This window comes from Nothobranchius furzeri, chromosome 8, assembly GCF_043380555.1.
Source record: "Nothobranchius furzeri strain GRZ-AD chromosome 8, NfurGRZ-RIMD1, whole genome shotgun sequence".
Lineage (NCBI taxonomy): Eukaryota > Metazoa > Chordata > Actinopteri > Cyprinodontiformes > Nothobranchiidae > Nothobranchius > Nothobranchius furzeri.
In genome coordinates, this window is record NC_091748.1 from 2938429 (window position 1) to 3226786 (window position 288358).

Here is a 288358-nt window from a genome sequence, read left to right on the forward strand (position 1 = left end):
AATGTCCTAGAGAGATCAGGTTTGTTTTAGTATACTCCAATCAACAGCCCCTACAACCACAAAAAGGAATGGAGTCATTAGCACTTATGGTTTTTAAATGGCACCTAGAATTATTTTGCACGAAGCACAATTTCACATCATTCTGGGTTCATTTGTGTGACAACAAGGTCCAATCAGGCTGAAACGTTACAGGAAGGTGGAATCTATTGAGTTGTAAGTGATCTGAACGTTTCAAGATGATCGCACATTCCTATAGGGGGTCAAACCATGTCCCAAATGTCACCGGATCTGGTGTCAATTTAAAGAAGTAGTCCAGTTACACATTTGTGGGCTTATAACTTGGCTTCTGAATGTCCTAGAGAGATCAGGTTTGTTTTAATGTACTCCAATCAACAGCCCCTACAACCACGAAAAGGAATGGAGTCATTAGCACTTATGGTTTTTAAATGGCACCCAGAATTATGGTGCACGAAGCACAATTTCACATCATTCTGGGTTCATTTGTGTGAAAACAAGGTCCAATCAGGCTGAAATGTTACAGGAAGGTAGAATCTATTGAATTGTAAGGATCTGAACGTTTCATGATGATAGCACTTTCCTATAGGGGGTCAAACCATGTCCCAAAGGTCACCGGGCCTGGTGTCACTTTAAAGAAGTAGTCCAGTTACACCTTTGTGGGCTTATAACTTGGCTTCTGAATGTCCTAGAGAGGTTAGGTTTGTTTTAGTGTTCTCCAATCAACAGCCCCTACAACCACAAAAAGGAATGGAGTCATTAGCACTTATGGTTTGTAAATGGCACCCAGAATTATGTTGCACGAAGCACAATTTCACATCAATCTGGGTTCATTTGTGTGAAAACAAGGTCCAATTAGGCTGAAACGTTACAGGAAGGTAGAATCTATTGAGTTGTAAGTGATCTGAATGTTTCATGATGATAGCACTTTCCTAAGGGGGTCAAACCATGTCCCAAAGGTCACCGGATCTGGTGTCAATTTAAAGAAGTAGTCCAGTTACACATTTGTGGGCTTATAACTTGGCTTCTGAATGTCCTAGAGAGGTTAGGTTTGTTTTAGTGTTCTCCAATCAACAGCCCCTACAACCACAAAAAGGAATGGAGTCATTAGCACTTATGATTTGTAAATGGCACCCAGAATTATGTTGCACGAAGCACAATTTCACATCAATCTGGGTTCATTTGTGTGAAAACAAGGTCCAATTAGGCTGAAACGTTACAGGAAGGTAGAATCTATTGAGTTGTAAGTGATCTGAACGTTTCATGATGATCGCACATTCCTATAGGGGGTCAAACCATGTCCCAAAGGTCACCGGGCCTGGTGTCAATTTAAAGAAGTAGTCCAGTGACACCTTTGAGGGCTTATAACTTGGCTTCTGAATGTCCTAGAGAGATCAGGTTTGTTTTAGTATACTCCAATCAACAGCCCCTACAACCACTAAAAGGAATGGAGTCATTAGCACTTATGGTTTTTAAATGGCACCCAGAATTATTTTGCACGAAGCACAATTTCACATCATTCTGGGTTCATTTGTGTGAAAACAAGGTCCAATCAGGCTGAAACGTTACAGGAAGGTGGAATCTATTGAGTTGTAAGTGATCTGAACGTTTCAAGATGATCGCACATTCCTATAGGGGTTCAAACCATGTCCCAAATGTCACCGGATCTGGTGTCAATTTAAAGAAGTAGTCCAGTTACACATTTGTGGGTTTATAACTTGGCTTCTGAATGTCCTAGAGAGATCAGGTTTGTTTTAATGTACTCCAATCAACAGCCCCTACAACCACAAAAAGGAATGGAGTCATTAGCACTTATGGTTTTTAAATGGCACCCAGAATTATGGTGCACGAAGCACAATTTCACATCATTCTGGGTTCATTTGTGTGAAAACAAGGTCCAATCAGGCTGAAATGTTACAGGAAGGTAGAATCTATTGAGTTGTAAGGATCTGAACGTTTCATGATGATAGCACTTTCCTATAGGGGGTCAAACCATGTCCCAAAGGTCACCGGGCCTGGTGTCACTTTAAAGAAGTAGTCCAGTTACACCTTTGTGGGCTTATAACTTGGCTTCTGAATGTCCTAGAGAGGTTAGGTTTGTTTTAGTGTTCTCCAATCAACAGCCCCTACAACCACAAAAAGGAATGGAGTCATTAGCACTTATGGTTTGTAAATGGCACCCAGAATTATGTTGCACGAAGCACAATTTCACATCAATCTGGGTTCATTTGTGTGAAAACAAGGTCCAATTAGGCTGAAACATTACAGGAAGGTAGAATCTATTGAGTTGTAAGTGATCTGAACGTTTCATGATGATAGCACTTTCCTAAGGGGGTCAAACCATGTCCCAAAGGTCACCGGATCTGGTGTCAATTTAAAGAAGTAGTCCAGCTACACATTTGTGGGCTTATAACTTGGCTTCTGAATGTCCTAGAGAGATCAGGTTTGTTTTAATGTACTCCAATCAACAGCCCCTACAACCACAAAAAGGAATGGAGTCATTAGCACTTATGGTTTGTAAATGGCACCCAGAATTATGTTGCACGAAGCACAATTTCACATCATTCTGGGTCCATTTGTGTGAAAACAAGGTCCAATCAGGCTGAAACGCTACAAGAAGGTAGAATCTATTGAGTTGTAAGTGATCTGAACGTTTCAAGTCGATCGCACATTCCTATAGGGGGTAAAACCATGTCCCAAAGGTCACCGGGCCTGGTGTCACTTTAAAGAAGTAGTCCAGTTACACCTTTGTGGGCTTATAACTTGGCTTCTGAATGTCCTAGAGAGGTTAGGTTTGTTTTAGTATACTCCAATCAACAGCCCCTACAACCACAAAAATGAATGGAGTCATTAGCACTTATGGTTTTTAAATGGCACCCAGAATTATGTTGCACGAAGCACAATTTCACATCATTCTGGGTTCATTTGTGTGAAAACAAGGTCCAATCAGGCTGAAACGTTACAGGAAGGTGGAATCTATTGAGTTGTAAGTGATCTAAACGTTTCAAGATGATCGCACATTCCTATAGGGGGTCAAATCATGTCCCAAATGTCACCGGATCTGGTGTCAATTTAAAGAAGTAGTCCAGTTACACATTTGTGGGCTTATAACTTGGCTTCTGAATGTCCTAGAGAGATCAGGTTTGTTTTAATGTACTCCAACCAACAGCCCCTACAACCACAAAAAGGAATGGAGTCATTAGCACTTATGGTTTGTAAATGGCACCCAGAATTATGGTGCACGAAGCACAATTTCACATCATTCTGGGTTCATTTGTGTGAAAACAAGGTCCAATCAGGCTGAAATGTCACAGGAAGGTAGAATCTATTGAGTTGTAAGTGATCTGAACGTTTCATGATGATAGCACGTTCCTAAGTTGGTCAAACCATGTCCCAAAGGTCACCGGATCTGGTGTCAATTTAAAGAAGTAGTCCAGTTACACCTTTGTGGGCATATAACTTGGCTTCTGAATGTCCTAGAGAGATCAGGTTTGTTTTAGTATACTCCAATCAACAGCCCCAAAAGGAATGGAGTCATTAGCACTTATGGTTTTTAAATGGCACCCAGAATTATGTTGCACGAAGCACAATTTCACATCATTCTGGGTTCATTTGTGTGAAAACAAGGTCCAATCAGGCTGAAACGTTACAGGACGGTAGAATCTATTGAGTTGTAATTGATCTGAACGTTTCAAGATGATCGCACATTCCTATAGGGGGTAAAACCATGTCCCAAAGGTCACCGGGCCTGGTGTCACTTTAAAGACGTAGTCCAGTTACACCTTTGTGGGCTTATAACTTGGCTTCTGAATGTCCTAGAGAGGTTAGGTTTGTTTTAGTATACTCCAATCAACCGCCCCTGCAACCACAAAAATGAATGGAGTCATTAGCACTTATGGTTTTTAAATGGCACCCAGAATTATGTTGCACGAAGCACAATTTCACATCATTCTGGGTTCATTTGTGTGAAAACAAGGTCCAATCAGGCTGAAACGTTACAGGAAGGTGGAATCTATTGAGTTGTAAGTGATCTGAACGTTTCAAGATGATCGCACATTCCTATAGGGGGTCAAACCATGTCCCAAATGTCACCGGATCTGGTGTCAATTTAAAGAAGTAGTCCAGTTACACATTTGTGGGCTTATAACTTGGCTTCTGAATGTCCTAGAGATATCAGGTTTGTTTTAATGTACTCCAACCAACAGCCCCTACAACCACAAAAAGGAATGGAGTCATTAGCACTTATGGTTTGTAAATGGCACCCAGAATTATGGTGCACGAAGCACAATTTCACATCATTCTGGGTTCATTTGTGTGAAAACAAGGTCCAATCAGGCTGAAATGTTACAGGAAGGTAGAATCTATTGAGTTGTAAGTGATCTGAACGTTTCATGATGATAGCACTTTCCTAAGGGGGTCAAACCATGTCCCAAAGGTCACCGGATCTGGTGTCAATTTAAAGAAGTAGTCCAGTTACACCTTTGTGGGCATATAACTTGGCTTCTGAATGTCCTAGAGAGATCAGGTTTGTTTTAGTATACTCCAATCAACAGCCCCAAAAGGAATGGAGTCATTAGCACTTATGGTTTTTAAATGGCACCCAGAATTATGTTGCACGAAGCACAATTTCACATCATTCTGGGTTCATTTGTGTGAAAACAAGGTCCAATCAGGCTGAAACGTTACAGGACGGTAGAATCTATTGAGTTGTAAGTGATCTGAACGTTTCAAGATGATCGCACATTCCTATAGGGGGTCAAACCATGTCCCAAAGGTCACCGGGCCTGGTGTCACTTTAAAGAAGTAGTCCAGTTACACCTTTGTGGGCTTATAACTTGGCCTCTGAATGTCCTAGAGAGGTTAGGTTTGTTTTAGTGTTCTCCAATCAACAGCCCCTACAACCACAAAAAGGAATGGAGTCATTAGCACTTATGGTTTGTAAATGGCACCCAGAATTATGTTGCACGAAGCACAATTTCACATCAATCTGGGTTCATTTGTGTGAAAACAAGGTCCAATTAGGCTGAAACGTTACAGGAAGGTAGAATCTATTGAGTTGTAAGTGATCTGAACGTTTCATGATGATCGCACATTCCTATAGGGGGTCAAACCATGTCCCAAAGGTCACCGGGCCTGGTGTCACTTTAAAGAAGTAGTCCAGTTACACCTTTCTGGGCTTAGAACTTGGCTTCTGAATACCCTAGAGAGGTCAGGTTTGTTTTAGAGTACTCCAATTAGTAGCCCCCATTACCACTAAAAGGAATGGAGTCATTAGAACTTATGGTTTTTAAATGGCACCCAGAATTATGTTGCACGAAGCACAATTTCACATCATTCTGGGTTCATTTGTGTGAAAACAAGGTCCAGTCAGGCTGAAACGTTACAGGAAGGTAGAATCTATTGAGTTGTAAGTGATCTGAACGTTTCATGATGATAGCACTTTCCTAAGGGGGTCAACCTATGTCCCAAAGGTCACCGGATCTGGTGTCATTTTAAAGAAGTAGTCCAGTTACACATTTGTGGGCTTATAACTTGGCTTCTGAATGTCCTAGAGAGATCAGGTTTTTTTAGTGTACTCCAATCAACAGCCCCTACAACCACAAAAAGGAATGGAGTCATTAGCACTTAAGGTTTGTAAATGGCACCCAGAATTATGTTGCACGAAGCACAATTTCACATCATTCTGGGTTCATCTGTGTGAAAACAAGGTCCAATCAGGCTGAAACGTTACAGGAAGGTAGAATCTATTGAGTTGTAAGTGATCTGAATGTTTCATGATGATAGCACTATCCTAAGGGGGTGAAACCATGTCCCAAAGGTCACCGGATCTGGTGTCAATTTAAAGAAGTAGTCCAGTTACACATTTGTGGGCTCATAAGTTGGCTTCTACATGTCCTAGAGAGATCAGGTTTGTTTTAGTGTACTCCAATCAACAGCCCCTACAACCATAAAAAGGAATGGAGTCATTAGCACTTATGGTTTGTAAATGGCACCCAGAATTATGTTGCACTAAGCACAATTTCACATCATTCTGGGACCATTTGTGTGAAAACAAGGTCCAATCAGGCTGAAACGTTACAAGAAGGTAGAATCTATTGAGTTTTAAGTGATCTGAACGTTTCAAGATGATCGCACTTTCCTAAGGGGGTCAAACAATGTCCCAAAGGTCACCGGATCTGGTGTCAATTTAAAGAAGTAGTCCAGTTACACCTTTGTGGGCTTATAACTTGGCTTCTGAATATCCTAGAGAGGTCAGGTTTGTTTTAGAGTACTCCAATTAGCAGCCCCCATTACCACTAAAAGGAATGGAGTCATTAGCACTTATGGTTTTTAAATGGCACCCAGAATTATTTTGCACGAAGCACAATTTCACATCATTCTGGGTTCATTTGTGTGAAAACAAGGTCCAATCAGGCTGAAACGTTACAGGAAGGTGGAATCTATTGAGTTGTAAGTGATCTGAACGTTTCAAGATGATCGCACATTCCTATAGGGGTTCAAACCATGTCCCAAATGTCACCGGATCTGGTGTCAATTTAAAGAAGTAGTCCAGTTACACATTTGTGGGTTTATAACTTGGCTTCTGAATGTCCTAGAGAGATCAGGTTTGTTTTAATGTACTCCAATCAACAGCCCCTACAACCACAAAAAGGAATGGAGTCATTAGCACTTATGGTTTTTAAATGGCACCCAGAATTATGGTGCACGAAGCACAATTTCACATCATTCTGGGTTCATTTGTGTGAAAACAAGGTCCAATCAGGCTGAAATGTTACAGGAAGGTAGAATCTATTGAGTTGTAAGGATCTGAACGTTTCATGATGATAGCACTTTCCTATAGGGGGTCAAACCATGTCCCAAAGGTCACCGGGCCTGGTGTCACTTTAAAGAAGTAGTCCAGTTACACCTTTGTGGGCTTATAACTTGGCTTCTGAATGTCCTAGAGAGGTTAGGTTTGTTTTAGTGTTCTCCAATCAACAGCCCCTACAACCACAAAAAGGAATGGAGTCATTAGCACTTATGGTTTGTAAATGGCACCCAGAATTATGTTGCACGAAGCACAATTTCACATCAATCTGGGTTCATTTGTGTGAAAACAAGGTCCAATTAGGCTGAAACATTACAGGAAGGTAGAATCTATTGAGTTGTAAGTGATCTGAACGTTTCATGATGATAGCACTTTCCTAAGGGGGTCAAACCATGTCCCAAAGGTCACCGGATCTGGTGTCAATTTAAAGAAGTAGTCCAGCTACACATTTGTGGGCTTATAACTTGGCTTCTGAATGTCCTAGAGAGATCAGGTTTGTTTTAATGTACTCCAATCAACAGCCCCTACAACCACAAAAAGGAATGGAGTCATTAGCACTTATGGTTTGTAAATGGCACCCAGAATTATGTTGCACGAAGCACAATTTCACATCATTCTGGGTCCATTTGTGTGAAAACAAGGTCCAATCAGGCTGAAACGCTACAAGAAGGTAGAATCTATTGAGTTGTAAGTGATCTGAACGTTTCAAGTCGATCGCACATTCCTATAGGGGGTAAAACCATGTCCCAAAGGTCACCGGGCCTGGTGTCACTTTAAAGAAGTAGTCCAGTTACACCTTTGTGGGCTTATAACTTGGCTTCTGAATGTCCTAGAGAGGTTAGGTTTGTTTTAGTATACTCCAATCAACAGCCCCTACAACCACAAAAATGAATGGAGTCATTAGCACTTATGGTTTTTAAATGGCACCCAGAATTATGTTGCACGAAGCACAATTTCACATCATTCTGGGTTCATTTGTGTGAAAACAAGGTCCAATCAGGCTGAAACGTTACAGGAAGGTGGAATCTATTGAGTTGTAAGTGATCTAAACGTTTCAAGATGATCGCACATTCCTATAGGGGGTCAAATCATGTCCCAAATGTCACCGGATCTGGTGTCAATTTAAAGAAGTAGTCCAGTTACACATTTGTGGGCTTATAACTTGGCTTCTGAATGTCCTAGAGAGATCAGGTTTGTTTTAATGTACTCCAACCAACAGCCCCTACAACCACAAAAAGGAATGGAGTCATTAGCACTTATGGTTTGTAAATGGCACCCAGAATTATGGTGCACGAAGCACAATTTCACATCATTCTGGGTTCATTTGTGTGAAAACAAGGTCCAATCAGGCTGAAATGTCACAGGAAGGTAGAATCTATTGAGTTGTAAGTGATCTGAACGTTTCATGATGATAGCACGTTCCTAAGTTGGTCAAACCATGTCCCAAAGGTCACCGGATCTGGTGTCAATTTAAAGAAGTAGTCCAGTTACACCTTTGTGGGCATATAACTTGGCTTCTGAATGTCCTAGAGAGATCAGGTTTGTTTTAGTATACTCCAATCAACAGCCCCAAAAGGAATGGAGTCATTAGCACTTATGGTTTTTAAATGGCACCCAGAATTATGTTGCACGAAGCACAATTTCACATCATTCTGGGTTCATTTGTGTGAAAACAAGGTCCAATCAGGCTGAAACGTTACAGGACGGTAGAATCTATTGAGTTGTAATTGATCTGAACGTTTCAAGATGATCGCACATTCCTATAGGGGGTAAAACCATGTCCCAAAGGTCACCGGGCCTGGTGTCACTTTAAAGACGTAGTCCAGTTACACCTTTGTGGGCTTATAACTTGGCTTCTGAATGTCCTAGAGAGGTTAGGTTTGTTTTAGTATACTCCAATCAACCGCCCCTGCAACCACAAAAATGAATGGAGTCATTAGCACTTATGGTTTTTAAATGGCACCCAGAATTATGTTGCACGAAGCACAATTTCACATCATTCTGGGTTCATTTGTGTGAAAACAAGGTCCAATCAGGCTGAAACGTTACAGGAAGGTGGAATCTATTGAGTTGTAAGTGATCTGAACGTTTCAAGATGATCGCACATTCCTATAGGGGGTCAAACCATGTCCCAAATGTCACCGGATCTGGTGTCAATTTAAAGAAGTAGTCCAGTTACACATTTGTGGGCTTATAACTTGGCTTCTGAATGTCCTAGAGATATCAGGTTTGTTTTAATGTACTCCAACCAACAGCCCCTACAACCACAAAAAGGAATGGAGTCATTAGCACTTATGGTTTGTAAATGGCACCCAGAATTATGGTGCACGAAGCACAATTTCACATCATTCTGGGTTCATTTGTGTGAAAACAAGGTCCAATCAGGCTGAAATGTTACAGGAAGGTAGAATCTATTGAGTTGTAAGTGATCTGAACGTTTCATGATGATAGCACTTTCCTAAGGGGGTCAAACCATGTCCCAAAGGTCACCGGATCTGGTGTCAATTTAAAGAAGTAGTCCAGTTACACCTTTGTGGGCATATAACTTGGCTTCTGAATGTCCTAGAGAGATCAGGTTTGTTTTAGTATACTCCAATCAACAGCCCCAAAAGGAATGGAGTCATTAGCACTTATGGTTTTTAAATGGCACCCAGAATTATGTTGCACGAAGCACAATTTCACATCATTCTGGGTTCATTTGTGTGAAAACAAGGTCCAATCAGGCTGAAACGTTACAGGACGGTAGAATCTATTGAGTTGTAAGTGATCTGAACGTTTCAAGATGATCGCACATTCCTATAGGGGGTCAAACCATGTCCCAAAGGTCACCGGGCCTGGTGTCACTTTAAAGAAGTAGTCCAGTTACACCTTTGTGGGCTTATAACTTGGCCTCTGAATGTCCTAGAGAGGTTAGGTTTGTTTTAGTGTTCTCCAATCAACAGCCCCTACAACCACAAAAAGGAATGGAGTCATTAGCACTTATGGTTTGTAAATGGCACCCAGAATTATGTTGCACGAAGCACAATTTCACATCAATCTGGGTTCATTTGTGTGAAAACAAGGTCCAATTAGGCTGAAACGTTACAGGAAGGTAGAATCTATTGAGTTGTAAGTGATCTGAACGTTTCATGATGATCGCACATTCCTATAGGGGGTCAAACCATGTCCCAAAGGTCACCGGGCCTGGTGTCACTTTAAAGAAGTAGTCCAGTTACACCTTTCTGGGCTTAGAACTTGGCTTCTGAATACCCTAGAGAGGTCAGGTTTGTTTTAGAGTACTCCAATTAGTAGCCCCCATTACCACTAAAAGGAATGGAGTCATTAGAACTTATGGTTTTTAAATGGCACCCAGAATTATGTTGCACGAAGCACAATTTCACATCATTCTGGGTTCATTTGTGTGAAAACAAGGTCCAGTCAGGCTGAAACGTTACAGGAAGGTAGAATCTATTGAGTTGTAAGTGATCTGAACGTTTCATGATGATAGCACTTTCCTAAGGGGGTCAACCTATGTCCCAAAGGTCACCGGATCTGGTGTCATTTTAAAGAAGTAGTCCAGTTACACATTTGTGGGCTTATAACTTGGCTTCTGAATGTCCTAGAGAGATCAGGTTTTTTTAGTGTACTCCAATCAACAGCCCCTACAACCACAAAAAGGAATGGAGTCATTAGCACTTAAGGTTTGTAAATGGCACCCAGAATTATGTTGCACGAAGCACAATTTCACATCATTCTGGGTTCATCTGTGTGAAAACAAGGTCCAATCAGGCTGAAACGTTACAGGAAGGTAGAATCTATTGAGTTGTAAGTGATCTGAATGTTTCATGATGATAGCACTATCCTAAGGGGGTGAAACCATGTCCCAAAGGTCACCGGATCTGGTGTCAATTTAAAGAAGTAGTCCAGTTACACATTTGTGGGCTCATAAGTTGGCTTCTACATGTCCTAGAGAGATCAGGTTTGTTTTAGTGTACTCCAATCAACAGCCCCTACAACCATAAAAAGGAATGGAGTCATTAGCACTTATGGTTTGTAAATGGCACCCAGAATTATGTTGCACTAAGCACAATTTCACATCATTCTGGGACCATTTGTGTGAAAACAAGGTCCAATCAGGCTGAAACGTTACAAGAAGGTAGAATCTATTGAGTTTTAAGTGATCTGAACGTTTCAAGATGATCGCACTTTCCTAAGGGGGTCAAACAATGTCCCAAAGGTCACCGGATCTGGTGTCAATTTAAAGAAGTAGTCCAGTTACACCTTTGTGGGCTTATAACTTGGCTTCTGAATATCCTAGAGAGGTCAGGTTTGTTTTAGAGTACTCCAATTAGCAGCCCCCATTACCACTAAAAGGAATGGAGTCATTAGCACTTATGGTTTTTAAATGGCACCCAGAATTATGTTGCACGAAGCACAATTTCACATCATTCTGGGTTCATTTGAGTGAAACGAGGTCCAATCAGGCTGAAACGTTACAAGAAGGTAGAATCTATTGAGTTGTAAGTTATCTGAACGTTTCAAGATGATCGCACATTCCAATAGGGGGTAAAACCATGTCCCAAAGGTCACCGGATCTGGTGTCACTTTAAAGAAGTAGTCCAGTTACACATTTGTGGGCTTATAACTTGGCTTCTGAATGTCCTAGAGAGATCAGGTTTGTTTTATTGTACTCCAATCAACAGGCCCTACAACCACAAAAAGGAATGGAGTCATTAGCACTTATGGTTTGTAAATGGCACCCAGAATTATGTTGCACGAAGCACAATTTCACATCATTCTGGGTCCATTTGTGTGAAAACATGGTCCAATCAGGCTGAAACGTTACAGGAAGGTAGAATCTATTGAGTTGTAAGTGATCTGAACGTTTCATGATGATAGCACTTTCCTAAGGGGGTCAAACCATGTCCCAAAGGTCACCGGATCTGGTGTCAATTTAAAGAAGTAGTCCAGTTACACATTTGTGGGCTTATAACTTGGCTTCTGAATGTCCTAGAGAGATCAGGTTTGTTTTATTATACTCCAATCAACAGCCCCTACAACCACAAAAAGGAATGGAGTCATTAGCACTTATGGTTTTAAATGGCACCCAGAATTATGTGGCACAAAGCACAATTTCACATCATTCTGGGTTCATTTGTGTGAAAACAAGGTCCAATCAGGCTGAAACGTTACAGGAAGGTAGAATCTATTGAGTTGTAAGTGATCTGAACGTTTCATGATGATAGTACTTTCCTAAGGGGATGAAACCATGTCCCAAAGGTCACCAGGCCTGGTGTCACTTTAAAGAAGTAGTCCAATTACACCTTTGAGGGCTTATAACTTGGTTTCTGAATGTCCAAGAGAGATCAGGTTTGTTTTAGTATACTCCAATCAACAGCCCCTACAACCACAAAAAGGAATGGAGTCATTAGAACTTATGGTTTTTAAATGGCACCCAGAATTATGTTGCACGAAGCACAATTTCACATCATTCTGGGTTCATTTGTGTGAAAACAAGGTACAATCAGGCTAAAACGTTACAGGAAGGTAGAATCTATTGAGTTGTAAGTGATCTGAATGTTTCATGATGATAGCACTTTCCTAAGGGGGTCAAACCACGTCCCAAAGGTCACTGGATCTGGGGTCAATTTAAAGAAGTAGTCCAGTTACACATTTGTGGGCTTATAACTTGGCTTCTGAATGTCCTAGAGAGATCAGGTTTGTTTTAATGTACTCCAACCAACAGCCCCTACAACCACAAAAAGGAATGGAGTCATTAGCACTTATGGTTTGTAAATGGCACCCAGAATTATGTTGCACGAAGCACAGTTTCACATCATTCTGGGTCCATTTGTGTGAAAACAAGGTCCAATCAGGCTGAAACGTTACAAGAAGGTAGAATCTATTGAGTTGTAAGTGATCTGAACGTTTCATGATGATTGCACATTCCTATAGGGGGTCAAACCATGTCCCAAAGGTCACCGGGCCTGGTGTCACTTTAAAGAAGTAGTCCAGTTACACCTTTGTGGGCTTGTAACTTGGCTTCTGAATGTCCTAGAGAGATCAGGTTTGTTTTAGTGTACTCCAATTAACCACCCCTACAACCTCAATAAGGAATGGAGTCAATAGCACTTATGGTTTGTAAATGGCACCCAGAATTATGTTGCACGAAGCACAATTTCACATCATTCTGGGTCCATTTGTGTGAAAACAAGGTCCAATCAGGCTGAAACGTTACAAGAAGTTAGAATCTATTGAGTTGTAAGTGATCTGAACGTTTCATGATGATCGCACATTCCTATAGGGGGTCAAACCATGTCCCAAAGGTCACCGGGCCTGGTGTCACTTTAAAGAAGTAGTCCAGTTACACCTTTGTGGGCTTAGAACTTGGCTTCTGATTATCCTAGAGAGGTCAGGTTTGTTTTAGAGTACTCCAATTAGCAGCCCCCATTACCACTAAAATGAATGGAGTCATTAGAACTTATGTTTTTTAAATGGCACCCAGAATTATGTTGCACGAAGCACAATTTCACATCATTCTGGGTTCATTTGTGTGAAAACAAGGTCCAATCAGGCTGAAACGTTACAGGAAGGTAGAATCTATTGAGTTGTAAGTGATCTGAATGTTTCATGATGATAGCACTTTCCTAAGGGGGTGAAACAATGTCCCAAAGGTCACCGGATCTGGTGTCAATTTAAAGAAGTAGTCCAGTTACACATTTGTGGGCTCATAACTTGGCTTCTGAATGTCCTAGAGAGATCAGGTTTGTTTTAGTATACTCCAATCAACAGCCCCTACAACCACTAAAAGGAATGGAGTCATTAGCACTTATGGTTTTTAAATGGCACCCAGAATTATTTTGCACGAAGCACAATTTCACATCATTCTGGGTTCATTTGTGTGAAAACAAGGTCCAATCAGGCTGAAACGTTACAGGAAGGTGGAATCTATTGAGTTGTAAGTGATCTGAACGTTTCAAGATGATCGCACATTCCTATAGGGGTTCAAACCATGTCCCAAATGTCACCGGATCTGGTGTCAATTTAAAGAAGTAGTCCAGTTACACATTTGTGGGTTTATAACTTGGCTTCTGAATGTCCTAGAGAGATCAGGTTTGTTTTAATGTACTCCAATCAACAGCCCCTACAACCACAAAAAGGAATGGAGTCATTAGCACTTATGGTTTTTAAATGGCACCCAGAATTATGGTGCACGAAGCACAATTTCACATCATTCTGGGTTCATTTGTGTGAAAACAAGGTCCAATCAGGCTGAAATGTTACAGGAAGGTAGAATCTATTGAGTTGTAAGGATCTGAACGTTTCATGATGATAGCACTTTCCTATAGGGGGTCAAACCATGTCCCAAAGGTCACCGGGCCTGGTGTCACTTTAAAGAAGTAGTCCAGTTACACCTTTGTGGGCTTATAACTTGGCTTCTGAATGTCCTAGAGAGGTTAGGTTTGTTTTAGTGTTCTCCAATCAACAGCCCCTACAACCACAAAAAGGAATGGAGTCATTAGCACTTATGGTTTGTAAATGGCACCCAGAATTATGTTGCACGAAGCACAATTTCACATCAATCTGGGTTCATTTGTGTGAAAACAAGGTCCAATTAGGCTGAAACATTACAGGAAGGTAGAATCTATTGAGTTGTAAGTGATCTGAACGTTTCATGATGATAGCACTTTCCTAAGGGGGTCAAACCATGTCCCAAAGGTCACCGGATCTGGTGTCAATTTAAAGAAGTAGTCCAGCTACACATTTGTGGGCTTATAACTTGGCTTCTGAATGTCCTAGAGAGATCAGGTTTGTTTTAATGTACTCCAATCAACAGCCCCTACAACCACAAAAAGGAATGGAGTCATTAGCACTTATGGTTTGTAAATGGCACCCAGAATTATGTTGCACGAAGCACAATTTCACATCATTCTGGGTCCATTTGTGTGAAAACAAGGTCCAATCAGGCTGAAACGCTACAAGAAGGTAGAATCTATTGAGTTGTAAGTGATCTGAACGTTTCAAGTCGATCGCACATTCCTATAGGGGGTAAAACCATGTCCCAAAGGTCACCGGGCCTGGTGTCACTTTAAAGAAGTAGTCCAGTTACACCTTTGTGGGCTTATAACTTGGCTTCTGAATGTCCTAGAGAGGTTAGGTTTGTTTTAGTATACTCCAATCAACAGCCCCTACAACCACAAAAATGAATGGAGTCATTAGCACTTATGGTTTTTAAATGGCACCCAGAATTATGTTGCACGAAGCACAATTTCACATCATTCTGGGTTCATTTGTGTGAAAACAAGGTCCAATCAGGCTGAAACGTTACAGGAAGGTGGAATCTATTGAGTTGTAAGTGATCTGAACGTTTCAAGATGATCGCACATTCCTATAGGGGGTCAAATCATGTCCCAAATGTCACCGGATCTGGTGTCAATTTAAAGAAGTAGTCCAGTTACACATTTGTGGGCTTATAACTTGGCTTCTGAATGTCCTAGAGAGATCAGGTTTGTTTTAATGTACTCCAACCAACAGCCCCTACAACCACAAAAAGGAATGGAGTCATTAGCACTTATGGTTTGTAAATGGCACCCAGAATTATGGTGCACGAAGCACAATTTCACATCATTCTGGGTTCATTTGTGTGAAAACAAGGTCCAATCAGGCTGAAATGTCACAGGAAGGTAGAATCTATTGAGTTGTAAGTGATCTGAACGTTTCATGATGATAGCACGTTCCTAAGTTGGTCAAACCATGTCCCAAAGGTCACCGGATCTGGTGTCAATTTAAAGAAGTAGTCCAGTTACACCTTTGTGGGCATATAACTTGGCTTCTGAATGTCCTAGAGAGATCAGGTTTGTTTTAGTATACTCCAATCAACAGCCCCAAAAGGAATGGAGTCATTAGCACTTATGGTTTTTAAATGGCACCCAGAATTATGTTGCACGAAGCACAATTTCACATCATTCTGGGTTCATTTGTGTGAAAACAAGGTCCAATCAGGCTGAAACGTTACAGGACGGTAGAATCTATTGAGTTGTAATTGATCTGAACGTTTCAAGATGATCGCACATTCCTATAGGGGGTAAAACCATGTCCCAAAGGTCACCGGGCCTGGTGTCACTTTAAAGACGTAGTCCAGTTACACCTTTGTGGGCTTATAACTTGGCTTCTGAATGTCCTAGAGAGGTTAGGTTTGTTTTAGTATACTCCAATCAACAGCCCCTGCAACCACAAAAATGAATGGAGTCATTAGCACTTATGGTTTTTAAATGGCACCCAGAATTATGTTGCACGAAGCACAATTTCACATCATTCTGGGTTCATTTGTGTGAAAACAAGGTCCAATCAGGCTGAAACGTTACAGGAAGGTGGAATCTATTGAGTTGTAAGTGATCTGAACGTTTCAAGATGATCGCACATTCCTATAGGGGGTCAAACCATGTCCCAAATGTCACCGGATCTGGTGTCAATTTAAAGAAGTAGTCCAGTTACACATTTGTGGGCTTATAACTTGGCTTCTGAATGTCCTAGAGATATCAGGTTTGTTTTAATGTACTCCAACCAACAGCCCCTACAACCACAAAAAGGAATGGAGTCATTAGCACTTATGGTTTGTAAATGGCACCCAGAATTATGGTGCACGAAGCACAATTTCACATCATTCTGGGTTCATTTGTGTGAAAACAAGGTCCAATCAGGCTGAAATGTTACAGGAAGGTAGAATCTATTGAGTTGTAAGTGATCTGAACGTTTCATGATGATAGCACTTTCCTAAGGGGGTCAAACCATGTCCCAAAGGTCACCGGATCTGGTGTCAATTTAAAGAAGTAGTCCAGTTACACCTTTGTGGGCATATAACTTGGCTTCTGAATGTCCTAGAGAGATCAGGTTTGTTTTAGTATACTCCAATCAACAGCCCCAAAAGGAATGGAGTCATTAGCACTTATGGTTTTTAAATGGCACCCAGAATTATGTTGCACGAAGCACAATTTCACATCATTCTGGGTTCATTTGTGTGAAAACAAGGTCCAATCAGGCTGAAACGTTACAGGACGGTAGAATCTATTGAGTTGTAAGTGATCTGAACGTTTCAAGATGATCGCACATTCCTATAGGGGGTCAAACCATGTCCCAAAGGTCACCGGGCCTGGTGTCACTTTAAAGAAGTAGTCCAGTTACACCTTTGTGGGCTTATAACTTGGCCTCTGAATGTCCTAGAGAGGTTAGGTTTGTTTTAGTGTTCTCCAATCAACAGCCCCTACAACCACAAAAAGGAATGGAGTCATTAGCACTTATGGTTTGTAAATGGCACCCAGAATTATGTTGCACGAAGCACAATTTCACATCAATCTGGGTTCATTTGTGTGAAAACAAGGTCCAATTAGGCTGAAACGTTACAGGAAGGTAGAATCTATTGAGTTGTAAGTGATCTGAACGTTTCATGATGATCGCACATTCCTATAGGGGGTCAAACCATGTCCCAAAGGTCACCGGGCCTGGTGTCACTTTAAAGAAGTAGTCCAGTTACACCTTTCTGGGCTTAGAACTTGGCTTCTGAATACCCTAGAGAGGTCAGGTTTGTTTTAGAGTACTCCAATTAGTAGCCCCCATTACCACTAAAAGGAATGGAGTCATTAGAACTTATGGTTTTTAAATGGCACCCAGAATTATGTTGCACGAAGCACAATTTCACATCATTCTGGGTTCATTTGTGTGAAAACAAGGTCCAGTCAGGCTGAAACGTTACAGGAAGGTAGAATCTATTGAGTTGTAAGTGATCTGAACGTTTCATGATGATAGCACTTTCCTAAGGGGGTCAAACTATGTCCCAAAGGTCACCGGATCTGGTGTCATTTTAAAGAAGTAGTCCAGTTACACATTTGTGGGCTTATAACTTGGCTTCTGAATGTCCTAGAGAGATCAGGTTTTTTTAGTGTACTCCAATCAACAGCCCCTACAACCACAAAAAGGAATGGAGTCATTAGCACTTAAGGTTTGTAAATGGCACCCAGAATTATGTTGCACGAAGCACAATTTCACATCATTCTGGGTTCATCTGTGTGAAAACAAGGTCCAATCAGGCTGAAACGTTACAGGAAGGTAGAATCTATTGAGTTGTAAGTGATCTGAATGTTTCATGATGATAGCACTATCCTAAGGGGGTGAAACCATGTCCCAAAGGTCACCGGATCTGGTGTCAATTTAAAGAAGTAGTCCAGTTACACATTTGTGGGCTCATAAGTTGGCTTCTACATGTCCTAGAGAGATCAGGTTTGTTTTAGTGTACTCCAATCAACAGCCCCTACAACCATAAAAAGGAATGGAGTCATTAGCACTTATGGTTTGTAAATGGCACCCAGAATTATGTTGCACTAAGCACAATTTCACATCATTCTGGGACCATTTGTGTGAAAACAAGGTCCAATCAGGCTGAAACGTTACAAGAAGGTAGAATCTATTGAGTTTTAAGTGATCTGAACGTTTCAAGATGATCGCACTTTCCTAAGGGGGTCAAACAATGTCCCAAAGGTCACCGGATCTTGTGTCAATTTAAAGAAGTAGTCCAGTTACACCTTTGTGGGCTTATAACTTGGCTTCTGAATATCCTAGAGAGGTCAGGTTTGTTTTAGAGTACTCCAATTAGCAGCCCCCATTACCACTAAAAGGAATGGAGTCATTAGCACTTATGGTTTTTAAATGGCACCCAGAATTATGTTGCACGAAGCACAATTTCACATCATTCTGGGTTCATTTGAGTGAAACGAGGTCCAATCAGGCTGAAACGTTACAAGAAGGTAGAATCTATTGAGTTGTAAGTTATCTGAACGTTTCAAGATGATCGCACATTCCAATAGGGGGTAAAACCATGTCCCAAAGGTCACCGGATCTGGTGTCACTTTAAAGAAGTAGTCCAGTTACACATTTGTGGGCTTATAACTTGGCTTCTGAATGTCCTAGAGAGATCAGGTTTGTTTTATTGTACTCCAATCAACAGGCCCTACAACCACAAAAAGGAATGGAGTCATTAGCACTTATGGTTTGTAAATGGCACCCAGAATTATGTTGCACGAAGCACAATTTCACATCATTCTGGGTCCATTTGTGTGAAAACATGGTCCAATCAGGCTGAAACGTTACAGGAAGGTAGAATCTATTGAGTTGTAAGTGATCTGAACGTTTCATGATGATAGCACTTTCCTAAGGGGGTCAAACCATGTCCCAAAGGTCACCGGATCTGGTGTCAATTTAAAGAAGTAGTCCAGTTACACATTTGTGGGCTTATAACTTGGCTTCTGAATGTCCTAGAGAGATCAGGTTTGTTTTATTATACTCCAATCAACAGCCCCTACAACCACAAAAAGGAATGGAGTCATTAGCACTTATGGTTTTAAATGGCACCCAGAATTATGTGGCACAAAGCACAATTTCACATCATTCTGGGTTCATTTGTGTGAAAACAAGGTCCAATCAGGCTGAAACGTTACAGGAAGGTAGAATCTATTGAGTTGTAAGTGATCTGAACGTTTCATGATGATAGTACTTTCCTAAGGGGATGAAACCATGTCCCAAAGGTCACCAGGCCTGGTGTCACTTTAAAGAAGTAGTCCAATTACACCTTTGAGGGCTTATAACTTGGTTTCTGAATGTCCAAGAGAGATCAGGTTTGTTTTAGTATACTCCAATCAACAGCCCCTACAACCACAAAAAGGAATGGAGTCATTAGAACTTATGGTTTTTAAATGGCACCCAGAATTATGTTGCACGAAGCACAATTTCACATCATTCTGGGTTCATTTGTGTGAAAACAAGGTACAATCAGGCTAAAACGTTACAGGAAGGTAGAATCTATTGAGTTGTAAGTGATCTGAATGTTTCATGATGATAGCACTTTCCTAAGGGGGTCAAACCACGTCCCAAAGGTCACTGGATCTGGGGTCAATTTAAAGAAGTAGTCCAGTTACACATTTGTGGGCTTATAACTTGGCTTCTGAATGTCCTAGAGAGATCAGGTTTGTTTTAATGTACTCCAACCAACAGCCCCTACAACCACAAAAAGGAATGGAGTCATTAGCACTTATGGTTTGTAAATGGCACCCAGAATTATGTTGCACGAAGCACAGTTTCACATCATTCTGGGTCCATTTGTGTGAAAACAAGGTCCAATCAGGCTGAAACGTTACAAGAAGGTAGAATCTATTGAGTTGTAAGTGATCTGAACGTTTCATGATGATTGCACATTCCTATAGGGGGTCAAACCATGTCCCAAAGGTCACCGGGCCTGGTGTCACTTTAAAGAAGTAGTCCAGTTACACCTTTGTGGGCTTGTAACTTGGCTTCTGAATGTCCTAGAGAGATCAGGTTTGTTTTAGTGTACTCCAATTAACCACCCCTACAACCTCAATAAGGAAAGGAGTCAATAGCACTTATGGTTTGTAAATGGCACCCAGAATTATGTTGCACGAAGCACAATTTCACATCATTCTGGGTCCATTTGTGTGAAAACAAGGTCCAATCAGGCTGAAACGTTACAAGAAGTTAGAATCTATTGAGTTGTAAGTGATCTGAACGTTTCATGATGATCGCACATTCCTATAGGGGGTCAAACCATGTCCCAAAGGTCACCGGGCCTGGTGTCACTTTAAAGAAGTAGTCCAGTTACACCTTTGTGGGCTTAGAACTTGGCTTCTGATTATCCTAGAGAGGTCAGGTTTGTTTTAGAGTACTCCAATTAGCAGCCCCCATTACCACTAAAATGAATGGAGTCATTAGAACTTATGTTTTTTAAATGGCACCCAGAATTATGTTGCACGAAGCACAATTTCACATCATTCTGGGTTCATTTGTGTGAAAACAAGGTCCAATCAGGCTGAAACGTTACAGGAAGGTAGAATCTATTGAGTTGTAAGTGATCTGAATGTTTCATGATGATAGCACTTTCCTAAGGGGGTGAAACAATGTCCCAAAGGTCACCGGATCTGGTGTCAATTTAAAGAAGTAGTCCAGTTACACATTTGTGGGCTCATAACTTGGCTTCTGAATGTCCTAGAGAGATCAGGTTTCTTTTAGTATACTCCAATCAACAGCCCCTACAATCACAAAAAGGAATGGAGTCATTAGCTCTTATGGTTTTTAAATGGCACCCAGAATTATGTTGCACGAAGCACAATTTCACATCATTCTGGGTCCATTTGTGTGAAAACAAGGTCCAATCAGGCTGAAACGTTACGAGAAGGTAGAATCTATTGAGTTGTAAGTGATCTGAACGTTTCATAATGATCGCACATTCCTATAGGGGGTCAAACCATGTCCCAAAGGTCACCGGGCGTGGTGTCACTTTAAAGAAGTAGTCCAGTTACACATTTGTGGGCTTATAACTTGGCTTCTGAATGTCCTAGAGAGATCAGGTTTGTTTTAGTATACTCCAATCAACAGCCCCTACAACCACAAAAAGGAATGGAGTCATTAGAACTTATGGTTTTTAAATGGCACCCAGAAATATGTTGCACGAAGCACAATTTCACATCATTCTGGGTCCATTTGTGTGAAAACAAGGTCCAATCAGGCTGAAACGCTACAAGAAGGTAGAATCTATTGAGTTGTAAGTGATCTGAACGTTTCAAGATGATCGCACATTCCTATAGGGGGTAAAACCATGTCCCAAAGGTCACCGGGCCTGGTGTCACTTTAAAGAAGTAGTCCAGTTACACCTTTGTGGGCTTATAACTTGGCTTCTGAATGTCCTAGAGAGGTTAAGTTTGTTTTAGTATACTCCAATCAACAGCCCCTACAACCACAAAAATGAATGGAGTCATTAGCACTTATGGTTTTTAAATGGCACCCAGAATTATGTTGCACGAAGCACAATTTCACATCATTCTGGGTTCATTTGTGTGAAAACAAGGTCCAATCAGGCTGAAACGTTACAGGAAGGTGGAATCTATTGAGTTGTAAGTGATCTGAACGTTTCAAGATGATCGCACATTCCTATAGGGGGTCAAACCATGTCCCAAATGTCACCGGATCTGGTGTCAATTTAAAGAAGTAGTCCAGTTACACATTTGTGGGCTTATAACTTGGCTTCTGAATGTCCTAGAGAGATCAGGTTTGTTTTAATGTACTCCAACCAACAGCCCCTACAACCACAAAAAGGAATGGAGTCATTAGCACTTATGGTTTGTAAATGGCACCCAGAATTATGGTGCACGAAGCACAATTTCACATCATTCTGGGTTCATTTGTGTGAAAACAAGGTCCAATCAGGCTGAAATGTCACAGGAAGGTAGAATCTATTGAGTTGTAAGTGATCTGAACGTTTCATGATGATAGCACTTTCCTAAGGGGGTCAAACCATGTCCCAAAGGTCACCGGATCTGGTGTCAATTTAAAGAAATAGTCCAGTTACACCTTTGTGGGCATATAACTTGGCTTCTGAATGTCCTAGAGAGATCAGGTTTGTTTTAGTATACTCCAATCAACAGCCCCAAAAGGAATGGAGTCATTAGCACTTATGGTTTTTAAATGGCACCCAGAATTATGTTGCACGAAGCACAATTTCACATCATTCTGGGTTCATTTGTGTGAAAACAAGGTCCAATCAGGCTGAAACGTTACAGGACGGTAGAATCTATTGAGTTGTAATTGATCTGAACGTTTCAAGATGATCGCACATTCCTATAGGGGGTAAAACCATGTCCCAAAGGTCACCGGGCCTGGTGTCACTTTAAAGACGTAGTCCAGTTACACCTTTGTGGGCTTATAACTTGGCTTCTGAATGTCCTAGAGAGGTTAGGTTTGTTTTAGTATACTCCAATCAACAGCCCCTACAACCACAAAAATGAATGGAGTCATTAGCACTTATGGTTTTTAAATGGCACCCAGAATTATGTTGCACGAAGCACAATTTCACATCATTCTGGGTTCATTTGTGTGAAAACAAGGTCCAATCAGGCTGAAACGTTACAGGAAGGTAGAATCTATTGAGTTGTAAGTGATCTGAACGTTTCAAGATGATCGCACATTCCTATAGGGGGTCAAACCATGTCCCAAATGTCACCGGATCTGGTGTCAATTTAAAGAAGTAGTCCAGTTACACATTTGTGGGCTTATAACTTGGCTTCTGAATGTCCTAGAGATATCAGGTTTGTTTTAATGTACTCCAACCAACAGCCCCTACAACCACAAAAAGGAATGGAGTCATTAGCACTTATGGTTTGTAAATGGCACCCAGAATTATGGTGCACGAAGCACAATTTCACATCATTCTGGGTTCATTTGTGTGAAAACAAGGTCCAATCAGGCTGAAATGTTACAGGAAGGTAGAATCTATTGAGTTGTAAGTGATCTGAACGTTTCATGACGATAGCACTTTCCTAAGGGGGTCAAACCATGTCCCAAAGGTCACCGGATCTGGTGTCAATTTAAAGAAGTAGTCCAGTTACACCTTTGTGGGCATATAACTTGGCTTCTGAATGTCCTAGAGAGATCAGGTTTGTTTTAGTATACTCCAATCAACAGCCCCAAAAGGAATGGAGTCATTAGCACTTATGGTTTTTAAATGGCACCCAGAATTATGTTGCACGAAGCACAATTTCACATCATTCTGGGTTCATTTGTGTGAAAACAAGGTCCAATCAGGCTGAAACGTTACAGGACGGTAGAATCTATTGAGTTGTAAGTGATCTGAACGTTTCAAGATGATCGCACATTCCTATAGGGGGTCAATCCATGTCCCAAAGGTCACCGGGCCTGGTGTCACTTTAAAGAAGTAGTCCAGTTACACCTTTGTGGGCTTATAACTTGGCTTCTGAATGTCCTAGAGAGGTTAGGTTTGTTTTAGTGTTCTCCAATCAACAGCCCCTACAACCACAAAAAGGAATGGAGTCATTAGCACTTATGGTTTGTAAATGGCACCCAGAATTATGTTGCACGAAGCACAATTTCACATCAATCTGGGTTCATTTGTGTGAAAACAAGGTCCAATTAGGCTGAAACGTTACAGGAAGGTAGAATCTATTGAGTTGTAAGTGATCTGAACGTTTCATGATGATCGCACATTCCTATAGGGGGTCAAACCATTTCCCAAAGGTCACCGGGCCTGGTGTCACTTTAAAGAAGTAGTCCAGTTACACCTTTGTGGGCTTAGAACTTGGCTTCTGAATATCCTAGAGAGGTCAGGTTTGTTTTAGAGTACTCCAATTAGCAGCCCCCATTACCACTAAAAGGAATGGAGTCATTAGAACTTATGGTTTTTAAATGGCACCCAGAATTATGTTGCACGAAGCACAATTTCACATCATTCTGGGTTCATTTGTGTGAAAACAAGGTCCAGTCAGGCTGAAACGTTACAGGAAGGTAGAATCCATTGAGTTGTAAGTGATCTAAACGTTTCAAGATGATCGCACATTCCTATAGGGGGTCAATCCATGTCCCAAAGGTCACCGGGCCTGGTGTCACTTTAAAGAAGTAGTCCAGTTACACCTTTGTGGGCTTATAACTTGGCTTCTGAATGTCCTAGAGAGGTTAGGTTTGTTTTAGTGTTCTCCAATCAACAGCCCCTACAACCACAAAAAGGAATGGAGTCATTAGCACTTATGGTTTGTAAATGGCACCCAGAATTATGTTGCACGAAGCACAATTTCACATCAATCTGGGTTCATTTGTGTGAAAACAAGGTCCAATTAGGCTGAAACGTTACAGGAAGGTAGAATCTATTGAGTTGTAAGTGATCTGAACGTTTCATGATGATCGCACATTCCTATAGGGGGTCAAACCATGTCCCAAAGGTCACCGGGCCTGGTGTCACTTTAAAGAAGTAGTCCAGTTACACCTTTGTGGGCTTAGAACTTGGCTTCTGAATATCCTAGAGAGGTCAGGTTTGTTTTAGAGTACTCCAATTAGCAGCCCCCATTACCACTAAAAGGAATGGAGTCATTAGAACTTATGGTTTTTAAATGGCACCCAGAATTATGTTGCACGAAGCACAATTTCACATCATTCTGGGTTCATTTGTGTGAAAACAAGGTCCAGTCAGGCTGAAACGTTACAGGAAGGTAGAATCTATTGAGTTGTAAGTGATCTGAACGTTTCATGATGATAGCACTTTCCTAAGGGGGTCAAACTATGTCCCAAAGGTCACCGGATCTGGTGTCATTTTAAAGAAGTAGTCCAGTTACACATTTGTGGGCTTATAACTTGGCTTCTGAATGTCCTAGAGAGATCAGATTTTTTTAGTGTACTCCAATCAACAGCCCCTACAACCACAAAAAGGAATGGAGTCATTAGCACTTAAGGTTTGTAAATGGCACCCAGAATTATGTTGCACGAAGCACAATTTCACATCATTCTGGGTTCATCTGTGTGAAAACAAGGTCCAATCAGGCTGAAACGTTACAGGAAGGTAGAATCTATTGAGTTGTAAGTGATCTGAATGTTTCATGATGATAGCACTATCCTAAGGGGGTGAAACCATGTCCCAAAGGTCACCGGATCTGGTGTCAATTTAAAGAAGTAGTCCAGTTACACATTTGTGGGCTCATAACTTGGCTTCTACATGTCCTAGAGCGATCAGGTTTGTTTTAGTGTACTCCAATCAACAGCCCCTACAACCATAAAAAGGAATGGAGTCATTAGCACTTATGGTTTGTAAATGGCACCCAGAATTATGTTGCACTAAGCACAATTTCACATCATTCTGGGACCATTTGTGTGAAAACAAGGTCCAATCAGGCTGAAACGTTACAAGAAGGTAGAATCTATTGAGTTTTAAGTGATCTGAACGTTTCAAGATGATCGCACTTTCCTAAGGGGGTCAAACAATGTCCCAAAGGTCACCGGATCTGGTGTCAATTTAAAGAAGTAGTCCAGTTACACCTTTGTGGGCTTATAACTTGGCTTCTGAATATCCTAGAGAGGTCAGGTTTGTTTTAGAGTACTCCAATTAGCAGCCCCCATTACCACTAAAAGGAATGGAGTCATTAGCACTTATGGTTTTTAAATGGCACCCAGAATTATGTTGCACGAAGCACAATTTCACATCATTCTGGGTTCATTTGAGTGAAACGAGGTCCAATCAGGCTGAAACGTTACAAGAAGGTAGAATCTATTGAGTTGTAAGTTATCTGAACGTTTCAAGATGATCGCACATTCCAATAGGGGGTAAAACCATGTCCCAAAGGTCACCGGATCTGGTGTCACTTTAAAGAAGTAGTCCAGTTACACATTTGTGGGCTTATAACTTGGCTTCTGAATGTCCTAGAGAGATCAGGTTTGTTTTATTGTACTCCAATCAACAGGCCCTACAACCACAAAAAGGAATGGAGTCATTAGCACTTATGGTTTGTAAATGGCACCCAGAATTATGTTGCACGAAGCACAATTTCACATCATTCTGGGTCCATTTGTGTGAAAACATGGTCCAATCAGGCTGAAACGTTACAGGAAGGTAGAATCTATTGAGTTGTAAGTGATCTGAACGTTTCATGATGATAGCACTTTCCTAAGGGGGTCAAACCATGTCCCAAAGGTCACCGGATCTGGTGTCAATTTAAAGAAGTAGTCCAGTTACACATTTGTGGGCTTATAACTTGGCTTCTGAATGTCCTAGAGAGATCAGGTTTGTTTTATTATACTCCAATCAACAGCCCCTACAACCACAAAAAGGAATGGAGTCATTAGCACTTATGGTTTTAAATGGCACCCAGAATTATGTGGCACAAAGCACAATTTCACATCATTCTGGGTTCATTTGTGTGAAAACAAGGTCCAATCAGGCTGAAACGTTACAGGAAGGTAGAATCTATTGAGTTGTAAGTGATCTGAACGTTTCATGATGATAGTACTTTCCTAAGGGGATGAAACCATGTCCCAAAGGTCACCAGGCCTGGTGTCACTTTAAAGAAGTAGTCCAATTACACCTTTGAGGGCTTATAACTTGGTTTCTGAATGTCCAAGAGAGATCAGGTTTGTTTTAGTATACTCCAATCAACAGCCCCTACAACCACAAAAAGGAATGGAGTCATTAGAACTTATGGTTTTTAAATGGCACCCAGAATTATGTTGCACGAAGCACAATTTCACATCATTCTGGGTTCATTTGTGTGAAAACAAGGTACAATCAGGCTAAAACGTTACAGGAAGGTAGAATCTATTGAGTTGTAAGTGATCTGAATGTTTCATGATGATAGCACTTTCCTAAGGGGGTCAAACCACGTCCCAAAGGTCACTGGATCTGGGGTCAATTTAAAGAAGTAGTCCAGTTACACATTTGTGGGCTTATAACTTGGCTTCTGAATGTCCTAGAGAGATCAGGTTTGTTTTAATGTACTCCAACCAACAGCCCCTACAACCACAAAAAGGAATGGAGTCATTAGCACTTATGGTTTGTAAATGGCACCCAGAATTATGTTGCACGAAGCACAGTTTCACATCATTCTGGGTCCATTTGTGTGAAAACAAGGTCCAATCAGGCTGAAACGTTACAAGAAGGTAGAATCTATTGAGTTGTAAGTGATCTGAACGTTTCATGATGATTGCACATTCCTATAGGGGGTCAAACCATGTCCCAAAGGTCACCGGGCCTGGTGTCACTTTAAAGAAGTAGTCCAGTTACACCTTTGTGGGCTTGTAACTTGGCTTCTGAATGTCCTAGAGAGATCAGGTTTGTTTTAGTGTACTCCAATTAACCACCCCTACAACCTCAATAAGGAATGGAGTCAATAGCACTTATGGTTTGTAAATGGCACCCAGAATTATGTTGCACGAAGCACAATTTCACATCATTCTGGGTCCATTTGTGTGAAAACAAGGTCCAATCAGGCTGAAACGTTACAAGAAGTTAGAATCTATTGAGTTGTAAGTGATCTGAACGTTTCATGATGATCGCACATTCCTATAGGGGGTCAAACCATGTCCCAGAGGTCACCGGGCCTGGTGTCACTTTAAAGAAGTAGTCCAGTTACACCTTTGTGGGCTTAGAACTTGGCTTCTGAATATCCTAGAGAGGTCAGGTTTGTTTTAGAGTACTCCAATTAGCAGCCCCCATTACCACTAAAATGAATGGAGTCATTAGAACTTATGTTTTTTAAATGGCACCCAGAATTATGTTGCACGAAGCACAATTTCACATCATTCTGGGTTCATTTGTGTGAAAACAAGGTCCAATCAGGCTGAAACGTTACAGGAAGGTAGAATCTATTGAGTTGTAAGTGATCTGAATGTTTCATGATGATAGCACTTTCCTAAGGGGGTGAAACAATGTCCCAAAGGTCACCGGATCTGGTGTCAATTTAAAGAAGTAGTCCAGTTACACATTTGTGGGCTCATAACTTGGCTTCTGAATGTCCTAGAGAGATCAGGTTTCTTTTAGTATACTCCAATCAACAGCCCCTACAATCACAAAAAGGAATGGAGTCATTAGCTCTTATGGTTTTTAAATGGCACCCAGAATTATGTTGCACGAAGCACAATTTCACATCATTCTGGGTCCATTTGTGTGAAAACAAGGTCCAATCAGGCTGAAACGTTACGAGAAGGTAGAATCTATTGAGTTGTAAGTGATCTGAACGTTTCATAATGATCGCACATTCCTATAGGGGGTCAAACCATGTCCCAAAGGTCACCGGGCGTGGTGTCACTTTAAAGAAGTAGTCCAGTTACACATTTGTGGGCTTATAACTTGGCTTCTGAATGTCCTAGAGAGATCAGGTTTGTTTTAGTATACTCCAATCAACAGCCCCTACAACCACAAAAAGGAATGGAGTCATTAGAACTTATGGTTTTTAAATGGCACCCAGAAATATGTTGCACGAAGCACAATTTCACATCATTCTGGGTCCATTTGTGTGAAAACAAGGTCCAATCAGGCTGAAACGCTACAAGAAGGTAGAATCTATTGAGTTGTAAGTGATCTGAACGTTTCAAGATGATCGCACATTCCTATAGGGGGTAAAACCATGTCCCAAAGGTCACCGGGCCTGGTGTCACTTTAAAGAAGTAGTCCAGTTACACCTTTGTGGGCTTATAACTTGGCTTCTGAATGTCCTAGAGAGGTTAAGTTTGTTTTAGTATACTCCAATCAACAGCCCCTACAACCACAAAAATGAATGGAGTCATTAGCACTTATGGTTTTTAAATGGCACCCAGAATTATGTTGCACGAAGCACAATTTCACATCATTCTGGGTTCATTTGTGTGAAAACAAGGTCCAATCAGGCTGAAACGTTACAGGAAGGTGGAATCTATTGAGTTGTAAGTGATCTGAACGTTTCAAGATGATCGCACATTCCTATAGGGGGTCAAACCATGTCCCAAATGTCACCGGATCTGGTGTCAATTTAAAGAAGTAGTCCAGTTACACATTTGTGGGCTTATAACTTGGCTTCTGAATGTCCTAGAGAGATCAGGTTTGTTTTAATGTACTCCAACCAACAGCCCCTACAACCACAAAAAGGAATGGAGTCATTAGCACTTATGGTTTGTAAATGGCACCCAGAATTATGGTGCACGAAGCACAATTTCACATCATTCTGGGTTCATTTGTGTGAAAACAAGGTCCAATCAGGCTGAAATGTCACAGGAAGGTAGAATCTATTGAGTTGTAAGTGATCTGAACGTTTCATGATGATAGCACTTTCCTAAGGGGGTCAAACCATGTCCCAAAGGTCACCGGATCTGGTGTCAATTTAAAGAAGTAGTCCAGTTACACCTTTGTGGGCATATAACTTGGCTTCTGAATGTCCTAGAGAGATCAGGTTTGTTTTAGTATACTCCAATCAACAGCCCCAAAAGGAATGGAGTCATTAGCACTTATGGTTTTTAAATGGCACCCAGAATTATGTTGCACGAAGCACAATTTCACATCATTCTGGGTTCATTTGTGTGAAAACAAGGTCCAATCAGGCTGAAACGTTACAGGACGGTAGAATCTATTGAGTTGTAATTGATCTGAACGTTTCAAGATGATCGCACATTCCTATAGGGGGTAAAACCATGTCCCAAAGGTCACCGGGCCTGGTGTCACTTTAAAGACGTAGTCCAGTTACACCTTTGTGGGCTTATAACTTGGCTTCTGAATGTCCTAGAGAGGTTAGGTTTGTTTTAGTATACTCCAATCAACAGCCCCTACAACCACAAAAATGAATGGAGTCATTAGCACTTATGGTTTTTAAATGGCACCCAGAATTATGTTGCACGAAGCACAATTTCACATCATTCTGGGTTCATTTGTGTGAAAACAAGGTCCAATCAGGCTGAAACGTTACAGGAAGGTAGAATCTATTGAGTTGTAAGTGATCTGAACGTTTCAAGATGATCGCACATTCCTATAGGGGGTCAAACCATGTCCCAAATGTCACCGGATCTGGTGTCAATTTAAAGAAGTAGTCCAGTTACACATTTGTGGGCTTATAACTTGGCTTCTGAATGTCCTAGAGATATCAGGTTTGTTTTAATGTACTCCAACCAACAGCCCCTACAACCACAAAAAGGAATGGAGTCATTAGCACTTATGGTTTGTAAATGGCACCCAGAATTATGGTGCACGAAGCACAATTTCACATCATTCTGGGTTCATTTGTGTGAAAACAAGGTCCAATCAGGCTGAAATGTTACAGGAAGGTAGAATCTATTGAGTTGTAAGTGATCTGAACGTTTCATGACGATAGCACTTTCCTAAGGGGGTCAAACCATGTCCCAAAGGTCACCGGATCTGGTGTCAATTTAAAGAAGTAGTCCAGTTACACCTTTGTGGGCATATAACTTGGCTTCTGAATGTCCTAGAGAGATCAGGTTTGTTTTAGTATACTCCAATCAACAGCCCCAAAAGGAATGGAGTCATTAGCACTTATGGTTTTTAAATGGCACCCAGAATTATGTTGCACGAAGCACAATTTCACATCATTCTGGGTTCATTTGTGTGAAAACAAGGTCCAATCAGGCTGAAACGTTACAGGACGGTAGAATCTATTGAGTTGTAAGTGATCTGAACGTTTCAAGATGATCGCACATTCCTATAGGGGGTCAATCCATGTCCCAAAGGTCACCGGGCCTGGTGTCACTTTAAAGAAGTAGTCCAGTTACACCTTTGTGGGCTTATAACTTGGCTTCTGAATGTCCTAGAGAGGTTAGGTTTGTTTTAGTGTTCTCCAATCAACAGCCCCTACAACCACAAAAAGGAATGGAGTCATTAGCACTTATGGTTTGTAAATGGCACCCAGAATTATGTTGCACGAAGCACAATTTCACATCAATCTGGGTTCATTTGTGTGAAAACAAGGTCCAATTAGGCTGAAACGTTACAGGAAGGTAGAATCTATTGAGTTGTAAGTGATCTGAACGTTTCATGATGATCGCACATTCCTATAGGGGGTCAAACCATTTCCCAAAGGTCACCGGGCCTGGTGTCACTTTAAAGAAGTAGTCCAGTTACACCTTTGTGGGCTTAGAACTTGGCTTCTGAATATCCTAGAGAGGTCAGGTTTGTTTTAGAGTACTCCAATTAGCAGCCCCCATTACCACTAAAAGGAATGGAGTCATTAGAACTTATGGTTTTTAAATGGCACCCAGAATTATGTTGCACGAAGCACAATTTCACATCATTCTGGGTTCATTTGTGTGAAAACAAGGTCCAGTCAGGCTGAAACGTTACAGGAAGGTAGAATCCATTGAGTTGTAAGTGATCTAAACGTTTCAAGATGATCGCACATTCCTATAGGGGGTCAATCCATGTCCCAAAGGTCACCGGGCCTGGTGTCACTTTAAAGAAGTAGTCCAGTTACACCTTTGTGGGCTTATAACTTGGCTTCTGAATGTCCTAGAGAGGTTAGGTTTGTTTTAGTGTTCTCCAATCAACAGCCCCTACAACCACAAAAAGGAATGGAGTCATTAGCACTTATGGTTTGTAAATGGCACCCAGAATTATGTTGCACGAAGCACAATTTCACATCAATCTGGGTTCATTTGTGTGAAAACAAGGTCCAATTAGGCTGAAACGTTACAGGAAGGTAGAATCTATTGAGTTGTAAGTGATCTGAACGTTTCATGATGATCGCACATTCCTATAGGGGGTCAAACCATGTCCCAAAGGTCACCGGGCCTGGTGTCACTTTAAAGAAGTAGTCCAGTTACACCTTTGTGGGCTTAGAACTTGGCTTCTGAATATCCTAGAGAGGTCAGGTTTGTTTTAGAGTACTCCAATTAGCAGCCCCCATTACCACTAAAAGGAATGGAGTCATTAGAACTTATGGTTTTTAAATGGCACCCAGAATTATGTTGCACGAAGCACAATTTCACATCATTCTGGGTTCATTTGTGTGAAAACAAGGTCCAGTCAGGCTGAAACGTTACAGGAAGGTAGAATCTATTGAGTTGTAAGTGATCTGAACGTTTCATGATGATAGCACTTTCCTAAGGGGGTCAAACTATGTCCCAAAGGTCACCGGATCTCGTGTCATTTTAAAGAAGTAGTCCAGTTACACATTTGTGGGCTTATAACTTGGCTTCTGAATGTCCTAGAGAGATCAGATTTTTTTAGTGTACTCCAATCAACAGCCCCTACAACCACAAAAAGGAATGGAGTCATTAGCACTTAAGGTTTGTAAATGGCACCCAGAATTATGTTGCACGAAGCACAATTTCACATCATTCTGGGTTCATCTGTGTGAAAACAAGGTCCAATCAGGCTGAAACGTTACAGGAAGGTAGAATCTATTGAGTTGTAAGTGATCTGAATGTTTCATGATGATAGCACTATCCTAAGGGGGTGAAACCATGTCCCAAAGGTCACCGGATCTGGTGTCAATTTAAAGAAGTAGTCCAGTTACACATTTGTGGGCTCATAACTTGGCTTCTACATGTCCTAGAGCGATCAGGTTTGTTTTAGTGTACTCAAATCAACAGCCCCTACAACCATAAAAAGGAATGGAGTCATTAGCACTTATGGTTTGTAAATGGCACCCAGAATTATGTTGCACTAAGCACAATTTCACATCATTCTGGGACCATTTGTGTGAAAACAAGGTCCAATCAGGCTGAAACGTTACAAGAAGGTAGAATCTATTGAGTTTTAAGTGATCTGAACGTTTCAAGATGATCGCACTTTCCTAAGGGGGTCAAACAATGTCCCAAAGGTCACCGGATCTGGTGTCAATTTAAAGAAGTAGTCCAGTTACACCTTTGTGGGCTTATAACTTGGCTTCTGAATATCCTAGAGAGGTCAGGTTTGTTTTAGAGTACTCCAATTAGCAGCCCCGATTACCACTAAAAGGAATGGAGTCATTAGCACTTATGGTTTTTAAATGGCACCCAGAATTATGTTGCACGAAGCACAATTTCACATCATTCTGGGTTCATTTGAGTGAAACGAGGTCCAATCAGGCTGAAACGTTACAAGAAGGTAGAATCTATTGAGTTGTAAGTTATCTGAACGTTTCAAGATGATCGCACATTCCTATAGGGGGTAAAACCATGTCCCAAAGGTCACCGGATCTGGTGTCACTTTAAAGAAGTAGTCCAGTTACACATTTGTGGGCTTATAACTTGGCTTCTGAATGTCCTAGAGAGATCAGGTTTGTTTTATTGTACTCCAATCAACAGGCCCTACAACCACAAAAAGGAATGGAGTCATTAGCACTTATGGTTTGTAAATGGCACCCAGAATTATGTTGCACGAAGCACAATTTCACATCATTCTGGGTCCATTTGTGTGAAAACATGGTCCAATCAGGCTGAAACGTTACAGGAAGGTAGAATCTATTGAGTTGTAAGTGATCTGAACGTTTCATGATGATAGCACTTTCCTAAGGGGGTCAAACCATGTCCCAAAGGTCACCGGATCTGGTGTCAATTTATAGAAGTAGTCCAGTTACACATTTGTGGGCTTATAACTTGGCTTCTGAATGTCCTAGAGAGATCAGGTTTGTTTTATTATACTCCAATCAACAGCCCCTACAACCACAAAAAGGAATGGAGTCATTAGCACTTATGGTTTTTAAATGGCACGCAGAATTATGTGGCACAAAGCACAATTTCACATCATTCTGGGTTCATTTGTGTGAAAACAAGGTCCAATCAGGCTGAAACGTTACAGGAAGGTAGAATCTATTGAGTTGTAAGTGATCTGAACGTTTCATGATGATAGTACTTTCCTAAGGGGATGAAACCATGTCCCAAAGGTCACCAGGCCTGGTGTCACTTTAAAGAAGTAGTCCAATTACACCTTTGAGGGCTTATAACTTGGTTTCTGAATGTCCTAAAGAGATCAGGTTTGTTTTAGTATACTCCAATCAACAGCCCCTACAACCACAAAAAGGAATGGAGTCATTAGAACTTATGGTTTTTAAATGGCACCCAGAATTATGTTGCACGAAGCACAATTTCACATCATTCTGGGTTCATTTGTGTGAAAACAAGGTACAATCAGGCTAAAACGTTACAGGAAGGTAGAATCTATTGAGTTGTAAGTGATCTGAATGTTTCATGATGATAGCACTTTCCTAAGGGGGTCAAACCACGTCCCAAAGGTCACTGGATCTGGGGTCAATTTAAAGAAGTAGTCCAGTTACACATTTGTGGGCTTATAACTTGGCTTCTGAATGTCCTAGAGAGATCAGGTTTGTTTTAGTGTACTCCAATCAACCACCCCTACAACCTCAATAAGGAATGGAGTCAATAGCACTTATGGTTTGTAAATGGCACCCAGAATTATGTTGCACGAAGCACAATTTCACATCATTCTGGGTCCATTTGTGTGAAAACAAGGTCCAATCAGGCTGAAACGTTACAAGAAGTTAGAATCTATTGAGTTGTAAGTGATCTGAACGTTTCATGATGATCGCACATTCCTATAGGGGGTCAAACCATGTCCCAAAGGTCACCGGGCCTGGTGTCACTTTAAAGAAGTAGTCCAGTTACACCTTTGTGGGCTTAGAACTTGGCTTCTGAATATCCTAGAGAGGTCAGGTTTGTTTTAGAGTACTCCAATTAGCAGCCCCCATTACCACTAAAATGAATGGAGTCATTAGAACTTATGGTTTTTAAATGGCACCCAGAATTATGTTGCACGAAGCACAATTTCACATCATTCTGGGTCCATTTGTGTGAAAACAAGGTCCAATCAGGCTGAAACGTTACGAGAAGGTAGAATCTATTGAGTTGTAAGTGATCTGAACGTTTCATAATGATCGCACATTCCTATAGGGGGTCAAACCATGTCCCAAAGGTCACCGGGCCTGGTGTCACTTTAAAGAAGTAGTCCAGTTACACATTTGTGGGCTTATAACTTGGCTTCTGAATGTCCTAGAGAGATCAGGTTTGTTTTAGTATACTCCAATCAACAGCCCCTACAACCACAAAAAGGAATGGAGTCATTAGAACTTATGGTTTTTAAATGGCACCCAGAATTATGTTGCACGGAGCACAATTTCACATCATTCTGGGTTCATTTGTGTGAAAACAAGGTACAATCAGGCTAAAACGTTACAGGAAGGTAGAATCTATTGAGTTGTAAGTGATATGAATGTTTCATGATGATAGCACTTTCCTAAGGGGGACAAACCACGTCCCAAAGGTCACTGGATCTGGTGTCAATTTAAAGAAGTAGTCCAGTTACCCATTTGTGGGCTTATAACTTGGCTTCTGAATTTCCTAGAGAGATCAGGTTTGTTTTAGTGTACTCCAATCAACAGCCCCTAAAACCTCAATAAGGAATGGAGTCAATAGCACTTATGGTTTGTAAATGGCACCCAGAATTATGTTGCACGAAGCACAATTTCACATCATTCTGGGTCCATTTGTGTGAAAACAAGGCCCAATCAGGCTGAAACGTTACAAGAAGTTAGAATCTATTGAGTTGTAAGTGATCTGAACGTTTCATGATGATCGCACATTCCTATAGGGGGTCAAACCATGTCCCAAAGGTCACCGGGCCTGGTGTCACTTTAAAGAAGTAGTCCAGTTACACCTTTGTGGGCTTAGAACTTGGCTTCTGAATATCCTAGAGAGGTCAGGTTTGTTTTAGAGTACTCCAATTAGCAGCCCCCATTACCACTAAAATGAATGGAGTCATTAGAACTTATGGTTTTTAAATGGCACCCAGAATTATGTTGCACGAAGCACAATTTCACATCATTCTGGGTTCATCTGTGTGAAAACAAGGTCCAATCAGGCTGAAACGTTACAGGAAGGTAGAATCTATTTAGTTGTAAGTGATCTGAACGTTTCATGATGATAGCACTTTCCTAAGGGGGTCAAACTATGTCCCAAAGGTCACCGGATCTGGTGTCAATTTAAAGAAGTAGTCCAGTTACACATTTGTGGGCTTATAACTTGGCTTCTGAATGTCCTAGAGAGATCAGTTTTTTTAAGTGTACTCCAATCAACAGCCCCTACAACCACAAAAAGGAATGGAGTCATTAGCACTTAAGGTTTGTAAATGGCACCCAGAATTATTTTGCACGAAGCACAATTTCACATCATTCTGGGTTCATTTGTGTGAAAACAAGGTCCAATCAGGCTGAAACGTTACAGGAAGGTAGAATCTATTGAGTTGTAAGTGATCTGAATGTTTCATGATGATAGCACTTTCCTAAGGGGGTGAAACAATGTCCCAAAGGTCACCGGATCTGGTGTCAATTTAAAGTAGTCCAGTTACACATTTGTGGGCTCATAACTTGGCTTCTGAATGTCCTAGAGAGATCAGGTTTCTTTTAGTATACTCCAATCAACAGCCCCTACAACCACAAAAAGGAATGGAGTCATTAGCTCTTATGGTTTTTAAATGGCACCCAGAATTATGTTGCACGAAGCACAATTTCACATCAATTTGGGTCCATTCGTGTGAAAACAAGGTCCAATCAGGCTGAAACGTTACGAGAAGGTAGAATCTATTGAGTTGTAAGTGATCTGAACGTTTCATAATGATCGCACATTCCTATAGGGGGTCATACCAGGTCCCAAAGGTCACCGGGCCTGGTATCACTTTAAAGAAGTAGTCCAGTTACACCTTTGTGGGCTTATAACTTGGCTTCTGAATATCCTAGAGAGGTCAGGTTTGTTTTAGTGTACTCCAATCAACAGCCCCTACAACCTCAATAAGGAATGGAGTCAATAGCACTTATGGTTTGTAAATGGCACCCAGAATTATTTTGCACGAAGCACAATTTCACATCATTCTGGGTCCATTTGTGTGAAAACAAGGTCCAATCAGGCTGAAACGTTACAAGAAGTTAGAATCTATTGAGTTGTAAGTGATCTGAACGTTTCATGATGATCGCACTTTCCTATAGGGGGTCATACCAGGTCCCAAAGGTCACCGGGCCTGGTGTCACTTTAAAGAAGTAGTCCAGTTACACCTTTGTGGGCTTATAACTTGGCTTCTGAATATCCTAGAGAGGTCAGGTTTGTTTTAGAGTACTCCAATTAGCAGCCCCCATTACCACTAAAAGGAATGGAGTCATTAGCACTTATGGTTTTTAAATGGCACCCAGAATTATGTTGCACGAAGCACAATTCCACATCATTCTGGGTTCATTTGTGTGAAAACAAGGTCCAATCAGGCTGAAACGTTACAGGAAGGTAGAATCTATTGAGTTGTAAGTGATCTGAACGTTTCATGATGATAGCACTTACCTAAGGGGGTCAAACCATGTCCCAAAGGTCACCGGGCCTGGTGTCACTTTAAAGAAGTAGTCCAGTTACACCTTTGTGGGCTTATAACTTGGCTTCTGAATATCCTAGAGAGGTCAGGTTTGTTTTAGTGTACTCCAATCAACAGCCCCTACAACCTCAATAAGGAATGGAGTCAATAGCTCTTATGGTTTGTAAATGGCACCCAGAATTATTTTGCACGAAGCACAATTTCACATCATTCTGGGTCCATTTGTGTGAAAACAAGGTCCAATCAGGCTGAAACGTTACAAGAAGTTAGAATCTATTTAGTTGTAAGTGATCTGAACGTTTCATGATGATCGCACTTTCCTATAGGGGGTCATACCAGGTCCCAAAGGTCACCGGGCCTGGTGTCACTTTAAAGAAGTAGTCCAGTTACACCTTTGTGGGCTTATAACTTGGCTTCTGAATATCCTAGAGAGGTCAGGTTTGTTTTAGAGTACTCCAATTAGCAGCCCCCATTACCACTAAAAGGAATGGAGTCATTAGCACTTATGGTTTTTAAATGGCACCCAGAATTATGTTGCACGAAGCACAATTTCACATCATTCTGGGTCCATTTGTGTGAAAACATGGTCCAATCAGGCTGAAACGTTACAGGAAGGTAGAATCTATTGAGTTGTAAGTGATCTGAACGTTTCATGATGATCGCACTTTCCTATAGGGGGTCATACCAGGTCCCAAAGGTCACCGGGCCTGGTGTCACTTTAAAGAAGTAGTCCAGTTACACCTTTGTGGGCTTATAACTTGGCTTCTGAATGTCCTAGAGAGATCAGGTTTGTTTTAGTATACTCCAATCAACAGCCCCTACAACCACAAAAAGGAATGGAGTCATTAGCACTTATGGTTTTTAAATGGCACCCAGAATTATGTGGCACAAAGCACAATTTCACATCATTCTGGGTTCATTTGTGTGAAAACAAGGTCCAATCAGGCTGAAACGTTACAGGAAGGTAGAATCTATTGAGTTGTAAGTGATCTGAACGTTTCATGATGATAGTACTTTCCTAAGGGGATGAAACCATGTCCCAAAGGTCACCGGGCCTGGTGTCACTTTAAAGAAGTAGTCCAATTACACCTTTGAGGGCTTATAACTTGGCTTCTGAATGTCCTAGAGAGATCAGGTTTGTTTTAATGTACTCCAACCATTAGCCCCTACAACCACAAAAAGGAATGGAGTCATTAGCACTTATGGTTTGTAAATGGCACCCAGAATCATGTTGCACGAAGCACAATTTCACATCATTCTGGGTCCATTTGTGTGAAAACAAGGTCCAATCAGGCTGAAACGTTACAAGAAGTTAGAATCTATTGAGTTGTAAGTGATCTGAACGTTTCATGATGATCGCACTTTCCTATAGGGGGTCATACCAGGTCCCAAAGGTCACCGGGCCTGGTGTCACTTTAAAGAAGTAGTCCAGTTACACCTTTGTGGGCTTATAACTTGGCTTCTGAATGTCCTAGAGAGATCAGGTTTGTTTTAGTATACTCCAATCAACAGCCCCTACAACCACAAAAAGGAATGGAGTCATTAGAACTTATGGTTTTTAAATGGCACCCAGAATTATGTTGCACGGAGCACAATTTCACATCATTCTTGGTTCATTTGTGTGAAAACAAGGTACAATCAGGCTAAAACGTTACAGGAAGGTAGAATCTATTGAGTTGTAAGTGATATGAATGTTTCATGATGATAGCACTTTCCTAATGGGGTCAAACCAAGTCCCAAAGGTCACTGGATCTGGTGTCAATTTAAAGAAGTAGTCCAGTTACCCATTTGTGGGCTTATAACTTGGCTTCTGAATGTCCTAGAGAGATCAGGTTTGTTTTAATGTACTCCAACCAACAGCCCCTACAACCACAAAAAGGAATGGAGTCATTAGCACTTATGGTTTGTAAATGGCACCCAGAATCATGTTGCACGAAGCACAATTTCACATCATTCTGGGTCCATTTGTGTGAAAACAAGGTCCAATCAGGCTGAAACGTTACAAGAAGTTAGAATCTATTGAGTTGTAAGTGATCTGAACGTTTCATGATGATCGCACTTTCCTATAGGGGGTCATACCAGGTCCCAAAGGTCACCGGGCCTGGTGTCACTTTAAAGAAGTAGTCCAGTTACACCTTTGTGGGCTTATAACTTGGCTTCTGAATATCTTAGAGAGGTCAGGTTTGTTTTAGTGTACTCCAATCAACAGCCCCTACAACCTCAATAAGGAATGGAGTCAATAGCACTTATGGTTTGTAAATGGCACCCAGAATTATTTTGCACGAAGCACAATTTCACATCATTCTGGGTCCATTTGTGTGAAAACAAGGTCCAATCAGGCTGAAACGTTACAAGAAGTTAGAATCTATTGAGTTGTAAGTGATCTGAACGTTTCATGATGATCGCACTTTCCTATAGGGGGTCATACCAGGTCCCAAAGGTCACCGGGCCTGGTGTCACTTTAAAGAAGTAGTCCAGTTACACCTTTGTGGGCTTATAACTTGGCTTCTGAATATCCTAGAGAGGTCAGGTTTGTTTTAGAGTACTCCAATTAGCAGCCCCATTACCACTAAAAGGAATGGAGTCATTAGCACTTATGGTTTTTAAATGGCACCCAGAATTATGTGGCACAAAGCACAATTTCACATCATTCTGGGTTCATTTGTGTGAAAACAAGGTACAATCAGGCTAAAACGTTACAGGAAGGTAGAATCTATTGAGTTGTAAGTGATCTGAATGTTTCATGATGATAGCACTTTCCTAAGGGGGTCAAACCACGTCCCAAAGGTCACTGGATCTGGGGTCAATTTAAAGAAGTAGTCCAGTTACACATTTGTGGGCTTATAACTTGGCTTCTGAATGTCCTAGAGAGATCAGGTTTGTTTTAATGTACTCCAACCAACAGCCCCTACAACCACAAAAAGGAATGGAGTCATTAGCACTTATGGTTTGTAAATGGCACCCAGAATTATGTTGCACGAAGCACAGTTTCACATCATTCTGGGTCCATTTGTGTGAAAACAAGGTCCAATCAGGCTGAAACGTTACAAGAAGGTAGAATCTATTGAGTTGTAAGTGATCTGAACGTTTCATGATGATTGCACATTCCTATAGGGGGTCAAACCATGTCCCAAAGGTCACCGGGCCTGGTGTCACTTTAAAGAAGTAGTCCAGTTACACCTTTGTGGGCTTGTAACTTGGCTTCTGAATGTCCTAGAGAGATCAGGTTTGTTTTAGTGTACTCCAATTAACCACCCCTACAACCTCAATAAGGAATGGAGTCAATAGCACTTATGGTTTGTAAATGGCACCCAGAATTATGTTGCACGAAGCACAATTTCACATCATTCTGGGTCCATTTGTGTGAAAACAAGGTCCAATCAGGCTGAAACGTTACAAGAAGTTAGAATCTATTGAGTTGTAAGTGATCTGAACGTTTCATGATGATCGCACATTCCTATAGGGGGTCAAACCATGTCCCAGAGGTCACCGGGCCTGGTGTCACTTTAAAGAAGTAGTCCAGTTACACCTTTGTGGGCTTAGAACTTGGCTTCTGAATATCCTAGAGAGGTCAGGTTTGTTTTAGAGTACTCCAATTAGCAGCCCCCATTACCACTAAAATGAATGGAGTCATTAGAACTTATGTTTTTTAAATGGCACCCAGAATTATGTTGCACGAAGCACAATTTCACATCATTCTGGGTTCATTTGTGTGAAAACAAGGTCCAATCAGGCTGAAACGTTACAGGAAGGTAGAATCTATTGAGTTGTAAGTGATCTGAATGTTTCATGATGATAGCACTTTCCTAAGGGGGTGAAACAATGTCCCAAAGGTCACCGGATCTGGTGTCAATTTAAAGAAGTAGTCCAGTTACACATTTGTGGGCTCATAACTTGGCTTCTGAATGTCCTAGAGAGATCAGGTTTCTTTTAGTATACTCCAATCAACAGCCCCTACAATCACAAAAAGGAATGGAGTCATTAGCTCTTATGGTTTTTAAATGGCACCCAGAATTATGTTGCACGAAGCACAATTTCACATCATTCTGGGTCCATTTGTGTGAAAACAAGGTCCAATCAGGCTGAAACGTTACGAGAAGGTAGAATCTATTGAGTTGTAAGTGATCTGAACGTTTCATAATGATCGCACATTCCTATAGGGGGTCAAACCATGTCCCAAAGGTCACCGGGCGTGGTGTCACTTTAAAGAAGTAGTCCAGTTACACATTTGTGGGCTTATAACTTGGCTTCTGAATGTCCTAGAGAGATCAGGTTTGTTTTAGTATACTCCAATCAACAGCCCCTACAACCACAAAAAGGAATGGAGTCATTAGAACTTATGGTTTTTAAATGGCACCCAGAAATATGTTGCACGAAGCACAATTTCACATCATTCTGGGTCCATTTGTGTGAAAACAAGGTCCAATCAGGCTGAAACGCTACAAGAAGGTAGAATCTATTGAGTTGTAAGTGATCTGAACGTTTCAAGATGATCGCACATTCCTATAGGGGGTAAAACCATGTCCCAAAGGTCACCGGGCCTGGTGTCACTTTAAAGAAGTAGTCCAGTTACACCTTTGTGGGCTTATAACTTGGCTTCTGAATGTCCTAGAGAGGTTAAGTTTGTTTTAGTATACTCCAATCAACAGCCCCTACAACCACAAAAATGAATGGAGTCATTAGCACTTATGGTTTTTAAATGGCACCCAGAATTATGTTGCACGAAGCACAATTTCACATCATTCTGGGTTCATTTGTGTGAAAACAAGGTCCAATCAGGCTGAAACGTTACAGGAAGGTGGAATCTATTGAGTTGTAAGTGATCTGAACGTTTCAAGATGATCGCACATTCCTATAGGGGGTCAAACCATGTCCCAAATGTCACCGGATCTGGTGTCAATTTAAAGAAGTAGTCCAGTTACACATTTGTGGGCTTATAACTTGGCTTCTGAATGTCCTAGAGAGATCAGGTTTGTTTTAATGTACTCCAACCAACAGCCCCTACAACCACAAAAAGGAATGGAGTCATTAGCACTTATGGTTTGTAAATGGCACCCAGAATTATGGTGCACGAAGCACAATTTCACATCATTCTGGGTTCATTTGTGTGAAAACAAGGTCCAATCAGGCTGAAATGTCACAGGAAGGTAGAATCTATTGAGTTGTAAGTGATCTGAACGTTTCATGATGATAGCACTTTCCTAAGGGGGTCAAACCATGTCCCAAAGGTCACCGGATCTGGTGTCAATTTAAAGAAGTAGTCCAGTTACACCTTTGTGGGCATATAACTTGGCTTCTGAATGTCCTAGAGAGATCAGGTTTGTTTTAGTATACTCCAATCAACAGCCCCAAAAGGAATGGAGTCATTAGCACTTATGGTTTTTAAATGGCACCCAGAATTATGTTGCACGAAGCACAATTTCACATCATTCTGGGTTCATTTGTGTGAAAACAAGGTCCAATCAGGCTGAAACGTTACAGGACGGTAGAATCTATTGAGTTGTAATTGATCTGAACGTTTCAAGATGATCGCACATTCCTATAGGGGGTAAAACCATGTCCCAAAGGTCACCGGGCCTGGTGTCACTTTAAAGACGTAGTCCAGTTACACTTTTGTGGGCTTATAACTTGGCTTCTGAATGTCCTAGAGAGGTTAGGTTTGTTTTAGTATACTCCAATCAACAGCCCCTACAACCACAAAAATGAATGGAGTCATTAGCACTTATGGTTTTTAAATGGCACCCAGAATTATGTTGCACGAAGCACAATTTCACATTATTCTGGGTTCATTTGTGTGAAAACAAGGTCCAATCAGGCTGAAACGTTACAGGAAGGTAGAATCTATTGAGTTGTAAGTGATCTGAACGTTTCAAGATGATCGCACATTCCTATAGGGGGTCAAACCATGTCCCAAATGTCACCGGATCTGGTGTCAATTTAAAGAAGTAGTCCAGTTACACATTTGTGGGCTTATAACTTGGCTTCTGAATGTCCTAGAGATATCAGGTTTGTTTTAATGTACTCCAACCAACAGCCCCTACAACCACAAAAAGGAATGGAGTCATTAGCACTTATGGTTTGTAAATGGCACCTAGAATTATGGTGCACGAAGCACAATTTCACATCATTCTGGGTTCATTTGTGTGAAAACAAGGTCCAATCAGGCTGAAATGTTACAGGAAGGTAGAATCTATTGAGTTGTAAGTGATCTGAACGTTTCATGACGATAGCACTTTCCTAAGGGGGTCAAACCATGTCCCAAAGGTCACCGGATCTGGTGTCAATTTAAAGAAGTAGTCCAGTTACACCTTTGTGGGCATATAACTTGGCTTCTGAATGTCCTAGAGAGATCAGGTTTGTTTTAGTATACTCCAATCAACAGCCCCAAAAGGAATGGAGTCATTAGCACTTATGGTTTTTAAATGGCACCCAGAATTATGTTGCACGAAGCACAATTTCACATCATTCTGGGTTCATTTGTGTGAAAACAAGGTCCAATCAGGCTGAAACGTTACAGGACGGTAGAATCTATTGAGTTGTAAGTGATCTGAACGTTTCAAGATGATCGCACATTCCTATAGGGGGTCAATCCATGTCCCAAAGGTCACCGGGCCTGGTGTCACTTTAAAGAAGTAGTCCAGTTACACCTTTGTGGGCTTATAACTTGGCTTCTGAATGTCCTAGAGAGGTTAGGTTTGTTTTAGTGTTCTCCAATCAACAGCCCCTACAACCACAAAAAGGAATGGAGTCATTAGCACTTATGGTTTGTAAATGGCACCCAGAATTATGTTGCACGAAGCACAATTTCACATCAATCTGGGTTCATTTGTGTGAAAACAAGGTCCAATTAGGCTGAAACGTTACAGGAAGGTAGAATCTATTGAGTTGTAAGTGATCTGAACGTTTCATGATGATCGCACATTCCTATAGGGGGTCAAACCATTTCCCAAAGGTCACCGGGCCTGGTGTCACTTTAAAGAAGTAGTCCAGTTACACCTTTGTGGGCTTAGAACTTGGCTTCTGAATATCCTAGAGAGGTCAGGTTTGTTTTAGAGTACTCCAATTAGCAGCCCCCATTACCACTAAAAGGAATGGAGTCATTAGAACTTATGGTTTTTAAATGGCACCCAGAATTATGTTGCACGAAGCACAATTTCACATCATTCTGGGTTCATTTGTGTGAAAACAAGGTCCAGTCAGGCTGAAACGTTACAGGAAGGTAGAATCCATTGAGTTGTAAGTGATCTAAACGTTTCAAGATGATCGCACATTCCTATAGGGGGTCAATCCATGTCCCAAAGGTCACCGGGCCTGGTGTCACTTTAAAGAAGTAGTCCAGTTACACCTTTGTGGGCTTATAACTTGGCTTCTGAATGTCCTAGAGAGGTTAGGTTTGTTTTAGTGTTCTCCAATCAACAGCCCCTACAACCACAAAAAGGAATGGAGTCATTAGCACTTATGGTTTGTAAATGGCACCCAGAATTATGTTGCACGAAGCACAATTTCACATCAATCTGGGTTCATTTGTGTGAAAACAAGGTCCAATTAGGCTGAAACGTTACAGGAAGGTAGAATCTATTGAGTTGTAAGTGATCTGAACGTTTCATGATGATCGCACATTCCTATAGGGGGTCAAACCATGTCCCAAAGGTCACCGGGCCTGGTGTCACTTTAAAGAAGTAGTCCAGTTACACCTTTGTGGGCTTAGAACTTGGCTTCTGAATATCCTAGAGAGGTCAGGTTTGTTTTAGAGTACTCCAATTAGCAGCCCCCATTACCACTAAAAGGAATGGAGTCATTAGAACTTATGGTTTTTAAATGGCACCCAGAATTATGTTGCACGAAGCACAATTTCACATCATTCTGGGTTCATTTGTGTGAAAACAAGGTCCAGTCAGGCTGAAACGTTACAGGAAGGTAGAATCTATTGAGTTGTAAGTGATCTGAACGTTTCATGATGATAGCACTTTCCTAAGGGGGTCAAACTATGTCCCAAAGGTCACCGGATCTCGTGTCATTTTAAAGAAGTAGTCCAGTTACACATTTGTGGGCTTATAACTTGGCTTCTGAATGTCCTAGAGAGATCAGATTTTTTTAGTGTACTCCAATCAACAGCCCCTACAACCACAAAAAGGAATGGAGTCATTAGCACTTAAGGTTTGTAAATGGCACCCAGAATTATGTTGCACGAAGCACAATTTCACATCATTCTGGGTTCATCTGTGTGAAAACAAGGTCCAATCAGGCTGAAACGTTACAGGAAGGTAGAATCTATTGAGTTGTAAGTGATCTGAATGTTTCATGATGATAGCACTATCCTAAGGGGGTGAAACCATGTCCCAAAGGTCACCGGATCTGGTGTCAATTTAAAGAAGTAGTCCAGTTACACATTTGTGGGCTCATAACTTGGCTTCTACATGTCCTAGAGCGATCAGGTTTGTTTTAGTGTACTCAAATCAACAGCCCCTACAACCATAAAAAGGAATGGAGTCATTAGCACTTATGGTTTGTAAATGGCACCCAGAATTATGTTGCACTAAGCACAATTTCACATCATTCTGGGACCATTTGTGTGAAAACAAGGTCCAATCAGGCTGAAACGTTACAAGAAGGTAGAATCTATTGAGTTTTAAGTGATCTGAACGTTTCAAGATGATCACACTTTCCTAAGGGGGTCAAACAATGTCCCAAAGGTCACCGGATCTGGTGTCAATTTAAAGAAGTAGTCCAGTTACACCTTTGTGGGCTTATAACTTGGCTTCTGAATATCCTAGAGAGGTCAGGTTTGTTTTAGAGTACTCCAATTAGCAGCCCCGATTACCACTAAAAGGAATGGAGTCATTAGCACTTATGGTTTTTAAATGGCACCCAGAATTATGTTGCACGAAGCACAATTTCACATCATTCTGGGTTCATTTGAGTGAAACGAGGTCCAATCAGGCTGAAACGTTACAAGAAGGTAGAATCTATTGAGTTGTAAGTTATCTGAACGTTTCAAGATGATCGCACATTCCTATAGGGGGTAAAACCATGTCCCAAAGGTCACCGGATCTGGTGTCACTTTAAAGAAGTAGTCCAGTTACACATTTGTGGGCTTATAACTTGGCTTCTGAATGTCCTAGAGAGATCAGGTTTGTTTTATTGTACTCCAATCAACAGGCCCTACAACCACAAAAAGGAATGGAGTCATTAGCACTTATGGTTTGTAAATGGCACCCAGAATTATGTTGCACGAAGCACAATTTCACATCATTCTGGGTCCATTTGTGTGAAAACATGGTCCAATCAGGCTGAAACGTTACAGGAAGGTAGAATCTATTGAGTTGTAAGTGATCTGAACGTTTCATGATGATAGCACTTTCCTAAGGGGGTCAAACCATGTCCCAAAGGTCACCGGATCTGGTGTCAATTTATAGAAGTAGTCCAGTTACACATTTGTGGGCTTATAACTTGGCTTCTGAATGTCCTAGAGAGATCAGGTTTGTTTTATTATACTCCAATCAACAGCCCCTACAACCACAAAAAGGAATGGAGTCATTAGCACTTATGGTTTTTAAATGGCACGCAGAATTATGTGGCACAAAGCACAATTTCACATCATTCTGGGTTCATTTGTGTGAAAACAAGGTCCAATCAGGCTGAAACGTTACAGGAAGGTAGAATCTATTGAGTTGTAAGTGATCTGAACGTTTCATGATGATAGTACTTTCCTAAGGGGATGAAACCATGTCCCAAAGGTCACCAGGCCTGGTGTCACTTTAAAGAAGTAGTCCAATTACACCTTTGAGGGCTTATAACTTGGTTTCTGAATGTCCTAAAGAGATCAGGTTTGTTTTAGTATACTCCAATCAACAGCCCCTACAACCACAAAAAGGAATGGAGTCATTAGAACTTATGGTTTTTAAATGGCACCCAGAATTATGTTGCACGAAGCACAATTTCACATCATTCTGGGTTCATTTGTGTGAAAACAAGGTACAATCAGGCTAAAACGTTACAGGAAGGTAGAATCTATTGAGTTGTAAGTGATCTGAATGTTTCATGATGATAGCACTTTCCTAAGGGGGTCAAACCACGTCCCAAAGGTCACTGGATCTGGGGTCAATTTAAAGAAGTAGTCCAGTTACACATTTGTGGGCTTATAACTTGGCTTCTGAATGTCCTAGAGAGATCAGGTTTGTTTTAGTGTACTCCAATCAACCACCCCTACAACCTCAATAAGGAATGGAGTCAATAGCACTTATGGTTTGTAAATGGCACCCAGAATTATGTTGCACGAAGCACAATTTCACATCATTCTGGGTCCATTTGTGTGAAAACAAGGTCCAATCAGGCTGAAACGTTACAAGAAGTTAGAATCTATTGAGTTGTAAGTGATCTGAACGTTTCATGATGATCGCACATTCCTATAGGGGGTCAAACCATGTCCCAAAGGTCACCGGGCCTGGTGTCACTTTAAAGAAGTAGTCCAGTTACACCTTTGTGGGCTTAGAACTTGGCTTCTGAATATCCTAGAGAGGTCAGGTTTGTTTTAGAGTACTCCAATTAGCAGCCCCCATTACCACTAAAATGAATGGAGTCATTAGAACTTATGGTTTTTAAATGGCACCCAGAATTATGTTGCACGAAGCACAATTTCACATCATTCTGGGTCCATTTGTGTGAAAACAAGGTCCAATCAGGCTGAAACGTTACGAGAAGGTAGAATCTATTGAGTTGTAAGTGATCTGAACGTTTCATAATGATCGCACATTCCTATAGGGGGTCAAACCATGTCCCAAAGGTCACCGGGCCTGGTGTCACTTTAAAGAAGTAGTCCAGTTACACATTTGTGGGCTTATAACTTGGCTTCTGAATGTCCTAGAGAGATCAGGTTTGTTTTAGTATACTCCAATCAACAGCCCCTACAACCACAAAAAGGAATGGAGTCATTAGAACTTATGGTTTTTAAATGGCACCCAGAATTATGTTGCACGGAGCACAATTTCACATCATTCTGGGTTCATTTGTGTGAAAACAAGGTACAATCAGGCTAAAACGTTACAGGAAGGTAGAATCTATTGAGTTGTAAGTGATATGAATGTTTCATGATGATAGCACTTTCCTAAGGGGGACAAACCACGTCCCAAAGGTCACTGGATCTGGTGTCAATTTAAAGAAGTAGTCCAGTTACCCATTTGTGGGCTTATAACTTGGCTTCTGAATTTCCTAGAGAGATCAGGTTTGTTTTAGTGTACTCCAATCAACAGCCCCTACAACCTCAATAAGGAATGGAGTCAATAGCACTTATGGTTTGTAAATGGCACCCAGAATTATGTTGCACGAAGCACAATTTCACATCATTCTGGGTCCATTTGTGTGAAAACAAGGCCCAATCAGGCTGAAACGTTACAAGAAGTTAGAATCTATTGAGTTGTAAGTGATCTGAACGTTTCATGATGATCGCACATTCCTATAGGGGGTCAAACCATGTCCCAAAGGTCACCGGGCCTGGTGTCACTTTAAAGAAGTAGTCCAGTTACACCTTTGTGGGCTTAGAACTTGGCTTCTGAATATCCTAGAGAGGTCAGGTTTGTTTTAGAGTACTCCAATTAGCAGCCCCCATTACCACTAAAATGAATGGAGTCATTAGAACTTATGGTTTTTAAATGGCACCCAGAATTATGTTGCACGAAGCACAATTTCACATCATTCTGGGTTCATCTGTGTGAAAACAAGGTCCAATCAGGCTGAAACGTTACAGGAAGGTAGAATCTATTTAGTTGTAAGTGATCTGAACGTTTCATGATGATAGCACTTTCCTAAGGGGGTCAAACTATGTCCCAAAGGTCACCGGATCTGGTGTCAATTTAAAGAAGTAGTCCAGTTACACATTTGTGGGCTTATAACTTGGCTTCTGAATGTCCTAGAGAGATCAGTTTTTTTAAGTGTACTCCAATCAACAGCCCCTACAACCACAAAAAGGAATGGAGTCATTAGCACTTAAGGTTTGTAAATGGCACCCAGAATTATTTTGCACGAAGCACAATTTCACATCATTCTGGGTTCATTTGTGTGAAAACAAGGTCCAATCAGGCTGAAACGTTACAGGAAGGTAGAATCTATTGAGTTGTAAGTGATCTGAATGTTTCATGATGATAGCACTTTCCTAAGGGGGTGAAACAATGTCCCAAAGGTCACCGGATCTGGTGTCAATTTAAAGTAGTCCAGTTACACATTTGTGGGCTCATAACTTGGCTTCTGAATGTCCTAGAGAGATCAGGTTTCTTTTAGTATACTCCAATCAACAGCCCCTACAACCACAAAAAGGAATGGAGTCATTAGCTCTTATGGTTTTTAAATGGCACCCAGAATTATGTTGCACGAAGCACAATTTCACATCAATTTGGGTCCATTCGTGTGAAAACAAGGTCCAATCAGGCTGAAACGTTACGAGAAGGTAGAATCTATTGAGTTGTAAGTGATCTGAACGTTTCATAATGATCGCACATTCCTATAGGGGGTCATACCAGGTCCCAAAGGTCACCGGGCCTGGTGTCACTTTAAAGAAGTAGTCCAGTTACACCTTTGTGGGCTTATAACTTGGCTTCTGAATATCCTAGAGAGGTCAGGTTTGTTTTAGTGTACTCCAATCAACAGCCCCTACAACCTCAATAAGGAATGGAGTCAATAGCACTTATGGTTTGTAAATGGCACCCAGAATTATTTTGCACGAAGCACAATTTCACATCATTCTGGGTCCATTTGTGTGAAAACAAGGTCCAATCAGGCTGAAACGTTACAAGAAGTTAGAATCTATTGAGTTGTAAGTGATCTGAACGTTTCATGATGATCGCACTTTCCTATAGGGGGTCATACCAGGTCCCAAAGGTCACCGGGCCTGGTGTCACTTTAAAGAAGTAGTCCAGTTACACCTTTGTGGGCTTATAACTTGGCTTCTGAATATCCTAGAGAGGTCAGGTTTGTTTTAGAGTACTCCAATTAGCAGCCCCCATTACCACTAAAAGGAATGGAGTCATTAGCACTTATGGTTTTTAAATGGCACCCAGAATTATGTTGCACGAAGCACAATTCCACATCATTCTGGGTTCATTTGTGTGAAAACAAGGTCCAATCAGGCTGAAACGTTACAGGAAGGTAGAATCTATTGAGTTGTAAGTGATCTGAACGTTTCATGATGATAGCACTTACCTAAGGGGGTCAAACCATGTCCCAAAGGTCACCGGGCCTGGTGTCACTTTAAAGAAGTAGTCCAGTTACACCTTTGTGGGCTTATAACTTGGCTTCTGAATATCCTAGAGAGGTCAGGTTTGTTTTAGTGTACTCCAATCAACAGCCCCTACAACCTCAATAAGGAATGGAGTCAATAGCTCTTATGGTTTGTAAATGGCACCCAGAATTATTTTGCACGAAGCACAATTTCACATCATTCTGGGTCCATTTGTGTGAAAACAAGGTCCAATCAGGCTGAAACGTTACAAGAAGTTAGAATCTATTTAGTTGTAAGTGATCTGAACGTTTCATGATGATCGCACTTTCCTATAGGGGGTCATACCAGGTCCCAAAGGTCACCGGGCCTGGTGTCACTTTAAAGAAGTAGTCCAGTTACACCTTTGTGGGCTTATAACTTGGCTTCTGAATATCCTAGAGAGGTCAGGTTTGTTTTAGAGTACTCCAATTAGCAGCCCCCATTACCACTAAAAGGAATGGAGTCATTAGCACTTATGGTTTTTAAATGGCACCCAGAATTATGTTGCACGAAGCACAATTTCACATCATTCTGGGTCCATTTGTGTGAAAACATGGTCCAATCAGGCTGAAACGTTACAGGAAGGTAGAATCTATTGAGTTGTAAGTGATCTGAACGTTTCATGATGATCGCACTTTCCTATAGGGGGTCATACCAGGTCCCAAAGGTCACCGGGCCTGGTGTCACTTTAAAGAAGTAGTCCAGTTACACCTTTGTGGGCTTATAACTTGGCTTCTGAATGTCCTAGAGAGATCAGGTTTGTTTTAGTATACTCCAATCAACAGCCCCTACAACCACAAAAAGGAATGGAGTCATTAGCACTTATGGTTTTTAAATGGCACCCAGAATTATGTGGCACAAAGCACAATTTCACATCATTCTGGGTTCATTTGTGTGAAAACAAGGTCCAATCAGGCTGAAACGTTACAGGAAGGTAGAATCTATTGAGTTGTAAGTGATCTGAACGTTTCATGATGATAGTACTTTCCTAAGGGGATGAAACCATGTCCCAAAGGTCACCGGGCCTGGTGTCACTTTAAAGAAGTAGTCCAATTACACCTTTGAGGGCTTATAACTTGGCTTCTGAATGTCCTAGAGAGATCAGGTTTGTTTTAATGTACTCCAACCATTAGCCCCTACAACCACAAAAAGGAATGGAGTCATTAGCACTTATGGTTTGTAAATGGCACCCAGAATCATGTTGCACGAAGCACAATTTCACATCATTCTGGGTCCATTTGTGTGAAAACAAGGTCCAATCAGGCTGAAACGTTACAAGAAGTTAGAATCTATTGAGTTGTAAGTGATCTGAACGTTTCATGATGATCGCACTTTCCTATAGGGGGTCATACCAGGTCCCAAAGGTCACCGGGCCTGGTGTCACTTTAAAGAAGTAGTCCAGTTACACCTTTGTGGGCTTATAACTTGGCTTCTGAATGTCCTAGAGAGATCAGGTTTGTTTTAGTATACTCCAATCAACAGCCCCTACAACCACAAAAAGGAATGGAGTCATTAGAACTTATGGTTTTTAAATGGCACCCAGAATTATGTTGCACGGAGCACAATTTCACATCATTCTTGGTTCATTTGTGTGAAAACAAGGTACAATCAGGCTAAAACGTTACAGGAAGGTAGAATCTATTGAGTTGTAAGTGATATGAATGTTTCATGATGATAGCACTTTCCTAATGGGGTCAAACCAAGTCCCAAAGGTCACTGGATCTGGTGTCAATTTAAAGAAGTAGTCCAGTTACCCATTTGTGGGCTTATAACTTGGCTTCTGAATGTCCTAGAGAGATCAGGTTTGTTTTAATGTACTCCAACCAACAGCCCCTACAACCACAAAAAGGAATGGAGTCATTAGCACTTATGGTTTGTAAATGGCACCCAGAATCATGTTGCACGAAGCACAATTTCACATCATTCTGGGTCCATTTGTGTGAAAACAAGGTCCAATCAGGCTGAAACGTTACAAGAAGTTAGAATCTATTGAGTTGTAAGTGATCTGAACGTTTCATGATGATCGCACTTTCCTATAGGGGGTCATACCAGGTCCCAAAGGTCACCGGGCCTGGTGTCACTTTAAAGAAGTAGTCCAGTTACACCTTTGTGGGCTTATAACTTGGCTTCTGAATATCCTAGAGAGGTCAGGTTTGTTTTAGTGTACTCCAATCAACAGCCCCTACAACCTCAATAAGGAATGGAGTCAATAGCACTTATGGTTTGTAAATGGCACCCAGAATTATTTTGCACGAAGCACAATTTCACATCATTCTGGGTCCATTTGTGTGAAAACAAGGTCCAATCAGGCTGAAACGTTACAAGAAGTTAGAATCTATTGAGTTGTAAGTGATCTGAACGTTTCATGATGATCGCACTTTCCTATAGGGGGTCATACCAGGTCCCAAAGGTCACCGGGCCTGGTGTCACTTTAAAGAAGTAGTCCAGTTACACCTTTGTGGGCTTATAACTTGGCTTCTGAATATCCTAGAGAGGTCAGGTTTGTTTTAGAGTACTCCAATTAGCAGCCCCCATTACCACTAAAAGGAATGGAGTCATTAGCACTTATGGTTTTTAAATGGCACCCAGAATTATGTGGCACAAAGCACAATTTCACATCATTCTGGGTTCATTTGTGTGAAAACAAGGTCCAATCAGGCTGAAACGTTACAGGAAGGTAGAATCTATTGAGTTGTAAGTGATCTGAACGTTTCATGATGATAGTACTTTCCTAAGGGGATGAAACCATGTCCCAAAGGTCACCGGGCCTGGTGTCACTTTAAAGAAGTAGTCCAATTACACCTTTGAGGGCTTATAACTTGGCTTCTGAATGTCCTAGAGAGATCAGGTTTGTTTTAATGTACTCCAACCATTAGCCCCTACAACCACAAAAAGGAATGGAGTCATTAGCACTTATGGTTTGTAAATGGCACCCAGAATCATGTTGCACGAAGCACAATTTCACATCATTCTGGGTCCATTTGTGTGAAAACAAGGTCCAATCAGGCTGAAACGTTACAAGAAGTTAGAATCTATTGAGTTGTAAGTGATCTGAACGTGTCATGATGATCGCACTTTCCTATAGGGGGTCATACCAGGTCCCAAAGGTCACCGGGCCTGGTGTCACTTTAAAGAAGTAGTCCAGTTACACCTTTGTGGGCTTATAACTTGGCTTCTGAATGTCCTAGAGAGATCAGGTTTGTTTTAGTATACTCCAATCAACAGCCCCTACAACCACAAAAAGGAATGGAGTCATTAGAACTTATGGTTTTTAAATGGCACCCAGAATTATGTTGCACGGAGCACAATTTCACATCATTCTTGGTTCATTTGTGTGAAAACAAGGTACAATCAGGCTAAAACGTTACAGGAAGGTAGAATCTATTGAGTTGTAAGTGATATGAATGTTTCATGATGATAGCACTTTCCTAATGGGGTCAAACCAAGTCCCAAAGGTCACTGGATCTGGTGTCAATTTAAAGAAGTAGTCCAGTTACCCATTTGTGGGCTTATAACTTGGCTTCTGAATGTCCTAGAGAGATCAGGTTTGTTTTAATGTACTCCAACCAACAGCCCCTACAACCACAAAAAGGAATGGAGTCATTAGCACTTATGGTTTGTAAATGGCACCCAGAATCATGTTGCACGAAGCACAATTTCACATCATTCTGGGTCCATTTGTGTGAAAACAAGGTCCAATCAGGCTGAAACGTTACAAGAAGTTAGAATCTATTGAGTTGTAACTGATCTGAACGTTTCATGATGATCGCACTTTCCTATAGGGGGTCATACCAGGTCCCAAAGGTCACCGGGCCTGGTGTCACTTTAAAGAAGTAGTCCAGTTACACCTTTGTGGGCTTATAACTTGGCTTCTGAATATCCTAGAGAGGTCAGGTTTGTTTTAGTGTACTCCAATCAACAGCCCCTACAACCTCAATAAGGAATGGAGTCAATAGCACTTATGGTTTGTAAATGGCACCCAGAATTATTTTGCACGAAGCACAATTTCACATCATTCTGGGTCCATTTGTGTGAAAACAAGGTCCAATCAGGCTGAAACGTTACAAGAAGTTAGAATCTATTGAGTTGTAAGTGATCTGAACGTTTCATGATGATCGCACTTTCCTATAGGGGGTCATACCAGGTCCCAAAGGTCACCGGGCCTGGTGTCACTTTAAAGAAGTAGTCCAGTTACACCTTTGTGGGCTTATAACTTGGCTTCTGAATATCCTAGAGAGGTCAGGTTTGTTTTAGAGTACTCCAATTAGCAGCCCCCATTACCACTAAAAGGAATGGAGTCATTAGCACTTATGGTTTTTAAATGGCACCCAGAATTATGTTGCACGAAGCACAATTCCACATCATTCTGGGTTCATTTGTGTGAAAACAAGGTCCAATCAGGCTGAAACGTTACAGGAAGGTAGAATTTATTGAGTTGTAAGTGATCTGAACGTTTCATGATGATAGCACTTACCTAAGGGGGTCAAACCATGTCCCAAAGGTCACCGGGCCTGGTGTCACTTTAAAGAAGTAGTCCAGTTACACCTTTGTGGGCTTATAACTTGGCTTCTGAATATCCTAGAGAGGTCAGGTTTGTTTTAGTGTACTCCAATCAACAGCCCCTACAACCTCAATAAGGAATGGAGTCAATAGCACTTATGGTTTGTAAATGGCACCCAGAATTATTTTGCACGAAGCACAATTTCACATCATTCTGGGTCCATTTGTGTGAAAACAGGGTCCAATCAGGCTAAAACGTTACAAGAAGTTAGAATCTATTCAGTTGTAAGTGATCTGAACGTTTCATGATGATCGCACTTTCCTATAGGGGGTCATACCAGGTCCCAAAGGTCACCGGGCCTGGTGTCACTTTAAAGAAGTAGTCCAGTTACACCTTTGTGGGCTTATAACTTGGCTTCTGAATATCCTAGAGAGGTCAGGTTTGTTTTAGAGTACTCCAATTAGCAGCCCCCATTACCACTAAAAGGAATGGAGTCATTAGCACTTATGGTTTTTAAATGGCACCCAGAATTATGTTGCACGAAGCACAATTTCACATCATTCTGGGTCCATTTGTGTGAAAACATGGTCCAATCAGGCTGAAACGTTACAGGAAGGTAGAATCTATTGAGTTGTAAGTGATCTGAACGTTTCATGATGATAGCACTTTCCTAAGGGGGTCAAACCATGTCCCAAAGGTCACCGGATCTGGTTTCAATTTAAAGAAGTAGTCCAGTTACACATTTGTGGGCTTATAACTTGGCTTCTGAATGTCCTAGAGAGATCAGGTTTGTTTTAGTATACTCCAATCAACAGCCCCTACAACCACAAAAAGGAATGGAGTCATTAGCACTTATGGTTTTTAAATGGCACCCAGAATTATGTGGCACAATACACAATTTCACATCATTCTGGGTTCATTTGTGTGAAAACAAGGTCCAATCAGGCTGAAACGTTACAGGAAGGTAGAATCTATTGAGTTGTAAGTGATCTGAACGTTTCATGATGATAGTACTTTCCTAAGGGGATGAAACCATGTCCCAAAGGTCACCGGGCCTGGTGTCACTTTGAAGAAGTAGTCCAATTACACCTTTGAGTGCTTATAACTTGGTTTCTGAATGTCCTAGAGAGATCAGGTTTGTTTTAGTATACTCCAATCAACAGCCCCTACAACCACAAAAAGGAATGGAGTCATTAGAACTTATGGTTTTTAAATGGCACCCAGAATTATGTTGCACGAAGCACAATTTCACATCATTCTGGGTTCATTTGTGTGAAAACAAGGTACAATCAGGCTAAAACGTTACAGGAAGGTAGAATCTATTGAGTTGTAAGTGATCTGAATGTTTCATGATGATAGCCCTTTCCTAAGGGGGTCAAACCACGTCCCAAAGGTCACTGGATCTGGGGTCAATTTAAAGAAGTAGTCCAGTTACACATTTGTGGGCTTATAACTTGGCTTCTGAATGTCCTAGAGAGATCAGGTTTGTTTTAATGTACTCCAACCAACAGCCCCTACAACCACAAAAAGGAATGGAGTCATTAGCACTTATGGTTTGTAAATGGCACCCAGAATTATGTTGCACGAAGCACAGTTTCACATCATTCTGGGTCCATTTGTGTGAAAACAAGGTCCAATCAGGCTGAAACGTTACAAGAAGGTAGAATCTATTGAGTTGTAAGTGATCTGAACGTTTCATGATGATTGCACATTCCTATAGGGGGTCAAACCATGTCCCAAAGGTCACCGGGCCTGGTGTCACTTTGAAGAAGTAGCCCAGTTACACGTTTGTGGGCTTATAACTTGGCTTCTGAATGTCCTAGAGAGATCAGGTTTGTTTTAGTGTACTCCAATCAACCACCCCTACAACCTCAATAAGGTATGGAGTCAATAGCACTTATGGTTTGTAAATGGCACCCAGAATTATGTTGCACGAAGCACAATTTCACATCATTCTGGGTCCATTTGTGTGAAAACAACGTCCAATCAGGCTGAAACGTTACAAGAAGTTAGAATCTATTGAGTTGTAAGTGATCTGAACGTTTCATGATGATCGCACATTCCTATTGGGGGTCAAACCATGTCCCAAAGGTCACCGGGCCTGGTGTCACTTTAAAGAAGTAGTCCAGTTACACCTTTGTGGGCTTAGAACTTGGCTTCTGAATATCCTAGAGAGGTCAGGTTTGTTTTAGAGTACTCCAATTAGCAGCCCCCATTACCACTAAAATGAATGGAGTCATTAGAACTTATGGTTTTTAAATGGCACCCAGAATTATGTTGCACAAAGCACAATTTCACATCATTCTGGGTTCATTTGTGTGAAAACAAGGTCCAATCAGGCTGAAACGTTACAGGAAGGTAGAATCTATTGAGTTGTAAGTGATCTGAATGTTTCATGATGATAGCACTTTCCTAAGGGGGTGAAACAATGTCCCAAAGGTCACCGGATCTGGTGTCAATTTAAAGAAGTAGTCCAGTTACACATTTGTGGGCTCATAACTTGGCTTCTGAATGTCCTAGAGAGATCAGGTTTCTTTTATTATACTCCAATCAACAGCCCCTACAACCACAAAAAGGAATGGAGTCATTAGCTCTTATGGTTTTTAAATGGCACCCAGAATTATGTTGCACGAAGCACAATTTCACATCATTCTGGGTCCATTTGTGTGAAAACAAGGTCCAATCAGGCTGAAACGTTACGAGAAGGTAGAATCTATTGAGTTGTAAGTGATCTGAACGTTTCATAATGATCGCACATTCCTATAGGGGGTCAAACCATGTCCCAAAGGTCACCGGGCCTGGTGTCACTTTAAAGAAGTAGTCCAGTTATACATTTGTGGGCTTATAACTTGGCTTCTGAATGTCCTAGAGAGATCAGGTTTGTTTTAGTATACTCCAATCAACAGCCCCTACAACCACAAAAAGGAATGGAGTCATTAGAACTTATGGTTTTTAAATGGCACCCAGAATTATGTTGCACGGAGCACAATTTCACATCATTCTGGGTTCATTTGTGTGAAAACAAGGTACAATCAGGCTGAAACGTTACAGGAAGGTAGAATCTATTGAGTTGTAAGTGATCTGAATGTTTCATGATGATAGCACTTTCCTAAGGGGGTCAAACCATGTCCCAAAGGTCACCGGATCTGGTGTCAATTTAAAGAAGTAGTCCAGTTACACCTTTGTGGGCTTATAACTTGGCTTCTGAATATCCTAGAGAGGTCAGGTTTGTTTTAGTGTACTCCAATCAACAGCCCCTACAACCTCAATAAGGAATGGAGTCAATAGCACTTATGGTTTGTAAATGGCACCCAGAATTATTTTGCACGAAGCACAATTTCACATCATTCTGGGTCCATTTGTGTGAAAACAAGGTCCAATCAGGCTGAAACGTTACAAGAAGTTAGAATCTATTGAGTTGTAAGTGATCTGAACGTTTCATGATGATCGCACTTTCCTATAGGGGGTCATACCAGGTCCCAAAGGTCACCGGGCCTGGTGTCACTTTAAAGAAGTAGTCCAGTTACACCTTTGTGGGCTTATAACTTGGCTTCTGAATATCCTAGAGAGGTCAGGTTTGTTTTAGAGTACTCCAATTAGCAGCCCCCATTACCACTAAAAGGAATGGAGTCATTAGCACTTATGGTTTTTAAATGGCACCCAGAATTATGTTGCACGAAGCACAATTCCACATCATTCTGGGTTCATTTGTGTGAAAACAAGGTCCAATCAGGCTGAAACGTTACAGGAAGGTAGAATTTATTGAGTTGTAAGTGATCTGAACGTTTCATGATGATAGCACTTACCTAAGGGGGTCAAACCATGTCCCAAAGGTCACCGGGCCTGGTGTCACTTTAAAGAAGTAGTCCAGTTACACCTTTGTGGGCTTATAACTTGGCTTCTGAATATCCTAGAGAGGTCAGGTTTGTTTTAGTGTACTCCAATCAACAGCCCCTACAACCTCAATAAGGAATGGAGTCAATAGCACTTATGGTTTGTAAATGGCACCCAGAATTATTTTGCACGAAGCACAATTTCACATCATTCTGGGTCCATTTGTGTGAAAACAGGGTCCAATCAGGCTAAAACGTTACAAGAAGTTAGAATCTATTCAGTTGTAAGTGATCTGAACGTTTCATGATGATCGCACTTTCCTATAGGGGGTCATACCAGGTCCCAAAGGTCACCGGGCCTGGTGTCACTTTAAAGAAGTAGTCCAGTTACACCTTTGTGGGCTTATAACTTGGCTTCTGAATATCCTAGAGAGGTCAGGTTTGTTTTAGAGTACTCCAATTAGCAGCCCCCATTACCACTAAAAGGAATGGAGTCATTAGCACTTATGGTTTTTAAATGGCACCCAGAATTATGTTGCACGAAGCACAATTTCACATCATTCTGGGTCCATTTGTGTGAAAACATGGTCCAATCAGGCTGAAACGTTACAGGAAGGTAGAATCTATTGAGTTGTAAGTGATCTGAACGTTTCATGATGATAGCACTTTCCTAAGGGGGTCAAACCATGTCCCAAAGGTCACCGGATCTGGTTTCAATTTAAAGAAGTAGTCCAGTTACACATTTGTGGGCTTATAACTTGGCTTCTGAATGTCCTAGAGAGATCAGGTTTGTTTTAGTATACTCCAATCAACAGCCCCTACAACCACAAAAAGGAATGGAGTCATTAGCACTTATGGTTTTTAAATGGCACCCAGAAATATGTGGCACAAAGCACAATTTCACATCATTCTGGGTTCATTTGTGTGAAAACAAGGTCCAATCAGGCTGAAACGTTACAGGAAGGTAGAATCTATTGAGTTGTAAGTGATCTGAACGTTTCATGATGATAGTACTTTCCTAAGGGGATGAAACCATGTCCCAAAGGTCACCGGGCCTGGTGTCACTTTGAAGAAGTAGTCCAATTACACCTTTGAGTGCTTATAACTTGGTTTCTGAATGTCCTAGAGAGATCAGGTTTGTTTTAATGTACTCCAACCAACAGCCCCTACAACCACAAAAAGGAATGGAGTCATTAGCACTTATGGTTTGTAAATGGCACCCAGAATTATGTTGCACGAAGCACAGTTTCACATCATTCTGGGTCCATTTGTGTGAAAACAAGGTCCAATCAGGCTGAAACGTTACAAGAAGGTAGAATCTATTGAGTTGTAAGTGATCTGAACGTTTCATGATGATTGCACATTCCTATAGGGGGTCAAACCATGTCCCAAAGGTCACCGGGCCTGGTGTCACTTTAAAGAAGTAGCCCAGTTACACGTTTGTGGGCTTATAACTTGGCTTCTGAATGTCCTAGAGAGATCAGGTTTGTTTTAGTGTACTCCAATCAACCACCCCTACAACCTCAATAAGGTATGGAGTCAATAGCACTTATGGTTTGTAAATGGCACCCAGAATTATGTTGCACGAAGCACAATTTCACATCATTCTGGGTCCATTTGTGTGAAAACAACGTCCAATCAGGCTGAAACGTTACAAGAAGTTAGAATCTATTGAGTTGTAAGTGATCTGAACGTTTCATGATGATCGCACATTCCTATTGGGGGTCAAACCATGTCCCAAAGGTCACCGGGCCTGGTGTCACTTTAAAGAAGTAGTCCAGTTACACCTTTGTGGGCTTAGAACTTGGCTTCTGAATATCCTAGAGAGGTCAGGTTTGTTTTAGAGTACTCCAATTAGCAGCCCCCATTACCACTAAAATGAATGGAGTCATTAGAACTTATGGTTTTTAAATGGCACCCAGAATTATGTTGCACAAAGCACAATTTCACATCATTCTGGGTTCATTTGTGTGAAAACAAGGTCCAATCAGGCTGAAACGTTACAGGAAGGTAGAATCTATTGAGTTGTAAGTGATCTGAATGTTTCATGATGATAGCACTTTCCTAAGGGGGTGAAACAATGTCCCAAAGGTCACCGGATCTGGTGTCAATTTAAAGAAGTAGTCCAGTTACACATTTGTGGGCTCATAACTTGGCTTCTGAATGTCCTAGAGAGATCAGGTTTCTTTTATTATACTCCAATCAACAGCCCCTACAACCACAAAAAGGAATGGAGTCATTAGCTCTTATGGTTTTTAAATGGCACCCAGAATTATGTTGCACGAAGCACAATTTCACATCATTCTGGGTCCATTTGTGTGAAAACAAGGTCCAATCAGGCTGAAACGTTACGAGAAGGTAGAATCTATTGAGTTGTAAGTGATCTGAACGTTTAATAATGATCGCACATTCCTATAGGGGGTCAAACCATGTCCCAAAGGTCACCGGGCCTGGTGTCACTTTAAAGAAGTAGTCCAGTTATACATTTGTGGGCTTATAACTTGGCTTCTGAATGTCCTAGAGAGATCAGGTTTGTTTTAGTATACTCCAATCAACAGCCCCTACAACCACAAAAAGGAATGGAGTCATTAGAACTTATGGTTTTTAAATGGCACCCAGAATTATGTTGCACGGAGCACAATTTCACATCATTCTGGGTTCATTTGTGTGAAAACAAGGTACAATCAGGCTAAAACGTTACAGGAAGGTAGAATCTATTGAGTTGTAAGTGATATGAATGTTTCATGATGATAGCACTTTCCTAAGGGGGTCAAACCACATCCCAAAGGTCACTGGATCTGGTGTCAATTTAAAGAAGTAGTCCAGTTACCCATTTGTGGGCTTATAACTTGGCTTCTGAATGTCCTAGAGAGATCAGGTTTGTTTTAGTGTACTCCAATCAACAGCCCCTACAACCACAAAAAGGAATGGAGTCATTAGCACTTATGGTTTGTAAATGGCACCCAGAATCATGTTGCACGAAGCACAATTTCACATCATTCTGGGTCCATTTGTGTGAAAACAAGGTCCAATCAGGCTGAAACGTTACAAGAAGTTAGAATCTATTGAGTTGTAAGTGATCTGAACGTTTCATGATGATCGCACTTTCCTATAGGGGGTCATACCAGGTCCCAAAGGTCACCGGGCCTGGTGTCACTTTAAAGAAGTAGTCCAGTTACACCTTTGTGGGCTTATAACTTGGCTTCTGAATATCCTAGAGAGGTCAGGTTTGTTTTAGTGTACTCCAATCAACAGCCCCTACAACCTCAATAAGGAATGGAGTCAATAGCACTTATGGTTTGTAAATGGCACCCAGAATTATTTTGCACGAAGCACAATTTCACATCATTCTGGGTCCATTTGTGTGAAAACAAGGTCCAATCAGGCTGAAACGTTACAAGAAGTTAGAATCTATTGAGTTGTAAGTGATCTGAACGTTTCATGATGATCGCACTTTCCTATAGGGGGTCATACCAGGTCCCAAAGGTCACCGGGCCTGGTGTCACTTTAAAGAAGTAGTCCAGTTACACCTTTGTGGGCTTATAACTTGGCTTCTGAATATCCTAGAGAGGTCAGGTTTGTTTTAGAGTACTCCAATTAGCAGCCCCCATTACCACTAAAAGGAATGGAGTCATTAGCACTTATGGTTTTTAAATGGCACCCAGAATTATGTTGCACGAAGCACAATTCCACATCATTCTGGGTTCATTTGTGTGAAAACAAGGTCCAATCAGGCTGAAACGTTACAGGAAGGTAGAATCTATTGAGTTGTAAGTGATCTGAACGTTTCATGATGATAGCACTTACCTAAGGGGGTCAAACCATGTCCCAAAGGTCACCGGGCCTGGTGTCACTTTAAAGAAGTAGTCCAGTTACACCTTTGTGGGCTTATAACTTGGCTTCTGAATATCCTAGAGAGGTCAGGTTTGTTTTAGTGTACTCCAATCAACAGCCCCTACAACCTCAATAAGGAATGGAGTCAAAAGCACTTATGGTTTGTAAATGGCACCCAGAATTATTTTGCACGAAGCACAATTTCACATCATTCTGGGTCCATTTGTGTGAAAACAAGGTCCAATCAGGCTGAAACGTTACAAGAAGTTAGAATCTATTTAGTTGTAAGTGATCTGAACGTTTCATGATGATCGCACTTTCCTATAGGGGGTCATACCAGGTCCCAAAGGTCACCGGGCCTGGTGTCACTTTAAAGAAGTAGTCCAGTTACACCTTTGTGGGCTTATAACTTGGCTTCTGAATATCCTAGAGAGGTCAGGTTTGTTTTAGAGTACTCCAATTAGCAGCCCCCATTACCACTAAAAGGAATGGAGTCATTAGCACTTATGGTTTTTAAATGGCACCCAGAATTATGTTGCACGAAGCACAATTTCACATCATTCTGGGTCCATTTGTGTGAAAACATGGTCCAATCAGGCTGAAACGTTACAGGAAGGTAGAATCTATTGAGTTGTAAGTGATCTGAACGTTTCATGATGATAGCACTTTCCTAAGGGGGTCAAACCATGTCCCAAAGGTCACCGGATCTGGTTTCAATTTAAAGAAGTAGTCCAGTTACACATTTGTGGGCTTATAACTTGGCTTCTGAATGTCCTAGAGAGATCAGGTTTGTTTTAGTATACTCCAATCAACAGCCCCTACAACCACAAAAAGGAATGGAGTCATTAGCACTTATGGTTTTTAAATGGCACCCAGAATTATGTGGCACAAAGCACAATTTCACATCATTCTGGGTTCATTTGTGTGAAAACAAGGTCCAATCAGGCTGAAACGTTACAGGAAGGTAGAATCTATTGAGTTGTAAGTGATCTGAACGTTTCATGATGATAGTACTTTCCTAAGGGGATGAAACCATGTCCCAAAGGTCACCGGGCCTGGTGTCACTTTAAAGAAGTAGTCCAATTACACCTTTGAGGGCTTATAACTTGGCTTCTGAATGTCCTAGAGAGATCAGGTTTGTTTTAATGTACTCCAACCATTAGCCCCTACAACCACAAAAAGGAATGGAGTCATTAGCACTTATGGTTTGTAAATGGCACCCAGAATCATGTTGCACGAAGCACAATTTCACATCATTCTGGGTCCATTTGTGTGAAAACAAGGTCCAATCAGGCTGAAACGTTACAAGAAGTTAGAATCTATTGAGTTGTAAGTGATCTGAACGTTTCATGATGATCGCACTTTCCTATAGGGGGTCATACCAGGTCCCAAAGGTCACCGGGCCTGGTGTCACTTTAAAGAAGTAGTCCAGTTACACCTTTGTGGGCTTATAACTTGGCTTCTGAATGTCCTAGAGAGATCAGGTTTGTTTTAGTATACTCCAATCAACAGCCCCTACAACCACAAAAAGGAATGGAGTCATTAGAACTTATGGTTTTTAAATGGCACCCAGAATTATGTTGCACGGAGCACAATTTCACATCATTCTTGGTTCATTTGTGTGAAAACAAGGTACAATCAGGCTAAAACGTTACAGGAAGGTAGAATCTATTGAGTTGTAAGTGATATGAATGTTTCATGATGATAGCACTTTCCTAAGGGGGTCAAACCACGTCCCAAAGGTCACTGGATCTGGTGTCAATTTAAAGAAGTAGTCCAGTTACCCATTTGTGGGCTTATAACTTGGCTTCTGAATGTCCTAGAGAGATCAGGTTTGTTTTAATGTACTCCAACCAACAGCCCCTACAACCACAAAAAGGAATGGAGTCATTAGCACTTATGGTTTGTAAATGGCACCCAGAATTATTTTGCACGAAGCACAATTTCACATCATTCTGGGTCCATTTGTGTGAAAACAAGGTCCAATCAGGCTGAAACGTTACAAGAAGTTAGAATCTATTGAGTTGTAAGTGATCTGAATGTTTCATGATGATCGCACTTTCCTATAGGGGGTCATACCAGGTCCCAAAGGTCACCGGGCCTGGTGTCACTTTAAAGAAGTAGTCCAGTTACACCTTTGTGGGCTTATAACTTGGCTTCTGAATATCCTAGAGAGGTCAGGTTTGTTTTAGTGTACTCCAATCAACAGCCCCTACAACCTCAATAAGGAATGGAGTCAATAGCACTTATGGTTTGTAAATGGCACCCAGAATCATGTTGCACGAAGCACAATTTCACATCATTCTGGGTCCATTTGTGTGAAAACAAGGTCCAATCAGGCTGAAACGTTACAAGAAGTTAGAATCTATTGAGTTGTAAGTGATCTGAACGTTTCATGATGATCGCACTTTCCTATAGGGGGTCATACCAGGTCCCAAAGGTCACCGGGCCTGGTGTCACTTTAAAGAAGTAGTCCAGTTACACCTTTGTGGGCTTATAACTTGGCTTCTGAATATCCTAGAGAGGTCAGGTTTGTTTTAGTGTACTCCAATCAACAGCCCCTACAACCTCAATAAGGAATGGAGTCAATAGCACTTATGGTTTGTAAATGGCACCCAGAATTATTTTGCACGAAGCACAATTTCACATCATTCTGGGTCCATTTGTGTGAAAACAAGGTCCAATCAGGCTGAAACGTTACAAGAAGTTAGAATCTATTGAGTTGTAAGTGATCTGAATGTTTCATGATGATCGCACTTTCCTATAGGGGGTCATACCAGGTCCCAAAGGTCACCGGGCCTGGTGTCACTTTAAAGAAGTAGTCCAGTTACACCTTTGTGGGCTTATAACTTGGCTTCTGAATATCCTAGAGAGGTCAGGTTTGTTTTAGAGTACTCCAATTAGCAGCCCCCATTACCACTAAAAGGAATGGAGTCATTAGCACTTATGGTTTTTAAATGGCACCCAGAATTATGTTGCACGAAGCACAATTCCACATCATTCTGGGTTCATTTGTGTGAAAACAAGGTCCAATCAGGCTGAAACGTTACAGGAAGGTAGAATTTATTGAGTTGTAAGTGATCTGAACATTTCATGATGATAGCACTTACCTAAGGGGGTCAAACCATGTCCCAAAGGTCACCGGGCCTGGTGTCACTTTAAAGAAGTAGTCCAGTTACACCTTTGTGGGCTTATAACTTGGCTTCTGAATATCCTAGAGAGGTCAGGTTTGTTTTAGTGTACTCCAATCAACGGCCCCTACAACCTCAATAAGGAATGGAGTCAATAGCACTTATGGTTTGAAAATGGCACCCAGAATTATTTTGCACGAAGCACAATTTCACATCATTCTGGGTCCATTTGTGTGAAAACAGGGTCCAATCAGGCTGAAACGTTACAAGAAGTTAGAATCTATTCAGTTGTAAGTGATCTGAACGTTTCATGATGATCACACTTTCCTATAGGGGGTCATACCAGGTCCCAAAGGTCACCGGGCCTGGTGTCACTTTAAAGAAGTAGTCCAGTTACACCTTTGTGGGCTTATAACTTGGCTTCTGAATATCCTAGAGAGGTCAGGTTTGTTTTAGAGTACTCCAATTAGCAGCCCCCATTACCACTAAAAGGAATGGAGTCATTAGCACTTATGGTTTTTAAATGGCACCCAGAATTATGTTGCACGAAGCACAATTTCACATCATTCTGGGTCCATTTGTGTGAAAACATGGTCCAATCAGGCTGAAACGTTACAGGAAGGTAGAATCTATTGAGTTGTAAGTGATCTGAACGTTTCATGATGATAGCACTTTCCTAAGGGGGTCAAACCATGTCCCAAAGGTCACCGGATCTGGTTTCAATTTAAAGAAGTAGTCCAGTTACACATTTGTGGGCTTATAACTTGGCTTCTGAATGTCCTAGAGAGATCAGGTTTGTTTTAGTATACTCCAATCAACAGCCCCTACAACCACAAAAAGGAATGGAGTCATTAGCACTTATGGTTTTTAAATGGCACCCAGAATTATGTGGCACAAAGCACAATTTCACATCATTCTGGGTTCATTTGTGTGAAAACAAGGTCCAATCAGGCTGAAACGTTACAGGAAGGTAGAATCTATTGAGTTGTAAGTGATCTGAACGTTTCATGATGATAGTACTTTCCTAAGGGGATGAAACCATGTCCCAAAGGTCACCGGGCCTGGTGTCACTTTAAAGAAGTAGTCCAATTACACCTTTGAGGGCTTATAACTTGGTTTCTGAATGTCCTAGAGAGATCAGGTTTGTTTTAGTATACTCCAATCAACAGCCCCTACAACCACAAAAAGGAATGGAGTCATTAGAACTTATGGTTTTTAAATGGCACCCAGAATTATGTTGCACGAAGCACAATTTCACATCATTCTGGGTTCATTTGTGTGAAAACAAGGTACAATCAGGCTAAAACGTTAGAGGAAGGTAGAATCTATTGAGTTGTAAGTGATCTGAATTTTTCATGATGATAGCCCTTTCCTAAGGGGGTCAAACCACGTCCCAAAGGTCACTGGATCTGGGGTCAATTTAAAGAAGTAGTCCAGTTACACATTTGTGGGCTTATAACTTGGCTTCTGAATGTCCTAGAGAGATCAGGTTTGTTTTAATGTACTCCAACCAACAGCCCCTACAACCACAAAAAGGAATGGAGTCATTAGCACTTATGGTTTGTAAATGGCACCCAGAATTATGTTGCACGAAGCACAGTTTCACATCATTCTGGGTCCATTTGTGTGAAAACAAGGTCCAATCAGGCTGAAACGTTACAAGAAGGTAGAATCTATTGAGTTGTAAGTGATCTGAACGTTTCATGATGATTGCACATTCCTATAGGGGGTCAAACCATGTCCCAAAGGTCACCGGGCCTGGTGTCACTTTAAAGAAGTAGCCCAGTTACACGTTTGTGGGCTTATAACTTGGCTTCTGAATGTCCTAGAGAGATCAGGTTTGTTTTAGTGTACTCCAATCAACCACCCCTACAACCTCAATAAGGAATGGAGTCAATAGCACTTATGGTTTGTAAATGGCACCCAGAATTATGTTGCACGAAGCACAATTTCACATCATTCTGGGTCCATTTGTGTGAAAACAAGGTCCAATCAGGCTGAAACGTTACAAGAAGTTAGAATCTATTGAGTTGTAAGTGATCTGAACGTTTCATGATGATCGCACATTCCTATTGGGGGTCAAACCATGTCCCAAAGGTCACCGGGCCTGGTGTCACTTTAAAGAAGTAGTCCAGTTACACCTTTGTGGGCTTAGAACTTGGCTTCTGAATATCCTAGAGAGGTCAGGTTTGTTTTAGAGTATTCCAATTAGCAGCCCCCATTACCACTAAAATGAATGGAGTCATTAGAACTTATGGTTTTTAAATGGCACCCAGAATTATGTTGCACGAAGCACAATTTCACATCATTCTGGGTTCATTTGTGTGAAAACAAGGTCCAATCAGGCTGAAACGTTACAGGAAGGTAGAATCTATTGAGTTGTAAGTGATCTGAATGTTTCATGATGATAGCACTTTCCTAAGGGGGTGAAACAATGTCCCAAAGGTCACCGGATCTGGTGTCAATTTAAAGAAGTAGTCCAGTTACACATTTGTGGGCTCATAACTTGGCTTCTGAATGTCCTAGAGAGATCAGGTTTCTTTTATTATACTCCAATCAACATCCCCTACAACCACAAAAAGGAATGGAGTCATTAGCTCTTATGGTTTTTAAATGGCACCCAGAATTATGTTGCACGAAGCACAATTTCACATCATTCTGGGTCCATTTGTGTGAAAACAAGGTCCAATCAGGCTGAAACGTTACGAGAAGGTAGAATCTATTGAGTTGTAAGTGATCTGAACGTTTCATAATGATCGCACATTCCTATAGGGGGTCAAACCATGTCCCAAAGGTCACCGGGCCTGGTGTCACTTTAAAGAAGTAGTCCAGTTACACATTTGTGGGCTTATAACTTGGCTTCTGAATGTCCTAGAGAGATCAGGTTTGTTTTAGTATACTCCAATCAACAGCCCCTACAACCACAAAAAGGAATGGAGTCATTAGAACTTATGGTTTTTAAATGGCACCCAGAATTATGTTGCACGGAGCACAATTTCACATCATTCTGGGTTCATTTGTGTGAAAACAAGGTACAATCAGGCTAAAACGTTACAGGAAGGTAGAATCTATTGAGTTGTAAGTGATATGAATGTTTCATGATGATAGCACTTTCCTAAGGGGGTCAAACCACGTCCCAAAGGTCACTGGATCTGGTGTCAATTTAAAGAAGTAGTCCAGTTACCCATTTGTGGGCTTATAACTTGGCTTCTGAATGTCCTAGAGAGATCAGGTTTGTTTTAGTGTACTCCAATCAACAGCCCCTACAACCACAAAAAGGAATGGAGTCATTAGCACTTATGGTTTTTAAATGGCACCCAGAATCATGTTGCACGAAGCACAATTTCACATCATTCTGGGTCCATTTGTGTGAAAACAAGGTCCAATCAGGCTGAAACGTTACAAGAAGTTAGAATCTATTGAGTTGTAAGTGATCTGAACGTTTCATGATGATCACACTTTCCTATAGGGGGTCATACCAGGTCCCAAAGGTCACCGGGCCTGGTGTCACTTTAAAGAAGTAGTCCAGTTACACCTTTGTGGGCTTATAACTTGGCTTCTGAATATCCTAGAGAGGTCAGGTTTGTTTTAGTGTACTCCAATCAACAGCCCCTACAACCTCAATAAGGAATGGAGTCAATAGCACTTATGGTTTGTAAATGGCACCCAGAATTATTTTGCACGAAGCACAATTTCACATCATTCTGGGTCCATTTGTGTGAAAACAAGGTCCAATCAGGCTGAAACGTTACAAGAAGTTAGAATCTATTGAGTTGTAAGTGATCTGAACGTTTCATGATGATCGCACTTTCCTATAGGGGGTCATACCAGGTCCCAAAGGTCACCGGGCCTGGTGTCACTTTAAAGAAGTAGTCCAGTTACACCTTTGTGGGCTTATAACTTGGCTTCTGAATATCCTAGAGAGGTCAGGTTTGTTTTAGAGTACTCCAATTAGCAGCCCCCATTACCACTAAAAGGAATGGAGTCATTAGCACTTATGGTTTTTAAATGGCACCCAGAATTATGTTGCACGAAGCACAATTCCACATCATTCTGGGTTCATTTGTGTGAAAACAAGGTCCAATCAGGCTGAAACGTTACAGGAAGGTAGAATCTATTGAGTTGTAAGTGATCTGAACGTTTCATGATGATAGCACTTACCTAAGGGGGTCAAACCATGTCCCAAAGGTCACCGGGCCTGGTGTCACTTTAAAGAAGTAGTCCAGTTACACCTTTGTGGGCTTATAACTTGGCTTCTGAATATCCTAGAGAGGTCAGGTTTGTTTTAGTGTACTCCAATCAACAGCCCCTACAACCTCAATAAGGAATGGAGTCAATAGCACTTATGGTTTGTAAATGGCACCCAGAATTATTTTGCACGAAGCACAATTTCACATCATTCTGGGTCAATTTGTGTGAAAACAAGGTCCAATCAGGCTGAAACGTTACAAGAAGTTAGAATCTATTGAGTTGTAAGTGATCTGAACGTTTCATGATGATCGCACTTTCCTATAGGGGGTCATACCAGGTCCCAAAGGTCACCGGGCCTGGTGTCACTTTAAAGAAGTAGTCCAGTTACACCTTTGTGGGCTTATAACTTGGCTTCTGAATATCCTAGAGAGGTCAGGTTTGTTTTAGAGTACTCCAATTAGCAGCCCCCATTACCACTAAAAGGAATGGAGTCATTAGCACTTATGGTTTTTAAATGGCACCCAGAATTATGTTGCACGAAGCACAATTCCACATCATTCTGGGTTCATTTGTGTGAAAACAAGGTCCAATCAGGCTGAAACGTTACAGGAAGGTATAATCTATTGAGTTGTAAGTGATCTGAACGTTTCATGATGATAGCACTTACCTAAGGGGGTCAAACCATGTCCCAAAGGTCACCGGGCCTGGTGTCACTTTAAAGAAGTAGTCCAGTTACACCTTTGTGGGCTTATAACTTGGCTTCTGAATATCCTAGAGAGGTCAGGTTTGTTTTAGTGTACTCCAATCAACAGCCCCTACAACCTCAATAAGGAATGGAGTCAATAGCACTTATGGTTTGTAAATGGCACCCAGAATTATTTTGCACGAAGCACAATTTCACATCATTCTGGGTCCATTTGTGTGAAAACAAGGTCCAATCAGGCTGAAACGTTACAAGAAGTTAGAATCTATTTAGTTGTAAGTGATCTGAACGTTTCATGATGATCACACTTTCCTATAGGGGGTCATACCAGGTCCCAAAGGTCACCGGGCCTGGTGTCACTTTAAAGAAGTAGTCCAGTTACACCTTTGTGGGCTTATAACTTGGCTTCTGAATATCCTAGAGATGTCAGGTTTGTTTTAGAGTACTCCAATTAGCAGCCCCCATTACCACTAAAAGGAATGGAGTCATTAGCACTTATGGTTTTTAAATGGCACCCAGAATTATGTTGCACGAAGCACAATTTCACATCATTCTGGGTCCATTTGTGTGAAAACATGGTCCAATCAGGCTGAAACGTTACAGGAAGGTAGAATCTATTGAGTTGTAAGTGATCTGAACGTTTCATGATGATAGCACTTTCCTAAGGGGGTCAAACCATGTCCCAAAGGTCACCGGATCTGGTTTCAATTTAAAGAAGTAGTCCAGTTACACATTTGTGGGCTTATAACTTGGCTTCTGAATGTCCTAGAGAGATCAGGTTTGTTTTAGTATACTCCAATCAACAGCCCCTACAACCACAAAAAGGAATGGAGTCATTAGCACTTATGGTTTTTAAATGGCACCCAGAATTATGTGGCACAAAGCACAATTTCACATCATTCTGGGTTCATTTGTGTGAAAACAAGGTCCAATCAGGCTGAAACGTTACAGGAAGGTAGAATCTATTGAGTTGTAAGTGATCTGAACGTTTCATGATGATAGTACTTTCCTAAGGGGATGAAACCATGTCCCAAAGGTCACCGGGCCTGGTGTCACTTTAAAGAAGTAGTCCAATTACACCTTTGAGGGCTTATAACTTGGCTTCTGAATGTCCTAGAGAGATCAGGTTTGTTTTAATGTACTCCAACCATTAGCCCCTACAACCACAAAAAGGAATGGAGTCATTAGCACTTATGGTTTGTAAATGGCACCCAGAATCATGTTGCACGAAGCACAATTTCACATCATTCTGGGTCCATTTGTGTGAAAACAAGGTCCAATCAGGCTGAAACGTTACAAGAAGTTAGAATCTATTGAGTTGTAAGTGATCTGAACGTTTCATGATGATCGCACTTTCCTATAGGGGGTCATACCAGGTCCCAAAGGTCACCGGGCCTGGTGTCACTTTAAAGAAGTAGTCCAGTTACACCTTTGTGGGCTTATAACTTGGCTTCTGAATGTCCTAGAGAGATCAGGTTTGTTTTAGTATACTCCAATAAACAGGCCCTACAACCACAAAAAGGAATGGATTCATTAGAACTTATGGTTTTTAAATGGCACCCAGAATTATGTTGCACGGAGAACAATTTCACATATTTCTTAGTTCATTTGTGTGAAAACAAGGTACAATCAGGCTAAAACGTTACAGGAAGGTAGAATCTATTGAGTTGTAAGTGATATGAATGTTTCATGATGATAGCACTTTCCTAAGGGGGTCAAACCACGTCCCAAAGGTCACTGGATCTGGTGTCAATTTAAAGAAGTAGTCCAGTTACCCATTTGTGGGCTTATAACTTGGCTTCTGAATGTCCTAGAGAGATCAGGTTTGTTTTAATGTACTCCAACCAACAGCCCCTACAACCACAAAAAGGAATGGAGTCATTAGCACTTATGGTTTGTAAATGGCACCCAGAATCATGTTGCACAAAGCACAATTTCACATCATTCTGGGTCCATTTGTGTGAAAACAAGGTCCAATCAGGCTGAAACGTTACAAGAAGTTAGAATCTATTGAGTTGTAAGTGATCTGAACGTTTCATGATGATCGCACTTTCCTATAGGGGGTCATACCAGGTCCCAAAGGTCACCGGGCCTGGTGTCACTTTAAAGAAGTAGTCCAGTTACACCTTTGTGGGCTTATAACTTGGCTTCTGAATATCCTAGAGAGGTCAGGTTTGTTTTAGTGTACTCCAATCAACAGCCCCTACAACCTCAATAAGGAATGGAGTCAATAGCACTTATGGTTTGTAAATGGCACCCAGAATTATTTTGCACGAAGCACAATTTCACATCATTCTGGGTCCATTTGTGTGAAAACAGGGTCCAATCAGGCTGAAACGTTACAAGAAGTTAGAATCTATTCAGTTGTAAGTGATCTGAACGTTTCATGATGATCACACTTTCCTATAGGGGGTCATACCAGGTCCCAAAGGTCACCGGGCCTGGTGTCACTTTAAAGAAGTAGTCCAGTTACACCTTTGTGGGCTTATAACTTGGCTTCTGAATATCCTAGAGAGTTCAGGTTTGTTTTAGAGTACTCCAATTAGCAGCCCCCATTACCACTAAAAGGAATGGAGTCATTAGCACTTATGGTTTTTAAATGGCACCCAGAATTATGTTGCACGAAGCACAATTTCACATCATTCTGGGTCCATTTGTGTGAAAACATGGTCCAATCAGGCTGAAACGTTACAGGAAGGTAGAATCTATTGAGTTGTAAGTGATCTGAACGTTTCATGATGATAGCACTTACCTAAGGGGGTCAAACCATGTCCCAAAGGTCACCGGGCCTGGTGTCACTTTAAAGAAGTAGTCCAGTTACACCTTTGTGGGCTTATAACTTGGCTTCTGAATATCCTAGAGAGGTCAGGTTTGTTTTAGTGTACTCCAATCAACAGCCCCTACAACCTCAATAAGGAATGGAGTCAATAGCACTTATGGTTTGTAAATGGCACCCAGAATTATTTTGCACGAAGCACAATTTCACATCATTCTGGGTCCATTTGTGTGAAAACAAGGTCCAATCAGGCTGAAACGTTACAAGAAGTTAGAATCTATTGAGTTGTAAGTGATCTGAACGTTTCATGATGATCGCACTTTCCTATAGGGGGTCATACCAGGTCCCAAAGGTCACCGGGCCTGGTGTCACTTTAAAGAAGTAGTCCAGTTACACCTTTGTGGGCTTATAACTTGGCTTCTGAATATCCTAGAGAGGTCAGGTTTGTTTTAGAGTACTCCAATTAGCAGCCCCCATTACCACTAAAAGGAATGGAGTCATTAGCACTTATGGTTTTTAAATGGCACCCAGAATTATGTTGCACGAAGCACAATTCCACATCATTCTGGGTTCATTTGTGTGAAAACAAGGTCCAATCAGGCTGAAACGTTACAGGAAGGTAGAATCTATTGAGTTGTAAGTGATCTGAACGTTTCATGATGATAGCACTTACCTAAGGGGGTCAAACCATGTCCCAAAGGTCACCGAGCCTGGTGTCACTTTAAAGAAGTAGTCCAGTTACACCTTTGTGGGCTTATAACTTGGCTTCTGAATATCCTAGAGAGGTCAGGTTTGCTTTAGTGTACTCCAATCAACAGCCCCTACAACCTCAATAAGGAATGGAGTCAATAGCACTTATGGTTTGTAAATGGCACCCAGAATTATTTTGCACGAAGCACAATTTCACATCATTCTGGGTCCATTTGTGTGAAAACAAGGTCCAATCAGGCTGAAACGTTACAAGAAGTTAGAATCTATTTAGTTGTAAGTGATCTGAACGTTTCATGATGATCACACTTTCCTATAGGGGGTCATACCAGGTCCCAAAGGTCACCGGGCCTGGTGTCACTTTAAAGAAGTAGTCCAGTTACACCTTTGTGGGCTTATAACTTGGCTTCTGAATATCCTAGAGATGTCAGGTTTGTTTTAGAGTACTCCAATTAGCAGCCCCCATTACCACTAAAAGGAATGGAGTCATTAGCACTTATGGTTTTTAAATGGCACCCAGAATTATGTTGCACGAAGCACAATTTCACATCATTCTGGGTCCATTTGTGTGAAAACAAGGTCCAATCAGGCTGAAACGTTACAGGAAGGTAGAATCTATTGAGTTGTAAGTGATCTGAACGTTTCATGATGATAGCACTTTCCTAAGGGGGTCAAACCATGTCCCAAAGGTCACCGGATCTGGTTTCAATTTAAAGAAGTAGTCCAGTTACACATTTGTGGGCTTATAACTTGGCTTCTGAATGTCCTAGAGAGATCAGGTTTGTTTTAGTATACTCCAATCAACAGCCCCTACAACCACAAAAAGGAATGGAGTCATTAGCACTTATGGTTTTTAAATGGCACCCAGAATTATGTGGCACAAAGCACAATTTCACATCATTCTGGGTTCATTTGTGTGAAAACAAGGTCCAATCAGGCTGAAACGTTACAGGAAGGTAGAATCTATTGAGTTGTAAGTGATCTGAACGTTTCATGATGATAGTACTTTCCTAAGGGGATGAAACCATGTCCCAAAGGTCACCGGGCCTGGTGTCACTTTAAAGAAGTAGTCCAATTACACCTTTGAGGGCTTATAACTTGGCTTCTGAATGTCCTAGAGAGATCAGGTTTGTTTTAATGTACTCCAACCATTAGCCCCTACAACCACAAAAAGGAATGGAGTCATTAGCACTTATGGTTTGTAAATGGCACCCAGAATCATGTTGCACGAAGCACAATTTCACATCATTCTGGGTCCATTTGTGTGAAAACAAGGTCCAATCAGGCTGAAACGTTACAAGAAGTTAGAATCTATTGAGTTGTAAGTGATCTGAACGTTTCATGATGATCGCACTTTCCTATAGGGGGTCATACCAGGTCCCAAAGGTCACCGGGCCTGGTGTCACTTTAAAGAAGTAGTCCAGTTACACCTTTGTGGGCTTATAACTTGGCTTCTGAATGTCCTAGAGAGATCAGGTTTGTTTTAGTATACTCCAATAAACAGGCCCTACAACCACAAAAAGGAATGGATTCATTAGAACTTATGGTTTTTAAATGGCACCCAGAATTATGTTGCACGGAGAACAATTTCACATATTTCTTAGTTCATTTGTGTGAAAACAAGGTACAATCAGGCTAAAACGTTACAGGAAGGTAGAATCTATTGAGTTGTAAGTGATATGAATGTTTCATGATGATAGCACTTTCCTAAGGGGGTCAAACCACGTCCCAAAGGTCACTGGATCTGGTGTCAATTTAAAGAAGTAGTCCAGTTACCCATTTGTGGGCTTATAACTTGGCTTCTGAATGTCCTAGAGAGATCAGGTTTGTTTTAATGTACTCCAACCAACAGCCCCTACAACCACAAAAAGGAATGGAGTCATTAGCACTTATGGTTTGTAAATGGCACCCAGAATCATGTTGCACAAAGCACAATTTCACATCATTCTGGGTCCATTTGTGTGAAAACAAGGTCCAATCAGGCTGAAACGTTACAAGAAGTTAGAATCTATTGAGTTGTAAGTGATCTGAACGTTTCATGATGATCGCACTTTCCTATAGGGGGTCATACCAGGTCCCAAAGGTCACCGGGCCTGGTGTCACTTTAAAGAAGTAGTCCAGTTACACCTTTGTGGGCTTATAACTTGGCTTCTGAATATCCTAGAGAGGTCAGGTTTGTTTTAGTGTACTCCAATCAACAGCCCCTACAACCTCAATAAGGAATGGAGTCAATAGCACTTATGGTTTGTAAATGGCACCCAGAATTATTTTGCACGAAGCACAATTTCACATCATTCTGGGTCCATTTGTGTGAAAACAGGGTCCAATCAGGCTGAAACGTTACAAGAAGTTAGAATCTATTCAGTTGTAAGTGATCTGAACGTTTCATGATGATCGCACTTTCCTATAGGGGGTCATACCAGGTCCCAAAGGTCACCGGGCCTGGTGTCACTTTAAAGAAGTAGTCCAGTTACACCTTTGTGGGCTTATAACTTGGCTTCTGAATATCCTAGAGAGTTCAGGTTTGTTTTAGAGTACTCCAATTAGCAGCCCCCATTACCACTAAAAGGAATGGAGTCATTAGCACTTATGGTTTTTAAATGGCACCCAGAATTATGTTGCACGAAGCACAATTTCACATCATTCTGGGTCCATTTGTGTGAAAACATGGTCCAATCAGGCTGAAACGTTACAGGAAGGTAGAATCTATTGAGTTGTAAGTGATCTGAACGTTTCATGATGATAGCACTTTCCTAAGGGGGTCAAACCATGTCCCAAAGGTCACCGGATCTGGTTTCAATTTAAAGAAGTAGTCCAGTTACACATTTGTGGGCTTATAACTTGGCTTCTGAATGTCCTAGAGCGATCAGGTTTGTTTTAGTATACTCCAATCAACAGCCCCTACAACCACAAAAAGGAATGGAGTCATTATCACTTATGGTTTTTAAATGGCACCCAGAATTATGTGGCACAAAGCACAATTTCACATCATTCTGGGTTCATTTGTGTGAAAACAAGGTCCAATCAGGCTGAAACGTTACAGGAAGGTAGAATCTATTGAGTTGTAAGTGATCTGAACGTTTCATGATGATAGTACTTTCCTAAGGGGATGAAACCATGTCCCAAAGGTCACCGGGCCTGGTGTCACTTTAAAGAAGTAGTCCAATTACACCTTTGAGGGCTTATAACTTGGTTTCTGAATGTCCTAGAGAGATCAGGTTTGTTTTAGTATACTCCAATCAACAGCCCCTACAACCACAAAAAGGAATGGAGTCATTAGAACTTATGGTTTTTAAATGGCACCCAGAATTATGTTGCACGAAGCACAATTTCACATCATTCTGGGTTCATTTGTGTGAAAACAAGGTACAATCAGGCTAAAACGTTACAGGAAGGTAGAATCTATTGAGTTGTAAGTGATCTGAATGTTTCATGATGATAGCCCTTTCCTAAGGGGGTCAAACCACGTCCCAAAGGTCACTGGATCTGGGGTCAATTTAAAGAAGTAGTCCAGTTACACATTTGTGGGCTTATAACTTGGCTTCTGAATGTCCTAGAGAGATCAGGTTTGTTTTAATGTACTCCAACCAACAGCCCCTACAACCACAAAAAGGAATGGAGTCATTAGCACTTATGGTTTGTAAATGGCACCCAGAATTATGTTGCACGAAGCACAGTTTCACATCATTCTGGGTCCATTTGTGTGAAAACAAGGTCCAATCAGGCTGAAACGTTACAAGAAGGTAGAATCTATTGAGTTGTAAGTGATCTGAACGTTTCATGATGATTGCACATTCCTATAGGGGGTCAAACCATGTCCCAAAGGTCACCGGGCCTGGTGTCACTTTAAAGAAGTAGCCCAGTTACACGTTTGTGGGCTTATAACTTGGCTTCTGAATGTCCTAGAGAGATCAGGTTTGTTTTAGTGTACGCCAATCAACCACCCCTACAACCTCAATAAGGAATGGAGTCAATAGCACTTATAGTTTGTAAATGGCACCCAGAATTATGTTGCACGAAGCACAATTTCACATCATTCTGGGTCCATTTGTGTGAAAACAAGGTCCAATCAGGCTGAAACGTTACAAGAAGTTAGAATCTATTGAGTTGTAAGTGATCTGAACGTTTCATGATGATCGCACATTCCTATTGGGGGTCAAACCATGTCCCAAAGGTCACCGGGCCTGGTGTCACTTTAAAGAAGTAGTCCAGTTACACCTTTGTGGGCTTAGAACTTGGCTTCTGAATATCCTAGAGAGGTCAGGTTTGTTTTAGAGTACTCCAATTAGCAGCCCCCATTACCACTAAAATGAATGGAGTCATTAGAACTTATGGTTTTTAAATGGCACCCAGAATCATGTTGCACGAAGCACAATTTCACATCATTCTGGGTTCATTTGTGTGAAAACAAGGTCCAATCAGGCTGAAACGTTACAGGAAGGTAGAATCTATTGAGTTGTAAGTGATCTGAATGTTTCATGATGATAGCACTTTCCTAAGGGGGTGAAACAAAGTCCCAAAGGTCACCGGATCTGGTGTCAATTTAAAGAAGTAGTCCAGTTACACATTTGTGGGCTCATAACTTGGCTTCTGAATGTCCTAGAGAGATCAGGTTTCTTTTAGTATACTCCAATCAACAGCCCCTACAACCACAAAAAGGAATGGAGTCATTAGCTCTTATGGTTTTTAAATGGCACCCAGAATTATGTTGCACGAAGCACAATTTCACATCATTCTGGGTCCATTTGTGTGAAAACAAGGTCCAATCAGGCTGAAACGTTACGAGAAGGTAGAATCTATTGAGTTGTAAGTGATCTGAACGTTTCATAATGATCGCACATTCCTATAGGGGGTCAAACCATGTCCCAAAGGTCACCGGGCCTGGTGTCACTTTAAAGAAGTAGTCCAGTTACACATTTGTGGGCTTATAACTTGGCTTCTGAATGTCCTAGAGAGATCAGGTTTGTTTTAGTATACTCCAATCAACAGCCCCTACAACCACAAAAAGGAATGGAGTCATTAGAACTTATGGTTTTTAAATGGCACCCAGAATTATGTTGCACGGAGCACAATTTCACATCATTCTGGGTTCATTTGTGTGAAAACAAGGTACAATCAGGCTAAAACGTTACAGGAAGGTAGAATCTATTGAGTTGTAAGTGATATGAATGTTTCATGATGATAGCACTTTCCTAAGGGGGTCAAACCACGTCCCAAAGGTCACTGGATCTGGTGTCAATTTAAAGAAGTAGTCCAGTTACCCATTTGTGGGCTCATAACTTGGCTTCTGAATGTCCTAGAGAGATCAGGTTTGTTTTAGTGTACTCCAATCAACAGCCCCTACAACCTCAATAAGGAATGGAGTCAATAGCACTTATGGTTTATAAATGGCACCCAGAATTATGTTGCACGAAGCACAATTTCACATCATTCTGGGTCCATTTGTGTGAAAACAAGGTCCAATCAGGCTGAAACGTTACAAGAAGTTAGAATCTATTGAGTGGTAAGTGATCTGAACGTTTCATGATGATCACACATTCCTATAGGGGGTCAAACCATGTCCCAAAGGTCACCGGGCCTGGTGTCACTTTAAAGAAGTAGTCCAGTTACACCTTTGTGGGCTTAGAACTTGGCTTCTGAATATCCTAGAGAGGTCAGGCTTGTTTTAAAGTACTCCAATTAGCAGCCCCCATTACCACTAAAATGAATGGAGTCATAAGAACTTATGGTTTTTAAATGGCACCCAGAATTATGTTGCACGAAGCACAATTTCACATCATTCTGGGTTCATCTGTGTGAAAACAAGGTCCAATCAGGCTGAAACGGTACAGGAAGGTAGAATCTATTGAGTTGTAAGTGATCTGAACGTTTCATGATGATAGCAATTTCCTAAGGGGGTCAAACTATGTCCCAAAGGTCACCGGATCTGGTGTTAATTTAAAGAAGTAGTCCAGTTACACATTTGTGGGCTTATAACTTGGCTTCTGAATGTCCTAGAGAGATCAGTTTTTTTTAGTGTACTCCAATCAACAGCCCCTACAACCACAAAAAGGAATGGAGTCATTAGCACTTAAGGTTTGTAAATGGCACCCAGAATTATGTTGCACGAAGTACAATTTCACATCATTCTGGGTTCATTTGTGTGAAAACAAGGTCCAATCAGGCTGAAACGTTACAGGAAGGTAGAATCTATTGAGTTGTAAGTGATCTGAATGTTTCATGATGATAGCACTTTCCTAAGGGGGTGAAACAATGTCCCAAAGGTCACCGGATCTGGTGTCAATTTAAAGTAGTCCAGTTACACATTTGTGGGCTCATAACTTGGCTTCTGAATGTCCTAGAGAGATCAGGTTTCTTTTAGTATACTCCAATCAACAGCCCCTACAACCACAAAAAGGAATGGAGTCATTAGCTCTTATGGTTTTTAAATGGCACCCAGAATTATGTTGCACGAAGCACAATTTCACATCATTCTGGGTCCATTTGTGTGAAAACAAGGTCCAATCAGGCTGAAACGTTACGAGAAGGTAGAATCTATTGAGTTGTAAGTGATCTGAACGTTTCATAATGATCGCACATTCCTATAGGGGGTCAAACCATGTCCCAAAGGTCACCGGGCCTGGTGTCACTTTAAAGAAGTAGTCCAGTTACACATTTGTGGGCTTATAACTTGGCTTCTGAATGTCCTAGAGAGATCAGGTTTGTTTTAGTATACTCCAATCAACAGCCCCTACAACCACAAAAAGGAATGGAGTCATTAGAACTTATGGTTTTTAAATGGCACCCAGAATTATGTTGCACGGAGCACAATTTCACATCATTCTGGGTTCATTTGTGTGAAATCAAGGTACAATCAGGCTAAAACGTTACAGGAAGGTAGAATCTACTGAGTTGTAAGTGATATGAATGTTTCATGATGATAGCACTTTCCTAAGGGGGTCAAACCACGTCCCAAAGGTCACTGGATCTGGTGTCAATTTAAAGAAGTAGTCCAGTTACCCATTTGTGGGCTTATAACTTGGCTTCTGAATGTCCTAGAGAGATCAGGTTTGTTTTAATGTACTCCAACCAACAGCCCCTACAACCACAAAAAGGAATGGAGTCATTAGCACTTATGGTTTGTAAATGGCACCCAGAATCATGTTGCATGAAGCACAATTTCACATCATTCTGGGTCCATTTGTGTGAAAACAAGGTCCAATCAGGCTGAAACGTTACAAGAAGTTAGAATCTATTGAGTTGTAAGTGATCTGAACGTTTCATGATGATCGGACTTTCCTATAGGGGGTCATACCAGGTCCCAAAGGTCACCGGGCCTGGTGTCACTTTAAAGAAGTAGTCCAGTTACACCTTTGTGGGCTTATAACTTGGCTTCTGAATATCCTAGAGAGGTCAGGTTTGTTTTAGTGTACACCAATCAACAGCCCCTACAACCTCAATAAGGAATGGAGTCAATAGCACTTATGGTTTGTAAATGGCACCCACAATTATTTTGCACGAAGCACAATTTCACATCATTCTGGGTCCATTTGTGTGAAAACAAGGTCCAATCAGGCTGAAACGTTACAAGAAGTTAGAATCTATTGAGTTGTAAGTGATCTGAACGTTTCATGATGATCACACTTTCCTATAGGGGGTCATACCAGGTCCCAAAGGTCACCGGGCCTGGTGTCACTTTAAAGAAGTAGTCCAGTTACACCTTTGTGGGCTTATAACTTGGCTTCTGAATATCCTAGAGAGGTCAGGTTTGTTTTAGAGTACTCCAATTAGCAGCCCCCATTACCACTAAAAGGAATGGAGTCATTAGCACTTATGGTTTTTAAATGGCACCCAGAATTATGTTGCACGAAGCACAATTCCACATCATTCTGGGTTCATTTGTGTGAAAACAAGGTCCAATCAGGCTGAAACGTTACAGGAAGGTAGAATCTATTGAGTTGTAAGTGATATGAATGTTTCATGATGATAACACTTTCCTAAGGGGGTCAAACCACGTCCCAAAGGTCACTGGATCTGGTGTCAATTTAAAGAAGTAGTCCAGTTACCCATTTGTGGGCTTATAACTTGGCTTCTGAATGTCCTAGAGAGATCAGGTTTGTTTTAATGTACTCCAACCAACAGCCCCTACAACCACAAAAAGGAATGGAGTCATTAGCACTTATGGTTTGTAAATGGCACCCAGAATCATGTTGCACGAAGCACAATTTCACATCATTCTGGGTCCATTTGTGTGAAAACAAGGTCCAATCAGGCTGAAACGTTACAAGAAGTTAGAATCTATTGAGTTGTAAGTGATCTGAACGTTTCATGATGATCGCACTTTCCTATAGGGGGTCATACCAGGTCCCAAAGGTCACCGGGCCTGGTGTCACTTTAAAGAAGTAGTCCAGTTACACCTTTGTGGGCTTATAACTTGGCTTCTGAATATCCTAGAGAGGTCAGGTTTGTTTTAGTGTACACCAATCAACAGCCCCTACAACCTCAATAAGGAATGGAGTCAATAGCACTTATGGTTTGTAAATGGCACCCACAATTATTTTGCACGAAGCACAATTTCACATCATTCTGGGTCCATTTGTGTGAAAACAAGGTCCAATCAGGCTGAAACGTTACAAGAAGTTAGAATCTATTGAGTTGTAAGTGATCTGAACGTTTCATGATGATCACACTTTCCTATAGGGGGTCATACCAGGTCCCAAAGGTCACCGGGCCTGGTGTCACTTTAAAGAAGTAGTCCAGTTACACCTTTGTGGGCTTATAACTTGGCTTCTGAATATCCTAGAGAGGTCAGGTTTGTTTTAGAGTACTCCAATTAGCAGCCCCCATTACCACTAAAAGGAATGGAGTCATTAGCACTTATGGTTTTTAAATGGCACCCAGAATTATGTTGCACGAAGCACAATTCCACATCATTCTGGGTTCATTTGTGTGAAAACAAGGTCCAATCAGGCTGAAACGTTACAGGAAGGTAGAATCTATTGAGTTGTAAGTGATATGAATGTTTCATGATGATAGCACTTTCCTAAGGGGGTCAAACCACGTCCCAAAGGTCACTGGATCTGGTGTCAATTTAAAGAAGTAGTCCAGTTACCCATTTGTGGGCTTATAACTTGGCTTCTGAATGTCCTAGAGAGATCAGGTTTGTTTTAATGTACTCCAACCAACAGCCCCTACAACCACAAAAAGGAATGGAGTCATTAGCACTTATGGTTTGTAAATGGCACCCAGAATCATGTTGCACGAAGCACAATTTCACATCATTCTGGGTCCATTTGTGTGAAAACAAGGTCCAATCAGGCTGAAACGTTACAAGAAGTTAGAATCTATTGAGTTGTAAGTGATCTGAACGTTTCATGATGATCGCACTTTCCTATAGGGGGTCATACCAGGTCCCAAAGGTCACCGGGCCTGGTGTCACTTTAAAGAAGTAGTCCAGTTACACCTTTGTGGGCTTATAACTTGGCTTCTGAATATCCTAGAGAGGTCAGGTTTGTTTTAGTGTACTCCAATCAACAGCCCCTACAACCTCAATAAGGAATGGAGTCAATAGCACTTATGGTTTGTAAATGGCACCCAGAATTATTTTGCACGAAGCACAATTTCACATCATTCTGGGTCCATTTGTGTGAAAACAAGGTCCAATCAGGCTGAAACGTTACAAGAAGTTAGAATCTATTGAGTTGTAAGTGATCTGAACGTTTCATGATGATCGCACTTTCCTATAGGGGGTCATACCAGGTCCCAAAGGTCACCGGGCCTGGTGTCACTTTAAAGAAGTAGTCCAGTTACACCTTTGTGGGCTTATAACTTGGCTTCTGAATATCCTAGAGAGGTCAGGTTTGTTTTAGAGTACTCCAATTAGCAGCCCCCATTACCACTAAAAGGAATGGAGTCATTAGCACTTATGGTTTTTAAATGGCACCCAGAATTATGTTGCACGAAGCACAATTCCACATCATTCTGGGTTCATTTGTGTGAAAACAAGGTCAATCCGGCTGAAACGTTACAGGAAGGTAGAATCTATTGAGTTGTAAGTGATCTGAACATTTCATGATGATAGCACTTACCTAAGGGGGTCAAACCATGTCCCAAAGGTCACCGGGCCTGGTGTCACTTTAAAGAAGTAGTCCAGTTACACTTTTGTGGGCTTATAACTTGGCTTCTGAATATCCTAGAGAGGTCAGGTTTGTTTTAGTGTACTCCAATCAACAGCTTCTACAACCTCAATAAGGAATGGAGTCAATAGCACTTATGGTTTGTAAATGGCACCCAGAATTATTTTGCACGAAGCACAATTTCACATCATTCTGGGTCCATTTGTGTGAAAACAAGGTCCAATCAGGCTGAAACGTTACAAGAAGTTAGAATCTATTGAGTTGTAAGTGATCTGAACGTTTCATGATGATCGCACTTTCCTATAGGGGGTCATACCAGGTCCCAAAGGTCACCGGGCCTGGTGTCACTTTAAAGAAGTAGTCCAGTTACACCTTTGTGGGCTTATAACTTGGCTTCTGAATATCCTAGAGAGGTCAGGTTTTTTTTAGAGTACTCCAATTAGCAGCCCCCATTACCACTAAAAGGAATGGAGTCATTAGCACTTATGGTTTTTAAATGGCACCCAGAATTATGTTGCACAAAGCACAATTTCACATCATTCTGGGTTCATTTGAGTGAAACAAGGTCCAATCAGGCTGAAACGTTACAAGAAGGTAGAATCTATTGAGTTGTAAGTTATCTGAACGTTTCAAGATGATCGCACATTTCTATGGGGGTAAAACCATGTCCCAAAGGTCACCGGATCTGGTTTCAATTTAAAGAAGTAGTCCAGTTACACATTTGTGGGCTTATAACTTGGCTTCTGAATGTCCTAGAGAGATCAGGTTTGTTTTAGTATACTCCAATCAACAGCCCCTACAACCACAAAAAGGAATGGAGTCATTAGCACTTATGGTTTTTAAATGGCACCCAGAATTATGTGGCACAAAGCACAATTTCACATCATTCTGGGTTCATTTGTGTGAAAACAAGGTCCAATCAGGCTGAAACGTTACAGGAAGGTAGAATCTATTGAGTTGTAAGTGATCTGAATGTTTCAAGATGATAGTACTTTCATAAGGGGATCAAACCATGTCCCAAAGGTCACCGGATCTGGTGTCAATTTAAAGAAGTAGTCCAGTTACACATTTGTGGGCTTATAACTTGGCTTCTGAATGTCCTAGAGAGATCAGGTTTGTTTTAGTGTTCTCCAATCAACATCCCCTACAACCTCAAAAAGGAATGGAGTCATTAGCACTTATGGTTTTTAAATGGCACCCAGAATTATGTTGCACGAAGCACAATTTCACATCATTCTGGGTTCATTTGTGTGAAAACAAGGTCCAATCAGGCTAAAATGTTACAGGAAGGTAGAATCTATTGATTTGTAAGTGATCTGAACGTTTCATGATGATAGCACTTTCCTAAGGGGGTCAAACCATGTCCCAAAGGTCACCGGATCTGGTGTCAATTTAAAGAAGTAGTCCAGTTACACATTTGTGGGCTTATAACTTGGCTTCTGAATGTCCCAGAGAGATCAGGTTTGTTTTAGTGTACTCCAATCAACAGCCCCTACAACCACAAAAAGGAATGGAGTCATTAGCAATTAAGGTTTGTAAATGGTACCCAGAATTATGCTGCACTAAGCACAATTTCGCATCATTCTGGGTTCATTTGTGTGGAAACAAGGTCCAATCAGGCTGAAACGTTACAGGAAGGTAGAATCTATTGAGTTGTAAGTGATCTGAACATTTCATGATGATAGCACTTTCCTAAGGGGGTCAAACCATGTCCCAAAGGTCACCGGATCTGGTGTCAATTTAAAGAAGTAGTCCAGTTACACATTTGTGGGCTTATAACTTGGCTTCTGAATGTCCTAGAGAGATCAGGTTTGTTTTAGTGTACTCCAATCAACAGCCCCTACAACCCTAAAAAGGAATGGAGTCATTAGCACTTATGGTTTTTAAATGGCACCCAGAATTATGTTGCACGAAGCACAATTTCACATCATTCTGGGTCCATTTGTGTGAAAACAAGGTCCAATCAGGCTGAAACGTTACAGGAAGGTAGAATCTATTGAGTTGTAAGTGATCTGAACGTTTCAAGATGATAGCACTTTCCTAAGGGGGTCAAACCATGTCCCAAAGGTCACCGGATCTGGTGTCAATTTAAAGAAGTAGTCCAGTTACACATTTGTGGGCTTATAAATTGGCTTCTGAATGTCCTAGAGAGATCAGGTTTGTTTTAATGTACTCCAACCAACAGCCCCTACAACCACAAAAAGGAATGGAGTCATTAGCACTTATGGTTTGTAAATGGCACCCAGAATTATGTTGCTCTAAGCACAATTTCACATCATTCTGGGTCCATTTGTGTGAAAACAAGGTCCAATCAGGCTGAAACGTTACAAGAAGGTAGAATCTATTGAGTTGTAAGTGATCTCAACATTTCAAGATGATCGCACTTTCTTAAGGGGGACAAACAATGTCCCAAAGGTCACCGGATCTGGTGTCAATTTAAAGAAGTAGTCCAGTTACACCTTTGTGGGCTTATAACTTGGCTTCTGAATGTCCTAGAGAGATCAGATTTGTTTTAGTGTACTCCAATCAACAGCCCCTACAACCCTAAAAAGGAATGGAGTCATTAGCACTTATGGTTTTTAAATGGCACCCAGAATTATGTTGCACGAAGCACAATTTCACATCATTCTGGGTCCATTTGTGTGAAAACAAGGTCCAATCAGGCTGAAACGTTACAGGAAGGTAGAATCTATTGAGTTGTAAGTGATCTGAACGTTTCAAGATGATAGCACTTTCCTAAGGGGGTCAAACCATGTCCCAAAGGTCACCGGATCTGGTGTCAATTTAAAGAAGTAGTCCAGTTACACATTTGTGGGCTTATAAATTGGCTTCTGAATGTCCTAGAGAGATCAGGTTTGTTTTAATGTACTCCAACCAACAGCCCCTACAACCACAAAAAGGAATGGAGTCATTAGCACTTATGGTTTGTAAATGGCACCCAGAATTATGTTGCACTAAGCACAATTTCACATCATTCTGGGTCCATTTGTGTGAAAACAAGGTCCAATCAGGCTGAAACGTTACAAGAAGGTAGAATCTATTGAGTTGTAAGTGATCTCAACGTTTCAAGATGATCGCACTTTCTTAAGGGGGACAAACAATGTCCCAAAGGTCACCGGATCTGGTGTCAATTTAAAGAAGTAGTCCAGTTACACCTTTGTGGGCTTATAACTTGGCTTCTGAATGTCCTAGAGAGATCAGATTTGTTTTAGTGTACTCCAATCAACAGCCCCTACAACCCTAAAAAGGAATGGAGTCATTAGCACTTATGGTTTTTAAATGGCACCCAGAATTATGTTGCACGAAGCACAATTTCACATCATTCTGGGTCCATTTGTGTGAAAACAAGGTCCAATCAGGCTGAAACGTTACAGGAAGGTAGAATCTATTGAGTTGTAAGTGATCTGAACGTTTCAAGATGATAGCACTTTCCTAAGGGGGTCAAACCATGTCCCAAAGGTCACCGGATCTGGTGTCAATTTAAAGAAGTAGTCCAGTTACACATTTGTGGGCTTATAAATTGGCTTCTGAATGTCCTAGAGAGATCAGGTTTGTTTTAATGTACTCCAACCAACAGCCCCTACAACCACAAAAAGGAATGGAGTCATTAGCACTTATGGTTTGTAAATGGCACCCAGAATTATGTTGCACTAAGCACAATTTCACATCATTCTGGGTCCATTTGTGTGAAAACAAGGTCCAATCAGGCTGAAACGTTACAAGAAGGTAGAATCTATTGAGTTGTAAGTGATCTCAACGTTTCAAGATGATCGCACTTTCTTAAGGGGGTCAAACAATGTCCCAAAGGTCACCGGATCTGGTGTCAATTTAAAGAAGTAGTCCAGTTACACCTTTGTGGGCTTATAACTTGGCTTCTGAATGTCCTAGAGAGATCAGGTTTGTTTTAGTGTACTCCAATCAACAGCCCCTACAACCACAAAAAGCAATGGAGTCATTAGCACTTATGTTTGTAAATGGCACCCAGAATTATGTTGCACGAAGCACAATTTCACATCATTCTGGGTCCATTTGTGTGAAAACAAGGTCCAATCAGGCTGAAACGTTACAAGAAGGTAGAATCTATTGAGTTGTAAGTGATCTGAACGTTTCATGATGATCGAACATTCCTATAGGGGGTCAAACCATGTCCCAAAGGTCACCGGGCCTGGCGTCACTTTAAAGAAGTAGTCCAGTTACACCTTTGTGGGCTTATAACTTGGCTTCTGAATATCCTAGAGAGGTCAGGTTTGTTTTAAAATACTCCAATTAACAGCCCCCGTTACCACTAAAAGGAATGGAGTCATTAGCACTTATGGTTTTTAAATGGCACCCAGAATTATGTTGCACTAAGCACAATTTCACATCATTCTGGGTCCATTTGTGTGAAAACAAGGTCCAATCAGGCTGAAACATTACAAGAAGGTAGAATCTATTGAGTTGTAAGTGATCTGAACGTTTCAAGATGATCGCACTTTCCTAAGGGGGTCAAACAATGTCCCAAAGGTCACCGGGCCTGGCGTCAATTTAAAGAAGTAGTCCAGTTACACCTTTGTGGGCTTATAACTTGGCTTCTGAATGTCCAAGAGAGATCAGGTTTGTTTTAGTGTACTCCAATCAACAGCCCCTACAACCACAAAAAGGAATTGAGTCATTAGCACTTATGGTTTGTAAATGGCACCCAGAATTATATTGCACGAAGCACAATTTCACATCATTCTGGGTCCATTTGTGTGAAAACAAGGTCCAATCAGGCTGAAACGTTACAAGAAGGTAGAATCTATTGAGTTGTAAGTGATCTGAACGTTTCATGATGATCGCACATTCCTATAGGGGGTCAAACCATGTCCCAAAGGTCACCGGGCCTGGTGTCACTTTAAAGAAGTAGTCCAGTTACACCTTTGTGGGCTTATAACTTGGCTTCTGAATGTCCTAGAGAGATCAGGGTTGTTTTAATGTACTCCAACCAACAGCCACTACAACCACAGAAAGGAATGGAGTCATTAGCACTTATGGTTTGTAAATGGCACCCAGAATTATGTTGCACGAAGCACAATTTCACATCATTCTGGGTCCATTTGTGTGAAAACAAGGTCCAATCAGGCTGAAACGTTACAAGAAGGTAGAATCTATTGAGTTGTAAGTGATCTGAACGTTTCAAGATGATCGCACTTTCCTAAGGGGGTCAAACAATGTCCCAAAGGTCACCGGGCCTGGCGTCAATTTAAAGAAGTAGTCCAGTTACACCTTTGTGGGCTTATAACTTGGCTTCTGAATGTCCAAGAGAGATCAGGTTTGTTTTAGTGTACTCCAATCAACAGCCCCTACAACCACAAAAAGGAATTGAGTCATTAGCACTTATGGTTTGTAAATGGCACCCAGAATTATATTGCACGAAGCACAATTTCACATCATTCTGGGTCCATTTGTGTGAAAACAAGGTCCACTCAGGCTGAAACGTTACAAGAAGGTAGAATCTATTGAGTTGTAAGTGATCTGAACGTTTCATGATGATCGCACATTCCTATAGGGGGTCAAACCATGTCCCAAAGGTCACCGGGCCTGGTGTCACTTTAAAGAAGTAGTCCAGTTACACCTTTGTGGGCTTATAACTTGGCTTCTGAATGTCCTAGAGAGATCAGGTTTGTTTTAATGTACTCCAACCAACAGCCACTACAACCACAGAAAGGAATGGAGTCATTAGCACTTATGGTTTGTAAATGGCACCCAGAATTATGTTGCACGAAGCACAATTTCACATCATTCTGGGTCCATTTGTGTGAAAACAAGGTGCAATCAGGCTGAAACGTTACAAGAAGGTAGAATCTATTGAGTTGTAAGTGATCTGAACGTTTCATGATGATCGCACATTCCTATAGGGGGTCAAACCATGTCCCAAAGGTCACCGGATCTGGTGTCAATTTAAAGAAGTAGTCCAGTTACACATTTGTGGGCTCATAACTTGGCTTCTGAATGTCCTAGAGAGATAAGGTTTGTTTTAGTATACTCCAATCAACAGCCCCTACAACCACAAAAAGGAATGGAGTCATTAGCACTTATGGTTTTTAAATGGCACCCAGAATTATGTTGCACGAAGCACAATTTCACATCATTCTGGGTTCATTTGTGTGAAAACATGGTCCAATCAGGCTGAAACGTTACAGGAAGGTAGAATCTATTGATTTGTAAGTGATCTGAACGTTTCATGATGATAGCACTTTCCTAAGGGGGTCAAACCATGTCCCAAAGGTCACCGGGCCTGGTGTCAATTTAAAGTAGTCCAGTTACACCTTTGTGGGCTTATAACTTGGCTTCTGAATATCCTAGAGAGGTCATGTTTGTTTTAGAGTACTCCAATTAACAGCCCCGATTACCACTAAAAGGAATGGAGTCATTAGCACTTATGGTTTTTAAATGGTACCCAGAATTATGTTGCACGAAGCACAATTTCACATCATTCTGGGTTCATTTGAGTGCAAACAAGGTCCAATCAGGCTGAAACATTACAAGAAGGTAGAATCTATTGAGTTGTAAGTGATCTGAACGTTTCATGATGATCGCACATTCCTATAGGGGGTCAAACCATGTCCCAAAGGTCACCGGGCCTGGTGTCACTTTAAAGAAGTAGTCCAGTTACACATTTGTGGGCTTATAACTTGGCTTCTGAATGTCCTAGAGAGATCAGGTTTGTTTTAGTGTACTCCAATCAACAGGACCAACAACCACAAAAAGGAATGGAGTCATTAGCACTTATGGTTTCTAAATGGCACCCAGACTTATGTTGCACGAAGCACAATTTCACATCATTCTGGGTCCATTTGTGTGAAAACAAGGTCCAATCAGGCTGAAACGTTACTGGAAGGTAGAATCTATTGAGTTGTAAGTGATCTGAACGTTTCATGATGATAAAACTTTCCTAAGGGGATCAAACCATGTCCCAAAGGTCACCGGATCTGGTGTCAATTAAAAAGAAGTAGTCCAGTTACACATTTGTGGGCTTATAACTTGGCTTCTGAATGTCCTAGAGAGATCAGGTTTGTTTTAGTATACTCCAGTCAAGAGCCCCTACAACCACAAAAAGGAATGGAGTCATTAGCACTTATGGTTTTTAAATGGCACCCAGAATTATGTTGCACGAAGCACAATTTCACATCATTCTGGGTTCATTTGTGTGAAAACAAGGTCCAATCAGGCTGAAACGTTACAGGAAGTTAGAATCTATTGAGTTGTAAGTGATCTGAAAGTTTCATGATGATAGCACTTTCCTAAGGGGGTCAAACCATGTCCCAAAGGTCACCGGATCTGGTGTCAATAAAAGAAGTAGTCCAGTTACACATTTGTGGGCTTATAACTTGGCTTCTGAATGTCCTAGAGAGGTCAGGTTTGTTTTAGTATACTCCAATCAACAGCCCCTACAACCACAAAAAGGAATGGAGTCATTAGCACTTATGGTTTTTAAATGGCACCCAGAATTATGTGGCACGAAGCACAATTTCACATCATTCTGGGTTCATTTGTGTGAAAACAAGGTCCAATCAGGCTGAAACGTTACAGGAAGGTAGAATCTATTGAGTTGTAAGTGATCTGAACGTTTCATGATGATAGAAATTTCCTAAGGGGATCAAACCATGTCCCAAAGGTCACCGGATCTGGTGTCAATTTAAAGGAGTAGTCCAGTTACACATTTGTGGGCTTATAACTTGGCTTCTGAATGTCCTAGAGAGATCAGGTTTGTTTTAGTGTACTCCAATCTACAGCCCCTACATCCTCAAAAAGGAATGGAGTCATTAGCACTTATGGTTTTTAAATGGCACCCAGAATAATGTTGCACGAAGCACAATTTCACATCATTCTGGGTTCATTTGTGTGAAAACAAGGTCCAATCAGGCTGAAACGTTACAGGAAGGTAGAATCTATTGAGTTGTAAGTGATCTGAACGTTTCATGATGATAGCCCTTTCCTAAGGGGGTCAAACCATGTCCCAAAGGTCACCGGATCTGGTGTCAATTTAAAGAAGTAGTCTAGTTACACATTTGTGGGCTTATAACTTGGCTTCTGAATGTCCTAGAGAGATCAGGTTTGTTTTAGTGTACTCCAATCAACAGCCCCTACAACCACAAAAAGGAATGGAGTCATTAGCACTTAAGGTTTGTAAATGGCACCCAGAAATATGCTGCACTAAGCACAATTTCACATCATTCCGGGTTCATTTGTGTGGAAACAAGGTCCAATCAGGCTGAAACGTTACAGGAAGGTAGAATCTATTGAGTTGTAAGTGATCTGAACATTTCATGATGATAGCACTTTCCTAAGGGGGTCAAACCATGTCCCAAAGGTCTTCGGATCTGGTGTCAATTTAAAGAAGTAGTCCAGTTACACATTTGTGGGCTTATAACTTGGCTTCTGAATGTCCTAGAGAGATCAGGTTTTTTTACTGTACTCCAATCAACAGCCCCTACAACCATAAAAAGGAATGGAGTCATCAGCACTTATGGTTTGTAAATGGCACACAGAATTATGTTGCACGAAGCACAATTTCACATCATTCTGGGTCCATTTGTGTGTAAACAAGGTCCAATCAGGCTGAAACGTTACAAGAAGGTAGAATCTATTGAGTTGTAAGTGATCTGAACGTTTCAAGATGATCGCACTTTCCTAAGGGGGTCAAACCATGTCCCAAAGGTCACCGGATCTGGTGTCAATTTAAAGAAGTAGTCCAGTTACACATTTGTGGGCTTATAACTTGGCTTCTGAATGTCCTAGAGAGATCAGGTTTGTTTTAATGTACTCCAACCAACAGCCCCTACAACCACAAAAAGGAATGGAGTCATTAGCACTTATGGTTTGTAAATGGCACCCAGAATTATGTTGCACTAAGCACAATTTCACATCATTCTGGGTCCATTTTTGTGAAAACAAGGTCCAATCAGGCTGAAACGTTACAAGAAGGTAAAATCTATTGAGTTGTAAGTGATCTGAACGTTTCAAGATGATCGCACTTTCCTAAGGGGGTCAAACAATGTCCCAAAGGTAACCGGATCTGGTGTCAATTTAAAGAAGTAGTCCAGTTACACATTTGTGGGCTTATAACTTGGCTTCTGAATGTCCTAGAGAGATCAGGTTTGTTTTAGTGTACTCCATTAAACAGCCCCTACAACCACAAAAAGTAATGGAGTCATTAGCATTTATGGTTTGTAAATGGCACGCAGAATTATGTTGCACGAAGCACAATTTCACATCATTCTGGGTTCATTTGTGTGAAAACAAGGTCCAATCAGGCTGAAACGTTACAGGAAGGTAGAATATATTGAGTTGTAAGTGATCTGAACATTTCATGATGATAGCACTTTCCTAAGGGGGTCAAACCATGTCCCAAAGGTCACCGGATCTGGTGTCAATTTAAAGAAGTAGACCAGTTACACATTTGTGGGCTTATAACTTGGCTTCTGAATGTCCTAGAGAGATCAGGTTTGTTTTAGTGTACTCCAATCAACATCCCCTACAACCTCAAAAAGGAATGGAGTCATTAGCACTTATGGTTTTTAAATGGCTCCCAGAATTATGTTGCACAAAGCACAATTTCACATCATTCTGTGTTCATTTGTGTGAAAACAAGGTCCAATCAGGCTAAAACGTTACAGGAAGGTAGAATCTATTGAGTTGTAAGTGATCTGAACGTTTCATGATGATAGCACTTTCCTAAGGGGGTCAAACCATGTCCCAAAGGTCACCGGATCTGGTGTCAATTTAAAGAAGTACTCCAGTTACACATTTGTGGGCTTATAAATTGGCTTCTGAATGTCCTAGAGAGATCAGGTTTGTTTTACTGTACTCCAATCAACAGCCCCTACAACCACAAAAAGGAATGGAGTCATTAGCAATTAAGGTTTGTAAATGGCACCCAGAATTATGCTGCACTAAGCACAATTTCACATCATTCTGGGTTCTTTTGTGTGGAAACAAGGACCAATAAGGCTGAAACGTTACAGGAAGGTAGAATCTATTGAGTTGTACGTGATCTGAACATTTCATGATGATAGCACTTTCCTAAGGGGGTCAAACCATGTCCCAAATGTCCCCAGATCTGGTGTCAATTTAAAGAAGTAGTCCAGTTACACATTTGTGGGCTTATAACTTGGCTTCTGAATGTCCTAGAGAGATCAGGTTTGTTTTAGTGTACTCCAATCAGCAGCCCCTACAACCATAAAAAGGAATGGAGTCATTAGCACTTATGGTTTGTAAATGGCACCCAGAATTATGTTGCACGAAGCGCAATTTCACATCATTCTGGGTCCATTTGTGTGAAAACAAGGTCCAATCAGGCTGAAACGTTACAGGAAGGTAGAATCTATTGAGTTGTAAGTGATCTGAACGTTTCAAGATGATAGCACTTTCCTAAGGGGGTCAAACCATGTCCCAAAGGTCACCGGATCTGGTGTCAATTTAAAGAAGTAGTCCAGTTACACATTTGTGGGCTTATAAATTGGCTTCTGAATGTCCTAGAGAGATCAGGTTTGTTTTAATGTACTCCAACCAACAGCCCCTACAACCACAAAAAGGAATGGAGTCATTAGCACTTATGGTTTGTAAATGGCACCCAGAATTATGTTGCACTAAGCACAATTTCACATCATTCTGGGTCCATTTGTGTGAAAACAAGGTCCAATCAGGCTGAAACATTACAAGAAGGTAGAATCTTTTGAGTTGTAAGTGATCTGAACGTTTCAAGATGATCGCACTTTCCTAAGGGGGTCAAACAATGTCCCAAAGGTCACCGGATCTGGTGTCAATTTAAAGAAGTAGTCCAGTTACACCTTTGTGGGCTTATAACTTGGTTTCTGAATGTCCTAGAGAGATCAGGTTTGTTTTAGTGTACTCCAATCAACAGCCCCTACAACCACAAAAAGCAATGGAGTCATTAACACTTATGGTTGTAAATGGCACCCAGAATTATGTTGCACGAAGCACAATTTCACATCATTCTGGGTCCATTTGTGTGAAAACAAGGTCCAATCAGGCTGAAACGTTACAAGAAGGTAGAATCTATTGAGTTGTAAGTGATCTGAACGTTTCATGATGATCGCACATTCCTATAGGGGGTCATACCATGTCCCAAAGGTCACCGGGCCTGGCGTCACTTTAAAGAAGTAGTCCAGTAACACCTTTGTGGGCTTATAACTTGGCTTCTGAATATCCTAGAGAGGTCAGGTTTGTTTTAGAGTACTCCAATTAACAGCCCCCATTACCACTAAAAGGAATGGAGTCATTAGCACTTATGGTTTTTAAATGGCACCCAGAATTATGTTGCACTAAGCACAATTTCACATCATTCTGGGTCCATTTGTGTGAAAACAAGGTCCAATCAGGCTGAAACGTTACAAGAAGGTAGAATCTATTGAGTTGTAAGTGATCTGAACGTTTCAAGATGATAGCACTTTCCTAAGGGGGTCAAACAATGTCCCAAATGTCACCAGATCTGGTGTCAATTTAAAGAAGTAGTCCAGTTACACCTTTGTGGGCTTATAACTTGGCTTCTGAATGTCCTAGAGAGATCAGGTTTGTTTTAGTGTACTCCAATCAACAGCCCCTACAACCACAAAAAGGAATTGAGTCATTAGCACTTATGGTTTGTAAATGGCACCCAGAATTATGTTGCACGAAGCACAATTTCACATGATTCTGGGTCCATTTGTGTGAAAACAAGGTCCAATCAGGCTGAAACGTTACAATAAGGTAGAATCTATTGAGTTGTAAGTGATCTGAACGTTTCATGATGATCGCACATTCCTATAGGGGGTCAAACCATGTCCCAAAGGTCACCGGGCCTGGTGTCACTTTAAAGAAGTAGTCCAGTTACACCTTTGTGGGCTTATAACTTGGCTTCTGAATGTCCTAGAGAGATCAGGTTTGTTTTAATGTACTCCAACCAACAGCCACTACAACCACAAAAAGGAATGGAGTCATTAGCACTTATGGTTTGTAAATGGCACCCAGAATTATGTTGCACGAAGCACAATTTCACATCATTCTGGGTCCATTTCTGTGAAAACAAGGTCCAATCAGGCTGAAACGTTACAAGAAGGTAGAATCTATTGAGTTGTAAGTGATCTGAACGTTTCATGATGATCGCACATTCCTATAGGGGGTCAAACCATGTCCCAAAGGTCACCGGGCCTGGTGTCACTTTAAAGAAGTAGTCCAGTTACACATTTGTGGGCTTATAACTTGGCTTCTGAATGTCCTGGAGAGATCAGGTTTGTTTTAGTATACTCCAATCAACAGCCCCTACAACCACAAAAAGGAATGGAGTCATTAGCACTTATGGTTTTTAAATGTCACCCAGAATTATGTTGCACGAAGCACAATTTCACATCATTCTGGGTTCATTTGTGTGAAAACAAGGTACAATCAGGCTGAAACGTTACAAGAAGGTAGATTCTATTGAGTTGTAAGTGATCTGAACGTTTCATGATGATCGCACATTCCTATAGGGGGTCAAACCATGTCCCAAAGGTCACCGGGCCTGGTGTCACTTTAAAGAAGTAGTCCAGTTATACCTTTGTGGGCTTATAACTTGGCTTCTGAATATCCTAGAGAGGTCAGGTTTGTTTTAGAGTACTCCAATTAGCAGCCCCCATTACCACTAAAAGGAATGGATTCATTAGAACTTATGGTTTTTAAATGGCACCCAGAATTATGTTGCACGAAGCACAATTTCACATCATTCTGGGGTCATTTGTGTGAAAAATAGGTCCAATCAGGCTGAAACGTTACAGGAAGGTAGAATCTATTGAGTTGTAAGTGATCTGAATGTTTCATGATGATAGCACTTTCCTAAAGGGGTCAAACCATGTCCCAAAGGTCACCGGATCTGGTGTCAATTTAAAGAAGTAGTCCAGTTACACATTTGTGGGCTCATAACTTGGCTTCTGAATGTCCTAGAGAGATCAGGTTTGTTTTAGTATACTCCAATCAACAGCTCCTACAACCACAGAAAGGAATGGAGTCATTAGCACTTATGGTTTTTAAATGGCACCCAGAATTATGTTGCACGAAGCACAATTTCACATAATTCTGGGTTCATTTGTGTGAAAACAAGGTCCAATCAGGCTGAAACGTTACAGGAAGGTAGAATCTATTGAGTTGTAAGTGATCTGAACGTTTCATGATGATAGCACTTTCCTAAGGGGGTCAAACCATGTCCCACAGGTCACCGGGCCTGGTGTCAATTTAAAGAAGTAGTCCAGTTACACCTTTGTGGGCTTATAACTTGGCTTCTGAATATCCTAGAGAGGTCAGGTTTGTTTTAGAGTACTCCAATTAACAGCCCCCATTACCACTAAAGGAATGGAGTCATTAGCACTTATGGTTTTTAAATGGTACCCAGAATTATGTTGCACGGAGCACAATTTCACATCATTCTGGGTTCATTTGTGTGAAAACAAGGTCCAATCAGGCTGAAACGTTACAGGAAGTTAGAATCTATTGAGTTGTAAGTGATCTGAACGTTTCATGATGATAGCACTTTCCTAAGGGGGTCAAACCATGTCCCAAAGGTCACCGGATCTGGTGTCAATTTAAAGAAGTAGTCCAGTTACACATTTGAGGACTTATAACTTGGCTTCTGAATGTCCTAGAGAGGTCAGGTTTGTTTTAGTATACTCCAATCAACAGCCCCTACAACCACAAAAAGGAATGGAGTCATTAGCACTTATGGTTTTTAAATGGCACCCAGAATTATGTGGCACAAAGCACAATTTCACATCATTCTGGGTTCATTTGTGTGAAAACAAGGTCCAATCAGGCTGAAACGTTACAGGAAGGTAGAATCTATTGAGTTGTAAGTGATCTGAACGTTTCATGATGATAGAACTTTCCTAAGGGGATCAAACCATGTCCCAAAGGTCACCGGATCTGGTGTCAATTTTAAAGAAGTAGTCCAGTTACACATTTGTGGGCTTATAACTTGGCTTCTGAATGTCCTAGAGAGGTCAGGTTTGTTTTAGTATACTCCAATAAACAGCCCCTACAACCACAAAAAGGAATGGAGTCATTAGCACTTATGGTTTTTAAATGGCACCCAGAATTATGTGGCACGAAGCACAATTTCACATCATTCTGGGTTCATTTGTGTGAAAACAAGGTCCAATCAGGCTGAAACGTTACAGGAAGGTAGAATCTATTGAGTTGTAAGTGATCTGAACGTTTCATGATGATAGAACTTTCCTAAGGGGATCAAACCATGTCCCAAAGGTCACCGGATCTGGTGTCAATTTAAAGGAGTAGTCCAGTTACACATTTGTGGGCTTATAACTTGGCTTCTGAATGTCCTAGAGAGATCAGGTTTGTTTTAGTGTACTCCAATCAACAGCCCCTACATCCTCAAAAAGGAATGGAGTCATTAGCACTTATGGTTTTTAAATGGCACCCAGAATAATGTTGCACGAAGCACAATTTCACATCATTCTGGGTTCATTTGTGTGAAAACAAGGTCCAATCAGGCTGAAACGTTACAGGAAGGTAGAATCTATTGAGTTGTAAGTGATCTGAACGTTTCATGATGATAGCCCTTTCCTAAGGGGGTCAAACCATGTCCCAAAGGTCACCGGGCCTGGCGTCACTTTAAAGAAGTAGTCCAGTAACACCTTTGTGGGCTTATAACTTGGCTTCTGAATATCCTAGAGAGGTCAGGTTTGTTTTAGAGTACTCCAATTAACAGCCCCCATTACCACTAAAAGGAATGGAGTCATTAGCACTTATGGTTTTTAAATGGCACCCAGAATTATGTTGCACTAAGCACAATTTCACATCATTCTGGGTCCATTTGTGTGAAAACAAGGTCCAATCAGGCTGAAACGTTACAAGAAGGTAGAATCTATTGAGTTGTAAGTGATCTGAACGTTTCAAGATGATAGCACTTTCCTAAGGGGGTCAAACAATGTCCCAAATGTCACCAGATCTGGTGTCAATTTAAAGAAGTAGTCCAGTTACACCTTTGTGGGCTTATAACTTGGCTTCTGAATGTCCTAGAGAGATCAGGTTTGTTTTAGTGTACTCCAATCAACAGCCCCTACAACCACAAAAAGGAATTGAGTCATTAGCACTTATGGTTTGTAAATGGCACCCAGAATTATGTTGCACGAAGCACAATTTCACATGATTCTGGGTCCATTTGTGTGAAAACAAGGTCCAATCAGGCTGAAACGTTACAATAAGGTAGAATCTATTGAGTTGTAAGTGATCTGAACGTTTCATGATGATCGCACATTCCTATAGGGGGTCAAACCATGTCCCAAAGGTCACCGGGCCTGGTGTCACTTTAAAGAAGTAGTCCAGTTACACCTTTGTGGGCTTATAACTTGGCTTCTGAATGTCCTAGAGAGATCAGGTTTGTTTTAATGTACTCCAACCAACAGCCACTACAACCACAAAAAGGAATGGAGTCATTAGCACTTATGGTTTGTAAATGGCACCCAGAATTATGTTGCACGAAGCACAATTTCACATCATTCTGGGTCCATTTCTGTGAAAACAAGGTCCAATCAGGCTGAAACGTTACAAGAAGGTAGAATCTATTGAGTTGTAAGTGATCTGAACGTTTCATGATGATCGCACATTCCTATAGGGGGTCAAACCATGTCCCAAAGGTCACCGGGCCTGGTGTCACTTTAAAGAAGTAGTCCAGTTACACATTTGTGGGCTTATAACTTGGCTTCTGAATGTCCTGGAGAGATCAGGTTTGTTTTAGTATACTCCAATCAACAGCCCCTACAACCACAAAAAGGAATGGAGTCATTAGCACTTATGGTTTTTAAATGTCACCCAGAATTATGTTGCACGAAGCACAATTTCACATCATTCTGGGTTCATTTGTGTGAAAACAAGGTACAATCAGGCTGAAACGTTACAAGAAGGTAGATTCTATTGAGTTGTAAGTGATCTGAACGTTTCATGATGATCGCACATTCCTATAGGGGGTCAAACCATGTCCCAAAGGTCACCGGGCCTGGTGTCACTTTAAAGAAGTAGTCCAGTTATACCTTTGTGGGCTTATAACTTGGCTTCTGAATATCCTAGAGAGGTCAGGTTTGTTTTAGAGTACTCCAATTAGCAGCCCCCATTACCACTAAAAGGAATGGATTCATTAGAACTTATGGTTTTTAAATGGCACCCAGAATTATGTTGCACGAAGCACAATTTCACATCATTCTGGGGTCATTTGTGTGAAAAATAGGTCCAATCAGGCTGAAACGTTACAGGAAGGTAGAATCTATTGAGTTGTAAGTGATCTGAATGTTTCATGATGATAGCACTTTCCTAAAGGGGTCAAACCATGTCCCAAAGGTCACCGGATCTGGTGTCAATTTAAAGAAGTAGTCCAGTTACACATTTGTGGGCTCATAACTTGGCTTCTGAATGTCCTAGAGAGATCAGGTTTGTTTTAGTATACTCCAATCAACAGCTCCTACAACCACAGAAAGGAATGGAGTCATTAGCACTTATGGTTTTTAAATGGCACCCAGAATTATGTTGCACGAAGCACAATTTCACATAATTCTGGGTTCATTTGTGTGAAAACAAGGTCCAATCAGGCTGAAACGTTACAGGAAGGTAGAATCTATTGAGTTGTAAGTGATCTGAACGTTTCATGATGATAGCACTTTCCTAAGGGGGTCAAACCATGTCCCACAGGTCACCGGGCCTGGTGTCAATTTAAAGAAGTAGTCCAGTTACACCTTTGTGGGCTTATAACTTGGCTTCTGAATATCCTAGAGAGGTCAGGTTTGTTTTAGAGTACTCCAATTAACAGCCCCCATTACCACTAAAGGAATGGAGTCATTAGCACTTATGGTTTTTAAATGGTACCCAGAATTATGTTGCACGGAGCACAATTTCACATCATTCTGGGTTCATTTGTGTGAAAACAAGGTCCAATCAGGCTGAAACGTTACAGGAAGTTAGAATCTATTGAGTTGTAAGTGATCTGAACGTTTCATGATGATAGCACTTTCCTAAGGGGGTCAAACCATGTCCCAAAGGTCACCGGATCTGGTGTCAATTTAAAGAAGTAGTCCAGTTACACATTTGAGGACTTATAACTTGGCTTCTGAATGTCCTAGAGAGGTCAGGTTTGTTTTAGTATACTCCAATCAACAGCCCCTACAACCACAAAAAGGAATGGAGTCATTAGCACTTATGGTTTTTAAATGGCACCCAGAATTATGTGGCACAAAGCACAATTTCACATCATTCTGGGTTCATTTGTGTGAAAACAAGGTCCAATCAGGCTGAAACGTTACAGGAAGGTAGAATCTATTGAGTTGTAAGTGATCTGAACGTTTCATGATGATAGAACTTTCCTAAGGGGATCAAACCATGTCCCAAAGGTCACCGGATCTGGTGTCAATTTTAAAGAAGTAGTCCAGTTACACATTTGTGGGCTTATAACTTGGCTTCTGAATGTCCTAGAGAGGTCAGGTTTGTTTTAGTATACTCCAATAAACAGCCCCTACAACCACAAAAAGGAATGGAGTCATTAGCACTTATGGTTTTTAAATGGCACCCAGAATTATGTGGCACGAAGCACAATTTCACATCATTCTGGGTTCATTTGTGTGAAAACAAGGTCCAATCAGGCTGAAACGTTACAGGAAGGTAGAATCTATTGAGTTGTAAGTGATCTGAACGTTTCATGATGATAGAACTTTCCTAAGGGGATCAAACCATGTCCCAAAGGTCACCGGATCTGGTGTCAATTTAAAGGAGTAGTCCAGTTACACATTTGTGGGCTTATAACTTGGCTTCTGAATGTCCTAGAGAGATCAGGTTTGTTTTAGTGTACTCCAATCAACAGCCCCTACATCCTCAAAAAGGAATGGAGTCATTAGCACTTATGGTTTTTAAATGGCACCCAGAATAATGTTGCACGAAGCACAATTTCACATCATTCTGGGTTCATTTGTGTGAAAACAAGGTCCAATCAGGCTGAAACGTTACAGGAAGGTAGAATCTATTGAGTTGTAAGTGATCTGAACGTTTCATGATGATAGCCCTTTCCTAAGGGGGTCAAACCATGTCCCAAAGGTCACCGGATCTGGTGTCAATTTAAAGAAGTAGTCTAGTTACACATTTGTGGGCTTATAACTTGGCTTCTGAATGTCCTAGAGAGATCAGGTTTGTTTTAGTGTACTCCAATCAACAGCCCCTACAACCACAAAAAGGAATGGAGTCATTAGCCCTTAAGGTTTGTAAATGGCACCCAGAAATATGCTGCACTAAGCACAATTTCACATCATTCCGGGTTCATTTGTGTGGAAACAAGGTCCAATCAGGCTGAAACGTTACAGGAAGGTAGAATCTATTGAGTTGTAAGTGATCTGAACATTTCATGATGATAGCACTTTCCTAAGGGGGTCAAACCATGTCCCAAAGGTCTTCGGATCTGGTGTCAATTTAAAGAAGTAGTCCAGTTACACATTTGTGGGCTTATAACTTGGCTTCTGAATGTCCTAGAGAGATCAGGTTTTTTTAGTGTACTCCAATCAACAGCCCCTACAACCATAAAAAGGAATGGAGTCATTAGCACTTATGGTTTGTAAATGGCACACAGAATTATGTTGCACGAAGCACAATTTCACATCATTCTGGGTCCATTTGTGTGTAAACAAGGTCCAATCAGGCTGAAACGTTACAAGAAGGTAGAATCTATTGAGTTGTAAGTGATCTGAACGTTTCAAGATGATCGCACTTTCCTAAGGGGGTCAAACCATGTCCCAAAGGTCACCGGATCTGGTGTCAATTTAAAGAAGTAGTCCAGTTACACATTTGTGGGCTTATAACTTGGCTTCTGAATGTCCTAGAGACATCAGGTTTGTTTTAGTGTACTCCATTAAACAGCCCCTACAACCACAAAAAGTAATAGAGTCATTAGCATTTATGGTTTGTAAATGGCACGCAGAATTATGTTGCACGAAGCACAATTTCACATCATTCTGGGTTCATTTGTGTGAAAACAAGGTCCAATCAGGCTGAAACGTTACAGGAAGGTAGAATATATTGAGTTGTAAGTGATCTGAACATTTCATGATGATAGCACTTTCCTAAGGGGGTCAAACCATGTCCCAAAGGTCACCGGATCTGGTGTCAATTTAAAGAAGTAGACCAGTTACACATTTGTGGGCTTATAACTTGGCTTCTGAATGTCCTAGAGAGATCAGGTTTGTTTTAGTGTACTCCAATCAACATCCCCTACAACCTCAAAAAGGAATGGAGTCATTAGCACTTATGGTTTTTAAATGGCTCCCAGAATTATGTTGCACGGAGCACAATTTCACATCATTCTGGGTTCATTTGTGTGAAAACAAGGTCCAATCAGGCTAAAACGTTACAGGAAGGTAGAATCTATTGAGTTGTAAGTGATCTGAACGTTTCATGATGATAGCACTTTCCTAAGGGGGTCAAACCATGTCCCAAAGGTCACCGGATCTGGTGTCAATTTAAAGAAGTAGTCCAGTTACACATTTGTGGGCTTATAACTTCTTTTCTGAATGTCCTAGAGAGATCAGGTTTGTTTTACTGTAATCCAATCAACAGCCCCTACAACCACAAAAAGGAATGGAGTCATTAGCAATTAAGGTTTGTAAATGGCACCCAGAATTATGCTGCACTAAGCACAATTTCACATCATTCTGGGTTCTTTTGTGTGGAAACAAGGTCCAATAAGGCTGAAACGTTACGAGAAGGTAGAATCTATTGAGTTGTAAGTGATCTGAACATTTCATGATGATAGCACTTTCCTAAGGGGGTCAAACCATGTCCCAAAGGTCACCGGATCTGGTGTCAATTTAAAGTAGTCCAGTTACACATTTGTGGGCTTATAAATTGGCTTCTGAATGTCCTAGAGGGATCAGTTTTGTTTTAATGTACTCCAACCAACAGCCCCTACAACCACAAAAAGGAATGGAGTCATTAGCACTTATGGTTTGTAAATGGCACCCAGAATTATGTTGCACTAAGCACAATTTCACATCATTCTGGGTCCATTTGTGTGAAAACAAGGTCCAATCAGGCTGAAACGTTACAAGAAGGTAGAATCTTTTGAGTTGTAAGTGATCTGAACGTTTCAAGATGATCACACTTTCCTAAGGGGGTCAAACAATGTCCCAAAGGTCACCGGATCTGGTGTCAATTTAAAGAAGTAGTCCAGTTACACCTTTGTGGGCTTATAACTTGGTTTCTGAATATCCTAGAGAGGTCAGGTTTGTTTTAGAGTACTCCAATTAGCAGCCCCCATTACCACTAAAAGGAATGGATTCATTAGAACTTATGGTTTTTAAATGGCACCCAGAATTATGTTGCACGAAGCACAATTTCACATCATTCTGGGTTCATTTGTGTGAAAACAAGGTCCAATCAGGCTGAAACGTTACAGGAAGGTAGAATCTATTGAGTTGTAAGTGATCTGAACGTTTCATGATGATAGCTCTTTCCTAAGGGGGTCAAACCATGTCCCACAGGTCACCGGGCCTGGTGTCAATTTAAAGAAGTAGTCCAGTTACACCTTTGTGGGCTTATAACTTGGCTTCTGAATATCCTAGAGAGGTCAGGTTTGTTTTAGAGTACTCCAATTAACAGCCCCCATTACCACTAAAAGGAATGGAGTCATTAGCACTTATGGTTTTTAAATGGTACCCAGAATTATGTTGCACGGAGCACAATTTCACATCATTCTGGGTTCATTTGTGTGAAAACAAGGTCCAATCAGGCTGAAACGTTACAGGAAGTTAGAATCTATTGAGTTATAAGTGATCTGAACGTTTCATGATGATAGCACTTTCCTAAGGGGGTCAAACCATGTCCCAAAGGTCACCGGATCTGGTGTCAATTTAAAGAAGTAGTCCAGTTACACATTTGAGGGCTTTTAACTTGGCTTCTGAATGTCCTAGAGAGGTCAGGTTTGTTTTAGTATACTCCAATCAACAGCCCCTACAACCACAAAAAGGAATGGAGTCATTAGCACTTATGGTTTTTAAATGGCACCCAGAATTATGTGGCACGAAGCACAATTTCACATCATTCTGGGTTCATTTGTGTGAAAACAAGGTCCAATCAGGCTGAAACGTTACAGGAAGGTAGAATCTATTGAGTTGTAAGTGATCTGAACGTTTCATGATGATAGAACTTTCCTAAGGGGATCAAACCATGTCCCAAAGGTCACCGGATCTGGTGTCAATTTTAAAGAAGTAGTCCAGATTACACATTTGTGGGCTTATAACTTGGCTTCTGAATGTCCTAGAGAGATCAGGTTTGTTTTAGTATACTCCAATCAACAGCCCCTACAACCACAAAAAGGAATGGAGTCATTAGCACTTATGGTTTTTAAATGGCACCCAGATTTATGTTGCTCGAAGCACAATTTCACATCATTCTGGGTTCATTTGTGTGAAAACAGGGTCGAATCAGGCTGAAACGTTACAAGAAGGTATAATATATTTAGTTGTAAGTGATCTGAACGTTTCATGATGATCGCACATTCCTATTGGGGGTCAAACCATGTCCCAAAGGTCACCGTGCCTGGTGTCAATTTAAAGAAGTAGTCCAGTTACACCTTTGTAGGCTTATAACTTGGCTTCTGAATATCCTAGAGAGGTCAGGTTTGTTTTAGAGTACTCAATTTAGCAGCCCCCATAACCACTAAAAGGAATGGAGTCATTAGCACTTATGGTTTTTAAATGGTACCCAGAATTATGTTGCACGGAGCACAATTTCACATCATTCTGGGTTCATTTGTGTGAAAACAAGGTCCAATCAGGCTGAAAAGTTACAGGAAGTTAGAATCTTTTGAGTTGTAAGTGATCTGAACGTTTCATGATGATAGCACTTTCCCAAGGGGGTCAAACCATGTCCCAAAGGTCACCGGATCTGGTGTCAATTTAAAGAAGTAGTCCAGTTACACATTTGTGGGCTTATAACTTGGCTTCTGAATGTCCTAGAGAGGTCAGGTTTGTTTTAGTATACTCCAATCAACAGCCCCTACAACCACAAAAAGGAATGGAGTCATTAGCACTTATGGTTTTTAAATGGCACCCAGAATTATGTGGCACGAAGCACAATTTCACATCATTCTGGGTTCATTTGTGTGAAAACAAGGTCCAATCAGGCTGAAACGTTACAGGAAGGTAGAATCTATTGAGTTGTAAGTGATCTGAACGTTTCATGATGATAGAACTTTCCTAAGGGGATCAAACCATGTCCCAAAGGTCACCGGATCTGGTGTCAATTTTAAAGAAGTAGTCCAGTTACACATTTGTGGGCTTATAACTTGGCTTCTGAATGTCCTAGAGAGATCAGGTTTGTTTTAGTATACTCCAATCAACAGTCCCTACAACCACAAAAAGGAATGGAGTCATTAGCACTTATGGTTTTTAAATGGCACCCAGATTTATGTTGCTCGAAGCACAATTTCACATCATTCTGGGTTCATTTGTGTGAAAACAGGAACCAATCAGGCTGAAACGTTACAAGAAGGTAGAATATATTGAGTTGTAAGTGATCTGAACGTTTCATGATGATCGCACATTCCTATTGGGGGTCAAACCATGTCCCAAAGGTCACCGTGCCTGGTGTCAATTTAAAGAAGTAGTCCAGTTACACCTTTGTGGGCTTATAACTTGGCTTCTGAATATCCTAGAGAGGTCAGGTTTGTTTTAGTGTACTCCAATCAACAGCCCCTACAACCACAAAAAGGAATGGAGTCATTAGCACTTATGGTTTTTAAATGGCACCCAGAATTATGTGGCACGAAGCACAATTTCACATCATTCTGGGTTCATTTGTGTGAAAACAAGGTCCAATCAGGCTGAAACGTTACAGGAAGGTAGAATCTATTGAGTTGTAAGTGATCTGAACGTTTCATGATGATAGAACTTTTCTAAGGGGATCAAACCATGTCCCAAAGGTCACCGGATCTGGTGTCAATTTTAAAGAAGTAGTCCAGTTACACATTTGTGGGCTTATAACTTGGCTTCTGAATATCCTAGAGAGGTCAGGTTTGTTTTAGAGTACTCCAATTAGCAGCCCCCATAACCACTAAAAGGAATGGAGTCATTAGCACTTATGGTTTTTAAATGGCACCCAGAATTATGTTGCACGAAGCACAATTTCACATCATTCTGGGTCCATACCTGTGAAAACAAGGTCCAATCAGGCTGAAACGTTACAAGAAGGTAGAATCTATTGAGTTGTAAGTTATCTTAACGTTTCAAGATGATCGCACTTTCCTAAGGGGGTCAAACCATGTCCCAAAGGTCACCAGATCTGGTGTCAATTTAAAGAAGTAGTCCAGTTACACATTTGTGGGCTTATAACTTGGCTTCTGAATGTCCTAGAGAGATCAGGTTTGTTTTAGTATACTCCAATCAACAGCCCCTACAACCAGAAAAAGGAAAGGAGTCATTAGCACTTATGGTTTTTAAATGGCACCCAGAATTATGTTGCACGAAGCACAATTTCACATCATTCTGGGTTCATTTGTGTGAAAACAAGGTCCAATCAGGCTGAAACGTTACAAGAAGGTAGAATCTATTGAGTTGTAAGTGATCTGAACGTTTCATGATGATCGCACATTCCTATTGGGGTCAAACCATGTTCCAAAGGTCACCGGGCCTGTTGTCACTTTAAAGAAAAAGTCCAGTTACACCTTTGTGGGCTTATAACTTGGCTTCTGAATAGCCTAGAGAGGTCAGGTTTGTTTTAGAGTACTCTAATTAACAGCCCCCATTACCACTAAAAGGAATGGAGTCATTAGCACATATGGTTTGTAAGTGGCACCCAGAATTATGTTGCACGAAGCACAATTTCACATCATTCTGGGTCCATTTGTGTGAAAACAAGGTCCAATCAGGCTGAAACGTTACAAGAAGGTAGAATCTATTGAGTTGTAAGTGAGCTGAACGTTTCATGATGATAGTACTTTCCTAAGGGGAACAAACCATGTCCCAAAGGTCACCGGATCTGGTGTCAATTTAAAGAAGTAGTCCAGTTACACATTTTTGGGCTTATAACTTGGCTTCTGAATGTCCTAGAGAGATCAGGTTTGTTTTAATGTACTCCAATCAACAGCCCCTACAACCACAAAAAGGAAAGGAGTCATTAGCACTTATGGTTTGTAAATGGCACCCAGAATTATGTTGCATGAAGCACAATTTCACATCATTCTGGGTCCATTTGTGTGAAAACAAGGTCCAATCAGGCTGAAACGTTACAGGAAGGTAGAATCTATTGAATTGTAAGTGATCTGAACGTTTCATGATGATAGCCCTTTCCTAAGGGGGTCAAACCATGTCCCAAAGGTCACCGGATCTGGTGTCAATTGAAAGAAGTAGTCCAGTTACACATTTGTGGGCTTATAACTTGGCTTCTGAATGTCCTAGAGAGATCAGGTTTTTTTTAATGTACTCCAATCAACAGCCCCTACAACCACAAAAGGGAATTGAGTCATTATCACTTATGGTTTGTAAATGGCACCCAGAATTATGTTGCATGAAGCACAATTTCACATCATTCTGGGTCCATTTGTGTGAAAACAAGGTCCAATCAGGCTGAAACGTTACAAGAAGGTAGAATCTATTGAGTTGTAAGTGATCTGAACGTTTCATGATGATCGCACATTCCTATAGGGGGTCAAACCATGTCCCAAAGGTCACCGGATCTGGTGTCAATTTAAAGAAAAAGTCCAGTTACATCTTTGTGGGCTTATAACTTGGCTTCTGAATGTCCTAGAGAGGTCAGGTTTGTTTTAGTATACTCCAATCAACAGCCCCTACAACCACAAAAAGGAATGGAGTCATTAGCACTTATGGTTTTTAAATGGCACCCAGAATTATGTTGTACGAAGCACAATTTCACATCATTCTGGGTCCATTTGTGTGAAAACAAGGTCCAATCAGGCTGAAACGTTACAAGAAGGTAGAATCTATTGAGTTGTAAGTGATCTGAACGTTTCATGATGATCGCACATTCCTATTGGGGGTCAAACCATGATCCAAAAATGTCAACGGGCCTGGTGTCACTTTAAAGAAGTAGTCCAGTTACACCTTTGTGGGCTTATAACTTGGCTTCTGAATATCCTAGAGAGGTCAGGTTTGTTTTAGAGTACTCCAATTAACAGCCCCCATTACCACTAAAAGGAATGGAGTCATTAGCACGTATGGTTTGTAAATGGCACCCAGAATTATGTTGCACGAAGCACAATTTCACATCATTCTGGGTTCATTTGTGTGAAAACAAGGTCCAATCAGGCTGAAACGTTACAGGAAGGTAGAATCTATTGAGTTGTAAGTGATCTGAACGTTTCATGATGATAACACTTTCCTAAGGGGGTCAAACCCTGTCCAAAAGGTCACCGGATCTGGTGTCAATTTAAAGAAGTAGACCAGTTACACATTTGTGGGCTTATAACTTCGCTTCTGAATGTCCTAGAGAGATCAGGTTTGTTTTACTGTACTCCAATCAACAGCCCCTACAACCACAAAAAGGAATGGCGTCATTAGCAATTAAGGTTTGTAAATGGCACCCAGAATTATGCTGCACTAAGCACAATTTCACATCATTCTGGGTTCTTTTGTGTGGAAACAAGGTCCAATCAGGCTGAAACGTTACAGGAAGGTAGAATCTATTGAGTTGTAAGTGATCTGAACATTTCATGATGATAGCACTTTCCTAAGGGGGTCAAACCATGTCCCAAATGTCACCAGATCTGGTGTCAATTTAAAGAAGTAGTCCAGTTACACATTTGTGGGCTTATAACTTGGCTTCTGAATGTCCTAGAGAGATCAGGTTTGTTTTAGTGTACTCCAATCAGCAGCCCCTACAACCATAAAAAGGAATGGAGTCATTAGCACTTATGGTTTGTAAATGGCACCCAGAATTATGTTGCACGAAGCGCAATTTCACATCATTCTGGGTCCATTTGTGTGAAAACAAGGTCCAATCAGGCTGAAACGTTACAGGAAGGTAGAATCTATTGAGTTGTAAGTGATCTGAACGTTTCAAGATGATAGCACTTTCCTAATGGGGTCAAACCATGTCCCAAAGGTCACCGGATCTGGTGTCAATTTAAAGAAGTAGTCCAGTTACACATTTGTGGGCTTATAAATTGGCTTCTGAATGTCCTAGAGAGATCAGGTTTGTTTTAATGTACTCCAACCAACAGCCCCTACAACCACAAAAAGGAATGGAGTCATTAGCACTTATGGTTTGTAAATGGCACCCAGAATTATGTTGCACTAAGCACAATTTCACATCATTCTGGGTCCATTTGTGTGAAAACAAGGTCCAATCAGGCTGAAACGTTACAAGAAGGTAGAATATATTGAGTTGTAAGTGATCTGAACCTTTCAAGATGATCGCACTTTCCTAAGGGGGTCAAACAATGTCCCAAAGGTCACCGGATCTGGTGTCAATTTAAAGAAGTAGTCCAGTTACACCTTTGTGGGCTTATAACTTGGTTTCTGAATGTCCTAGAGAGATCAGGTTTGTTTTAGTGTACTCCAATCAACAGCCCCTACAACCACAAAAAGCAATGGAGTCATTAGCACTTATGGTTGTAAATGGCACCCAGAATTATGTTGCACGAAGCACAATTTCACATCATTCTGGGTCCATTTGTGTGAAAACAAGGTCCAATCAGGCTGAAACGTTACAAGAAGGTAGAATCTATTGAGTTGTAAGTGATCTGAACGTTTCATGATGATCGCACATTCCTATAGGGGGTCAAACCATGTCCCAAAGGTCACCGGGCCTGGCGTCACTTTAAAGAAGTAGTCCAGTTACACCTTTGTGGGCTTATAACTTGGCTTCTGAATATCCTAGAGAGGTCAGGTTTGTTTTAGAGTACTCCAATTAACAGCCCCCGTTACTACTAAAAGGAATGGAGTCATTAGCACTTATGGTTTTTAAATGGCACCCAGAATTATGTTGCACTAAGCACAATTTCACATCATTCTGGGTCCATTTGTGTGAAAATAAGGTCCAATCAGGCTGAAGCGTTACAAGAAGGTAGAATCTATTGAGTTGTAAGTGATCTGAACGTTTCAAGATGATCGCACTTTCCTAAGGGGGTCAAACAATGTCCCAAATGTCACCAGATCTGGTGTCAATTTAAAGAAGTAGTCCAGTTACACCTCTGTGGGCTTATAACTTGGCTTCTGAATGTCCTAGAGAGATCAGGTTTGTTTTAGAGTACTCCAATTAACAGCCCCCATTACCACTAAAAGGAATGGAGTCATTAGCACGTATGGTTTGTAAATGGCACCCAGAATTATGTTGCACGAAGCACAATTTCACATCATTCTGGGTTCATTTGTGTGAAAACAAGGTCCAATCAGGCTGAAACGTTACAGGAAGGTAGAATCTATTGAGTTGTAAGTGATCTGAAAGTTTCATGATGATAACACTTTCCTAAGGGGGTCAAATCCTGTCCAAAAGGTCACCGGATCTGGTGTCAATTTAAAGAAGTAGACCAGTTACACATTTGTGGGCTTATAACTTCGCTTCTGAATGTCCTAGAGAGATCAGGTTTGTTTTACTGTACTCCAATCAACAGCCCCTACAACCACAAAAAGGAATGGCGTCATTAGCAATTAAGGTTTGTAAATGGCACCCAGAATTATGCTGCACTAAGCACAATTTCACATCATTCTGGGTTCTTTTGTGTGGAAACAAGGTCCAATCAGGCTGAAACGTTACAGGAAGGTAGAATCTATTGAGTTGTAAGTGATCTGAACATTTCATGATGATAGCACTTTCCTAAGGGGGTCAAACCATGTCCCAAATGTCACCAGATCTGGTGTCAATTTAAAGAAGTAGTCCAGTTACACATTTGTGGGCTTATAACTTGGCTTCTGAATGTCCTAGAGAGATCAGGTTTGTTTTAGTGTACTCCAATCAGCAGCCCCTACAACCATAAAAAGGAATGGAGTCATTAGCACTTATGGTTTGTAAATGGCACCCAGATTTATGTTGCTCGAAGCACAATTTCACATCATTCTGGGTTCATTTGTGTGAAAACAGGGTCCAATCAGGCTGAAACGTTACAAGAAGGTAGAATATATTGAGTTGTAAGTGATCTGAACGTTTCATGATGATCGCACATTCCTATTGGGGGTCAAACCATGTCCCAAAGGTCACCGTGCCTGGTGTCAATTTAAAGAAGTAGTCCAGTTACACCTTTGTGGGCTTATAACTTGGCTTCTGAATATCCTAGAGAGGTCAGGTTTGTTTTAGTGTACTCCAATCAACAGCCCCTACAACCACAAAAAGGAATGGAGTCATTAGCACTTATGGTTTTTAAATGGCACCCAGAATTATGTGGCACGAAGCACAATTTCACATCATTCTGGGTTCATTTGTGTGAAAACAAGGTCCAATCAGGCTGAAACGTTACAGGAAGGTAGAATCTATTGAGTTGTAAGTGATCTGAACGTTTCATGATGATAGAACTTTTCTAAGGGGATCAAACCATGTCCCAAAGGTCACCGGATCTGGTGTCAATTTTAAAGAAGTAGTCCAGTTACACATTTGTGGGCTTATAACTTGGCTTCTGAATATCCTAGAGAGGTCAGGTTTGTTTTAGAGTACTCCAATTAGCAGCCCCCATAACCACTAAAAGGAATGGAGTCATTAGCACTTATGGTTTTTAAATGGCACCCAGAATTATGTTGCACGAAGCACAATTTCACATCATTCTGGGTCCATACCTGTGAAAACAAGGTCCAATCAGGCTGAAACGTTACAAGAAGGTAGAATCTATTGAGTTGTAAGTTATCTTAACGTTTCAAGATGATCGCACTTTCCTAAGGGGGTCAAACCATGTCCCAAAGGTCACCAGATCTGGTGTCAATTTAAAGAAGTAGTCCAGTTACACATTTGTGGGCTTATAACTTGGCTTCTGAATGTCCTAGAGAGATCAGGTTTGTTTTAGTATACTCCAATCAACAGCCCCTACAACCAGAAAAAGGAAAGGAGTCATTAGCACTTATGGTTTTTAAATGGCACCCAGAATTATGTTGCACGAAGCACAATTTCACATCATTCTGGGTTCATTTGTGTGAAAACAAGGTCCAATCAGGCTGAAACGTTACAAGAAGGTAGAATCTATTGAGTTGTAAGTGATCTGAACGTTTCATGATGATCGCACATTCCTATTGGGGTCAAACCATGTTCCAAAGGTCACCGGGCCTGTTGTCACTTTAAAGAAAAAGTCCAGTTACACCTTTGTGGGCTTATAACTTGGCTTCTGAATAGCCTAGAGAGGTCAGGTTTGTTTTAGAGTACTCTAATTAACAGCCCCCATTACCACTAAAAGGAATGGAGTCATTAGCACATATGGTTTGTAAGTGGCACCCAGAATTATGTTGCACGAAGCACAATTTCACATCATTCTGGGTCCATTTGTGTGAAAACAAGGTCCAATCAGGCTGAAACGTTACAAGAAGGTAGAATCTATTGAGTTGTAAGTGAGCTGAACGTTTCATGATGATAGTACTTTCCTAAGGGGAACAAACCATGTCCCAAAGGTCACCGGATCTGGTGTCAATTTAAAGAAGTAGTCCAGTTACACATTTTTGGGCTTATAACTTGGCTTCTGAATGTCCTAGAGAGATCAGGTTTGTTTTAATGTACTCCAATCAACAGCCCCTACAACCACAAAAAGGAAAGGAGTCATTAGCACTTATGGTTTGTAAATGGCACCCAGAATTATGTTGCATGAAGCACAATTTCACATCATTCTGGGTCCATTTGTGTGAAAACAAGGTCCAATCAGGCTGAAACGTTACAGGAAGGTAGAATCTATTGAATTGTAAGTGATCTGAACGTTTCATGATGATAGCCCTTTCCTAAGGGGGTCAAACCATGTCCCAAAGGTCACCGGATCTGGTGTCAATTGAAAGAAGTAGTCCAGTTACACATTTGTGGGCTTATAACTTGGCTTCTGAATGTCCTAGAGAGATCAGGTTTTTTTTAATGTACTCCAATCAACAGCCCCTACAACCACAAAAGGGAATTGAGTCATTATCACTTATGGTTTGTAAATGGCACCCAGAATTATGTTGCATGAAGCACAATTTCACATCATTCTGGGTCCATTTGTGTGAAAACAAGGTCCAATCAGGCTGAAACGTTACAAGAAGGTAGAATCTATTGAGTTGTAAGTGATCTGAACGTTTCATGATGATCGCACATTCCTATAGGGGGTCAAACCATGTCCCAAAGGTCACCGGATCTGGTGTCAATTTAAAGAAAAAGTCCAGTTACATCTTTGTGGGCTTATAACTTGGCTTCTGAATGTCCTAGAGAGGTCAGGTTTGTTTTAGTATACTCCAATCAACAGCCCCTACAACCACAAAAAGGAATGGAGTCATTAGCACTTATGGTTTTTAAATGGCACCCAGAATTATGTTGTACGAAGCACAATTTCACATCATTCTGGGTCCATTTGTGTGAAAACAAGGTCCAATCAGGCTGAAACGTTACAAGAAGGTAGAATCTATTGAGTTGTAAGTGATCTGAACGTTTCATGATGATCGCACATTCCTATTGGGGGTCAAACCATGATCCAAAAATGTCAACGGGCCTGGTGTCACTTTAAAGAAGTAGTCCAGTTACACCTTTGTGGGCTTATAACTTGGCTTCTGAATATCCTAGAGAGGTCAGGTTTGTTTTAGAGTACTCCAATTAACAGCCCCCATTACCACTAAAAGGAATGGAGTCATTAGCACGTATGGTTTGTAAATGGCACCCAGAATTATGTTGCACGAAGCACAATTTCACATCATTCTGGGTTCATTTGTGTGAAAACAAGGTCCAATCAGGCTGAAACGTTACAGGAAGGTAGAATCTATTGAGTTGTAAGTGATCTGAACGTTTCATGATGATAACACTTTCCTAAGGGGGTCAAACCCTGTCCAAAAGGTCACCGGATCTGGTGTCAATTTAAAGAAGTAGACCAGTTACACATTTGTGGGCTTATAACTTCGCTTCTGAATGTCCTAGAGAGATCAGGTTTGTTTTACTGTACTCCAATCAACAGCCCCTACAACCACAAAAAGGAATGGCGTCATTAGCAATTAAGGTTTGTAAATGGCACCCAGAATTATGCTGCACTAAGCACAATTTCACATCATTCTGGGTTCTTTTGTGTGGAAACAAGGTCCAATCAGGCTGAAACGTTACAGGAAGGTAGAATCTATTGAGTTGTAAGTGATCTGAACATTTCATGATGATAGCACTTTCCTAAGGGGGTCAAACCATGTCCCAAATGTCACCAGATCTGGTGTCAATTTAAAGAAGTAGTCCAGTTACACATTTGTGGGCTTATAACTTGGCTTCTGAATGTCCTAGAGAGATCAGGTTTGTTTTAGTGTACTCCAATCAGCAGCCCCTACAACCATAAAAAGGAATGGAGTCATTAGCACTTATGGTTTGTAAATGGCACCCAGAATTATGTTGCACGAAGCGCAATTTCACATCATTCTGGGTCCATTTGTGTGAAAACAAGGTCCAATCAGGCTGAAACGTTACAGGAAGGTAGAATCTATTGAGTTGTAAGTGATCTGAACGTTTCAAGATGATAGCACTTTCCTAATGGGGTCAAACCATGTCCCAAAGGTCACCGGATCTGGTGTCAATTTAAAGAAGTAGTCCAGTTACACATTTGTGGGCTTATAAATTGGCTTCTGAATGTCCTAGAGAGATCAGGTTTGTTTTAATGTACTCCAACCAACAGCCCCTACAACCACAAAAAGGAATGGAGTCATTAGCACTTATGGTTTGTAAATGGCACCCAGAATTATGTTGCACTAAGCACAATTTCACATCATTCTGGGTCCATTTGTGTGAAAACAAGGTCCAATCAGGCTGAAACGTTACAAGAAGGTAGAATATATTGAGTTGTAAGTGATCTGAACCTTTCAAGATGATCGCACTTTCCTAAGGGGGTCAAACAATGTCCCAAAGGTCACCGGATCTGGTGTCAATTTAAAGAAGTAGTCCAGTTACACCTTTGTGGGCTTATAACTTGGTTTCTGAATGTCCTAGAGAGATCAGGTTTGTTTTAGTGTACTCCAATCAACAGCCCCTACAACCACAAAAAGCAATGGAGTCATTAGCACTTATGGTTGTAAATGGCACCCAGAATTATGTTGCACGAAGCACAATTTCACATCATTCTGGGTCCATTTGTGTGAAAACAAGGTCCAATCAGGCTGAAACGTTACAAGAAGGTAGAATCTATTGAGTTGTAAGTGATCTGAACGTTTCATGATGATCGCACATTCCTATAGGGGGTCAAACCATGTCCCAAAGGTCACCGGGCCTGGCGTCACTTTAAAGAAGTAGTCCAGTTACACCTTTGTGGGCTTATAACTTGGCTTCTGAATATCCTAGAGAGGTCAGGTTTGTTTTAGAGTACTCCAATTAACAGCCCCCGTTACTACTAAAAGGAATGGAGTCATTAGCACTTATGGTTTTTAAATGGCACCCAGAATTATGTTGCACTAAGCACAATTTCACATCATTCTGGGTCCATTTGTGTGAAAATAAGGTCCAATCAGGCTGAAGCGTTACAAGAAGGTAGAATCTATTGAGTTGTAAGTGATCTGAACGTTTCAAGATGATCGCACTTTCCTAAGGGGGTCAAACAATGTCCCAAATGTCACCAGATCTGGTGTCAATTTAAAGAAGTAGTCCAGTTACACCTCTGTGGGCTTATAACTTGGCTTCTGAATGTCCTAGAGAGATCAGGTTTGTTTTAGAGTACTCCAATTAACAGCCCCCATTACCACTAAAAGGAATGGAGTCATTAGCACGTATGGTTTGTAAATGGCACCCAGAATTATGTTGCACGAAGCACAATTTCACATCATTCTGGGTTCATTTGTGTGAAAACAAGGTCCAATCAGGCTGAAACGTTACAGGAAGGTAGAATCTATTGAGTTGTAAGTGATCTGAAAGTTTCATGATGATAACACTTTCCTAAGGGGGTCAAATCCTGTCCAAAAGGTCACCGGATCTGGTGTCAATTTAAAGAAGTAGACCAGTTACACATTTGTGGGCTTATAACTTCGCTTCTGAATGTCCTAGAGAGATCAGGTTTGTTTTACTGTACTCCAATCAACAGCCCCTACAACCACAAAAAGGAATGGCGTCATTAGCAATTAAGGTTTGTAAATGGCACCCAGAATTATGCTGCACTAAGCACAATTTCACATCATTCTGGGTTCTTTTGTGTGGAAACAAGGTCCAATCAGGCTGAAACGTTACAGGAAGGTAGAATCTATTGAGTTGTAAGTGATCTGAACATTTCATGATGATAGCACTTTCCTAAGGGGGTCAAACCATGTCCCAAATGTCACCAGATCTGGTGTCAATTTAAAGAAGTAGTCCAGTTACACATTTGTGGGCTTATAACTTGGCTTCTGAATGTCCTAGAGAGATCAGGTTTGTTTTAGTGTACTCCAATCAGCAGCCCCTACAACCATAAAAAGGAATGGAGTCATTAGCACTTATGGTTTGTAAATGGCACCCAGAATTATGTTGCACGAAGCGCAATTTCACATCATTCTGGGTCCATTTGTGTGAAAACAAGGTCCAATCAGGCTGAAACGTTACAGGAAGGTAGAATCTATTGAGTTGTAAGTGATCTGAACGTTTCAAGATGATAGCACTTTCCTAAGGGGGTCAAACCATGTCCCAAAAGTCACCGGATCTGGTGTCAATTTAAAGAAGTAGTCCAGTTACACATTTGTGGGCTTATAAATTGGCTTCTGAATGTCCTAGAGAGATCAGGTTTGTTTTAATGTACTCCAACCAACAGCCCCTACAACCACAAAAAGGAATGGAGTCATTAGCACTTATGGTTTGTAAATGGCACCCAGAATTATGTTGCACTAAGCACAATTTCACATCATTCTGGGTCCATTTGTGTGAAAACAAGGTCCAATCAGGCTGAAACGTTACAAGAAGGTAGAATATATTGAGTTGTAAGTGATCTGAACCTTTCAAGATGATCGCACTTTCCTAAGGGGGTCAAACAATGTCCCAAAGGTCACCGGATCTGGTGTCAATTTAAAGAAGTAGTCCAGTTACACCTTTGTGTGCTTATAACTTGGTTTCTGAATGTCCTAGAGAGATCAGGTTTGTTTTAGTGTACTCCAATCAACAGCCCCTACAACCACAAAAAGCAATGGAGTCATTAGCACTTATGGTTGTAAATGGCACCCAGAATTATGTTGCACGAAGCACAATTTCACATCATTCTGGGTCCATTTGTGTGAAAACAAGGTCCAATCAGGCTGAAACGTTACAAGAAGGTAGAATCTATTGAGTTGTAAGTGATCTGAACATTTCATGATGATCTCACATTCCTATAGGGGGTCAAACCATGTCCCAAAGGTCACCGGGCCTGGCGTCACTTTAAAGAAGTAGTCCAGTTACACCTTTGTGGGCTTATAACTTGGCTTCTGAATATCCTAGAGAGGTCAGGTTTGTTTTAGAGTACTCCAATTAACAGCCCCCGTTACTACTAAAAGGAATGGAGTCATTAGCACTTATGGTTTTTAAATGGCACCCAGAATTATGTTGCACTAAGCACAATTTCACATCATTCTGGGTCCATTTGTGTGAAAACAAGGTCCAATCAGGCTGAAGCGTTACAAGAAGGTAGAATCTATTGAGTTGTAAGTGATCTGAACGTTTCAAGATGATCGCACTTTCCTAAGGGGGTCAAACAATGTCCCAAATGTCACCAGATCTGGTGTCAATTTAAAGAAGTAGTCCAGTTACACCTCTGTGGGCTTATAACTTGGCTTCTGAATGTCCTAGAGAGATCAGGTTTGTTTTAGTGTACTCCAATCAACAGTCCCTACAACCACAAAAAGGAATTGAGTCATTAGCACTTATGGTTTGTAAATGGCACCCAGAATTATGTTGCACGAAGCACAATTTCACATCATTCTGGGTCCATTTGTGTGAAAACAAGGTCCAATCAGGCTGAAACGTTACAAGAAGGTAGAATCTATTGAGTTGTAAGTGATCTGAACGTTTCATGATGATCGCACATTCCTATAGGGGGTCAAACCATGTCCCAAAGGTCACCGGGCCTGGTGTCACTTTAAATAAGTAGTCCTGTTACACCTTTGTGGGCTTATAACTTGGCTTCTGAATGTCCTAGAGAGATCAGGTTTGTTTTAATGTACTCCAACCAACAGCCACTACAACCACAAAAAGGAATGGAGTCATTAGCACTTATGGTTTGTAAATGGCACCCAGAATTATGTTGCACGAAGCACAATTTCACATCATTCTGGGTCCATTTGTGTGAAAACAAGGTCCAATCAGGCTGAAACATTACAAGAAGGTAGAATCTATTGAGTTGTAAGTGATCTGAACGTTTCATGATGATCGCACATTCCTATAGGGGGTCAAACCATGTCCCAAAGGTCACCGGGCCTGGTGTCACTTTAAAGAAGTAGTCCAGTTACACATTTGTGGGCTTATAACTTGGCTTCTGAATGTCCTAGAGAGATCAGGTTTGTTTTAGTATACTCCAATCAACAGCCCCTACAACCACAAAAAGGAATGGAGTGATTAGCACTTATGGTTTTTAAATGTCACCCAGAATTATGTTGCACGAAGCACAATTTCACATCATTCTGGGTTCATTTGTGTGAAAACAAGGTACAATCAGGCTGAAACGTTACAGGAAGGTAGAATCTATTGAGTTGTAAGTGATCTGAATGTTTCATGATGATAGCACTTTCCTAAGGGGGTCAAACCATGTCCCAAAGGTCACCGGATCTGGTGTCAATTTAAAGAAGTAGTCCAGTTACACATTTGTGGGCTTATAACTTGGCTTCTGAATGTCCTAGAGAGATCAGGTTTGTTTTAATGTACTCCAACCAACAGCCCCTACAACCACAAAAAGGAATGGAGTCATTAGCACTTATGGTTTGTAAATGGCACCCAGAATTATGTTCCACGAAGCACAATTTCACATCATTCTGGGTCCATTTGTGTGAAAACAAGGTCCAATCAGGCTGAAACGTTACAAGAAGGTAGAATCTATTGAGTTGTAAGTGATCTGAACGTTTCATGATAATCGCACATTCCTATAGGGGGTCAAACCATGTCCCAAAGGTCACCGGGCCTGGTGTCACTTTAAAGAAGTAGTCCAGTTATACCTTTGTGGGCTTATAACTTGGCTTCTGAATATCCTAGAGAGGTCAGGTTTGTTTTAGAGTACTCCAATTAACAGCCCCCATTACCACTAAAAGGAATGGAGTCATTAGCACTTATGGTTTTTAAATGGTACCCAGAATTATGTTGCACGGAGCACAATTTCACATCATTCTGGGTTCATTTGTGTGAAAACAAGGTCCAATCAGGCTGAAACGTTACAGGAAGTTAGAATCTATTGAGTTGTAAGTGATCTGAACGTTTCATGATGATAGCACTTTCCTAAGGGGGTCAAACCATGTCCCAAAGGTCACCGGATCTGGTGTCAATTTAAAGAAGTAGTCCAGTTACACATTTGTGGGCTTATAACTTGGCTTCTGAATGTCCTAGAGAGGTCAGGTTTGTTTTAGTATACTCCAATCAACAGCCCCTACAACCACAAAAAGGAATGGAGTCATTAGCACTTATGGTTTTTAAATGGCACCCAGAATTATGTGGCACGAAGCACAATTTCACATCATTCTGGGTTCATTTGTGTGAAAACAAGGTCCAATCAGGCTGAAATGTTACAGGAAGGTAGAATCTATTGAGTTGTAAGTGATCTGAACGTTTCATGATGATAGAACTTTCCTAAGGGGATCAAACCATGTCCCAAAGGTCACCGGATCTGGTGTCAATTTTAAAGAAGTAGTCCAGTTACACATTTGTGGGCTTATAACTTGGCTTCTGAATGTCCTAGAGAGATCAGGTTTGTTTTAGTATACTCCAATCAACAGCCCCTACAACCACAAAAAGGAATGGAGTCATTAGCACTTATGGTTTTTAAATGGCACCCAGATTTATGTTGCTCGAAGCACAATTTCACATCATTCTGGGTTCATTTGTGTGAAAACAGGGTCCAATCAGGCTGAAACGTTACAAGAAGGTAGAATATATTGAGTTGTAAGTGATCTGAACGTTTCATGATGATCGCACATTCCTATTGGGGGTCAAACCATGTCCCAAATGTCACCGGGCCTGGTGTCAATTTAAAGAAGTAGTCCAGTTACACTTTTGTGGGCTTATAACTTGGCTTCTGAATATCCTAGAGAGGTCTGGTTTGTTTTAGAGTACTCCAATTAGCAGCCCCCATAACCACTAAAAGGAATGGAGTCATTAGCACTTATGGTTTTTAAATGGCACCCAGAATTATGTTGCACGAAGCACAATTTCACATCATTCTGGGTCCATTTCTGTGAAAACAAGGTCCAATCAGGCTGAAACGTTACAAGAAGGTAGAATCTATTGAGTTGTAAGTTATCTGAACGTTTCAAGATGATCGCACTTTCCTAAGGGGGTCAAACCATGTCCCAAAGGTCACCAGATCTGGTGTCAATTTAAAGAAGTAGTCCAGTTACACATTTGTGGGCTTATAACTTGGCTTCTGAATGTCCTAGAGAGATCAGGTTTGTTTTAGTATACTCCAATCAACAGCCCCTTCAACCACAAAAAGGAATGGAGTCATTAGCACTTATGGTTTTTAAATGGCACCCAGAATTATGTTGCACGAAGCACAATTTCACATCATTCTGGGTTCATTTGTGTGAAAACAAGGTCCAATCAGGCTGAAACGTTACAGGAAGGTAGAATCTATTGAGTTGTAAGTGATCTGAATGTTTCATGATGATAGCACTTTCCTAAGGGGGTGAAACAAAGTCCCAAAGGTCACCGGATCTGGTGTCAAAATAAAGAAGTAGTCCAGTTACACATTTGTGGGCTTATAACTTGGCTTCTGAATATCCTAGAGAGGTCAGGTTTGTTTTAGAGTACTCTAATTAACAGCCCCCATTACCACTAAAAGGAATGGAGTCATTAGCACATATGGTTTGTAAATGGCACCCAGAATTATGTTGCACGAAGCCCAATTTTACATAATTCTGGGTCCATTTGTGTGAAAACAAGGTCCAATCAGGCTGAAACGTAACAAGAAGGTAGAATCTATTGAGTTGTAAGTGATCTGAACGTTTCATGATGATCGCACATTCCTATAGGGGGTCAAACCATGTCCCAAAGGTCACCGGATCTGGTGTCAAAATAAAGAAGTAGTCCAGTTACACATTTGTGGGCTTATAACTTGGCTTCTGAATGTCCTAGAGAGATCAGGTTTGTTTTAATGTACTCCAATCAACAGCCCCTACAACCACAAAAAGGAAAGGAGTCATTAGCACTTATGGTTTGTAAATGGCACCCAGAATTATGTTGCATGAAGCACAATTTCACATCATTCTGGGTCCATTCGTTTGAAAACAAGGTCCAATCAGGCTGAAACGTTACAGGAAGGTAGAATCTATTGAATTGTAAGTGATCCAAACGTTTCATGATGATAGCCCTTTCCTAAGGTGGTCAAACCATGTCCCAAAGGTCACCGGATCTGGTGTCAATTGAAAGAAGTAGTCCAGTTACACATTTGTGGGCTTATAACTTGGCTTCTGAGTGTCCAAGAGAGATCAGTTTTTTTAATGTACTCCAATTAACAGCCCATACAACCACAAAAGGGAATTGAGTCATTAGCACTTATGGTTTGTATATGGCACCCAGAATTATGTTGCACGAAGCACAATTTCACATCATTCTGGGTCCATTTGTGTGAAAACAAGGTCCAATCAGGCTGAAACGTTACAAGAAGGTAGAATCTATTGAGTTGTAAGTGATCTGAACGTTTCATGATGATCGCACATTCCTATAGGGGGTCAAACCATGTCCCAAAGGTCACCGGATCTGGTGTCAATTTAAAGAAAAAGTCCAGTTACATCTTTGTGGGCTTATAACTTGGCTTCTGAATGTCCTAGAGAGGTCAGGTTTGTTTTAGTATACTCCAATCAACAGCCCCTACAACCACAAAAAGGAAAGGAGTCATTAGCACTTATGGTTTGTAAATGGCACCCAGAATTATGTTGCACGAAGCACAATTTCACATCATTCTGGGTTCATTTGTGTGAAAACAAGGTCCAATCAGGCTGAAACGTTACAGGAAGGTAGAATCAATTGAGTTGTAAGTGATCTGAACGTGTCATGATGATAGCATTTTCCTAAGGGGGTCAAACCATGTCCAAAACGTCACCGGATCTGGCGTCAATTTAAAGAAGTTGTCCAGTTACACATTTGTGGGCTTATAACTTGGCTTCTGAATGTCCTAGAGAGATCAGGTTTGTTTTAGTGTACTCCAATCAATATTCCCTACAACCACAAAAAGGAATGGAGTCATTAGCACTTATGGTTTGTAAATGGCACCCAGAATTATGTTGCACGAAGCACAATTTCACATCATTCTGGGTCCATTTGTGTGAAAACAAAGTCCAATCAGGCTTAAACGTTACAAGAAGGTAGAATCTATTGAGTTGTAAGTGATCTGAACGTTTCATGATGATCGCACATTCCTATAGGGGGTCAAACCATGTCCCAAAGGTCACCGGGCCTGGTGTCACTTTAAAGTGGTCCAGTTACACCTTTGTGGGCTTATAACTTGGCTTCTGAATATCCTAGAGAGGTAAGGTTTGTTTTAGAGTACTCCAATTAACAGCCCCCATTACCACAAAAAGGAATTGAGTCATTAGCACTTATGGTTTTTAAATGGCACCCAGAATTATGTTGCACAAAGCACAATTTCACATCATTCTGGGTTCATTTGTGTGAAAACAAGGTCCAATCAGGCTGAAACGTTACAGGAAGGTAGAATCTATTGAGTTGTAAGTGATCTGAACGTTTCGAGATGATCACACTTTCCTAAGGGGGTCAAACCATGTCGCAAAGGTCACCGGATCTGGTGTCAATTTAAAGAAGTAGTCCAGTTACACATTTGTGGGCTTATAACTGGCTTCTGAATGTCCTAGAGAGATCAGGTTTGTTTCAGTATACTCCGATCAACAGCCCCTACAACCACAGAAAGGAATGGAGTCATTAGCACTTATGGTTTTTAAATGGCACCCAGAATTATGTTGCACGAAGCACAATTTCACATCATTCTGGGTTCATTTGTGTGAAAACAAGGTCCAATCAGGCTGAAACGTTACAAGAAGGTAGAATCTATTGAGTTGTAAGTGATCTGAACGTTTCATGATGATCGCACATTCCTACAGGGGGTCAAACCATGTCCCAAAGGTCACCGGGCCTGGTGTCACTTTAAAGAAGTAGTCCAATTACACCTTTGAGGGCGTATAACTTGGTTTCTGAATGTCCTAGAGAGATCAGGTTTGTTTTAATGTACTCCAACCAACAGCCCCTACAACCACAAAAAGGAATGGAGTCATTAGCACTTATGGTTTTTAAATGGCACCCAGAATTATGTTGCACGAAGCACAATTTCACATCATTCTGGGTCCATTTGTGTGAAAACAAGGTCCAATCAGGCTGAAACGTTACAAGAAGGTAGAATCTATTGAGTTGTAAGTGATCTGAACGTTTCATGATGATCGCACATTCCTATTGGGGGTCAAACCATGTCCCAAAGGTCACCGGGCCTGGTGTCACTTTAAAGAAGTAGTCCAGTTACACCTTTGTGGGCTTATAATTTGGCTTCTGAATTTCCTAGAGAGATCAGGTTTGTTTTAATGTACTCCAACCAACAGCCCCTACAACCACAAAAAGGAATGGAGTCATTAGCACTTATGGTTTGTAAATGGCACCGAGAATTATGTTGCACGAAGCACAATTTCACATCATTCTGGGTCCATTTGTGTGAAAACAAGGTCCAATCAGGCTGAAACGTTACAAGAAGGTAGAATCTATTGAGTTGTAAGTGATTTGAACGTTTCAGGATGATCGCACATTCCTATTGGGGTCAAACCATGTTCCAAAGGTCACCGGGCCTGGTGTCACTTTAAAGAAGTAGTCCAGTTACACATTTGTGGGCTTATAACTTGGCTTCTGAATGTCCTAGAGAGATAAGGTTTTTTTAATGTACTCCAATCAACAGGCCCTACAACCACAAAAGGGAATTGAGTCATTAGCACTTATGGTTTGTAAATGGCACCCAGAATTCTGTTGCACGAAGCACAATTTCACATCATTCTGGGTCCATTTGTGTGAAAACAAGGTCCAATCAGGCTGAAACGTTACAGGAAGGTAGAATCTATTGAGTTGTAAGTGATCTGAACGTTTCATGATGATAGCACTTTCCTAAGGGGGTCAAACCCTGTCCCAAAGGTCACCGGATCTGGTGTCAATTTAAAGAAGTAGTCCAGTTACACATTTGTGGGCTTATAACTTGGCTTCTGAATGTCCTAGAGAGATCAGGTTTGTTTTAATGTACTCCAATCAACAGCCCCTACAACCACAAAAATGAATGGAGTCATTAGCACTTATGGTTTTTAAATGGCACCCAGAATTATGTTGCACGAAGCAAAATTTCACATCATTCTGGGTCCATTTGTGTGACAACAAGGTCCAATCAGGCTGAAACATTACAAGAAGGTAGAATCTATTGAGTTGTAAGTGATCTGAACGTTTCAAGATGATCGCACTTTCCTAAGGGGGTCAAACTATGTCCAAAAGGTCACCAGATCTGGTGTCAATTTAAAGAAGTAGTCCAGTTACATATTTGTGGGCTTATAACTTGGCTTCTGAATGTCCTAGAGAGATCAGGTTTGTTTTAGTATACTCCAATCAAAAGCCCCTACAACCACAAAAAGGAATGGAGTCGTTAGCACTTATGGTTTGTAAATGGCACCCAGAATTATGTTGCACGAAGCACAATTTCACATCATTCTGGGTTCATTTGTGTGAAAACAAGGTCCAATCAGGCTGAAACGTTACAAGAAGGTAAAATCTATTGAGTTGTAAGTGATCTGAACGTTTCATGATGATCGCAGATTCCTACAGGGGGTCAAACCATGTCCCAAAGGTCACCGGGCCTGGTGTCACTTTAAAGAAGTAGTCCAGTTACACCTTTGTGGGTTTATAACTTGGTTTCTGAATATCCTAGAGAGGTCAGGTTTGTTTTAGAGTACTCCAATTAGCAGCCCCCATTACCACTAAAAGGAATGGAGTCATTAGCACTTATGGTTTTTAAATGGCACCCAGAATTATGTTGCATGAAGCACAATTTCACATCATTCTGGGTCCATTTCTGTGAAAACAAGGTCCAATCAGGCTGAAACGTTACAAGAAGGTTGAATCTATTGAGTTGTAAGTTATCTGAACGTTTCAAGATTATCGCACTTTCCTAAGGGGGTCAAACCATGTCCCAAAGGTCACCGGATCTGGTGTCAATTTAAAGAAGTAGTCCAGTTACACATTTGTGGGCTTATAACTTGGCTTCTGAATGTCCTAGAGAGATCAGGTTTGTTTTAGCATACTCCAATCAACAGCCCCTACAACCACAAAAAGGAATGGAGTCATTAGCACTTATGGTTTGTAAATGGCACCCAGAATTATGTTGCACGAAGCACAATTTCACATCATTCTGGGTCCATTTGTGTGAAAACAAGGTCCAATCAGGCTGAAATGTTACAAGAAGGTAGAATCTATTGAGTTGTAAGTGATCTGAACGTTTCAGGATGATCGCACATTCATATTGGGGTCAAACCATGTTCCAAAGGTCACTGGATCTGGTGTCAATTTAAAGAAGTAGTCCAGTTACACCTTTGTGGGCTTATAACTTGGCTTCTGAATATCCTAGAGAGGTCAGGTTTGTTTTAGAGTACTCCAATTAACAGCCCCCATTACCACTAAAAGGAATGGAGTCATTAGCACATATGGTTTGTAAATGGCACCCAGAATTATGTTGCACGAAGCACAATTTCACATCATTCTGGGTTCATTTGTGTGAAAACAAGGTCCAATCAGGCAGAAATGTTACAGGAAGGTAGAATCTATTGAGTTGTAAGTGATCTGAACGTTTCATGATGATAGCACTTTCCTAAAGGGGTCAAACCATGTCCCAAAGGTCACCGGATCTGGTGTCAATTTAAAGAAGTAGTCCAGTTACACCTTTGTGGGCTTATAACTTGGCTTCTGAATATCCTAGAGAGGTCAGGTTTGTTTTAGAGTACTCCAATTAACAGCCCCCATTACCACTAAAAGGAATGGAGTCATTAGCACATATGGTTTGTAAATGGCACCCAGAATTATGTTGCACGAAGCACAATTTCACATCATTCTGGGTCCATTTGTGTGAAAACAAGGTCCAATCAGGCTGAAACGTTACAAGAAGGTAGAATCTATTGAGTTGTAAGTGATCTGAACGTTTCATGATAATCGCACATTCCTATAGGGGGTCAAACCATGTCCCAAAGGTCACCGGATCTGGTGTCAATTTAAAGAAGTAGTCCAGTTACACATTTGTGGGCTCATAACTTGGCTTCTGAATGTCCTAGAGAGATCAGGTTTGTTTTAGTATACTCCAATCAACAGCTCCTACAACCACAGAAAGGAATGGAGTCATTAGCACTTATGGTTTTTAAATGGAACCCAGAATTATGTTGCATGAAGCACAGTTTCACATCATTCTGGGTTCATTTGTGTGAAAACAAGGTCCAATCAAGCTGAAACGTTACAGGAAGGTAGAATCTATTGAGTTGTAAGTGATCTGAACGTTCCATGATGATAGTACTTTCCTAAGGGGATCAAACCATGTCCCAAAGGTCACCGGATCTGGTGTCAATTTAAAGATTAGTCCATTTACACAATTGTGGGCTTATAACTTGGCTTCTGAATGTCCTAGAGAGATCAGGTTTGTTTTAATGTACTCCAATCAACAGCCCCTACAACCACAAAAAGGAATGGAGTCATTAGCACTTATGGTTTGTAAATGGCACCCAGAATTATGTTGCATGAAGCACAATTTCACATCATTCTGGGTCCATTTGTGTGAAAACAAGGTCCAATCAGGCTGAAACGTTACAGGAAGGTAGAATCTATTGACTTGTAAGTTATCTGAACATTTCATGATGATAGCACTTTCCTAAGGGGGTCAAACCATGTCCCAAATGTCACCGGATCTGGTGTAAATTTAAAGAAGTAGTCCAGTTACACATTTGTGGGCTTATAACTTGGCTTCTGAATGTCCTAGAGAGATCAGGTTTTTTTAATGTACTCCAATCAACAGCCCCTACAACCACAAAAGGGAATTGAGTCATTAGCACTTATGGTTTGTAAATGGCACCCAGAATTATGTTGCACGAAGCACAATTTCACATCATTCTGGGTCCATTTGTGTGAAAACTAGGTCCAATCAGGCTTAAACGTTACAAGAAGGTAGAATCTATTGAGTTGTAAGTGATCTGAACGTTTCATGATGATCGCACATTCCTATTGGGGGTCAAACAATGTTCCAAAGGTCACCGGGCCTGGTGTCACTTTAAAGAAGTAGTCCAGTTACACCTTTGTGGGCTTATAACTTGGCTTCTGAATATCCTAGAGAGGTCAGGTTTGTTTTAGAGTACCCCAATTAACAGCCCCCATTACCACTAAAAGGAATGGAGTCATTAGCACGTATGGTTTGTAAATGGCACCCAGAATTATGTTGCACGAAGCACAATTTCACATCATTCTGGGTTCATTTGTGTGAAAACAAGGTCCAATCAGACTGAAACGTTACAGGAAGGTAGAATCTATTGAGTTGTAAGTTATCTGAACGTTTCATGATGATAGCACTTTCCTAAGGGGGTCAAACCCTGTCCCAAAGGTCACCGGATCTGGTGTCAATTTAAAGAAGTAGTCCAGTTACACATTTGTGGGCTTATAACTTGGCTTCTGAATGTCCTAGAGAGATCAGGTTTGTTTTAATTTACTCCAATCAACAGCCCCTATAACCACAAAAAGGAATGGAGTCATTAGCACTTATGGTTTTTAAATGGCACCCAGAATTTTGTTGCACGAAGCACAATTTCACATCATTCTGGGTCCATTTGTGTGAAAACAAGGTCCAATCAGGCTGAAACATTACAAGAAGGTAGAATCTATTGAGTTGTAAGTGATCTGAACGTTTCAAGATGATCGCAGATTCCTACAGGGGGTCAAACCATGTCCCAAAGGTCACCGGGCCTGGTGTCACTTTAAAGAAGTAGTCCAGTTACACCTTTGTGGGTTTATAACTTGGTTTCTGAATATCCTAGAGAGGTCAGGTTTGTTTTAGAGTACTCCAATTAGCAGCCCCCATTACCACTAAAAGGAATGGAGTCATTAGCACTTATGGTTTTTAAATGGCACCCAGAATTATGTTGCATGAAGCACAATTTCACATCATTCTGGGTCCATTTCTGTGAAAACAAGGTCCAATCAGGCTGAAACGTTACAAGAAGGTTGAATCTATTGAGTTGTAAGTTATCTGAACGTTTCAAGATTATCGCACTTTCCTAAGGGGGTCAAACCATGTCCCAAAGGTCACCGGATCTGGTGTCAATTTAAAGAAATAGTCCAGTTACACATTTGTGGGCTTATAACTTGGCTTCTGAATGTCCTAGAGAGATCAGGTTTGTTTTAGCATACTCCAATCAACAGCCCCTACAACCACAAAAAGGAATGGAGTCATTAGCACTTATGGTTTGTAAATGGCACCCAGAATTATGTTGCACGAAGCACAATTTCACATCATTCTGGGTCCATTTGTGTGAAAACAAGGTCCAATCAGGCTGAAACGTTACAAGAAGGTAGAATCTATTGAGTTGTAAGTGATCTGAACGTTTCAGGATGATCGCACATTCATATTGGGGTCAAACCATGTTCCAAAGGTCACTGGATCTGGTGTCAATTTAAAGAAGTAGTCCAGTTACACCTTTGTGGGCTTATAACTTGGCTTCTGAATATCCTAGAGAGGTCAGGTTTGTTTTAGAGTACTCCAATTAACAGCCCCCATTACTACTAAAAGGAATGGAGTCATTAGCACATATGGTTTGTAAATGGCACCCAGAATTATGTTGCACGAAGCACAATTTCACATCATTCTGGGTTCATTTGTGTGAAAACAAGGTCCAATCAGGCAGAAATGTTACAGGAAGGTAGAATCTATTGAGTTGTAAGTGATCTGAACGTTTCATGATGATAGCACTTTCCTAAAGGGGTCAAACCATGTCCAGAAGGTCACCGGATCTGGTGTCAATTTAAAGAAGTAGTCCAGTTACACCTTTGTGGGCTTATAACTTGGCTTCTGAATATCCTAGAGAGGTCAGGTTTGTTTTAGAGTACTCCAATTAACAGCCCCCATTACCACTAAAAGGAATGGAGTCATTAGCACATATGGTTTGTAAATGGCACCCAGAATTATGTTGCACGAAGCACAATTTCACATCATTCTGGGTCCATTTGTGTGAAAACAAGGTCCAATCAGGCTGAAACGTTACAAGAAGGTAGAATCTATTGAGTTGTAAGTGATCTGAACGTTTCATGATAATCGCACATTCCTATAGGGGGTCAAACCATGTCCCAAAGGTCACCGGATCTGGTGTCAATTTAAAGAAAAAGTCCAGTTACATCTTTGTGGGCTTGTAACTTGGCTTCTGAATGTCCTAGAGAGATCAGGTTTGTTTTAGTAGACTCCAATCAACAGCCCCTACAACCACAAAAAGGAATGGAGTCATTAGCACTTATGGTTTTTAAATGGCACCCAGAATTATGTTGCACGAAGCACAATTTCACATCATTCTGGGTTCATTTGTGTGAAAACAAGGTCCAATCAAGCTAAAACGTTACAGGAAGGTAGAATCTATTGAGTTGTAAGTGATCTGAACGTTCCATGATGATAGTACTTTCCTAAGGGGATCAAACCATGTCCCAAAGGTCACCGGATCTGGTGTCAATTTAAAGAAGTAGTCCATTTACACATTTGTGGGCTTATAACTTGGCTTCTGAATGTCCTAGAGAGATCAGGTTTGTTTTAATGTACTCCAATCAACAGCCCCTACAACCACAAAAAGGAATGGAGTCATTAGCACTTATGGTTTGTAAATGGCACCCAGAATTATGTTGCATGAAGCACAATTTCACATCATTCTGGGTCCATTTGTGTGAAAACAAGGTCCAATCAGGCTGAAACGTTACAGGAAGGTAGAATCTATTGACTTGTAAGTTATCTGAACATTTCATGATGATAGCACTTTCCTAAGGGGGTCAAACCATGTCCCAAATGTCACCGGATCTGGTGTAAATTTAAAGAAGTAGTCCAGTTACACATTTGTGGGCTTATAACTTGGCTTCTGAATGTCCTAGAGAGATCAGGTTTTTTTAATGTACTCCAATCAACAGCCCCTACAACCACAAAAGGGAATTGAGTCATTAGCACTTATGGTTTGTAAATGGCACCCAGAATTATGTTGCACGAAGCACAATTTCACATCATTCTGGGTCCATTTGTGTGAAAACAAGGTCCAATCAGGCTTAAACGTTACAAGAAGGTAGAATCTATTGAGTTGTAAGTGATCTGAACGTTTCATGATGATCGCACATTCCTATTGGGGGTCAAACAATGTTCCAAAGGTCACCGGGCCTGGTGTCACTTTAAAGAAGTAGTCCAGTTACACCTTTGTGGGCTTATAACTTGGCTTCTGAATATCCTAGAGAGGTCAGGTTTGTTTTAGAGTACTCCAATTAACAGCCCCCATTACCACTAAAAGGAATGGAGTCATTAGCACGTATGGTTTGTAAATGGCACCCAGAATTATGTTGCACGAAGCACAATTTCACATCATTCTGGGTTCATTTGTGTGAAAACAAGGTCCAATCAGACTGAAACGTTACAGGAAGGTAGAATCTATTGAGTTGTAAGTTATCTGAACGTTTCATGATGATAGCACTTTCCTAAGGGGGTCAAACCCTGTCCCAAAGGTCACCGGATCTGGTGTCAATTTAAAGAAGTAGTCCAGTTACACATTTGTGGGCTTATAACTTGGCTTCTGAATGTCCTAGAGAGATCAGGTTTGTTTTAATGTACTCCAATCAACAGCCCCTACAACCACAAAAAGGAATGGAGTCATTAGCACTTATGGTTTTTAAATGGCACCCAGAATTTTGTTGCACGAAGCACAATTTCACATCATTCTGGGTCCATTTGTGTGAAAACAAGGTCCAATCAGGCTGAAACATTACAAGAAGGTAGAATCTATTGAGTTGTAAGTGATCTGAACGTTTCAAGATGATCGCACTTTCCTAAGGGGGTCAAACTATGTCCAAAAGGTCACCGGATCTGGTGTCAATTTAAAGAAGTAGTCCAGTTACATATTTGTGGGCTTATAACTTGGCTTCTGAATGTCCTAGAGAGATCAGGTTTGTTTTAATGTACTCCAACCAACAGCCCCTACAACCACAAAAAGGAATGGAGTCATTAGCACTTATGGTTTTTAAATGGCACCCAGAATTATGTTGCACGAAGCACAATTTCACATCATTCTGTGTTCATTTGTGTGAAAACAAGGTCCAATCAGGCTGAAACGTTACAAGAAGGTAGAATCTATTGAGTTGTAAGTGATCTGAACGTTTCATGATGATCGCACATTCCTATAGGGGGTCAAACCATGTCCCAAAGGTCACCGGGCCTGGTGTCACTTTAAAGAAGTAGTCCAATTACACCTTTGAGGGCTTATAACTTGGTTTCTGAATGTCCTAGAGAGATCAGGTTTGTTTTAGTGTACTCCAATCAACAGCCCCTACAACCTCAAAAAGGAATGGAGTCATTAGCACTTATGGTTTTTAAATGGCACCCAGAATTAAGTTGCACGAAGCACAATTTCACATCATTCTGGGTCGATTTGTGTGAAAACAAGGTCCAATCAGGCTGAAACGTTACAAGAAGGTAGAATCTATTGAGTTGTAAGTGATCTGAACGTTTCATGATGATCGCACATTCCTATTGGGGGTCAAACCATGTCCCAAAGGTCACCGGGCCTGGTGTCACTTTAAAGAATTAGTCCAGTTACACCTTTGTGGGCTTATAACTTGGCTTCTGAATATCCTAGAGAGGTCAGGTTTGTTTTAGAGTACTCCAATTAGCAGCCCCCATTACCACTAAAAGGAATGGAGTCATTAGCACTTATGGTTTTTAAATGGCACCCAGAATTATGTTGCATGAAGCACAATTTCACATCATTCTGGGTCCATTTGTGTGAAAACAAGGTCCAATCAGGCTGAAACGTTACAAGAAGTTAGAATCTATTGAGTTGTAAGTGATCTGAACGTTTCAAGATGATCGCACTTTCCTAAGGGGGTCAAACCATGTCCCAAAGGTCACCGGATCTGGTGTCAATTTAAAGAAGTAGTCCAGTTACACATTTGTGGGCTTATAACTTGGCTTCTGAATGCCCTAGAGAGATCAGGTTTGTTTTAATGTACTCCAACCAACAACCACTACAACGACAAAAAAGAATGGAGTCATTAGCACTTATGGTTTGTAAATGGCACCCAGAATTATGTTGCACGAAGCACAATTTCACATCATTCTGGGTCCATTTGTGTGAAAACAAGGTCCAATCAGGCTGAAACGTTACAAGAAGGTAGAATCTATTGAGTTGTAAGTTATCTGAACGTTTCAAGATGATCGCACTTTCCTAAGGGGGTCAAACCATGTCCCAAAGGTCACCGGATCTGGTGTCAATTTAAAGAAGTAGTCCAGTTACACCTTTGTGGGCTTATAACTTGGCTTCTGAATGTCCTAGAGAGATCAGGTTTGTTTTAGTATACTTCAATCAACAGCCCCTACAGCCACAAAAAGGAATGGAGTCATTAGCACTTATGGTTTTTAAATGGCACCCAGAATTATGTTGCACGAAGCACAATTTCACATCATTCTGGGTTCATTTGTGTGAAAACAAGGTCCAATCAGGCTGAAACGTTACAAGAAGGTAGAATATATTGAGTTGTAAGTGATCTGAACGTTTCATGATGATCACACATTCCTATTGGGGGTCAAACCATGTCCCAAAGGTCACCGGGCCTGGTGTCACTTTAAAGAAGTAGTCCAATTACACCTTTGAGGGCTTATAACTTGGTTTCTGAATGTCCTAGAGAGATCAGGTTTGTTTTAAAGTACTCCAACCAACAGCCCCTACAACCACAAAAAGGAATGGAGTCATTAGCACTTATGGTTTGTAAATGGCACCCAGAATTATGTTGCACGAAGCACAATTTCACATCATTCTGGGTCCATTTGTGTGAAAACAAGGTCCAATCAGGCTGAAACGTTACAAGAAGGTAGAATCTATTGAGTTGTAAGTGATCTGAACGTTTCATGATGATCGCACATTCCTATTGGGGGTCAAACCATGTCCCAAAGGTCACCGGGCCTGGTGTCACTTTAAAGAAGTAGTCCAATTACACCTTTGAGGGCTTATAACTTGGTTTCTGAATGTCCTAGAGAGATCAGGTTTGTTTTAGTGTACTCCAATCAACAACCCCTACAACCTCAAAAAGGAATGGAGTCATTAGCACTTATGGTTTTTAAATGGCACCCAGAATTATGTTGCATGAAGCACAATTTCACATCATTCTGGGTCCATTTGTGTGAAAACAAGGTCCAATCAGGCTGAAACGTTACAAGAAGGTAGAATCTATTGAGTTGTAAGTGATCTGAACGTTTCAAGATGATCGCACTTTCCTAAGGGGGTCAAATCATGTCCCAAAGGTCACCGGATCTGGTGTCAATTTAAAGAAGTAGTCCAGTTACACATTTGTGGGCTTATAACTTGGTTTCTGAATGTCCTAGAGAGATCAGGTTTGTTTTAATGTACTCCAACCAACAGCCCCTACAACCACAAAAAGGAATGGAGTCATTAGCACTTATGGTTTGTAAATGGCACCCAGAATTAAGTTGCACGAAGCACAATTTCACATCATTCTGGGTCAATTTGTGTGAAAACAAGGTCCAATCAGGCCGAAACGTTACAAGAAGGTAGAATCTATTGAGTTGTAAGTCATCTGAACGTTTCATGATGATCGCACATTCCTATAGGGGGTCAAACCATGTCCCAAAGGTCACCGGGCCTGGTGTCACTTTAAAGAAGTAGTCCAGTTACACCTTTGTGGGCTTATAACTTGGCTTCTGAATGTCCTAGAGAGGTCAGGTTTGTTTTAGAGTACTCCAATTAGCAGCCCCCATTACCACTAAAAGGAATGGAGTCATTAGCACTTATGGTTTTTAAATGGCACCCAGAATTATGTTGCATGAAGCACAATGTCACATCATTCTGGGTCCATTTGTGTGAAAACAAGGTCCAATCAGGCTGAAACGTTACAAGAAGGTAGAATCTATTGAGTTGTAAGTTATCTGAACGTTTCAAGATGATTGCACTTTCCTAAGGGGGTCAAACCATGTCCCAAAGGTCACCGGATCTGGTGTCAATTTAAAGAAGTAGTCCAGTTACACATTTGTGGGCTTATAACTTGGCTTCTGAATGTCCTAGAGAGATCAGATTTGTTTTAGTATACTCCAATCAACAGCCCCTACAACCACAAAAAGGAATGGAGTCATTAGCACTTATGGTTTTTAAATGGCACCCAGAATTATGTTGCACGAAGCACAATTTCACATCATTCTGTGTTCATTTGTGTGAAAACAAGGTCCAATCAGGCTGAAACGTTACAAGAAGGTAGAATCTATTGAGTTGTAAGTGATCTGAACATTTCATGATGATCGCACATTCCTATAGGGGGTCAAACCATGTCCCAAAGGTCACCGGGCCTGGTGTCACTTTAAAGAAGTAGTCCAATTACACATTTGAGGGCTTATAACTTGGTTTCTGAATGTCCTAGAGAGATCAGGTTTGTTTTAGTGTACTCCAATCAACAGCCCCTACAACCTCAAAAAGGAATGGAGTCATTAGCACTTATGGTTTTTAAATAGCACCCAGAATTATGTTGCACGAAGCACAATTTCACATCATTCTGGGTCAATTTGTGTGAAAACAAGGTCCAATCAGGCTGAAACGTTACAAGAAGGTAGAATCTATTGAGTTGTAAGTGATCTGAACGTTTCATGATGATCGCACATTCCTATAGGGGGTCAAACCATGTCCCAAAGGTCACCGGGCCTGGTGTCTCTTTAAAGAAGTAGTCTAGTTACACCTTTTAGGGCTTATAACTTGGTTTCTGAATGTTCTAGAGAGATCAGGTTTGTTTTAGTGTACTCCAATCAACAGCCCCTACAACCACAAAAAGGAATGGAGTCATTAGCACTTATGGTTTTTAAATGGCACCCAGAATTAAATTGCACGAAGCACAATTTCACATCATTCTGGGTCCATTTGTGTGAAAACAAGGTCCAATCAGGCTGAAACGTTACAAGAAGGTAGAATCTATTGAGTTGTAAGTGATCTGAACGTTTCATGATGATCGCACATTCCTATTGGGGGTCAAACCATGTCCCAAAGGTCACCGGGCCTGGTGTCACTTTAAAGAAGTAGTCCAGTTTTACCTTTGTGGGCTTATAACTCTGCATCTGAATATCCTAGAGAGGTCAGGTTTGTTTTAGAGTACTCCAATTAGCAGCCCCCATTACCACTAAAAGGAATGGAGTCATTAGCACTTATGGTTTTTAAATGACACCCAGAAATATGTTGCATGAAGCACAATTTCACATCATTCTGGGTCCATTTGTGTGAAAACAAGGTCCAATCAGGCTGAAACGTTACAAGACAGTAGAATCTATTGAGTTGTAAGTTATCTGAACGTTTCAAGATGATCGCACTTTCCTAAGGGGGTCAAACAATGTCCCAAAGGTCACCGGATCTGGTGTCAATTTAAATAAGTAGTCCAATTACACCTTTGAGGGCTTATAACTTGGTTTCTGAATGTCCTAGAGAGATCAGGTTTTTTTAGTGTACTCCAATCAACAACCCCTACAACCTCAAAAAGGAATGGAGTCATTAGCACTTATGGTTTTTAAATGGCACCCAGAATTAAGTTGCACGAAGCACAATTTCACATCATTCTGGGTCAATTTGTGTGAAAACAAGGTCCAATCAGGCTGAAACGTTACAAGAAGGTAGAATCTATTGAGTTGTAAGTCATCTGAACGTTTCATGACGATCGCACATTCCTATAGGGGGTCAAACCATGTCCCAAAGGTCACCGGGCCTGGTGTCACTTTAAAGAAGTAGTCCAGTTACACCTTTGTGGGTTATAACTTGGCTTCTGAATGTCCTAGAGAGGTCAGGTTTGTTTTAGAGTACTCCAATTAGCAGCCCCCATTACCACTAAAAGGAATGGAGTCATTAGCACTTATGGTTTTTAAATGGTACCCAGAATTATGTTGCACGAAGCACAATTCACATCATTCTGTGTTCATTTGAGTGAAAACAAGGTCCAATCAGGCTGAAACGTTACAAGTAGGTAGAATCTATTGAGTTGTAAGTGATCTGAACGTTTCATGATGATCGCACATTCCTATAGGGGGTCAAACCATGTCCCAAAGGTCACCGGGCCTGGTGTCACTTTAAAGAAGTAGTCCAGTTACACATTTGTGGGCTTATAACTTGGCTTCTGAATGTCCTAGAGAGATCAGGTTTGTTTTAGTGTACTCCAATCAACAGGACCTACAACCACAAAAAGGAATGGAGTCATTAGCACTTATGGTTTTTAAATGGCACCCAGAATTATGTGGCACGAAGCACAATTTCACATCATTCTGGGCACATTCTTGTGAAAACAAGGTCCAATCAGGCTGAAACGTTACAGGTAGGTAGAATCTATTGAGTTGTAAGTGATCTGAACGTTTCATGATGATAAAACTTTCCTAAGGGGATCAAACCATGTCCCAAAGGTCACCGGATCTGGTGTCAATTTAAAGAAGTAGTCCAGTTACACATTTGTGGGCTTATAACTTGGCTTCTGAATGTCCTAGAGAGATCAGGTTTGTTTTAGTATACTCCAATCAACAGCCCCTACAACCACAAAAATGAATGGAGTCATTAGCACTTATGGTTTTTAAATGGCACCCAGATTTATGTTGCACGACGCACAATTTCACATCATTCTGGGTTCATTTGTGTGAAAACAAGGTCCAATCAGGCTGAAACGTTACAGGAAGGTAGAATCTATTGAGTTGTAAGTGATCTGAACGTTTCAAGATGATCACACTTTCCTAAGGGGGTCAAACCATGTCGCAAAGGTCACCGGATCTGGTGTCAATTTAAAGAAGTAGTCCAGTTACACATTTGTGGGCTTATAACTGGCTTCTGAATGTCCTAGAGAGATCAGGTTTGTTTCAGTATACTCCGATCAACAGCCCCTACAACCACAGAAAGGAATGGAGTCATTAGCACTTATGGTTTTTAAATGGCACCCAGAATTATGTTGCACGAAGCACAATTTCACATCATTCTGGGTTCATTTGTGTGAAAACAAGGTCCAATCAGGCTGAAACGTTACAAGAAGGTAGAATCTATTGAGTTGTAAGTGATCTGAACGTTTCATGATGATCGCACATTCCTACAGGGGGTCAAACCATGTCCCAAAGGTCACCGGGCCTGGTGTCACTTATAAAGAAGTAGTCCAATTACACCTTTGAGGGCGTATAACTTGGTTTCTGAATGTCCTAGAGAGATCAGGTTTGTTTTAATGTACTCCAACCAACAGCCCCTACAACCACAAAAAGGAATGGAGTCATTAGCACTTATGGTTTTTAAATGGCACCCAGAATTATGTTGCACGAAGCACAATTTCACATCATTCTGGGTCCATTTGTGTGAAAACAAGGTCCAATCAGGCTGAAACGTTACAAGAAGGTAGAATCTATTGAGTTGTAAGTGATCTGAACGTTTCATGATGATCGCACATTCCTATTGGGGGTCAAACCATGTCCCAAAGGTCACCGGGCCTGGTGTCACTTTAAAGAAGTAGTCCAGTTACACCTTTGTGGGCTTATAATTTGGCTTCTGAATTTCCTAGAGAGATCAGGTTTCTTTTAATGTACTCCAACCAACAGACCCTACAACCACAAAAAGGAATGGAGTCATTCGCACTTATGGTTTGTAAAATGGCACCCAGAATTATGTTGCACGAAGCACAATTTCACATCATTCTGGGTCCATTTGTGTGAAAACAAGGTCCAATCAGGCTGAAACGTTACAAGAAGGTAGAATCTATTGAGTTGTAAGTGATTTGAACGTTTCAGGATGATCGCACATTCCTATTGGGGTCAAACCATGTTCCAAAGGTCACCGGGCCTGGTGTCACTTTAAAGAAGTAGTCCAGTTACACATTTGTGGGCTTATAACTTGGCTTCTGAATGTCCTAGAGAGATCAGGTTTTTTTAATGTACTCCAATCAACAGGCCCTACAACCACAAAAGGGAATTGAGTCATTAGCACTTATGGTTTGTAAATGGCACCCAGAATTCTGTTGCACGAAGCACAATTTCACATCATTCTGGGTCCATTTGTGTGAAAACAAGGTCCAATCAGGCTGAAACATTACAAGAAGGTAGAATCTATTGAGTTGTAAGTGATCTGAACGTTTCAAGATGATCGCACTTTCCTAAGGGGGTCAAACTATGTCCAAAAGGTCACCAGATCTGGTGTCAATTTAAAGAAGTAGTCCAGTTACATATTTGTGGGCTTATAACTTGGCTTCTGAATGTCCTAGAGAGATCAGGTTTGTTTTAGTATACTCCAATCAAAAGCCCCTACAACCACAAAAAGGAATGGAGTCGTTAGCACTTATGGTTTGTAAATGGCACCCAGAATTATGTTGCACGAAGCACAATTTCACATCATTCTGGGTTCATTTGTGTGAAAACAAGGTCCAATCAGGCTGAAACGTTACAAGAAGGTAAAATCTATTGAGTTGTAAGTGAGCTGAACGTTTCATGATGATCGCAGATTCCTACAGGGGGTCAAACCATGTCCCAAAGGTCACCGGGCCTGGTGTCACTTTAAAGAAGTAGTCCAGTTACACCTTTGTGGGTTTATAACTTGGTTTCTGAATATCCTAGAGAGGTCAGGTTTGTTTTAGAGTACTCCAATTAGCAGCCCCCATTACCACTAAAAGGAATGGAGTCATTAGCACTTATGGTTTTTAAATGGCACCCAGAATTATGTTGCATGAAGCACAATTTCACATCATTCTGGGTCCATTTCTGTGAAAACAAGGTCCAATCAGGCTGAAACGTTACAAGAAGGTTGAATCTATTGAGTTGTAAGTTATCTGAACGTTTCAAGATTATCGCACTTTCCTAAGGGGGTCAAACCATGTCCCAAAGGTCACCGGATCTGGTGTCAATTTAAAGAAGTAGTCCAGTTACACATTTGTGGGCTTATAACTTGGCTTCTGAATGTCCTAGAGAGATCAGGTTTGTTTTAGCATACTCCAATCAACAGCCCCTACAACCACAAAAAGGAATGGAGTCATTAGCACTTATGGTTTGTAAATGGCACCCAGAATTATGTTGCACGAAGCACAATTTCACATCATTCTGGGTCCATTTGTGTGAAAACAAGGTCCAATCAGGCTGAAACGTTACAAGAAGGTAGAATCTATTGAGTTGTAAGTGATCTGAACGTTTCAGGATGATCGCACATTCATATTGGGGTCAAACCATGTTCCAAAGGTCACTGGATCTGGTGTCAATTTAAAGAAGTAGTCCAGTTACACCTTTGTGGGCTTATAACTTGGCTTCTGAATATCCTAGAGAGGTCAGGTTTGTTTTAGAGTACTCCAATTAACAGCCCCCATTACCACTAAAAGGAATGGAGTCATTAGCACATATGGTTTGTAAATGGCACCCAGAATTATGTTGCACGAAGCACAATTTCACATCATTCTGGGTTCATTTGTGTGAAAACAAGGTCCAATCAGGCAGAAATGTTACAGGAAGGTAGAATCTATTGAGTTGTAAGTGATCTGAACGTTTCATGATGATAGCACTTTCCTAAAGGGGTCAAACCATGTCCCAAAGGTCACCGGATCTGGTGTCAATTTAAAGAAGTAGTCCAGTTACACCTTTGTGGGCTTATAACTTGGCTTCTGAATATCCTAGAGAGGTCAGGTTTGTTTTAGAGTACTCCAATTAACAGCCCCCATTACCACTAAAAGGAATGGAGTCATTAGCACATATGGTTTGTAAATGGCACCCAGATATATGTTGCACGAAGCACAATTTCACATCATTCTGGGTCCATTTGTGTGAAAACAAGGTCCAATCAGGCTGAAACGTTACAAGAAGGTAGAATCTATTGAGTTGTAAGTGATCTGAACGTTTCATGATAATCGCACATTCCTATAGGGGGTCAAACCATGTCCTAAAGGTCACCGGATCTGGTGTCAATTTAAAGAAAAAGTCCAGTTACATCTTTGTGGGCTTATAACTTGGCTTCTGAATGTCCTAGAGAGATCAGGTTTGTTTTAGTAGACTCCAATCAACAGCCCCTACAACCACAAAAAGGAATGGAGTCATTAGCACTTATGGTTTTTAAATGGCACCCAGAATTATGTTGCATGAAGCACAATTTCACATCATTCTGGGTTCATTTGTGTGAAAACAAGGTCCAATCAAGCTGAAACGTTACAGGAAGGTAGAATCTATTGAGTTGTAAGTGATCTGAACATTCCATGATGATAGTACTTTCCTAAGGGGATCAAACCATGTCCCAAAGGTCACCGGATCTGGTGTCAATTTAAAGAAGTAGTCCATTTACACATTTGTGGGCTTATAACTTGGCTTCTGAATGTCCTAGAGAGATCAGGTTTGTTTTAATGTACTCCAATCAACAGCCCCTACAACCACAAAAAGGAATGGAGTCATTAGCACGTATGGTTTGTAAATGGCACCCAGAATTATGTTGCACGAAGCACAATTTCACATCATTCTGGGTTCATTTGTGTGAAAACAAGGTCCAATCAGACTGAAACGTTACAGGAAGGTAGAATCTATTGAGTTGTAAGTTATCTGAACGTTTCATGATGATAGCACTTTCCTAAGGGGGTCAAACCCTGTCCCAAAGGTCACCGGATCTGGTGTCAATTTAAAGAAGTAGTCCAGTTACACATTTGTGGGCTTATAACTTGGCTTCTGAATGTCCTAGAGAGATCAGGTTTGTTTTAATGTACTCCAATCAACAGCCCCTATAACCACAAAAAGGAATGGAGTCATTAGCACTTATGGTTTTTAAATGGCACCCAGAATTTTGTTGCACGAAGCACAATTTCACATCATTCTGGGTCCATTTGTGTGAAATTAAGGTCCAATCAGGCTGAAACATTACAAGAAGGTAGAATCTATTGAGTTGTAAGTGATCTGAACGTTTCAAGATGATCGCAGATTCCTACAGGGGGTCAAACCATGTCCCAAAGGTCACCGGGCCTGGTGTCACTTTAAAGAAGTAGTCCAGTTACACCTTTGTGGGTTTATAACTTGGTTTCTGAATATCCTAGAGAGGTCAGGTTTGTTTTAGAGTACTCCAATTAGCAGCCCCCATTACCACTAAAAGGAATGGAGTCATTAGCACTTATGGTTTTTAAATGGCACCCAGAATTATGTTGCATGAAGCACAATTTCACATCATTCTGGGTCCATTTCTGTGAAAACAAGGTCCAATCAGGCTGAAACGTTACAAGAAGGTTGAATCTATTGAGTTGTAAGTTATCTGAACGTTTCAAGATTATCGCACTTTCCTAAGGGGGTCAAACCATGTCCCAAAGGTCACCGGATCTGGTGTCAATTTAAAGAAGTAGTCCAGTTACACATTTGTGGGCTTATAACTTGGCTTCTGAATGTCCTAGAGAGATCAGGTTTGTTTTAGCATACTCCAATCAACAGCCCCTACAACCACAAAAAGGAATGGAGTCATTAGCACTTATGGTTTGTAAATGGCACCCAGAATTATGTTGCACGAAGCATAATTTCACATCATTCTGGGTCCATTTGTGTGAAAACAAGGTCCAATCAGGCTGAAACGTTACAAGAAGGTAGAATCTATTGAGTTGTAAGTGATCTGAACAATTCAGGATGATCGCACATTCATATTGGGGTCAAACCATGTTCCAAAGGTCACTGGATCTGGTGTCAATTTAAAGAAGTAGTCCAGTTACACCTTTGTGGGCTTATAACTTGGCTTCTGAATATCCTAGAGAGGTCAGGTTTGTTTTAGAGTACTCCAATTAACAGCCCCCATTACCACTAAAAGGAATGGAGTCATTAGCACATATGGTTTGTAAATGGCACCCAGAATTATGTTGCACGAAGCACAATTTCACATCATTCTGGGTTCATTTGTGTGAAAACAAGGTCCAATCAGGCAGAAATGTTACAGGAAGGTAGAATCTATTGAGTTGTAAGTGATCTGAACGTTTCATGATGATAGCACTTTCCTAAAGGGGTCAAACCATGTCCCAAAGGTCACCGGATCTGGTGTCAATTTAAAGAAGTAGTCCAGTTACACCTTTGTGGGCTTATAACTTGGCTTCTGAATATCCTAGAGAGGTCAGGTTTGTTTTAGAGTACTCCAATTAACAGCCCCCATTACCACTAAAAGGAATGGAGTCATTAGCACATATGGTTTGTAAATGGCACCCAGAATTATGTTGCACGAAGCACAATTTCACATCATTCTGGGTCCATTTGTGTGAAAACAAGGTCCAATCAGGCTGAAACGTTACAAGAAGGTAGAATCTATTGAGTTGTAAGTGATCTGAACGTTTCATGATAATCGCACATTCCTATAGGGGGTCAAACCATGTCCCAAAGGTCACCAGATCTGGTGTCAATTTAAAGAAAAAGTCCAGTTACATCTTTGTGGGCTTATAACTTGGCTTCTGAATGTCCTAGAGAGATCAGGTTTGTTTTAGTAGACTCCAATCAACAGCCCCTACAACCACAAAAAGGAATGGAGTCATTAGCACTTATGGTTTTTAAATGGCACCCAGAATTATGTTGCACGAAGCACAATTTCACATCATTCTGGGTTCATTTGTGTGAAAACAAGGTCCAATCAAGCTGAAACGTTACAGGAAGGGAGAATCTATTGAGTTGTAAGTGATCTGAACGTTCCATGATGATAGTACTTTCCTAAGGGGATCAAACCATTTCCCAAAGGTCACCGGATCTGGTGTCAATTTAAAGAAGTTGTCCATTTACACATTTGTGGGCTTATAACTTGGCTTCTGAATGTCCTAGAGAGATCAGGTTTGTTTTAATGTACTCCAATCAACAGCCCCTACAACCACAAAAAGGAATGGAGTCATTAGCACTTATGGTTTGTAAATGGCACCCAGAATTATGTTGCATGAAGCACAATTTCACATCATTCTGGGTCCATTTGTGTGAAAACAAGGTCCAATCAGGCTGAAACGTTACAGGAAGGTAGAATCTAATGACTTGTAAGTTATCTGAACGTTTCAAGATGATCGCACTTTCCTAAGGGGGTCAAACTATGTCCAAAAGGTCACCGGATCTGGTGTCAATTTAAAGAAGTAGTCCAGTTACATATTTGTGGGCTTATAACTTGGCTTCTGAATGTCCTAGAGAGATCAGGTTTGTTTTAATGTACTCCAACCAACAGCCCCTACAACCACAAAAAGGAATGGAGTCATTAGCACTTATGGTTTTTAAATGGCACCCAGAATTATGTTGCACGAAGCACAATTTCACATCATTCTGTGTTCATTTGTGTGAAAACAAGGTCCAATCAGGCTGAAACGTTACAAGAAGGTAGAATATATTGAGTTGTAAGTGATCTGAACGTTTCATGATGATCGCACATTCCTATAGGGGGTCAAACCATGTCCCAAAGGTCACCGGGCCTGGTGTCACTTTAAAGAAGTAGTCCAATTACACCTTTGAGGGCTTATAACTTGGTTTCTGAATGTCCTAGAGAGATCAGGTTTGTTTTAGTGTACTCCAATCAACAGCCCCTACAACCTCAAAAAGGAATGGAGTCATTAGCACTTATGGTTTTTAAATGGCACCCAGAATTAAGTTGCACGAAGCACAATTTCACATCATTCTGGGTCGATTTGTGTGAAAACAAGGTCCAATCAGGCTGAAACGTTACAAGAAGGTAGAATCTATTGAGTTGTAAGTGATCTGAACGTTTCATGATGATCGCACATTCCTATTGGGGGTCAAACCATGTCCCAAAGGTCACCGGGCCTGGTGTCACTTTAAAGAATTAGTCCAGTTACACCTTTGTGGGCTTATAACTTGGCTTCTGAATATCCTAGAGAGGTCAGGTTTGTTTTAGAGTACTCCAATTAGCAGCCCCCATTACCACTAAAAGGAATGGAGTCATTAGCACTTATGGTTTTTAAATGGCACCCAGAATTATGTTGCATGAAGCACAATTTCACATCATTCTGGGTCCATTTGTGTGAAAACAAGGTCCAATCAGGCTGAAACGTTACAAGAAGTTAGAATCTATTGAGTTGTAAGTGATCTGAACGTTTCAAGATGATCGCACTTTCCTAAGGGGGTCAAACCATGTCCCAAAGGTCACCGGATCTGGTGTCAATTTAAATAAGTAGTCCAGTTACACATTTGTGGGCTTATAACTTGGCTTCTGAATGTCCTAGAGAGATCAGGTTTGTTTTAGTATACTCCAATCAACAGCCCCTACAACCACAAAAAGGAATGGAGTCATTAGCACTTGTGGTTTTTAAATGGCACCCAGAATTATGTTGCACGAAGCACAATTTCACATCATTCTGGGTTCATTTGTGTGAAAACAAGGTCCAATCAGGCTGAAACATTACAGGAAGGTAGAATCTATTGAGTTGTAAGTGATCTGAACGTTTCATGATGATAGCACTTTCCTAAGGGGGTCAAACCATGTCCCAAAGGTCACTGGGCCTGGTGTCACTTTAAAGAAGTAGTCCAGTTACACATTTGTGGGCTTATAACTTGGCTTCTGAATGCCCTAGAGAGATCAGGTTTGTTTTAATGTACTCCAACCAACAACCACTACAACGACAAAAAGAATGGAGTCATTAGCACTTATGGTTTGTAAATGGCACCCAGAATTATGTTGCACGAAGCACAATTTCACATCATTCTGGGTCCATTTGTGTGAAAACAAGGTCCAATCAGGCTGAAACGTTACAAGAAGGTAGAATCTATTGAGTTGTAAGTTATCTGAACGTTTCAAGATGATCGCACTTTCCTAAGGGGGTCAAACCATGTCCCAAAGGTCACCGGATCTGGTGTCAATTTAAAGAAGTAGTCCAGTTACACCTTTGTGGGCTTATAACTTGGCTTCTGAATGTCCTAGAGAGATCAGGTTTGTTTTAGTATACTTCAATCAACAGCCCCTACAGCCACAAAAAGGAATGGAGTCATTAGCACTTATGGTTTTTAAATGGCACCCAGAATTATGTTGCACGAAGCACAATTTCACATCATTCTGGGTTCATTTGTGTGAAAACAAGGTCCAATCAGGCTGAAACGTTACAAGAAGGTAGAATATATTGAGTTGTAAGTGATCTGAACGTTTCATGATGATCACACATTCCTATTGGAGGTCAAACCATGTCCCAAAGGTCACCGGGCCTGGTGTCACTTTAAAGAAGTAGTCCAATTACACCTTTGAGGGCTTATAACTTGGTTTCTGAATGTCCTAGAGAGATCAGGTTTGTTTTAAAGTACTCCAACCAACAGCCCCTACAACCACAAAAAGGAATGGAGTCATTAGCACTTATGGTTTGTAAATGGCACCCAGAATTATGTTGCACGAAGCACAATTTCACATCATTCTGGGTCCATTTGTGTGAAAACAAGGTCCAATCAGGCTGAAACGTTACAAGAAGGTAGAATCTATTGAGTTGTAAGTGATCTGAACGTTTCATGATGATCGCACATTCCTATTGGGGGTCAAACCATGTCCCAAAGGTCACCGGGCCTGGTGTCACTTTAAAGAAGTAGTCCAATTACACCTTTGAGGGCTTATAACTTGGTTTCTGAATGTCCTAGAGAGATCAGGTTTGTTTTAGTGTACTCCAATCAACAACCCCTACAACCTCAAAAAGGAATGGAGTCATTAGCACTTATGGTTTTTAAATGGCACCCAGAATTATGTTGCATGAAGCACAATTTCACATCATTCTGGGTCCATTTGTGTGAAAACAAGGTCCAATCAGGCTGAAACGTTACAGGAAGGTAGAATCTATTGAGTTGTAAGTGATCTGAACGTTTCATGATGATAGCACTTTCCTAAGGGGGTCAAACCATGTCCCAAAGGTCACTGGGCCTGGTGTCACTTTAAAGAAGTAGTCCAGTTACACATTTGTGGGCTTATAACTTGGCTTCTGAATGCCCTAGAGAGATCAGGTTTGTTTTAATGTACTCCAACCAACAACCACTACAACGACAAAAAGAATGGAGTCATTAGCACTTATGGTTTGTAAATGGCACCCAGAATTATGTTGCACGAAGCACAATTTCACATCATTCTGGGTCCATTTGTGTGAAAACAAGGTCCAATAGGGCTGAAACGTTACAAGAAGGTAGAATCTATTGAGTTGTAAGTTATCTGAACGTTTCAAGATGATCGCACTTTCCTAAGGGGGTCAAACCATGTCCCAAAGGTCACCGGATCTGGTGTCAATTTAAAGAAGTAGTCCAGTTACACCTTTGTGGGCTTATAACTTGGCTTCTGAATGTCCTAGAGAGATCAGGTTTGTTTTAGTATACTTCAATCAACAGCCCCTACAGCCACAAAAAGGAATGGAGTCATTAGCACTTATGGTTTTTAAATGGCACCCAGAATTATGTTGCACGAAGCACAATTTCACATCATTCTGGGTTCATTTGTGTGAAAACAAGGTCCAATCAGGCTGAAACGTTACAAGAAGGTAGAATATATTGAGTTGTAAGTGATCTGAACGTTTCATGATGATCACACATTCCTATTGGAGGTCAAACCATGTCCCAAAGGTCACCGGGCCTGGTGTCACTTTAAAGAAGTAGTCCAATTACACCTTTGAGGGCTTATAACTTGGTTTCTGAATGTCCTAGAGAGATCAGGTTTGTTTTAAAGTACTCCAACCAACAGCCCCTACAACCACAAAAAGGAATGGAGTCATTAGCACTTATGGTTTGTAAATGGCACCCAGAATTATGTTGCACGAAGCACAATTTCACATCATTCTGGGTCCATTTGTGTGAAAACAAGGTCCAATCAGGCTGAAACGTTACAAGAAGGTAGAATCTATTGAGTTGTAAGTGATCTGAACGTTTCATGATGATCGCACATTCCTATTGGGGGTCAAACCATGTCCCAAAGGTCACCGGGCCTGGTGTCACTTTAAAGAAGTAGTCCAATTACACCTTTGAGGGCTTATAACTTGGTTTCTGAATGTCCTAGAGAGATCAGGTTTGTTTTAGTGTACTCCAATCAACAACCCCTACAACCTCAAAAAGGAATGGAGTCATTAGCACTTATGGTTTTTAAATGGCACCCAGAATTATGTTGCATGAAGCACAATTTCACATCATTCTGGGTCCATTTGTGTGAAAACAAGGTCCAATCAGGCTGAAACGTTACAAGAAGGTAGAATCTATTGAGTTGTAAGGGATCTGAACGTTTCAAGATGATCGCACTTTCCTAAGGGGGTCAAACCATGTCCCAAAGGTCACCGGATCTGGTGTCAATTTAAAGAAGTAGTCCAGTTACACATTTGTGGGCTTATAACTTGGCTTCTGAATGTCCTAGAGAGATCAGGGTTGTTTTAGTATACTCCAATCAACAGCCCCTACAACCACAAAAAGGAATGGAGTCATTAGCACTTATGGTTTTTAAATGGAACCCAGAATTATGTTGCACGAAGCACAATTTTACATCATTCTGTGTTCATTTGTGAGAAAACAAGGTCCAATCAGGCTGAAAAGTTACAAGAAGGTAGAATCTATTGAGTTGTAAGTGATCTGAACGTTTCATGATGATCGTACATTCCTATAGGGGGTCAAACCATGTTCCAAAGGTCCCGGGCCTGGTTTCACTTTAAAGAAGTAGTCCAATTACACCTTTGAGGGCTTATAACTTGGTTTCTGAATGTCCTAGAGAGATCGGGTTTGTTTTAATGTACTCCAACCAACAACCCCTACAACCTCAAAAAGGAATGGAGTCAATAGCACTTATGGTTTTTAAATGGCACCCAGAATTAAGTTGCACGAAGCACAATTTCACATCATTCTGGGTCAATTTGTGTGAAAACAAGGTCCAATCAGGCTGAAACGTTACAAGAAGGTAGAATCTATTGAGTTGTAAGTCATCTGAACGTTTCATGATGATCGCACATTCCTATAGGGGGTCAAACCATGTCCCAAAGGTCACCGGGCCTGGTGTCACTTTAAAGAAGTAGTCCAGTTACACCTTTGTGGGCTTATAACTTGGCTTCTGAATGTCCTAGAGAGGTCAGGTTTGTTTTAGAGTACTCCAATTAGCAGCCCCCATTACCACTAAAAGGAATGGAGTCATTAGCACTTATGGTTTTTAAATTGCACCCAGAATTATGTTGCATGAAGCACAATGTCACATCATTCTGGGTCCATTTGTGTGAAAACAAGGTCCAATCAGGCTGAAACGTTACAAGAAGGTAGAATCTATTGAGTTGTAAGTTATCTGAACGTTTCAAGATGATTGCACTTTCCTAAGGGGGTCAAACCATGTCCCAAAGGTCACCGGATCTGGTGTCAATTTAAAGAAGTAGTCCAGTTACACATTTGTGGGCTTATAACTTGGCTTCTGAATGTCCTAGAGAGATCAGATTTGTTTTAGTATACTCCAATCAACAGCCCCTACAACCACAAAAAGGAATGGAGTCATTAGCACTTATGGTTTTTAAATGGCACCCAGAATTATGTTGCACGAAGCACAATTTCACATCATTCTGTGTTCATTTGTGTGAAAACAAGGTCCAATCAGGCTGAAACGTTACAAGAAGGTAGAATCTATTGAGTTGTAAGATATCTGAACATTTCATGATGATCGCACATTCCTATAGGGGGTCAAACCATGTCCCAAAGGTCACCGGGCCTGGTGTCACTTTAAAGAAGTAGTCCAATTACACATTTGAGGGCTTATAACTTGGTTTCTGAATGTCCTAGAGAGATCAGGTTTGTTTTAGTGTACTCCAATCAACAGCCCCTACAACCTCAAAAGGGAATGGAGTCATTAGCACTTATGGTTTTTAAATAGCACCCAGAATTATGTTGCACGAAGCACAATTTCACATCATTCTGGGTCAATTTGTGTGAAAACAAGGTCCAATCAGGCTGAAACGTTACAAGAAGGTAGAATCTATTGAGTTGTAAGTGATCTGAACGTTTCATGATGATCGCACATTCCTATTGGGGGTCAAACCATGTCCCAAAGGTCACCGGGCCTGGTGTCACTTTAAAGAAGTAGTCCAGTTACACCTTTGTGGGCTTATAACTTGGCTTCTGAATATCCTAGAGAGGTCAGGTTTGATTTAGAGTACTCCAATTAGCAGCCCCCATTACCACTAAAAGGAATGGAGTCATTAGCACTTATGGTTTTTAAATGGCACCCAGAATTATGTTGCATGAAGCACAATTTCACATCATTCTGGGTTCATTTGTGTGAAAACAAGGTCCAATAAGGCTGAAACGTTACAGGAAGTTAGAATCTATTGAGTTGTAAGTGATCTGAACGTTTCATGATGATATCACTTTCCTAAAGGGGTCAAACCATGTCCCAAAGGTCACCGGATCTGGTGTCAATTTAAAGAAGAAGTCCAATTACACCTTTGAGGGCTTATAACTTGGTTTCTGAATGTCCTAGAGAGATCGGGTTTGTTTTAATGTACTCCAACCAACAGCCCCTACAACCACAAAAAGGAATGGAGTCATTAGCACTTATGGTTTGTAAATGGCACCCAGAATTATGTTGCACGAAGCGCAATTTCACATCATTCTGGGTCCATTTGTGTGAAAACAAGGTCCAATCAGGCTGAAACGTTACAAGAAGGTAGAATCTATTGAGTTGTAAGTGATCTGAACGTTTCATGATGATCGCACATTCCTATAGGGGGTCAAACCATGTCCCAAAGGTCACCGGGCCTGGTGTCACTTTAAAGAAGTAGTCCAATTACACCTTTGAGGGCTTATAACTTGGTTTCTGAATGTCCTAGAGAGATCAGGTTTGTTTTAGTGTACTCCAATCAACAACCCCTACAACCTCAAAAAGGAATGGAGTCAATAGCACTTATGGTTTTTAAATGGCACCCAGAATTAAGTTGCACGAAGCACAATTTCACATCATTCTGGGTCAATTTGTGTGAAAACAAGGTCCAATCAGGCTGAAACGTTACAAGAAGGTAGAATCTATTGAGTTGTAAGTCATCTGAACGTTTCATGATGATCGCACATTCCTATAGGGGGTCAAACCATGTCCCAAAGGTCACCGGGCCTGGTGTCACTTTAAAGAAGTAGTCCAGTTACACCTTTGTGGGCTTATAACTTGGCTTCTGAATGTCCTAGAGAGGTCAGGTTTGTTTTAGAGTACTCCAATTAGCAGCCCCCATTACCACTAAAAGGAATGGAGTCATTAGCACTTATGGTTTTTAAATGGCACCCAGAATTATGTTGCATGAAGCACAATGTCACATCATTCTGGGTCCATTTGTGTGAAAACAAGGTCCAATCAGGCTGAAACGTTACAAGAAGGTAGAATCTATTGAGTTGTAAGTTATCTGAACGTTTCAAGATGATTGCACTTTCCTAAGGGGGTCAAACCATGTCCCAAAGGTCACCGGATCTGGTGTCAATTTAAAGAAGTAGTCCAGTTACACATTTGTGGGCTTATAACTTGGCTTCTGAATGTCCTAGAGAGATCAGATTTGTTTTAGTATACTCCAATCAACAGCCCCTACAACCACAAAAAGGAATGGAGTCATTAGCACTTATGGTTTTTAAATGGCACCCAGAATTATGTTGCACGAAGCACAATTTCACATCATTCTGTGTTCATTTGTGTGAAAACAAGGTCCAATCAGGCTGAAACGTTACAAGAAGGTAGAATCTATTGAGTTGTAAGATATCTGAACATTTCATGATGATCGCACATTCCTATAGGGGGTCAAACCATGTCCCAAAGGTCACTGGGCCTGGTGTCACTTTAAAGAAGTAGTCCAATTACACATTTGAGGGCTTATAACTTGGTTTCTGAATGTCCTAGAGAGATCAGGTTTGTTTTAGTGTACTCCAATCAACAGCCCCTACAACCTCAAAAGGGAATGGAGTCATTAGCACTTATGGTTTTTAAATAGCACCCAGAATTATGTTGCACGAAGCACAATTTCACATCATTCTGGGTCAATTTGTGTGAAAACAAGGTCCAATCAGGCTGAAACGTTACAAGAAGGTAGAATCTATTGAGTTGTAAGTGATCTGAACGTTTCATGATGATCGCACATTCCTATTGGGGGTCAAACCATGTCCCAAAGGTCACCGGGCCTGGTGTCACTTTAAAGAAGTAGTCCAGTTACACCTTTGTGGGCTTATAACTTGGCTTCTGAATATCCTAGAGAGGTCAGGTTTGATTTAGAGTACTCCAATTAGCAGCCCCCATTACCACTAAAAGGAATGGAGTCATTAGCACTTATGGTTTTTAAATGGCACCCAGAATTATGTTGCATGAAGCACAATTTCACATCATTCTGGGTCCATTTGTGTGAAAACAAGGTCCAATCAGCATGAAACGTTACAAGAAGGTAGAATCTATTGAGTTGTAAGTGATCTGAACGTTTCAAGATGATCGCACTTTCCTAAGGGGGTCAAACCATGTCCCAAAGGTCACCGGATCTGGTGTCAATTTAAAGAAGTAGTCCAGTTACACATTTGTGGGCTTATAACTTGGCTTCTGAATGTCCTAGAGAGATCAGGTTTGTTTTAGTATACTCCAATCAACAGCCCCTACAACCACAAAAAGCAATGGAGTCATTAGCACTTATGGTTTTTAAATGGAACCCAGAATTATGTTGCACGAAGCACAATTTCACATCATTCTGTGTTCATTTGTGAGAAAACAAGGTCCAATCAGGCTGAAAAGTTACAAGAAGGTAGAATCTATTGAGTTGTAAGTGATCTGAACGTTTCATGATGATCGCACATTCCTATAGGGGGTCAATCCATGTCCCAAAGGTCACCGGGCCTGGTCTCATTTTAAAGAAGTAGTCCAATTACACATTTGAGGGCTTATAACTTGGTTTCTGAATGTCCTAGAGAGATCAGGTTTGTTTTAGTGTACTCCAATCAACAGCCCATACAACCTCAAAAAGGAATGGAGTCATTAGCACTCATGGTTTTTAAATGGCACCCAGAATTGTGTTGCACGAAGCACAATTTCACATCATTCTGGGTTCATTTGTGTGAAAACAAGGTCCAATCAGGCTGAAACATTACAGGAAGGTAGAATATATTGAGTTGTAAGTGATCTGAACGTTTCATGATGATAGCACTTTCCTAAGGGGGTCAAACCATGTCCCAAAGGTCACTGGGCCTGGTGTCACTTTAAAGAAGTAGTCCAGTTACACATTTGTGGGCTTATAACTTGGCTTCTGAATGCCCTAGAGAGATCAGGTTTGTTTTAATGTACTCCAACCAACAACCCCTACAACCACAAAAAAGAATGGAGTCATTAGCACTTATGGTTTGTAAATGGCACCCAGAATTATGTTGCACGAAGCACAATTTCACGTCATTCTGGGTCCATTTGTGTGAAAACAAGGTCCAATCAGGCTGAAACGTTACAAGAAGGTAGAGTCTATTAAGTTGTAAGTGATCTGAACGTTTCATGATGATCGCACATTCCTATAGGGGGTCAAACCATGTCCCAAAGGTCACCGGGCCTGGTGTCTCTTTAAAGAAGTAGTCCAGTTACACCTTTGTGGGCTTATAACTTGGCATCTGAATATCCTAGAGAGGTCAGGTTTGTTTTAGAGTACTCCAATTAGCAGCCCCCATTACCACTAAAAGGAATGGAGTCATTAGCACTTATGGTTTTTAAATGACACCCAGAATTATGTTGCATGAAGCACAATTTCACATCATTCTGGGTCCATTTGTGTGAAAACAAGGTCCAATCAGGCTGAAACGTTACAAGACGGTAGAATCTATTGAGTTGTAAGTTATCTGAACGTTTCAAGATGATCGCACTTTCCTAAGGGGGTCAAACAATGTCCCAAAGGTCACCGGATCTGGTGTCAATTTAAAGAAGTAGTCCAATTACACCTTTGAGGGCTTATAACTTGGTTTCTGAATGTCCTAGAGAGATCAGGTTTTTTTTTAGTGTACTCCAGTCAACAACCCCTACAACCTCAAAAAGGAATGGAGTCATTAGCACTTATGGTTTTTAAATGGCACCCAGAATTAAGTTGCACGAAGCACAATTTCACATCATTCTGGGTCAATTTGTGTGAAAACAAGGTCCAATCAGGCTGAAACGTTACAAGAAGGTAGAATCTATTGAGTTGTAAGTCATCTGAACGTTTCATGATGATCGCACATTCCTATAGGGGGTCAAACCATGTCCCAAAGGTCACCGGGCCTGGTGTCACTTTAAAGAAGTAGTCCAGTTACACCTTTGTGGGCTTATAACTTGGCTTCTGAATGTCCTAGAGAGGTCAGGTTTGTTTTAGAGTACTCCAATTAGCAGCCCCCATTACCACTAAAAGGAATGGAGTCATTAGCACTTATGGTTTTTAAATGGCACCCAGAATTATGTTGCATGAAGCACAATTTCACATCATTCTGGGTCCATTTGTGTGAAAACAAGGTCCAATCAGGCTGAAACGTTACAAGAAGGTAGAATCTATTGAGTTGTAAGTTATCTGAACGTTTCAAGATGATTGCACTTTCCTAAGGGGGTCAAACCATGTCCCAAAGGTCACCGGATCTGGTGTCAATTTAAAGAAGTAGTCCAGTTACACATTTGTGGGCTTATAACTTGGCTTCTGAATGTCCTAGAGAGATCAGGTTTGTTTTAGTGTACTCCAATCAACAGCCCCTACAACCACAAAAAGGAATGGAGTCATTAGCACTTATGGTTTTTAAATGGCACCCAGAATTAAGTTGCACGAAGCACAATTTCACATCATTCAGGGTCAATTTGTGTGAAAACAAGGTCCAATCAGGCTGAAACGTTACAAGAAGGTAGAATCTATTGAGTTGTAAGTGATCTGAACGTTTCATGATGATCGCACATTCCTATTGGGGGTCAAACCATGTCCCAAAGGTCACCGGGCCTGGTGTCACTTTAAAGAATTAGTCCAGTTACACCTTTGTGGGCTTATAACTTGGCTTCTGAATATCCTAGAGAGATCAGGTTTGATTTAGAGTACTCCAATTAGCAGCCCCCATTACCACTAAAAGGAATGGAGTCATTAGCACTTATGGTTTTTAAATGGCACCCAGAATTATGTTGCATGAAGCACAATTTCACATACTTCTGGGTCCATTTGTGTGAAAACAAGGTCCAATCAGGCTGAAACGTTACAAGAAGGTAGAATCTATTGAGTTGTAAGTGATCTGAACGTTTCAAGATGATCGCACTTTCCTAAGGGTGTCAAACCATGTCCCAAAGGTCACCGGATCTGGTGTCAATTTAAAGAAGTAGTCCAGTTACACATTTGTGGGCTTATAACTTGGCTTCTGAATGTCCTAGAGAGATCAGGTTTGTTTTAGTATACTCCAATCAACAGCCCCTACAACCACAAAAAGGAATGGAGTCATTAGCACTTATTGTTTTTAAATGGAACCCAGAATTATGTTGCACGAAGCACAACTTCACATCATTCTGTGTTCATTTGTGAGAAAACAAGGTCCAATCAGGCTGAAAAGTTACAAGAAGGTAGAATCTATTGAGTTGTAAGTGATCTGAACGTTTCATGATGATCGCACATTCCTATAGGGGGTCAAACCATGTCCCAAAGGTCACCGGGCCTGGTCTCATTTTAAAGAAGTAGTCCAATTACACCTTTGAGGGCTTATAACTTGGTTTCTGAATGTCCTAGAGAGATCAGGTTTGTTTTAGTGTACTCCAATCAACAGCCCATACAACCTCAAAAAGGAATGGAGTCATTAGCACTCATGGTTTTTAAATGGCACCCAGAATTATGTTGCATGAAGCACAATTTCACATACTTCTGGGTCCATTTGTGTGAAAACAAGGTCCAATCAGGCTGAAACGTTACAAGAAGGTAGAATCTATTGAGTTGTAAGTGATCTGAACGTTTCATGTTGATAGCACTTTCCTAAGGGGGTCAAACCATGTCCCAAAGGTCACTGGGCCTGGTGTCACTTTAAAGAAGTAGTCCAGTTACACATTTGTGGGCTTATAACTTGGCTTCTGAATGCCCTAGAGAGATCAGGTTTGTTTTAATGTACTCCAACCAACAACCCCTACAACCACAAAAAAGAATGGAGTCATTAGCACTTATGGTTTGTAAATGGCACCCAGAATTATGTTGCACGAAGCACAATTTCACGTCATTCTGGGTCCATTTGTGTGAAAACAAGGTCCAATCAGGCTGAAACGTTACAAGAAGGTAGAATCTATTGAGTTGTAAGTGATCTGAACGTTTCATGATGATCGCACATTCCTATAGGGGGTCAAACCATGTCCCAAAGGTCACCGGGCCTGGTGTCTCTTTAAAGAAGTAGTCCAGTTACACCTTTTAGGGCTTATAACTTGGTTTCTGAATGTTCTAGAGAGATCAGATTTGTTTTAGTGTACTCCAATCAACAGCCCCTACAACCACAAAAAGGAATGGAGTCATTAGCACTTATGGTTTTTAAATGGCACCCAGAATTAAATTGCATGAAGCACAATTTCACATCATTCTAGGTCCATTTGTGTGAAAACAAGGTCCAATCAGGCTGAAACGTTACAATAAGGTAGAATCTATTGAGTTGTAAGTGATCTGAACGTTTCATGATGATCGCACATTCCTATTGGGTGTCAAACCATGTCCCAAAGGTCACCGGGCCTGGTGTCACTTTAAAGAATTAGTCCAGTTACACCTTTGTGGGCTTATAACTTGGCTTCTGAATATCCTAGAGAGGTCAGGTTTGATTTAGAGTACTCCAATTAGCAGCCCCCATTACCACTAAAAGGAATGGAGTCATTAGCACTTATGGTTTTTAAATGGCACCCAGAATTATGTTGCATGAAGCACAATTTCACATCATTCTGGGTCCATTTGTGTGAAAACAAGGTCCAATCAGGCTGAAACGTTACAAGAAGGTAGAATCTATTGAGTTGTAAGTGATCTGAACGTTTCAAGATGATCGCACTTTCCTAAGGGGGTCAAACCATGTCCCAAAGGTCACCGGATCTGGTGTCAATTTAAAGAAGTAGTCCAGTTACACATTTGTGGGCTTATAACTTGGCTTCTGAATGTCCTAGAGAGATCAGGTTTGTTTTAGTATACTCCAATCAACAGCCCCTACAACCACAAAAAGGAATGGAGTTATTAGCACTTATGGTTTTTAAATGGAACCCAGAATTATGTTGCACGAAGCACAATTTCAAATCATTCTGTGTTCATTTGTGAGAAAACAAGGTCCAATCAGGCTGAAAAGTTACAAGAAGGTAGAATCTATTGAGTTGTAAGTGATCTGAACGTTTCATGATGATCGCACATTCCTATAGGGGGTCAAACCATGTCCCAAAGGTCACCGGGCCTGGTGTCATTTTAAAGAAGTAGTCCAATTACACCTTTGAGGGCTTATAACTTGGTTTCTGAATGTCCTAGAGGGATCAGGTTTGTTTTAGTGTACTCCAATCAACAGCCCATACAACCTCAAAAAGGAATGGAGTCATTAGCACTCATGTTTTTTAAATGGCACCCAGAATTATGTTGCACGAAGCACAATTTCACATCATTCTGGGTTCATTTGTGTGAAAACAAGGTCCAATCAGGCTGAAACATTACAAGAAGGTAGAATATATCGAGTTGTAAGTGATCTGAACGTTTCATGATGATAGCACTTTCCTAAGGGGGTCAAACCATGTCCCAAAGGTCACTGGGCCTGGTGTCACTTTAAAGAAGTAGTCCAGTTACACATTTGTGGGCTTATAACTTGGCTTCTGAATGCCCTAGAGAGATCAGGTTTGTTTTAATGTACTCCAACCAACAACCCCTACAACCACAAAACAGAATGGAGTCATTAGCACTTATGGTTTGTAAATGGCACCCAGAATTATGTTGCACGAAGCACAATTTCACGTCATTCTGGGTGCATTTGTGTGAAAACAAGGTCCAATCAGGCTGAAACGTTACAAGAAGGTAGAATCTATTGAGTTGTAAGTGATCTGAACGTTTCATGATGATCGCACATTCCTATAGGGGGTCAAACCATGTCCCAAAGGTCACCGGGCCTGGTGTCTCTTTAAAGAAGTAGTCCAGTTACACCTTTTAGGGCTTATAACTTGGTTTCTGAATGTTCTAGAGAGATCAGGTTTGTTTTAGTGTACTCCAATCAACAGCCCCTACAACCACAAAAAGGAATGGAGTCATTAGCACTTATGGTTTTTAAATGGCACCCAGAATTAAATTGCACGAAGCACAATTTCACATCATTCTGGGTCCATTTGTGTGAAAACAAGGTCCAATCAGGCTGAAACGTTACAAGAAGGTAGAATCTATTGAGTTGTAAGTGATCTGAACGTTTCATGATGATCGCACATTCCTATTGGGGGTCAAACCATGTCCCAAAGGTCACCGGGCCTGGTGTCACTTTAAAGAAGTAGTCCAGTTACACCTTTGTGGGCTTATAACTTGGCATCTGAATATCCTAGAGAGGTCAGGTTTGTTTTAGAGTACTCCAATTAGCAGCCCCCATTACCACTAAAAGGAATGGAGTCATTAGCACTTATGGTTTTTAAATGGAACCCAGAATTATGTTGCACGAAGCACAATTTCACATCATTCTGTGGTCATTTGTGAGAAAACAAGGTCCAATCAGGCTGAAAAGTTACAAGAAGGTAGAATCTATTGAGTTGTAAGTGATCTGAACGTTTCATGATGATCGCACATTCCTATAGGGGGTCAAACCATGTCCCAAAGGTCACCGGGCCTGGTCTCATTTTAAAGAAGTAGTCCAATTACACCTTTGAGGGCTTATAACTTGGTTTCTGAATGTCCTAGAGAGATCAGGTTTGTTTTAGTGTACTCCAATCAACAGCCCATACAACCTCAAAAAGGAATGGAGTCATTAGCACTCATGGTTTTTAAATGGCACCCAGAATTATGTTGCACGAAGCACAATTTCACATCATTCTGGGTTCATTTGTGTGAAAACAAGGTCCAATCAGGCTGAAACATTACAGGAAGGTAGAATCTATTGAGTTGTAAGTGATCTGAACGTTTCATGATGATCGCACATTCCTATAGGGGGTCAAACCATGTCCCAAAGGTCACCGGGCCTGGTGTCTCTTTAAAGAAGTAGTCCAGTTACACCTTTTAGGGCTTATAACTTGGTTTCTGAATGTTCTAGAGAGATCAGGTTTGTTTTAGTGTACTCCAATCAACAGCCCCTACAACCACAAAAAGGAATGGAGTCATTAGCACTTATGGTTTTTAAATGGCACCCAGAATTAAATTGCACGAAGCACAATTTCACATCATTCTGGGTCCATTTGTGTGAAAACAAGGTCCAATCAGGCTGAAACGTTACAAGAAGGTAGAATCTATTGAGTTGTAAGTGATCTGAACGTTTCATGATGATCGCACATTCCTATTGGGTGTCAAACCATGTCCCAAAGGTCACCGGGCCTGGTGTCACTTTAAAGAATTAGTCCAGTTACACCTTTGTGGGCTTATAACTTGGCTTCTGAATATCCTAGAGAGGTCAGGTTTGATTTAGAGTACTCCAATTAGCAGCCCCCATTACCACTAAAAGGAATGGAGTCATTAGCACTTATGGTTTTTAAATGGCACCCAGAATTATGTTGCATGAAGCACAATTTCACATCATTCTGGGTCCATTTGTGTGAAAACAAGGTCCAATCAGGCTGAAACGTTACAAGAAGGTAGAATCTATTGAGTTGTAAGTGATCTGAACGTTTCAAGATCATCGCACTTTCCTAAAGGGGTCAAACCATGTCCCAAAGGTCACCGGATCTGGTGTCAATTTAAAGAAGTAGTCCAGTTACACATTTGTGGGCTTATAACTTGGCTTCTGAATGTCCTAGAGAGATCAGGTTTGTTTTAGTATACTCCAATCAACAGCCCCTACAACCACAAAAAGGAATGGAGTCATTAGCACTTATGGTTTTTAAATGGAACCCAGAATTATGTTGCACGAAGCACAATTTCACATCATTCTGTGTTCATTTGTGAGAAAACAAGGTACAATCAGGCTGAAAAGTTACAAGAAGGTAGAATCTATTGAGTTGTAAGTCATCTGAACGTTTCATGATGATCGCACATTCCTATAGGGGGTCAAACCATGTCCCAAAGGTCACCGGGCCTGGTGTCATTTTAAAGAAGTAGTCCAATTACACCTTTGAGGGCTTATAACTTGGTTTCTGAATGTCCTAGAGAGATCAGGTTTGTTTTAGTGTACTCCAATCAACAGCCCATACAACCTCAAAAAGGAATGGAGTCATTAGCACTCATGTTTTTTAAATGGCACCCAGAATTATGTTGCACGAAGCACAATTTCACATCATTCTGGGTTCATTTGTGTGAAAACAAGGTCCAATCAGGCTGAAACATTACAGGAAGGTAGAATATATCGAGTTGTAAGTGATCTGAACGTTTCATGATGATAGCACTTTCCTAAGGGGGTCAAACCATGTCCCAAAGGTCACTGGGCCTGGTGTCACTTTAAAGAAGTAGTCCAGTTACACATTTGTGGGCTTATAACTTGGCTTCTGAATGCCCTAGAGAGATCAGGTTTGTTTTAATGTACTCCAACCAACAACCCCTACAACCACAAAACAGAATGGAGTCATTAGCACTTAAGGTTTGTAAATGGCACCCAGAATTATGTTGCACGAAGCACAATTTCACGTCATTCTGGGTGCATTTGTGTGAAAACAAGGTCCAATCAGGCTGAAACGTTACAAGAAGGTAGAATCTATTGAGTTGTAAGTGATCTGAACGTTTCATGATGATCGCACATTCCTATAGGGGGTCAAACCATGTCCCAAAGGTCACCGGGCCTGGTGTCTCTTTAAAGAAGTAGTCCAGTTACATCTTTTAGGGCTTATAACTTGGTTTCTGAATGTTCTAGAGAGATCAGGTTTGTTTTAGTGTACTCCAATCAACAGCCCCTACAACCACAAAAAGGAATGGAGTCATTAGCACTTATGGTTTTTAAATGGCACCCAGAATTAAATTGCACGAAGCACAATTTCACATCATTCTGGGTCCATTTGTGTGAAAACAAGGTCCAATCAGGCTGAAACGTTACAAGAAGGTAGAATCTATTGAGTTGTAAGTGATCTGAACGTTTCATGATGATCGCACATTCCTATTGGGGGTCAAACCATGTCCCAAAGGTCACCGGGCCTGGTGTCACTTTAAAGAAGTAGTCCAGTTACACCTTTGTGGGCTTATAACTTGGCATCTGAATATCCTAGAGAGGTCAGGTTTGTTTTAGAGTACTCCAATTAGCAGCCCCCATTACCACTAAAAGGAATGGAGTCATTAGCACTTATGGTTTTTAAATGGCACCCAGAATTATGTTGCATGAAGCACAATTTCACATAATTCTGGGTCCATTTGTGTGAAAACAAGGTCCAATCAGGCTGAAACGTTACACGAAGGTAGAATCTATTGAGTTGTAAGTTATCTGAACGTTTCAAGATGATCGCACTTTCCTAAGGGGGTCAAACCATGTCCCAAAGGTCACCGGATCTGGTGTCAATTTGAAGAAGTAGTCCAGTTACACATTTGTGGGCTTATAACTTGGCTTCTGAATGTCCTAGAGAGATCAGGTTGGTTTTAGTATACTCCAATCAACAGCCCCTACAACCACAAAAAGGAATGGAGTCATTAGCACTTATGGTTTTTAAATGGCACCCAGAATTAAATTGCACAAAGCACAATTTCACATCATTCTGGGTCCATTTGTGTGAAAACAAGGTCCAATCAGGCTGAAACGTTACAAGAAGGTAGAATCTATTGAGTTGTAAGTTATCTGAACGTTTCATGATGATCGCACATTCCTATTGGGGGTCAAACCATGTCCCAAAGGTCACCGGGCCTGGTGTCACTTTAAAGAAGTAGTCCAGTTACACCTTTGTGGGCTTATAACTTGGCATCTGAATATCCTAGAGAGGTCAGGTTTGTTTTAGAGTACTCCAATTAGCAGCCCCCATTACCACTAAAAGGAATGGAGTCATTAGCACTTATGGTTTTTAAATGGCACCCAGAATTATGTTGCATGAAGCACAATTTCACATCATTCTGGGTCCATTTGTGTGAAAACAAGGTCCAATCAGGCTGAAACGTTACAAGAAGGTAGAATCTATTGAGTTGTAAGTTATCTGAACGTTTCAAGATGATCACACTTTCCTAAGGGGGTCAAACCATGTCCCAAAGGTCACCGGATCTGGTGTCAATTTAAAGAAGTAGTCCAGTTACACATTTGTGGGCTTACAACTTGGTTTCTGAATGTTCTAGAGAGATCAGGTTTGTTTTAGTGTACTCCAATCAACAGCCCCTACAACCTCAAAAAGGAATGGAGTCATTAGCACTTATGGTTTTTAAATGGCACCCAGAATTAAGTTGCACGAAGCACAATTTCACATCATTCTGGGTCCATTTGTGTGAAAACAAGGTCCAATCAGGCTGAAACGTTACAAGAAGGTAGAATCTATTGAGTTGTAAGTGATCTGAACGTTTCATGATGATCGCACATTCCTATTGGGGGTCAAACCATGTCCCAAAGGTCACCGGGCCTGGTGTCACTTTAAAGAATTAGTCCAGTTACACCTTTGTGGGCTTACAACTTGGCTTCTGAATATCCTAGAGAGGTCAGGTTTTATTTAGAGTACTCCAATTAGCAGCCCCCATTACCACTAAAAGGAATAGAGTCATTAGCACTTATGGTTTTTAAATGGCACCCAGAATTATGTTGCATGAAGCACAATTTCACATCATTCTGGGTCCATTTGTGTGAAAACAAGGTCCAATCAGGCTGAAACGTTACAAGAAGGTAGAATCTATTGAGTTGTAAGTGATCTGAACGTTTCAAGATGATCGCACTTTCCTAAGGGGGTCAAACCATGTCCCAAACATCACCGGATCTAGTGTCAATTTAAAGAAGTAGTCCAGTTACACATTTGTGGGCTTATAACTTGGCTTCTGAATGTCCTAGAGAGATCAGGTTTGTTTTAGTATACTCCAATCAACAGCCCCTACAACCACAAAAAGGAATGGAGTACTTAGCACTTATGGTTTTTAAATGGAACCCAGAATTATGTTGCACGAAGCACAATTTCACATCATTCTGTGTTCATTTGTGAGAAAACAAGGTCCAATCAGGCTGAAAAGTTACAAGAAGGTAGAATCTATTGAGTTGTAAGTGATCTGAACGTTTCATGATGATCGCACATTCCTATAGGGGGTCAAACCATGTCCCAAAGGTCACCGGGCCTGGTGTCATTTTAAAGAAGTAGTCCAATTACACCTTTGAGGGCTTATAACTTGGTTTCTGAATGTCCTAGAGAGATCAGGTTTGTTTTAGTGTACTCCAATCAACAGCCCATACAACCTCAAAAAGGAATGGAGTCATTATCACTTATGGTTTTTAAATGGCACTCAGAATTATGTTGCACGAAGCACAATTTCACATCATTCTGGGTTCATTTGTGTGAAAACAAGGTCCAATCAGGCTGAAACATTACAGGAAGGTAGAATATATTGAGTTGTAAGTGATCTGAACGTTTCATGATGATAGCACTTTCCTAAGGGGGTCAAACCATGTCCCAAAGGTCACTGGGCCTGGTGTCACTAAAGAAGTAGTCCAGTTACACATTTGTGGGCTTATAACTTGGCTTCTGAATGCCCTAGAGAGATCAGGTTTGTTTTAATGTACTCCAACCAATAACCCCTACAACCACAAAAAAGAATGGAGTCATTAGCACTTACGTTTTGTAAATGGCACCCAGAATTATGTTGCACGAAGCACAATTTCACGTCATTCTGGGTCCATTTGTGTGAAAACAAGGTCCAATCAGGCTGAAACGTTACAAGAAGGTAGAATCTATTGAGTTGTAAGTGATCTGAACGTTTCATGATGATCGCACATTCCTATAGGGGGTCAAACCATGTCCCAAAGGTCACCGGGCCTGGTGTCTCTTTAAAGAAGTAGTCCAGTTACACCATTTTAGGGCTTATAACTTGGTTTCTGAATGTTCAAGAGAGATCATGTTTGTTTTAGTGTACTCCAATCAACAGCCCCTACAACCACAAAAAGGAATGGAGTCATTAGCACTTATGGTTTTTAAATGGCACCCAGAATTATGTTGCACGAATCATAATTTCACATCATTCTGGGTTCTTTTGTGTGAAAACAAGGTCCAATCAGGCTGAAACGTTACAGGAAGTTAGAATCTATTGAGTTGTAAGTGATCTGAACGTTTCATGATGATAGCACTTTCCTAAGGGGGTCAAACCATGTCCCAAAGGTCACCGGATCTGGTGTCAATTTAAAGAAGTAGTCCAGTTACACATTTGTGGGCTTATAACTTGGCTTCTCAATGTCCTAGAGAGATCAGGTTTGTTTTAATGTTCTCCAACCAACAGCCCCTACAACCACAAAAAGGAATGGAGTCATTAGCACTTATGGTTTGTAAATGGCACCTAGAATTATGTTGCACGAAGCACAATATCACATCATTCTGGGTCCATTTGTGTGAAAACAAGGTCTAATCAGGCTGAAACGTTACAAGAAGGTAGAATCTATTGAGTTGTAAGTGATCTGAACGTTTCATGATGATCGCACATTCCTAGAGGGGGTCAAACCATGTCCCAAAGGTCACCGGGCCTGGTGTCACTTTAAAGAAGTAGAGTAGTCCAATTACACCTTTGAGGGCTTATAACTTGGTTTCTGAATGTCCTAGAGAGATCAGGTTTGTTTTAGTGAACTCCAATCAACAGCCCCTACAACCTCAAAAAGGAATTGAGTCATTAGCACTTATGGTTTTTAAATGGCACCCAGAATTATGTTGCACGAAGCACAATTTCACATCATTCTGGGTCCATTTGTGTGAAAACAAGGTCCAATCAGGCTGAAACGTTACAAGAAGGTAGAATCTATTGAGTTGTAAGTGATCTGAACGTTTCATGATGATCGCACATTCCTATAGGGGGTCAAACCATGTCCCAAAGGTCACCGGGCCTGGTGTCTCTTTAAAGTAGTCCAATTACACCTTTAAGGGCTTATAACTTGGTTTCTGAATGTCCTAGAGAGGTCAGGTTTGTTTTAGAGTACTCCAATTAGCAGCCCCCATTACCACTAAAAGGAATGGAGTCATTAGCACTCATGGTTTTTAAATGGCACCCAGAATTATGTTGCACGAAGCACAATTTCACATCATTCTGGGTTCATTTGTGTGAAAACAAGGTACAATCAGGCTGAAACGTTACAGGAAGGTAGAATCTATTGAGTTGTAAGGGATCTGAACGTTTCATGATGATAGCACTTTCCTAAGGGGGTCAAACCATGTCCGAAAGGTCACCGGATCTGGTGTCAATTTAAAGAAGTAGTCCAGTTACACATTTGTGGGCTTATAACTTGGCTTCTCAATGTCCTAGAGAGATCAGGTTTGTTTTAGTATACTCCAATCAACAGCCCCTACAACCACAAAAAGAAATGGAGTCATTAGCACTTATGGTTTTTAAATGGCACCCAGAATTATGTTGCACGATGCACAATTTCTCATCATACTGGGTTCATTTGTGTGAAAACAAGGTCCAATCAGGCTCAAACATTACAGGAAGGTAGAATCTATTGAGTTGTAAGTGATCTGAACGTTTCATGATGATCACACATTCCTATAGGGGGTCAAACCATGTCCCAAAGGTCACCGGGCCTGGTGTCACTTTAAAGAAGTAGTCCAATTACACCTTTGTGGGCTTATAACTTGGTTTCTGAATGTCCTAGAGAGATCAGGTTTGTTTTAATGTTCTCCAACCAACAGCCCCTACAACCACAAAAAGGAATGGAGTCATTAGCACTTATGGTTTGTAAATGGCACCTAGAATTATGTTGCATGAAGCACAATTTCACATCATTCTGGGTCCATTTGTGTGAAAACAAGGTCCAATCAGGCTGAAACGTTACAAGAAGGTATAATCTATTGAGTTGTAAGTGATCTGAACGTTTCATGATGATCGCACATTCCTATTGGGGGTCAAACCATGTCCCAAAGGTCACGGGGCCTGGTGTCACTTTAAAGAAGTAGTCCAGTTACACCTTTGTGGGCTTATAACTTGGCTTCTGAATATCCTAGAGAGGTCAGGTTTGCTTTAGAGTACTCCAATTAGCAGCCCCCATTACCACAAAAAGGAATGGAGTGATTAGCACTTATGGTTTTTAAATGGCACCCAGAATTATGTTGCACGAAGCACAATTTCACATCATTCTGGGTTCATTTGTGTGAAAACAAGGTCCAATCAGGCTGAAACTTTACAGGAAGGTAGAATCTATTGAGTTGTAAGTGATCTGAACGTTTCATGATGATAGCGCTTTCCTAAGGGGGTCAAACCCTGTCCCAAAGGTCACCGGATCTGGTGTCAATTTAAAGAAGTAGTCCAGTTACACATTTGTGGGCTTATAACTTGGCTTCTGAATGTCCTAGAGAGATCAGGTTTGTTTTAATGTACTCCAATCAACAGCCCCTACAACCACAAAAAGGAATGGAGTCATTAGCACTTATGGTTTTTAAATGGCACCCAGGATTATGTTGCACGAAGCACAATTTCACATCATTCTGGGTTCATTTGTGTGAAAACAAGGTACAATCAGGCTGAAACGTTAGAGAAAGGTAGAATCTATTGAATTGTAAGTGATCTGAACGTTTCATGATGATCGCACATTCCTATAGGGGGTCAAACCATGTCCCTAAGGTCACCGGGCCTGGTGTCACTTTAAAGAAGTAGTCCAATTACACCTTTGTGGGCTTATAACTTGGTTTCTGAATGTCCTAGAGAGATCAGGTTTGTTTTAGTGTACTCCAATCAACAGCCCCTACAACCACAAAAAGGAATGGAGTCATTAGCACTTATGGTTTTTAAATGGCACCCAGAATTATGTTGCACGAATCATAATTTCACATCATTCTGGGTTCTTTTGTGTGAAAACAAGGTCCAATCAGGCTGAAACGTTACAGGAAGTTAGAATCTATTGAGTTGTAAGTGATCTGAACATTTCATGATGATAGCACTTTCCTAAGGGGGTCAAACCATGTCCCAAAGGTCACCGGATCTGGTGTCAATTTAAAGAAGTAGTCCAGTTACACATTTGTGGGCTTATAACTTGGCTTCTCAATGTCCTAGAGAGATCAGGTTTGTTTTAATGTTCTCCAACCAACAGCCCCTACAACCACAAAAAGGAATGGAGTCATTAGCACTTATGGTTTGTAAATGGCACCTAGAATTATGTTGCACGAAGCACAATTTCACATCATTCTGGGTCCATTTGTGTGAAAACAAGGTCTAATCAGGCTGAAACGTTACAAGAAGGTAGAATCTATTGAGTTGTAAGTGATCTGAACGTTTCATGATGATCGCACATTCCTAGAGGGGGTCAAACCATGTCCCAAAGGTCACCGGGCCTGGTGTCACTTTAAAGAAGTAGTCCAATTACACCTTTGAGGGCTTATAACTTGGTTTCTGAATGTCCTAGAGAGATCAGGTTTGTTTTAGTGAACTCCAATCAACAGCCCCTACAACCTCAAAAAGGAATTGAGTCATTAGCACTTATGGTTTTTAAATGGCAGCCAGAATTATGTTGCACGAAGCACAATTTCACATCATTCTGGGTCCATTTGTGTGAAAACAAGGTCCAATCAGGCTGAAACGTTACAAGAAGGTAGAATCTATTGAGTTGTAAGTGATCTGAACGTTTCATGATGATCGCACATTCCTATAGGGGGTCAAACCATGTCCCAAAGGTCACCGGGCCTGGTGTCTCTTTAAAGTAGTCCAATTACACCTTTAAGGGCTTATAACTTGGTTTCTGAATGTCCTAGAGAGGTCAGGTTTGTTTTAGAGTACTCCAATTAGCAGCCCCCATTACCACTAAAAGGAATGGAGTCATTAGCACTTATGGTTTTTAAATGGCACCCAGAATTATGTTGCACGAAGCACAATTTCACATCATTCTGGGTTCATTTGTGTGAAAACAAGGTACAATCAGGCTGAAACGTTACAGGAAGGTAGAATCTATTGAGTTGTAAGGGATCTGAACGTTTCATGATGATAGCACTTTCCTAAGGGGGTTAAACCATGTCCGAAAGGTCACCGGATCTGGTGTCAATTTAAAGAAGTAGTCCAGTTACACATTTGTGGGCTTATAACTTGGCTTCTCAATGTCCTAGAGAGATCAGGTTTGTTTTAGTATACTCCAATCAACAGCCCCTACAACCACAAAAAGAAATGGAGTCATTAGCACTTATGGTTTTTAAATGGCACCCAGAATTATGTTGCACGATGCACAATTTCTCATCATACTGGGTTCATTTGTGTGAAAACAAGGTCCAATCAGGCTCAAACGTTACAGGAAGGTAGAATCTATTGAGTTGTAAGTGATCTGAACGTTTCATGATGATCACACATTCCTATAGGGGGTCAAACCATTTCCCAAAGGTCACCGGGCCTGGTGTCACTTTAAAGAAGTAGTCCAATTACACCTTTGTGGGCTTATAACTTGGTTTCTGAATGTCCTAGAGAGATCAGGTTTGTTTTAGTGTACTCCAATCAACAGCCCCTACAACCTCAAAAAGGAATGGAGTCATTAGCACTTATGGTTTTTAAATGGCACCCAGAATTATGTTGCACGAATCATAATTTCACATCATTCTGGGTTCATTTGTGTGAAAACAAGGTCCAATCAGGCTGAAACGTTACAGAAAGTTAGAATCTATCGAGTTGTAAGTGATCTGAACGTTTCATGATGATAGCACTTTCCTAAGGGGGTCAAACCATGTCCCAAAGGTCACCGGATCTGGTGTCAATTTAAAGAAGTAGTCCAGTTACACATTTGTGGGCTTATAACTTGGCTTTTGAATGTCCTAGAGAGATCAGGTTTGTTTTAATGTTCTCCAACCAACAGCCCCTACAACCACAAAAAGGAATGGAGTCATTAGCACTTATGGTTTGTAAATGGCACCTAGAATTATGTTGCATGAAGCACAATTTCACATCATTCTGGGTCCATTTGTGTGAAAACAAGGTCCAATCAGGCTGAAACGTTACAAGAAGGTATAATCTATTGAGTTGTAAGTGATCTGAACGTTTCATGATGATCGCACATTCCTATTGGGGGTCAAACCATGTCCCAAAGGTCACGGGGCCTGGTGTCACTTTAAAGAAGTAGTCCAGTTACACCTTTGTGGGCTTATAACTTGGCTTCTGAATATCCTAGAGAGGTCAGGTTTGTTTTAGAGTACTCCAATTAGCAGCCCCCATTACCACAAAAAGGAATGGAGTGATTAGCACTTATGGTTTTTAAATGGCACCCAGAATTATGTTGCACGAAGCACAATTTCACATCATTCTGGGTTCATTTGTGTGAAAAAAAGGTCCAATCAGGCTGAAACGTTACAGGAAGGTAGAATCTATTGAGTTGTAAGTGATCTGAACGTTTCATGATGATAGCACATTACTAAGGGGGTCAAACCATGTCCCAAAGGTCACCGGATCTGGTGTCAATTTAAAGAAGTAGTCCAGTTACACATTTGTGGGCTTATAACTTGGCTTCTGAATGTCCTAGAGAGATCAGGTTTATTTTAGCATACTCCAATCAACAGCCCCTACAACCACAAAAAGGAATGGAGTCATTCGCACTTATGGTTTTTAAATGGCACCCAGAATTATGTTGCACGAAGCACAATTTCACATCATTCTGGGTTCATTTGTGTGAAAACAAGGTCCAATCAGGCTGAAACTTTACAGGAAGGTAGAATCTATTGAGTTGTAAGTGATCTGAACGTTTCATGATGATAGCACTTTCCTAAGGGGGTCAAACCATGTCCCAAACGTCACCGGATCTGGTGTCAATTTAAAGAAGTAGTCCAGTTACACATTTGTGGGCTTATAACTTGGCTTCTGAATGTCCTAGAGAGATCAGGTTTGTTTTAATGTACTCCAAACAACAGCCCCTACAACCACAAAAAGGAATGGAGTCTTTAGCACTGATGGTTTGTAAATGGCACCCAGAATTATGTTGCACGAAGCACAATTTCACATCATTCTGGGTCCATTTGTGTGAAAACAAGGTCCAATCAGGCTGAAACGTTACAAGAAGGTAGAATCTATTGAGTTGTAAGTGATCTGAACGTTTCATGATGATCGCACATTCCTATAGGGGGTCAAACCATGTCCCAAAGGTCACCGGGCCTGGTGTCTCTTTAAAGTAGTCCAATTACACCTTTAAGGGCTTATAACTTGGTTTCTGAATGTCCTAGAGAGGTCAGGTTTGTTTTAGAGTACTCCAATTAGCAGCCCCCATTACCACTAAAAGGAATGGAGTCATTAGCACTTATGGTTTTTAAATGGCACCCAGAATTATGTTGCACGAAGCACAATTTCACATCATTCTGGGTTCATTTGTGTGAAAACAAGGTACAATCAGGCTGAAACGTTACAGGAAGGTAGAATCTATTGAGTTGTAAGTGATCTGAACGTTTTATGATGATAGCACTTTCCTAAGGGGGTCAAACCATGTCCCAAAGGTCACCGGATCTGGTGTCAATTTAAAGAAGTAGTCCAGTTACACATTTGTGGGCTTATAACTTGGCTTCTCAATGTCCTAGAGAGATCAGGTTTGTTTTAGTATACTCCAATCAACAGCCCCTACAACCACAAAAAGAAATGGAGTCATTAGCACTTATGGTTTTTAAATGGCACCCAGAATTATGTTGCACGATGCACAATTTCACATCATACTGGGTTCATTTGTGTGAAAACAAGGTCCAATCAGGCTCAAACGTTACAGGAAGGTAGAATCTATTGAGTTGTAAGTGATCTGAACGTTTAATGATGATCACACATTCCTATAGGGGGTCAAACCATGTCCCAAAGGTCACCGGGCCTGGTGTCACTTTAAAGAAGTAGTCCAATTACACCTTTGTGGGCTTATAACTTGGTTTCTGAATGTCCTAGAGAGATCAGGTTTGTTTTAGTGTACTCCAATCAACAGCCCCTACAACCTCAAAAAGGAATGGAGTCATTAGCACTTATGGTTTTTAAATGGCACCCAGAATTATGTTGCACGAATCATAATTTCACATCATTCTGGGTTCATTTGTGTGAAAACAAGGTCCAATCAGGCTGAAACGTTACAGAAAGTTAGAATCTATCGAGTTGTAAGTGATCTGAACGTTTCATGATGATAGCACTTTCCTAAGGGGGTCAAACCATGTCCCAAAGGTCACCGGATCTGGTGTCAATTTAAAGAAGTAGTCCAGTTACACATTTGTGGGCTTATAACTTGGCTTTTGAATGTCCTAGAGAGATCAGGTTTGTTTTAATGTTCTCCAACCAACAGCCCCTACAACCACAAAAAGGAATGGAGTCATTAGCACTTATGGTTTTTAAATGGCACCCAGAATTATGTTGCACGAAGCACAATTTCACATCATTCTGGGTTCATTTGTGTGAAAACAAGGTCCAATCAGGCTGAAACTTTACAGGAAGGTAGAATCTATTGAGTTGTAAGTGATCTGAACGTTTCATGATGATAGCACTTTCCTAAGGGGGTCAAACCATGTCCCAAACGTCACCGGATCTGGTGTCAATTTAAAGAAGTAGTCCAGTTACACATTTGTGGGCTTATAACTTGGCTTCTGAATGTCCTAGAGAGATCAGGTTTGTTTTAATGTACTCCAACCAACAGCCCCTACAACCACAAAAAGGAATGGAGTCTTTAGCACTGATGGTTTGTAAATGGCACCCAGAATTATGTTGCACGAAGCACAATTTCACATCATTCTGGGTCCATTTGTGTGAAAACAAGGTCCAATCAGGCTGAAACGTTACAAGAAGGTAGAATCTATTGAGTTGTAAGTGATCTGAACGTTTCATGATGATCGTTCATTCCTATAGGGGGTCAAACCATGTCCCAAAGGTCACCGGGCCTGGTGTCACTTTAAAGAAGTAGTCCAGTTACACCTTTGTGGGCTTATAACTTGGCTTCTGAATATCCTAGAGAGGTCAGGTTTGTTTTAGAGTACTCCAATCAGCAGCCCCCATTACCACTAAAAGGAATGGAGTTATTAGCACTTATGGTTTTTAAATGGCACCCAGAATTATGTTGCACGAAGCACAATTTCACATCATTCTGGGTTCATTTGTGTGAAAACAAGGTCCAATCAGGCTGAAACGTTACAAGAAGGTAGAATCTATTGAGTTGTAAGTGATCTGAACGTTTCATGATGATCGCACATTCCTATAGGGGGTAAAACCATGTCCCAAAGGTCACCGGGCCTGGTGTCACTTTAAAGAAGTAGTCCAGTTACACATTTGTGGGCTTATAACTTGGCTTCTGAATGTCCTAGAGAGATCAGGTTTGTTTTACAGTGCTCCAATTAACAGCCCCCTTTACCACTAAAAGGAATGGAGTCATTAGCACTTATGGTTTTTAAATGGCACCCAGAATTATGTTGCACGAAGCACAGTTTCACATCATTCTGGGTTCATTTGTGTGAAAACAAGGTCCAATCAGGCTGAAACGTTACAGGAAGTTAGAATCTATTGAGTTGTAAGTGATCTGAACGTTTCATGATGATATCACTTTCCTAAAGGGGTCAAACCATGTCCCAAAGGTCACCGGATCTGGTGTCAATTTAAAGAAGAAGTCCAGTTACACATTTGTGGGCTTATAACTTGGCTTCTGAATGTCCTAGAGAGATCAGGTTTGTTTTAATGTTCTCCAACCAACAGCCCCTACAACCACAAAAAGGAATGGAGTCATTAGCACTTATGGTTTGTAAATGGCACGTAGAATTATGTTGCACGAAGCACAATTTCACATCATTCTGGGTCCATTTGTGTGAAAACAAGGTCCAATCAGGCTGAAACGTTACAAGAAGGTAGAATCTATTGAGTTGTAAGTGATCTGAACGTTTCATGATGATCGCACATTCCTAGAGGGGGTCAAACCATGTCCCAATGGTCACCGGGCCTGGTGTCACTTTAAAGAAGTAGTCCAATTACACCTTTGAGGGCTTATAACTTTGTTTCTGAATGTCCTAGAGAGATCAGGTTTGTTTTAGTGTACTCCAATCAACAGCCCCTACAACCTCAAAAATGAATTGAGTCATTAGCACTTATGGTTTTTAAATGTTACCCAGAATTATGTTGCACGAAGCACAATTTCACATCATTCTGGGACAATTTGTGTGAAAACAAGGTCCAATCAGGCTGAAACGTTACAAGAAGGTAGAATCTATTGAGTTGTAAGTGATCTGAACGTTTCATGATGATCGCACATTCCTAGAAGGGGTCAAACCATGTCCCAAAGGTCACCGGGCCTGGTGTCACTTTAAAGAAGTAGTCCAATTACACCTTTGAGGGCTTATAATTTGGTTTCTGAATGTCCTAGAGAGATCAGGTTTGTTTTAGTGTACTCCAATCAACAGCCCCTACAACCTCAAAAAGGAATTGAGTCATTATCACTTATGGTTTTTAAATGGCACCCAGAATTATGTTGCACGAAGCACAATTTCACATCATTCTGGGTCCATTTGTGTGAAAACAAGGTCCAATCAGGCTGAAACGTTACAAGAAGGTAGAATCTATTGAGTTGTAAGTGATCTGAACGTTTCATGATGATCGCACATTCCTATAGGGGGTTAAACCATGTCCCAAAGGTCACTGGGCCTGGTGTCACTTTAAAGAAGTAGTCCAGTTACACATTTGTGGGCTTATAACTTGGCTTCTGAATGCCCTAGAGAGATCAGGTTTGTTTTAATGTACTCCAACCAACAGCCCCTACAACCACAAAAAGGAATGGAGTCATTAGTACTTATGGTTTGTAAATGGCACCCAGAATTATGTTGCACGAAGCACAATTTCACATCATTCTGGGTCCATTTGTGTGAAAACAAGGTCCAATCAGGCTGAAACGTTACAAGAAGGTAGAATCTATTGAGTTGTAAGTGATCTGAAAGTTTCATGATGATCGCACATTCCTATAGGGGGTCAAACCATGTCCCAAAGGTCACCGGGCCTGGTGTCTCTTTAAGTAGTCCAATTACACCTTTGAGGGCTTATAACTTGGTTTCTGAATGTCCTAGAGAGGTCAGGTTTGTTTTAGAGTACTCCAATTAGCAGCCCCCATTACCACTAAAAGGAATGGAGTCATTAGCACTTATGGTTTTTAAATGGCACCCAGAATTATGTTTGCACGAAGCACAATTTCACATCATTCTGGGTCCATTTGTGTGAAAACAAGGTCCAATCAGGCTGAAACGTTACAAGAAGGTAGAATCTATTGAGTTGTAAGTGATCTGAATGTTTCATGATGATCGCACATTCCTAGAGGGGGTCAAACCATGTCCCAATGGTCACCGGGCCTGGTGTCACTTTAAAGAAGTAGTCCAATTACACCTTTGAGGGCTTATAACTTTGTTTCTGAATGTCCTAGAGAGATCAGGTTTGTTTTAGTGTACTCCAATCAACAGCCCCTACAACCTCAAAAATGAATTGAGTCATTAGCACTTATGGTTTTTAAATGTTACCCAGAATTATGTTGCACGAAGCACAATTTCACATCATTCTGGGACAATTTGTGTGAAAACAAGGTCCAATCAGGCTGAAACGTTACAAGAAGGTAGAATCTATTGAGTTGTAAGTGATCTGAACGTTTCATGATGATCGCACATTCCTAGAAGGGGTCAAACCATGTCCCAAAGGTCACCGGGCCTGGTGTCACTTTAAAGAAGTAGTCCAATTACACCTTTGAGGGCTTATAATTTGGTTTCTGAATGTCCTAGAGAGATCAGGTTTGTTTTAGTGTACTCCAATCAACAGCCCCTACAACCTCAAAAAGGAATTGAGTCATTATCACTTATGGTTTTTAAATGGCACCCAGAATTATGTTGCACGAAGCACAATTTCACATCATTCTGGGTCCATTTGTGTGAAAACAAGGTCCAATCAGGCTGAAACGTTACAAGAAGGTAGAATCTATTGAGTTGTAAGTGATCTGAACGTTTCATGATGATCGCACATTCCTATAGGGGGTCAAACCATGTCCCAAAGGTCACTGGGCCTGGTGTCACTTTAAAGAAGTAGTCCAGTTACACATTTGTGGGCTTATAACTTGGCTTCTGAATGCCCTAGAGAGATCAGGTTTGTTTTAATGTACTCCAACCAACAGCCCCTACAACCACAAAAAGGAATGGAGTCATTAGTACTTATGGTTTGTAAATGGCACCCAGAATTATGTTGCACGAAGCACAATTTCACATCATTCTGGGTCCATTTGTGTGAAAACAAGGTCCAATCAGGCTGAAACGTTACAAGAAGGTAGAATCTATTGAGTTGTAAGTGATCTGAAAGTTTCATGATGATCGCACATTCCTATAGGGGGTCAAACCATGTCCCAAAGGTCACCGGGCCTGGTGTCTCTTTAAGTAGTCCAATTACACCTTTGAGGGCTTATAACTTGGTTTCTGAATGTCCTAGAGAGGTCAGGTTTGTTTTAGAGTACTCCAATTAGCAGCCCCCATTACCACTAAAAGGAATGGAGTCATTAGCACTTATGGTTTTTAAATGGCACCCAGAATTATGTTTGCACGAAGTACAATTTCACATCATTCTGGGTTCATTTGTGTGAAAACAAGGTACAATCAGGCTGAAACGTTAAAGGAAGGTAGAATCTATTGAGTTGTAAGTGATCTGAATGTTTCATGATGATAGCACTTTCCTAAGGGGGTCAAACCATGTCCCAAAGGTCACCGGATCTGGTGTCAATTTAAAGAAGTAGTCCAGTTACACATTTGTGGGCTTATAACTTGGCTTCTGAATGTCCTAGAGAGATCAGGTTTGTTTTAGTATACTCCAATCAACAGCCCCTACAACCACAAAAAGAAATGGAGTCATTAGCACTTATGGTTTTTAAATGGCACCCAGAATTATGTTGCACGAAGCACAATTTCACATCATACTGGGTTCATTTGTGTGAAAACAAGGTCCAATCAGGCTGAAACTTTACAGGAAGGTAGAATCTATTGAGTTGTAAGTGATCTGAACGTTTCATGATGATAGCACTTTCCTAAGGGGGTCAAACCATGTCCCAAACGTCACCGGATCTGGTGTCAATTTAAAGAAGTAGTCCAGTTACACATTTGTGGGCTTATAACTTGGCTTATGAATGTCCTAGAGAGATCAGGTTTGTTTTAATGTACTCCAACCAACAGCCCCTACAACCACAAAAAGGAATGGAGTCTTTAGCACTTATGGTTTGTAAATGGCACCCAGAATTATGTTGCACGAAGCACAATTTCACATCATTCTGGGTCCATTTGTGTGAAAACAAGGTCCTATCAGGCTAAAACGTTACAAGAAGGTAGAATCTATTGAGTTGTAAGTGATCTGAACGTTTCATGATGATCGCACATTCCTATAGGGGGTAAAACCATGTCCCAAAGGTCACCGGGCCTGGTGTCACTTTAATGAAGTAGTCCAGTTACACATTTGTGGGCTTATAACTTGGCTTCTGAATGTCCTACAGATATCAGGTTTGTTTTACAGTACTCCAATTAACAGCCCCCTTTACCACTAAAAGGAATGGAGTCATTAGCACTTATGGTTTTTAAATGGCACCCAGAATTATGTTGCACGAAGCACAATTTCACATCATTCTGGGTTCATTTGTGTGAAAACAAGGTCCAATCAGGCTGAAACGTTACAGGAAGGTAGAATCTATTGAGTTGTAAGTGATCTCAACGTTTCATGATGATAGTACTTTCCTAAGGGGATCAAACCATGTCCCAAAGGTCACCGGATCTGGTGTCAATTTAAAGAAGTAGTCCAGTTACACATTTGTGGGCTTATAACTTGGCTTCTGAATGTCCTAGAGAGATCAGGTTTGTTTTAATGTACTCCAATCAACAGCCCCTACAACCACACAAACGAATGGAGTCATTAGAACTTATGGTTTGTAAATGGCACCCAGAATTATGTTGCACGAAGCACAGTTTCACATCATTCTGGGTCCATTTGTGTGAAAACAAGGTCCAATCAGGCTGAAACGTTACAAGAAGGTAGAATCTATTGAGTTGTAAGTGATCTGAACGTTTCATGATGATTGCACATTCCTATAGGGGGTCAAACCATGTCCCAAAGGTCACCGGGCCTGGTGTCTCTTTAAAGAAGTAGTCCAGTTACACCTTTGAGTGCCTATAACTTGGTTTCTGAATGTCCAAGAGAGATCAGGTTTGTTTTAGTGTACTCCAATCAACAGCCCCTACAACCTCAAAAAGGAATGGAGTCATTAGCACTTATGGTTTGTAAATGGCACCCAGAATTATGTTGCACAAAGCACAATTTCACATCATTCTGGGTCCATTTGTGTGAAAATCAAGGTCCAATCAGGCTGAAACGTTACAAGAAGGTAGAATCTATTGAGTTGTAAGTGATCTGAACGTTTCATGATGATCACACATTCCTATTGGGGGTCAAACCATGTCCCAAAGGTCACCGGGCCTGGTGTCACTTTAAAGAAGTAGTCCAGTTACACCTTTGTGGGCTTATAACTTGGCTTCTGAATATCCTAGAGAGGTCAGGTTTGTTTTAGAGTACTCCAATTAGCAGCCCCCATTACCACAAAAAGGAATGGAGTCATTAGCACTTATGGTTTGTAAATGGCACCCAGAATTATGTTGCACAAAGCACAATTTCACATCATTCTGGGTCCATTTGTGTGAAAACAAGGTCCAATTGGGCTGAAACGTTACAAGAAGGTAGAATCTATTGAGTTGTAAGTGATCTGAACGTTTCCGGATGATCGCACATTCCTATTGGGGGTCAAACCATGTCCCAAAGGTCACCGGGCCTGGTGTCACTTTAAAGAAGTAGTCCAGTTACACCTTTGTGGGCTTATAACTTGGCTTCTGAATATCCTAGAGAGGTCAGGTTTGTTTTAGAGTACTCCAATTAGCAGCCCCCATTACCACAAAAAGGAATGGAGTCATTCGCACTTATGGTTTTTAAATGGCACCCAGAATTATGTTGCACGAAGCACAATTTCACATCATTCTGGGTTCATTTGTGTGAAAACAAGGTCCAATCAGGCTGAAACGTTACAGGAAGGTAGAATCTATTGAGTTGTAAGTGATCTGAACGTTTCATGATGATAGCACATTCCTAAGGGGGTCAAACCATGTCCCAAAGGTCACCCGATCTGGTGTCAATTTAAAGAAGTAGTCCAGTTACACATTTGTGGGCTTATAACTTGGCTTCTGAATGTCCTAGAGAGATCAGGTTTATTTTAGCATACTCCAATCAACAGCCCCTACAACCACAAAAAGGAATGGAGTCTTTAGCACTGATGGTTTGTAAATTGCACCCAGAATTATGTTGCACGAAGCACAATTTCACATCATTCTGGGTCCATTTGTGTGAATACAAGGTCCAATCAGGCTGAAACGTTACAAGAAGGTAGAATCTATTGAGTTGTAAGTGATCTGAACGTTTCATGATGATCGCACATTCCTATAGGGGGTCAAACCATGTCCCAAAGGTCACCGGGCCTGGTGTCACTTTAAAGAAGTAGTCCAGTTACACCTTTGTGGGCTTATAACTTGGCTTCTGAATATCCTAGAGAGGTCAGGTTTGTTTTAGAGTACTCCAATCAGCAGCCCCCATTACCACTAAAAGGAATGGAGTTATTAGCACTTATGGTTTTTAAATGGCACCCAGAATTATGTTGCACGAAGCACAATTTCACATCATTCTGGGTTCATTTGTGTGAAAACAAGGTCCAATCAGGCTGAAACGTTACAAGAAGGTAGAATCTATTGAGTTGTAAGTGATCTGAACGTTTCATGATGATCGCACATTCCTATAGGGGGTAAAACCATGTCCAAAAAGGTCACCGGGCCTGGTGTCACTTTAAAGAAGTAGTCCAGTTACTCATTTGTGGGCTTATAACTTGGCTTCTGAATGTCCTAGAGAGATCAGGTTTGTTTTACAGTACTCCAATTAACAGCCCCCTTTACCACTAAAAGGAATGGAGTCATTAGCACTTATGGTTTTTAAATGGCACCCAGAATTATGTTGCACGAAGCACAATTTCACATCATTCTGGGTTCATTTGTGTGAAAACAAGGTCCAATAAGGCTGAAACGTTACAGGAAGTTAGAATCTATTGAGTTGTAAGTGATCTGAACGTTTCATGATGATATCACTTTCCTAAAGGGGTCAAACCATGTCCCAAAGGTCACCGGATCTGGTGTCAATTTAAAGAAGAAGTCCAGTTACACATTTGTGGGCTTATAACTTGGCTTCAGAATGTCCTAGAGAGATCAGGTTTGTTTTAATGTTCTCCAACCAACAGCCCCTACAACCACAAAAAGGAATGGAGTCATTAGCACTTATGGTTTGTAAATGGCACCTAGAATTATGTTGCACGAAGCACAATTTCACATCATTCTGGGTCCATTTGTGTGAAAACAAGGTCCAATCAGGCTGAAACGTTACAAGAAGGTAGAATCTATTGAGTTGTAAGTGATCTGAACGTTTCATGATGATCGCACATTCCTAGAGGGGGTCAAACCATGTCCCAAAGGTCACCGGGCCTGGTGTCACTTTAAAGAAGTAGTCCAATTACACCTTTGAGGGCTTATAACTTGGTTTCTGAATGTCCTAGAGAGATCAGGTTTGTTTTAGTGTACTCCAATCAACAACCCCTACAACCTCAAAAATGAATTGAGTCATTAGCACTTATGGTTTTTAAATGGCACCCAGAATTATGTTGCACGAAGCACAATTTCACATCATTCTGGGACAATTTGTGTGAAAACAAGGTCCAATCAGGCTGAAACGTTACAAGAAGGTAGAATCTATTGAGTTGTAAGTGATCTGAACGTTTCATGATGATCGCACATTCCTATAGGGGGTCAAACCATGTCCCAAAGGTCACCGGGCCTGGTGTCTCTTTAAAGTAGTCCAATTACACCTTTAAGGGCTTATAACTTGGTTTCTGAATGTCCTAGAGAGGTCAGGTTTGTTTTAGAGTACTCCAATTAGCAGCCCCCATTACCACTAAAAGGAATGGAGTCATTAGCACTTATGGTTTTTAAATGGCACCCAGAATTATGTTGCACGAAGCACAATTTCACATCATTCTGGGTTCATTTGTGTGAAAACAAGGTACAATCAGGCTGAAACGTTACAGGAAGGTAGAATCTATTGAGTTGTAAGGGATCTGAATGTTTCATGATGATAGCACTTTCCTAAGGGGGTGAAACCATGTCCCAAAGGTCACCGGATCTGGTGTCAATTTAAAGAACTAGTCCAGTTACACATTTGTGGGCTTATAACTTGGCTTCTCAATGTCCTAGAGAGATCAGGTTTGTTTTAGTATACTCCAATCAACAGCCCCTACAACCACAAAAAGAAATGGAGTCATTAGCACTTATGGTTTTTAAATGGCACCAAGAATTATGTTGCACGATGCACAATTTCACATCATACTGGGTTCATTTGTGTGAAAACAAGGTCCAATCAGGCTGAAACGTTACATGAAGGTAGAATCTATTGAGCTGTAAGTGATCTGAACGTTTCATGATGATCACACATTCCTATAGGGGGTCAAACCATGTCCCAAAGGTCACCGGGCCTGGTGTCACTTTAAAGAAGTAGTCCAATTACACCTTTGTGGGCTTATAACTTGGTTTCTGAATGTCCTAGAGAGATCAGGTTTGTTTTAATATTCTCCAACCAACAGTCCCTACAACCACAAAAAGGAATGGAGTCATTAGCACTTATGGTTTGTAAATGGCACCTAGAATTATGTTGCACGAAGCACAATTTCACATCATTCTGGGTCCATTTGTGTGAAAACAAGGTCCCATCAGGCTGAAACGTTACAAGAAGGTAGAATCTATTGAGTTGTAAGTGATCTGAACGTTTCATGATGATCGCACATTCCTAGAGGGGGTCAAACCATGTCCCAAAGGTCACCGGGCCTGGTGTCACTTTAAAGAAGTAGTCCAATTACACCTTTGAGGGCTTATAATTTGGTTTCTGAATGTCCTAGAGAGATCAGGTTTGTTTTAGTGGACTCCAATCAACAGCCCCTACAACCTCAAAAAGGAATTGAGTCATTATCACTTATGGTTTTTAAATGGCACCCAGAATTATGTTGCACGAAGCACAATTTCACATCATTCTGGGTCCATTTGTGTGAAAACAAGGTCCAATCAGCCTGAAACGTTACAAGAAGGTAGAATCTATTGAGTTGTAAGTGATATGAACGTTTCATGATGATCGCACATTCCTATAGGGGGTCAAACCATGTCCCAAAGGTCACCGGGCCTGGTGTCACTTTAAAGAAGTAGTCCAGTTACACATTTATGGGCTTATAACTTGGCTTCTGAATGCCCTAGAGAGATCAGGTTTGTTTTAATGTACTCCAACCAACAGCCCCTACAACCACAAAAAGGAATGGAGTCATTAGTACTTATGGTTTGTAAATGGCACCCAGAATTATGTTGCACGAAGCACAATTTCACATCATTCTGGGTCCATTTGTGTGAAAACAAGGTCCAATCAGGCTGAAACGTTACAAGAAGGTAGAATCTATTGAGTTGTAAGTGATCTGAAAGTTTCATGATGATCGCACATTCCTATAGGGGGTCAAACCATGTCCCAAAGGTCACCGGGCCTGGTGTCTCTTTAAGTAGTCCAATTACACCTTTGAGGGCTTATAACTTGGTTTCTGAATGTCCTAGAGAGGTCAGGTTTGTTTTAGAGTACTCCAAATAGCAGCCCCCATTACCACTAAAAGGAATGGAGTCATTAGCACTAATGGTTTTTAAATGGCACCCAGAATTATGTTGCACGAAGCACAATTTCACATCATTCTGGGTTCATTTGTGTGAAAACAAGGTACAATCAGGCTGAAACGTTAAAGGAAGGTAGAATCTATTGAGTTGTAAGTAATCTGAATGTTTCATGATGATAGCACTTTCCTAAGGGGGTCAAACCATGTCCCAAAGGTCACCGGATCTGGTGTCAATTTAAAGAAGTAGTCCAGTTACACATTTGTGGGCTTATAACTTGGCTTCTGAATGTCCTAGAGAGATCAGGTTTGTTTTAGTATACTCCAATCAACAGCCCCTACAACCACAAAAAGAAATGGAGTCATTAGCACTTATGGTTTTTAAATGGCACCCAGAATTATGTTGCACGAAGCACAATTTCACATCATACTGGGTTCATTTGTGTGAAAACAAGGTCCAATCAGGCTGAAACTTTACAGGAAGGTAGAATCTATTGAGTTGTAAGTGATCTGAACGTTTCATGATGATAGCACTTTCCTAAGGGGGTCAAACCATGTCCCAAACGTCACCGGATCTGGTGTCAATTTAAAGAAGTAGTCCAGTTACACATTTGTGGGCTTATAACTTGGCTTCTGAATGTCCTAGAGAGATCAAGTTTGTTTTAATGTACTCCAACCAACAGCCCCTACAACCACAAAAAGGAATGAAGTCTTTAGCACTTATGGTTTGTAAATGGCACCCAGAATTATGTTGCACGAAGCACAATTTCACATCATTCTGGGTCCATTTGTGTGAAAACAAGGTCCTATCAGGCTGAAACGTTACAAGAAGGTAGAATCTATTGAGTTGTAAGTGATCTGAACATTTCATGATGATCGCACATTCCTATAGGGGGTCAAACCATGTCCCAAAGGTCACCGGGCCTGGTGTCACTTTAAAGAAGTAGTCCAGTTACACCTTTGTGGGCTTATAACTTGGCTTCTGAATATCCTAGAGAGGTCAGGTTTGTTTTAGAGTACTCCAATCAGCAGCCCCCATTACCACTAAAAGGAATGGAGTTATTAGGACTTATGGTTTTTAAATGGCACCCAGAATTATGTTGCACGAAGCACAATTTCACATCATTCTGGGTTCATTTGTGTGAAAACAAGGTCCAATCAGGCTGAAACGTTACAAGAAGGTAGATTCTATTGAGTTGTAAGTGATCTGAACGTTTCATGATGATCGCACATTCCTATAGGGGGTAAAACCATGTCCCAAAGGTCACCGGGCCTGGTGTCACTTTAATGAAGTAGTCCAGTTACACATTTGTGGGCTTATAACTTGGCTTCTGAATGTCCTACAGATATCAGGTTTGTTTTACAGTACTCCAATTAACAGCCCCCTTTACCACTAAAAGGAATGGAGTCATTAGCACTTATGGTTTTTAAATGGCACCCAGAATTATGTTGCACGAAGCATAATTTCACATCATTCTGGGTTCATTTGTGTGAAAACAAGGTCCAATCAGGCTGAAACGTTACAGGAAGGTAGAATCTATTGAGTTGTAAGTGATCTCAACGTTTCATGATGATAGTACTTTCCTAAGGGGATCAAACCATGTCCCAAAGGTCACCGGATCTGGTGTCAATTTAAAGAAGTAGTCCAGTTACACATTTGTGGGCTTATAACTTGGCTTCTGAATGTCCTGGAGAGATCAGGTTTGTTTTAATGTACTCCAATCAACAGCCCCTACAACCACAAAAACGAATGTGCTAATGACTCCATTCCTTTTTGTGGTTGTAGGGGCTGTTGGTTGGAGTACATTAAAACAAACCTGACCTCTCTAGGATATTCAGAAACCAAGTTATAAGCCCACAAAGGTGTAACTGGACTACTTCTTTAAAGTGACACCAGGCCCGGTGACCTTTGGGACATGGTTTGACCCCCAATAGGAATGTGCGATCATCATGAAACGTTCAGATCACTTACAACTCAATAGATTCTAACTTCTTGTAATGTTTCAGCCTGATTGGACCTTGTTTTCACACAAATGGACCCAGAATGATGTGAAATTGTGCTTCGTGCAACATAATTCTGGGTGCCATTTAAAAACCATAAGTGCTAATGACTCCATTCCTTTTTGAGGTTGTGAGGCTGTTGATTGGAGTACACTAAAACAAACCTGATCTCTCTAGGACATTCAGAAACCAAGTTATAGGCACTCAAAGGTGTAACTGGACTACTTCTTTAAAGAGACACCAGGCCCGGTGACCTTTGGGACATGGTTTGACCGCCTATAGGAATGTGCAATCATCATGAAACATTCAGATCACTTACAACTCAATAGATTCTACCTTCTTGTAAGGTTTCAGCCTGATTGGACCTTTTTTTCACACAAATGGACCCAGAATGATGTGAAATTGTGCTTCGTGCAACATAATTCTGGGTGCCATTTACAAACCATAAGTGCTAATGACTCCATTCGTTTTTGTGGTTGTAGGGGCTGTTGATTGGAGTACATTAAAACAAACCTGATCTCTCCAGGACATTCAGAAGCCAAGTTATAAGCCCACAAATGTGTAACTGGACTACTTCTTTAAATTGACACCAGATCCGGTGACCTTTGGGACATGGTTTGACCCCCTTAGGAAAGTGCTATCATCATGAAACGTTCAGATTACTTACAACTCAATAGATTCTACCTTCCTGTAACGTTTCAGCCTGATTGGACCTTGTTTTCACACAAATGAACCCAGAATGATGTGAAATTGTGCTTCGTGCAACATAATTCTGGGTGCCATTTAAAAACCATAAGTGCTAATCACTCCATTCCTTTTTGTGGTAATGGGGGCTGCTAATTGGAGTACTCTAAAACAAACCTGACCTCTCTAGGATATTCAGAAGCCAAGTTATAAGCCCACAAAGGTGTAACTGGACTACTTCTTTAAAGTGACACCAGGCCCGGTGACCTTTGGGACATGGTTTGACCCCCAATAGGAATGTGCGATCATCATGAAACGTTCAGATCACTTACAACTCAATAGATTCTACCTTCTTGTAACGTTTCAGCCTGATTGGACCTTGTTTTCACACAAATGGACCCAGAATGATGTGAAATTGTGCTTTGTGCAACATAATTCTGGGTGCCATTTACAAACCATAAGTGCTAATGACTCCATTCCTTTTTGAGGTTGTAGGGGCTGTTGATTGGAGTACACTAAAACAAACCTGATCTCTCTAGGACATTCAGAAACCAAGTTATAGGCACTCAAAGGTGTAACTGGACTACTTCTTTAAAGAGACACCAGGCCCGGTGACCTTTGGGACATGGTTTGACCCCCTATAGGAATGTGCAATCACCATGAAACGTTCAGATCACTTACAACTCAATAGATTCTACCTTCTTGTAACGTTTCAGCCTGATTGGACCTTGTTTTCACACAAATGGACCCAGAATGATGTGAAATTGTGCTTCGTGCAACATAATTCTGGGTGCCATTTACAAACCATAAGTGCTAATTGAAAACAAGGTCCAATCAGGCTGAAACGTTACAGGAAGGTAGAATCTATTGAGTCGTAAGTGATCTGAACGTTTCATGATGATAGCACTTTCCTAAGGGGGTCAAACCATGTCCCAAAGGTCACTGGATCTGGTGTCAATTTAAAGAAGTAATCCAGTTACACATTTGTGGGCTTATAACTTGGCTTCTGAATGTCCTAGAGAGATCAGGTTTATTTTAGTATACTCCAATCAACAGCCCCTACAACCACAAAAAGGAATGGAGTCATTAGCACTTATGGTTTGTAAATGGCACCCAGAATTATGTTGCACGAAGCACAATTTCACATCATTCTGGGTCCATTTGTGTGAAAACAAGGTCCAATCAGGCTGAAACGTTACAAGAAGGTAGAATCTATTGAGTTGTAAGTGATCTGAACGTTTCATGATGATTGCACATTCCTATAGGCGGTCAAACCATGTCCCAAAGGTCACCGGGCCTGGTGTCTCTTTAAAGAAGTAGTCCAGTTACACCTTTGAGTGCCTATAACTTGGTTTCTGAATGTCCTAGAGAGATCAGGTTTGTTTTAGTGTACTCCAATCAACAGCCCCTACAACCTCAAAAAGGAATGGAGTCATTAGCACTTATGGTTTTTAAATGGCACCCAGAATTATGTTGCACGAAGCAAAATTTCACATCATTCTGGGTCCATTTGTGTGAAAACAAGGTCCAATCAGGCTGAAACGTTACAAGAAGGTAGAATCTATTGAGTTGTAAGTGATCTGAACGTTTCATGATGATCGCACATTCCTATTGGGGGTCAAACCATGTCCCAAAGGTCACCGGGACTGGTGTCACTTTAAAGAAGTAGTCCAGTTACACCTTTGTGGGCTTATAACTTGGTTTCTGAATATCCTAGAGAGGTCAGGTTTGTTTTAATGTACTCCAACCAACAGCCCCTACAACCACAAAAAGGAATGGAGTCATTAGCACTTATGGTTTGTAAAAGGCACCCAGAATTATGTTGCACAAAGCACAATTTCACATCATTCTGGGTCCATTTGTGTGAAAACAAGGTCCAATCAGGCTGAAACGTTACAAGAAGGTAGAATCTATTGAGTTGTAAGTTATCTGAACGTTTCAAGATGATCGCACTTTCCTAAGGGGGTCAAACCATGTCCCAAAGGTCACCGGGCCTGGTGTCTCTTTAAAGTAGTCCAATTACACCTTTGAGGGCTTATAACTTGGTTTCTGAATGTCCTAGAGAGGTCAGGTTTTTTTTAGAGTACTCCAATTAGCAGCCCCCATTACCACTAAAAGGAATGGAGTCATTAGAACTTATGGTTTTTAAATGGCACCCAGAATTATGTTGCACGAAGCACAATTTCACATCATTCTGGGTTCATTTGTGTGAAAACAAGGTACAATCAGGCTGAAACGTTACAGGAAGGTAGAATCTATTGAGTTGTAAGTGATCTGAATGTTTCATGATGATAGCACTTTCCTAAGGGGGTCAAACCATGTCCCAAAGGTCACCGGATCTGGTGTCAATTTAAAGAAGTAGTCCAGTTACACATTTGTGGGCTTATAACTTGGCTTCTCAATGTCCTAGAGAGATCAGGTTTGTTTTAGTATACTCCAATCAACAGCCCCAACAACCACAAAAAGAAATGGAGTCATTAGCACTTATGGTTTTTAAATCACACCCAGAATTATGTTGCACGAAGCACAATTTCACATCATACTGGGTTCATTTGTGTGAAATCAAGGTCCAATCAGGCTGAAACGTTACAGGAAGGTAGAATCTATTGAGTTGTAAGTGATCTGAACGTTTCATGATGATCGCACATTCCTATAGGGGGTCAAACCATGTCCCAAAGGTCACCGGGCCTGGTGTCACTTTTAAAGAAGTAGTCCAATTACACCTTTGAGGGCTTATAACTTGGTTTCTGAATGTCCTAGAGAGATCAGGTTTGTTTTAGAGTACTCCAATTAGCAGCCCCCATTGCCACTAAAAGGAATGGAGTCATTAGCACTTATGGTTTTTAAATGGCACCCAGAATTATGTTGCACAAAGCACAATTTCACATCATTCTGGGTTCATTTGTGTGAAAACAAGGTCCAATCAGGCTGAAACGTTACAGGAAGGTAGAATCTATTGAGTTGTAAGTGATCTGAACGTTTCATGATGATAGCACTTTCCTAAGGGGGTCAAACCATGTCCCAAAGGTCACCGGATCTGGTGTCAATTTAAAGAAGTAGTCCAGTTACACATTTGTGGGCTTATAACTTGGCTTCTGAATGTCCTAGAGAGATCAGGTTTATTTTAGTATACTCCAATCAACAGCCCCTACAACCACAAAAAGGAATGGAGTCATTAGCACTTATGGTTTTTAAATGGCACCCAGAATTATGTTGCACGAAGCACAATTTCACATCATTCTGGGTTCATTTGTGTGAAAACAAGGTCCAATCAGGCTGAAACTTTACAGGAAGGTAGAATATATTGAGTTGTAAGTGATCTGAACGTTTCATGATGATAGCACTTTCCTAAGGGGGTCAAACCATGTCCCAAAGGTCACCGGATCTGGTGTCAATTTAAAGAAGTAGTCCAGTTACACATTTGTGGGCTTATAACTTGGCTTCTGAATGTCCTAGAGAGATCAGGTTTATTTTAGTATACTCCAATCAACAGCCCCTACAACCACAAAAAGGAATTGAGTCATTAGCACTTATGGTTTTTAAATGGCACCCAGAATTATGTTGCACGAAGCACAATTTCACATCATTCTGGGTTCATTTGTGTGAAAACAAGGTCCAATCAGGCTGAAACGTTACAAGAAGGTAGAATCTATTGAGTTGTAAGTGATCTGAACGTTTCATGATGATCGCACATTCCTATAGGGGGTAAAACCATGTCCCAAAGGTCACCGGGCCTGGTGTCACTTTAAAGAAGTAGTCCAGTTACACATTTGTGGGCTTATAACTTGGCTTCTGAATGTTCTAGAGAGATCAGGTTTGTTTTAGAGTACTCCAATTAACAGCCCCCTTTACCACTAAAAGGAATGGAGTCATTAGCACTTCTGGTTTTGAAATGGCACCCAGAATTATGTTGCACGAAGCACAATTTCACATCATTCTGGGTTCATTTGTGTGAAAACAAGGTCCAATCAGGCTGAAACATTACAGGAAGGTAGAACCTATTGAGTTGTAAGTGATCTCAACGTTTCATGATGATAGAACTTTCCTAAGGGGATCAAACCATGTCCCAAAGGTCACCGGATCTGGTGTCAATTTAAAGAAGTAGTCCAGTTACACATTTGTGGGCTTATAACTTGGCTTCTGAATGTCCTAGAGAGATCAAGTTTGTTTTAATGTACTCCAATCAACAGCCCCTACAACCACCAAAAGGAATGGAGTCATTAGCACTTATGGTTTGTAAATTGCACCCAGAATTATGTTGCATGAAGCACAATTTCACATCATTCTGGGTCCATTTGTGTGAAACCAAGGTCCAATCAGGCTGAAACATTACATGAAGTTAGAATCTATTGAATTGTAAGTGATCTGAACGTTTCATGATGATAGCACTTTCCTAAGGGGGACAAACCATGTCCCAAAGGTCACCGGATCTGGTGTCAATTTAAAGAAGTAGTCCAGTTACACATTTGTGGGCTTATAACTTGGCTTCTGAATGTCCTAGAGAGATCAGGTTTGTTTCAATGTACTCCAACCAACAGCCCCTACAACCACAAAAAGGAATGGAGACTTTAGCACTTATGGTTTGTAAATGGCACCCAGAATTATGTTGCATGAAGCACAATTTCACATCATTCTGGGTCCATTTGTGTGAAAACAAGGTCCAATCAGGCTGAAACGTTACAGGAAGGTAGAATCTATTGAGTTGTAAGTGATCTGAACGTTTCATGATGATCGCACATTCCTATAGGGGGTCAAACCATGTCCCAAAGGTCACCGGGCCTGGTGTCACTTTAAAGAAGTAGTCCAGTTACACCTTTGTGGGCTTATAACTTGGCTTCTGAATGTCCTAGAGAGGTCAGGTTTGTTTTAGAGTACTCCAATTAACAGCCCCCATTTCCCCAAAAAGGAATGGAGTCATTAGCACTTATGGTTTTTAAATGGCACACAAAATTATGTTGCACTAAGCACAATTTCACATCATTCTGGGTTCATTTGTGTGAAAACAAGGTCCAATCAGGCTGAAACGGTACAGGACGGTAGAATCTATTGAGTTGTAAGTGATCTGAACGTTTCATGATGATAGCACTTTCCTAAGGGGGTCAAACCATGTCCCAAAGGTCACCGGATCTGGTGTCAATTTAAAGAAGTAGTCCAGTTACACATTTGTGGGCTTATAACTTGGCTTCTGAATGTCCTAGAGAGATCAGGTTTGTTTCAGAGTACTCCAATCAACAGCCCCTAGAACCACAAAAAGGAATGGAGTCATTAGCACTTTTGGTTTGTAAATGGCACCCAGAATTATGTTGCACGAAGCACCATTTCACATCATTATGGGTCCATTTGTGTGAAAACAATGTCCAATCAGGCTGAAACATTACAATAAGGTAGAATCTATTGAGTTGTAAGTGATCTGAACATTTCATGATGATCGCACATTCCTATAGGGGGTCAAACCATGTCCCAAAGGTCACCGGATCTGGTGTCATTTTAAAGGAGACATAACATGAAAAACCCACTTTTTTATCCTTTAACACAGTGTGTTTCACATTTTAAGTGTCTAAGTGAGCAAAAAGGCTTATATTATTCACTGGAGTTGCTATTTAGATATTTAATAATTAAGTTTTGGGCATATTTGTCCACCCGTTCAGTTTTTACATAATCTATTACATCAGTAATTAATTTAGTGAGGATAACTACCAAATATGGTAATGGCCCTCGGCTAAACACAGAGCCAATCCGCCATTTTTTCTTCTCGCTAAGATGTTTTGTAGTCCTATTGGAAAAATGCAGAATGTCTGGTTATTTTAGCCACACACAGCTCAAAACTGTTCCTCGTTTTAAGGAAGGGTGGTGTGGCAGTATTTAAACCCAGGAGCTGATGACACTACTGCTAAAAAAACACAGAAGAAAAAGTAGTGTGTTTGTGTTTGTGCTTGTGTGTGTGTGTGTGTGTGTGTGTGCGCGCGCGCGGTTCGTTCTTTCGTGTCTTCAGGCTAGTAAGTACTGAGGGCTTCATCTATCTAAAAGGAGTCATTTTTATCTGAATGTGGCAGCACCGGGACACAGCAGCAGAGCGGTAAGCTTCATATCACTCTAAAATGTCGACAAACTTTACTTTAGATTTACGGGCATTAGCAGCACTAAAGCGTTAGCATCCGGCTTGCTATCGCTAGCACAGTATGCTAGTAAAGTTAGCACCCAGATTAATGCGGATTTGGCTGATTTTCGTGGAATAAAACGTGATTTCTGATCAACGCCTTCTTTTACACCAGATGATAACTTCCCACTGATTGTAACAGCAGAGAGCCTGTGTGTTATTCTACGTGAGTGTGATGTAATCTTAGCATCCAGTAAATAAAGTCCCATATCAGCTAAAATGCAGCGTGACAAAGTCATTAAAGTGCGTCAACACAGTGGATTTAATAGAGTAGTAAGTCTGTCTGCACTGCTCTCTAATGAGCTTCCTTTCATAAGGAATCATTTGTATAATTTTAGTGTCACTATTTTATTACATTTGTAAGAATATGAAGTCACTGCAGCAAAGTGAACTTGTGAACAAACACAAACGTGACTATAAACATGAAAGCTAAAGAAACGACTTTCCTAAAGCTGCTTGTAAACAACATATGTCATTAAAGTTATTGTCTATCATTGCAGAATATGACGATGACATCATGGAACTGGTCTTTGGAAAAGTTTTCCCTGAACCAACTCCGTTTCTAGATGAGGTAGAGAAGATCTGCATCTCACCAACTCTCTGGTCTCAGTATTCAGACAACGGAGGTCTCCCACTGTTATCCAGGACCAGTTTGAAGCCCACATACTGCCCCTCCCTCATCATCAGGAAACATCAATCCATATCCTGAGGACAACAGAAGACGGCAGGAGGACAGGAACTCTGAGACCTAGACACCACCAGCACCGAGACACAAATTACCTGTGTGCACAACGCCTGTTTAACTACTAAAGCCTGTTTAACTACTAAAGCCTGTTTATTATATTGTTCTACTTATTTGCTGTGAGGTTAATACTTAGAAAATTTGTATATTAATGTAAACAATTTTTAAAAAATCACTGATTGTATGTTTTCTTTTAGATGTAATGGTCCAAACTCAGCCTTGTAGACATTTATTGCATCCTGTAGGTAAATACACAGAACAGGCTCAGGTCCAGGATGACCCAGCATGCTCTTCTTCCATTCTGGCTGTTAGGGATTTTATCAATAACTCAATGCCTACTGATGTTTTCACTTAACGGTATTTATTTAGAATGCAGGTAAGATTTAACTATATTTGTTAGCAAAGCAGACTGATCTTGGGAATTTCACTGCAGCACTGATGTCCACCTCTCTGTACACATTAGAGAGAATTACCACTTTACAGCTAAACACATTTAATAAAGATATAGGCTACGCATTGCAGACAATAAAAACAAAGTTGTAAGCATTAGAATTATAATGATCACATTAAAGAACATTTGGAGGAATGTTCTTTATTTTTGACTCGAATCTCAAATCTTTAAATTAAAATGTAACTGCTTTTTATCCATTTTCAGCCATTAAGACACCCAATATTAAATAAGACTACTTATAAAATTATTTATAATTATATGTATGTATATATATATATAGATAGAGATCTTAAAAAAATGTATTCTTTTAATGGTGTTTTAATGAGCTGTATCATTTTTTAAAACATTTTTTATAGAAATAAATAAGCAAGCAGCATTCCTTGTGTGTGTGTGTGTGTGTGTATGTGCGCGCGCGCGCACGTGCCTGCTAGCTTGTCCCTCCGTCGGCCGTGACGGGTGTGTGTGAGTGACTACAGACAAATGCATGAGAGAGTTAGCAGCCTTGAAACAGCTTGATGAACTACCCTCCCCACATGTTTTAAAAATGCTAATATGCTATGCTAAATCTGCTATGCTCAATAATGATTTCTCTATAGAACTACAAAGTCCGACTGGGGGAGGAGAGTACAGGTCTGCACTATGGAGGGGGGCGGAGTTTACAGCTCCTCCTCCAGTTTAAAGAGACAGTACCCAAAAACGGCTCGTTCTCAAGACTCTCCTCAGAACAGGGGTAGATGAGGGTCTGTAGAGCAACAATAATGAGGAAATCAGACCAAAGAACTGCAGTTCCACTGTATTTAGACCCCAACTGAAGGATTTAGATGTAAAAAGGAATAACTTAAAAGCATGTTATGTCTCCTTTAAAGAAGTAGTCCAGTTACACCTTTGTGGGCTTATAACTTGGTTTCTGAATGTCCTAGAGAGATCAGGTTTGTTTTAGTGTACTCCAATCAACAGCCCCTACAACCACAAAAAGGAATGGAGTCATTAGCACTTATGGTTTGTAAATGGCACCCAGAATTATGTTGCACGAAGCACAATTTCACATAATCTGGGTCCATTTGTGTGAAAACAACGTCCAATCAGGCTGAAACGTTACAAGACGGTAGAATCTATTGAGTTGTAAGTGATCTGAACGTTTCATGATGATCGCACATTCCTATAGGGGGAAAAACCATGTCCCAAAGGTCACCGGGCCTGGTGTCACTTTAAAGAAGTGGTCCAGTTACACCTTTGTGGGCTTATAACTTGGCTTCTGAATGTCCTAGAGAGGTCAGGTTTGTTTTAGAGTACTCAAATTAACAGCCCCTATTATCTCAAAAAGTAATGGAGTCATTAGCCCTTATGGTTTTTAAATGGCACCCAGAATTATGTTGCACGAGGCACAATTTCACATCATTCTGGGTTCATTTGTGTGAAAACAAGGACCAATCAGGCTGAAACGTTACAGGAAGGTAGAATCTATTGAGTTGTAAGTGATCTGAACGTTTCATGATGATAGCACTTTCCTAAGGGGGTCAAACCATGTCCCAAAGGTCACCTGATCTGGTGTCATTTTAAAGAAGTAGTCCAGTTACACCTTTGTGGGCATATAACTTGGCTTCTGAATGTCCTAGAGAGATCAGGTTTGTTTTAGTGTACTCCAATCAACAGCCCCTACAACCACAAAACAGAATGGAGTCATTAGCAGTTATGGTTTGGAAATGGCACCCAGAATTATGTTGCACGAAGCACAATTTCACATCATTCTGGGTCCATTTGTGTGAAAACAAGGTCCAATCAGGCTGAAACGTTACAAGAAGGTAGAATCTATTGAGTTGTAAGTGATCTGAACGTTTCATGATGATCGCACATTCCTATAGGGGGTCAAACCATGTCCCAAAGGTCACCGGGCCTGGTGTTACTTTAAAGAAGTAGTCCAGTTACACCTATTTTGGGCTTATAACTTGGCTTCTGAATAGCCTAGAGAGGTCAGGTTTGTTTTAGAGTACTCCAATTAACAGCCCCCATTACCCCAAAAAGGAATGCAGTCCTTAGCACTTATGGTTTTTAAATGGCACCCAGAATTATGTTGCACGAAGCACAATTTCACATCATTCTGGGTTCATTTGTGTGAAAACAAGGTCCAATCAGGCTGAAACGTTACAGGAAGGTAGAATCTATTGAGTTGTAAGTGATCTGAACGTTTCATGATGATAGCACTTTCCTAAGGGGGTCAAACCATGTCCCAAAGGTCACCGGGCCTGGTGTCACTTTAAAGAAGTAGTCCAGTTACACCTTTGTGGGCTTATAACTTGGCTTCTGAATATCCTAGAGAGGTCAGGTTTGTTTTAGAGTACTCCAATTAACAGCCCCCATTACCCCAAAAAGGAATGGAGTCATTAGCACTTATGGTTTTTAAATGGCACCCAGAATTATGTTGCACGAAGCACAATTTCACATCATTATGGGTTCATTTGTGTGAAAACAAGGTCCAATCAGGCTGAAACGTTACAGGAAGGAAGAATCTATTGAGTTGTAAGTGATCTGAACGTTTCATGATGATTGCTCTTTCCTAAGGGGGTCAAACCATGTCCCAAAGGTCACCGGATCTGGTGTCTATTTAAAGAAGTAGTCCAGTTACACATTTGTGGGCTTATAACTTGGCTTCTGAATGTCCTAGAGAGATCAGGTTTGTTTTAGTGTACTCCAATCGACAGCCCCTACAACCACAAAAAGGAATGGAGTCATTAGCACTTATGGTTTGTAAATGGCACCCAAAATTATGTTGCACGAAGCACAATTTCACATCATTCTGGGTCCATTTGTGTGAAATCAAGGTCCAATCAGGCTGAAACGTTACAAGAAGGTAGAATCAATTGAGTTGTAAGTGATCTGAACGTTTCATGATGATCGCACATTCCTATAGTGGGTCAAACCATGTCCCAAAGGTCACCGGGCCTGGTGTCACTTTTAAGAAGTAGTCCAGTTACACCTTTGTGGGCTTATAACTTGGCTTCTGAATATCCTAGAGAGGTCAGGTTTGATTTAGAGTACTCCAATTAACAGCCCCCATTACCCCAAAAAGGAATAGAGTCATTAGCACTTATGGTTTTTAAATGGCACCCAGAATTATGTTGCACGAAGCACAATTTCACATCATTCTGGTTTCATTTGTGTGAAAACAAGGTCCAATCAGGCTGAAACGTTACAGGAAGGTAGAATCTATTGAGTTGTAAGTGATCTGAACGTTTCATGATGATAGCACTTTCCTAAGGGGGTCAAACCATGTCCCAAAGGTCACCAGATCTGGTGTCAATTTAAAGAAGTAGTCCAGTTACACCTTTGTTGGCTTATAACTTGGCTTCTGAATGTCCTAGAGAGATCAGGTTTGTTTTAGTGTACTCCAATCAACAGCCCCTACAACCACAAAAAGGAATGGAGTCATTAGCACTTATGGTTTGGACATGGCACCCAGAATTATGTTGCACGAAGCACAATTTCACATCATTCTGGGTCCATTTGTGTGAAAACAAGGTCCAATCAGGCTGAAACGTTACAAGAAGGTAGAATCTATTGAGTTGTAAGTGATCTGAACGTTTCATGATGATCGCACATTCCTATAGGGGGTCAAACCATGTCCCAAAGGTCACCGGGCCTGGTGTCACTTTAAAGAAGTAGTCCAGTTACACATTTGTGGGATTATAACTTGGCTTCTGAATATCCTAGAGAGGTCAGGTTTGTTTTAGACTACTCCAATTAACAGCCCCCATTACCCCAAATAGGAATGGAGTCATTAGCGCTTATGGTTTTTAAATGGCACCCAGAATTATGTTGTACGATGCACAATTTCACATCAATCTGGGTTCATTTGTGTGAAAACAAGGTCCAATAAGGCTGAAACGTTACAGGATGTAGAATCTATTGAGTTGTAAGTGATCTGAACGTTTCATGATGATAGCACTTTCCTAAAGTGGTCAAACCATGTCCCAGAGGTCACCGGATCTGGTGTCAATTTAAAGAAGTAGTCCAGTTACACCTTTGTGGGCTTATAACTTGGCTTCTGAATGTCCTAGAGAGATCAGGTTTGTTTTAGTGTACTCCAATCAACAGCCCCTACAACCACAAAAAGGAATGGAGTCATTAGCACTTATGGTTTGTAAATGGCACCCAGAACTATGTTGCACGAAGCACAATTTCACATCATTCTGGGTCCATTTGTGTGAAAACAAGGTCCAATAAGGCTGAAACGTTACAGGATGTAGAATCTATTGAGTTGTAAGTGATCTGAACGTTTCATGATGATAGCACTTTCCTAAAGTGGTCAAACCATGTCCCAGAGGTCACCGGATCTGGTGTCAATTTAAAGAAGTAGTCCAGTTACACATTTGTGGGCTTATAACTTGGCTTCTGAATGTCCTAGAGAGATCAGGTTTGTTTTAATGTCCTCCAATCAACAGCCCCTACAACCACAAAAAGGAATGGAGTCATTAGCACTTATGGTTTGTAAATGGCACCCAGAATTATGTTGCACGAAGCACAATTTCACATCATTCTGGGTCCATTTGTGTGAAAACAAGGTCCAATCAGGCTGAAACGTTACAAGAAGGTAGAATCTATTGAGTTGTAAGTGATCTGAACATTTCATGATGATCGTACATTCCTATAGGGGGTCAAACCATGTCCCAAAGGTCATCGGGCCTGGTGTCACTTTAAAGAAGTAGTCCAGTTACACCTTTGTTGGCTTATAACTTGGCTTTTGAATATCCTAGAGAGGTCAGGTTTCTTTTAGAGTACTCCAATTAACAGCCCCCATTACCCCAAAAAGGAATGGAGTCATTAGCACTTATGGTTTGTAAATGGCACCCAGAATTATGTTGCACGAAGCACAATTTCACATCATTCTGGGTTCATTTGTGTGAAAACAAGGTCCAATCAGGCTGAAACGTTACAGGAAGGTAGAATCTATTGAGTTGTAAGTGATCTGAACGTTTCATGATGATAGCACTTTCCTAAGGGGGTCAAACCATGTCCCAAAGGTCACCAGATCTGGTGTCAATTTAAAGAAGTAGTCCAGTTACACCTTTGTTGGCTTATAACTTGGCTTCTGAATGTCCTAGAGAGATCAGGTTTGTTTTAGTGTACTCCAATCAACAGCCCCTACAACCACAAAAAAGAATGGAGTCATTAGCACTTGTGGTTTGTAAATGGCACCCAGAATTATGTTGCACGAAGCACAATTTCACATCATTCTGGGTCCATTTGTGTGAAAACAAGGTCCAATCAGGCTGAAACGTTACAAGAAGGTAGAATCTATTGAGTTGAAAGTGATCTGAACGTTTCATGATGATCACACATTCCTATAGGGGGTCAAACCATGTCCCAAAGGTCACCGGGCCTGGTGTCACTTTAAAGAAGTAGTCCAGTTACACCTTTGTGGGCTTATAACTTGGCTTCTGAATTTCCTAGAGAGGTCAGGTTTGTTTTGGAGTACTCAAATTAACAGCCCCCATTACCCCAAACAGGAATAGAGTCATTAGCACTTATGGTTTTTAAATGGCACCCAGAATTATGTTGCACGAAGCACAATTTCACATCATTCTGGGTTCATTTGTGTGAAAACAAGGTCAAATCAGGCTGAAACATTACAGGAAGGTAGAATCTATTGAGTTGTAAGTGATCTGAACGTTTCATGACGATAGCACTTTCCTAAGGGTGTCAAACCATGTCCCAAAGATCACCGGATCTGGTGTCAATTTAAAGAAGTAGTCCAGTTACACATTTGTGGGCTTATAACTTGGCTTCTGAATGACCTAGAGAGATCAGGTTTGTTTTTAATGTACTCCAATTAACAGCCCCTACAACCACAAAAAGGAATGGAGTCATTAGCACTTATGGTTTGTAAATGGCACCCAGAATTATGTTGCACGAAGCACAATTTCACATCATTCTGGGTCCATTTGTGTGAAAACAAGGTCCAATCAGGCTGAAACGTTGCAAGAAGGTAGAATCTATTGAGTTGTAAGTGATCTGGACGTTTCATGATGATAGCACTTTCCTAAGGGGGTCAAACCATGTCCCAAAGGTCACCGGATCTGGTGTCAATTTAAAGTAGTAGTCCAGTTACACCTTTGTGGGCTTATAACTTGGCTTCTGGATGTCCTAGAGAGGTCAGGTTTGTTTTATTGTACTCCAATCAACAGCCCCTACAACCACAAAAAAGAATGGAGTCATTAGCACTTATGGGTTGTAAATGGCACCCAGAATTATGTTGCACGAAGCACAATTTCACATAATTCTGGGTCCATTGTGTGAAAACAAGGTCCAATCAGGCTGAAACGTTACAAGAAGGTAGAATCTATTGAGTTGTAAGTGATCTGAAAGTTTCATGATGATCGCACATTCCTATAGGGGGTCAAACCATGTCCCAAAGGTCACCGGGCCTGGTGTCACTTTAAAGAAGTAGTCCAGTTACACCTTTGTGGGCTTATAACTTGGCTTCTGAATATCCTAGAGAGGTCAGGTTTGTTTTAGAGTACTCCAATTAACAGCCCCATTACCCCAAAAAGGAATGGAATCATTAGCACTTATGGTTTTTAAATGACACCCAGAATTATGTTGCACGAAGCACAATTTCACATCATTCTGGGTTCATTTGTGTGAAAACAAGGTCCAGTCAGGCTGAAACGTTACAGGAAGGTAGAATCTATTGAGTTGTAAGTGATCTGAATGTTTCATGATGATAGCACTTTCCTAAGGGGGTCAAACCATGTCCCAAAGGTCACCAGATCTGGTGTCAATTTAAAGAAGTAGTCCAGTTACACCTTTGTTGGCTTATAACTTGGCTTCTGAATGTCCTAGAGAGATCAGGTTTGTTTTAGTGTACTCCAATCAACAGCCCCTACAACCACAAAAAGGAATGGAGTCATTAGCACTTATGGTTTGGACATGGCACCCAGAATTATGTTGCACGAAGCACAATTTCACATCATTCTGTGTCCATTTGTGTGAAAACAAGGTCCAATCAGGCTGAAACGTTACAAGAAGGTAGAATCTATTGAGTTGTAAGTGATCTAAACGTTTCATGATGATCGCACATTCCTATAGGGGGTCAAACCATGTCCCAAAGGTCACCGGGCCTGGTGTCACTTTAAAGAAGTAGTCCAGTTACACATTTGTGGGATTATAACTTGGCTTCTGAATATCCTAGAGAGGTCAGGTTTGTTTTAGACTACTCCAATTAACAGCCCCCATTACCCCAAATAGGAATGGAGTCATTAGCGCTTATGGTTTTTAAATGGCACCCAGAATTATGTTGCACGATGCACAATTTCACATCAATCTGGGTTCATTTGTGTGAAAACAAGGTCCAATAAGGCTGAAACGTTACAGGATGTAGAATCTATTGAGTTGTAAGTGATCTGAACGTTTCATGATGATAGCACTTTCCTAAAGTGGTCAAACCATGTCCCAGAGGTCACCGGATCTGGTGTCAATTTAAAGAAGTAGTCCAGTTACACCTTTGTGGGCTTATAACTTGGCTTCTGAATGTCCTAGAGAGATCAGGTTTGTTTTAGTGTACTCCAATCAACAGCCCCTACAACCACAAAAAGGAATGGAGTCATTAGCACTTATGGTTTGTAAATGGCACCCAGAACTATGTTGCACGAAGCACAATTTCACATCATTCTGGGTCCATTTGTGTGAAAACAAGGTCCAATAAGGCTGAAACGTTACAGGATGTAGAATCTATTGAGTTGTAAGTGATCTGAACGTTTCATGATGATAGCACTTTCCTAAAGTGGTCAAACCATGTCCCAGAGGTCACCGGATCTGGTGTCAATTTAAAGAAGTAGTCCAGTTACACATTTGTGGGCCTATAACTTGGCTTCTGAATGTCCTAGAGAGATCAGGTTTGTTTTAATGTCCTCCAATCAACAGCCCCTACAACCACAAAAAGGAATGGAGTCATTAGCACTTATGGTTTGTAAATGGCACCCAGAATTATGTTGCACGAAGCACAATTTCACATCATTCTTCGTCCATTTGTGTGAAAACAAGGTCCAATCAGGCTGAAACGTTACAAGAAGGTAGAATCTATTGAGTTGTAAGTGATCTGAACATTTCATGATGATCGTACATTCCTATAGGGGGTCAAACCATGTCCCAAAGGTCATCGGGCCTGGTGTCACTTTAAAGAAGTAGTCCAGTTACACATTTGTGGGCTTATAACTTGGCTTCTGAATGTCCTAGAGAGATCAGGTTTGTTTTAATGTACTCCAATCAACAGCCCCTACAACCACAAAAAGGAATGGAGTCATTAGCACTTATGGTTTGTAAATGGCACCCAGAATTATGTTGCACGAAGCACAATTTCACATCATTCTGGGTTCATTTGTGTGAAAACAAGGTCCAATCAGGCTGAAACGTTACAGGAAGGTAGAATCTATTGAGTTGTAAGTGATCTGAACGTTTCATGATGATAGCACTTTCCTAAGGGGGTCAAACCATGTCCCAAAGGTCACCAGATCTGGTCTCAATTTAAAGAAGTAGTCCAGTTACACCTTTGTTGGCTTATAACTTGGCTTCTGAATGTCCTAGAGAGATCAGGTTTGTTTTAGTGTACTCCAATCAACAGCCCCTACAACCACAAAAAAGAATGGAGTCATTAGCACTTGTGGTTTGTAAATGGCACCCAGAATTATGTTGCACGAAGCACAATTTCACATCATTCTGGGTCCATTTGTGTGAAAACAAGGTCCAATCAGGCTGAAACGTTACAAGAAGGTAGAATCTATTGAGTTGAAAGTGATCTGAACGTTTCATGATGATCACACATTCCTATAGGGGGTCAAACCATGTCCCAAAGGTCACCGGGCCTGGTGTCACTTTAAAGAAGTAGTCCAGTTACACCTTTGTGGGCTTATAACTTGGCTTCTGAATATCCTAGAGAGGTCAGGTTTGTTTTAGAGTACTCAAATTAACAGCCCCCATTACCCCAAACAGGAATAGAGTCATTAGCACTTATGGTTTTTAAATGGCACCCAGAATTATGTTGCACGAAGCACAATTTCACATCATTCTGGGTTCATTTGTGTGAAAACAAGGTCAAATCAGGCTGAAACCTTACAGGAAGGTAGAATCTATTGAGTTGTAAGTGATCTGAACGTTTCATGACGATAGCACTTTCCTAAGGGTGTCAAACCATGTCCCAAAGATCACCGGATCTGGTGTCAATTTAAAGAAGTAGTCCAGTTACACATTTGTGGGCTTATAACTTGGCTTCTGAATGTCCTAGAGAGATCAGGTTTGTTTTAATGTACTCCAATCAACAGCCCCTACAACCACAAAAAGGAATGGAGTCATTAGCACTTATGGTTTGTAAATGGCACCCAGAATTATGTTGCACGAAGCACAATTTCACATCATTCTGGGTCCATTTGTGTGAAAACAAGGTCCAATCAGGCTGAAACGTTACAAGAAGGTAGAATCTATTGAGTTGTAGGTGATCTGGACGTTTCATGATGATAGCACTTTCCTAAGGGGGTCAAACCATGTCCCAAAGGTCACCGGATCTGGTGTCAATTTAAAGTAGTAGTCCAGTTACACCTTTGTGGGCTTATAACTTGGCTTCTGGATGTCCTAGAGAGGTCAGGTTTGTTTTATTGTACTCCAATCAACAGCCCCTACAACCACAAAAAAGAATGGAGTCATTAGCACTTATGGGTTGTAAATGGCACCCAGACTTATGTTGCACGAAGCACAATTTCACATAATTCTGGGTCCATTGTGTGAAAACAAGGTCCAATCAGGCTGAAACGTTACAAGAAGGTAGAATCTATTGAGTTGTAAGTGATCTGAACGTTTCATGATGATCGCACATTCCTATAGGGGGTCAAACCATGTCCCAAAGGTCACCGGGCCTGGTGTCACTTTAAAGAAGTAGTCCAGTTACACCTTTGTGGGCTTATAACTTGGCTTCTGAATATCCTAGAGAGGTCAGGTTTGTTTTAGAGTACTCCAATTAACAGCCCCATTACCCCAAAAAGGAATGGAATCATTAGCACTTATGGTTTTTAAATGACACCCAGAATTATGTTGCACGAAGCACAATTTCACATCATTCTGGGTTCATTTGTGTGAAAACAAGGTCCAGTCAGGCTGAAACGTTACAGGAAGATAGAATCTATTGAGTTGTAAGTGATCTGAATGTTTCATGATGATAGCACTTTCCTAAGGGGGTCAAACCATCTCCCAAAGGTAACCCGATCTGGTGTCAATTTAAAGAATTAGTCCAGTTACACATTTGTGGGCTTATAACTTGGCTTCTGAATGTCCTAGAGAGATCAGGTTTGTTTTAGTGTACTCCAATCAACAGCCCCTACAACCACAAAAAGGAATGGAGTCATTAGCACTTATGGTTTGGAAATGGCACCCAGAATTATTTTGCACGAAGCACAATTTCACATCATTCTGGGTCCATTTGTGTGAAAACAAGGTCCAATCAGGCTGAAACGTTACAAGAAGGTAGAATCTATTGAGTTTTAAGTGATCTGAACGTTTCATGATGATCGCACATTCTTATAGGGGGTAAAACCATGTCCCAAAGGTCACCGGGCCTTGTGTCACTATAAATAAGTAGTCCAGTTACACCTTTGTGGGTTTATAACTTGGCTTCTGAATGTCCTAGAGAGGTCACGTTTGTTTTAGTGTACTCCAATCAACAGCCCCTACAACCACAAAAAGGAATGGAGTCATTAGCACCTATGGTTTGTAAATGGCACCCAGAATTATGTTGAACGAAGCACAATTTCACATCATTCTGGGTCCATTTGTGTGAAAACAAGGTCCAATCAGGCTGAAACGTTACAAGAACGTAGAATCTATTGAGTTGTAAGTGATCTGAACATTTAATGATAATCACACATTCCTATAGGGGGTCAAACCATGTCCCAAAGGTCACCGGGCCTGGTGTCACTTTAAAGAAGTAGTCCAGTAACACATTTGTGGGCTTATAACTTGGCTTCTGAATATCCTAGAGAGGTCAGGTTTGTTTTAGAGTACTCCAATTAACAGCCCCCATTACCCCAAAAATGAATGGAGTCATTAGCACTTATGGTTTTTAAATGGCAGCCAGAATTATGTTGCACGAATCACAATTTCACATCATTCTGGGTTCATTTGTGTGAAAACAAGGTCCAATCAGGCTGAAACGTTACAGGAAGTTAGAATCTATTGAGTTGTAAGTGATCTGAACGTTTCATGATGATAGCACTTTCCTATAGCGGGTAAAACCATGTCCCAAAGGTCACAGGGCCTGGTGTCACTTTAAAGAAGTAGTCCAGTTACACATTTGTGGGCTTATAACTTGGCTTCTGAATGTCCTAGAGAGATCAGGTTTGTTTTAGTGTACTCCAATCATCAGCCCCTACAACCTCAAAAAGAAATGGAGTCATCAGCACTTATGGTTTTTAAATGGCACCCAGAATTATGTTGCACGAAGCACAATTTCACATCATTCTGGGTCCATTTGTGTGAAAACAAGGTCCAATTAGGCTGAAATGTTACAGGAAGGTAGAATCTATTGAGTTGTAAGTGATCTGAACGTTTCATGATGATAGCACTATCCTAAGGGGGTCAAACCATGTCCCAAAGGTCACCGGATCTGGTGTCAATTTAAAGAAGTAGTCCTGTTACACATTTGTGGGCTTATAACTTGGCTTCTGAATATCCTAGAGAGGTCAGGTTTGTTTTAGAGTACTCCAATTAACAGCCCCCATTACCCCAAAAAGGAATGGAGTCATTAGCACTTATGGTTTTTAAATGGCACCCAGAATTATGTTGCACGAAGCACAATTTCACATCATTCTGGGTTCATTTGTGTGAAAACAAGGTCCAATCAGGCAGAAACGTTACAGGAAGGTAGAATCTATTGAGTTGTAAGTGATCTGAAAGTTTCATGATGATAGCACTTTCCTAAGGGGGTCAAACCATGTCCCAAAGGTCACCGGATCTGGTGTCAATTTAAAGAAGTAGTCCAGTTACACATTTGTGGGCTTATAACTTGGCTTCTGAATGTCCTAGAGAGATCAGGTTTGTTTTAGTGTACTCCAATCAACAGCCCCTACAACCACAAAAAGGAATGGAGTCATTAGCACTTATGGTTTGTAAATGGCACCCAGAATTATGTTGCACGAAGCACAATTTCACATCATTCTGGGTCCATTTGTGTGAAAACAAGGTCCAATCAGGCTGAAACGTTACAAGAAGGTAGAATCTATTGAGTTGTAAGTGATATGAACGTTTCATGATGATTACACATTCCTATAGGGGGTCAAACCATGTCCCAAAGGTCACCGGGCCTGGTGTCAATTTAAAGAAGTAGTCCAGTTACACATTTGTGGGCTTATAACTTGGCTTCTGAATATCCTAGAGAGGTCAGGTTTGTTTTAGAGTACTCCAATTAACAGCCCCCATTACCACAAAAAGGAATGGAGTCATTAGCACTTATGGTTTTTAAATGGCACCCAGAATTATGTTGCACGAAGCACAATTTCACATCATTCTGGGTTCATTTGTGTGAAAAAAAGGTCCAATCAGGCTGAAACGTTACAGGAAGGTAGAATCTATTGAGTTGTAAGTGATCTGAACGTTTCATGATGATAGCACTTTCCTATGGGGGTCGAACCATGTCCCAAACGTCACCGGATCTGGTGTCAATTTAAAGAAGTAGTCCATTTACACCTTTGTGGGCTTATAACTTGGCTTCTGAATATCCTAGAGAGGTCAGGTTTGTTTTAGGGTACTCCAATCAACAGCCCCTATTGCCCCAAAAAGGAATGGAGTCATTAGCTCTTATGGTTTTTAAATGACACCCAGAATTATGTTGCACGAACCACAATTTTACATCATTCTGGGTCCATTTGTGTGAAAACAAGGTCCAATCAGGCTGAAACGCTACAGGAAGGTAGAATCTATTGAGTTGTAAGTGATCTGAACGTTTCATGATGATCGCGCATTCCTAAAGGGGTCAAACCATGTCCCAAAGGTCACCGGATCTGGTGTCACTTTAAAGAAGTAGTCCAGTTACACCTTTGTGGGCTTATAACTTGGCTTCTGAATGTCCTAGAGAGATCAGGTTTGTTTTAGTGTACTCCAATCATCAGCCCCTACAACCTCAAAAAGAAATGGAGTCATCAGCACTTATGGTTTTTAAATGGACCCCAGAATTATGTTGCACGAAGCACAATTTCACATCATTCTGGGTCCATTTGTGTGAAAACAAGGTCCAATCAGGCTGAAACGTTACAAGAAGGTAGAATCTATTGAGTTGTAAGTGATCTGAACGTTTCATGATGATCGCACATTCTTATAGGGGGTAAAACCATGTCCCAAAGGTCACCGGACCTTGTGTCACTTTAAATAAGTAGTCCAGTTACACCTTTGTGGGTTTATAACTTGGCTTCTGAATGTCCTAGAGAGGTCAGGTTTGTTTTAGTGTACTCCAATCAACAGCCCCTACAACCACAAAAAGGAATGGAGTCATTAGCACCTATGGTTTGTAAATGGCAACCAGAATTATGTTGAACGAAGCACAATTTCACATCATTCTGGGTCCATTTGTGTGAAAACAAGGTCCAATCAGGCTGAAACGTTACAAGAACGTAGAATCTATTGAGTTGTAAGTGATCTGAACATTTAATGATAATCACACATTCCTATAGGGGGTCAAACCATGTCCCAAAGGTCACCGGGCCTGGTGTCACTTTAAAGAAGTAGTCCAGTAACACATTTGTGGGCTTATAACTTGGCTTCTGAATATCCTAGAGAGGTCAGGTTTGTTTTAGAGTACTCCAATTAACAGCCCCCATTACCCCAAAAATGAATGGAGTCATTAGCACTTATGGTTTTTAAATGGCAGCCAAAATTATGTTGCACGAAGCACAATTTCACATCATTCTGGGTTCATTTGTGTGAAAACAAGGTCCAATCAGGCTGAAACGTAACAGGAAGTTAGAATCTATTGAGTTGTAAGTGATCTGAACGTTTCATGATGATAGCACTTTCCTATAGCGGGTAAAACCATGTCCCAAAGGTCACAGGGCCTGGTGTCACTTTAAAGAAGTAGTCCAGTTACACATTTGTGGGCTTATAACTTGGCTTCTGAATGTCCTAGAGAGATCAGGTTTGTTTTAGTGTACTCCAATCATCAGCCCCTACAACCTCAAAAAGAAATGGAGTCATCAGCACTTATGGTTTTTAAATGGCACCCAGAATTATGTTGCACGAAGCACAATTTCACATCCTTCTGGGTCCATTTGTGTGAAAACAAGGTCCAATTAGGCTGAAATGTTACAGGAAGGTAGAATCTATTGAGTTGTAAGTGATCTGAACGTTTCATGATGATAGCACTATCCTAAGGGGGTCAAACCATGTCCCAAAGGTCACCGGATCTGGTGTCAATTTAAAGAAGTAGTCCTGTTACACATTTGTGGGCTTATAACTTGGCTTCTGAATATCCTAGAGAGGTCAGGTTTGTTTTAGAGTACTCCAATTAACAGCCCCCATTACCCCAAAAAGGAATGGAGTCATTAGCACTTATGGTTTTTAAATGGCACCCAGAATTATGTTGCACGAAGCACAATTTCACATCATTCTGGGTTCATTTGTGTGAAAACAAGGTCCAATCAGGCAGAAACGTTACAGGAAGGTAGAATCTATTGAGTTGTAAGTGATCTGAAAGTTTCATGATGATAGCACTTTCCTAAGGGGGTCAAACCATGTCCCAAAGGTCACCGGATCTGGTGTCAATTTAAAGAAGTAGTCCAGTTACACATTTGTGGGCTTATAACTTGGCTTCTGAATGTCCTAGAGAGATCAGGGTTGTTTTAGTGTACTCCAATCAACAGCCCCTACAACCACAAAAAGGAATGGAGTCATTAGCACTTATGGTTTGTAAATGGCACCCAGAATTATGTTGCACGAAGCACAATTTCACATCATTCTGGGTCCATTTGTGTGAAAACAAGGTCCAATCAGGCTGAAACGTTACAAGAAGGTAGAATCTATTGAGTTGTAAGTGATATGAACGTTTCATGATGATTACACATTCCTATAGGGGGTCAAACCATGTCCCAAAGGTCACCGGGCCTGGTGTCACTTTAAAGAAGTAGTCCAGTTACACCTTTGTGGGCTTATAACTTGGCTTCTGAATATCCTAGAGAGGTCAGGTTTGTTTTAGAGTACTCCAATTAACAGCCCCCATTACCACAAAAAGGAATGGAGTCATTAGCACTTATGGTTTTTAAATGGCACCCAGAATTATGTTGCACGAAGCACAATTTCACATCATTCTGGGTTCATTTGTGTGAAAACAAGGTCCAATCAGGCTGAAACTTTACAGGAAGGTAGAATCTATTGAGTTGTAAATGATCTGAACGTTTCATGATGATAGCACTTTCCTATGGGGGTCGAACCATGTCCCAAACGTCACCGGATCTGGTGTCAATTTAAAGAAGTAGTCCATTTACACCTTTGTGGGCTTATAACTTGGCTTCTGAATATCCTAGAGAGGTCAGGTTTGTTTTAGAGTACTCCAATCAACAGCCCCTATTGCCCCAAAAAGGAATGGAGTCATTAGCTCTTATGGTTTTTAAATGACACCCAGAATTATGTTGCACGAACCACAATTTCACATCATTCTGGGTTCATTTGTGTGAAAACAAGGTCCAATCAGGCTGAAACGTTACAGGAAGGTAGAATCTATTGAGTTGTAAGTGATCTGAACGTTTCATGATGATCGCGCATTCCTAAAGGGGTCAAACCATGTCCCAAAGGTCACCGGATCTGGTGTCACTTTAAAGAAGTAGTCCAGTTACACATTTGTGGGCTTATAACTTGGCTTCTGAATGTCCTAGAGAGGTCAGGTTTGTTTTAGTGTACTCCAATCAACAGCGCCTACAACCACAAAAAGGAATGGAGTCAATAGCACTTATGGTTTGTAAATGGCACCCAGAATTATGTTGCACGAAGCACAATTTCACATCATTTTGGGTCCATTTGTGTGAAAACAAAGTCCAATCAGGCTGAAACGTTACAAGAAGGGAGAATCTATTGAGTTGTAAGTGAACTGATTGTTTCATGATGATCGCACATTCCTATAGGGGGTCAAACCATGTCCCAAAGGTCAACGGGCCTGGTGTCACTTTAAAGAAGTAGTCCAGTTACACCTTTGTGGGCTTATAACTTGGCTTCTGAATGTCCTAGAGAGATCAGGTTTGTTTTAGTGTACTCCAATCATCAGCCCCTACAACCTCAAAAAGAAATGGAGTCATCAGCACTTATGGTTTTTAAATGGCACCCAGAATTATGTTGCACGAAGCACAATTTCACATCATTCTGGGTTCATTTGTGTGAAAACAAAGTCCAATCAGGCTGAAACGTTACAAGAAGGGAGAATCTATTGAGTTGTAAGTGATCTGAACGTTTCATGATGATCGCACATTCCTATAGGGGGTCAAACCATGTCCCAAAGGTCACCGGGCCTTGTGTCACTTTAAAGAAGTAGTCCAGTTACACCTTTGTGGGCTTATAACTTGGCTTCTGAATATCCTAGAGAGGTCAGGTTTGTTTTAGAGTACTCCAATTAACAGCCCCATTACCCCAAAAAGGAATGGAATCATTAGCACTTATGATTTTTAAATGACACCCAGAATTATGTTGCACGAAGCACAATTTCACATCATTCTGGGTTCATTTGTGTGAAAACAAGGTCCAGTCAGGCTGAAACGTTACAGGAAGGTAGAATCTATTGAGTTGTAAGTGATCTGAATGTTTCATGATGATAGCACTTTCCTAAGGGGGTCAAACCATGTCCCAAAGGTAACCCGATCTGGTGTCAATTTAAAGAATTAGTCCAGTTACACATTTGTGGGCTTATAACTTGGCTTCTGAATGTCCTAGAGAGATCAGGTTTGTTTTAGTGTACTCCAATCAACAGCCCCTACAACCACAAAAAGGAATGGAGTCATTAGCACTTATGGTTTGGAAATGGCACCCAGAATTATGTTGCATGAAGCACAATTTCACATCATTCTGGGTCCATTTGTGTGAAAACAAGGTCCAATCAGGCTGAAACGTTACAAGAAGGTAGAATCTATTGAGTTGTAAGTGATCTGAACGTTTCATGATGATCGCACATTCTTATAGGGGGTAAAACCATCTCCCAAAGGTCACCGGGCCTTGTGTCACTTTAAATAAGTAGTCCAGTTACACCTTTGTGGGTTTATAACTTGGCTTCTGAATGTCCTAGAGAGGTCAGGTTTGTTTTAGTGTACTCCAATGAACAGCCCCTACAACCACAAAAAAGAGTTGCTCCTCGGGGCACGTCTTGCTTGGGCCTCTCTCCTGGAGGCGCTCAGTCAGACCGAGTGCTGACATGTGGCAAGACGCTCCTCGGGGTGCATCTTGCTTGGGCCTCTCTCCTGGAGGCGCTCAGTCAGACCCAGTGTTGACATGTGGCAAGACGCTCCTCGGGGCGCGTCTTGCTTGGGCCTCTCTCCTGGAGGCGCTCAGTCAGACCGAGTGCTGACATGTGGCAAGACGCTCCTCGGGGCGCATCTTGCTTGGGCTTCTCTCCTGGAGACCCTCAGTCAGACCCAGTGTTGACATGTGGCAAGACGCTCCTCGGGGTGCGTCTTATTTGGGCCACTCTCCTGGAGGCCCTCAGTCAGACCCAGTGTTGACATGTGGCAAGACTGTCCTCGGGGCGCGTCTTGCTTGGGCTTCTCTCCTGGAGGCCCTCAGTCAGACCCATTGTTGACATGTGGCAAGACGCTCCTCGGGGCATGTCTTGCTTGGGCCTCTCTCCAGAAGGCCCTCAATCAGACCCAGTGTTGACACGTGGCAAGACGCTCCTCGGGGCGCGTCTTACTTGGGCCTCTCTCCTGGAGGCGCTCAGTCAGACTGAGTAGTGACATGTGGCAAGACGCTCCTCGGGCTTCTCTCCTGGAGGCCCTCAGTCAGACCCAGTGTTGACATGTGGCAAGACGCTCCTCGGGGCGCGTCTTGCTTGGGCCTCTCTCCTGGAGGCCCTCAGTCAGACCCATTGTTGACATGTGGCAAGACGCTCCTCGGGGCACGTCGTGCTTGGGCCTCTCTCCTGGAGGCGCTCAGTCAGACCGAGTAGTGACATGTGGCAAGACGCTCCTCGGGGCGCGTCTTGCTTGGGCCTCTCTCCAGAAGGCCCTCAATCAGACCCAGTGTTGACACGTGGCAAGACGCTCCTCGGGGCGCGTCTTACTTGGGCCTCTCTCCTGGAGGCGCTCAGTCAGACTGAGTAGTGACATGTGGCCTGACGCTCCTCGGGGCGCGTGTTGCTTGGGCCTCTCTCCTGGAGGCGCTCAGTCAGACCAAGTGGTGACATGTGGCAAGACACTCCTCGGGGCGCGTCTTGCTTGGGCCTCTCTCCTGGAAGGCCCTCTGTCAGACCCAGTGTTCACATGTCTCAAGACGCTCCTCGGGGCGCGTCTTGCTTGGGCTTCTCTCCTGGAGGCCCTCAGTCATACCCATTGTTGACATGTGGCAAGACGCTCCTCGGAGCGCGTCTTGCTTTGGCCTCTCTCCTGGAGGCGCTCAGTCAGACCGAGTGCTGCGATGTGGAAAGACGCTCCTCGGGGCGCGTCTTGCTTTGGCTTCTCTCCTGGAGGCGCTCAGAAAGACCCAGTGTTGACATGTGACAAGACGCTCCTCGGGGCGCGTCTTGCTTGGGCCTCTCTCCTGGAGGCGCTCTGTCAGACCCAGTGGTGACATGTGGCAAGACACTCCTCGGGGCGCGTCTTGCTTGGGCCTCTCTCCTGGAGGCCCTCTGTCAGACCCAGTGTTGGCATGTGGCAAGACGCTCCTCAGGGCGCGTCTTGGTTGGGCCTCTCTCCTGGAGAAGCTCAGTCAGACCCAGTGGTGACATGTGGCAAGACGCTCCTCGGGGCGCGTATTGCTTGGGCCTCTCTCCTGGATGCCCTCTGTCAGACCGAGTGTTGACATGTGGCAAGACTCTGCTCGGGGCGCGTCTTGCTTGGGCTTCTCTCGTGGAGGCCGTCAGTCAGACCCAGTGTTGACATGTGTCAAGACGCTCCTCGGGGCGTGTCTTGGTTGGGCCTCTCTCCTGGAGGCGCTCAGTCAGACCCAGTGTTGACATGTGGCAAGACGCTCCTCGGGGCGCGTCTTGCTTGGGCTTCTCTCCTGGAGGTCCTCAGTCGACCCATTGTTGACATGTGGCAAGACGCTCCTCGGGGCACGTCTTGCTTGGGCCTCTCTCCTGGAGGCGCTCAAACAGACCGAGTAGTGACATGTGGCAAGACGCTCCTCGGGGCGCGTCTTCCTGGGGCTTCTCTCATGGAGGCACTCAGTCAGACCCAGTGTTGACATGTGGCAAGACGCTCCTCGGGGCGCTTCTTGCTTGGACCTCTCTCCCTGAGGCGCTCAGTACGACCGAGTAGTGACATGTGGCAAGACGCTCCTCGGGGCGCGTCTTGCTTGGGCCTCTCTCCTGGAGGCCCTCAGTAGGACCCATTGTTGACATGTGGCAAGACGCTCCTCGGGGCACGTCTTGCTTGGGCCTCTCTCCTGGAGGCCCTCAATCAGACCCAGTGTTGACACGTGGCAAGACGCTCCTCGGGGCGCGTCTTACTTGGGCCTCTCTCCTGGAGGCGCTCAGTCAGACTGAGTAGTGACATGTGGCCTGACGCTCCTCGGGGCGCGTGATGCTTGGGCCTCTCTCCTGGAGGATCTCAGTCAGACCAAGTGGTGACATGTGGCAAGACACTCCTCGGGGCGCGTCTTGCTTGGGCCTCTCTCCTGGAGGCCCTCTGTCAGACCCAGTGTTCACATGTCTCAAGACGCTCCTCGGGGGGCGTCTTGCTTGGGCTTCTCTCCTGGAGGCCCTCAGTCATACCCATTGTTGACATGTGGCAAGACGCTCCTCGGGGCGCGTCTTGCTTTGGCCTCTCTCCTGGAGGCGCTCAGTCAGACCGAGTGCTGAGATGTGGAAAGACGCTCCTCGGGGCGCGTCTTGCTTGGGCTTCTCTCCTGGAGGCGCTCAGAAAGACCCAGTGTTGACATGTGACAAGACGCTCCTCGGGGCGCGTCTTGCTTGGGCCTCTCTCCTGGAGGCGCTCAGTCAGACCCAGTGGTGACATGTGGCAAGACACTCCTCGGGGCGCGTCTTGCTTGGGCCTCTCTCCTGGAGGCCCTCTGTCAGACCCAGTGTTGGCATGTGGCAAGACGCTCCTCAGGGCGCGTCTTGGTTGGGCCTCTCTCCTGGAGAAGCTCAGTCAGACCCAGTGGTGACATGTGGCAAGACGCTCCTCGGGGCGCGTATTGCTTGGGCCTCTCTCCTGGATGCCCTCTGTCAGACCGAGTGTTGACATGTGGCAAGACTCTGCTCGGGGCGCGTCTTGCTTGGGCTTCTCTCGTGGAGGCCGTCAGTCAGACCCAGTGTTGACATGTGTCAAGACGCTCCTCGGGGCGTGTCTTGGTTGGGCCTCTCTCCTGGAGGCGCTCAGTCAGACCCAGTGTTGACATGTGGCAAGACGCTCCTCGGGGCGCGTCTTGCTTGGGCTTCTCTCCTGGAGGTGCTCAGTCAGACCCAGTGTTGACATGTGGCAAGACGCTCCTCGGGGCACGTCTTGCTTGGGCCTCTCTCCTGGAGGCGCTCAGTCAGACCCAGAGGAGACATGTGTCAAGACCCTCCTCGGGGCGCGTCTTGCTTGGGCCTCTCTCCTGGAGGCGCTCAGTCAGACCGAGTGCTGACATGTTGCAAGACGCTCCTCGGGGTGCGTCTTGCTTGGGCCTCTCTCCTGGAGGCGCTCAGTCAGACCGAGTGCTGACATGTGGCAAGACGCTCCTCGGGGCGCATCTTGCTTGGGCTTCTCTCCTGGAGACCCTCAGTCAGACCCAGTGTTGACATGTGGCAAGACGCTCCTCGGGGCGCGTCTTATTTGGGCCACTCTCCTGGAGGCCCTCAGTCAGACCCAGTGTTGACATGTGGCAAGACTGTCCTCGGGGCGCGTCTTGCTTGGGCTTCTCTCCTGGAGGCCCTCAGTGAGACCCATTGTTGACATGTGGCAAGACGCTCCTCGGGGCACGTCTTGCTTGGGCCTCTCTCCAGAAGGCCCTCAATCAGACCCAGTGTTGACACGTGGCAAGACGCTCCTCGGGGCGCGTCTTACTTGGGCCTCTCTCCTGGAGGCGCTCAGTCAGACTGAGTAGTGACATGTGGCCTGACGCTCCTCGGGGCGCGTGTTGCTTGGGCCTCTCTCCTGGAGGCGCTCAGTCAGACCAAGTGGTGACATGTGGCAAGACACTCCTCGGGGCGCGTCTTGCTTGGGCCTCTCTCCTGGAGGCCCTCTGTCAGACCCAGTGTTGACATGTGTCAAGACGCTCCTCGGGCGCGTCTTGCTTGGGCTTCTCTTCTGGAGGCCCTCAGTCATACCCATTGTTGACACGTGGCAAGACGCTCCTCGGGGCGCGTCTTACTTGGGCCTCTCTCCTTGAGGCGCTCAGTCAGACTGAGTAGTGACATGTGGCCTGACGCGCCTCGGGGCGCGTGTTGCTTGGGCTTCTCTCCTGGAGGCGCTCAGTCAGACCGAGTGCTGACATGTGGAAAGACGCTCCTCGGGGCGCGTCTTGGTTGGGCCTCTCTCCTGGAGAAGCTCAGTCAGACCCAGTGGTGACATGTGGCAAGACGCTCCTCGGGGCGCGTATTGCTTGGGCCTCTCTCCTGGATGCCCTCTGTCAGACCGAGTGTTGACATGTGGCAAGACACTGCTCGGGGCGCGTCTTGCTTGGGCTTCTCTCGTGGAGGCCCTTAGTCAGACCCAGTGTTGACATGTGTCAAGACGATCCTCGGGGCGTGTCTTGGTTGGGCCTCTCTCATGGAGGCACTCAGTCAGACCCAGTGTTGACATGTGTCAAGACGCTCCTCGGGGCGCGTCTTGCTTTGGCCTCTCTCCTGGAGGCGCTCAGTCAGTCCGAGTGCTGACATGTTGCAACACGCTCCTCCGGGATTGTCTTGCTTGGGCCTCTCTCCTGGAGGCGCTCAGTCAGACCCAGTTTTCACATGTGGCAAGACGCATCTCGGGGCGCGTCTTGCTTGGGCCTCTCTCCTGGAGGCGCTCAGTCAGACACAGTGGTGACATGTGGCATGACACTCCTCGGGGCGCGTCTTGCTTGGGCCTCTCTCGTGGAGGCCCTCTGTCGGACCCAGTGTTGACATGTGTCAAGACGCTCCTCGGGGCGCGTCTTGCTTGGGCTTCTCTCCTGGAGGCCCTCAGTCAGACCCATTGTTGACATGTGGCAAGACGCTCCTCGGGGCGCGTCTTGCTTGGGCTTCTCTCCTGGAGGCGCTCAGACAGACCCAGTGTTGACATGTGACAAGACGCTCCTCGGGGAACGTCTTGCTTGGGCCTCTCTCCTGGAGGCGCTAATTCAGACCCAGTGGTGACATGTGGCAAGACGCTCCTCGGGGCGCGTATTGCTTGGGCCTCTCTCCTGAATGCCCTCTTTCAGACCGAGTGTTGACATGTGGCAAGACTCTCCTCGGGGCGCGTCTTGCTTGGGCTTCTCTCATGGAGGCCCTCAGTCCGACCCAGTGTTGACATGTGTCAAGACGCTCCTCGGGGCGTGTCTTGCTTGGGCTTCTCTCCTGGAGGCCCTCAGTCAGACCCATTGTTGACATGTGGCAAGATGCTCCTCGGGGCACGTCTTACCTGGGCCTCTCTCCTGGAGGCGCTCAGTCAGACCGAGTAGTGACATGTGGCAAGACGCACCTCGGGGCGCGTCTTGCTTGGACCTCCCTCCTGGAGGCGCTCAGTCAGACCGAGTTGTGACATTTTGCAAGACGCTCCTCGGGGCGCGTCTTGCTTGGACCTCTCTCCTGGAGGCGCTCAGTTAGACCGAGTAGTGACATGTGGCAAGACGCTCCTCGGGGCGCGTTTTGCTTGGGCCTCTCTCCTGGAGGCGCTCAGTCAGACCGAGTGCTGACATAAGGCAAGACGCTCCTCGGGGCGCGTCTTGCTGGGGCCTCTCTCCTGGAGGAGCTCAGTCAGACCCAGTGGTGACACGTGGCAAGACGCTCCTCGGGGCGCATCTTGCTTGGGCCTCTCTCCTGGAGGCGCTAAGTCAGACCCAGTGTTGACACGTGGCAAGACGCTCCTCGGGGCGCGTCTTGCTTGGGCCTCTCTCCTGGAGGCGCTCAGTCAGACACAGTGTTGACATGTGGCAAGACACTCCTCGGGGCGCGTCTTGCTTGGGCTTCTCTCATGGAGGCCCTCAGTAAGACCCATTGTTGACATGTGGAAAGAAGCTCCTCGGGGCGCGTCTTGCTTGGGCCTCTCTCCTGGAGGCGCTCAATTAGACCCAGTGTTGACATGTGGCAAGACGCTCCTCGGGGCGCGTCTTGCTTGGACTTCTCTCCTGGAGGCCCTCAGTCAGACCCATTGTTGACATGTGGCAAGACGCTCCTCGGGGCGCTTCTTGCTTGGGCCTCTCTCCTGGAGGCGCTCAGTCAGACCGAGTGCTGACATGTGGCAAGACGCTCCTCGGGGCGCGTCTTGCTGTGGCCTCTCTCCTGGAGGCGCTCAGTCAGACCCAGTGTTGACATGTGTCAAGACGCTCCTCGGGCGTTTCTTGCTTGCGCCTCTCTCCTGGAGGAGCTCAGTCAGACCCAGAGGTGACATGTGGCAAGAAGCTCCTCGGGCCTCTCTCCTGGAGGCGCTCAGTCACACCCAGTGTTGACATGTGGCAAGACGCTCCTCGGGGCGCGTCTTGCTTGGGCCTCTCTCCTGGAGGTGCTCAGTCAGACCCAGTGTTGACATGTGGCAAGACGCTCCTCGGGGCGCGTCTTGCTTGGGCTTCTCTCCTGGAGGCCCTCAGTAAGACCCATTGTTGACATGTGGCAAGACACTCCTCGGGGCGCATCTTGCTTGGGCTTCTCTTCTGGAGGCCCTCAGTCATACCCATTGTTGACACGTGGCAAGACGCTCCTCGGGGCGCGTCTTACTTGGGCCTCTCTCCTGGAGGCGCTCAGTCAGACTGAGTAGTGACATGTGGCCTGACGCGCCTCGGGGCGCGTGTTGCTTGGGCTTCTCTCCTGGAGGCGCTCAGTCAGACCGAGTGCTGACATGTGGAAAGACGCTCCTCGGGGCGCGTCTTGGTTGGGCCTCTCTCCTGGAGAAGCTCAGTCAGACCCAGTGGTGACATGTGGCAAGACGCTCCTCGGGGCGCGTATTGCTTGGGCCTCTCTCCTGGATGCCCTCTGTCAGACCGAGTGTTGACATGTGGCAAGACTCTGCTCGGGGCGCGTCTTGCTTGGGCTTCTCTCGTGGAGGCCCTTAGTCAGACCCAGTGTTGACATGTGTCAAGACGATCCTCGGGGCGTGTCTTGGTTGGGCCTCTCTCATGGAGGCACTCAGTCAGACCCAGTGTTGACATGTGGCAAGACGCTCCTCGGGGCGCGTCTTGCTTGGACCTCTCTCCCTGAGGCGCTCAGTCAGACCCAGTGTTGACATTTGGCAAGACACTCCTCGGGGCGCGGCTTGCTTGGGCCTCTCTCATGGAGGCCCTCTGTCAGACCCAGTGTTGACATGCGTCAAGACGCTCCTTGGGGGGCGTCTTGCTTTGGCCTCTCTCCTGGAGGCGCTCAGTCAGACCGAGTGCTGACATGTGGCAAGAAGCTCCTCGGGGCGCGTCTTGCTTGGGCTTCTCTCCCGGAGGCCCTCAGTAAGAACCATTGTTGACATGTGGCAAGACGCTCCTCGGGGCACGTCTTGCTTGGGCCTCTCTCCAGAAGGCCCTCAATCAGACCCAGTGTTGACACGTGGCAAGACGCTCCTCGGGGCGCGTCTTGCCTGGGCCTCTCTCCTGGAGGCGCTCAGTCAGACTGAGTAGTGACATGTGGCCTGACGCTCCTCGGGGCGCGTGTTGCTTGGACCTCTCTCCTGGAGGCGCTCAGTCAGACCAAGTGGTGACATATGGCAAGACACTCCTCGGGGTGCGTCTTGCTTGGGCCTCTCTCATGGAGGCCCTCTGTCAGACCCAGTGTTGACATGTGTCAAGACGCTCCTCGGGGCGCGTCTTGCTTTGGCCTCTCTCCTGGAGGCGCTCAGTCAGACCGAGTGCTGACATGTTGCAACACGCTCCTCCGGGCATGTCTTGCTTGGGCCTCTCTCCTGGAGGCGCTCAGTCAGACCCAGTTTTCACATGTGGCAAGACGCATCTCGGGGCGCGTCTTGCTTGGGCCTCTCTCCTGGAGGCGCTCAGTCAGACACAGTGGTGACATGTGGCATGACACTCCTCGGGGCGCGTCTTGCTTGGGCCTCTCTCGTGGAGGCCCTCTGTCAGACCCAGTGTTGACATGTGTCAAGACGCTCCTCGGGGCGCTTCTTGCTTGGGCTTCTCTCCTGGAGGCACTCAGTCAGACCCATTGTTGACATGTGGCAAGACGCTCCTCGGGGCGCGTCTTGCTTGGGCTTCTCTCCTGGAGGTGCTCAGACAGACCCAGTGTTGAAATGTGACAAGACGCTCCTCGGGGAACGTCTTGCTTGGGCCTCTCTCCTGGAGGCGCTAATTCAGACCCAGTGGTGACATGTGGCAAGACGCTCCTCGGGGCGCGTATTGCTTGGGCCTCTCTCCTGAATGCCCTCTTTCAGACCGAGTGTTGACATGTGGCAAGACTCTCCTCGGGGCGCGTCTTGCTTGGGCTTCTCTCATGGAGGCCCTCAGTCCGACCCAGTGTTGACATGTGTCAAGACGCTCCTCGGGGCGTGTCTTGCTTGGGCTTCTCTCCTGGAGGCCCTCAGTCAGACCCATTGTTGACATGTGGCAAGATGCTCCTCGGGGCACGTCTTGCCTGGGCCTCTCTCCTGGAGGCGCTCAGTCAGACCGAGTAGTGACATGTGGCAAGACGCACCTCGGGGCGCGTCTTGCTTGGACCTCCCTCCTGGAGGCGCTCAGTCAGACCGAGTTATGACATTTTGCAAGACGCTCCTCGGGGCGCGTCTTGCTTGGACCTCTCTCCTGGAGGCGCTCAGTTAGACCGAGTAGTGACATGTGGCAAGACGCTCCTCGGGGCGCGTCTTGCTTGGGCCTCTCTCCTGGAGGCGCTCAGTCAGACCGAGTGCTGACATAAGGCAAGACGCTCCTCGGGGCGCGTCTTGCTGGGGCCTCTCTCCTGGAGGAGCTCAGTCAGACCCAGTGGTGACACGTGGCAAGACGCTCCTCGGGGCGCATCTTGCTTGGGCCTCTCTCCTGGAGGCGCTAAGTCAGACCCAGTGTTGACACGTGGCAAGACGCTCCTCGGGGCGCGTCTTGCTTGGGCCTCTCTCCTGGAGGCGCTCAGTCAGACACAGTGTTGACATGTGGCAAGACACTCCTCGGGGCGCGTCTTGCTTGGGCTTCTCTCATGGAGGCCCTCAGTAAGACCCATTGTTGACATGTGGAAAGAAGCTCCTCGGGGCGCGTCTTGCTTGGGCCTCTCTCCTGGAGGCGCTCAATTAGACCCAGTGTTGACATGTGGCAAGACGCTCCTCGGGGCGCTTCTTGCTTGGGCCTCTCTCCTGGAGGCGCTCAGTCAGACCGAGTGCTGACATGTGGCAAGACGCTCCTCGGGGCGCGTCTTGCTGTGGCCTATCTCCTGGAGGCGCTCAGTCAGACCCAGTGTTGACATGTGTCAAGACGCTCCTCGGGCGTTTCTTGCTTGCGCCTCTCTCCTGGAGGAGCTCAGTCAGACCCAGAGGTGACATGTGGCAAGACGCTCCTCGGGCCTCTCTCCTGGAGGCGCTCAGTCACACCCAGTGTTGACATGTGGCAAGACGCTCCTCGGGGCGCGTCTTGCTTGGGCCTCTCTCCTGGAGGTGCTCAGTCAGACCCAGTGTTGACATGTGGCAAGACGCTCCTCGGGGCGCGTCTTGCTTGGGCTTCTCTCCTGGAGGCCCTCAGTAAGACCCATTGTTGACATGTGGCAAGACACTCCTCGGGGCGCATCTTGCTTGGGCCTCTCTCCTGGAGGCGCTCAGTCAGACCGAGAGTTGACATGTGGCAAGACGCTACTCGGGGCGCGTCTTGCTTGGGCTTCTCTCCTGGAGGCCCTCAGTCAGACCCATTGTTGACATGTGGCAAGACTCTCCTCGGGGCACGTCTTGCTTGGGCCTCTCTCCTGGAGGCGCTCAGTCAGACCGAGTGCTGACATGTGGCAAGAAGCTCCTCAGGGCGCGTCTTGCTTGGGCTTCTCTCCCGGAGGCCCTCAGTAAGAACCATTGTTGACATGTGGCAAGACGCTCCTCGGGGCGCGTCTTGCTTGGGCCTCTCTCCTGGAGGCCCTCAGTCAGACCCATTGTTGACATGTGGCAAGACGCTCTTCGGGGCACGTCTTGCTTGGGCCTCTCTCCTGGAGGCGCTCAGTCAGACCGAGTAGTGACATGTGGCAAGACGCTCCTCGGGGCGCGTCTTGCTTGGGCCTCTCTCCAGAAGGCCCTCAATCAGACCCAGTGTTGACAAGTGGCAAGACGCTCCTCGGGGCGCGTCTTACTTGGGCCTCTCTCCTGGAGGCGCTCAGTCAGACTGAGTAGTGACATGTGGCCTGACGCTCCTCGGGGCGCGTGTTGCTTGGGCCTCTCTCCTGGAGGCGCTCAGTCAGACCAAGTGGTGACATGTGGCAAGACACTCCTCGGGGCGCGTCTTGCTTGGGCCTCTCTCCTGGAGGCCCTCTGTCAGACCCAGTGTTCACATGTCTCAAGACGCTCCTCGGGGCGCGTCTTGCTTGGGCTACTCTCCTGGAGGCCCTCAGTCATACCCATTGTTGACATGTGGCAAGACGCTCCTCGGGGCGCGTCTTGCTTTGGCCTCTCTCCTGGAGGTGCTCAGTCAGACCGAGTGCTGAGATGTGGAAAGACGCTCCTCGGGGCGCGTCTTGCTTGGGCTTCTCTTCTGGAGGCGCTCAGAAAGACCCAGTGTTGACATGTGACAAGACGCTCCTCGGGGTGCGTCTTGCTTGGGCCTCTCTCCTGGAGGCGCTCAGTCAGACCCAGTGGTGACATGTGGCAAGACACTCCTCGGGGCGCGTCTTGCTTGGGCCTCTCTCCTGGAGGCCCTCTGTCAGACCCAGTGTTGGCATGTGGCAAGACGCTCCTCAGGGCGCGTCTTGGTTGGGCCTCTCTCCTGGAGAAGCTCAGTCAGACCCAGTGGTGACATGTGGCAAGACGCTCCTCGGGGCGCGTATTGCTTGGGCCTCTCTCCTGGATGCCCTCTGTCAGACCGAGTGTTGACATGTGGCAAGACTCTGCTCAGGGCGCGTCTTGCTTGGGCTTCTCTCGTGGAGGCCGTCAGTCAGACCCAGTGTTGACATGTGGCAAGACGCTCCTCGGGGCGCGTCTTGCTTGGGCCTCTCTCCTGGAGGCCCTCAGTCAGACACATTGTTGACATGTGGCAAGACGCTCTTCGGGGCACGTCTTGCTTGGGCCTCTCTCCTGGAGGCGCTCAGTCAGACCGAGTAGTGACATGTGGCAAGACGCTCCTCGGGGCGCGTCTTGCTTGGGCCTCTCTCCAGAAGGCCCTCAATCAGACCCAGTGTTGACACGTGGCAAGACGCTCCTCGGGGCGCGTCTTGCCTGGGCCTCTCTCCTGGAGGCGCTCAGTCAGACTGAGTAGTGACATGTGGCCTGACGCTCCTCGGGGCGCGTGTTGCTTGGACCTCTCTCCTGGAGGCGCTCAGTCAGACCAAGTGGTGACATATGGCAAGACACTCCTCGGGGTGCGTCTTGCTTGGGCCTCTCTCATGGAGGCCCTCTGTCAGACCCAGTGTTGACATGTGTCAAGACGCTCCTCGGGGCGCGTCTTGCTTTGGCCTCTCTCCTGGAGGCGCTCAGTCAGACCGAGTGCTGACATGTTGCAACACGCTCCTCCGGGCATGTCTTGCTTGGGCCTCTCTCCTGGAGGCGCTCAGTCAGACCCAGTTTTCACATGTGGCAAGACGCATCTCGGGGCGCGTCTTGCTTGGGCCTCTCTCCTGGAGGCGCTCAGTCAGACACAGTGGTGACATGTGGCATGACACTCCTCGGGGCGCGTCTTGCTTGGGCCTCTCTCGTGGAGGCCCTCTGTCAGACCCAGTGTTGACATGTGTCAAGACGCTCCTCGGGGCGCTTCTTGCTTGGGCTTCTCTCCTGGAGGCACTCAGTCAGACCCATTGTTGACATGTGGCAAGACGCTCCTCGGGGCGCGTCTTGCTTGGGCTTCTCTCCTGGAGGTGCTCAGACAGACCCAGTGTTGAAATGTGACAAGACGCTCCTCGGGGAACGTCTTGCTTGGGCCTCTCTCCTGGAGGCGCTAATTCAGACCCAGTGGTGACATGTGGCAAGACGCTCCTCGGGGCGCGTATTGCTTGGGCCTCTCTCCTGAATGCCCTCTTTCAGACCGAGTGTTGACATGTGGCAAGACTCTCCTCGGGGCGCGTCTTGCTTGGGCTTCTCTCATGGAGGCCCTCAGTCCGACCCAGTGTTGACATGTGTCAAGACGCTCCTCGGGGCGTGTCTTGCTTGGGCTTCTCTCCTGGAGGCCCTCAGTCAGACCCATTGTTGACATGTGGCAAGATGCTCCTCGGGGCACGTCTTGCCTGGGCCTCTCTCCTGGAGGCGCTCAGTCAGACCGAGTAGTGACATGTGGCAAGACGCACCTCGGGGCGCGTCTTGCTTGGACCTCCCTCCTGGAGGCGCTCAGTCAGACCGAGTTGTGACATTTTGCAAGACGCTCCTCGGGGCGCGTCTTGCTTGGACCTCTCTCCTGGAGGCGCTCAGTTAGACCGAGTAGTGACATGTGGCAAGACGCTCCTCGGGGCGCGTCTTGCTTGGGCCTCTCTCCTGGAGGCGCTCAGTCAGACCGAGTGCTGACATAAGGCAAGACGCTCCTCGGGGCGCGTCTTGCTGGGGCCTCTCTCCTGGAGGAGCTCAGTCAGACCCAGTGGTGACACGTGGCAAGACGCTCCTCGGGGCGCATCTTGCTTGGGCCTCTCTCCTGGAGGCGCTAAGTCAGACCCAGTGTTGACACGTGGCAAGACGCTCCTCGGGGCGCGTCTTGCTTGGGCCTCTCTCCTGGAGGCGCTCAGTCAGACACAGTGTTGACATGTGGCAAGACACTCCTCGGGGCGCGTCTTGCTTGGGCTTCTCTCATGGAGGCCCTCAGTAAGACCCATTGTTGACATGTGGAAAGAAGCTCCTCGGGGCGCGTCTTGCTTGGGCCTCTCTCCTGGAGGCGCTCAATTAGACCCAGTGTTGACATGTGGCAAGACGCTCCTCGGGGCGCTTCTTGCTTGGGCCTCTCTCCTGGAGGCGCTCAGTCAGACCGAGTGCTGACATGTGGCAAGACGCTCCTCGGGGCGCGTCTTGCTGTGGCCTCTCTCCTGGAGGCGCTCAGTCAGACCCAGTGTTGACATGTGTCAAGACGCTCCTCGGGCGTTTCTTGCTTGCGCCTCTCTCCTGGAGGAGCTCAGTCAGACCCAGAGGTGACATGTGGCAAGACGCTCCTCGGGCCTCTCTCCTGGAGGCGCTCAGTCACAACCCAGTGTTGACATGTGGCAAGACGCTCCTCGGGGCGCGTCTTGCTTGGGCCTCTCTCCTGGAGGTGCTCAGTCAGACCCAGTGTTGACATGTGGCAAGACGCTCCTCGGGGCGCGTCTTGCTTGGGCTTCTCTCCTGGAGGCCCTCAGTAAGACCCATTGTTGACATGTGGCAAGACACTCCTCGGGGCGCATCTTGCTTGGGCCTCTCTCCTGGAGGCGCTCAGTCAGACCGAGAGTTGACATGTGGCAAGACGCTCCTCGGGGCGCGTCTTGCTTGGGCTTCTCTCCTGGAGGCCCTCAGTCAGACCCATTGTTGACATGTGGCAAGACTCTCCTCGGGGCACGTCTTGCTTGGGCCTCTCTCCTGGAGGCGCTCAGTCAGACCGAGTGCTGACATGTGGCAAGAAGCTCCTCAGGGCGCGTCTTGCTTGGGCTTCTCTCCCGGAGGCCCTCAGTAAGAACCATTGTTGACATGTGGCAAGACGCTCCTCGGGGCGCGTCTTGCTTGGGCCTCTCTCCTGGAGGCCCTCAGTCAGACCCATTGTTGACATGTGGCTAGACGCTCTTCGGGGCACGTCTTGCTTGGGCCTCTCTCCTGGAGGCGCTCAGTCAGACCGAGTAGTGACATGTGGCAAGACGCTCCTCGGGGCGCGTCTTGCTTGGGCCTCTCTCCAGAAGGCCCTCAATCAGACCCAGTGTTGACACGTGGCAAGACGCTCCTCGGGGCGCGTCTTACTTGGGCCTCTCTCCTGGAGGCGCTCAGTCAGACTGAGTAGTGACATGTGGCCTGACGCTCCTCGGGGCGCGTGTTGCTTGGGCCTCTCTCCTGGAGGCGCTCAGTCAGACCAAGTGGTGACATGTGGCAAGACACTCCTCGGGGCGCGTCTTGCTTGGGCCTCTCTCCTGGAGGCCCTCTGTCAGACCCAGTGTTCACATGTCTCAAGACGCTCCTCGGGGCGCGTCTTGCTTGGGCTACTCTCCTGGAGGCCCTCAGTCATACCCATTGTTGACATGTGGCAAGACGCTCCTCGGGGCGCGTCTTGCTTTGGCCTCTCTCCTGGAGGCGCTCAGTCAGACCGAGTGCTGAGATGTGGAAAGACGCTCCTCGGGGCGCGTCTTGCTTTGGCTTCTCTCCTGGAGGCGCTCAGAAAGACCCAGTGTTGACATGTGACAAGACGCTCCTCGGGGTGCGTCTTGCTTGGGCCTCTCTCCTGGAGGCGCTCAGTCAGACCCAGTGGTGACATGTGGCAAGACACTCCTCGGGGCGCGTCTTGCTTGGGCCTCTCTCCTGGAGGCCCTCTGTCAGACCCAGTGTTGGCATGTGGCAAGACGCTCCTCAGGGCGCGTCTTGGTTGGGCCTCTCTCCTGGAGAAGCTCAGTCAGACCCAGTGGTGACATGTGGCAAGACGCTCCTCGGGGCGCGTATTGCTTGGGCCTCTCTCCTGGATGCCCTCTGTCAGACCGAGTGTTGACATGTGGCAAGACTCTGCTCAGGGCGCGTCTTGCTTGGGCTTCTCTCGTGGAGGCCGTCAGTCAGACCCAGTGTTGACATGTGTCAAGACGCTCCTCGGGGCGTGTCTTGGTTGGGCCTCTCTCCTGGAGGCGCTCAGTCAGACCCAGTGTTGACATGTGGCAAGACGCTCCTCGGGGCGCGTCTTGCTTGGGCTTCTCTCCTGGAGGTCCTCAGTCAGACCCATTGTTGACATGTGGCAAGACGCTCCTCGGGGCACGTCTTGCTTGGGCCTCTCTCCTGGAGGCGCTCAAACAGACCGAGTAGTGACATGTGGCAAGACGCTCCTCGGGGCGCGTCTTGCTGGGGCTTCTCTCATGGAGGCACTCAGTCAGACCCAGTGTTGACATGTGGCAAGACGCTCCTCGGGGCGCGTCTTGCTTGGACCTCTCTCCCTGAGGCGCTCAGTCAGACAGAGTAGTGACATGTGGCAAGACGCTCCTCGGGGCGCGTCTTGCTTGGACCTCTCTCCCTGAGGCGCTCAGTCAGACCCAGTGTTGACATTTGGCAAGATACTCCTCGGGACGCGTCTTGCTTGGGCCTCTCTCATGGAGGCCCTCTGTCAGACCCAGTGTTGACATGTGTCAAGACGCTCCTCGGGGGGCGTCTTGCTTTGGCCTCTCTCCTGGAGGCGCTCAGTCAGACCGAGTGCTGACATGTGGCAAGAAGCTCCTCGGGGCGCGTCTTGCTTGGGCTTCTCTCCCGGAGGCCCTCAGTAAGAACCATTGTTGACATGTGGCAAGACGCTCCTCGGGGCGCGTCTTGCTTGGGTCTCTCTCCAGAAGGCCCTCAATAAGACCCAGTGTTGACACGTGGCAAGACGCTCCTCGGGGCGCGTCTTGCTTGGGCCTCTCTCCTGGAGGCGCTCAGTCAGACTGAGTAGTGACATGTGGCCTGACGCTCCTCGGGGCGCGTGTTGCTTGGGCCTCTCTCCTGGAGGCGCTCAGTCAAACCAAGTGGTTACATGTGGCAAGACACTCTTTGGGGCGCGTCTTGCTTGGGCCTCTCTCATGGAGGCCCTCTGTCAGACCCAGTGTTGACATGTGTCAAGACGCTCCTCGGGGCGCGTCTTGCTTTGGCCTCTCTCCTGGAGGCGCTCAGTCAGACCGAGTGCTGACATGTGGCAAGAAGCTCCTCGGGGCGCGTCTTGCTTGGGCTTCTCTCCTGGAGGCCCTCAGTAAGACCCATTGTTGACATGTGGCAAGACGCTCCTCGGGGCGCGTCTTGCTTGGGCCTCTCTTCTGGAGGCGCTCAGTCAGACTGAGTAGTGACATGTGGCCTGACGCTCCTCGGGGCGCGTGTTGCTTGGGCCTCTCTCCTGGAGGCGCTCAGTCAGACCAAGTGGTGACATGTGGCAAGACACTCCTCGGGGCGCGTCTTGCTTGGGCCTCTCTCCTGGAGGCCCTCTTTCAGACCCAGTGTTGACATGTGTCAAGATGCTCCTCTGGGCGCGTCTTGCTTGGGCTTCTCTCCTGGAGGCCCTCAGTCAGACCCAGTCGTTGACATGTGGCAAGACGCTCCTCCGGGCGCATCTTGCTTGGGCCTCTCTCCTGGAGGCCCTGAGTCAGACCCATTGTTGACATGTGGCAAGACGCTCCTCGGGGCGCGTCTTTCTTGGGCCTCTCTCCTGGAGGCGCTCAGTCAGACCGAGTGCTGACATAAGGCAAGACGCTCCTCGGGGCGCGTCTTGCTTGGGCCTCTCTCCTGGAGGCGCTCAGTCAGACTGAGTAGTGACATGTGGCCTGACGCTCCTCGGGGCACGTCTTGCTTGGGCCTCTCTCCTGGAGGCGCTCAGTCAGACCCAGTGCTGACATGTGGCAAGACGCTCCTCGGGGCGCGTCTTGCTTGGGCCTCTCTCCTGGAGGCGCTCAGTCAGACTGAGTAGTGACATGTGGCCTGACGCTCCTCGGGGCACGTCTTGCTTGGGCCTCTCCCCTGGAGGCGCTCAGTCAGACCCAGTGGTGACATGTGGCATGAAAATCCTCGGGGCGCGTCTTGCTTGGGCCTCTCTCGTGGAGGCCCTCTGTCAGACCCAGTGTTGACATGTGTCAAGACGCTCCTCGGGGCGCGTCTTGCTTGGGCTTCTCTCCTGGAGGCCCTCAGTCAGACCCATTGTTGACATGTTGCAAGACGCTCCTCGGGGCGCTTCTTGCTTGGGCTTCTCTCCTGGAGGCGCTCAGACAGACCCAGTGTTGACATGTGACAAGACGCTCGGGGCGCGTCTTGCTTGGGCCTCTCTCCTGTAGGCGCTCAGTCAGAACCAGAGGTGACATGTGGCAAGACGCTCCTCGGGGCGCGTCTTGCTTGGGCCTCTCTCCTGGAGGCCCTCTGTCAGACCCAGTGTTGACATGTGGCAAGAAGCTCCTCCGGGCGCATCTTGCTTGGGCCTCTCTCCTGGAGGCGCTCAGTCAGACCCAGTGTTGACATGTGGCAAGACGCTCCTCGGGGCGCGTCTTGCTTGGGCTTCTCTCCTGGAGACCCTCAGTCAGACCCATTGTTGACATGTGGAAAGATGCTCCCCGGGGCACGTCTTGCTGGGGCTTCTCTCATGGAGGCACTCAGTCAGACCTATTGTTGGCATGTGGCAAGACGCTCCTCGGGGCGCGTCTTGCTTGGACCTCTCTCCCTGAGGCGCTCAAACAGACCGAGTAGTGACATGTGGCAAGACGCTCCTCGGGGCGCGTCTTGCTGGGGCTTCTCTCATGGAGGCACTCAGTCAGTCCTATTGTTGGCATGTGGCAAGACGCTCCTCGGGGCGCGTCTTGCTTGGACCTCTCTCCCTGAGGCGCTCAATCAGACTGAGTAGTGACATGTGGCCTGACGCTCCTCGGGGCACGTGTTGCTTGGGCCTCTCTCCTGGAGGCGCTCAGTCAGACCAAGTGGTGACATGTGGCAAGACACTCCTCGGGGCGCGTCTTGCTTGGGCCTCTCTCATGGAGGCCCTCTGTCAGACCCAGTGATGACATGTGTCAAGACGCTCCTCGGGGCGCGTCTTGCTTTGGCCTCTCTCCTGGAGGCGCTCAGTCAGACCGAGTGCTGACATGTGGCAAGAAGCTCCTCGGGGCGCGTCCTGCTTGGGCTTCTCTCCTGGAGGCCCTCAGTAAGACCCATTGTTGACATGTGGCAAGACACTCCTCGGGGCGCGTCTTGCTTGGGCCTCTCTCCTGGAGGCGCTCAGTCAGACCGAGTGCTGACATGTGGCAAGACGCTCCTTGGGCCGCGTGTTGCTTGGGCTTCTCTCCTGGAGGCCCTCAGTCAGACCAAGTGGTGACATGTGGCAAGACACTCCTCGGGGCGCGTCTTGCTTCGGCCTCTCTCCTGGAGGCCCTCTGTCAGACCCATTGTTGACATGTGGCAAGACGCTCCTCGGGGCGCGTCTTGCTTGGGCCTCTCTCCTGGAGGCACTCAGTCAGACCGAGTGCTGACATGTGGCAAGACGCTCCTCGGGGCGCGTCTTGCTTGGGCTTCTCTCCTGGAGGCGCTCAGAAAGACCCAGTGTTTACATGTGACAAGACCCTCCTCGGGGCGCGTCTTGCTTGGGCCTCTCTCCTGGAGGTGCTCAGTCAGAACCAGAGGTGACATGTGGCAAGACGCTCCTCGGGGCGCGTCTTGCTGGGGCCTCTCTCCTGGAGGCGCTCAGTCAGACCCAGTGCTGACATGTGGCAAGACGCTCCTCGGGGCGCGTCTTGCTTGGGCCTCTCTCCTGGAGGCGCTCAGTCAGACCGAGTGCTGACATAAGGCAAGACGCTCCTCGGGGCGCGTCTTGCTGGGGCCTCTCTCCTGGAGGCGCTCAGTCAGACCCAGTGCTGACATGTGGCAAGACGCTCCTCGGGGCGCGTCTTGCTTGGGCCTCTCTGCTGGAGGCGCTCAGTCAGACTGAGTAGTTACATGTGGCCTGACGCTCCTCGGGGCACGTCTTGCTTGGGCCTCTCTCCTGGAGGCGCTCAGTCAGACCCAGTGGTGACATGTGGCATGACACTCCTCGGGGCGCGTCTTGCTTGGGCCTCTATCCTGGAGGAGCTCTGTCAGACCCAGTGTTGACATGTGTCAAGACGCCCCTCGGGGCGCGTCTTGCTTGGGCTTCTCTCCTGGAGGCCCTCAGTCAGACCCATTGTTGACATGTGGCAAGACGCTCCTCGGGGCGCGTCTTGCTTGGGCTTCTCTCCTGGAGGCGCTCAGACAGACCCAGTGTTGACATGTGACAAGACGCTCCTCGGGGCGCGTCTTGCTTGGGCCTCTCTCCTGGAGGCGCTCAGTCAGAACCAGAGGTGACATGTGGCAAGACGCTCCTCGGGGCACGTCTTGCTTGGGCCTTTCTCCTGGAGGCCCTCTGTCAGACCCAGTGTTGACATGTGGCAAGACGCTCCTCCGGGCGCATCTTGCTTGGGCCTCTCTCCTGGAGGCCCTCAGTCAGAACCATTGTTGACATGTGGCAAGACGCTCCTCCGGGCACGTCTTGCTTGGGCCTCTCTCCTGGAGGCGCTCAGTCAGACCCAGTGTTGACATGTGGCAAGACGCTCCTCGGTGCGCGTCTTGCTTGGGCCTCTCTCCTGGAGGCGCTCAGTCAGACCCAGTGTTGACATGTGGCAAGACGCTCCTCGGCGCGCGTCTTGCTTGGGCCTCTCTCCTGGAGGCGCTCAGTCAGACCCAGTGGTGACACGTGGAAAGACGCTCCTCAGGGTGCGTCTTGCTTGGGCCTCTCTCCTGGAGGCGCTCAGTCAGACCCAGTGTTGACACGTGGCAAGACGCTCCTCGGGGCGCGTCTTGCTTGGGCCTCTCTCCTGGAGGCGCTCAGTCAGACCCAGTGTTGGCATGTGGCAAGACACTCCTCGGGGCGCGTCTTGGTTGGGCCTCTCTCCTGGAGGCGCTCATTCAGACCCAGTGGTGACATGTGGCAAGACGCTCCTCGGGGCGCGTATTGCTTGGGCCTCTCTCCTGAATGCCCTCTGTCAGACCGAGTGTTGACATGTGGCAAGACGCTCCTCGGGGCGCGTCTTGCTTGGGCCTCTCTGCTGGAGGCGCTCAGTCAGACTGAGTAGTGACATGTGGCCTGACGCTCCTCGGGTGCGTCTTGCTTGGACCTCTCTCCTGGAGGCGCTCAGTCAGACCCAGTGGTGACATGTGGCATGACACTCCTCGGGGCGCGTCTTGCTTGGGCCTCTATCCTGGGGGAGCTCTGTCAGACCCAGTGTTGACATGTGTCAAGACGCCCCTCGGGGCGCGTCTTGCTTGGGCTTCTCTCCTGGAGGCCCTCAGTCAGACCCATTGTTGACATGTGGCAAGACGCTCCTCGGGGCGCGTCTTGCTTGGGCTTCTCTCCTGGAGGCGCTCAGACAGACCCAGTGTTGACATGTGACAAGACGCTCCTCGGGGCGCGTCTTGCTTGGGCCTCTCTCCTGGAGGCGCTCAGTCAGAACCAGAGGTGACATGTGGCAAGACGCTCCTCGGGGCACGTCTTGCTTGGGCCTTTCTCCTGGAGGCCCTCTGTCAGACCCAGTGTTGACATGTGGCAAGACGCTCCTCCGGGCGCATCTTGCTTGGGCCTCTCTCCTGGAGGCCCTCAGTCAGAACCATTGTTGACATGTGGCAAGACGCTCCTCGGGGCACGTCTTGCTTGGGCCTCTCTCCTGGAGGCGCTCAGTCAGACCCAGTGTTGACATGTGGCAAGACGCTCCTCGGTGCGCGTCTTGCTTGGGCCTCTCTCCTGGAGGCGCTCAGTCAGACCCAGTGTTGACATGTGGCAAGACGCTCCTCGGCGCGCGTCTTGCTTGGGCCTCTCTCCTGCAGGCGCTCAGTCAGACCCAGTGGTGACACGTGGAAAGACGCTCCTCAGGGTGCGTCTTGCTTGGGCCTCTCTCCTGGAGGCGCTCAGTCAGACCCAGTGTTGACACGTGGCAAGACGCTCCTCGGGGCGCGTCTTGCTTGGGCCTCTCTCCTGGAGGCGCTCAGTCAGACCCAGTGTTGGCATGTGGCAAGACACTCCTCGGGGCGCGTCTTGGTTGGGCCTCTCTCCTGGAGGCGCTCATTCAGACCCAGTGGTGACATGTGGCAAGACGCTCCTCGGGGCGCGTATTGCTTGGGCCTCTCTCCTGAATGCCCTCTGTCAGACCGAGTGTTGACATGTGGCAAGACTCTCCTCGGGGCGTGTCTTGCTTGGGCCTCTCTCCTGGAGGTGCTCAGTCAGACCGAGTAGTGACATGTGGCAAGACGCTCCTCGGGGTGCGTCTTGCTTGGACCTCTCTCCTGGAGGCGCTCAGTTAGACCGAGTAGTGACATGTGGCAAGACGCTCCTCGGGGCGCGTCTTGCTTGGGCCTCTCTCCTGGAGGCGCTAAGTCAGACCCAGTGTTGACACGTGGCAAGACGCTCCTCGGGGCGCGTCTTGCTTGGGCCTCTCTCCTGGAGGCGCTCAGTCAGACACAGTGTTGACATGTGGCAAGACACTCCTCGGGGCGCATCTTGCTTGGGCTTCTCTTATGGAGGCCCTCAGTAAGACCCATTGTTGACATGTGGAAAGAAGCTCCTCGGGGCGCGTCTTGCTTTGGCTTCTCTCCTGGAGGCCCTCAGTCAGACCCATTTTTGACATGTGGCAAGACGCTCCTCGGGGCGCGTCTTTCTGGGGCTTCTCTCATGGAGGCACTCAGTCAGACCCAGTGTTGACATGTGGCAAGACGCTCCTCGGGGCGCGTCTTGCTTGGGCTTCTCTCCTGGAGGCGCTCAGAAAGACCCAGTGTTGACATGTGACAAGACCCTCCTCGGGGCGCGTCTTGCTTGGGCCTCTCTCCTGGAGGTGCTCAGTCAGAACCAGAGGTGACATGTGGCAAGACGCTCCTCGGGGCGCGTCTTGCTGGGGCCTCTCTCCTGGAGGCGCTCAGTCAGACCCAGTGCTGACATGTGGCAAGACGCTCCTCGGGGCGCGTCTTGCTTGGGCCTCTCTCCTGGAGGCGCTCAGTCAGACCGAGTGCTGACATAAGGCAAGACGCTCCTCGGGGCGCGTCTTGCTGGGGCCTCTCTCCTGGAGGCGCTCAGTCAGTCCCAGTGCTGACATGTGGCAAGACGCTCCTCGGGGTGCGTCTTGCTTGGGCCTCTCTCCTGGAGGCGCTCAGTCAGACTGAGTAGTGACATGTGGCCTGATGCTCCTCGGGGCACGTCTTGCTTGGGCCTCTCTCCTGGAGGCGCTCAGTCAGACCCAGTGGTGACATGTGGCATGACACTCCTCGGGGCGCGTCTTGCTTGGGCCTCTATCCTGGAGGAGCTCTGTCAGACCCAGTGTTGACATGTGTCAAGACGCCCCTCGGGGCGCGTCTTGCTTGGGCTTCTCTCCTGGAGGCCCTCAGTCAGACCCATTGTTGACATGTGGCAAGACGCTCCTCGGGGCGCGTCTTGCTTGGGCTTCTCTCCTGGAGGCGCTCAGACAGACCCAGTGTTGACATGTGACAAGACGCTCCTCGGGGCGCGTCTTGCTTGGGCCTCTCTTCTGGAGGCGCTCAGTCAGAACCAGAGGTGACATGTGGCAAGACGCTCCTCGGGGCACGTCTTGCTTGGGCCTTTCTCCTGGAGGCCCTCTGTCAGACCCAGTGTTGACATGTGGCAAGACGCTCCTCCGGGCGCATCTTGCTTGGGCCTCTCTCCTGGAGGCCCTCAGTCAGACCCATTGTTGACATGTGGCAAGACGCTCCTCGGGGCACGTCTTGCTTGGGCCTCTCTCCTGGAGGCGCTCAGTCAGACCCAGTGTTTACATGTGGCAAGACGCTCCTCGGCGCGCGTCTTGCTTGGGCCTCTCTCCTGGAGGCGCTCAGTCAGACCCAGTGGTGACACGTGGAAAGACGCTCCTCAGGGTGCGTCTTGCTTGGGCCTCTCTCCTGGAGGCGCTCAGTCAGACCCAGTGTTGACACGTGGCAAGACGCTCCTCGGGGCGCGTCTTGCTTGGGCCTCTCTCCTGGAGGCGCTCAGTCAGACCCAGTGTTGGCATGTGGCAAGACACTCCTCGGGGCGCGTCTTGGTTGGGCCTCTCTCCTGGAGAAGCTCATTCAGACCCAGTGGTGACATGTGGCAAGATGCTCCTCGGGGCGCGTATTGCTTGGGCCTCTCTCCTGAATGCCCTCTGTCAGACCGAGTGTTGACATGTGGCAAGATTCTCCTCGGGGCGTGTCTTGCTTGGGCCTCTCTCCTGGAGGCGCTCAGTCAGACCGAGTAGTGACATGTGGCAAGACGCTCCTCGGGGTGCGTCTTGCTTGGACCTCTCTCCTGGAGGCGCTCAGTTAGACCGAGTAGTGACATGTGGCAAGACGCTCCTCGGGGCGCGTCTTGCTTGGGCCTCTCTCCTGGAGGCGCTAAGTCAGACCCAGTGTTGACACGTGGCAAGACGCTCCTCGGGGCGCGTCTTGCTTGGGCCTCTCTCCTGGAGGCGCTCAGTCAGACACAGTGTTGACATGTGGCAAGACACTCCTCGGGGCGCATCTTGCTTGGGCTTCTCTTATGGAGGCCCTCAGTAAGACCCATTGTTGACATGTGGAAAGAAGCTCCTCGGGGCGCGTCTTGCTTTGGCTTCTCTCCTGGAGGCCCTCAGTCAGACCCATTTTTGACATGTGGCAAGACGCTCCTCGGGGCGCGTCTTTCTGGGGCTTCTCTCATGGAGGCACTCAGTCAGACCCAGTGTTGACATGTGGCAAGACGCTCCTCGGGGCGCTTCTTGCTTGGGCCTCTCTCCTGGAGGCGCTCAGTCAGACCGAGTGCTGACATGTGGCAAGACGCTCCTCGGGGCGCGTCTTGCTGGGGCCTCTCTCCTGGAGGCGCTCAGTCAGACCCAGTGTTGACATGTGTCAAGACGCTCCTCGGGCGTTTCTTGCTTGCGCCTCTCTCCTGGAGGAGCTCAGTCAGACCCAGAGGTGACATGTGGCAAGACGCTCCTCGGGCCTCTCTCCTGGAGGCGCTCAGTCAGACCCAGTGTTGACATGTGGCAAGACGCTCCTCGGGGCGCATCTTGCTTGGGCCTCTCTCCTGGAGGTGCTCAGTCAGACCCAGTGTTGACATGTGGCAAGACGCTCCTCGTGGCGCGTCTTGCTGGGGCTTCTCTCCTGGAGGCGCTCAGTCAGACCCAGTGTTGACATGTGTCAAGACGCTCCTCGGGCGTTTCTTGCTTGCGCCTCTCTCCTGGAGGAGCTCAGTCAGACCCAGAGGTGACATGTGGCAAGACGCTCCTCGGGCCTCTCTCCTGGAGGCGCTCAGTCAGACCCAGTGTTGACATGTGGCAAGACGCTCCTCGGGGCGCATCTTGCTTGGGCCTCTCTCCTGGAGGTGCTCAGTCAGACCCAGTGTTGACATGTGGCAAGACGCTCCTCGGGGCGCGTCTTGCTTGGGCCTCTCTCCTGGAGGCGCTCAGTCAGAACCAGAGGTGACATGTGGCAAGACGCTCCTCGGGGCGCGTCTTGCTTGGGCCTCTCTCCTGGAGGCCCTTTGTCAGACCCAGTGTTGACATGTGGCAAGAATCTCCTCCGGGCGCATCTTGCTTGGGCCTCTCTCCTGGAGGCGCTCAGTCAGACCCAGTGTTGACATGTGGCAAGACGCTCCTCGGGACGCGTCTTGCTTGGGCTTCTCTCCTGGAGGCCCTCAGTCAGACCCATTGTTGACATGTGGCAAGACGCTCCTCGGGGCACGTCTTGCTTGGGGCTCTCTCCTGGAGGCGCTCAAACAGACCGAGTAGTGACATGTGGCAAGACGCTCCTCGAGGCGCGTCTTGCTGGGGCTTCTCTCATGGAGAAACTCAGTCAGACCCAGTGTTGACATGTGGCAAGACGCTCCTCGGGGCGCGTCTTGCTTGGGCCTCTCTGCTGGAGGCGCTCAGTCAGACTGAGTAGTGACATGTGGCCTGACGCTCCTCGGGGCGCGTGTTGCTTGGGCCTCTCTCCTGGAGGCGCTTAGTCAGACCAAGTGGTGACATGTGGCAAGACACTCCTCGGGGCGCGTCATGCCTGGGCCTCTCTCATGGAGGCCCTCTATCAGACCCAGTGCTGACATGTGTCAAGACGCTCCTCGGGGCGCGTCTTGCTTTGGCCTCTCTCCTGGAGGCGCTCAGTCAGACCGAGTGCTGACATGTGGCAAGAAGCTCCTCGGGGCGCGTCTTGCTTGGGCTTCTCTCCTGGAGGCCCTCAGTAAGACCCATTGTTGACATGTGGCAAGACACTCCTCGGGGCGCGTCTTGCTTAGGCCTCTCTCCTGGAGGCCCTCTGTCAGACCCAGTGTTGACATGTGGCAAGACGCTCCTCCGGGCGCATCTTGCTTGGGCCTCTCTCCTGGAGGCCCTCAGTCAGACCCATTGTTGACATGTGGCAAGACGCTGCTCGGGGCGCGTCTTGCTTGGGCCTCTCTCCTGGAGGCGCTCAGTCAGACTAAGTAGTGACTTGTGGCCTGACGCTCCTCGGGGCACGTCTTGCTTGGGCCTCTCTCCTGGAGGCGCTCAGTCAGACCGAGTGCTGACATGTGGCAAGACGCTCCTCGGGGCGCGTCTTGCTGGGGCCTCTCTCCTGGAGGCGCTCAGTCAGTCCCAGTGTTGACATGTGTCAAGACGCTCCTCGGGCGTTTCTTGCTTGCGCCTCTCTCCTGGAGGAGCTCAGTCAGACCCAGAGGTGACATGTGGCAAGACGCTTCTCGGGCCTCTCTCCTGGAGGCGCTCAGTCAGACCCAGTGTTGACATGTGGCAAGACGCTCCTCGGGGCGCATCTTGCTTGGGCCTCTCTCCTGGAGGTGCTCAGTCAGACCCAGTGTTGACATGTGGCAAGACGCTCCTCGGGGCGCGTCTTGCTTGGGCCTCTCTCCTGGAGGTGCTCAGTCAGACCCAGTGTTGACATGTGGCAAGACGCTCCTCGGGGCACGTCTTGCTGGGGCTTCTCTCCTGGAGGCGCTCAGTCAGACCCAGTGTTGACATGTGTCAAGACGCTCCTCGGGCGTTTCTTGCTTGCGCCTCTCTCCTGGAGGAGCTCAGTCAGACCCAGAGGTGACATGTGGCAAGACGCTCCTCGGGCCTCTCTCCTGGAGGCGCTCAGTCAGACCCAGTGATGACATGTGGCAAGACGCTCCTCGGGGCGCATCTTGCTTGGGCCTCTCTCCTGGAGGTGCTCAGTCAGACCCAGTGTTGACATGTGGCAAGACGCTCCTCGGGGCGCGTCTTGCTTGGGCCTCTCTCCTGGAGGCTCTCAGTCAGAACCAGAGGTGACATGTGGCAAGAATCTCCTCCGGGCGCATCTTGCTTGGGCCTCTCTCCTGGAGGCCCTTTGTCAGACCCAGTGTTGACATGTGGCAAGACGCTCCTCGGGGCGCGTCTTGCTTGGGCCTCTCTGCTGGAGGCGCTCAGTCAGACCCAGTGTTGACATGTGGCAAGACGCTCCTCGGGGCGCGTCTTGCTTGGGCCTCTCTCCTGGAGGCTCTCAGTCAGAACCAGAGGTGACATGTGGCAAGAATCTCCTCCGGGCGCATCTTGCTTGGGCCTCTCTCCTGGAGGCCCTTTGTCAGACCCAGTGTTGACATGTGGCAAGACGCTCCTCGGGGCGCATCTTGCTTGGGCCTCTCTCCTGGAGGTGCTCAGTCAGACCCAGTGTTGACATGTGGCAAGACGCTCCTCGGGGCGCGTCTTGCTGGGGCTTCTCTCCTGGAGGCGCTCAGTCAGACCCAGTGTTGACATGTGTCAAGACGCTCCTCGGGCGTTTCTTGCTTGCGCCTCTCTCCTGGAGGAGCTCAGTCAGACCCAGAGGTGACATGTGGCAAGACGCTCCTCGGGCCTCTCTCCTGGAGGCGCTCAGTCAGACCCAGTGATGACATGTGGCAAGACGCTCCTCGGGGCGCATCTTGCTTGGGCCTCTCTCCTGGAGGTGCTCAGTCAGACCCAGTGTTGACATGTGGCAAGACGCTCCTCGGGGCGCGTCTTGCTTGGGCCTCTCTCCTGGAGGCTCTCAGTCAGAACCAGAGGTGACATGTGGCAAGAATCTCCTCCGGGCGCATCTTGCTTGGGCCTCTCTCCTGGAGGCCCTTTGTCAGACCCAGTGTTGACATGTGGCAAGAATCTCCTCCGGGCGCATCTTGCTTGGGCCTCTCTCCTGGAGGCGCTCAGTCAGACCCAGTGTTGACATGTGGCAAGACCCTCCTCGGGGCGCGTCTTGCTTGGGCTTCTCTCCTGGAGGCCCTCAGTCAGACCCATTGTTGACATGTGGCAAGACTCTCCTCGGGGCACGTCTTGCTTGGGGCTCTCTCCTGGAGGCGCTCAAACAGACCGAGTAGTGACATGTGGCAAGACGCTCCTCGAGGCGCGTCTTGCTGGGGCTTCTCTCATGGAGGCACTCAGTCAGACCCAGTGTTGACATGTGGCAAGACGCTCCTCGGGGCGCGTCTTGCTTGGGCTTCTCTCCCGGAGGCCCTCAGTAAGAACCATTGTTGACATGTGGCAAGACGCTCCTCAGGGCGCGTCTTGGTTGGGCTTCTCTCCTGGAGAAGCTCAGTCAGACCCAGTGGTGACATGTGGCAAGACGCTCCTTGGGGCGCGTATTGCTTGGGCCTCTCTCCTGGATGCCCTCTGTCAGACCGAGTGTTGACATGTGGCAAGACTCTGCTCAGGGCGCGTCTTGCTTGGGCTTCTCTCGTGGAGGCCGTCAGTCAGACCCAGTGTTGACATGTGTCAAGACGCTCCTCGGGGCGTGTCTTGGTTGGGCCTCTCTCCTGGAGGCGCTCAGTCAGACCCAGTGTTGACATGTGGCAAGACGCTCCTCGGGGCGCGTCTTGCTTGGGCTTCTCTCCTGGAGGTCCTCAGTCAGACCCATTGTTGACATGTGGCAAGACGCTCCTCGGGGCACGTCTTGCTTGGGCCTCTCTCCTGGAGGCGCTCAAACAGACCGAGTAGTGACATGTGGCAAGACGCTCCTCGGGGCGCGTCTTGCTGGGGCTTCTCTCATGGAGGCACTCAGTCAGACCCAGTGTTGACATGTGGCAAGACGCTCCTCGGGGCGCGTCTTGCTTGGGCTTCTCTCCTGGAGACCCTCAGTCAGACCCATTGTTGACATGTGGAAAGATGCTCCCCGGGGCACGTCTTGCTTGGGCCTCTCTCCTGGAGGCGCTCAAACAGACCGAGTAGTGACATGTGGCAAGACGCTCCTCGGGGCGCGTCTTGCTGGGGCTTCTCTCATGGAGGCACTCAGTCAGACCTATTGTTGGCATGTGGCAAGACGCTCCTCGGGGCGCGTCTTGCTTGGACCTCTCTCCCTGAGGCGCTCAATCAGACTGAGTAGTGACATGTGGCCTGACGCTCCTCGGGGCACGTGTTGCTTGGGCCTCTCTCCTGGAGGCGCTCAGTCAGACCAAGTGGTGACATGTGGCAAGACACTCCTCGGGGCGCGTCTTGCTTGGGCCTCTCTCATGGAGGCCCTCTGTCAGACCCAGTGATGACATGTGTCAAGACGCTCCTCGGGGCGCGTCTTGCTTTGGCCTCTCTCCTGGAGGCGCTCAGTCAGACCGAGTGCTGACATGTGGCAAGAAGCTCCTCGGGGCGCGTCTTGCTTGGGCTTCTCTCCTGGAGGCCCTCAGTAAGACCCATTGTTGACATGTGGCAAGACACTCCTCGGGGCGCGTCTTGCTTGGGCCTCTCTCCTGGAGGCGCTCAGTCAGACTGAGTAGTGACATGTGGCAAGACACTCCTCGGGGCGCGTCTTGCTTGGGCCTCTCTCCTGGAGGCCCTCTGTCGGACCCAGTGTTGACATGTGTCAAGACGCTCCTCGGGGCGCGTCTTGCTTGGGCTTCTCTCCTGGAGGCCCTCAGTCAGACCCATTGTTGACATGTGGCAAGACGCTCCTCGGGGCGCGTCTTGCTTGGGCCTCTCTCCTGGAGGCGCTCAGTCAGACCGAGTGCTGACATGTGGCAAGACGCTCCTTGGGCCGCGTGTTGCTTGGGCTTCTCTCCTGGAGGCCCTCAGTCAGACCAAGTGGTGACATGTGGCAAGACACACCTCGGGGCGCGTCTTGCTTCGGCCTCTCTCCTGGAGGCCCTCTGTCAGACCCATTGTTGACATGTGGCAAGACGCTCCTCGGGGCGCGTCTTGCTTGGGCCTCTCTCCTGGAGGCACTCAGTCAGACCGAGTGCTGACATGTGGCAAGACGCTCCTCGGGGCGCGTCTTGCTTGGGCTTCTCTCCTGGAGGCGCTCAGAAAGACCCAGTGTTTACATGTGACAAGACCCTCCTCGGGGCGCGTCTTGCTTGGGCCTCTCTCCTGGAGGTGCTCAGTCAGAACCAGAGGTGACATGTGGCAAGACGCTCCTCGGGGCGCGTCTTGCTGGGGCCTCTCTCCTGGAGGCGCTCAGTCAGACCCAGTGCTGACATGTGGCAAGACGCTCCTCGGGGCGCGTCTTGCTTGGGCCTCTCTCCTGGAGGCGCTCAGTCAGACCGAGTGCTGACATAAGGCAAGACGCTCCTCGGGGCGCGTCTTGCTGGGGCCTCTCTCCTGGAGGCGCTCAGTCAGACCCAGTGCTGACATGTGGCAAGACGCTCCTCGGGGCGCGTCTTGCTTGGGCCTCTCTGCTGGAGGCGCTCAGTCAGACTGAGTAGTGACATGTGGCCTGACGCTCCTCGGGGCACGTCTTGCTTGGGCCTCTCTCCTGGAGGCGCTCAGTCAGACCCAGTGGTGACATGTGGCATGACACTCCTCGGGGCGCGTCTTGCTTGGGCCTCTATCCTGGAGGAGCTCTGTCAGACCCAGTGTTGACATGTGTCAAGACGCCCCTCGGGGCGCGTCTTGCTTGGGCTTCTCTCCTGGAGGCCCTCAGTCAGACCCATTGTTGACATGTGGCAAGACGCTCCTCGGGGCGCGTCTTGCTTGGGCTTCTCTCCTGGAGGCGCTCAGACAGACCAAGTGTTGACATGTGACAAGACGCTCCTCGGGGCGCGTCTTGCTTGGGCCTCTCTCCTGGAGGCGCTCAGTCAGAACCAGAGGTGACATGTGGCAAGACGCTCCTCGGGGCACGTCTTGCTTGGGCCTTTCTCCTGGAGGCCCTCTGTCAGACCCAGTGTTGACATGTGGCAAGACGCTCCTCCGGCCGCATCTTGCTTGGGCCTCTCTCCTGGAGGCCCTCAGTCAGACCCATTGTTGACATGTGGCAAGACGCTCCTCGGGGCACGTCTTGCTTGGGCCTCTCTCCTGGAGGCGCTCAGTCAGACCCAGTGTTGACATGTGGCAAGACGCTCCTCGGTGCGCGTCTTGCTTGGGCCTCTCTCCTGGAGGCGCTCAGTCAGACCCAGTGTTGACATGTGGCAAGACGCTCCTCGGCGCGCGTCTTGCTTGGGCCTCTCTCCTGGAGGCGCTCAGTCAGACCCAGTGGTGACACGTGGAAAGACGCTCCTCAGGGTGCGTCTTGCTTGGGCCTCTCTCCTGGAGGCGCTCAGTCAGACCCAGTGTTGACACGTGGCAAGACGCTCCTCGGGGCGCGTCTTGCTTGGGCCTCTCTCCTGGAGGCGCTCAGTCAGACCCAGTGTTGGCACGTGGCAAGACACTCCTCGGGGCGCGTCTTGGTTGGGCCTCTCTCCTGGAGGCGCTCATTCAGACCCAGTGGTGACATGTGGCAAGACGCTCCTCGGGGCGCGTATTGCTTGGGCCTCTCTCCTGAATGCCCTCTGTCAGACCGAGTGTTGACATGTGGCAAGACTCTCCTCGGGGCGTGTCTTGCTTGGGCCTCTCTCCTGGAGGCGCTCAGTCAGACCGAGTAGTGACATGTGGCAAGACGCTCCTCGGGGTGCGTCTTGCTTGGACCTCTCTCCTGGAGGCGCTCAGTTAGACCGAGTAGTGACATGTGGCAAGACGCTCCTCGGGGCGCGTCTTGCTTGGGCCTCTCTCCTGGAGGCGCTAAGTCAGACCCAGTGTTGACACGTGGCAAGACGCTCCTCGGGGCGCGTCTTGCTTGGGCCTCTCTCCTGGAGGCGCTCAGTCAGACACAGTGTTGACATGTGGCAAGACACTCCTCGGGGCGCATCTTGCTTGGGCTTCTCTTATGGAGGCCCTCAGTAAGACCCATTGTTGACATGTGGAAAGAAGCTCCTCGGGGCGCGTCTTGCTTTGGCTTCTCTCCTGGAGGCCCTCAGTCAGACCCATTTTTGACATGTGGCAAGACGCTCCTCGGGGAGCGTCTTTCTGGGGCTTCTCTCATGGAGGCACTCAGTCAGACCCAGTGTTGACATGTGGCAAGACGCTCCTCGGGGCGCGTCTTGCTTGGGCTTCTCTCCTGGAGGCGCTCAGAAAGACCCAGTGTTGACATGTGACAAGACCCTCCTCGGGGCGCGTCTTGCTTGGGCCTCTCTCCTGGAGGTGCTCAGTCAGAACCAGAGGTGACATGTGGCAAGACGCTCATCGGGGCGCGTCTTGCTGGGGCCTCTCTCCTGGAGGCGCTCAGTCAGACCCAGTGCTGACATGTGGCAAGACGCTCCTCGGGGCGCGTCTTGCTTGGGCCTCTCTCCTGGAGGCGCTCAGTCAGACCGAGTGCTGACATAAGGCAAGACGCTCCTCGGGGCGCGTCTTGCTGGGGCCTCTCTCCTGGAGGCGCTCAGTCAGTCCCAGTGCTGACATGTGGCAAGACGCTCCTCGGGGCGCGTCTTGCTTGGGCCTCTCTCCTGGAGGCGCTCAGTCAGACTGAGTAGTGACATGTGGCCTGATGCTCCTCGGGGCACGTCTTGCTTGGGCCTCTCTCCTGGAGGCGCTCAGTCAGACCCAGTGGTGACATGTGGCATGACACTCCTCGGGGCGCGTCTTGCTTGGGCCTCTATCCTGGAGGAGCTCTGTCAGACCCAGTGTTGACATGTGTCAAGACGCCCCTCGGGGCGCGTCTTGCTTGGGCTTCTCTCCTGGAGGCCCTCAGTCAGACCCATTGTTGACATGTGGCAAGACGCTCCTCGGGGCGCGTCTTGCTTGGGCTTCTCTCCTGGAGGCGCTCAGACAGACCCAGTGTTGACATGTGACAAGACGCTCCTTGGGGCGCGTCTTGCTTGGGCCTCTCTCCTGGAGGCGCTCAGTCAGAACCAGAGGTGACATGTGGCAAGACGCTCCTCGGGGCACGTCTTGCTTGGGCCTTTCTCCTGGAGGCCCTCTGTCAGACCCAGTGTTGACATGTGGCAAGACGCTCCTCCGGGCGCATCTTGCTTGGGCCTCTCTCCTGGAGGCCCTCAGTCAGACCCATTGTTGACATGTGGCAAGACGCTCCTCGGGGCACGTCTTGCTTGGGCCTCTCTCCTGGAGGCGCTCAGTCAGACCCAGTGTTTACATGTGGCAAGACGCTCCTCGGCGCGCGTCTTGCTTGGGCCTCTCTCCTGGAGGCGCTCAGTCAGACCCAGTGGTGACACGTGGAAAGACGCTCCTCAGGGTGCGTCTTGCTTGGGCCTCTCTCCTGGAGGCGCTCAGTCAGACCCAGTGTTGACACGTGGCAAGACGCTCCTCGGGGCGCGTCTTGCTTGGGCCTCTCTCCTGGAGGCGCTCAGTCAGACCCAGTGTTGGCATGTGGCAAGACACTCCTCGGGGCGCGTCTTGGTTGGGCCTCTCTCCTGGAGGCGCTCATTCAGACCCAGTGGTGACATGTGGCAAGACGCTCCTCGGGGCGCGTATTGCTTGGGCCTCTCTCCTGAATGCCCTCTGTCAGACCGAGTGTTGACATGTGGCAAGATTCTCCTCGGGGCGTGTCTTGCTTGGGCCTCTCTCCTGGAGGCGCTCAGTCAGACCGAGTAGTGACATGTGGCAAGACGCTCCTCGGGGTGCGTCTTGCTTGGACCTCTCTCCTGGAGGCGCTCAGTTAGACCGAGTAGTGACATGTGGCAAGACGCTCCTCGGGGCGCGTCTTGCTTGGGCCTCTCTCCTGGAGGCGCTAAGTCAGACCCAGTGTTGACACGTGGCAAGACGCTCCTCGGGGCGCGTCTTGCTTGGGCCTCTCTCCTGGAGGCGCTCAGTCAGACACAGTGTTGACATGTGGCAAGACACTCCTCGGGGCGCATCTTGCTTGGGCTTCTCTTCTGGAGGCCCTCAGTAAGACCCATTGTTGACATGTGGAAAGAAGCTCCTCGGGGCGCGTCTTGCTTTGGCTTCTCTCCTGGAGGCCCTCAGTCAGACCCATTTTTGACATGTGGCAAGACGCTCCTCGGGGCGCGTCTTTCTGGGGCTTCTCTCATGGAGGCACTCAGTCAGACCCAGTGTTGACATGTGGCAAGACGCTCCTCGGGGCGCGTGTTGCTTGGACCTCTCTCCTGGAGGTGCTCAGTCAGACCGAGTAGTGACATGTGGCAAGACGCTCCTCGGGGCGCGTCTTGCTTGGGCCTCTCTCCTGGAGGCGCTCAATTAGACCCAGTGTTGACATGTGGCAAGACGCTCCTCGGGGCGCGTCTTGCTTGGGCTACTCTCCTGGAGGCCCTCAGTCAGACCCATTGTTGACATGTGGCAAGACGCTCCTCGGGGCGCTTCTTGCTTGGGCCTCTCTCCTGGAGGCGCTCAGTCAGACCGAGTGCTGACATGTGGCAAGACGCTCCTCGGGGCGCGTCTTGCTGGGGCCTCTCTCCTGGAGGCACTCAGTCAGACCCAGTGTTGACATGTGTCAAGACGCTCCTCTGGCGTTTCTTGCTTGCGCCTCTCTCCTGGAGGCGCTCAGTCAGACCCAGTGTTGACATGTGGCAAGACGCTCCTCGGGGCGCATCTTGCTTGGGCCTCTCTCCTGGAGGTGCTCAGTCAGACCCAGTGTTGACATGTGGCAAGACGCTCCTCGTGGCGCGTCTTGCTGGGGCTTCTCTCCTGGAGGCTCTCAGTCAGACCCAGTGTTGACATGTGTCAAGACGCTCCTCGGGCGTTTCTTGCTTGCGCCTCTCTCCTGGAGGAGCTCAGTCAGACCCAGAGGTGACATGTGGCAAGACGCTCCTCGGGCCTCTCTCCTGGAGGCGCTCAGTCAGACCCAGTGTTGACATGTGGCAAGACGCTCCTCGGGGCGCATCTTGCTTGGGCCTCTCTCCTGGAGGTGCTCAGTCAGACCCAGTGTTGACATGTGGCAAGACGCTCCTCGGGGCGCGTCTTGCTTGGGCCTCTCTCCTGGAGGCGCTCAGTCAGAACCAGAGGTGACATGTGGCAAGACGCTCCTCGGGGCGCGTCTTGCTTGGGCCTCTCTCCTGGAGGCCCTTTGTCAGACCCAGTGTTGACATGTGGCAAGAATCTCCTCCGGGCGCATCTTGCTTGGGCCTCTCTCCTGGAGGCGCTCAGTCAGACCCAGTGTTGACATGTGGCAAGACGCTCCTCGGGACGCGTCTTGCTTGGGCTTCTCTCCTGGAGGCCCTCAGTCAGACCCATTGTTGACATGTGGCAAGACGCTCCTCGGGGCACGTCTTGCTTGGGGCTCTCTCCTGGAGGCGCTCAAACAGACCGAGTAGTGACATGTGGCAAGACGCTCCTCGAGGCGCGTCTTGCTGGGGCTTCTCTCATGGAGAAACTCAGTCAGACCCAGTGTTGACATGTGGCAAGACGCTCCTCGGGGCGCGTCTTGCTTGGGCCTCTCTGCTGGAGGCGCTCAGTCAGACTGAGTAGTGACATGTGGCCTGACGCTCCTCGGGGCGCGTGTTGCTTGGGCCTCTCTCCTGGAGGCGCTTAGTCAGACCAAGTGGTGACATGTGGCAAGACACTCCTCGGGGCGCGTCATGCCTGGGCCTCTCTCATGGAGGCCCTCTGTCAGACCCAGTGCTGACATGTGTCAAGATGCTCCTCGGGGCGCGTCTTGCTTTGGCCTCTCTCCTGGAGGCGCTCAGTCAGACCGAGTGCTGACATGTGGCAAGAAGCTCCTCGGGGTGCGTCTTGCTTGGGCTTCTCTCCTGGAGGCCCTCAGTAAGACCCATTGTTGACATGTGGCAAGACACTCCTCGGGGCGCGTCTTGCTTGGGCCTCTCTCCTGGAGGCCCTCTGTCAGACCCAGTGTTGACATGTGGCAAGACGCTCCTCCGGGCGCATCTTGCTTGGGCCTCTCTCCTGGAGGCCCTCAGTCAGACCCATTGTTGACATGTGGCAAGACGCTGCTCGGGGCGCGTCTTGCTTGGGCCTCTCTCCTGGAGGCGCTCAGTCAGACTAAGTAGTGACTTGTGGCCTGACGCTCCTCGGGGCACATCTTGCTTGGGCCTCTCTCCTGGAGGCGCTCAGTCAGACCGAGTGCTGACATGTGGCAAGACGCTCCTCGGGGCGCGTCTTGCTGGGGCCTCTCTCCTGGAGGCGCTCAGTCAGTCCCAGTGTTGACATGTGTCAAGACGCTCCTCGGGCGTTTCTTGCTTGCGCCTCTCTCCTGGAGGAGCTCAGTCAGACCCAGAGGTGACATGTGGCAAGACGCTTCTCGGGCCTCTCTCCTGGAGGCGCTCAGTCAGACCCAGTGTTGACATGTGGCAAGACTCTCCTCGGGGCGCATCTTGCTTGGGCCTCTCTCCTGGAGGTGCTCAGTCAGACCCAGTGTTGACATGTGGCAAGACGCTCCTCGGGGCGCGTCTTGCTGGGGCTTCTCTCCTGGAGGCGCTCAGTCAGACCCAGTGTTGACATGTGTCAAGACGCTCCTCGGGCGTTTCTTGCTTGCGCCTCTCTCCTGGAGGAGCTCAGTCAGACCCAGAGGTGACATGTGGCAAGACGCTCCTCGGGCCTCTCTCCTGGAGGCGCTCAGTCAGACCCAGTGATGACATGTGGCAAGACGCTCCTCGGGGCGCATCTTGCTTGGGCCTCTCTCCTGGAGGTGCTCAGTCAGACCCAGTGTTGACATGTGGCAAGACGCTCCTCGGGGCGCGTCTTGCTTGGGCCTCTCTCCTGGAGGCTCTCAGTCAGAACCAGAGGTGACATGTGGCAAGAATCTCCTCCGGGCGCATCTTGCTTGGGCCTCTCTCCTGGAGGCCCTTTGTCAGACCCAGTGTTGACATGTGGCAAGAATCTCCTCCGGGCGCATCTTGCTTGGGCCTCTCTCCTGGAGGCGCTCAGTCAGACCCAGTGTTGACATGTGGCAAGACCCTCCTCGGGGCGCGTCTTGCTTGGGCTTCTCTCCTGGAGGCCCTCAGTCAGACCCATTGTTGACATGTGGCAAGACTCTCCTCGGGGCACGTCTTGCTTGGGGCTCTCTCCTGGAGGCGCTCAAACAGACCGAGTAGTGACATGTGGCAAGACGCTCCTCGAGGCGCGTCTTGCTGGGGCTTCTCTCATGGAGGCACTCAGTCAGACCCAGTGTTGACATGTGGCAAGACGCTCCTCGGGGCGCGTCTTGCTTGGGCTTCTCTCCCGGAGGCCCTCAGTAAGAACCATTGTTGACATGTGGCAAGACGCTCCTCAGGGCGCGTCTTGGTTGGGCTTCTCTCCTGGAGAAGCTCAGTCAGACCCAGTGGTGACATGTGGCAAGATCCTCCTTGGGGCACGTATTGCTTGGGCCTCTCTCCTGGATGCCCTCTGTCAGACCGAGTGTTGACATGTGGCAAGACTCTTCTCAGGGCGCGTCTTGCTTGGGCTTCTCTCGTGGAGGCCGTCAGTCAGACCCAGTGTTGACATGTGTCAAGACGCTCCTCGGGGCGTGTCTTGGTTGGGCCTCTCTCCTGGAGGCGCTCAGTCAGACCCAGTGTTGACATGTGGCAAGACGCTCCTCGGGGCGCGTCTTGCTTGGGCTTCTCTCCTGGAGGTCCTCAGTCAGACCCATTGTTGACATGTGGCAAGACGCTCCTCGGGGCACGTCTTGCTTGGGCCTCTCTCCTGGAGGCGCTCAAACAGACCGAGTAGTGACATGTGGCAAGACGCTCCTCGGGGCGCGTCTTGCTGGGGCTTCTCTCATGGAGGCACTCAGTCAGACCCAGTGTTGACATGTGGCAAGACGCTCCTCGGGGCGCGTCTTGCTTGGACCTCTCTCCCTGAGGCGCTCAGTCAGACCGAGTAGTGACATGTGGCAAGACGCTCCTCGGGGCGCGTCTTGCTTGGACCTCTCTCCCTGAGGCGCTCAGTTAGACCCAGTGTTGACATTTGGCAAGATACTCCTCGGGACGCGTCTTGCTTGGGCCTCTCTCATGGAGGCCCTCTGTCAGACCCAGTGTTGACATGTGTCAAGACGCTCCTCGGGGGGCGTCTTGCTTTGGCCTCTCTCCTGGAGGCGCTCAGTCAGACCGAGTGCTGACATGTGGCAAGAAGCTCCTCGGGGCGCGTCTTGCTTGGGTCTCTCTCCAGAAGGCCCTCAATAAGACCCAGTGTTGACACGTGGCAAGACGCTCCTCGGGGCGCGTCTTGCTTGGGCCTCTCTCCTGGAGGCTCTCAGTCAGAACCAGAGGTGACATGTGGCAAGAATCTCCTCCGGGCGCATCTTGCTTGGGCCTCTCTCCTGGAGGCCCTTTGTCAGACCCAGTGTTGACATGTGGCAAGAATCTCCTCCGGGCGCATCTTGCTTGGGCCTCTCTCCTGGAGGCGCTCAGTCAGACCCAGTGTTGACATGTGGCAAGACGCTCCTCGGGGCGCGTCTTGCTTGGGCTTCTCTCCTGGAGGCCCTCAGTCAGACCCATTGTTGACATGTGGCAAGACTCTCCTCGGGGCACGTCTTGCTTGGGGCCTTTCTCCTGGAGGCGCTCAAACAGACCGAGTAGTGACATGTGGCAAGACGCTCCTCGAGGCGCGTCTTGCTGGGGCTTCTCTCATGGAGGCACTCAGTCAGACCCAGTGTTGACATGTGGCAAGACGCTCCTCGGGGCGCGTCTTGCTTGGGCTTCTCTCCCGGAGGCCCTCAGTAAGAACCATTGTTGACATGTGGCAAGACGCTCCTCAGGGCGCGTCTTGGTTGGGCCTCTCTCCTGGAGAAGCTCAGTCAGACCCAGTGGTGACATGTGGCAAGACGCTCCTCGGGGCGCGTATTGCTTGGGCCTCTCTCCTGGATGCCCTCTGTCAGACCGAGTGTTGACATGTGGCAAGACTCTGCTCAGGGCGCGTCTTGCTTGGGCTTCTCTCGTGGAGGCCGTCAGTCAGACCCAGTGTTGACATGTGTCAAGACGCTCCTCGGGGCGTGTCTTGGTTGGGCCTCTCTCCTGGAGGCGCTCAGTCAGACCCAGTGTTGACATGTGGCAAGAAGCTCCTCGGGGCGCGTCTTGCTTGGGCTTCTCTCCTGGAGGTCCTCAGTCAGACCCATTGTTGACATGTGGCAAGACGCTCCTCGGGGCACGTCTTGCTTGGGCCTCTCTCCTGGAGGCGCTCAAACAGACCGAGTAGTGACATGTGGCAAGACGCTCCTCGGGGCGCGTCTTGCTGGGGCTTCTCTCATGGAGGCACTCAGTCAGACCCAGTGTTGACATGTGGCAAGACGCTCCTCGGGGCGCGTCTTGCTTGGACCTCTCTCCCTGAGGCGCTCAGCCAGACCGAGTAGTGACATGTGGCAAGACGCTCCTCGGGGCGCGTCTTGCTTGGACCTCTCTCCCTGAGGCGCTCAGTTAGACCCAGTGTTGACATTTGGCAAGATACTCCTCGGGACGCGTCTTGCTTGGGCCTCTCTCATGGAGGCCCTCTGTCAGACCCAGTGTTGACATGTGTCAAGACGCTCCTCGGGGGGCGTCTTGCTTTGGCCTCTCTCCTGGAGGCGCTCAGTCAGACCGAGTGCTGACATGTGGCAAGAAGCTCCTCGGGGCGCGTCTTGCTTGGGTCTCTCTCCAGAAGGCCCTCAATAAGACCCAGTGTTGACACGTGGCAAGACGCTCCTCGGGGCGCGTCTTGCTGGGCCTCTCTCCTGGAGGCGCTCAGTCAGACCAAGTGGTTACATGTGGCAAGACACTCTTTGGGGCGCGTCTTGCTTGGGCCTCTCTCATGGAGGCCCTCTGTCAGACCCAGTGTTGACATGTGTCAAGACGCTCCTCGGGGCGCGTCTTGCTTTGGCCTCTCTCCTGGAGGTGCTCAGTCAGACCGAGTGCTGACATGTGGCAAGAAGCTCCTCGGGGCGCGTCTTGCTTGGGCTTCTCTCCTGGAGGCCCTCAGTAAGACCCATTGTTGACATGTGGCAAGACGCTCCTCGGGGCGCGTCTTGCTTGGGCCTCTCTTCTGGAGGCGCTCAGTCAGACTGAGTAGTGACATGTGGCCTGACGCTCCTCGGGGCGCGTCTTGCTTGGGCCTCTCTCCTGGAGGCGCTCAGTCAGACCCAGTGGTGACATGTGGCAAGACACTCCTCGGGGCGCGTCTTGCTTGGGCCTCTCTCCTGGAGGCCCTCTTTCAGACCCAGTGTTGACATGTGTCAAGATGCTCCTCTGGGCGCGTCTTGCTTGGGCTTCTCTCCTGGAGGCCCTCAGTCAGACCCAGTGTTGACATGTGGCAAGACGCTCCTCCGGGCGCATCTTGCTTGGGCCTCTCTCCTGGAGGCCCTGAGTCAGACCCATTGTTGACATGTGGCAAGACGCTCCTCGGGGCGCGTCTTGCTTGGGCCTCTCTCCTGGAGGCGCTCAGTCAGACCGAGTGCTGACATAAGGCAAGACGCTCCTCGGGGCGCGTCTTGCTTGGGCCTCTCTCCTGGAGGCGCTCAGTCAGACTGAGTAGTGACATGTGGCCTGACGCTCCTCGGGGCACGTCTTGCTTGGGCCTCTCTCCTGGAGGCGCTCAGTCAGACCCAGTGCTGACATGTGGCAAGACGCTCCTCGGGGCGCGTCTTGCTTGGGCCTCTCTCCTGGAGGCGCTCAGTCAGACTGAGTAGTGACATGTGGCCTGACGCTCCTCGGGGCACGTCTTGCTTGGGCCTCTCTCCTGGAGGCGCTCAGTCAGACCCAGTGGTGACATGTGGCATGACAATCCTCGGGGCGCGTCTTGCTTGGGCCTCTCTCGTGGAGGCCCTCTGTCAGACCCAGTGTTGACATGTGTCAAGACGCTCCTCGGGGCGCGTCTTGCTTGGGCTTCTCTCCTGGAGGCCCTCAGTCAGACCCATTGTTGACATGTGGCAAGACGCTCCTCGGGGCGCTTCTTGCTTGGGCTTCTCTCCTGGAGGCGCTCAGACAGACCCAGTGTTGACATGTGACAAGACGCTCGGGGCGCGTCTTGCTTGGGCCTCTCTCCTGGAGGCGCTCAGTCAGAACCAGAGGTGACATGTGGCAAGACGCTCCTCGGGGCGCCTCTTGCTTGGGCCTCTCTCCTGGAGGCCCTCTGTCAGACCCAGTGTTGACATGTGGCAAGAAGCTCCTCCGGGCGCATCTTGCTTGGGCCTCTCTCCTGGAGGCGCTCAGTCAGACCCAGTGTTGACATGTGGCAAGACGCTCCTCGGGGCGCGTCTTGCTTGGGCTTCTCTCCTGGAGACCCTCAGTCAGACCCATTGTTGACATGTGGCAAGATGCTCCCCGGGGCACGTCTTGCTTGGGCCTCTCTCCTGGAGGCGCTCAAACAGACCGAGTAGTGACATGTGGCAAGACGCTCCTCGGGGCGCGTCTTGCTGGGGCTTCTCTCATGGAGGCACTCAGTCAGACCCATTGTTGGCATGTGGCAAGACGCTCCTCGGGGCGCGTCTTGCTTGGACCTCTCTCCCTGAGGCGCTCAATCAGACTGAGTAGTGACATGTGGCCTGACGCTCCTCGGGGCACGTGTTGCTTGGGCCTCTCTCCTGGAGGCGCTCAGTCAGACCAAGTGGTGACATGTGGCAAGACACTCCTCGGGGCGCGTCTTGCTTGGGCCTCTCTCATGGAGGCCCTCTGTCAGACCCAGTGTTGACATGTGGCAAGACGCTCCTCGGGGCGCGTCTTGCTTGGGCTTCTCTCCTGGAGGCCCTCAGTCAGACCCATTGTTGACATGTGGCAAGACTCTCCTCGGGGCACGTCTTGCTTGGGGCCTTTCTCCTGGAGGCGCTCAAACAGACCGAGTAGTGACATGTGGCAAGACGCTCCTCGAGGCGCGTCTTGCTGGGGCTTCTCTCATGGAGGCACTCAGTCAGACCCAGTGTTGACATGTGGCAAGACGCTCCTCGGGGTGCTTCTTGCTTGGGCTTCTCTCCCGGAGGCCCTCAGTAAGAACCATTGTTGACATGTGGCAAGACGCTCCTCAGGGCGCGTCTTGGTTGGGCCTCTCTCCTGGAGAAGCTCAGTCAGACCCAGTGGTGACATGTGGCAAGACGCTCCTCGGGGCGCATATTGCTTGGGCCTCTCTCCTGGATGCCCTCTGTCAGACCGAGTGTTGACATGTGGCAAGACTCTGCTCAGGGCGCGTCTTGCTTGGGCTTCTCTCGTGGAGGCCGTCAGTCAGACCCAGTGTTGACATGTGTCAAGACGCTCCTCGGGGCGTGTCTTGGTTGGGCCTCTCTCCTGGAGGCGCTCAGTCAGACCCAGTGTTGACATGTGGCAAGACGCTCCTCGGGGCGCGTCTTGCTTGGGCTTCTCTCCTGGAGGTCCTCAGTCAGACCCATTGTTGACATGTGGCAACACGCTCCTCGGGGCACGTCTTGCTTGGGCCTCTCTCCTGGAGGCGCTCAAACAGACCGAGTAGTGACATGTGGCAAGACCCTCCTCGGGGCGCGTCTTGCTGGGGCTTCTCTCATGGAGGCACTCAGTCAGACCCAGTGTTGACATGTGGCAAGACGCGCCCCGAGGAGCGTCTTGCTTGGACCTCTCTCCCTGAGGCGCTCAGTTAGACCCAATGTTGACATTTGGCAAGGTACTCCTCGGGACGCGTCTTGCTTGGGCCTCTCTCATGGAGGCCCTCTGTCAGACCCAGTGTTGACATGTGTCAAGACGCTCCTCGGGGGGCGTCTTGCTTTGGCCTCTCTCCTGGAGGCGCTCAGTCAGACCGAGTGCTGACATGTGGCAAGAAGCTCCTCGGGGCGCGTCTTGCTTGGATCTCTCTCCAGAAGGCCCTCAATAAGACCCAGTGTTGACACGTGGCAAGACGCTCCTCGGGGCGCGTCTTGCTTGGGCCTCTCTCCTGGAGGCGCTCAGTCAGACTGAGTAGTGACATGTGGCCTGACGCTCCTCGGGGCGCGTGTTGCTTGGGCCTCTCTCCTGGAGGCGCTCAGTCAGACCAAGTGGTTACATGTGGCAAGACACTCTTTGGGGAGCGTCTTGCTTGGGCCTCTCTCATGGAGGCCCTCTGTCAGACCCAGTGTTGACATGTGTCAAGACGCTCCTCGGGGCGCGTCTTGCTTTGGCCTATCTCCTGGAGGTGCTCAGTCAGACCGAGTGCTGACATGTGGCAAGAAGCTCCTCGGGGCGCGTCTTGCTTGGGCTTCTCTCCTGGAGGCCCTCAGTAAGACCCATTGTTGACATGTGGCAAGACGCTCCTCGGGGCGCGTCTTGCTTGGGCCTCTCTTCTGGAGGCGCTCAGACAGACTGAGTAGTGACATGTGGCCTGACGCTCCTCGGGGCGCGTGTTGCTTGGGCCTCTCTCCTGGAGGCGCTCAGTCAGACCAAGTGGTGACATGTGGCAAGACACTCCTCGGGGCGCGTCTTGCTTGGGCCTCTCTCCTGGAGGCCCTCTTTCAGACCCAGTGTTGACATGTGTCAAGATGCTCCTCTGGGCACGTCTTGCTTGGGCTTCTCTCCTGGAGGCCCTCAGTCAGACCCAGTGTTGACATGTGGCAAGACGCTCCTCCGGGCGCATCTTGCTTGGGCCTCTCTCCTGGAGGCCCTGAGTCAGACCCATTGTTGACATGTGGCAAGACGCTCCTCGGGGCGCGTCTTGCTTGGGCCTCTCTCCTGGAGGCGCTCAGTCAGACCGAGTGCTGACATAAGGCAAGACGCTCCTCGGGGCGCGTCTTGCTTGGGCCTCTCTCCTGGAGGCGCTCAGTCAGACTGAGTAGTGACATGTGGCCTGACGCTCCTCGGGGCACGTCTTGCTTGGGCCTCTCTCCTGGAGGCGCTCAGTCAGACCCAGTGCTGACATGTGGCAAGACGCTCCTCGGGGCGCGTCTTGCTTGGGCCTCTCTCCTGGAGGCGCTCAGTCAGACTGAGTAGTGACATGTGGCCTGACGCTCCTCGGGGCACGTCTTGCTTGGGCCTCTCCCCTGGAGGCGCTCAGTGAGACCCAGTGGTGACATGTGGCATGACAATCCTCGGGGCGCGTCTTGCTTGGGCCTCTCTCGTGGAGGCCCTCTGTCAGACCCAGTGTTGACATGTGTCAAGACGCTCCTCGGGGCGCGTCTTGCTTGGGCTTCTCTCCTGGAGGCCCTCAGTCAGACCCATTGTTGACATGTGGCAAGACGCTCCTCGGGGCGCTTCTTGCTTGGGCTTCTCTCCTGGAGGCGCTCAGACAGACCCAGTGTTGACATGTGACAAGACGCTCGGGGCGCGTCTTGCTTGGGCCTCTCTCCTGGAGGCGCTCAGTCAGAACCAGAGGTGACATGTGGCAAGACGCTCCTCGGGGCGCGTCTTGCTTGGGCCTCTCTCCTGGAGGCCCTCTGTCAGACCCAGTGTTGACATGTGGCAAGAAGCTCCTCCGGGCGCATCTTGCTTGGGCTTCTCTCCTGGAGACCCTCAGTCAGACCCATTGTTGACATGTGGCAAGATGCTCCCCGGGGCACGTCTTGCTTGGGCCTCTCTCCTGGAGGCGCTCAAACAGACCGAGTAGTGACATGTGGCAAGACGCTCCTCGGGGCGCGTCTTGCTGGGGCTTCTCTCATGGAGGCACTCAGTCAGACCCATTGTTGGCATGTGGCAAGACGCTCCTCGGGGCGCGTCTTGCTTGGACCTCTCTCCCTGAGGCGCTCAATCAGACTGAGTAGTGACATGTGGCCTGACGCTCCTCGGGGCACGTGTTGCTTGGGCCTCTCTCCTGGAGGCGCTCAGTCAGACCAAGTGGTGACATGTGGCAAGACACTCCTCGGGGCGCGTCTTGCTTGGGCCTCTCTCATGGAGGCCCTCTGTCAGACCCAGTGATGACATGTGTCAAGACGCTCCTCGGGGCGCGTCTTGCTTTGGCCTCTCTCCTGGAGGCGCTCAGTCAGACCGAGTGCTGACATGTGGCAAGAAGCTCCTCGGGGCGCGTCTTGCTTGGGCTTCTCTCCTGGAGGCCCTCAGTAAGACCCATTGTTGACATGTGGCAAGACGCTCCTCGGGGCGCGTCTTGCTTGGGCCTCTCTCCTGGAGGCGCTCAGTCAGACTGAGTAGTGACATGTGGCCAAACGCTCCTCGGGGCGCGTGTTGCTTGGGCCTCTCTCCTGGAGGCGCTCAGTCAGACCAAGTGGTGACATGTGGCAAGACACTCCTCGGGGCGCGTCTTGCTTGGGCCTCTCTCCTGGAGGCCCTCTGTCAGACCCAGTGTTGACATGTGTCAAGACGCTCCTCGGGGCGCGTCTTGCTTGGGCTTCTCTCCTGGAGGCCCTCAGTCAGACCCATTGTTGACATGTGGCAAGACGCTCCTCGGGGCGCGTCTTGCTTGGGCCTCTCTCCTGGAGGCGCTCAGTCAGACCGAGTGCTGACATGTGGCAAGACGCTCCTTGGGCCGCGTGTTGCTTGGGCTTCTCTCCTGGAGGCCCTCAGTCAGACCAAGTGGTGACATGTGGCAAGACACTCCTCGGGGCGCTTCTTGCTTCGGCCTCTCTCCTTGAGGCCCTCTGTCAGAACCATTGTTGACATGTGGCAAGACGCTCCTCGGGGCGCGTCTTGCTTGGGCCTCTCTCCTGGAGGCACTCAGTCAGACCGAGTGCTGACATGTGGCAAGACGCTCCTCGGGGCGCGTCTTGCTTGGGCTTCTCTCCTGGAGGCGCTCAGAAAGACCCAGTGTTGACATGTGACAAGACCCTCCTCGGGGCGCGTCTTGCTTGGGCCTCTCTCCTGGAGGTGCTCAGTCAGAACCAGAGGTGACATGTGGCAAGACGCTCCTCGGGGCGCGTCTTGCTTGGGCCTCTCTCCTGGAGGACCTCTGTCAGACCCAGTGTTGACATGTGGCAAGACGCTCCTCCGGGCACATCTTGCTTGGGCCTCTCTCCTGGAGGCCCTCAGTCAGACCCATTGTTGACATGTGGCAAGACGCTGCTCGGGGCGCATCTTGCTTGGGCCTCTCTCCTGGAGGCGCTCAGTCAGACCGAGTGCTGACATAAGGCAAGACGCTCCTCGGGGCGCGTCTTGCTGGGGCCTCTCTCCTGGAGGCGCTCAGTCAGACCCAGTGCTGACATGTGGCAAGACGCTCCTCGGGGCGCGTCTTGCTTGGGCCTCTCTCCTGGAGGCGCTCAGTCAGACTGAGTAGTGACATGTGGCCTGACGCTCCTCGGGGCGCGTCTTGCTTGGGCCTCTCTCCTGGAGGCGCTCAGTCAGACCCAGTGGTGACATGTGGCATGACACTCCTCGGGGCACGTCTTGCTTGGGCCTCTATCCTGGAGGCGCTCTGTGAGAACCAGTGTTGACATGTGTCAAGACGCCCCTCGGGGCGCGTCTTGCTTGGGCTTCTCTCCTGGAGGCCCTCAGTCAGACCCATTGTTGACATGTGGCAAGACGCTCCTCGGGGCGCGTCTTTCTTGGGCTTCTCTCCTGGAGGCGCTCAGACAGACCCAGTGTTGACATGTGACAAGACGCTCCTCGGGGCGCGTCTTGCTTGGGCCTCTCTCCTGGAGGCGCTCAGTCAGAACCAGAGGTGACATGTGGCAAGACGCTCCTCCGGGCGCATCTTGCTTGGGCCTCTCTCCTGGAGGCCCTCAGTCAGACCCATTGTTGACATGTGGCAAGACGCTCCTCGGGGCACGTCTTGCTTGGGCCTCTCTCCTGGAGGCGCTCAGTCAGACCCAGTGTTGACATGTTGCAAGACGCTCCTCGGTGCGCGTCTTGCTTGGGCCTCTCTCCTGGAGGCGCTCAGTCAGACCCAGTGTTGACATGTGGCAAGACGCTCCTCGGCGCGCGTCTTGCTTGGGCCTCTCTCCTGGAGGCGCTCAGTCAGACCCAGTGGTGACACGTGGAAAGACGCTCCTCAGGGTGCGTCTTGCTTGGGCCTCTCTCCTGGAGGCGCTCAGTCAGACCCAGTGTTGACACGTGGCAAGACGCTCCTCGGGGCGCGTCTTGCTTGGGCCTCTCTCCTGGAGGCGCTCAGTCAGACCCAGTGTTGGCATGTGGCAAGACACTCCTCGGGGCGCGTCTTGGTTGGGCCTCTCTCCTGGAGGCGCTCATTCAGACCCAGTGGTGACATGTGGCAAGACGCTCCTCGGGGCGCGTATTGCTTGGGCCTCTCTCCTGAATGCCCTCTGTCAGACCGAGTGTTGACATGTGGCAAGACTCTCCTCGGGGCGTGTCTTGCTTGGGCCTCTCTCCTGGAGGCGCTCAGTCAGACCGAGTAGTGACATGTGGCAAGACGCTCCTCGGGGTGCGTCTTGCTTGGACCTCTCTCCTGGAGGCGCTCAGTTAGACCGAGTAGTGACATGTGGCAAGACGCTCCTCGGGGCGCGTCTTGCTTGGGCCTCTCTGCTGGAGGCGCTAAGTCAGACCCAGTGTTGACACGTGGCAAGACGCTCCTCGGGGCGCGTCTTGCTTGGGCCTCTCTCCTGGAGGCGCTCAGTCAGACACAGTGTTGACATGTGGCAAGACACTCCTCGGGGCGCATCTTGCTTGGGCTTCTCTTATGGAGGCCCTCAGTAAGACCCATTGTTGACATGTGGAAAGAAGCTCCTCGGGGCGCGTCTTGCTTTGGCTTCTCTCCTGGAGGCCCTCAGTCAGACCCATTTTTGACATGTGGCAAGACGCTCCTCGGGGCGCGTCTTTCTGGGGCTTCTCTCATGGAGGCACTCAGTCAGACCCAGTGTTGACATGTGGCAAGACGCTCCTCGGGTCGCGTGTTGCTTGGACCTCTCTCCTGGAGGTGCTCAGTCAGACCGAGTAGTGACATGTGGCAAGACGCTCCTCGGGGCGCGTCTTGCTTGGGCCTCTCTCCTGGAGGCGCTCAATTAGACCCAGTGTTGACATGTGGCAAGACGCTCCTCGGGGCGCGTCTTGCTTGGGCTTCTCTCCTGGAGGCCCTCAGTCAGACCCATTGTTGACATGTGGCAAGACGCTCCTCGGGGCGCTTCTTGCTTGGGCCTCTCTCCTGGAGGCGCTCAGTCAGACTGAGTGCTGACATGTGGCAAGACGCTCCTCGGGGCGCGTCTTGCTGGGGCCTCTCTCCTGGAGGCGCTCAGTCAGACCCAGTGTTGACATGTGTCAAGACGCTCCTCGGGCGTTTCTTGCTTGCGCCTCTCTCATGGAGGAGCTCAGTCAGACCCAGAGGTGACATGTGGCAAGACGCTCCTCGGGCCTCTCTCCTGGAGGCGCTCAGTCAGACCCAGTGTTGACATGTGGCAAGACGCTCCTCGGGGCGCATCTTGCTTGGGCCTCTCTCCTGGAGGTGCTCAGTCAGACCCAGTGTTGACATGTGGCAAGACGCTCCTCGGGGCGCGTCTTGCTGGGGCTTTTCTCCTGGAGGCGCTCAGTCAGACCCAGTGTTGACATGTGTCAAGACGCTCCTCGGGCGTTTCTTGCTTGCGCCTCTCTCCTGGAGGAGCTCAGTCAGACCCAGAGGTGACATGTGGCAAGACGCTCCTCGGGCCTCTCTCCTGGAGGCGCTCAGTCAGACCCAGTGTTGACATGTGGCAAGACGCTGCTCGGGGCGCATCTTGCTTGGGCCTCTCTCCTGGAGGTGCTCAGTCAGACCCAGTGTTGACATGTGGCAAGACGCTCCTCGGGCCGCGTCTTGCTTGGGCCTCTCTCCTGGAGGCGCTCAGTCAGAACCAGAGGTGACATGTGGCAAGACGCTCCTCGGGGCGCGTCTTGCTTGGGCCTCTCTCCTGGAGGCCCTTTTTCAGACCCAGTGTTGACATGTGGCAAGAATCTCCTCCGGGCGCATCTTGCTTGGGCCTCTCTCCTGGAGGCGCTCAGTCAGACCCAGTGTTGACATGTGGCAAGACGCTCCTCGGGGCGCGTCTTGCTTGGGCTTCTCTCCTGGAGGCCCTCAGTCAGACCCATTGTTGACATGTGGCAAGACGCTCCTCGGGGCACGTCTTGCTTTGGGCTCTCTCCTGGAGGCGCTCAAACAGACCGAGTAGTGACATGTGGCAAGACGCTCCTCGAGGCGCGTCTTGCTGGGGCTTCTCTCATGGAGGCACTCAGTCAGACCCAGTGTTGACATGTGGCAAGACGCTCCTCGGGGCGCGTCTTGCTTGGGCTTCTCTCCCGGAGGCCCTCAGTAAGAACCATTGTTGACATGTGGCAAGACGCTCCTCGGGGCGCGTCTTGCTTGGGCCTCTCTGCTGGAGGCGCTCAGTCAGACTGAGTAGTGACATGTGGCCTGACGCTCCTCGGGGGGCGTGTTGCTTGGGCCTCTCTCCTGATGGCGCTTAGTCAGACCAAGTGGTGACATGTGGCAAGACACTCCTCGGGGTGCGTCATGCCTGGGCCTCTCTCATGGAGGCCCTCTGTCAGACCCAGTGCTGACATGTGTCATGACGCTCCTCGGGGCGCGTCTTGCTTTGGCCTCTCTCCTGGAGGCGCTCAGTCAGACCGAGTGCTGACATGTGGCAAGATGCTCCTCGGGGCGCGTCTTGCTTGGGCTTCTCTCCTGGAGGCCCTCATTAAGACCCATTGTTGACATGTGGCAAGACACTCCTCGGGGCGCGTCTTGCTTGGGCCTCTCTCCTGGAGGCCCTCTGTCAGACCCAGTGTTGACATGTGGCAAGACGCTCCTCCGGGCGCATCTTGCTTGGGCCTCTCTCCTGGAAGCCCTCAGTCAGACCCATTGTTGACATGTGGCAAGACGCTGCTCGGGGCGCGTCTTGCTTGGGCCTCTCTCCTGGAGGCGCTCAGTCAGACTAAGTAGTGACTTGTGGCCTGACGCTCCTCGGGGCACGTCTTGCTTGGGCCTCTCTCCTGGAGGCGCTCAGTCAGACCGAGTGCTGACATGTGGCAAGACGCTCCTCGGGGCGCGTCTTGCTGGGGCCTCTCTCCTGGAGGCGCTCAGTCAGTCCCAGTGTTGACATGTGTCAAGACGCTCCTCGGGCGTTTCTTGCTTGCGCCTCTCTCCTGGAGGAGCTCAGTCAAAACCCAGAGGTGACATGTGGCAAGACGCTCCTCGGGCCTCTCTCCTGGAGGCGCTCAGTCAGACCCAGTGTTGACATGTGGCAAGACGCTCCTCGGGGCGCATCTTGCTTGGGCCTCTCTCCTGGAGGTGCTCAGTCAGACCCAGTGTTGACATGTGGCAAGACGCTCCTCGGGGCGCGTCTTGCTGGGGCTTCTCTCCTGGAGGCGCTCAGTCAGACCCAGTGTTGACATGTGTCAAGACGCTCCTCGGGCGTTTCTTGCTTGCGCCTCTCTCCTGGAGGAGCTCAGTCAGACCCAGAGGTGACATGTGGCAAGACACTCCTCGGGCCTCTCTCCTGGAGGCGCTCAGTCAGACCCAGTGTTGACATGTGGCAAGACGCTCCTCGGGGCGCATCTTGCTTGGGCCTCTCTCCTGGAGGCGCTCAGTCAGAACCAGAGGTGACATGTGGCAAGACGCTCCTCGGGGCGCGTCTTGCTTGGGCCTATCTCCTGGAGGCCCTTTGTCAGACCCAGTGTTGACATGTGGCAAGAATCTCCTCCGGGCGCATCTTGCTTGGGCCTCTCTCCTGGAGGCGCTCAGTCAGACCCAGTGTTGACATGTGGCAAGACGCTCCTCGGGGCGCGTCTTGCTTGGGCTTCTCTCCTGGAGGCCCTCAGTCAGACCCATTGTTGACATGTGGCAAGACTCTCCTCGGGGCACGTCTTGCTTGGGGCTCTCTCCTGGAGGCGCTCAAACAGACCGAGTAGTGACATGTGGCAAGACGCTCCTCGAGGCGCGTCTTGCTGGGGCTTCTCTCATGGAGGCACTCAGTCAGACCCAGTGTTGACATGTGGCAAGACGCTCCTCGGGGCGCGTCTTGCTTGGGCTTCTCTCCCGGAGGCCCTCAGTAAGAACCATTGTTGACATGTGGCAAGACGCTCCTCGGGGCGCGTCTTGCTTGGGCCTCTCTGCTGGAGGCGCTCAGTCAGACTAAGTAGTGACATGTGGCCTGACGCTCCTCGGGGCGCGTGTTGCTTGGGCCTCTCTCCTGGAGGCGCTCAGTCAGACCAAGTGGTGACATGTGGCAAGACACTCCTCGGGGCGCGTCATGCCTGGGCCTCTCTCATGGAGGCCCTCTGTCAGACCCAGTGCTGACATGTGTCAAGACGCTCCTCGGGGCGCGTCTTGCTTTGGCCTCTCTCCTGGAGGCGCTCAGTCAGACCGAGTGCTGACATGTGGCAAGAAGCTCCTCGGGGCGCGTCTTGCTTGGGCTTCTCTCCTGGAGGCCCTCAGTAAGACCCATTGTTGACATGTACCAAGACACTCCTCGGGGCACGTCTTGCTTGGGCCTCTCTCCTGGAGGCGCTCAGTCAGACTGAGTAGTGACATCTGGCCAGACGCTCCTCGGTGCGCGTGTTGTTTGGGCGTCTCTCCTGGAGGCCCTCAGTCAGACCCATTGTTGACATGTGGCAAGACGCTCCTCGGGGCGCGTCTTTCTTGGGCCTCTCTCCTGGAGGCGCTCAGTCAGAACCAGAGGTGACATGTGGCAAGACGCTCCTCGGGGCGCGTCTTGCTTGGGCCTCTCTCCTGGAGGCCCTCTTCAGACCCAGTGTTGACATGTGTAAGACGCTCCTCCGGGCGCATCATGCTTGGGCCTCTCTCCTGGAGGCCCTCAGTCAGACCCATTGTTGACATGTGGCAAGACGCTGCTCGGGGCGCGTTTTGCTTGGGCCTCTCTCCTGGAGGCGCTCAGTCAGACTGAGTAGTGACATGTGGCCTGACGCTCCTCGGGGCACGTCTTGCTTGGGCCTCTCTCCTGGAGGCGCTCAGTCAGACCCAGTGGTGACATGTGGCATGACACTCCTCGGGGCGCGTCTTGCTTGGGCCTCTCTCGTGGAGGCCCTCTGTCAGACCCAGTGTTGACATGTGTCAAGACGCTCCTCGGGGCGCGTCTTGCTTGGGCTTCTCTCCTGGAGGCCCTCAGTCAGACCCATTGTTGACATGTGGCAAGACGCTCCTCGGGGCGCGTCTTGCTTGGGCTTCTCTCCTGGAGGCGCTCAGACAGACCCAGTGTTGACATGTGACAAGACCCTCCTCGGGGCGCGTCTTGCTTGGGCCTCTCTCCTGGAGGCGCTCAATCAGAACCAGAGGTTACATGTGGCAAGACGCTCCTCGGGGCGCGTCTTGCTTGGGCCTTTCTCCTGGAGGACCTCTGTCAGACCCAGTGTTGACATGTGGCAAGACGCTCCTCCGGGCGCATCTTGCTTGGGCCTCTCTCCTGGAGGCCCTCAGTCAGACCCATTGTTGACATGTGGCAAGACGCTCCTCGGGGCGCGTCTTGCTTGGGCCTCTCTCCTGGAGGCGCTCAGTCAGACCCAGTGTTGACATGTGGAAAGGCGCTCCTCGGGGCGCGTCTTGCTTGGGCCTCTCTCCTGGAGGCGCTCAGTCAGACCCAGTGTTGACATGTGGCAAGACGCTCCTCAGGGCGCGTCTTGCTTGGGCCTCTCTCCTGGAGGCGCTCAGTCAGACCCAGTGGTGACACGTGGAAAGACGCTCCTCAGGGTGCGTCTTGCTTGGGCCTCTCTCCTGGAGGCGCTCAGTCAGACCCAGTGTTGACACGTGGAAAGGCGCTCCTCGGGGCGCGTCTTGCTTGGGCCTCTCTCCTGGAGGCGCTCAGTCAGACCCAGTGTTGACATGTGGCAAGACGCTCCTCGGGGCGCGTCTTGCTTGGGCCTCTCTCCTGGAGGCGCTCAGTCAGACCCAGTGTTGGCATGTGGCAAGACACTCCTCGCGGCGCGTCTTGGTCTGGCCTCTCTCCTGGAGGCGCTCATTCAGACCCAGTGGTGACATGTGGCAAGATGCTCCTCGGGGCGCGTATTGCTTGGGCCTCTCTCCTGAATGCCCTCTGTCAGACCGAGTGTTGACATTTGGCAAGACTCTCCTCGGGGCGCGTCTTGCTTGGGCTTCTCTCCTGGAGGCCCTCAGTCAGACCCATTGTTGACATGTGGCAAGACGCTCCTCGGGGCACGTCTTGCTTGGGGCTCTTTCCTGGAGGCGCTCAAACAGACCGAGTAGTGACATGTGGCAAGACGCTCCTCGAGGCGCGTCTTGCTGGGGCTTCTCTCATGGAGGCACTCAGTCAGACCCAGTGTTGACATGTGGCAAGACGCTCCTCGGGGCGCGTCTTGCTTGGGCTTCTCTCCCGGAGGCCCTCAGTAAGAACCATTGTTGACATGTGGCAAGACGCTCCTCGGGGCGCGTCTTGCTTGGGCCTCTCTGTTGGAGGCGCTCAGTCAGACTGAGTAGTGACATGTGGCCTGACGCTCCTCGGGGCGCGTGTTGCTTGGGCCTCTCTCCTGGAGGCGCTCAGTCAGACCAAGTGGTGACATGTGGCAAGACACTCCTCGGGGCGCGTCATGCCTGGGCCTCTCTCATGGAGGCCCTCTGTCAGACCCAGTGCTGACATGCGTCAAGACGCTCCTCGGGGCGCGTCTTGCTTTGGCCTCTCTCCTGGAGGCGCTCAGTCAGACCGAGTGCTGACATGTGGCAAGAAGCTCCTCGGGGCGCGTCTTGCTTGGGCTTCTCTCCTGGAGGCCCTCAGTAAGACCCATTGTTGACATGTACCAAGACACTCCTCGGGGCACGTCTTGCTTGGGCCTCTCTCCTGGAGGCGCTCAGTCAGACTGAATAGTGACATCTGGCCAGACGCTCCTCGGTGCGCGTGTTGTTTGGGCGTCTCTCCTGGAGGCCCTCAGTCAGACCCATTGTTGACATGTGGCAAGACGCTCCTCGGGGCGCGTCTTTCTTGGGCCTCTCTCCTGGAGGCGCTCAGTCAGAACCAGAGGTGACATGTGGCAAGACGCTCCTCGGGGCGCGTCTTGCTTGGGCCTCTCTCCTGGAGGCCCTCTTCAGACCCAGTGTTGACATGTGGCAAGACGCTCCTCCGGGCGCATCATGCTTGGGCCTCTCTCCTGGAGGCCCTCAGTCAGACCCATTGTTGACATGTGGCAAGACGCTGCTCGGGGCGCGTCTTGCTTGGGCCTCTCTCCTGGAGGCGCTCAGTCAGACTGAGTAGTGACATGTGGCCTGACGCTCCTCGGGGCACGTCTTGCTTGGGCCTCTCTCCTGGAGGCGCTCAGTCAGACCCAGTGGTGACATGTGGCATGACACTCCTCGGGGCGCGTCTTGCTTGGGCCTCTCTCGTGGAGGCCCTCTGTCAGACCCAGTGTTGACATGTGTCAAGACGCTCCTCGGGGCGCGTCTTGCTTGGGCTTCTCTCCTGGAGGCCCTCAGTCAGACCCATTGTTGACATGTGGCAAGACGCTCCTCGGGGCGCGTCTTGCTTGGGCTTCTCTCCTGGAGGCGCTCAGACAGACCCAGTGTTGACATGTGACAAGACCCTCCTCGGGGTGCGTCTTGCTTGGGCCTCTCTCCTGGAGGCGCTCAATCAGAACCAGAGGTTACATGTGGCAAGACGCTCCTCGGGGCGCGTCTTGCTTGGGCCTTTCTCCTGGAGGACCTCTGTCAGACCCAGTGTTGACATGTGGCAAGACGCTCCTCCGGGCGCATCTTGCTTGGGCCTCTCTCCTGGAGGCCCTCAGTCAGACCCATTGTTGACATGTGGCAAGACGCTCCTCGGGGCGCGTCTTGCTTGGGCCTCTCTCCTGGAGGCGCTCAGTCAGACCCAGTGTTGACATGTGGAAAGGCGCTCCTCGGGGCGCGTCTTGCTTGGGCCTCTCTCCTGGAGGCGCTCAGTCAGACCCAGTGTTGGCATGTGGCAAGACACTCCTCGCGGCGCGTCTTGGTCTGGCCTCTCTCCTGGAGGCGCTCATTCAGACCCAGTGGTGACATGTGGCAAGATGCTCCTCGGGGCGCGTATTGCTTGGGCCTCTCTCCTGAATGCCCTCTGTCAGACCGAGTGTTGACATTTGGCAAGACTCTCCTCGGGGCGCGTCTTGCTTGGGCTTCTCTCCTGGAGGCCCTCAGTCAGACCCATTGTTGACATGTGGCAAGACGCTCCTCGGGGCACGTCTTGCTTGGGGCTCTTTCCTGGAGGCGCTCAAACAGACCGAGTAGTGACATGTGGCAAGACGCTCCTCGAGGCGCGTCTTGCTGGGGCTTCTCTCATGGAGGCACTCAGTCAGACCCAGTGTTGACATGTGGCAAGACGCTCCTCGGGGCGCGTCTTGCTTGGGCTTCTCTCCCGGAGGCCCTCAGTAAGAACCATTGTTGACATGTGGCAAGATGCTCCTCGGGGCGCGTCTTGCTTGGGCCTCTCTGTTGGAGGCGCTCAGTCAGACTGAGTAGTGACATGTGGCCTGACGCTCCTCGGGGCGCGTGTTGCTTGGGCCTCTCTCCTGGAGGCGCTCAGTCAGACCAAGTGGTGACATGTGGCAAGACACTCCTCGGGGCGCGTCATGCCTGGGCCTCTCTCATGGAGGCCCTCTGTCAGACCCAGTGCTGACATGTGTCAAGACGCTCCTCGGGGCGCGTCTTGCTTTGGCCTCTCTCCTGGAGGCGCTCAGTCAGACCGAGTGCTGACATGTGGCAAGAAGCTCCTCGGGGCGCGTCTTGCTTGGGCTTCTCTCCTGGAGGCCCTCAGTAAGACCCATTGTTGACATGTGGCAAGACACTCCTCGGGGCGCGTCTTGCTTGGGCCTCTCTCCTGGAGGCGCTCAGTCAGACTGAGTAGTGACATCTGGCCAGACGCTCCCCGGTGCGCGTGTTGTTTGGGCGTCTCTCCTGGAGGCCCTCAGTCAGACCCATTGTTGACATGTGGCAAGACGCTCCTCGGGGCGCATCTTGCTTGGGCCTCTCTCCTGGAGGCGCTCAGTCAGAACCAGAGGTGACATGTGGCAAGACGCTCCTCGGGGCGCGTCTTGCTTGGGCCTCTCTCCTGGAGGCCCTCTGTCAGACCCAGTGTTGACATGTGGCAAGACGCTCCTCCGGGCGCATCTTGCTTGGGCCTCTCTCCTGGAGGCCCTCAGTCAGACCCATTGTTGACATGTGGCAAGACGCTGCTCGGGGCGCGTCTTGCTTGGGCCTCTCTCCTGGAGGCGCTCAGTCAGACTGAGTAGTGACATGTGGCCTGACGCTCCTCGGGGCACGTCTTGCTTGGGCCTCTCTCCTGGAGGCGCTCAGTCAGACCCAGTGTTGACATGTGACAAGACGCTCCTCGGGGCGCGTCTTGCTTGGGCCTCTCTCCTGGAGGCGCTCAATCAGAACCAGAGGTGACATGTGGCAAGACGCTCCTCGGGGCGCGTCTTGCTTGGGCCTTTCTCCTGGAGGACCTCTGTCAGACCCAGTGTTGACATGTGGCAAGACGCTCCTCCGGGCGCATCTTGCTTGGGCCTCTCTCCTGGAGGCCCTCAGTCAGACCCATTGTTGACATGTGGCAAGACGCTCCTCGGGGCGCGTCTTGCTTGGGCCTCTCTCCTGGAGGCGCTCAGTCAGACCCAGTGTTGACATGTGGCAAGGCGCTCCTCGGGGCGCGTCTTGCTTGGGCCTCTCTCCTGGAGGCGCTCAGTCAGACCCAGTGTTGACATGTGGCAAGACGCTCCTCGGGGCGCGTCTTGCTTGGGCCTCTCTCCTGGAGGCGCTCAGTCAGACCCAGTGGTGACACGTGGAAAGACGCTCCTCAGGGTGCGTCTTGCTTGGGCCTCTCTCCTGGAGGCGCTCAGTCAGACCCAGTGTTGACACGTGGCAAGACGCTCCTCGGGGCGCGTCTTGCTTGGGCCTCTCTCCTGGAGGTGCTCAGTCAGACCCAGTGTTGGCAAGTGGCAAGACACTCCTCGGGGCGCGTCTTGGTCTGGCCTCTCTCCTGGAGGCGCTCATTCAGACCCAGTGGTGACATGTGGCAAGATGCTCCTCGGGGCGCGTATTGCTTGGGCCTCTCTCTTGAATGCCCTCTGTCAGACCGAGTGTTGACATTTGGCAAGACTCTCCTCGGGGCGCGTCTTGCTTGGGCTTCTCTCATGGAGGCCCTCAGTCCGACCCAGTGTTGACATGTGTCAAGACGCTCCTCGGGGCGCGTCTTGCTGGGCCTCTCTCCTGGAGGCGCTCAGTCAGACCCAGTGCTGACATGTGGCAAGACGCTCCTCGGGGCGCGTCTTGCTTGGGCCTCTCTCCTGGAGGCGCTCAGTCAGACTGAGTAGTGACATGTGGCCTGACGCTCCTCGGGGCACGTCTTGCTTGGGCCTCTCTCCTGGAGGCGCTCAGTCAGACCCAGTGGTGACATGTGGCATGACACTCCTCGGGGCGCGTCTTGCTTGGGCCTCTCTCGTGGAGGCCCTCCTTCAGACCCAGTGTTGACATGTGTCAAGACGCTCCTCGGGGCGCGTCTTGCTTGGGCTTCTCTCCTGGAGGCGCTCAGACAGACCCAGTGTTGACATGTGACAAGACGCTCCTCGGGGCGCGTCTTGCTTGGGCCTCTCTCCTGGAGGCGCTCAGTCAGAACCAGAGGTGACAGGTGGCAAGATGCACCTCGGGGCGCGTCTTGCTTGGGCCTCTCTCCTGGAGGCCCTCTGTCAGACCCAGTGTTGACATGTGGCAAGAAGCTCCTCCGGGCGCATCTTGCTTGGGCCTCTCTCCTGGAGGCGCTCATTCAGACCCAGTGTTGACATGTGGCAAGACGCTCCTCGGGGCGCGTCTTGCTTGGGCTTCTCTCCTGGAGACCCTCAGTCAGACCCATTGTTGACATGTGGCAAGACGCTCCTCGGGGCACGTCTTGCTTGGGCTTCTCTCCTGGAGGCCCTCAGTCAGACCAAGTGGTGACATGTGGCAAGACACTCCTCGGGGCGCGTCTTGCTTGGGCTTCTCTCATGGAGGCCCTCAGTCCGACCCAGTGTTGACATGTGTCAAGACGCTCCTCGGGGCGTGTCTTGCTTGGGCTTCTCTCCTGGAGGCCCTCAGTCAGACCCATTGTTGACATGTGGCAAGACGCTCCTCGGGGCACGTCTTGCTTGGGCCTCTCTCCTGGAGGCGCTCAGTCAGACCGAGTAGTGACATGTGGCAAGACGCACCTCGGGGCGCGTCTTGCTTGGACCTCCCTCCTGGAGGCGCTCAGTCAGACCGAGTAGTGACATTTTGCAAGACGCTCCTCGGGGCGCGTCTTGCTTGGACCTCTCTCCTGGAGGCGCTCAGTTAGACCGAGTAGTGACATATGGCAAGACGCTCCTCGGGGCGCGTCTTGCTTGGGCCTCTCTCCTGGAGGCGCTCAGTCAGACCGAGTGCTGACATAAGGCAAGACGCTCCTCGGGGCGCGTCTTGCTGGGCCTCTCTCCTGGAGGCACTCAGTCAGACCCAGTGCTGACATGTGGCAAGACGCTCCTCGGGGCGCGTCTTACTTGGGCCTCTCTCCTGGAGGCGCTCAGTCAGACTGAGTAGTGACATGTGGCCTGACGCTCCTCGGGGCACGTCTTGCTTGGGCCTCTCTCCTGGAGGCGCTCAGTCAGACCCAGTGGTGACATGTGGCATGACACTCCTCGGGGCGCGTCTTGCTTGGGCCTCTCTCGTGGAGGCCCTCTGTCAGACCCAGTGTTGACATGTGTCAAGACGCTCCTCGGGGCGCGTCTTGCTTGGGCTTCTCTCCTGGAGGCCCTCAGTCAGACCCATTGTTGACATGTGGCAAGACGCTCCTCGGGGCGCGTCTTGCTTGGGCTTCTCTCCTGGAGGCGCTCAGACAGACCCAGTGTTGACATGTGACAAGACGCTCCTCGGGGCGCGTCTTGCTTGGGCCTCTCTCCTGGAGGCGCTCAGTCAGAACCAGAGGTGACAGGTGGCAAGACGCACCTCGGGGCGCGTCTTGCTTGCGCCTCTCTCCTGGAGGCCCTCTGTCAGACCCAGTGTTGACATGTGGCAAGAAGCTCCTCCGGGCGCATCTTGCTTGGGCCTCTCTCCTGGAGGCGCTCAGACAGACCCAGTGTTGACATGTGGCAAGACGCTCCTCGGGGCGCGTCTTGCTTGGGCTTCTCTCCTGGAGGCCCTCAGTCAGACCCATTGTTGACATGTGGCAAGACGCTCCTCGGGGCACGTCTTGCTTGGGCCTCTCTCCTGGAGGCGCTCAAACAGACCGAGTAGTGACATGTGGCAAGACGCTCCTCGGGGCGCGTCTTGCTGGGGCTTCTCTCATGGAGGCACTCAGTCAGACCCAGTGTTGACATGTGGCAAGACGCTCCTCGGGGCGCGTCTTGCATGGTCCTCTCTCCGTGAGGCGCTCAATCAGACCGAGTGCTGACATGTGGCAAGAAGCTCCTCGGGGCGCGTCTTGCTTGGGCTTCTCTCCTGGAGGCCCTCAGTAAGACCCATTGTTGACATGTGGCAAGACACTCCTCGGGGCGCGTCTTGCTTGGGCCTCTCTCCTGGAGGCGCTCAGTCAGACTGAGTAGTGACATGTGGCCAGACGCTCCTCGGGGCGCGTGTTGCTTGGGCCTCTCTCCTGGAGGCGCTCAGTCAGACCAAGTGGTGACATGTGGCAAGACACTCCTCGGGGCGCGTCTTGCTTGGGCTTCTCTCCTGGAGGCCCTCTGTCAGACCCAGTGTTGACATGTGGCAAGACGCACCTCGGGGCGCGTCTTGCTTGGACTCCCTCCTGGAGGCGCTCAGTCAGACCGAGTAGTGACATTTTGCAAGACGCTCCTCGGGGCGCGTCTTGCTTGGACCTCTCTCCTGGAGGCGCTCAGTTAGACCGAGTAGTGACATATGGCAAGACGCTCCTCGGGGCGCGTCTTGCTTGGGCCTCTCTCCTGGAGGCGCTCAGTCAGACCGAGTGCTGACATAAGGCAAGACGCTCCTCGGGGCGCGTCTTGCTTGGGCCTCTCTCCTGGAGGAGCTCAGTCAGAACCAGAGGTGACAGGTGGCAAGATGCACCTCGGGGCGCGTCTTGCTTGGGCCTCTCTCCTGGAGGCCCTCTGTCAGACCCAGTGTTGACATGTGGCAAGAAGCTCCTCCGGGCGCATCTTGCTTGGGCCTCTCTCCTGGAGGCGCTCAGTCAGACCCAGTGTTGACATGTGGCAAGACGCTCCTCGGGGCGCGTCTTGCTTGGGCTTCTCTCCTGGAGGCCCGCAGTCAGACCCATTGTTGACATGTGGCAAGACGCTCCTCGGGGCACGTCTTGCTTGGGCCTCTCTCCTGGAGGCGCTCAAACAGACCGAGTAGTGACATGTGGCAAGACGCTCCTCGAGGCGCGTCTTGCCGGGGCTTCTCTCATGGAGGCACTCAGTCAGACCCAGTGTTGACATGTGGCAAGACGCTCCTCGGGGCGCGTCTTGCATGGTCCTCTCTCCCTGAGGCGCTCAATCAGACCGAGTAGTGACAAGTGGCAAGACGCTCCTCGGGGGGCGTCTTGCTTTGGCCTCTCTCCTGGAGGCGCTCAGTCAGACCGAGTGCTGACATGTGGCAAGAAGCTCCTCGGGGCGCGTCTTGCTTGGGCTTCTCTCCCGGAGGCCCTCAGTAAGAACCATTGTTGACATGTGGCAAGACGCTCCTCGGGGCGCGTCTTGCTTGGGCCTCTCTCCTGGAGGCGCTCAGTCAGACTGAGTAGTGACATGTGGCCTGACGCTCCTCGGGGCGCGTGTTGCTTGGGCCTCTCTCCTGGAGGAGCTCAGTCAGACCAAGTGGTGACATGTGGCAAGACACTCCTCGGGGCGCGTCTTGCTTGGGCCTCTCTCATGGAGGCCCTCTGTCAGACCCAGTGTTGACATGTGTCAAGACGCTCCTCGGGGCGCGTCTTGCTTTGGCCTCTCTCCTGGAGGCGCTCAGTCAGACCCATTGTTGACATGTGGCAAGACACTCCTCGGGGCGCGTCTTGCTTGGGCCTCTCTCCTGGAGGCGCTCAGTCAGACTGAGTAGTGACATGTGGCCAGACGCTCCTCGGGGCGCGTGTTGCTTGGGCCTCTCTCCTCGAGGCACTCAGTCAGACCAAGTGGTGACATGTGGCAAGACACTCCTCTGGGCGCGTCTTGCTTGGGCCTCTCTCCTGGAGGCCCTCTGTCAGACCCAGTGTTGAAATGTGTCAAGACGCTCCTCGGGGCGCGTCTTGCTTGGGCTTCTCTCCTGGAGGCCCTCAGTCAGACCCATTGTTGACATGTGGCAAGACGCTCCTCGGGGCGCGTGTTGCTTGGGCTTCTCTCCTGGAGGCCCTCAGTCAGACCAAGTGGTGACATGTGGCAAGACACTCCTCGGGGCGCGTCTTGCTTCGGCCTCTCTCCTGGAGGCCCTCTGTCAGACCCATTGTTGACATGTGGCAAGATGCTCCTCGGGGCGCGTCTTGCTTGGGCCTCTCTCCTGGAGGCACTCAGTCAGACCGAGTGCTGACATGTGGCAAGACGCTCCTCGGGGCGCGTCTTGCTTGGGCTTCTCTCCTGGAGGCGCTCGGAAAGACCCAGTGTTGACATGTGACAAGACGCTCCTCGGGGCGTGTCTTGCTTGGGCCTCTCTCCTGGAGGCGCTCAGTCAGAACCAGAGGTGACATGTGGCAAGACGCTCCTCGGGGCGCGTCTTGCTTGGGCCTCTCTCCTGGAGGCCCTCTGTCAGACCCAGTGTTGACATGTGGCAAGACGCTCCTCGGGGCGCGTCTTGCTTGGGCCTCTCTCCTGGAGGCGCTCAGTCAGACTGAGTAGTGACATGTGGCCTGACGCTCCTCGGGGCACGTCTTGCTTGGGCCTCTCTCGTGGAGGCCCTCTGTCAGACCCAGTAGTGACATGTGTCAAGACGCTCCTCGGGGCGCGTCTTGCTTGGGCTTCTCTCCTGGAGTCCCTCAGTCAGACCCATTGTTGACATGTGGCAAGACGCTCCTCGGGGCGCGTCTTGCTTGGGCTTCTCTCCTGCAGGCGCTCAGACAGACCCAGTGTTGACATGTGACAAGACGCTCCTCGGGGCGCGTCTTGCTTGGGCCTTTCTCCTGGAGGCCCTCTGTCAGACCCAGTGTTGACATGTGGCAAGACGCTCCTCCGGGCGCATCTTGCTTGGGCCTCTCTCCTGGAGGCCCTCAGTCAGACCCATTGTTGACATGTGGCAAGACGCTCCTCGGGGCGCGTCTTGTTTGGGCCTCTCTCCTGGAGGCGCTCAGTCAGACCCAGTGTTGACATGTGGCAAGACGCTCCTCGGGGCGCGTCTTGCTTGGGCCTCTCTCCTGGAGGCGCTCAGTCAGACCCAGTGTTGACATGTGGCAAGACGCTCCTCGGGGCGCGTCTTGCTTGGGCCTCTCTCCTGGAGGCGCTCAGTCAGACCCAGTGGTGACACGTGGAAAGACGCTCCTCAGGGTGCGTCTTGCTTGGGCCTCTCTCCTGGAGGCGCTCAGACAGACCCAGTGTTGACCCGTGGCAAGACGCTCCTCGCGGCGCGTCTTGCTTGGGCCTCTCTCCTGGAGGCCCTCTGTCAGACCCAGTGTTGACATGTGGCAAGACGCTCCTCCGGGCGCATCTTGCTTGGGCCTCTCTCCTGGAGAACCTCAGTCAGACCCATTGTTGATATGTGGCAAGACGCTGCTCTGGGCGCGTCTTGCTTGGGCCTCTCTCCTGGAGGCGCTCAGTCAGACCGAGTGCTGACATAAGGCAAGACGCTCCTCGGGGCGCGTCTTGCTGGGGCCTCTCTCCTGGAGGCGCTCAGTCAGACCCAGTGCTAACATGTGGTAAGACGCTCCTCGGGGCGCGTCTTGCTTGGGCCTCTCTCCTGGAGGCGCTCAGTCAGACTGAGTAGTGACATGTGGCCTGACGCTCCTCGGGGCACGTCTTGCTTGGGCCTCTCTCCTGGAGGCGCTCAGTCAGACCCAGTGGTGACATGTGGCATGACCCTCCTCGGGGCGCGCCTTGCTTGGGCCTCTCTCGTGGAGGCCCTCTGTCAGACCCAGTGTTGACATGTGTCAAGACGCTCCTCGGGGCGCGTCTTGCTTGGGCTTCTCTCCTGGAGGCCCTCAGTCAGACCCATTGTTGACATGTGGCAAGACGCTGCTCGGGGTGCGTCTTGCTTGGGCCTCTCTCCTGGAGGCGCTCAGTCAGACCGAGTGCTGACATAAGGCAAGACGCTCCTCGGGGCGCGTCTTGCTGGGGCCTCTCTCCTGGAGGCGCTCAGTCAGACCCAGTGCTGCTATGTGGCAAGACGCTCCTCGGGGCGCGTCTTGCTTGGGCCTCTCTCCTGGATGCGCTCAGTCAGACTGAGTAGTGACATGTGGCCTGACGCTCCTCGGGGCACGTCTTGCTTGGGCCTCTCTCCTGGAGGCGCTCAGTCAGACCCAGTGGTGACATGTGGCATGACACTCCTCGGGGCGCGTCTTGCTTGGGCCTCTCTCGTGGGGGCCCTCTGTCAGACCCAGTGTTGACATGTGTCAAGACGCTCCTCGGGGCGCGTCTTGCTTGGGCTTCTCTCCTGGAGGCCCTCAGACAGACCCATTGTTGACATGTGGCAAGACGCTCCTCGGGGCGCGTCTTGCTTGGGCCTCTCTCCTGGAGGCGCTCAGTCAGAACCAGAGGTGACATGTGGCAAGACGCTCCTCGGGGCGCGTCTTGCTTGGGCCTTTCTCTTGGAGGTCCTCTGTCAGACCCAGTGTTGACATGTGGCAAGACGCTCCTCCGGGCGCATCTTGCTTGGGCCTCTCTCCTGGAGGCCCTCAGTCAGACCCATTGTTGACATGTGGCAAGACGCTCCTCGGGGCGCGTCTTGCTTGGGCCTCTCTCCTGGAGGCGCTCAGTCAGACCCAGTGTTGACATGTGGCAAGACGCTCCTCGGGGCGCGTCTTGCTTGGGCCTCCCTCCTGGAGGCGCTCAGTAAGACCCAGTGGTGACACGTGGAAAGACGCTCCTCAGGGTGCGTCTTGCTTGGGCCTCTCTCCTGGAGGCGCTCAGACAGACCCAGTGTTGACACGTGGCAAGACGCTCCTCGGGGCGCGTCTTGCTTGGGCCTCTCTCCTGGAGGCGCTCAGTCAGACCCATTGTTGACATGTGGCAAGACGCTCCTCGGGGCGCGTCTTGCTTGGGCCTCTCTCCTGGAGGCGCTCAGTCAGACCCAGTGTTGACATGTGGCAAGACGCTCCTCGGGGCGTGTCTTGCTTGGGCCTCCCTCCTGGAGGCGCTCAGTCAGACCCAGTGGGGACACGTGGAAAGACGCTCCTCAGGGTGCGTCTTGCTTGGGCCTCTCTCCTGGAGGCGCTCAGACAGACCCAGTGTTGACACGTGGCAAGACGCTCCTCGGGGCGCGTCTTGCTTGGGCCTCTCTCCTGGAGGCGCTCAGTCAGACCCAGTGTTGGCATGTGGCAAGACACTCCTCGGGGCTTGTCTTGGTTGGGCCTCTCTCCTGGAGGCGCTCATTCAGACCCAGTGGTGACATGTGGCAAGACGCTCCTCAGGGCGCGTATTGCTTGGGCCTCTCTCCTGAATGCCCTCTGTCAGACCGAGTGTTGACATGTGGCAAGACTCTCCTCGGGGCGCGTCTTGCTTGGGCTTCTCTCATGGAGGCCCTCAGTCCGACCCAGTGTTGACATTTGTCAAGACGCTCCTCGGGGCGTGTCTTGCTTGGGCTTCTCTCCTGGAGGCCCTCAGTCAGACCCATTGTTGACATGTGGCAAGACGCTCCTCGGGGCACGTCTTGCTTGGACCTCCCTCCTGGAGGCGCTCAGTCAGACCGAGTAGTGACATTTTGCAAGACGCTCGTCGGGGCGCGTCTTGCTTGGACCTCTCTCCTGGAGGCGCTCAGTTAGACCGAGTAGTGACATGTGGCAAGACGCTCCTAGGGGCGCGTCTTGCTTGGGCCTCTCTCCTGGAGGCGCTCAGTCAGACCGAGTGCTGACATAAGGCAAGACGCTCCTCGGGGCGCGTCTTGCTTGGGCCTCTCTCCTGGAGGCGCTCAGTCAGACACAGTGTTGACATGTGGCAAGACACTCCTCGGGGCGCGTCTTGCTTGGGCTTCTCTACTGGAGGCCCTCAGTCAGACCCATTGTTGACATGTGGCAAGACGCTGCTCGGGGTGCGTCTTGCTTGGGCCTCTCTCCTGGAGGCGCTCAGTCAGACCGAGTGCTGACATAAGGCAAGACGCTCCCCGGGGCGCGTCTTGCTGGGGCCTCTCTCCTGGAGGCGCTCAGTCAGACCCAGTGCTGCTATGTGGCAAGACGCTCCTCGGGGCGCGTCTTGCTTGGGCCTCTCTCCTGGATGCGCTCAGTCAGACTGAGTAGTGACATGTGGCCTGACGCTCCTCGGGGCACGTCTTGCTTGGGCCTCTCTCCTGGAGGCGCTCAGTCAGACCCAGTGGTGACATGTGGCATGACACTCCTCGGGGCGCGTCTTGCTTGGGCCTCTCTCGTGGAGGCCCTCTGTCAGACCCAGTGTTGACATGTGGCAAGACGCTCCTCCGGGCGCATCTTGCTTGGGCCTCTCTCCTGGAGGCCCTCAGTCAGACCCATTGTTGACATGTGGCAAGACGCTCCTCGGGGCGCGTCTTGCTTGGGCCTCTCTCCTGGAGGCGCTCAGTCAGACCCAGTGTTGACATGCGGCAAGACGCTCCTCGGGGCGCGTCTTGCTTGGGCCTCCCTCCTGGAGGCGCTCAGTCAGACCCAGTGGTGACACGTGGAAAGACGCTCCTCAGGGTGCGTCTTGCTTGGGCCTCTCTCCTGGAGGCGCTCAGACAGACCCAGTGTTGACACGTGGCAAGACGCTCCTCGGGGCGCGTCTTGCTTGGGCCTCTCTCCTGGAGGCGCTCAGTCAGACCCATTGTTGACATGTGGCAAGACGCTCCTCGGGGCGCGTCTTGCTTGGGCCTCTCTCCTGGAGGCGCTCAGTCAGACCCAGTGTTGACATGTGGCAAGACGCTCCTCGGGGCGCGTCTTGCTTGGGCCTCCCTCCTGGAGGCGCTCAGTCAGACCCAGTGGTAACACGTGGAAAGACGCTCCTCAGGGTGCGTCTTGCTTGGGCCTCTCTCCTGGAGGCGCTCAGACAGACCCAGTGTTGACACGTGGCAAGACGCTCCTCGGGGCGCGTCTTGCTTGGGCCTCTCTCCTGGAGGCGCTCAGTCAGACCCAGTGTTGGCATGTGGCAAGACACACATCGGGGCGCGTCTTGGTTGGGCCTCTCTCCTGGAGGCGCTAATTCAGACCCAGTGGTGACATGTGGCAAGACGCTCCTCAGGGCGCGTATTGCTTGGGCCTCTCTCCTGAATGCCCTCTGTCAGACCGAGTGTTGACATGTGGCAAGACTCTCCTCGGGGCGCGTCTTGCTTGGGCTTCTCTCATGGAGGCCCTCAGTCCGACCCAGTGTTGACATGTGTCAAGACGCTCCTCGGGGCGTGTCTTGCTTGGGCTTCTCTCCTGGAGGCCCTCAGTCAGACCCATTGTTGACATGTGGCATGACACTCCTCGGGGCGCGTCTTGCTTGGGCCTCTCTCGTGGAGGCCCTCTGTCAGACCCAGTAGTGACATGTGTCAAGACGCTCCTCGGGGCGCGTCTTGCTTGGGCTTCTCTCCTGGAGGCCCTCAGTCAGACCCATTGTTGACATGTGGCAAGACTCTCCTCGGGGCGCGTCTTGCTTGGGCTTCTCTCATGGAGGCCCTCAGTCCGACCCAGTGTTGACATGTGTCAAGACGCTCCTCGGGGCGTGTCTTGCTTGGGCTTCTCTCCTGGAGGCCCTCAGTCAGACCCATTGTTGACATGTGGCATGACACTCCTCGGGGCGCGTCTTGCTTGGGCCTCTCTCGTGGAGGCCCTCTGTCAGACCCAGTAGTGACATGTGTCAAGACGCTCCTCGGGGCGCGTCTTGCTTGGGCTTCTCTCCTGGAGGCCCTCAGTCAGACCCATTGTTGACATGTGGCAAGACGCTCCTCGGGGCGCGTCTTGCTTGGGCTTCTCTCCTGCAGGCGCTCAGACAGACCCAGTGTTGACATGTGACAAGACGCTCCTCGGGGCGCGTCTTGCTTGGGCCTTTCTCCTGGAGGCCCTCTGTCAGACCCAGTGTTGACATGTGGCAAGACGCTCCTCCGGGCGCATCTTGCTTGGGCCTCTCTCCTGGAGGCCCTCAGTCAGACCCATTGTTGACATGTGGCAAGACGCTCCTCGGGGCGCGTCTTGTTTGGGCCTCTCTCCTGGAGGCGCTCAGTCAGACCCAGTGTTGACATGTGGCAAGACGCTCCTCGGGGCGCGTCTTGCTTGGGCCTCTCTCCTGGAGGCGCTCAGTCAGACCCAGTGTTGACATGTGGCAAGACGCTCCTCGGGGCGCGTCTTGCTTGGGCCTCTCTCCTGGAGGCGCTCAGTCAGACTGAGTAGTGACATGTGGCCAGGCGCTCCTCGGGGCGCGTGTTGCTTGGGCCTCTCTCCTGGAGGCGCTCAGTCAGACCAAGTGGTGACATGTGGCAAGACACTCCTCGGTGCGCGTCTTGCTTGGGCTTCTCTCCTGGAGGCCCTCTGTCAGACCCAGTGTTGACATGTGGCAAGACGCACCTCGGGGCGCGTCTTGCTTGGACTCCCTCCTGGAGGCGCTCAGTCAGACCGAGTAGTGACATTTTGCAAGACGCTCCTCGGGGCGCGTCTTGCTTGGACCTCTCTCCTGGAGGCGCTCAGTTAGACCGAGTAGTGACATATGGCAAGACGCTCCTCGGGGCGCGTCTTGCTTGGGCCTCTCTCCTGGAGGCGCTCAGTCAGACCGAGTGCTGACATAAGGCAAGACGCTCCTCGGGGCACGTCTTGCTTGGGCCTCTCTCCTGGAGGAGCTCAGTCAGAACCAGAGGTGACAGGTGGCAAGATGCACCTCGGGGCGCGTCTTGCTTGGGCCTCTCTCCTGGAGGCCCTCTGTCAGACCCAGTGTTGACATGTGGCAAGAAGCTCCTCCGGGCGCATCTTGCTTGGGCCTCTCTCCTGGAGGCGCTCAGTCAGACCCAGTGTTGACATGTGGCAAGAAGCTCCTCGGGGCGCGTCTTGCTTGGGCTTCTCTCCTGGAGGCCCGCAGTCAGACCCATTGTTGACATGTGGCAAGACGCTCCTCGGGGCGCGTCTTGCATGGTCCTCTCTCCCTGAGGCGCTCAATCAGACCGAGTAGTGACAAGTGGCAAGACGCTCCTCGGGGGGCGTCTTGCTTTGGCCTCTCTCCTGGAGGCGCTCAGTCAGACCGAGTGCTGACATGTGGCAAGAAGCTCCTCGGGGCGCGTCTTGCTTGGGCTTCTCTCCCGGAGGCCCTCAGTAAGAACCATTGTTGACATGTGGCAAGACGCTCCTCGGGGCGCGTCTTGCTTGGGCCTCTCTCCTGGAGGCGCTCAGTCAGACTGAGTAGTGACATGTGGCCTGACGCTCCTCGGGGCGCGTGTTGCTTGGGCCTCTCTCCTGGAGGCGCTCAGTCAGACCAAGTGGTGACATGTGGCAAGACACTCCTCGGGGCGCGTCTTGCTTGGGCCTCTCTCATGGAGGCCCTCTGTCAGACCCAGTGTTGACATGTGTCAAGACGCTCCTCGGGGCGCGTCTTGCTTTGGCCTCTCTCCTGGAGGCGCTCAGTCAGACCGAGTGCTGACATGTGGCAAGAAGCTCCTCGGGGCGCGTCTTGCTTGGGCTTCTCTCCTGGAGGCCCTCAGTAAGACCCATTGTTGACATGTGGCAAGACACTCCTCGGGGCGCGTCTTGCTTGGGCCTCTCTCCTGGAGGCGCTCAGTCAGACTGAGTAGTGACATGTGGCAAGACGCTCCTCGGGGCGCGTGTTGCTTGGGCCTCTCTCCTGGAGGCGCTCAGTCAGACCAAGTGGTGACATGTGGCAAGACACTCCTCGGGGCGCGTCTTGCTTGGGCCTCTCTCCTGGAGGCCCTCTGTCAGACCCAGTGTTGAAATGTGTCAAGACGCTCCTCGGGGCGCGTCTTGCTTGGGCTTCTCTCCTGGAGGCCCTCAGTCAGACCCATTGTTGACATGTGGCAAGACGCTCCTCGGGGCGCGTGTTGCTTGGGCTTCTCTCCTGGAGGCCCTCAGTCAGACCAAGTGGTGACATGTGGCAAGACACTCCTCGGGGCGCGTCTTGCTTCGGCCTCTCTCCTGGAGGCCCTCTGTCAGACCCATTGTTGACATGTGGCAAGATGCTCCTCGGGGCGCGTCTTGCTTGGGCCTCTCTCCTGGAGAAACTCAGTCAGACCGAGTGCTAACATGTGGCAAGACGCTCCTCGGGGCGCGTCTTGCTTGGGCTTCTCTCCTGGAGGCGCTCGGAAAGACCCAGTGTTGACATGTGACAAGACGCTCCTCGGGGCGTGTCTTGCTTGGGCCTCTCTCCTGGAGGCGCTCAGTCAGAACCAGAGGTGACATGTGGCAAGACGCTCCTCGGGGCGCGTCTTGCTTGGGCCTCTCTCCTGGAGGCCCTCTGTCAGACCCAGTGTTGACATGTGGCAAGACGCTCCTCGGGGCGCGTCTTGCTTGGGCCTCTCTCCTGGAGGCGCTCAGTCAGACTGAGTAGTGACATGTGGCCTGACGCTCCTCGGGGCACGTCTTGCTTGGGCCTCTCTCCTGGAGGCGCTCAGTCAGACCCAGTGGTGACATGTGGCATGACACTCCTCGGGGCGCGTCTTGCTTGGGCCTCTCTCGTGGAGGCCCTCTGTCAGACCCAGTAGTGACATGTGTCAAGACGCTCCTCGGGGCGCGTCTTGCTTGGGCTTCTCTCCTGGAGGCCCTCAGTCAGACCCATTGTTGACATGTGGCAAGACGCTCCTCGGGGCGCGTCTTGCTTGGGCTTCTCTCCTGCAGGCGCTCAGACAGACCCAGTGTTGACATGTGACAAGACGCTCCTCGGGGCGCGTCTTGCTTGGGCCTTTCTCCTGGAGGCCCTCTGTCAGACCCAGTGTTGACATGTGGCAAGACGCTCCTCCGGGCGCATCTTGCTTGGGCCTCTCTCCTGGAGGCCCTCAGTCAGACCCATTGTTGACATGTGGCAAGACGCTCCTCGGGGCGCGTCTTGTTTGGGCCTCTCTCCTGGAGGCGCTCAGTCAGACCCAGTGTTGACATGTGGCAAGACGCTCCTCGGGGCGCGTCTTGCTTGGGCCTCTCTCCTGGAGGCGCTCAGTCAGACCCAGTGTTGACATGTGGCAAGACGCTCCTCGGGGCGCGTCTTGCTTGGGCCTCTCTCCTGGAGGCGCTCAGTCAGACCCAGTGGTGACACGTGGAAAGACTCTCCTCAGGGTGCGTCTTGCTTGGGCCTCTCTCCTGGAGGCGCTCAGACAGACCCAGTGTTGACACGTGGCAAGACGCTCCTCGCGGCGCGTCTTGCTTGGGCCTCTCTCCTGGAGGCCCTCTGTCAGACCCAGTGTTGACATGTGGCAAGACGCTCCTCCGGGCGCATCTTGCTTGGGCCTCTCTCCTGGAGAACCTCAGTCAGACCCACTGTTGATATGTGGCAAGACGCTGCTCTGGGCGCGTCTTGCTTGGGCCTCTCTCCTGGAGGCGCTCAGTCAGACCGAGTGCTGACATAAGGCAAGACGCTCCTCGGGGCGCGTCTTGCTGGGGCCTCTCTCCTGGAGGCGCTCAGTCAGACCCAGTGCTGACATGTGGCAAGACGCTCCTCGGGGCGCGTCTTGCTTGGGCCTCTCTCCTGGAGGCGCTCAGTCAGACTGAGTAGTGACATGTGGCCTGACGCTCCTCGGGGCACGTCTTGCTTGGGCCTCTCTCCTGGAGGCGCTCAGTCAGACCCAGTGGTGACATGTGGCATGACACTCCTCGGGGCGCGTCTTGCTTGGGCCTCTCTCGTGGAGGCCCTCTGTCAGACCCAGTGTTGACATGTGTCAAGACGCTCCTCGGGGCGCGTCTTGCTTGGGCTTCTCTCCTGGAGGCCCTCAGTCAGACCCATTGTTGACATGTGGCAAGACGCTGCTCGGGGTGCGTCTTGCTTGGGCCTCTCTCCTGGAGGCGCTCAGTCAGACCGAGTGCTGACATAAGGCAAGACGCTCCTCGGGGCGCGTCTTGCTGGGGCCTCTCTCCTGGAGAAGCTCAGTCAGACCCAGTGCTGCTATGTGGCAAGACGCTCCTCGGGGCGCGTCTTGCTTGGGCCTCTCTCCTGGATGCGCTCAGTCAGACTGAGTAGTGACATGTGGCCTGACGCTCCTCGGGGCACGTCTTGCTTGGGCCTCTCTCCTGGAGGCGCTCAGTCAGACCCAGTGGTGACATGTGGCATGACACTCCTCGGGGCGCGTCTTGCTTGGGCCTCTCTCGTGGAGGCCCTCTGTCAGACCCAGTGTTGACATGTGTCAAGACGCTCCTCGGGGCGCGTCTTGCTTGGGCTTCTCTCCTGGAGGCCCTCAGTCAGACCCATTGTTGACATGTGGCAAGACGCTCCTCGGGGCGCGTCTTGCTTGGGCCTCTCTCCTGGAGGCGCTCAGTCAGAACCAGAGGTGACATGTGGCAAGACGCTCCTCGGGGCGCGTCTTGCTTGGGCCTTTCTCCTGGAGGTCCTCTGTCAGACCCAGTGTTGACATGTGGCAAGACGCTCCTCCGGGCGCATCTTGCTTGGGCCTCTCTCCTGGAGGCCCTCAGTCAGACCCATTGTTGACATGTGGCAAGACGCTCCTCGGGGCGCGTCTTGCTTGGGCCTCTCTCCTGGAGGCGCTCCTTCAGACCCAGTGTTGACATGTGGCAAGACGCTCCTCGGGGCGCGTCTTGCTTGGGCCTCCCTCCTGGAGGCGCTCAGTCAGACCCAGTGGTGACACGTGGAAAGACGCTCCTCAGGGTGCGTCTTGCTTGGGCCTCTCTCCTGGAGGCGCTCAGTCAGACCCAGTGTTGACATGTGGCAAGACTCTCCTCGGGGCGCGTCTTGCTTGGGCTTCTCTCATGGAGGTCCTCAGTCCGACCCAGTGTTGACATGTGTCAAGACGCTCCTCGGGGCGTGTCTTGCTTGGGCTTCTCTCCTGGAGGCCCTCAGTCAGACCCATTGTTGACATGTGGCAAGACGCTCCTCGGGGCACGTCTTGCTTGGACCTCCCTCCTGGAGGCGCTCAGTCAGACCGAGTAGTGACATTTTGCAAGACGCTCGTCGGGGCGCGTCTTGCTTGGACCTCTCTCCTGGAGGCGCTCAGTTAGACCGAGTAGTGACATGTGGCAAGACGCTCCTCGGGGCGCGTCTTGCTTGGGCCTCTCTCCTGGAGGCGCTCAGTCAGACCGAGTGCTGACATAAGGCAAGACGCTCCTCGGGGCGCGTCTTGCTTGGGCCTCTCTCCTGGAGGCGCTCAGTCAGACACAGTGTTGACATGTGGCAAGACACTCCTCGGGGCGCGTCTTGCTTGGGCTTCTCTCCTGGAGGCCCTCAGTCAGACCCATTGTTGACGTGTGGCAAGACGCTGCTCGGGGTGCGTCTTGCTTGGGCCTCTCTCCTGGAGGCGCTCAGTCAGACCGAGTGCTGACATAAGGCAAGACGCTCCTCGGGGCGCGTCTTGCTGGGGCCTCTCTCCTGGAGGCGCTCAGTCAGACCCAGTGCTGCTATGTGGCAAGACGCTCCTCGGGGCGCGTCTTGCTTGGGCCTCTCTCCTGGATGCGCTCAGTCAGACTGAGTAGTGACATGTGGCCTGACGCTCCTCGGGGCACGTCTTGCTTGGGCCTCTCTCCTGGAGGCGCTCAGTCAGACCCAGTGGTGACATGTGGCATGACACTCCTCGGGGCGCGTCTTGCTTGGGCCTCTCTCGTGGAGGCCCTCTGTCAGACCCAGTGTTGACATGTGTCAAGACGCTCCTCGGGGCGCGTCTTGCTTGGGCTTCTCTCCTGGAGGCCCTCAGTCAGACCCATTGTTGACATGTGGCAAGACGCTCCTCGGGGCGCGTCTTGCTTGGGCCTCTCTCCTGGAGGCGCTCAGTCAAAACCAGAGGTGACATGTGGCAAGATGCTCCTCGGGGCGCGTCTTGCTTGGGCCTTTCTCCTGGAGGTCCTCTGTCAGACCCAGTGTTGACATGTGGCAAGACGCTCCTCCGGGCGCATCTTGCTTGGGCCTCTCTCCTGGAGGCGCTCAGTCAGACCCAGTGTTGACATGTGGCAAGACGCTCCTCGGGGCGCGTCTTGCTTGGGCCTCCCTCCTGGAGGCGCTCAGTCAGACCCAGTGGTGACACGTGGAAAGACGCTCCTCAGGGTGCGTCTTGCTTGGGCCTCTCTCCTGGAGGCGCTCAGACAGACCCAGTGTTGACACGTGGCAAGACGCTCCTCGGGGCGCGTCTTGCTTGGGCCTCTCTCCTGGAGGCGCTCAGTCAGACCCATTGTTGACATGTGGCAAGACGCTCCTCGGGGCGCGTCTTGCTTGGGCCCCTCTCCTGGAGGCGCTCAGTCAGACCCAGTGTTGACATGTGGCAAGACGCTCCTCGGGGCGCGTCTTGCTTGGGCCTCCCTCCTGGAGGCGCTCAGTCAGACCCAGTGGTGACACGTGGAAAGACGCTCCTCAGGGTGCGTCTTGCTTGGGCCTCTCTCCTGGAGGCGCTCAGACAGACCCAGTGTTGACACGTGGCAAGACGCTCCTCGGGGCGCGTCTTGCTTGGGCCTCTCTCCTGGAGGCGCTCAGTCAGACCCAGTGTTGGCATGTGGCAAGACACTCCTCGGGGCGCGTCTTGGTTGGGCCTCTCTCCTGGAGGCGCTAATTCAGACCCAGTGGTGACATGTGGCAAGACGCTCCTCAGGGCGCGTATTGCTTGGGCCTCTCTCCTGAATGCCCTCTGTCAGACCGAGTGTTGACATGTGGCAAGACTCTCCTCGGGGCGCGTCTTGCTTGGGCTTCTCTCATGGAGGCCCTCAGTCCGACCCAGTGTTGACATGTGTCAAGACGCTCCTCGGGGCGTGTCTTGCTTGGGCTTCTCTCCTGGAGGCCCTCAGTCAGACCCATTGTTGACATGTGGCATGACACTCCTCGGGGCGCGTCTTGCTTGGGCCTCTCTCGTGGAGGCCCTCTGTCAGACCCAGTAGTGACATGTGTCAAGACGCTCCTCGGGGCGCGTCTTGCTTGGGCTTCTCTCCTGGAGGCCCTCAGTCAGACCCATTGTTGACATGTGGCAAGACGCTCCTCGGGGCGCGTCTTGCTTGGGCTTCTCTCCTGCAGGCGCTCAGACAGACCCAGTGTTGACATGTGACAAGACGCTCCTCGGGGCGCGTCTTGCTTGGGCCTTTCTCCTGGAGGCCCTCTGTCAGACCCAGTGTTGACATGTGGCAATACGCTCCTCCAGGCGCATCTTGCTTGGGCCTCTCTCCTGGAGGCCCTCAGTCAGACCCATTGTTGACATGTGGCAAGACGCTCCTCGGGGCTCGTCTTGTTTGGGCCTCTCTCCTGGAGGCGCTCAGTCAGACCCAGTGTTGACATGTGGCAAGACGCTCCTCGGGGCGCGTCTTGCTTGGGCCTCTCTCCTGGAGGCGCTCAGTCAGACCCAGTGTTGACATGTGGCAAGACGCTCCTCGGGGCGCGTCTTGCTTGGGCCTCTCTCCTGGAGGCGCTCAGTCAGACCCAGTGGTGACACGTGGAAAGACGCTCCTCAGGGTGCGTCTTGCTTGGGCCTCTCTCCTGGAGGCGCTCAGACAGACCCAGTGTTGACATGTGGCAAGACGCTCCTCCGGGCGCATCTTGCTTGGGCCTCTCTCCTGGAGAACCTCAGTCAGACCCATTGTTGATATGTGGCAAGACGCTGCTCTGGGCGCGTCTTGCTTGGGCCTCTCTCCTGGAGGCGCTCAGTCAGACTGAGTGCTGACATAAGGCAAGACGCTCCTCGGGGCGCGTCTTGCTGGGGCCTCTCTCCTGGAGGCGCTCAGTCAGACCCAGTGCTGACATGTGGCAAGACGCTCCTCGGGGCGCGTCTTGCTTGGGCCTCTCTCCTGGAGGCGCTCAGTCAGACTGAGTAGTGACATGTGGCCTGACGCTCCTCGGGGCGCGTCTTGCTTGGGCTTCTCTCCTGGAGGCCCTCAGTCAGACCCATTGTTGACATGTGGCAAGACGCTGCTCGGGGTGCGTCTTGCTTGGGCCTCTCTCCTGGAGGCGCTCAGTCAGACCGAGTGCTGACATAAGGCAAGACGCTCCTCGGGGCGCGTCTTGCTGGGGCCTCTCTCCTGGAGGCGCTCAGTCAGACCCAGTGCTGCTATGTGGCAAGACGCTCCTCGGGGCGCGTCTTGCTTGGGCCTCTCTCCTGGATGCGCTCAGTCAGACTGAGTAGTGACATGTGGCCTGACGCTCCTCGGGGCACGTCTTGCTTGGGCCTCTCTCCTGGAGGCGCTCAGTCAGACCCAGTGGTGACATGTGGCATGACACTCCTCGGGGCGCGTCTTGCTTGGGCCTCTCTCGTGGAGGCCCTCTGTCAGACCCAGTGTTGACATGTGTCAAGACGCTCCTCGGGGTGCGTCTTGCTTGGGCTTCTCTCCTGGAGGCCCTCAGTCAGACCCATTGTTGACATGTGGCAAGACGCTCCTCGGGGCGCGTCTTGCTTGGGCCTCTCTCCTGGAGGCGCTCAGTCAAAACCAGAGGTGACATGTGGCAAGATGCTCCTCGGGGCGCGTCTTGCTTGGGCCTTTCTCCTGGAGGTCCTCTGTCAGACCCAGTGTTGACATGTGGCAAGACGCTCCTCCGGGCGCATTTTGCTTGGGCCTCTCTCCTGGAGGCCCTCAGTCAGACCCATTGTTGACATGTGGCAAGACGCTCCTCGGGGCGCGTCTTGCTTGGGCCTCTCTCCTGGAGGCGCTCAGTCAGACCCAGTGTTGACATGTGGCAAGACGCTCCTCGGGGCGCGTCTTGCTTGGGCCTCCCTCCTGGAGGCGCTCAGTCAGACCCAGTGGTGACACGTGGAAAGACGCTCCTCAGGGTGCGTCTTGCTTGGGCCTCTCTCCTGGAGGCGCTCAGACAGACCCAGTGTTGACACGTGGCAAGACGCTCCTCGGGGCGCGTCTTGCTTGGGCCTCTCTCCTGGAGGCGCTCAGTCAGACCCATTGTTGACATGTGGCAAGACGCTCCTCGGGGCGCGTCTTGCTTGGGCCTCTCTCCTGGAGGCGCTCAGTCAGACCCAGTGTTGACATGTGGCAAGACGCTCCTCGGGGCGCATCTTGCTTGGGCCTCCCTCCTGGAGGCGCTCAGTCAGACCCAGTGGTGACACGTGGAAAGACGCTCCTCAGGGTGCGTCTTGCTTGGGCCTCTCTCCTGGAGGCGCTCAGACAGACCCAGTGTTGACACGTGGCAAGACGCTCCTCGGGGCGCGTCTTGCTTGGGCCTCTCTCCTGGAGGCGCTCAGTCAGACCCAGTGTTGGCATGTGGCAAGACACTCCTCGGGGCGCGTCTTGGTTGGGCCTCTCTCCTGGAGGCGCTAATTCAGACCCAGTGGTGACATGTGGCAAGACGCTCCTCAGGGCGCGTATTGCTTGGGCCTCTCTCCTGAATGCCCTCTGTCAGACCGAGTGTTGACATGTGGCAAGACTCTCCTCGGGGCGCGTCTTGCTTGGGCTTCTCTCATGGAGGCCCTCAGTCCGACCCAGTGTTGACATGTGTCAAGACGCTCCTCGGGGCGTGTCTTGCTTGGGCTTCTCTCCTGGAGGCCCTCAGTCAGACCCATTGTTGACATGTGGCATGACACTCCTCGGGGCGCGTCTTGCTTGGGCCTCTCTCGTGGAGGCCCTCTGTCAGACCCAGTAGTGACATGTGTCAAGACGCTCCTCGGGGCGCGTCTTGCTTGGGCTTCTCTCCTGGAGGCCCTCAGTCAGACCCATTGTTGACATGTGGCAAGACGCTCCTCGGGGCGCGTCTTGCTTGGGCTTCTCTCCTGCAGGCGCTCAGACAGACCCAGTGTTGACATGTGACAAGACGCTCCTCGGGGCGCGTCTTGCTTGGGCCTTTCTCCTGGAGGCCCTCTGTCAGACCCAGTGTTGACATGTGGCAAGACGCTCCTCCAGGCGCATCTTGCTTGGGCCTCTCTCCTGGAGGCCCTCAGTCAGACCCATTGTTGACATGTGGCAAGACGCTCCTCGGGGCTCGTCTTGTTTGGGCCTCTCTCCTGGAGGCGCTCAGTCAGACCCAGTGTTGACATGTGGCAAGACGCTCCTCGGGGCGCGTCTTGCTTGGGCCTCTCTCCTGGAGGCGCTCAGTCAGACCCAGTGTTGACATGTGGCAAGACGCTCCTCGGGGCGCGTCTTGCTTGGGCCTCTCTCCTGGAGGCGCTCAGTCAGACCCAGTGGTGACACGTGGAAAGACGCTCCTCAGGGTGCGTCTTGCTTGGGCCTCTCTCCTGGAGGCGCTCAGACAGACCCAGTGTTGACATGTGGCAAGACGCTCCTCCGGGCGCATCTTGCTTGGGCCTCTCTCCTGGAGAACCTCAGTCAGACCCATTGTTGATATGTGGCAAGACGCTGCTCTGGGCGCGTCTTGCTTGGGCCTCTCTCCTGGAGGCGCTCAGTCAGACCGAGTGCTGACATAAGGCAAGACGCTCCTCGGGGCGCGTCTTGCTGGGGCCTCTCTCCTGGAGGCGCTCAGTCAGACCCAGTGCTGACATGTGGCAAGACGCTCCTCGGGGCGCGTCTTGCTTGGGCCTCTCTCCTGGAGGCGCTCAGTCAGACTGAGTAGTGACATGTGGCCTGACGCTCCTCGGGGCACGTCTTGCTTGGGCCTCTCTCCTGGAGGCGCTCAGTCAGACCCAGTGGTGACATGTGGCATGACACTCCTAGGGGCGCGTCTTGCTTGGGCCTCTCTCGTGGAGGCCCTCTGTCAGACCCAGTGTTGACATGTGTCAAGACGCTCCTCGGGGCGCGTCTTGCTTGGGCCTCTCTCCTGGAGGCGCTCAGACAGACCCAGTGTTGACACGTGGCAAGACGCTCCTCGGGGCGCGTCTTGCTTGGGCCTCTCTCCTGGAGGCGCTCAGTCAGACCCATTGTTGACATGTGGCAAGACGCTCCTCGGGGCGCGTCTTGCTTGGGCCTCTCTCCTGGAGGCGCTCAGTCAGACCCAGTGTTGACATGTGGCAAGACGCTCCTCGGGGCGCATCTTGCTTGGGCCTCCCTCCTGGAGGCGCTCAGTCAGACCCAGTGGTGACACGTGGAAAGACGCTCCTCAGGGTGCGTCTTGCTTGGGCCTCTCTCCTGGAGGCGCTCAGACAGACCCAGTGTTGACACGTGGCAAGACGCTCCTCGGGGCGCGTCTTGCTTGGGCCTCTCTCCTGGAGGCGCTCAGTCAGACCCAGTGTTGGCATGTGGCAAGACACTCCTCGGGGCGCGTCTTGGTTGGGCCTCTCTCCTGGAGGCGCTAATTCAGACCCAGTGGTGACATGTGGCAAGACGCTCCTCAGGGCGCGTATTGCTTGAGCCTCTCTCCTGAATGCCCTCTGTCAGACCGAGTGTTGACATGTGGCAAGACTCTCCTCGGGGCGCGTCTTGCTTGGGCTTCTCTCATGGAGGCCCTCAGTCCGACCCAGTGTTGACATGTGTCAAGACGCTCCTCGGGGCGTGTCTTGCTTGGGCTTCTCTCCTGGAGGCCCTCAGTCAGACCCATTGTTGACATGTGGCATGACACTCCTCGGGGCGCGTCTTGCTTGGGCCTCTCTCGTGGAGGCCCTCTGTCAGACCCAGTAGTGACATGTGTCAAGACGCTCCTCGGGGCGCGTCTTGCTTGGGCTTCTCTCCTGGAGGCCCTCAGTCAGACCCATTGTTGACATGTGGCAAGACGCTCCTCGGGGCGCGTCTTGCTTGGGCTTCTCTCCTGCAGGCGCTCAGACAGACCCAGTGTTGACATGTGACAAGACGCTCCTCGGGGCGCGTCTTGCTTGGGCCTTTCTCCTGGAGGCCCTCTGTCAGACCCAGTGTTGACATGTGGCAAGACGCTCCTCCAGGCGCATCTTGCTTGGGCCTCTCTCCTGGAGGCCCTCAGTCAGACCCATTGTTGACATGTGGCAAGACGCTCCTCGGGGCTCGTCTTGTTTGGGCCTCTCTCCTGGAGGCGCTCAGTCAGACCCAGTGTTGACATGTGGCAAGACGCTCCTCGGGGCGCGTCTTGCTTGGGCCTCTCTCCTGGAGGCGCTCAGTCAGACCCAGTGTTGACATGTGGCAAGATGCTCCTCGGGGCGCGTCTTGCTTGGGCCTCTCTCCTGGAGGCGCTCAGTCAGACCCAGTGGTGACACGTGGAAAGACGCTCCTCAGGGTGCGTCTTGCTTGGGCCTCTCTCCTGGAGGCGCTCAGACAGACCCAGTGTTGACATGTGGCAAGACGCTCCTCCGGGCGCATCTTGCTTGGGCCTCTCTCCTGGAGAACCTCAGTCAGACCCATTGTTGATATGTGGCAAGACGCTGCTCTGGGCGCGTCTTGCTTGGGCCTCTCTCCTGGAGGCGCTCAGTCAGACCGAGTGCTGACATAAGGCAAGACGCTCCTCGGGGCGCGTCTTGCTGGGGCCTCTCTCCTGGAGGCGCTCAGTCAGACCCAGTGCTGACATGTGGCAAGACGCTCCTCGGGGCGCGTCTTGCTTGGGCCTCTCTCCTGGAGGCGCTCAGTCAGACTGAGTAGTGACATGTGGCCTGACGCTCCTCGGGGCACGTCTTGCTTGGGCCTCTCTCCTGGAGGCGCT